Source organism: Akebia trifoliata, chromosome 1 (assembly GCF_017979445.1).
Source record: "Akebia trifoliata isolate Shusen 1 chromosome 1, ASM1797944v1, whole genome shotgun sequence".
NCBI lineage: Eukaryota > Viridiplantae > Streptophyta > Magnoliopsida > Ranunculales > Lardizabalaceae > Akebia > Akebia trifoliata.
The window spans coordinates 9,104,304-9,366,737 of record NC_141375.1 but is presented as its reverse complement, the minus strand read 5'-3'; the positions used below and the strand labels follow the sequence as shown (position 1 = coordinate 9,366,737).

The 262,434-nt window shown below is 35.5% G+C and overlaps 5 protein-coding genes and 2 pseudogenes across 27 annotated transcripts; 5 read left to right on the top strand and 2 right to left on the bottom strand.

Moving 5' to 3' along the window:
• The first annotated feature begins 40,599 nt into the window (after positions 1-40,599).
• On the top strand, positions 40,600-59,273 carry LOC147410662 (uncharacterized). 3 transcript variants are annotated; one of them, XM_086438140.1, is made up of 20 exons: positions 40,600-41,283; positions 42,032-42,115; positions 47,868-47,980; positions 48,072-48,321; positions 48,411-48,617; positions 48,711-48,803; positions 48,886-48,990; positions 49,141-49,502; positions 49,589-50,697; positions 53,052-53,231; positions 53,694-54,145; positions 54,260-54,773; positions 54,813-55,508; positions 55,620-55,695; positions 55,801-55,858; positions 55,988-56,059; positions 56,150-56,179; positions 56,337-56,386; positions 56,625-56,696; positions 58,132-59,273. In XM_086438140.1, exons 15-20 carry the CDS (start codon positions 55,829-55,831, stop codon positions 58,169-58,171), a joined length of 294 nt encoding a protein of 97 aa, XP_086294266.1. In that variant the 5' UTR covers positions 40,600-41,283; positions 42,032-42,115; positions 47,868-47,980; positions 48,072-48,321; positions 48,411-48,617; positions 48,711-48,803; positions 48,886-48,990; positions 49,141-49,502; positions 49,589-50,697; positions 53,052-53,231; positions 53,694-54,145; positions 54,260-54,773; positions 54,813-55,508; positions 55,620-55,695; positions 55,801-55,828; the 3' UTR covers positions 58,172-59,273. The 3 variants fall into 3 exon arrangements, 2 of the variants coding, with proteins under 2 accessions (XP_086294266.1, XP_086294272.1); XR_015177332.1 differs by lacking the exons at positions 49,589-50,697; positions 53,052-53,231; positions 53,694-54,145; ... (7 more) ...; positions 56,625-56,696; positions 58,132-59,273 and adding exons at positions 52,452-52,639; positions 52,749-52,780 and having other exon boundaries at positions 40,639-41,283; XM_086438146.1 differs by lacking the exons at positions 40,600-41,283; positions 42,032-42,115; positions 47,868-47,980; ... (7 more) ...; positions 53,694-54,145; positions 54,260-54,773 and having other exon boundaries at positions 54,782-55,695.
• Positions 59,274-128,008: 68,735 nt separating this feature from the next.
• On the top strand, positions 128,009-128,620 carry LOC147410661 (uncharacterized). Its single transcript, XM_086418262.1, has one exon. The coding sequence runs from the start codon at positions 128,009-128,011 to the stop codon at positions 128,618-128,620; it is 612 nt and encodes a 203-aa protein (XP_086274388.1).
• Positions 128,621-135,077: 6,457 nt separating this feature from the next.
• Positions 135,078-189,556, top strand: LOC147410659 (Metallopeptidase M24 family protein). 5 transcript variants are annotated; one of them, XM_086438078.1, is made up of 17 exons: positions 135,079-135,279; positions 135,400-135,449; positions 136,824-136,884; positions 147,392-147,487; positions 147,576-147,725; positions 148,324-148,455; positions 149,528-149,655; positions 151,131-151,173; positions 156,699-156,782; positions 161,095-161,190; positions 172,476-172,517; positions 173,134-173,204; positions 174,827-174,880; positions 174,963-175,068; positions 175,190-175,258; positions 185,239-185,382; positions 189,130-189,556. In XM_086438078.1, exons 1-17 carry the CDS (start codon positions 135,148-135,150, stop codon positions 189,229-189,231), a joined length of 1,560 nt encoding a protein of 519 aa, XP_086294204.1. In that variant the 5' UTR covers positions 135,079-135,147; the 3' UTR covers positions 189,232-189,556. The 5 variants fall into 5 exon arrangements, with proteins under 5 accessions (XP_086294222.1, XP_086294204.1, XP_086294213.1 ...); XM_086438096.1 differs by lacking the exon at positions 185,239-185,382 and having other exon boundaries at positions 135,078-135,279; XM_086438087.1 differs by lacking the exon at positions 161,095-161,190 and having other exon boundaries at positions 135,080-135,279.
• Positions 162,201-162,551, bottom strand: LOC147410660 (DNA-directed RNA polymerases II, IV and V subunit 11 pseudogene; annotated as a pseudogene).
• Positions 189,557-209,542: 19,986 nt separating the features above from the next.
• LOC147410658 (protein arginine N-methyltransferase 1.1-like) lies at positions 209,543-224,674 on the top strand. The gene is made up of 9 exons (XM_086438066.1): positions 209,543-209,912; positions 210,497-210,507; positions 213,085-213,240; positions 213,616-213,679; positions 213,806-213,948; positions 222,064-222,151; positions 222,453-222,568; positions 222,683-222,833; positions 224,194-224,674. The coding sequence occupies exons 1-9, from the start codon at positions 209,693-209,695 to the stop codon at positions 224,397-224,399; spliced, it is 1,155 nt and encodes a 384-aa protein (XP_086294192.1). The 5' UTR covers positions 209,543-209,692; the 3' UTR covers positions 224,400-224,674.
• An 8,354-nt stretch (positions 224,675-233,028) lies between these two features.
• On the top strand, positions 233,029-239,339 carry LOC147410657 (SNF2 domain protein). The gene is made up of 5 exons (XM_086438055.1): positions 233,029-234,023; positions 237,098-237,150; positions 238,052-238,218; positions 238,309-238,460; positions 238,600-239,339. The coding sequence occupies exons 1-5, from the start codon at positions 233,201-233,203 to the stop codon at positions 239,058-239,060; spliced, it is 1,656 nt and encodes a 551-aa protein (XP_086294181.1). The 5' UTR covers positions 233,029-233,200; the 3' UTR covers positions 239,061-239,339.
• Positions 239,340-240,094: 755 nt separating this feature from the next.
• LOC147410656 (putative pentatricopeptide repeat-containing protein At3g23330 pseudogene) lies at positions 240,095-258,366 on the bottom strand (annotated as a pseudogene). Of its 16 annotated transcripts, none has more exons than XR_015177302.1 (11): positions 255,038-258,366; positions 254,774-254,923; positions 253,257-253,433; positions 250,472-250,554; positions 249,615-249,972; positions 249,254-249,442; positions 248,744-249,015; positions 246,838-247,243; positions 246,132-246,244; positions 245,949-246,026; positions 240,839-242,919 (listed from the first exon to the last, which is right to left on the bottom strand). The product of XR_015177302.1 is annotated as a putative pentatricopeptide repeat-containing protein At3g23330 pseudogene, transcript variant X4 (transcript). The 16 variants fall into 16 exon arrangements; XR_015177300.1 differs by having other exon boundaries at positions 249,615-249,860; XR_015177303.1 differs by having other exon boundaries at positions 249,615-249,729.
• Positions 258,367-262,434: the final 4,068 nt, after the last annotated feature.

Below are 262,434 nucleotides of genomic sequence, written 5' to 3'. Positions count from 1 at the left end.
ACATAGCCTCGGGTCTGAGCAAAATCCAAGAAAGAATCTCAACAGGTCTGAGCAAAATTTGAGGCGGGTCTGAGTAAAAGATTGGAGTAAAATCTCATTCCATAGGAACCATTTTTTTTAAGGTCAAGTCAACATTTTAACTTTCTTTGAACCTCAAAGATTTTCAAAAAATGTTATTGAAAGGGTAACCTTTAATTTCATATTTTCCTTATCCTTTGGGGGTGGAATTGATTAGGCTTAAGAACAAAAAATGTTCCTAATTCGATAGGACCTTACACTAGGGATAATTGAACACGTTTTGAAAAGACATGCCCCTAATGTAGGGGGAAATAAATATGTTTCCAAACAAAAAGAGAAGTGCCCCTCAATATGAAAATTATAAGTCTTGAATTACCACAAGTGCAATAAAGATTCACTTTTAATATTAACTTTATTGAAGATCATGAGTCAGGCTCAATTGTTGGAAACAAATATTCATTTTTGATATTCATCTCGAAGATCACGTTTTTTTCCCTTTGGCTCACTTAAGAAAGTAAACTTTTCAGATCAGTCGTAAAAGCGATATATGTGGTTTCTGAGTCTTTGCCTGATTTAAGCTGAGTATTGAAGCTTGGTCATTCAAACTTCTAATGTTCTGACTCGCCGCATCTTTTCAAATTCTCGACTTGATGGAGATTTTCTTTTGATTACTCTATCTTTGGTCTAGATTGTCTTTTCAAGTTTTCAATCTAGTGAGCATGTTCTAATTTTTGCCTAGATCGTATTTTCAAGTTTTCGATCTAGCGAGTTTATAATTTTATTTTTCTTTACTTTGATTACTGTCAAGACCGTCCTTTCGGATTTTCAACCTTACGAGCTTGTCTTAATTTTTGCCTAAGTCGCCCTTCCAAATTTTCAACTTCGTAGGCTTTTTTTTTCTTTTCTTCTTTTCTGAAGTAACTACCTGATTTTTGCTTACTATTGTAAAATTCCGAGTTTTCAATTCGTATCTCAAGAAAAAATAAATAATGGAATTTTAAGAAAATCTTGAAAGTGGGACTTAGGGGTAAAATTTTATGAGGTTTCTGATCATTTTTAATGGAATCTGACATCACCATTAGATTCAAAATGATCGAAAAATATACTTTAGCCTGTAAGCACGTTCAAGTGCGAGTCCAAATAGAAAAATTACAAAATCCTCAATTACTGAGTCGGACTAGGCTAAAATAGTGACTTTTTACTAGAGTAAGAATTATTAAGATTCGATTATACCATTGGGTTCATAATGAAAAATTATTAAACATGGACTATTTATTTGTCATTTTTGAAGCGCAAAAAGTCGAATTATCGTCAAAAACAAAAATGACGTCAATTTGAGGGATTACCTCAAGAAAATGTAAACTTTTGATAGAGACATAATTTTTAGAAATTAACTATACCATTAGATCTGTAACGAAAAATTAGGCGAAATAAAGTATTCATTCGTCACTTTTGAAGTCCGGACGGTCAAGTTATCATCGATCAAAATAATAAGAGAAATACTGATTTCGTCCCAAATTTTATATAAATAAAATTTTAATTTTTTTTTTAAACTCGTCTTTTCCAACCCGTCCAATAGCCAACGCAAGTTTTAAAAAAAAAAAAAATTTTAACTTCAACGTTAGATCTACGAAAAGTGGTTTGCCGTCGTCGACCGACGTAGAAGGGAGAAACGTCCGCAGCCGTATTCTCTACAAAATCCACTCAAGTTATTTCTGTTTTCTCATCTTTTTCACCCCGTATCGTCAAAAATCAGCCATCTATATATATATATATATATATATACAGGGGTTTCAAAACTTCGACATCAAATTTCACCTGTTTCGGGGTCAAATCGTCTTCCATCGCAGAAAGGAGAAAGGACGACCACATCGAGATCTTCGGAACTACCGGGCTGGTTTCAAAAATTAGTCATCTCGAAATTCAATCCATCTCTATTTTTGTGCCATTCGCCTCGATTTCCGTGCACGCGCTTCGATTATCTTACACAGAGATAGTAAGGAACTCTCAATTTCTATTAGTAATCATAGATTGTGAAAATTGCATTTAGAATTTTATCGAAATTTTTGATGTATTTCCAAAATATAAAATTCTTTTGTTATTTCAAAATTCACGCCAGAAATTGCATGTTTGATATGTTTAATTGTATTTTTTAACAAATTATACGTGGGTAGGGTATTTTAACGGGTTATTTCCATCAGTTGGGTCTTGTGCACTACTCGGACCCCGTTTTGATATAAAATTTATATTTTTTTAATATTATTGATACAAATAAATTATATAATTGAAAAATATGATTTAATATTCAATGAACTCATATTGAGTTAATGAATATTAGAAAATGGATATTTTATTTAAGATATTGAAAACTGTAAAAATTGAAAAAAGGGAAAAAGGGTATGAAATAGTAAAATGTCATAATCACACCCGAGGGATGATGTCTGCATTTTACATTATTGTGTGGTGTGTAGGTTGGTGAACAGATATTCATGGATAATGTTACTAGTTGCATGTTTATTTACTTTCTGTTAGCGCGAGACGCTGTTTACTTATCTGTTTTGTTATTTATTTTAGGTCATGTAGTCACACTTGCATGGTAGGAAACTGGATATCCATTCTCAATCTTGTATTATTAATTTCTTTTTGTTTTCAAATGAAAATAATATATATATGTAGCTATTTTGTGAGCTGTTAAAGAGTCTGTAAATACCTGAAAGGATAGTGCGTCATATCATCTGGAATGGTGTACTATCCTGGGATGTACGGTAGGGACCACCAAGCTCATACGTGGTATGGGACTCGTATGAGAGTGGAGTCACAATTGGAATCCGGGTTATTCTTGTCTATCTTTATCAGTGAACTTGTTATGTAAAGGTGGTTGTATACGAATGGTTTGTATATTTGGGAATCACATGCACGCCTGATAGACATAGACAAAGATGATTAGTCAGTGATTACTAACAATCTACAGTAGTCGAACGTTCTGACACATCGAAAAGAGACTCATTGCTTACAGTCACGTCAAACGGGCAGCCTGAACTGGATAAATGGTCAACCAAGTGTGGTAAGTGCAGCAACCGGCCACAAAATTAGGAACTAAAAGTCAAAGAAGAATTGTGACATCATGTCCCAACTACGAGCGATCCAGTCGTGAATCTCAACTCTCTAATTCCAATACTCCACCATAATGTATTATGTATCTGTTATTTTATTTTGATATATAAAATGAAATGCATGTTTAATGTTTCTATTTGATCAACTAGATTTGTATATAAAGAAAATGCTATAGTGAGTACTGTTGATTAATGTAATGTCAGTTTAAAAATGTTTAGTTGCTCATCCCTGGCTATATGTACCAGTTAATCGTAGTTTTCTCTGTAAAATTTTGTATATTTTAAAATGATTCAGTATGTTTATTTTTTCATGTTAGGAGGGGTTATTAGCAGAAATTGATTGTTTCCTTACTAGGTAACCATTGTTACTCACCCGTTCCTTCCTATTTTTTTTAGCTTCAGAGTCTGCAGTTGGCGGGACGGGCGTAGAACCAGCGAGTGGAGACCATCTGGTGGGTCAGATAGATGACCAAAGTCCATCACTTGGTGAGTATTGGGGTTATAGCCCCTAGTGGTGAGCGTTAGGACTTTTGTTAGAGTGAGGAATATTTGTATAATCTTGTATTCTAGTTATTCTTTCATACTCTGATCTTTCGTACGTTATTAGATGTATATAGGCTTTCGTTAGTATTATATTTTATATGCATATATGTAGGATTGTATGTCGTTTATCAGGTGTAGGTTGAACGCCTTGGAATGCTAACATAAACAGAGGAGACTATGCCAAAATTTCGACATGCCACGTAGTACCTCAAAATCTGACATGGAGATTTGTGTTAGCGTTTGGCGAGGCACCACAGCTATTATCCTCGACCTTTTCATGCGGTACTTAGAACTTCTATAAATAAACTTAGGACTAAGCACAATAAGAAAAGAATTTTGAGGCTCAAGAACTCGAATGCCCCTAGTGTGGCATTCCTTTAAAATAATTTTCTCTTCCCTCCCCATTTTGACAAATTATATATATATTTTCTCTCTTTGTGGGGGAACATTTTTTTTAACTGGTTGGACCTAAAGTAACTTCTCAAGTTACCTACGTACCCCAGAATTTTGGAATTGGACCAAAACGTTGTTCAAAAATTTTCCTTCCTTAGGTTAAGTGATCGGGCTGAGAAAGAAAAAGATTTTTTTTAATAACTACAAGAGGCTGAGAAAGGAAATATTTAACTGGTAACAAGCAAATTGGTTCGACCAAATATGGCCTCCTCAAATGTAGTACCGCTTGATCTGGTCAAGGTTTGTCAATTCTGGTAATTCAATGCCATCGTGATCTTGGAGTTTGACAGCTTTCCCAGGTAGTACCTATTTGATAATGAAGAGACCTCCCTAATTGAGCTTGAATTTACCTCTAGGATCGAAGATGGGTGCTTGGTTTTCTTTAAGTACCAAATCTCCAACTTGTAAGTCACGAATTTTAACCTTTTTTATCAAATGCCCGAGCGACTCTTCTCTGATAAGCTTGCACGTGGTACAGGGCTCTAAGTTATTTTTTATTGATTAAATTCTATTCTTCGTATCGGTAACGAACTTAGTCGGCTTCTGATAGTTGACTTTCCATTAGAATTCTGAGGGACAGGATTTTCATTTCAACTGGTAGAACAACTTCCATTCCGTACACTAATGAATAAGGGGTGGCTACAGTGGAAGATCGTATCGAAGTGCGGTATACCTAGAGTGCAAATGGTAATTTTTCATACCAATCTCTATGCGATAGACACATCTTCCTGATGATTGTCTTGAGATTCTTATTAGCTGCTTCAACTGCTCCGTTAGTCTAGGAACGGTAGGGTGATGATTTGTGGTGTCGGATCTTGAACTTTGCACACAAAGTAGTAACTTCAACTTTGAAGTGTGACCTGTTATCAGATATCAATTCAGAAGGTACCCCATATCGGCTGATAATATGTTCTTGGATGAACTTGACAACTTTGGTTGCAGTAAGGACAATATACAAAGTGGCCTCCACCCATTTTGTAAAATAATCTATGGCCACTAAATTTATTTGTCCATTCGATGTTTTAGGTGTGATTTTGCCAATTATATCGATTCTCCAGACAGAAAATGGCTATGGCGAAGTCAAACCAACTAACTAAGATGGAGGTACATGTATGAGGTTAGCATGTACTTGACATTTATGGCAGGTCTTAATCAGGTGATGACAATATATTTCCATTGTTGGCCAATAATACCTCTATCTCATGATTCGTTTGGCTAACATTTTCCCACTCATATGCGGTCCATAGTCTCCAGAATGCAACTCTTCCATTATCGTTCAACTTGATTTTTGTCAACATATGACAAATGAATTCCATCATAAGACCTTTTATATAAGTTTCCTGCATACAAGATGAACTGGGAGGTGAATCTCAGTATGGTTTGTCGTTCTTTCATTGATGCTTCAACTGGGAACTCTTGTTTTTCCAATACTTTCTGGATGTCAGTGTACCTTGGCTTTCCATCAGGGAGTCGAGCAGCAATGTCGACCTGATAGCAATATGCAGGTTTATCTTTAATTTTGATTGTGATAGGCCTTAGTTCCATGCCTGAAGGCAAATAGATTATTGAAGAAAGAATAGCCAAAGCATCAGGGAATCTGTTCTCTTCCCCTGACAGATGTTGGAACAGGATGGTGTTAAACTTCCTTACTAAATATAACAGATATTCGTGATAGGGTATCAATTTCACATTCTTAGTTTTTCATTCTTCCAACGATTGATGTATGACCAAGGCTGAATCTCCAAATACTTCAATTTCTGTGATACCTAGATTCAAAGCAGCCTTGAGTCTGACGATGCACGCTTCGTATTCAGCTGCATTATTCGTATTGGAAAAAACTAGCTTAATAATAATTGGAATGTGGCATCCTTCGGGAGAGAACAAGACTACCCCTATTCCATACCCATTCTGATTCGTCGCTCCATCGAAGTATAACTACCATACTTGGTCTCTTGATTTTTCTTCAAGGTTCAAGATATTTTCATCTAGGAATTGATCAATATGTCTAGTTCCTTTTGCCATTGGATGATGATCAGCAAGGTATTTTGATACTACTCTTCCCTTGATAGACTTTTGTGTAACATGCGTAATGTTGAATTCTGATAACAACAATAACCAACGTGTAGTTCTTCCTGTCAATGCCGACTTTTCGAATATATATTTTAGAGGGTCCATCCGAGATAACAAAATGACTGAATGGGAGAACATGTAATGTCGAAGCCTTTGAGTAACCCATACTAGTGCTAGGAAAGTCTTTTCGAGAGCTTATTACCTTTGTTCGTACGCCAACATCTTCTTATTGATATAATAGATAGCCATCTATTTGTGACTGCCTTTGTCGTACTATGCCAACATGCATCCCATAGCTTATTCTGTGACTGACAATTAAAGGAGAAGAGGTTCACCTAGGGTGGATTTGAGAAATACTTCTTAACTTGATCGAAGGCTTTTTGGCATTGCTCACTTCATATTGTTGGCTCGTTCTTCTTGAGAAGCTTGAATATAAGTTCGCACACATTGGTGAGCTGAACGATGAATTTGCTGACATATTGAATTCTACCTAAGAACCCTCGAATCTACTTTTCAGTCTTAGAAGGTGTCATTTCTTGTATAGTTTTGATCTTTTCAAGGTCCACTTCAATCCCTCTTTGACTGATCACGAATCCCAATAATTTTTCAGAAGTTACTTCGAATACGTACTTTTGCGGGTTAAGGCATAACTGGTATTTTTGAATCCTTATGAGAAACTTCTCTAGTGCAGCGACGTATCCCGATTGTTCTTTGGATTTCACTATCATGTCATCTAAATAAATCTCAACTTCCTTATGTATCATGTCGTGCAATAAGGTTGTAGCTGCTCTCTGATAGGTGGCCCTAGTGTTCTTTAAACCAAAAGACATAACTTTGTAATAAAAAATTCCCCATTATGTGATGAATGATGTATTTTGCATGTCACAAGGATCCATCTTTATTTGGTTGTATCCTGAAAATCCATCCATAAACGAAAGCATGACATGTCCTGCTGTATTGTCGACCAATACATCTATATGAGGCAACAAAAAGCTATCATTTGGACTTGTCTTATTTAAATCTCTGAAATCCACGCACATTCTCACGTTCCCATCTTTTTTGGGAACTACGACTACATTAGCAATCCATTCTGGGTACTCCACCACTTTCAAGAATCTGACACTGATCTGCTTAGTGACATCTTCCTTAATTTTTAAAGTCTATTCTAGCTTCATACGTTGGAGTTTCTAGTTTATTGGCCGAGCATTGGGATGCAATGAAATTCGATGTTGAACGATATTTATACTTACTCCTGGCATGTCCTCATACGACCACGCAAATACGTCTTTCAACTTTCTGAGCAAATCCACTATCTCTTTGTGTTCATCGGGAGATAAGGTAACTTCAATTTGAATCTCTTGAGGATTTTCTTTAGTCTCGAGATTAGCTAGTTCTGTTTCTTTCATTACAGGTTGAGCCTGACATCCATCTTCTTGTTTAAGTAATTTAATTAATTCGATACGAGTCTCTTCGTAAGAAGATTCGTCCTTCGAAGTCGGATTATTAGTTAAATCATTATTGCACTCGGGGTAATCAGAAACTTCTTCTATTTCATTAAAGATAGATGGGGAGACAGGACTTACTCTAGACTCGACAGACTTAGTAGGCCTAATATGACTAGATAACATACCATTGTCTCATCGTGTTTGCCTTATCTTTCCTTATCTTCCAATATCGGGTTCAATTTTCTTTGATAGGTTTATACCCCAATCTGAATGTCCCAACTACTTTTTGAATGGTTGGGGTAGCTTTGATCCCCTGTTGTCTACGACCCAAGCCCATGCCTAGGAAGAATCTCATGCTTTTGAACATACTGGCCACGCAACAACTGAATGTATTATCGATGGGAACGAGCTTTTTTGTAGAATTATCCCATTTAACAACATGAATATTTTCAAATTCAAACCTGCTGAGTTGTATTTCTTGTTGTTCGGGTTGAATTTCAAGCAGTGATTTATCCTTGGTTTCTATGTCTTTCACAATCCCCACAATTTTGATATCCCCATGAAATGTGATCACTAAACTATCGATCACTAAACTATCCTTGATGAATTTAATATTTTGATGGAGAGTTGAAGGTACGATTTTTATTTGATGCAGCCACGGTCTTCCTAATAATAGGTTGAATGAAGACTGAATATCTAAATTTTGAAATTCTACAAGAAAATCTATCATACCCGTGGATAGTTATAGGTGCAAAGTCCCCAGTACATCCCTTTTGGTATTATCGTAAGCTCTAACACCTTGGCTAGTTGGTTTGAAGTCTTCTACTTTGAACCCGAGGCAAGTTACAATCTTCAAAGAACAAATATTTAGTACACTTCCATTATCTATCAAAACTAGAGGGACTCTCATTCCATTGCAGTCAACTATGATATGTAGCGGCTTTGTGTGGCTCAACCCTTCTTTTGGGAGGTCTGAGTCCGAGAAAGATAAATTATTTTTGACATAGGTCGCCCTTACTATACTAGCCAGTTGATCAGGGAAACTGTCGAGGGAAACTTGGGTTGCACTTAATGCTTTGAGAATAGCTTTCCTATGGGCTGTGGAGGCCATGAGCAAATCCCAAACTAAAATGTTGGCGCCTGCCTTTTTTAGTTGTTTGATCACGACATCATCCTCTTAAATGGTTTCCTTGATGGGATCCACTTTTTCTTTCCTTGCCAAGGTTGTTGGATCGTCAACGCTGAGTTCTGGTAGTTTAAAGACTCTACCTCCCCGTGTTACGTGCTTGACTTCATCACAAGAGAGTAAAAATGACTCGTTTTCTTTAGCCAACAAGTAAGGATCTTCATCTGTAATAGAGAATAGATTTTTTGAGATCATTTGTGCCAAGAGATAGTTGGTATATGATGGGCTATCGTAGAGAGGTGGGGAGAGACAGTATATCTCATCTCGACTAGATCAAATGACTTATGGCTTGTGGCATAGACTTCGTCAGTGAAAGCTATTCCGACAAGGGGATAACTGGACAATTTGGAGTAGATTGGGTGGATGAGAGAGATTGGGTCGAATGGTAATTGGGTGTTGGAGACCATATTCAGTGTTGGCGGAGGTTGATATACAAGTAGTGGATTGGTGATGACATTTGACGGTGTTGGAATAGGTATGATAACTTTTTTTTATCATCAATGAGGTTTTGGATGGCATGGCGGAGAGAAATGCATCGATCAGTATGATGACCAGGGTTTTGATGGAATTCGTAAAAGACATTATGGTTATATGAAGCTGGTAGGGGGTTTGGCAGAGGTTGAGGTTGGAGAGGGGTGAGAAGTTATTTTTTCAATAGTTTCTAGAAGGCTATAGTAAGGGTCATCCCTAGATTTATGAACTGTCGAGGGGGGCTCTACCCGAATTTACTTGATTATTGGTTCAAGCTGGGGGTTGAACTGAGGTGGTGGAAGTATTGGCTATATAAGCATGGTTGACATTGATTTGAAATTAGTGAAGGATTTTTTGACTTTGTTGTCAGAAGAGTTGGAAAGGATCCTAGAGACAAAAGCATCCTCAAGTTGGCTTCCAGCTTGTAACAGGGGTGAGAAGTTCTTTTTTCAATAGTTTCTAGAAGGCTACAGTAAGGGTCATCCCTAGATTTATGAACTGTCGAGGGGGGCTCTACCCGAATTTACCTGATTATTGGTTCAAGCTGGGGGTTGAACTGAGGTGGTGGAAGTATTGGCTATATAAGCATGGTTGACATTGATTTGAAATTAGTGAAGGATTTTTTGACTTTGTTGTCGGAAGAGTTGGAAAGGATCCCAGAGACAAAAGCATCCTCAAGTTGACTTCTAGCTTGTAACAGGGATTTGAAAGTGGGGAGATACTGGGCAACTAAATGCTGAGCAGACCCTTGCGAGAAATTTTTCAATATGATCGTTACTTGTTCCTCTTTTGATGGTCTATCCCACATTTGTGCAACCTTAGCCCTCCAACGACTAATAAAATCAGTAAATGTTTTCCCATTCTTCTAATCAGTGGATTCTAAATCCATTCAAGAAGTTTCGATCTCGGTAATGTACTTGTATTGGTGCCAGAATATCTTTGACATATTTTCCCATGTCCCTACTACAATTGGATCTTGGGACACTAAAAGCGCCATTGATCGGCGAAGTGCGAGTATCCACTTTTGATTTTCAAGATTTGGGAGTCGCCACCTAGTTATTACGGTCTAGGAACCAAACATTGACCCTAAAAAGATAAAAATAACTAATCTACGAATAAAAAAACTATTGTCCGGGGATCACGTTATTGGGTTAGAAGGTGTTAGGCACCAACCCTGTCCGGCAAACGTCGGTCTCTACTATTCCCCAAAGAAGATTACATTGCTAAAAGACCTAAAACAAATAAAAAAAATCAAAAATTTTACCTTGATGATCACAACAATGGTTCCCTCAAAACTGGCAGAGAGATTCCTTATTTCGTTTCCGTCACTGAATCCGCTTATGATCTTCTAAGATGAAGTATATTATTCCTAGATCTAAATATTTTTTGATTTTTGATGGATTTTTGGGTGTTTTAGAAGGTTTCTGAGTGTTTTTTGAGCAAAAATTGGGGTTTTGGTGTTAAGTAAGAAGTTAAGGCTTCAAAATTAGGGTTTGGGGAAGGCTAAGGAGCCTCCTTAATCTACTTTTTCTAAGGTTTTTTTTATACGAAAATAGGTTGTAGAGACCCCTATTTATAGATTTTTTAAGAGCTTTTTAGATAGAGTTAGAATTAGATTATGTTTCTTTTAGATAGTTTTAGAGTTTAATTAGAATTCTTTTAGGTAGTTTTAGAGTTTAATTAGAATTCTATTAGGGTTAGGGTTTGACTTGGTCTCATTTGATTGACTAGAGTTTTGACTTAAGTTTCACTTGATTGACTATAATTTAGGGTTTTGACTTAAGTCTTACTTGATTGAATTTAATTTTAATTAAGATTTCACTTTACATTAATTAATATTTTAATTATTAATTTCAGAATTTTTAATTATTAAAATTGTAAAATTATCGTTTTGCCCTCGGAGATGACTTTTTGCGTTTTAAGTCATTTTTCAATGTTCCAAGATGTTTTGGAATCGATTTTTTGTAAGAAATTCAATGTGAATATTGGTTTGTGTCATTTATAAAAAAATTTGTGTGAAATGGTTGTGAACTTTATGAAGGGTATTTTCGTAATTTTATCAAATTTTGTGAAAATTGACGAAATGGTTCATTAGGTTTAGATTTGTTATTTTATGTGCTTGAAAGAGTTTTCTTAAGCGTAATGTAAGCTCTAAGGATGTTTTGAGGTTAGGGGTATTTTGGTAATTTGATCATTTTTTAGTGATTTTTATCATGAAGTTTCTTTTTGTCTGAAAAATGATGATTTTTAGGCTTTTGGAATTATATTTTTCTAGCGTAGCGCGGTTTCTATAGTTTTGTTAGTTTGAGATACCTCATCTGAATTTCTGAAACATATCTAACAATAAAATATAGCATTGTAATAATCATCCATCATTGGAAACCGCAGCAATCGGGTTGACGAGTTGATTAATCGGGCAAGTGCAAAAATAGGATGTCTACAGATTCCCCTCTTGACAGAGGGTTGAAACAAACTAGATAGCAAATCTATTTTGCTAGATAGTGCGATATCTGAATGCCAAAGCTAGTGACAGTTCATTTTGCAGCCTGATTTAACAATTCGTCTGGACGTTCGGGTCCTTAAGGGCGAGCTCTCCCCAAACTAAAATTTGTCAGGTTCTTGAGCGCAAGCTCTCACTGATAGCGTCAGATCCTTAAATTTTTAGAAAATTCTCCTTGACTAACGAAACAAATGTGCAAGTACGTGCACTTAAAATCTAAGATAAATTTCAAAGAGTTTAAGTGAGAACTGAGTAAAATCTGAGCATAAAGTGAGTATAAATTGAGTATAAACTAAACATAATCTAAGCATAAACTGAGCATAAACTGGGCATAAATGAGCATAATTTCGAGAAAACCCTCGGCGGTATCTGAACATAATTTTGAGAAACCCTCGGCGATATCTGAGCATAATTCCAAGAAAACCCTCGATGGTATCTGAGCATAATTCCAATAAACCCTCGACGGCGTCTGAACATAATTCTAATGTCGTGAAAACCCTCGGCGACATCTGAGCATAATTCTGAGAAAACCCTCGGTGGTATCTTGCTGAGTAAAACTGAAAAGAAATAAATGAATTTGGAAAAGAATGATTGAATCTGGGAATGAATAGATCTGGGAAAGAATGATTGAATTTGAGAAATAATGATTGAATCTGAAAAAAAAAAGAATGGCTTGTTTCCTATTGTAGGTGAAAGGGCAATGAGTTAATCTCTGGGTAAAACTCAATGTGAGATTAGAAACGTTTCTGTCTGAACCTGAAAGCGCCCTCGATCCGCGGGGTGCGCGGATCCGCTTTTGACCCTTGAGGTTTGGGAGTCGCCACCTAGTTATTGTGGTCTAGGAACCAAAATGACTCTAACATGGATAAAAAAAAAGAACTATCTACCATAAAAAATCTGAGTTCGGGGATCATGTTACGGGGTTGGAAGGTGTTAGGCACCAACCCCGCCCGGCCAAAGCCGGTCTCTACTAACTTCCCAAAATATCACATTGCTAAAACCCTAGATAAAAACAAAAATAAAAATTTCGTACCTTTCCGATAGCAAAGATTTTGCTCCCTCAGATCTGACAAAAAGAGCTCCTTGTACTGTATTCCCTTGCTTCGTTCTGCCTCCGGATTTGACTTCGGATCTCCTAGATCAAGGTATCTCCTTGTTTCTGAATCTGAACTCTTCAAGTTTGTTGCGGATTTAGGGGTGTTTTTGAAGGGATTTTAGGTGTTGTCTAGACTAAAATTGAAGGGGGGATGTGATGTTAGGAGTTGGGGCTTCAAAACTATGGTTTATGGGGGGCTAGGGGAGCTTCTAGACCTACTTCTCCTAGGATTATGATTTGATCCGAAAATAGGGTGTGAGCACCTCTATTTATAGAATTTTTTAAGGTTGATTTGGATAGAGTTAGTGTTAATTAGAGATCTTTTAATTAGAGTTGTGTTTTAGTTAAAATTGTTTTAGGTAGAATTGTGTTTTAATTAGAATTGTTTTAGGTAGAATTGTGTTTTAATTAGAATTGTTTTAGGTAGAATTATTTTTAAGTTAGAACTCTATTAGATAGAGTTATTATTTAATTAGATCTCTATTATGACTTTTGGTCTTATTTGATTGACTTTTAATGTTTTGACTTTAATCTTAATTGATTGACTTTTAATATCTTGACTTCAGTCTTGCTTGATTTACTTTTAATTTTTGGAGAGAAGGCCCCTTTCATTATTTCTTTAATTCTTTGGACCCCAAATTGAGGGGTTCTTAAAGAAATATCTCACGAACCCTCAACAATTTTGCCTGAGAACCCGATTGATCGATTTTTTAGGTTCAAAATTTTAAATTAATTTCATTAATGTTTCACTTTAATTATTTAATATTTATTTATTAATTTCGAAATTTTTAATTATGAAAATTGTGAAATTACCGTTTTGCCCCCGGAGAGGACTTTTCACGTTTCAAGTCGATTTTTAATGTTCCAGGATGTTTTAGAATCGATTTTTCGTAAGGAATTCAATGGAAATATTAGTTTTTGTTATTTATGAAGTTTTTTAGTGTGAAATGGTTGTGAACTTTACGAGGGGAATTTTCGTAATTTTGTCAAATTCTGTTAAAATTGGTGAAATGATTTATTTGGTTCCGATTTGTTATTTTATGTGTTCGAGAGAGTTTTCCTAAGCGTAACGTAGGCTCTAGGGTTGTTTTGAGGTTAGGGGTATTTTGGTAATTTGATAATTTTAGTGATTTTATCGTGTGAAGTTTCTTTCTGGTCTGCAAGATGATGATTTCTATGTTTCTGGGGTCGTATTTTCCTAGCGTAGCGTAATTTCTAAGGTTTTGTCAGTTCGAGATACCTCATCCGGATTTCTGAAACATATCTGGTAACAAAAAAAGCATTGGAATACACATCCATCATTGGGAATCCTTGCGATCGGGTTGACAAGTTGATTAATCAGGCGGATGCAAAAATGGGGTGTCTACAGATGCCCCTCTTTGGCAGAGGGTTGAAGCAAATTAGATAGCAAATCTATTTTGGTAGATAGTGCGATATCCGAATGCCAAAGCTAGTGACAGTTCATTTTGCAGCCTGATTTAGCAATTCGTCAGGGTGTTCGGATCCTTGAGCGTAAAACTCTTCCCGAACTAAAAGGTTGTCAGGTCCTCGAGCTTGAACTCTCACTGACGATGTCAGATCCTCGAATTTTAGAAGATTCTCCCTGACTGATGCAAAAGTGCACGTGTGTGCAATGGTGTGATGCTGTGTGAAATTAAGTAAAAATGTGCCAGGTCCTAGAGATCTTCTCTCACTGACAATAATGATTCAAAATTGAGATGCAATTATGCAACGAAAATAATCATAGCAAGGTTTAACAAAGGTAATTGGAGTTATAACATTGTAGGAACTTCGTTAAATCCTATTTGAAATTCTTTTTAGAGTTCGAAAAAGTTTGAGTCTCATTTATCGGACTGGAGCCTATTGTAACCAAGCTTCTCAGGCTAAGGAACTTAAATAATCCTATTAATTCAATATGATTTCAAACAAAGCTGGAGTCTCGTTTCTCGGACTCTGGCTAAGGTTTGCAGGAACTTAAACAATCCTATTAAAATTGAAGTCTCGTTTCTCGGACTCGAACTAAGGTTAATAGGCACTTCAAAAAGCCTATGATTCAAAACGTTGGAGTCTCATTTCTCGGACTCGAACTTAGGTTTATAGGCACTTCAAAAAGCCTATATATTATTCAAAAAGTTGGAGTCTCGTTTCTCGGACTTGAACTTAGGTTTGTAGGCACTTCAAAAAGCCTATTCATTCTATGATTCAAAAATTGGAGTCTCGTTTCTCGGACTCGAACTTAGGTTTGTAGGCACTTCAAAAAGCCTATTCATTCTATGATCAACAAGTTGGAGTCTCGTTTCTCGGACTCGAACTTAGGTTTGTAGGCACTTCAAAAAGCCTATTCATTCTATGATTCAAAAAGTTGGAGTCTCGTTTCTCGGACTCGAACTTAGGTTTGTAGGCACTTCAAAAAGCCTATTCATTCTATGATTCAAAAAGTTTGAGTCTCGTTTCTCGGACTCGAACTTAGGTTTGTAGGCACTTCAAAAAGCCTATTCATTCTATGATTCAAAAAGTTGGAGTCTCGTTTCTCAGACTCGAACTTAGGTTGTAGGCACTTCAAAAAGCCTATTCATTCTATGATTCAAAAAGTTGGAGTCTCGTTCTCGGACTCGAACTTGGGTTTGTAGGCACTTCAAAAAGCCTATTCATTCTATGATTTAACAAGTTGGAGTCTCATTTCTCGGACTCGAACTTAGGTTTGTAGGCACTTCAAAAAGCCTATTCATTCTATGATTCAACAAGTTGGAGTCTCGTTTCTCGGACTCGAACTTAGGTTTATAGGTACTTCAACAAGCCCATTCATTCTATGATTCAAAAAGTTGGAGTCTCGTTTCTCGGACTCGAACTTACTAAGCCACGTTTCTCGGGCTTAGATTTATAGGAACTTAAACAATCCTATTAATTGATTATATGATTCAAAATCGAGCTCAAAGTTTGAAAGATCAGGCCTTTATTGGCTTATCATGCATCTGGATTCGTAATTATCATTGGGTTTCGCCGGACTTTTAAGCTTTTGTATGATTTTCTTTTTATCATGTGATTAAGAACAAAAATTTTGGAATTAAATGACCTTCAAAAATGCCCCTAGTTTCAAGGTTGGCTTTAATTGGGACTTGACTACGAGACTGATGGAATGGATTACGCTTGAAAAATATGGACTCTGATGTATGATAGATAGAAGAATTGACATTCTCTTAAATTTAAGACTCTTAAGATTATCATATGTGCAATAAAGAATTGATCATTTTCTTTCGAATTTCTTTTGAAAAATGCTTGAGCTGGACTTAAAAAATCTTGATAAATATTAGAATAAAAGATCTTCCTCTTCAAAGTGGTTGATGATTCTACATCTTCCATTAGCGAACACTTGAACAAGTAAACATACTTTTGAAGATCCTACAATGTTCAAGATGACTTCTGATTTTTTTCGACTTCAATATTGTCTTTGTCGGATTGAACTCTTGGCTAAAAGACAAATATCGTGGTTTGAATGGTTCTGCAGTTTCTGCACAAGCTTCCTTCTGAATTTTTCTTCTTGACGGGACCTTTCCTCCCATTTGATGATGCCCTAATTTTTGCCTAGATCGCCTCTTCAGGTTTTCAATCTAGCGGGCTTTGCTATTTCTTTTTCTGATAATACCTTGATTTTTGCCTAGGTCGCCTTTTCAGGTTTTCAACCTAGCAGGCTTTCTTTTTTATGGTTATGCTCTAAATTTTGCCTAAGCCGCCTTTTCAGGTTTTCGACTTAACGGGATTCTCTTTTTTTTCTTGATGATCTGGTGTAATCAAATCGACGATTTCTCAGTTTCCTGCACCTTAACCGAGTCAATTAGCCTTCAGGAGGACTTAATAGGTGGGCTTAGGATATGGTTTAGAAAGAAAAGGTATAAGGCTCAACTTCCCAAAATGCCCCTAGTTTGATATTCTCTCTTTTCTATCAATTATTTTGATTTTTTTTTCTAAATGCCCCTAGTTTGGCATTCTTTTCTTTTTATCAATTCTTCTGATTCTTTTTTCTAATGCTCTTAGTTTGGCATTCTTTTCTTTTGAACATTTCAATAGTAGATTTCTCTTTTGGATGACACTTTCCTTAAGAGAATACATTTTTCTTTTAATGACCGGGCCTGAAGTAACTTCTCAGGTTGCCTACGTACCCCAAATATTTCTTTTTCCTTTTGGGATCAGGTCAAAACGTAGTTCATACTAAGATTCCCTCCCAAGGTTGGTTGGTATGGTTTAGAAGAAGAGGCTACTGCTTTTATTTTTCTTTTAAAAGACTGCGAGGGGCTAAAGAAGGTTTTTTTTTCTTTTTTGGTAAGACAGGATGATTGTTCGACCAAAGAAGGCCTCCTTTGGTGAATGCTGCTTGACTTGGTCAAAGTTTCAGGAATTCGATATCTGAATTGCTCTGTCGAGCAAGGTCTTCTTTTGAGAATGAATATTCTTCAGTCTTCTTTTGTGAAATCGAGTATGATTGAGTTTTCTAACTCTAAAATTCGAGAAACTCTTTTATTCTCTTATGAATGAAAATTCTCCTCTTTTGAGTGAGAAACCTGGTAGATCCACTTGTAAGTCTTAGTGTCTTTGTCGATGCCTTCAGCTATATCATTTTTGACCAATAATCTTCGACTTTGAAGTTCACCCTTGACTACATGTCTTGATCTATATTTTTATGCGATCCATCTATATCCTTATGAGACCATGCAAGAAATATTGTTGAATTTCTCAAGTAAGTTTACTATGCTCTCATGTTCTCCTGAGGATAATGTATCACCAATTTGCACTTCTTGAGTGTACTCTTTAATTCTAATATTTATCAAATTTGATTAGTGAGCTTTAAGTCATTTCTCATGTTAGATTTTATGTTCACATCATTATTGCACACATGATAATCAAAAGCTTCTTTATTAGAATAAAAAAGAACACAAACTGACAAACCTTACTAAAACCCAAAATAAAGATGGCTAACTGAATTCAAAGACTGACGCAATTAAAGCTAAAAAAAACTAAGAAAACTTAAAAGATGACATCATTATGAATAGAGGGACACAAATCTAGAGTCTATGCCACTTCGGTTATCTTCGATGGATGACTTGAACTTGCCTGCTTTTACTATCTCTTCATATTTTGATTCAAGCCTCTGTCATATGCGCGACAATCCGTTGCTTCAATAATTTCCTGTTCTTCAGTTCTGTCGTTGCCTTAGGGTAGTTGTGCTCATTCTGGCATGGAGCGAATACACTGTTAAGACCCATTGGGTGAATGAAGGAAACTGGATCAATTGATTCGGGTTTGGATATGGATATTAGGTTCAGAGTAGGAGGAGGTTGATTTTGAAAAGTAGGCAAAGGGTTAGTCTTAACATTGGGAGTAGTAGGAGTGGGTATGGTGACTTTTCCTTGCTCAATAAGGTCTTGGATAGCATGTCTGAGAGTAATACACCTGTCAAGAACATGACCAGGCATCTGATGGAATTCACAGAATTGCCCATTATCCATGTTTGGAGGAAGAGGATTAGGCAAATGCTTAGGTTGTAAAGGCGTCAACAATCCCCTTTTCATCAATTTTTGATAAGCAACACTAAGGGACATTCCAAGATTGGCAAACTGTCTCCTAGGCTTAGTTGTGAAGGTTGAGTAGCTTGAGGAGATAGTGCGAAGGAGGTGTTGGCCACTTGTAAGGAATTGACATTAGGCTTGAAATGTTTGGGTTTTGACTCAGACGAGTTACCAAAAAGTCCCGAAGAGTAGGCATCCTCAACTTGATTTCCAGCCTCAAGGAGGGATTGAAAAGTAGGAAGGTACTGAGGCATCAAGTACTTGGCATAATTTGGAGTGAGATTCTGAGGATAATCTTAACTTGTTCCTTCTCTTGAGGTCGGTCCCACAGTTGAGCGGCTTTAGCTCTCCATCGAGCAATGAACTCAGTGAAAGTTTCCCCAGGTTTTTGTTTAGTAGTTTCTAAATCTCTTCTAGTGAGTTCAATATCCGTGTTGAATGAATATCGACCAATAAACTCTTTCATCAATTCATGCCATGTTCTTACCCGAGATGAGTCCAATGACATTAACCAGCGTAGTGCAGGACCTGTCAGGGTTCTTTGAAAAAGTTGAGCCATCTATTCTTCACTTAAACCCTGAGATTGCATTATGCGGACATATACTTTTAAGTGAGTCCTAGGGCATCCAATACCGTCAAACTTCTCCATATCTGGCATTGTGAACTTTTCTGGTAGACGGACCGTGGGAAACAAGGTCATTGACCCTAATCCAAGAGTAAGATCATCAGGGTCTTTGATGTTCTTCAAAGCAGTTTCAACTTGAGTTATTCGATGAGCTAGGATAGGGTCAACGTGTAACTGATCATCTTCTTGGTTTTCAACGAGGTCAAACACATCCTGAGGTTCTATAGCTTTATCTTTCCCATTTCAATTTTCAGGGATTCGATTTGTGTTTGGACAGAGGCAATAATCTGGGCTTGAAAAGATTCTAAAATCTGACGGAGCGCAGCTTCATCCATGGTACTCGTTTCTTCTTGTGGCAAAGACTGACTACTTGGCAATGGTACTCTAGAAAGACGACTCTTTTCACGGACCCAAAGTGGTACAGATGGAGGTTTAGAACGTTTAGGACCAATTATCACCTGATTGGAAGTAAACCAAGGTTAACCATTGACTCTAAAGGTTAGACTCTTAACCACATGATTAAAGTTTTGACATAAAATAGCCCAAGTCTGACGGAAAATCGAATCCAAATGCACCATAAATCTATAGTGACCAAGAAAGTGAGAAAGGTTAGATGCGGATCTACCCCTGATTGGGATTGAACCTTTGATCAGATAAATTAATTTGATCTTAAGATAGAATCTTTCTAGATAAAGTGGTCTGGATCTTTAAAAGTGAAACCAATTAGTCCAACTGATTTGGTATTGATCAGTTTGATCAATTTGTCCATTGGGTCAACTGGTTTAAGTGGTTCAAATTAATCAGTACATTTCACCTATTGGGTAGGACCGATATTGCGGATTTTGTTTGATTATTCTGGATCGGTCCGCCCACCTACCTGTTGGTTGGATTGAATAAAGCAACCCAGGAACACTCATAGTCAATTCGGGTCGTGACCTATAGGAAGGCTTCTAGACTCTAGGTTTACTACGTGCAATGCATTTTTATCTAGCCACCCTTGCCCAAGCACACACCTATATACCTCTCGATACGTGGTGACTTGGTTTGATATACCGTATAGGTGATAATCTAAAACCTCAACTCACTTCTCTGAAGCCAAAAACAGCCAGTTTGATCTCCAGTTGAGAGGTGGCGCACAATGCTGAGCAAGGGCCCACTTAAATACCTCTCGTCTAGAATAGACGTAGTCTATCCCCCTCGTACAGTAGGGTACAGCGGGGCAAGATCTTGCTTAGGCATCGGTTTTGACCAAGAAGTGCAATTGATATACTTAGATTACCTTTTATACCTACGGGTACGAGTCAAGAGTTGTAGCTTTCATAAATGGTTTGGCATCCCACGAGGGGACCGACCACGTATTAGTACTACGTTGGCAATCGGGACATGTGACTGTGTGGCTTACAATAGGACAAAGGCTCAGGTTGCCCCAGCCTGGGTGCATCAATATATCTCTCAGAATCACCTGATCAGACGGTATTAATGCCCCCAGTTTGATATACCCTAAGGTACGTGACTGGAGTTGTGGGTTTCATGAATGACGTCGCATCTCAGAAGAGACCGGGCCACGCACTAGTGCCACGTTGGCTAAATGGGACGTGTAAGTGAGTAAAGTAGTAAACGTGCATGTGGTGTGTGCAAAATAGGGTGGGGTGTGCCCGGGACATTTTTCAAATAAATGGGCCCATGGATCCAATCAAACCAATCATACATTTAATCAAAACCAAAATCATTCAAATCATATGAATATTCAATTAAGATCACATTATTCCCATCACATAAGCACATTAACTTTACGATCATCATCAATCATGTATTTCAAGCAAGATCATGGTAAATTAATCAATAAATATGGCATATGATAATGATCAAATAAACATTGCAATAGGCATAATTTTTATAATTTTTAAGGTCCAATCAATGATCACTTTTGGGTGATCCAAAATAAATCGAGATTCCAATAGGTGTTACATTGATGATAGAATGACAATGGTTGAGATGAGCTCACTCTCAAGAACATTAATTGTGCCAACATTAGATAAATTCAGATTTTCTGTAATTAGGAAAATACAATCTGAACTTGCATCGATGATATCTAAGGCTCCCGATAACGAAATCGAGTGAACTCAAGTTCTAAATTAATCTACTCGACGAAATCTACATTTTATTAATAGGTTCCCAGACTTAATTCTCACTAGAATATTCTGTAAAAAAAATTTAACGTTGCTGTCCCAACTTTCATTCAGAAATAATTCCAGATTTACAGATTGAACTTGCATCGATGATATCTAAGGCTTCCGATAACAAAATTGAGTAAACTCAGATTCTAAATTAATCTACTCGACAAGATCTACGTTTTATTAATAGATTCCCAGACTTAATTCTAGCTAGAATATTCTGTAAAAAAGTTTTAACGTTGCTGTCCCAACTTTCATTCAGAAATAATTCCAGATTTACAGATTGAACTTGCATCGATGATATCTAAGGCTTCCGATAACGAAATTGAGTGAACTCAGATTCTAAATTAATCTAATCGACGAGATCTACGTTTTATTAATAGGTTCCCAGACTTAATTCTCACTAGAATATTCTGTAAAAAAGTTTTAACGTTGCTGTCCCAACTTTTATTCAGAAATAATTCCAGATTTACAGATTGAACTTGCATCGATGATATCTAAGGCTTCCGATAACGAAATTGAGTGAACTCATATTCTAAATTAATCTACTCGACGAGATCTATATTTTATTAATAGGCTCCCAGACTTAATTCTCGCTAGAATATTCTCTAAAAATATTTTAATATTTCTGTCCAACCTCCATCATTCCATTATTTTCATAAGTTAATTTGAATCTTTCATTATTTAGGAGTCATCAAAAAGTGATCCTTAATTGGAGAAAAAAAAAATGCAATACCCAAAATCATCTACAATCAAGATAAAAAAAATAAATAAAGAGAAAAAATAAATAAAATAAATCCAACTAAATAAAAAAAAAACTAGGTCATCTTGGCAATGCTCCCATACTTGGGATTTTTCAAGTTTGATCCTCAATAGTCCCCAGCGGAGTCGCCACTGAAAGCGCCCTCGATCCGCGGGGTGCGCGGATCCGCTTTTGACCCTTGAGGTTTGGGAGTCGCCACCTAGTTATTGTGGTCTAGGAACCAAAATGACTCTAACATGGATAAAAAGAACTAATCTACCATAAAAAATCTGAGTTCGGGGATCATGTTACGGGGTTGGAAGGTGTTAGGCACCAACCCCGCCTGGCCAAAGCCGGTCTCTACTAACTTCCCAAATATATCACATTGCTAAAACCCTAGATAAAAACAAAAATAAAAATTTCGTACCTTTCCGATAGCAAAGATTTTGCTCCCTCAGATCTGACAAAAAGAGCTCCTTGTACTGTACTCCCTTGCTTCGTTCTGCCTCCGGATTTGACTTCGGATCTCCTAGATCAAGGTATCTCCTTGTTTCTGAATCTGAACTCTTCAAGTTTGTTGCGGATTTAGGGGTGTTTTTTAAGGGATTTTAGGTGTTATCTAGACTAAAATTGAAGGGGGGATGTTAGGTAAGGAGTTGGGGCTTCAAAACTATGGTTTATGGGGGGCTAGGGGAGCTTCTAGACCTACTTCTCCTAGGATTTATGATTTGATCCGAAAATAGGGTGTGAGCACCTCTATTTATAGATATTTTTTAAGGTTGATTTGGATAGAGTTAGTGTTTAATTAGAGATCTTTTAATTAGAGTTGTGTTTTAGTTAAAATTGTTTTAGGTAGAATTGTGTTTTAATTAGAATTGTTTTAGGTAGAATTGTGTTTTAATTAGAATTGTTTTAGGTAGAATTATTTTTAAGTTAGAACTCTATTAGATAGAGTTATTATTTAATTAGATCTCTATTATGACTTTTGGTCTTATTTGATTGACTTTTAATGTTTTGACTTTAATCTTAATTGATTGACTTTTAATATCTTGACTTCAGTCTTGCTTGATTTACTTTTAATTTTTGGAGAAGGCCCCTTTCATTATTTCTTTAATTCTTTGAACCCCCAAATTGAGGGGTTCTTAAAGAAATATCTCACGAACCCTCAACAATTTTGCCTGAGAACCCGATTGATCGATTTTTTAGGTTCAAAATTTTAAATTAATTTCATTAATGTTTCACTTTAATTATTTAATATTTATTTATTAATTTCGAATTTTTAATTATGAAAATTGTGAAATTACCGTTTTGCCCCCGGAGAGGACTTTTCACGTTTCAAGTCGATTTTTAATGTTCCAGGATGTTTTAGAATCGATTTTTCATAAGGAATTCAATGGAAATATTAGTTTTTGTTATTTATCAAGTTTTTTGTGTGAAATGGTTGTGAACTTTACGAGGGGCATTTTCGTAATTTTGTCAAATTCTGTTAAAATTGGTGAAATGATTTATTTGGTTCCGATTTGTTATTTTATGTGTTCGAGAGAGTTTTCCTAAGCGTAACGTAGGCTCTAGGGTTGTTTTGAGGTTAGGGATATTTTGGTAATTTGATAATTTTTAGTGATTTTTATCGTGAAGTTTCTTTCTGGTCTGCAAGATGATGATTTCTATGTTTCTGGGGTCGTATTTTCCTAGCGTAGCGTAATTTCTAAGGTTTTGTCAGTTCGAGATACCTCATCCGGATTTCTGAAACATATCTGGTAACAAAATAAAGCATTGGAATACACATCCATCATTGGGAATCCTTGCGATCGGGTTGACAAGTTGATTAATCAGGCGGATGCAAAAATGGGGTGTCTACAGAACCTCAAAGTTTTTCAAAAAATTTATTAATTTATTAATTTCTTTGTACCTCAGGGGTTTCCAAAAAAAATTGCTATCAAGAGGGTAACCTTAAATCCGGGGTTCCTATTATCCTTTAGGATTAACATTGATCAGGCTTGAGATAAAAAATGTGCCTAGTTTGACAGAAAAAATTGTATTGAACACATCTTGTAAAAACAAAAATGCCCGTAGTATAAGGGGGAAACTAATATCAGAGAAGAAAGAATGTGCCCTTTGTATGAAGGTTTGAAATATTTGATTACCACAAGTGCAATAAAGATTCAACTTTTAATTTTGATTGAAGATTTTGAGTCAGGTTCAAAAGAGCAAAACATTTCCTTTTGAGACTCATCATGAAATTCACCCTTCTCCCCCTTGATTCACTTGGGGAAGTAAAAAATTTCAAATCAATCATAAACAAGATACTTGTGGCTTCTGAGTCTTTGCCTGGCTTAAGCTAAGTATTGAACTTAATTATTCGGACTTCAAATGTCTTAGCTCGAACCTCTTGAGATTTTCTTCTTTTGCCTAGATCGTCTTTTTAGGTTTTCAATCTAGCGAGCTTTCTTTTCTTTTTTCTTTGCTTTGATTGTTGCCAACGTCGTCCTTTCAGATTTTCAATCTTTCGAGCTTGCCTTAATTTTTGCCTAAGTCGCCCATTTGGGTTTTTAACATAGCAAGCTCTTTTTTCTTTGCTCTAATTATTGACAAGACCGTCATTTCGGATTTTCAATCTTGCAAGCTTGCCTTAATTTTTGCCTAAGTCGCCCTTTCGAGTTTTCAACTTAGCATGTTCTTTTTTCTTTTTCTTCCATTTTGAACTTCTAAAGTTATTGCCTGATCATGATTTGCTACCTTCTTTGATTTTTTCACATGGTACTTAGGAGGACTTTTATGGATAAGCTTAGGACTGGGTATAAAAACAAAGGAATTTTGAGGCTTAAAAACGCGAATGCCCCTTGTGTGGCATTTTCTCTTTTCCTTTGAATTTTTTTCCCCATTTTGAAGATATTTCTTTTTTTTGACCTTTTTTTTCTGGATTTTTTTGTGGGAAAATATATACATTTTTTTATTTTGATGTGGTCGGGCCTGAAGTAACTTCCCAAGTTGGCTATGTACCCTAGAATTTTGGGATCAGACCAAAAAATAGTACGATTTTTCCCTCTCCTAGGTTGGCTAATCAGGTTGAAAAAGAAAAATGTATTTTTGTTTGGAAAAAAATTGCAAAGGGGTTAAGAAATGATATATTGAGCTGGGTAATAGGAGAATTGATTCGGCCAAAGATGGCCTCCTTAGATGTAGTACCATTTGATTTGGTCAAGGTTGGTTGGTTCTCGTAATTCAATTCCATCATGGTCTTAAAGTATGACATATTTTCCTAGTAATATTTCTTTGATGATGAACGATCCTCCCCAATTTGGTTTGAACTTCTCTCTAGGGTCAAAGATAGGTGTCCGATTCTCTTTGAGTACTAAATTCCCGACTTGTAAGTGACGGGTCTTGATCTTTTTGTCAAACGCACGGGCGACTCTTCTTTGATAAGCCTGCACGTGGTACAAAGTTCTTAGTCATTTTTCTACGATCAAATTTAATTCTTCATACCGTTGACAGACCCAATCTGCTTCTGACAACTGACTTTCCGACAAGACTCTAAGAGATGAGATTTTCATTTCGACTGGCAAGACTGCTTCCATAACATACACTAAGGAGTATGGAGTAGCTCTAGTAGAGGATCGAATTGAAGTTCGATATGCCTATAGTGCAAATGGTAATTTTTCTGACCAATCTCGATATGATTGACACGTTTTCTTGATTACTGTCTTCAGATTCTTATTAGCCGCTTCAATTATTCCATTGGTTTGAGGACGATAAAGAGATGATTTATGGTGCGAGATTTTGAACTTTGAACATAGAGTAATGACTTAAGCATTGAAGTACGACCCATTATCAAAGAATCATTCAAAAGGTACCCCCATATCGGTTGATAATATGTGATTTGCAACTCAAGATGCTGTGAGGATAGAAATGATACATTCTATCGATATTTTCATCTCATCGGACGAGTATCTATTCCGTGTTGAACAATACCCAAGCTTGCTCCTAGCATATCATCGTCAGACCACGCGAACAAGTCTTTTGAAATATTTGAGTAAATTCATTATCCCCTCATGTTCCTCTAGGGATATGAGGGTTTCTATTTGAATCTCTTTAGGAATTATTGTATTATTCCGAGGTGAATGACCTTTGCTTTATCGATTAAAGGTTGAGCTCGACTCTTATCTTCTTGTTCCGGAGATAAATCTATCAAATTATTAGTTTATTTTAATATACTCGAGTTATTCAAAAACTTTCTTTATCCAATCAAATTCAGATGGGACGACAACACTTCTGTAGAATCGACAAACTAACTCGACTCAATAGGAAAGAGTAAACTCGATCTAAAGAAGACATGACCTTGCTGAAAAAAGGATTCAAGCTAACCCAAATGAATCATGAAAACTCAAGACAACTACCCACAACGGATTTGATTAAGACTGAGGACTGAGACATTACTTACAATCGGCATGACTAAGGTACTGTGATCTTCATAGAACAACTGTGTAATTTTACAAGATTTTGAGATTATTTCTAATAATTCACTTGGTACTGACGTTCGTTCTAACTGACTGGATTTACAACCCTAGCTAGACGATGGACGATTGAGCTTAGGTACAATGATAACCTTGTAACCCAATCAAATGTGGATTATCAATTTCAGTGTTACTGTTTGATAAGATTTTAAATGAATCCTGAGATTTTATCGAATTCTGTGCACCAATTCATTCATGTAATGATTATTTAGAAGGAAAATAATTTTATTGCAATCTGAAAAATCATTGAAAAATAATATTTTCATTGAATAAAAACTTTCGCAAATCTGATTAATTTTTTTGCAAGTCATTTTCTTTTTAGAAAAATACATTTTGGTATTTTTTCAAAGTCCATGCAAAAAATAAATTTTTTGTAAACATATTTAAGAAATTGTCCAAGGTCTATGAAAAAAATAGATCTTTTGTAAATTATTTTTCCTTCCTTCTTTTCTTTGGAAAAATATTTTCTTCTAGAAAACATTTCTTTTAAAATGGGTTGAAACCCGAATTAGAAAAGAATTTGAATTCCATTTTGATTTAAATAGCCTGGCCCACCATGATTGTTAGATCGAGATGGACTGGGTCATTATGAATCATTGCCACGTATTTTTTTTAACATGGACTCTTTATTGGGTTGGTGCACCAATTTTAATCAGGTAAAATAAAAACTTTAATCCTTGAAAACAATCATACATTATGATCTCATCATTCACATACATTCATCATTCAATAAACAACTTGGGAATACCCATGATAAGTTCGAGTCGTGACCTACACGGGAGGTTTCTAGACTCTAAGCTTACTATGTACTATGTATTTTTATCTGGCCACCCTTACCCAAGTATACCTATATATCTCTCGAGTGTACTCAATCAGACGGCACGTGGTAACTTGGTTTGATATACCATATAGGTGATAATCTAAAACTTCAACTCACTTCTCTGAAGTAAAAAACAGTCAGTTTAATCCCCAAATCAGAGGTGACGCGCGATGGTTGAGCAAAGACACTCTTAAATCACCTATTTTCTAAAATAGATGTAGTTTATCCTCCTAGTACCGTAAGACATCGGAACAGGATCTCGCTTAGACACTGATTTTGATCAAGAAGTGCAACTGATGTACTTGGATCACCTTTGATATACCTATGGGTACGAGTCAAGAGTTGTAGCTTTCATAAATGACTTGGCATTCCATAAGGGGACCGACCACGTACTAGTACTACGTTGGCAAACTAGACATGTGACCGTGTGGCTCACAATAGGTCAAAGGCTCAGGTGGTACTGATGCCCCAGTTTGATATACCCTAAGGTACGTGACTGGAGTTGTGATTTTCATGAATGACGTCGCATCTCCTAAAGAGACCGGACCACGCACTAGTGTCACGTTGGCTATATTGGGACATGCAAGCGTGCAAAACAGTAAATGTGCTAGTGGTGTGTGCAAAACTGGGTGGGGTGTGCCCGGGGCCTTTTCAAACATATGGGCCTGATCATATCATCATACATTGATACCACATGAATATTAATCAAGATATTCAAAGCTTATTAGATCGCAATTAAAAATGAAACAAACACATCATACATCTCAATCAAGATCATGGCAATGTTAGATAAGCAATTAACACAAAAATCAATAATCGGGTTCGATCGTTGAAGCAAGCATACAATTCCAAAAATATTTCTTTATATGGTCCAATCAAGGATCGCTTTGAGCAACCCCAAAAATTGAGTTTTCATCGAACATTGAATTGAGGATGGATTGATAGTTGTAGAAATAAGAAGTAATGAACCTTTTTTTTATTTTTTTCAAAAAAAAAATGAACAAAAATAATTATTTTTATGATGCAATATTTTTATTGATCCAATAGAAAATAAATACCCCAATACACCCAGTAAACCGAAATAGGCACAAACGTTCCCAAAAATTCATTTTCTCAAGCTAGAAATTAATAAATAATGAAAATTGAATAGATCGTGATTAATCATTCACCTTCAAACTGAATCAAACACATATCAATTAAAAGAGTAAAGTGCGATCAGATTTTCTTGCTGGTTCATTCGGGCTTCAATGAAGCCTTTCGATGGAGCTTTCGATGTTGAACAGGGTTCGTTGAAGATATTTGATGTCATAGTTGTAGATGGGAAGAGTTATGGTTTGTTTGATTGGAAGAGATAGGAATAAGAGAGAGATTCATTGGTGTTTTGATTCATCGATGGCGGCTTGCTGCTTCGGTAATGGAGGTAAGAGAACTCAATTTGGGAATCGAATGAGAGGTAATTAAGGATATTAGCAAGGTTTCTGAGATTGGGATCGTTGGATTTCTAATCTTTCTATATATCAGACCTTCCATGGTTGATTTTAGGGAGAGAGAGAGAAACGTCTCTATCTGTTTGCTGATTTTCGTCCTCTTCTTTGTGGAGAAGAAGATAGAAAACAGTAAAAACAGATTTATGCTAACGGCACACCACGCAAAAACAAATATTTTTTTTTACGATTTTTTTTTTTGGAATTCTCTCCTCATCACGAACAACATTAAAAAATTCACTTTTTTTGTTTCTTAATGCATCATTCACACATAATTTATTTTCACAACTCGCCAGCCATGCATAGTAATGTGCTAAAAAGTTTTCATCCAAAATTAAAAAAAAGGTAAAATTCATGACTCTCATCCCAATCACTATGATTCCATCCTCAATTTATATGTCAATTTCAATCTTTCATTGTTTAGGGTCATCAAAAAGTGACCCTTAATTGGATCAAAAATAAAAATCCAATTAAACAATCCACAATCAAGCCATAAAAATAAAAATAAAAGATAAAAATCAATGAATAAAAAAATAAAATAAACCAAATCTAAATAAATAAATAAAAAATAGGTCGATTTGACAATGTTCCCATACTTGGTACTTTTCAAATTTGATCCTCAATAATCCCCAGTGAAGTCGCCACTGAAAGTGCCCTCGATCCGTAAGATGCAGGGATCCACTTTTGATTTTCGAGGTTTGGGAGTCGCCACCTAGTTATTACGGTCTAGGAACCGAATATTGACCTTACAAAGATAAAAATAATTAATCTACGAATAGAAAAACTATTGTCCGGGGATCACGTTACGAGGTTGGAAGGTGTAAGGCACCAACCCCGTTCGACAAACGCCGGTCTCTACTATTCCCCAAAGAAGATTACATTGCTAAAAGATCTAAAATAAATAAATAAAAAAATAAAAAAATAAAAAAATTATCTTGATGATCGTAACAATGGTTCCCTCAGAACTGGTGGAGAGATTCCTTGCTTCGTTTTGGTCACTGGATCTGCTTCTGATATTCTAAGATGAAGTATCTTCTTCCTAGATTTGAGTGTTTTTTTTATTTTTTGATAGATTTTTGGGTGTTTTAGAAGGGTTTCTAGGTGTTTTTTGAGCAAAATTTGGGGTTTGGGTGTTAAGACTTCAAAATTAAGGTTTGGGGAAGGCTAGGAAGCCTCATTGACCTACTTTTTCTAGGGTTTTTTTATACGAAAATAGGTTGTAAAGACCCATATTTATAGATTTCTTTAAGAACTTTTTAGATAGAGTTAGAGTTAGATTATATTTCTTTTAAATAGTTTTAGAGTTTAATTAGAATTCTTTTAAATAGTTTTAGAATTAGAATTATTTTAGGTAGTTTTAAAGTTTAATTAGAATTCTTTTAGATAGATTTAGAGTTTAATTAGAATTCTTTTAGGTAGTTTTAGAGTTTGAGTTTGGAATTCTTTTAGGTAATTTTAGAGTTTAATTACAATTCTTTTAGATAGTTTTTATAGTTTAATTAGAATTCTATTAGGGTTAAGGTTTGACTTTGGTCTTACTTAATTGACTAGAGTTTTGACTTAAGTCGCAATTGATTGACTAGAATTTAGGATTTTGACTTAAATCTCACTTGATGACTAGATTTTAGGATTTTGATTTAAGTTTTACTTGATTGACTTTAATTTTAATTAGGATTTTACTTTACATTAATTAATATTTTAATGATTAATTTTGAAAATTTTAATTATTAAAATTATAAAATTATCGTTTTACCATCGGAGAAGACTTTTTGTGTTTTAAATCATTTTTAAATGTTCCAAGATGTTTTGGAATTGATTTTTCGTAAGAAATTTAATGGGAATATTGGTTTGTGTCATTTATGAAATTTTTTGTGCGAAATGGTTGTGAACTTTATTAAGGATATTTTCGTAATTTTGTCAAATTTTGTGAAAATTGGCGAAATGGTTCATTTGATTTCGATTTGTTATTTTATGTATTTGAAAGGATTTTTCTAAGCGTAATGTAGGCTCTAGGGATGTTTTGAGGTTAGGGGTATTTTAATAATTTGATAATTTTTTAGTGATTTTTATTGTGAAATTTCTTTTTGTATGAAAAATGATGATTTTATAGGCTTTTGGGGTTATATTTTCCTAGCGTAGTGCAGTTTCTATAGTTTTGTTAGTTTGAAATACCTCATCCGAATTTCTAAAACATATCTAGCAACAAAATATAGCATTGGAATAATCATCCATCATTGGGAACCATTGCAATCGGGTTGACGAGTTGATTAATCAGGTGAGTGCAAAAATGAGGTGTCTACAGACACCAATTATCATAGCGCTGATCTTGACAAAGTACGCTAGAACAATAATGTCATCTGTTCGCCATTGAGGTTCATTGTGCGCATGTTGGTGACATATACCTTGAGATGTGTTTTTGCACAGCCTACTCCACTGAATTTTTTCATTTCTAGCATTACAAATTTGTCGAACAGACAGATCTTAGGGATTTGATTTAAAACCTCTATTCCTGCTACGATTTCATTAATCCTTTTTATGTTATACATGGTTATTTTCAACTGAGTCATTCTATTGACTAACATCGGATTCTCCTCAAAGAGTTCCTTATTTTCGTCAAGCTCATAGACTTTATCCAGATTCTTGGTTGTGCTACCCTCCGGTCTCTTGCCCGTATAATTGTTAGGGGGATTTCTTGTTAGTTCAGAGATATGTTCTAGCACTTCTACCTTTCTTTTTATGCTGTTCATATCTATTGCAAAGACTGCCAAGATCTTATGAATTTCTGTGAGTTTATATTCAGAAGTCATTTCTGACGGTTCACTTGGTGCTGATATTCTTCCCAAACGACCTGACTCTCTATTCCAACTAGGTAACGAACACTTAAGTTTGGGAGCAATAGTATCATAAAACCTCATCAAAGGTAAATTAAGAATTGGTGGTAGGTAAATGATCTTTCTTGATAGCATTCGCTTTTATTATTTTATTATAATTGATGAGTTGTGTTGGTCAATCTTATGTCTGATGAGGTGATTTATTGTTAATTAGGGTCTTATTAAAAGAGACTTCTCATTAAAAAATCATACCAATGAGACAAATTAAGCATGCAAACACAAGAAATGAAGAGACCCTCCTCTTAAACCAAAAGTGACTCGATTTACGACCCTACTTTTTCAAACATGCTCTTCTATTCCTCTCTTCTGTTTCTTGAATGTTTGTTAGTCTTCCGATTCAGTAAGCATCCGATGATCCCAAGCGGTAGCTATGTGTTTCACTAAGTGCACAGTCAGCTCCTTAATAAGGTGTTATTCCTTGGAGGCATTGGGATCCATAAATGGAATCCTATCTGTCTTGGTATCATCCTTGGACAATAAAAAGATGTATTCAGCAGTTTGATGAGTGTTACATGATCAGACCCTTTTGAAGCAAGCACGGTACCTTCATCCTTTCTTGATCCCAATATATCCCAATTTATATCTTATGAAGTCAAATTTAAGAGCCAGTCCCTCCAGTCTTCCATGGATGTAAAGTCCACCAATGTTTCATTTTTTGTGAATTTTTCCTATTTACTTTCCTTAATTTGTAAGAATTCTGCGATGCGAAGTCGAATACATAACCATATATAAAGCAAATGTGGACTTCCTCGAAAACCTACTTTCTTGGTGCATTTTCATTAAATAGTCCCTCAAAAGTCTCGGTGAGTATTGTGGGGACTGGGTTAACCTTATTTTTAAGTTGTCCGGCAATATCTATGAAAAAACCCAACAATCGATGACCTGTACTAAATGAAACCAGAAAATACGTTGACAACACCCCCAGACATAAAGTAAAATCTCTAGCCTTCCTATGAAGTTCCGGAGTGAAATCCCCAAGATTTTCTTATTCAAGAGTTCGATGTACTTCTAGAAGTATCCGCATGTTCAGTAAACCGTGATCTATGAATCTTCTTACTTTTTTAGGCTTAACTCATAATCCTTTCGAGACTTCTTTTGTGAATTTGGATTTCAACGGAAGACGAATCATTGGACCCAATGTGCTTATCCCCATAATATTGCAAAAATCTTCGTGAGTCTGGCAAAGTGTGACTGAACCAAAATAGAATACGTGGTAGTTCAGGTCCTAGAAATTGGCCTCGGCACATAAGAGGTTCCAATTGACAATCATTGACTTGAGGGAGAATACGCTTTGAAGTCCAAATGCACCAAAATTGTACTTCTCTACAGTAGTGAACGAATCTAAAGCTCTATCCATCAAAAATCATAGATCATCATGAGCCATCTAACCAAGAAAACTAACTCCCATTATTGACATATTAGAAACAAGCCACGTCTATTTTCGGTACGATCTTTAATGTGATTTAACCATTTTGATTTAAAGAAAGGTCCGATCCATTGAATAGAATTGGTCAGAAAAAGAAGTTCAGTTACCACATTTGGATCAATTCTACCTAATGGATTCAAAAAACAACATATCACCTCATTGACATTTTATTAAACCAACTAACTCGATTGGTTTATATATTGATATGAAAGATCAACTTACCAATCGGGCTAATGGGTTGGAAAGCGGTTGGCCAACGCAACTTTTTAATTACATTTATTGGATTGGACCGATGTTGTGGGTTCGATTTGAGCGATGTGGGTCGGTCCACCCACTTACTTTTTGGTTAGATTAAAGAAAGACAACCCGAGAACACTTATGGTCAATTCGAGTCGTGGCCTAGTGGGACTACACCTAAGTTCTAGGTTTACTATATGATTGAGACTAAGTTAGGGCAAAGCTTAGGTCACTTCAGCCTAAAACACTGATATACTATCCCAGTTTTACTTGGTTAAGCAGTACGTGGTGCTCCAATTGGATATACCCGAAGGTACTGTACTGAAGTTGTAGTGTTCATGGGCGTCCCCCGTGTCCCGAAGGACTAGGTAAGCTTAGATTCGACTATTGGGTTTATAAGGAGATGACGTGATGCAAATATGAGTATGTATGCTCGTGAGTGTGTGCAAAGGGACAAAGTGCGCTTGGGACGTTTTCGTGAATATCCATCCATACAAATTAAATACATCCAATCATCAAACAAATTAACAGAGATAAACAATTGAATATATCTAATCACTTGCCAATGAAAGAAAGGACAAAATCTAGCATAATTTAATAGTCTTTTTGAATCAACTGGGTTGATTTAAGGAAAAAGTCAACCTAAGGATAATTTTAGATCAGGTTAAGTTCGACCCTATTGTCCCTAGTGGAGTTGTCATTGAAATTGCCTCGACCTCGGCCGTCTACTAAATAACCGATAAGGAATCCGATTCGTAAAATTGAAAATTTTTATAGAATAGGGAGTCGCTACCTAGTTTAGGTCTAGGAGCCATAGATAACTCTAAAATGGATTAGGTTGGTCCACAAGTAAGAGAAATGGGTAAGGGATCAAATTACGGGTTGAGAAAGGTGTTAGGTATCGAACCCGTCCGATTGATTTGATCGGTCTCTACTACGATCCAAAAATATCTCATGGTCAACATTCAAAGACTAAAGATCAAGTTAGGATCCAATTATCATCAAATCGCATCGGATTTGTTAAAAAAATCTTACAACTAAAATAATTACATGATTTTTTGAATTTCGCATGATGGAATCCCACGATTTAATAAGGTTTATATGATACCAAAAAATTAATGGATCCATTCAGTCACATTTTGAAGAGTATAAATTTGATTTTTAATTCCATGTGCGTAAAAATCAATGAGCTAACCCACACATTTTTAATCAATGGCCCCTTGTCGATGAGTTGCCATTAGTCGATAATTTGATTTTGATTTTGATTAAATTTTTTATTCGAGTCGACATTTTGATTTGAATTTGAATTTGAATTTGATGTTTTCAATTTAAATTTGTATTTGATTTTAAATTTTGATGGCTTAATTAAGATTTTAATTTCAATTTGGTTTGATCGATTGAGTTCAATTTTGGATTTCGAATTTGTTAGATTTCGATTTAGATTAGAATTTATTGGTTTTATTATTATTTATTATTTATTTTTAATTTGAATTTGTGCTTTAATTGGTTGAATAATTTTAATTTTGATTTTCGATTTGATTTTGCATTTTAATTTGATTTTTTGTTAAATTTTAATTTGATTTGAATTTTTTAATGGGTTTCTTGATTAAAAATAATTTAATTTTTTATTTAAATTTTATTTTAATTTTCGGTTTGAATTTGATTTAAATTTTAACTTGGTTCTTAATTAAAATCGAAATTTTTATTTAAATGATTAATTCAATTTTTTATTCATACTAATAATAAAATGATTAATTTTATTTATTTATAAATTTATTTTATAGTCATATGATGGTTCATGTGTAAATTAATCATTTAAATAATTTTTTAAAATCGAATTTGATTTTAATGAAACTGAAAATAAAACAGTAAAAGAAAATACGATAAACAATAACAAACAGAAAATATAGAAAATTATTTTTATGTAGAATTAAGGGAATAAATTAGGAGGCTTCGACAGATTATCTTGTAGACAATAGATGAAAGTGAATTACTATCCAATGGTGATAGAGTCATGTGTTATTTATCTTTGAATTTACAAAATGAAGGATTATTGAAATTAAAATGAGTATAATAATTGAAAATATATACCTTTGAGTATTAAACTGTAACAAGAATAATACAATATTTTTGGAGACTTTTTGAAATTTGGCTCTGATACCAGATACAGAATATAATCCTATTGAATCTGACTTTGGTAGTCCACTTAAAGAAATCAATACAATAAGTATAGAAAACAATAATTTTACTATAAACAAAGAACTACTAAAAGAAAAAATATTAAAAAATCTTTCTAGTAAATGTTTTTTTAAGAATTTCTCTAATACAGAATAAAAATTGAGTAAAAATAAACACATATTCCTTTCTTTATTCGATTACAAACAAAGACAAATTCAAATCAAACGCTTTTGGTAAACACGTTAAAATAAAAAATACAAATCTAGGAAACTTTAAAAAATAAAAAAATTGAATCAACATTTTCTAATTTTAAAGCAATAAAATCATGAGATCAGCTGCAACTCCTCTTAAATAAAAAATACAATTTTAAAAAGAAATTCCATGTACACAAAAAGATCTTTCTAATGTAATAGAACAAAATAATCATACAAACACCTATCTTCACCAGTTAAGTCAGCAAATATGATCAATAACTGATAAACCAAAAATAAATGAAAAAAAAATCAACGTCAATAGAATCATCATCATCATTTTCAATTACTACAATGGTAAAAATTCTTTTCATTTTCAACATGGATTACCTCATGTAGAAATAACATATTCCTTTTTAGAAGAAATAACAAAAAGACTACAAATAAATTTAAAAATAAATATCTTAACAAAAAATTCAACTATAAAAGAGAGAAAAAAATAAGAAAAAAAAGAAGAATTTAGTTACATATCTTCAAATAGTTCAATAGAAAATATAGAATCCCAATTTTTAAATCAAGAAAATCTTGAAATAAATAAAATAAAAAAATCTAAATATCTAAGAACAAATTATTCGAAACCAAATTATTATAATAAAATAAAAAATTACTATAGAAGACCAATACCAATTAATATTCAATTTGAAGAAAGAATAAATCCACTCAAACATTATTATGGAAATGAAATATACGAATTGAACATTAACAGACAAACATAATATCAAATTATGAATACTTTATCTCAAATTATGACCAAAACTGTAGTTGATGGTTTCACTTGTTAATTATACGGTTGGTGAAATAATATGTTAAGCGAAAAAGAAAATAATGAAATATTAAAACAAGTTAAATTAAACAACAAAGGTGAGCCAAAATTAGATAAAAATAGAAAAGAACAATCAGATAGTTTTATAACCTTAATCTCAATAATTTTCCTTCATTTTAATCGAAGGATAGATGAATTATGACAAAATGATAAAGAAATAGTAATGAATTTGAAATGTCCAACATTAACTGATTTTATATGGTATACAGATGTGTATTTATCCAAATTATATTTCTTAAATACCGTATGCAATGATGTATTCTGAAAAGAAAAATTCATATCCGACTTACCAAAACTATTTACAAACAAAGTAAGAAAAAGTCTCAAATGTGATAACGATAATATAAATTATTATCAATATTCATTTGGAATGGTTATACAAAGAGTCAATATGATAGGATTAAAACTCTGCTTAGAATTAAAATTCAAAAAACAACTAGAAAAACAAAAATCTTAAAAAAAATTAAGAGATTTTTGTTATCAATTTTGAAAAGAAATGTTTAGAGCACCTTCACAAAAAATAAATAGAATACCTAAAAAACTCAATAAACTTAAAATAATTTTAACAAATGATCTTCTAAGATTTTAAAGAAAATTTTCAAAATGAAAAAGAGATTTAAATATTCAAGTAAAAATAGAAAAATAATTGAAATCAATAATCTATTACAAATATGGAAAATCCGAACATACAACTAATAGATGTCATCTAAATTTTTTTAAGAAAAAAGTAAATGAATTACAAATATCCTCTTCTATTGAAATTCATATTTCTTTAGAAAATGATTATGGATGTCCATGGTATCTCAACTTAGTTTCTTCCACCTCATCTTCTATAAATATTTTTCAATTAAACATATTACTAGAAAATGTAAAATTAATGTTAAAAATACTTGATGAAATATCAGACAAAGATCAACGTAATCAACATCTAATTTAAATAATGGAAAACATAAAAAATCAAAATCAAAACAATAATTTGTAAATGAAAAAGAAAAAGTTAAAAAAATTTCAATATCAAACCAATTATATTTTTTAAAAGATATTTATTTAAGAGTAAATAAAATTTCTTCAAAAGAATCTACTTCCTCAATAACCATTTCAAGTTTACAACAACAAATTAACCAATTAAAAGAAGAAATTAAAGTCCTATAATAACGAGTATCTTAGTTACAAATGTCTTCAAATCTTCTATAAGAATCAGAAAATTTTTCTGATACTTAAGAACAAACTAATCAATTCCTTAATACAATTACTCTCTATAACTATAAAAAATAAAAAAAATTCTAAAAAATTTATAGTCTTAATAAATTTAAGCGTAAATCTAAATTGTATAAAAGAGGGATTAATTCTTATATCTTGTTGTAAACCAACTTAAACTTCTCTAATGACCGCAAGAGAAAAAAATATGTATATTAAATATAAATTAATTGACGTTTTTGTTTGTAAACAAAAAGTCTTTATTCCTATTCCTTGCTTGTTATACCTAATCTCTAACAAGAAGTAATATTAGGAAATCCTTTCGTAAATAAAATACAACCATTCATAATGGTTCTAGAAGGAATCCTGTATAAAATAAGAGATACTAAAGTACTATTTAACTTTATATCACCTCCCCTTTTTGAACAAGTTGAATTACTAATAAACTTAATTCAATCTATAAAAAAATTACTTAATTTTATAAATCAAGAAAAATAATTTCAAAAGATAAAACAAGATATTGATAACCCAAAATTACAAATAAAAATAAAAAAACTTTGAGGAATCATTAATAAAAAATTGTTGTTCAGACGTTCCTAATGCCTTTTGACAAGAAATCTAATCAAGTTGTTCTTCTTTATATTTCAAATTTTGATAAGAAAGATATTCCGATAAAAACTAAACTAATCCAAATAAATTTTAGTTATCTAGAATTATGCCAAAAAAAAAATTCAAGATCTCCTCGATAAAAAATTAATCAGAAAATCAAAATTTCCTTTAAGATGTGTCATTTTTAGGTAAAAAATACAGTAGAACTTGAAAGATGAGCTCCTAGACTTGTAATAAACTCTAAACCTCTTAATAAAGTCTTACAATTAATAAGATACTTTGTTCCAAACAAACAAGACCTTATTGATCGACTCACAAGTGTAAATGTATTTTCAAAATTTGATTTGAAATCAAATTTCTGACAAATTTAAATATAAGAAAAAGAAAAATATAAAATTGCATTCACGGTCCCATTAGAACATTATGAATGAAATGTAATGCCTTTTAGACTAAAAAATACTCCAAGTGAATTTTAAAATATAATTAACGATATATTTTCAAATTACTCGAAATTCATCCTAGTTTATACAAACGATATGCTAATATTCTCCCAAAACATAGATTCTCATTGAAATATTTATATATATTTAAAAAAGTAATATTACAAAATTAACTAGTTTGTCTTAAATAAAAATTAAATTATTTCAAATAAAAATCTAATTTCTATGATATTCTTTAGAAAACAAAACATATACACCAGTGAATCTTGTTATACAATTTGCTGATAAATTTCTTGATGAAATCACAGATAAAAAAATAATTACAAAGATTCTTATGATGCTTTAATTATGTTCTCAATTCTTATGATGCTTTAATTATGTCCTCAAAAGACCTGAGAAAAATGAAGTCAAAAAGATATTGACTCAAAATTATATTCAAGCAGTTCGAAAAATTAAACAAACTATCAAAGTTTTACATTACTTACATATTCTAAATTCAGAACTTCCAAAAATAATCCAAATTGACGCCTCAGAAATAAGGTATAAAGGAATATTATTTCAAAAATCAGTAAACGAATAATAAATAATAAGATATACCACATGAATTTAGAATTTCTGTCAACAAAATTACTCAACAATCAAAAAAGAAATTTTAGCAATTGTTTTAACAATTTTAAAATTTCAGAGTATTGTTCTAAATCAAAAGTTTTTATTAAAATTTATTGTAAATCTGTAAAAAATCTTTTAGAACAAGATATAAAAAACCTTGCATTAAAATAATTTTTTGCTAGATGACAAACTTTACTATCTATTTTTTTAATTTAATATTGAATTTATTATTGATTCTCAAAATAGTCTTCCTAAATTTTTAACCAGAGAATTTTTTCAAAAGTCACAATGAACTCTTCCAAAAGTCAACAAAAGTTAAAAGAAAACGAGAAATTTTTTGTAGAAATTCAAATTTCTCCTTCTCGTCTTTCTCCAATATCTAAAAATCTAAATACCTCCATAAAATAGGTAAAACCATATTTTCATTATCGCAAAAGCAATTCGAATATTTAACGATTCCTCAAATTTAAAAGTAATTATTTTCTAGCAGTAATCTTTTCAATCCCAAACAACCCAATATATCCTCCAAATATTATAAAGTAATTTTTTCTCAATCTCCAAATGCATTTATTTCTTATAATTTAAATCAAAATTTAGAATAGCATATTCAAAATTAAAAATCTAAGAAATCATACCTTATCAAGAATGAGGTTCATTTTTCTAAACCTCAAAATATGTCAAATCTCCAACCAATCAACAAATTTCATACACTTATTTTGGATATCAAATTTGGATTCGGATGTTATTTTAACATTCGGAGTCGGATGTTATTTTAACATTTGAATGAGTTTCGGATACGAATTCAAATGTTATGAAATCCAATTCGATAATATCTGTTCCGATTTAAATATGTGTGTTATGTATGCATGTAACACAACAAAACTTATTTTGTACTTATATATCTGCTTGTGTATTCATGTTACACAACTAAATTTACCAATGTATCTTCTCTCTCAAGTCTCAAACGCAAAAACCAGTGTGGGTTTCGTCATTTCGATTGTGTGAGCTCCGTAGCCATCCTCTTCTCCGGCCAACGAGCATCAAGGTAGGTACTTCCCCTCCCCCCTCCTCTCTCTCTCTCTCTCTCTCTCTTCACACACACACACACATGGTGGCTTCAACCTAGCTCAATCAAAATAATATTAATTTAGTTTTTGAAAATCAATTTCTTCAAATTGATGTAAAACTAGTTGATGTTTTATTCGAATTTTTCATCATTTTTTTTCAAAAATTAAAGTTTATTCAATTTTAAGACTTTTTTTTTTTTCAAAAAATCTTGGTTCGTGATATCCGATCGGATTCGAATTCGGATATAGCACTATCCGATGGTAGTCTTACATAAATCCAATTTTATTATGTTTTCTTTTTAAGTAATTACTTTAAAAATAATATTTTTAATAATTATTATTTTAAAAATAATTTTTTATTAGTATAAATAGCAGCAGAAAATTAATTCCGTTTGTAAAAGGAAAAAAAATCGTATTTTTGCAACGGATGAATTTATCGCCGCTACAAGGCACACACTCCACTCGATTTATCTGAAAAATAATCATTTTTTAGCAGCGGTTTAATTTATCCGCAGCTAAAAGGCACAAAAAGGGCAGCGAAAAAACACAATCCGCCTGTAAATCCTCTTCACCGCGCGACGAAAAAGAAATTAAGTTGCTAAAGAAGTGCGCATGAAAAACCAATTCTGTCTTCCCTCTCATTTCCCTCTCGTTCCTTCGTCTCTGTTTGTCACTCTATCTCGTTTTCTTGCTGTTTGTTGGGGCTTGTGAGATTACTTCGACAAGGTAGAGTGAAACAATTGGTAAGCTCACACATTCTCTCTCTCTCTCTCTCTCTGATGTTTCGATTTAAATTTTTTTTGCAATTGATACTCTGCAATTCGATCCTTCATCCATGGATTAAACCCTAGACTTCCAACGATTTCTTATTTGGAATTTTCTGCTAATGTGTGATTTGTTAAACCCTGATTTTTTTTTTTTGTTAATTATTTTTTGTTATTCATGTTTTTTTTAATGTACTTGTTGAAATTTTAGAATTATAGATTTCAGAAGTTTTTTTTTTCAATAAATAAATAAAAATAAATAGAAGATGATCTTCTTTTAGTTGGATTTATATCCTTTCTTCATGTATTTAAATAAAATGTAGCAATCTGATCTATATATGTTTTTGGATTTATGTGATTTCTACTTCCATTTTAAGTGCACTGAAATTACTTCTTCAATAGGGTCGAGCTAAATTCTGAATGGGGCCTTATTGTGCCTTTCAAATAGCAATATTGTGATAGATGGCAACATTATTATGTATTCTTCTAACAAGTAATGTGTTTTCTCAACTGCTACACCAATAACTTGCATTGAGAACCAATAATTTGGTTCTCTTAAAAAATAAGTTTGAAGTGCATAGCCCCTTTATGCTGATACGGTGATGACAGTAAGCTTTAATCTCGTTGATGCTACTTTCCTTGCAAGTTTGTGTGGGTGATTGAAATTTTTGCCCAAATTTTTGAACTATGAAAATCGCATCTTATTTTTTCTCTAATGGTTTAACAGAGTTGATTTCCATAGGGCAGTCAGTGGGGAAGGTGGCTATAAAATCTCTGCTGAAGAATCATTGTATTTGGTTGAAGCCTTGAGGTATTCCTTTTGCTCTACAACTTTCACCATGATGTTAGACATTTGATCAAGTAGTCATAACCATTCAATGTTTCACCATAGTAGTCTACTATGATATTTCACCCAGTTGTTTGCTTGTAATTGGGTTTTAACTACTGTAGGTTCATAGTTTCAATTTCTTATCTCCTCTCACTTTGGTTTGCTACTAAACAAATACAACAATATAGTATTCTACTCTTCTTGAAATACTTTGGAAATGTCTTTTATCCTTGGTGCATCTGCATAGAAACCAAATTGACAAGATGTATTTGGTTAAAAAATAGATGTTGTATTGAAGTAGTCAGACTTGTGGCATGTGAACAACCTATTCTTGAGGTTCAGCTTTTTAACATCCAGTTTGAAATGCAAATATGGAATCATTTATGTTCTGGTAGGAGGGTCTGTCATGCTCAATCTCGTTTTCTTAGTGAAAGAGCACTATAATAGGTGAGTTTTCTCATTCTTATTATTTTAGTTGCTGATGCTGATTACTTATCTGCATACCAAAACTGTAGTTTGAGTAATGCTCATCTTTCTAATCTCACTTTACCACCCTAAATTAGATGGGATAAAGTATTAGAAGTAATCAGAAATTGACCCTATTATAATAGTTTGCTACTATAGCTTTAGGTATGGATTTTTATTTTTATTTTTATTTTTATTTTTATTTTTGAGGGTACCTAACGTATGGAATTGGGAACCATCTGTATTAGTGCTAGCTTTGACACATCCCACCTTACCAAAAAATCCTCAAGTTTCAAGTTTTCTTTTGTTTTAGAGATTTTGATTTGTAATTGGATTCAATTTTAGTTACTATATCATGGATTTTCATTTTATTTTATGAATTTATGAATAAAATTGAAATACAAGAATGGGTTTTCGATCCCCTCGGATGATTCTATGTAATCTTAGCCAGTGAGTCTTGAGCTCCAACACCATGAAGTCTAAGATTGGGTTCAATCCCAGATTCCCATATGGACCTAAATAGAAAAAAAATTTAATATTTTAGGTGAATAATTTTAATTTTCAAACAGTACTACAGAATTTCGAATCTCCCAAAGCTTAATTGGGTGGAATTACAATAATTAGGTTGTAGGATCGATCCTAGGTTACCCATCGAAATCATTACTGTACTAATAATGAATATCTGGACCCTCTTCCTTTTATGGGATAATTTCCTATGATTTGATGCAGAGAGAAATTTTAAATGTATTTTTTTCTTCATCAATTATGGATTGGATAGGTTATGCTATCAAAATTAACCCAATGACCTGTCGGATGGCCTATTGGATGGCATGCCCAATGTCCTGTCGGATGGCCTGGTGGATGGCTTACCCAATGGCTTGTTGGATGGCTTGCCCAATGACTTGTTGGATGGCCTATCCAATGGCCTGTCCCATGGCCTATCCAATGGCCTGTTGGATGGCCTGCCCAATGGCCTGTCCAATGACTTATCGAATGGCCTGGCCAATGGCCTGTCGGATGGCCTATCGGATGTTTGTTTACTTGAGATGTAAGTAGTAATAACAAACTTGCCAATATTACCTATTTTTGGAAATTTTAAAAATAATGAGGACAGACTTGGAATGTAAAACTTCATTCTTTTATCTTCTCTCCTCGTATCTCCACTTTTGGAGATAATCAAATTTGACATTTTTTCCATTCTCTTCTATCCAATTTTCTTCTTTTCTTTCCCCACTTAACAATTCAAACAGGAGAAAGGAAAAGAAAATTGCATATTTTCTTTTCTTTTCTCTTATCTTCTCTCAGTTCAAATAGACTGTAAAGAAAACCTAACATTTATTACAGTCTTTATAGTATTTTTTTTTACAGTAATTTTTTAATTTAGGTGTTGAAAGAAGAGATGGATAAAGTTGGATGAAAAAGTCGAGGTAAAGTCAACTACTTATGATCCATTGTCAATGTTTATAACTCAATGAGATTTGTTTTTAAAAGTTCCCTTGCATTATTTTCTAATGTAGCGTGAGTAGCGAATATATAAACGGTGTTGATAAATTCCTCGACTTCGCATTTACGAATAAATCAACCGGCCTCATCCCATGTGCATGTAGGAAATGTGTCAACTATAAGCTCTTGAAACGGGATGTTGTCCAGGAACATCTCATAATTTATGGAATTATGGAGCATTACACACTATGGAAATATCACGGGGAAACTTTTCCACATCCACATCCACTATTTCATGTGATGATACTCCAGGTGGTGTTGATATGAATGGAATGTTGCACGATGTTTTTGGTATATCGGGTGTGGACAATGATGTACCTGATGGAGCAAGTGAACCTACACAAGGGCGTAATGCCGATGCAGAAAACTTCTTTAGGTTGCTTCAAGATGCAGATAGAGAGTTGTATCCCGGATGTACCAAGTTCACAAAGCTCTCTTTCATTGGTCGACTATATCACATAAAGTGTTTGTCTAGATGGAGCAACAAGTCCTTTGACATGTTGCTTACGCTTTTGAAGGAGGCATTATCCGAGAGAGAGTTGTTGCCAAAGTCTTTTTATGATGTGAAGAAGATCATTAGAGAGTTGGGACTTAATTACAAAAAAATTGATGCGTGCTCTAATGATTGTATGTTATATTGGAAGGACACAGCCAATGATGAATTATGCAAGGTGTGTAGTACTTCGAGATGGCAGCAAGTATAACATAAAGAGAATTATGAGAACATTTCTCTGAGGACAAAAAAAAAGAAAGATTCCTGCTAAAATATTACGTTATTTTCCATTGGTTCCAAGGCTTCAAAGGTTATTCATGTCATCGAAGACCGCAGCATTCATGCGATGGCATGACAAGAGTCGTACCAAAGATGGGTCATTGAGGCATCCAGCTGACTCTCTTGCTTGGAAAGATTTTGACATTAAACATCGACCATTTTCTTTAGACAGTCGCAATGTTAGACTTGGGTTGGCAACCGATGACTTTAATCCATTTAGGACGATGAGTATTTCTCATAGTACTTGGCCTGTCATTCTAACAGTATACAACTTACCACCATGGATGTGCATGAAGTAGCCTTATCTCATGTTATCATTATTGATTCCAGGTCCTTATGGACCCGGCAATGATATCGACGTGTATTTGCAACCATTGATAGATGATTTGAGACAATTGTGGGAGTTTGGCGTAGACACATATGACGCACATAGCAATCAAACTTTTCAAATGAAAGCTGTACTATTATGGATGATTAGTGACTTTTCAGGATACGCTATGTTGTCTGGATGGAGCACCAAAGGTCGTCTTGCTTGTCCTTGTTGCAATGAGGATAATTGTTCTCGACATTTAAAGCATGGTAGAAAATTTTGTTACCTAGGTCACCGTCGATTTCTGCCGATTGACCATAGGTTTAGATTTGATAAGAAATGTTTCGATGGAGAACAAGAACATCGAATTATGCCAATCCCGCCATCTGGTTATGAGGTTTTGGAACAAGTAGAGGGCATTAACATTACGTTCGGGAAGATTTCTATGGTTGCAAAAGGTCACAAGAGAGGGTGAGAAGATGATGCGAGAGATTTTTACAATTGGAAGAAGAAAAGCATTTTCTTTGACTTACCTTATTGGAAACACAATCTGTTGCGGCATAGTTTGGATGTCATGCACATTGAGAAAAATGTGTGTGATAATGTCATTGGGACTTTGTTGAACATCGAAGGAAAGACAAAGGATAATTTGAAGGCTCGTCTAGACTTGCAAGAAATGAAAATACGAAATAAACTTCATCCAGTTAGTATGGGAAATAAGACATATTATCCTCCCACATGTTTTACAATGACCAATATTGATAAAGAGAAATTTTGTAATGTGTTGAAGAATGTTAAGGTTTAAGATGGTTATGCAGCGAATATTTCACGATGTGTACATCCCAAAAAACGTAAGATTTCTGGATTCAAGAGTCATGATTGTCATGTGTTGATACAACAACTACTCCCGATAGCCTTGCGAGGTACATTGGTTAAGCATGTGAGCGCAAACCTAATTGAGTTGTGCACATTCTTTAGAGAGTTGTGTTCTAAGGTTGCACGGGTAGATGACTTTGAAAGGTTGCAGTCTCGGATTGTGCTAACATTATGCCACTTAGAGAGGATTTTTCTCCCAGCGTTCTTTGATGTCATGGTGCATTTACTCGTTCATTTGGCTGCTGAGGCACGAATCACTGGACCAGTACATTATCGATGGATGTACCCTATTGAAAGGTATGCATTAATTTTTGTATTTTTTTGTTTAGTTTCACATGCACCACACTATTCAATCTCATAGTCAAATTATCTCAATGCATGGTCATAGGTACCTTCTCACACTTAAATCGTATGTATGTAATCGAAGTCAACTAGAAGGTTCTATCGCAGAAGGGTACCTCGCAGAAGAATGCTTAACATTTTGCTCGAGGTACTTTGATAGTGTGGAGACAAGGTTTAATCGGTCAATAAGAAATGATGACTTTGGTAACACTATCTCAGGTCGACCATTGGAAAAAGAACAAGTGTTTACTCTAGATGAAATATCATGGAGACAAGCAAATCGATACATGCTTTTCAACTCTGAGACACTTGTCCCATAATTTGAGTAAGAATGCATATTTCTTTTGAATTTTATCATGTATATTGAATGTAATATATCCATAGTTAATCATATCTCTTGAACTCAAACATATACAGAAAACACAAGAATGAACTTAAGCAGCAGCATCGTCGGGTCAATCATTTTAAAATTGATAGGCTTCACGCCAAATAATTTGATGATTGACTTTTCAACAAGTCCTCCCAGTCGGAGAATTTTCCACTTTCAGATGAAGTTAAGAAATTAGCAAAGGGTCCTGATCGTGTCGCAAAAAGATTCAACATGAATATCATTAATGGGTTCAGATTTCGCACGAAAGGTAGTGAAAGTAAGAGAAAAACTCAAAACAGCGGAGTTATCGTGGTTGCAAATACATAAAGTTTCTCAAGTGTTAGTGATAGAAATCCAATTCAAGGAGACATTACCTATTATGGTGTATTAACTGATATCATAGAGCTCAATTATTATGGATGGAAGCATGTTGTATTGTTTAAGTGTGAGTGGGTTGACGTTAGAAGAGGAATAAAAAAAGATGACTTGGGGTTTACGCTCGTGAAATTCACATACTTATCCAATACTTGAGCAAATATTTTCGATGAACCATTTGTATTAGCATCTCAAGCCACACAAGTATTCTACGTCAAGGACTCCATAGATTCAAACTCGTATACTACTGTACAGTCAAAACCAAGAGATTTGTTTGAAATGGGAAGAAATGGTACAATAGAGGATATCGATGATTACTTGCAAAACTTGCCTTGTAATGATCGAAGTATGGTAGATACTTTGATCGCCTTTGATGATAACGTAACATGGGATAGGTCAGATATGCCAGGAATAACGATCAATGCACCTCTAATTATCACAACACCTTTAACGACCACAGAAGAAATTAGGGAGGATGACATTGATGAGTCAGATTTCAATAGTATTGATGGGGATGAGTTGGAGTCCAGTGATGCTGTTTGAAATTATTCATGTACAATGATGTAATTCCAAGTTCAATGTATCATTTGACATAGATTTGGTAATTAATAATTAAAAAAACTCATTTGTAAATCTTTGAATTGACCTCTATTATCATTAACTTAATAACATTTTTTATAAGTTTCAAAATAACTAATCATTTTCTTGATCTTTATTATAGGATGCATAGTCATGATTCACAACCTTCCCAACATGGGGATGAGACGGTACATTTGGGGTCCGCATAGATAGACATGACTGCCCCTTCCGATCAGGCATCTAATTCAACATCTAGTAAGATTGACTAATTGTTTTTAAGATTTTACACTCATATATGTATATGTAATTGAATGATAATCAATTTTTTATACATAATTTTCTACAGGGTCCACCAAGACGCATAAAAAACTTGTGCGAGGCAATACACGTCTTGAATCACTTTGGAACATTGGCCCACAGGATTTAAAAACATGTGTTCGAAAAAACAACTACAAGTAGCCTATTGGCAATGGGGCCAAGTTACTTGGACAATTTTTAGGTACCGTGGTACGGAAGCCACGGTTCATATCTTTCATGTATTCAGATTGGAGGCGAGTGCCGATTGAAGCTAAAGAAAACATTGGCAAACTGTTAAGGTAATCTAAAAAATAAATCAATTAAAGTACACTAACTGTTTATATTTATCCAGAAACTTTACGCCTATGCTTTTTTAAATTTGATGTAGGGGGTTTTTGATATCGATGCCGACTTGAAGGGTTGGGTTCTTGAATCCTTCAATCAAAAATGGAAATACCGCAAATGCCTCTTGAAAAAAAAATACTATTTAGACTTTGTGGGAGCTCCAGATGAGGTTAAAAAGAACCTTCCACCTTTTATGGATCAAGTGGAGTGGGATTGACTTGTTCAATTTTGGGAAGGCAAAGTTGGTAAGGTATGAGTAACAACCATAGTTACATATAAATTCATTTAATTAACTGTTGGTAAGGTTTGAATATTATCTAATTTTTTATTGTTTACTTTGTAGATGCGGGAAAAGAAAAATAAAGCCAATCGTAAGAAACAAAAAATGCACCACACATCTGGCACAAAGAGCTTCGCAAGAAAATTCGAGGAGGAGGTAAAATCAAATAACCATCGAACTTATTTAGTATATGATTGCGATAATATTTATTGACTTATTATGCTTTACTTCTTAATAGACAGAAAAGAATAATGGGGTGGAGCCATCGCGGATGCAAATGTTCATAGTAACCCATACAAGAAAGGACCAGACCTTTATAGATGCAGAAACAGCGAAAGTTGTTGTAAATATATATTTCCAACCTATTCTATTAGAAAAACTTATGTATCCAAATTTTCTATCATATAAAAATGTTTGTAAGTTACAATCCTTTTTTTTATCTTTTTTTTTGTTTTAAATCATGTTAGTATTAATTGTATTTAATCTATTTTAGGATGAAATGAGACAAAAAGAGAACAAGTCCCAAATGTCAGATGGTTCCCAAAGCAACACTGGTAGGAATGACATCTTCTCCCAAGTCATGGGAGAAGATGGTCATGGTCGTGTCAGGCAGATGGGGATGGGAATGAACCCTCAGCATTTTTCGGACCCCAACCCACTCGTCAAGAGTGTATCTCACAGGCCATTGAGGGAAATCGTCATGCTGATGAGGCATGCCGAGAAGCCGCTGCAACACGCCGAGAGATGATTGAATTTCAGACAAATGTTTCGATACAATTCGAAGCACTAATGTCATTTATGAGCCAGCAACTTGGCCGTACCGTAAATATGGCTGAAGTACTTCGGGGTACACAGGTAATAACTTTTTATTTCGCCTTCTTAAAAAAAAAAAATTTAATTGCATTTTCTTGTATTAATAGTTAAAATAATATTGTTTGTAGGCTTCCAATGGCAGCGATCCACAAACCTCTGTTGAGCAGTAATAGTTTGATTTGCAAGCTTTTTTGACAATGATCGGTGATCAATTTTTCGTTTTACAAGTTTCAGTACTAGTAACAATTTGACTCTCCTTACCTTTTGTTAAATAGAAATTAATGATCGATATTTTGCTTTCTAAGTTCTGTTAATAGTGATAGTTGGATCTATAAACATTTGTTTATCATGTTGGAATTATCAACTTTTTGTATTGCAACTTTCATTAGTGATAGTTGAAGATGTTACAATTGTTCAGTTCCATGTAAATGAAAATTAGACAAGAACTTGGTCTTGAATGTGTGTATCGTGTCTTATATATGTGGATTGATATCTAACACTTATTAGGTAAAACCTTTTTTAACTCTACATGTATTAGGTAAAACCTTTTTAACTCCGCCAATGTAAAATTAACGTTTTACATTGCCGGTCCCAAGCCCGGATAAAGGAGGAGGGAGAAGGTATGCCATGGATTCATCATTGTGAGTTTATTCATCACCTCAAACTAATGGTTTACAATTGTAATTGTTCCTCTTTGTCTCATATTTCTAATAAATTCTCTGTACTTTACAAGCTTAGCTACTTTTGGATACAAATTGTAACTTTAAGGCCATGCATCACCACACCAAGAAATACATTGCTCTAAAAGTCATGTATTTTGGTCAAAGGTACATTTTAAACACAACACAATTTGAGTTAATCAATCAGTTCAAACACATATTGATACCCATATCTTTGAATTAGTAATTGAATCTTGGATGTACTAAAGCCATTGCTCCTTGAGGCTCTTTATCCATAATCCTACTTTGATTTCTTCGTATCTTTTTTTAGAATTTTTATTTGTTATACCTCTTCAATAAATCATTTTATTGATAAAGAAATTTTCCATAAGAGCGACTCGAGAATAAGAGTGATAGATTTTAAGTTGAGGGATTGATTTTTTATTTTTTCAATGAAGAGTCCTTGTGTTTGTTGCATTAATTCATGTTGTAGTTAGCTTTCTAATTTACATCATATGTGTTATATTTACAGGTTCTATGGGTTTGCATCTGAGGCACAAATGGATCCAACTGTTGAGGTGCATAAGTTTCTCTTCTTTTTATGTTTCGTAAGAGTCATGAAGTAGGAAAAATCCCTTACACAAAAGGGTGGCCCATGTTAGGCACCGAACGATTTAACTCGCTTAATTGTCCTGCATTTTAGGCTTCTTTTACATTTGAATAAGATTTAAGGGTCTTTAAGAAAGCTTATTATTTTGGGTAGGTTCTGCCTGCCCCTGTCTTTTGTTATTGTCGTGCTTTACTCTTTGTTTATAAGCAATTGAATTTTCATTTTGACGTAGTGTTGTAAGCATTGGATTATTAATTGTGAGAGCATCCTATAGAAGCATTCTATAATGTGGATTACATAACTGTGTTCTTGTTTTCAAGGACATATATTGATAAGAAATGCCCATTTACTGGCAATGTTTCCTTAGGGATGTCCATGGTGATTCTCTTGCTTTTGACACAAGATTCTTTAAAGGATATTTTTATTTTTTGTTAGATAGAAAGCAAAATAGAATGTTTTCCTTTTGGAAGGATCATTACTGAAGGAGGTGCGCATTGCTAGTTAAGGCTTAGTTTGAGGGTCTTCTGTCACATATGTGAGACATTCAAAGATGAGGGGATGCTCCACCTTATGGGTTCAATTTTGGTGATTTCTTGGGTCAAAATCGATTAAATCAGATTCTGATGTATTCATTTGGATGGTCAGAAAAAGTTGGTGAACTATCTAGTTGTTATGGATATTAAATAGAGACATTTTGACTTGATGTCTCCTTGGAGTGAGCCATTGAATGGTGGACCCCAAACCCTATATATGTCTCACTTTTACAGCACTGGCAGGGTGGGATGGCTTCTTTTTGTCGCATCTTGATTCAATTATTTGTTTTTATTTAGTATAATGACCTCTTTGGGGAATCTATGTTTGTTTGATGCGATGACAATCAACGATTTCCATTTTTTTCCGGTCAAAACCCATTTGTAGGTGTAATTTTCGTATATGATCTCTATCAAAGAAGGACAAAAACAAGCTTGCAAAAGTGGGCAGTAGAGGTTGCATCCGCTTGCAAAAGTGTGCATTTATAGTAGCTCCTGTTGACAGTTCACAAATGCATCAGAAATGTGCCTTGTAGGATGCAATTTGTGATTACTCTATGACTATAACATAAACATAAATGCAATAAAACTGTTGAGGAACAGTGCCACACTACGAATAGAAACATATCTTGACATTAAAAGAATATGCAGCTAGACTGAAAGCAGTGACACTTCAGAAATGCAACTTGTGATTAGTGAGTGAACTTGTTAACTTTGAAGTAGAAACAAATTTGTGCCAACAGAATATGTCGTAAGCCTTCAGAGGCCGTGAGACTTGCATTTAAGAAATTATTTGGAGCTTAGATGCATTCCCATTTTCTGATGGTATATCATAGATAAAATGGTCAGGGCCATTGAAAAAGCATAATGAGACTATTAAATATTAAATTGAAAGACTTCTCTAAGACATGTACAACCTAGAAACATACAAGTCTGAGAGTGATACAAATGAGAGGTCAAATATCACCTTAGAAAACCAGACACAAGGACATACATCTATACAATAAGAATGTTGTACATAGTTTACTTGAACTATATCATCCAGCCTTGGTATATTTTTTAATACCAAAAATAAGATAAAGATAAATTCAAAGCTTTTATCCTAGAGATGAGTTCATGTATGTCCACATTTATATCCACATTTGTGTTCAATACACCCTGTAAATGGAATGCTCACATGGAATCAATACAGATAGCCAGATTGATGAACATGTTTGCAAGTCTGAAGTGTGGATGCTTGGGACAGACCTGTTGGTGGGTTCTTATGCGCTCCTTGAGGGAAGTTACTGTGGCATCATGGTTTTCTGGAGTGGAATGAAGGAAAAAGTAGACAAAGATTAAGGCTATGAGGCAGATGTTTCCCATAAAAGCAAAGGATTGGTAACATTTTTTGTCACCAATCTAGATTTGGCAAAATTATTTCCTTCAAGATCAATCACAGATATTGCATATGGATAAATCTAAACTCATTTGATTATTATTCTTTCAGACGCTGAAGTTAAATGAGCAAGACTTCCTTGAGAGGAGTTGGCTTTCTGTCAGAGGTAATTGCTTTGGTATTACTGGGATATCAGTGATGACATTGCATGTAAGTGATGCTACAAAACTGTTGTTTTGGGATGAAATCTATGCCCATAAAAATTAACATCTTGTGAGTTGTGACTACATCCAAACAATTATATATGCATGTGTACACGGGCATGCAAATTACGTAATTTACCTATAGTCATCTCATTTTGAATTGTTTGGAGATTATCATGCTCACAATATTGTATTTCTTTCTTCATTGCAGATAGTGACTAAACATGGTCAAAGTATGACACTAAGTCTTCAAGGAAGAAATGGGCATGGTGACCTGAAAAATTTTGGGAACTTGACCATCCATGCTGAGGAAACAAATGCTTCAAGGCAAGCTTTTGTGATGACATTCCGCTATTCTCACTTGGAAAACAAGAATCTCTTTTCTAAAAGTGTATGCATTTTTAACATGATGTCCTTTATGAAGGTAATATATATATAAGGTCCTGTTCAGCAACAAACATTTTGACAAACATTTTGGCAAAACATTTTTCAAAACATGGGTTAGAGGTTTTGGAATGGGCTGATTTTTGGTGTGGATGATCTCTACGATGAGGAGATCATCCTCACCAAAAATCAGCCCATTCCAAAACTTCTAGCCCCATGTTTAAACCGTCCATTTTTTGTAAACTATTTTTTATGGGGTTAGAAGTTTTGGAATGGGCTGAGTTTTGGTGATGATGATCTCCTCATCGTAGAGATCATCCTCACCAAAAATCAGCCCATTCCAAAACCTCTAACCCATGTTTTGAAAAATGTTTTTCCAAAATGTTTGTTGCTGAACATTTCCCTATATATATATATATTACTCATGTATATATAGGTCTCAAAATCAATTTTTGTTTTCTTTTTGTAGGACCCTTTCTTAAGAATATCTAGGATTGTTGAGAATGGAGGTTCTGCCCCAATTTGTAAGACAGAAGTGGTGAATGACAACATCAATCTGACTTGAAAACCAGTATGCCTGACTACACAGCAAATTGGTAGCAAGCAAGTTTGTTGTTTTTTTATTTTACGATTCTTTACGTGTCTCGATAGCATGTTAAATAGCGAACATAATATGCCACACGTCTCTGTACTTTGTAATGTCAAGTAACTCTCAATCTAACTTGATATGGATACTTGCAGGTTTCAAAACCATGAATCCTACTATCCTGGTGTTTCGACCATAATGTAGATAACAAAATAGTGCCTTGTGTTCTATGCTTATATTATTTGCTTCCTAACAAATTTTTGTTTGCTGCAGGACAATGCCTTAGTTATAGAGTGTTTTGATTTCAATAGCAACGGCAAGCATGAACTTATAGGGTAACCAATTAATGCTTGGGCCACATTACTTAGCTTTCTTATGTTGTCAGTTTTTTTATTCCTGGTTATATAACATTTCATCCATTTAATCCAACATAAAACTTCATATCTCAGTGGCAGAATTGGAAAGACTTCACAAGGAAAAAATTGGAGAAAAGTTACACAAGGGCCTTCTGCTCGGAAGGACCATATGAAGGTAATTTTTTTTTAACGACTTATTGAATGAAGTTGTTGTGTCACACTGCTTATGTTACAACATTTTCTCTACAGACACTTAAGGGTCAACTTTTCGTTGATGGGTTTGTTGAGAAAGCACTATATAGGTTTTTGGATTATATCTCTAGTGGATTTGAACTCAATTTTATGGTTGTTGTTGATTTCACAGGTATATAGCTTCCATGCTTTACAAATACAGATTTTCTTTCCATTATGCCTAGTTCATGTAGGAATCCGGCCTAGTTCATTTACAGTTAGTGGCATCTTGCCTGCTTGTGCAACTGCGACAGATTCATGGCTATGCATTGGTGGCTGGAGTCGAAGAAGACATATTCGTGAGTAGCTCTCTTGTTGACATGTATGATAAGTGTGGTTTCATACACGAAGCTGGGACGTTGAAGGTAATTTGAAGGTAATACTTTAAACTACCATTTGGTTAGGTAATTTGAAGGTTGATGCCATTGTTACAATGAACCATGTATTAACTAATTTGAGAACCCAACCTACACAAATCCAACCATTTCAGTTTGCTGGATGTAGATAGATTAAAGAATCTCCTAATAAAGGCTAAAAACAAGGAAACATCAATGGACAGATTAAAGAGTGAAGTATGTATTCTAGAGTAATTTTGTCTTAATCTTAAATGCACTATTAACTGAAAATTTGTGTGGCAGACTGGCAACTTTATACGTTGTATTTGATACATAGTTATTGACATGTATTCTTCAGTGGTTATTTGAACATTGCTTGTATTTGGATTCCCTTACATAGTATTCTGTATTTGTGTTGTGTATTGTTCACCTGATTTTGTAACTTCTGGCTCAACTGATATCAATTCCTATGGTCATGCATAACTATGGGACTGACAAATTTCCAAGTTTTTTGTCACTTGTACTTTATTTGGTTATTTTGGATGGTTTTAGTTTATACCAATAATTCTAGACCCTTGATGTAATGAATTGGTATTTTCTGCTTTACTTTTGTTTATGTTCGTTCAGTCTGAGGAACCACCCCACTATGTTCTCCATATACAATACCCTGAATGGCCTGATCATGGAGTGCCCTGGGACACATTCGGCGTTCGTGAAATTTTGAAAAGAATTTATCATATACAAACCAATCTTGGCCCGATGGTCGTTCACTGCAGGTCTACTGGCAATTGGCATAGTTCATTTTATTTCTGCTCTTAGTTCACATTCTGTTGTCTCTTAATTAAGATTTTTCTAACATTATATCCGATTTTGGGGACTCCAACCAGAGAAGAGATTAAATGCATGAATCCAAATAACACAGAGTTCAAATTTCCTCAAATCAAAGGTCACCCATGGCACAAGGTCGGGAATAAATTGTTCCGAAGGTTTATTTTCATTTGATCTATCTTGATATTGACTGCAATCAGATGGATTTCTTTACTATGCATTCTATTTGTCTTCTTGCAGTTCCAGGCAACACACCGTGTTAGTTCCGATGGAGAAGTTTTTAGATGATCCCTTACGAGTACATCTAATTCTTGTCCCATCATTGAAGATAATATCTCATTCAACCACTTGTCCTCATTCAAGTGCACCCAATAACTCATGAAATTCTACTTCATGCTTTAATGAATCTCCTCTCACACATCTATAGGCGTACACGGTGGAGCTGGAAGCAGCACTGAACCAGCTCCAAGAGGAGAATACTTGCCTCAAGCAAACTTTGGTAAGCAAAATTTTAATAAGACTTGTTAAATTTCTTTTCTTTGTTACTGATATTGGTAGAATTGTTGCTTTACATCTTGAGCTGAAATAGGAAGAACCTGAGAAGAAAAGGAAGCTAGAGGTAATTATTGTGGTACACATCATTTATTGTTTGCTTTAAAGTTATTTTATCGCTGACATACATATGGACAGCCAGCTTGGTAGTATTTTTTAATTTTTTTGGATAACCGGGTGTCTAGCTAAAATGTTTATGCAATCCTCTTTTATCTTTATCATAGGCCAATCATCTTCTATTTTTAGCTGGTATGTACATGTGGGAGATGCATAGGTAAGATAAATGCACTGCTTATAAGGCTTTTGAGTTCTTTTTATCTATATATATGTGTGTGTGTGTATATCCTTGGTAGGGTCACATGGAAATGGATTAGTAACATAAATTTAACAGAGTTCCCACTGCTAAGTAACATGAAAAATTTAAGAACACTGTGAGTTGAATGCTTTTTTATGTATCTCATGATTATATAGTGTTAACAATTTAAATTGACATAAATTGGATTGGGTTGCAGAGTATTGAGGAATTGTAATTTTACTGGAGTGATACCGGATTATCTCGGGGATATGCCAAACTTGACAACCTTGTAAGTATGGGCAGTTTTTTCTTTTTCAAATAAGATTCTTAGAGTTTTTTATTAGATGTTGAGCTGCTTTTCCAAGGTCCAAGTGCATGGTCTTGCATAAACGACTAGTACATGAGAAATTCGTTGCACTACATTATAAGGCATGAGATTTTCTAACACAGTTGAATCTTGGTTGATAGAATTTGATATAGTGAAGAAAATCAATCTCGCTAGATATAAAATCCGTTTGCTGGTATTTACTTCATTGTTTTCCTATTCAAATGTTATTTACCATGTGTTAGAAGAATCTCTTTACTTAGTTGATTCTACTTAATTGGATTCCTCATTTTTGTTAAAGTAGAACAATTACAAGGTTTTAAATAAATGTGCTGGATAGCAATCCTTAGTATCTCCTACTTAGTTGCAAATCTCTAATTTCCACATACTCCACATTCATCTCTTCCCTCTAACGAAATTAGTGAGTTTGAATCAAGCCTAATTGGGTTTGTATCATAATTCATCTCATAATGTGTGAGAGAAGATAATAAACCACCCTCTAACCAACTCTCTAATATGGTCTAGTAGATAAAATAACCTGCAAGGACTGCTGTGCTATTCCTTTGTCATACAGTTTAATTTAAAGATCTGAAGGCCTCAAAGGAGCTCTAACTCACATGCAGGCTAGCACCTTGATGGGCCTTGAAAACTCACACGCACTTTACACCCCATTTATCTCACTTGGTAAAACAGATTGAAAACATCTCCATTGTAAAGAAATGGATGTTAAAAATTCCTTTTGTGCTTTTCTACCAACAATCCTCCGCAATGCTTCAAGAATACTCTTCTGTTGATCTTGCATCAGTCATGTCAATTTTAAGTGTATATGCTATGTGTCACCATATCAACCTTGTATCCATGTCATATGTGGGTATCATAGGCATCAAAGTGTAGCATTTTAACAAATTTATGAACTAGTCAAAAAACTTGCTCACTTGACTTTGAATCAATCAAAATTTAGGAAAAAAAAAAGAAGATTAGTTTTCCTGTCAAACCAAAGAGAATTTCCAATTCCAACCAATACTTGAACAATGAAAATTAATACCTTAGTTGCAAGTGGATTCATGTCCTAGATTTAAATGTTATCTAACCAGAATTTGATATTATGAAACCTTAGTGAGTAAAATCTAATATAGGAAAAGAGGTTTGTAAATGATTTAAAGAGCCCAAAAGGTTGTGTTGGTTTCCTAAATTTCTGAACCTACTCTTGGAATGATGGGCAAGAACTACTAATTTTTTTTACATTGTTCCACAAAATTATTTCATGTTCCAGTTTCAGTTTTCGTTGACTTTGTGTTGACGTCAATAATTTGGTGCATACCTCTCAATGGTACAAATTAAATACATGCATGTAAACTTACATTTTACCAATCTGACATGGATCCTGCAAATCCTACAGTTCAAGCCAGATCCATGATTTGAGGAGGCCAAGCAATTAATATGAAGCGGTGCATTTGGTAGCTACAACTACAATCCACTCCTTGATTCTCTGGAGGAGGATTCTGGCTATGGACGGGGTGATTATTTCCTGGTTGGTCATGACTTCCCAAGCTATATGGACACTCAATCCAGGGTGGACGAAGCTTACAAGTAAGAAAACCAGAACCCATTTTCTTTTATTTTTGTGGTGGTGGTTGCTTCCATGTCAAATATGATAAATCTAATAACATTCATCTGTAGTAGATTTGTTAAAAGTGCATCTCACCAAGAAAATGTGAACTCCTGACAAATCCATCTTCAACTATTATAACTTCACCAAACAATCTGAAGAGAGATTTAAAAACTAAAGCTAGAACAGGTGGTTCCAAAAATAGTTAGATTTATGAAAGTTGAAGATGAGGGGCATTTGGGTCTTTTCATGTTGTTAGTTGGGGTCTAGGTCATCAATGTCAAAACATAGGGGTATCCCCAATAATCAGCAACATGTGAGGGAGGCAGGTGTAAAATAAATTTAAAAAAAAAAATTACCCTATAGCGACAATAGCTGACCATCGCTATATCCCTATTTTACAGTAGTGATTGTCATTTTTTTCGACTATCTTGGACAGTCGTTTTTTCCGACTGTCAAAGATAGTCGTTTTTGGAGATTGTTTTAGTCTGTCACAGTTTAAAAACCACTCCTTTTAAAACAACCCCTTTTCTGACTGTAGGAGCAATCGTTTTTAACCTATTATGACATAGTGTATGGATCGACAACTACCTTCTCCTTGTATTTATGAAATTTCTATTTTTCTAATGATTGTGAGATCATAGTTGCAAATTTTTCTTACACTTAGCAATTCAGAAAGAGAATAATTAGTACTTCTGTATAAGCATGTTCACAATCCTCTATGTTTTAATTAGTTGGATATATTATTAACTTATTTATATATTAAAATAAAAAAAATAAAAGATACAACTAGAATGTAGTACTTTATAATTTCTTTATGCATAATGTTAATGTTTTTCATTTTCACTTCTACTCATAAGAAATAAAACGTTGCTAATATTCAATTCCACGTTTATTGTATATTTGTTTTCAATGTATGTAGGTTGGAGGACATGGGGTAAATGTAATATATATATATATATAGACCTATTGCAGCGGATATCAATATCCGCTGCTATACATGTGATATATTTTTTTTAAATGATCTATTGTAGCGGATATTAAAATCCGTCGCTATACATGCTGCATTTTATTTTTTTTTAAAATGATGTATTGCAACGGATATTAATATCCGCCGCTATACCTGTTATATTTTTTAATTTTTTAAATTGATCTATTGCAGCGGATATTAATATCCGCTGCTATATGTGCTATATATATATTTTTTAAATGACCTATTATAGCGGTTACTAGTATCCGCCGCTATACGTATTATATTTTTTATTTTTTTTAATTGATCTATTATAGCGGAGAAGGATATCCGCTGCTATATATATATATATATATATATATATATATATATATATATATATATTTAAATGACCTATAGCAGCGGTTACTGGTATCCGCCGCTATAGGAGACTTATAACAGCGGAATATCATATCCGCTACTACATTTAGCGACGGAGGCATCACCTACGGATCTCTAATCCGCTGCTCACAGCCGCAAAAAGGTTTTACCAATGGAAATCTATCTTGTAGCAACGGAAAAATCCGCCGCTATACATCGAAAATGTTGTAGTGTTTGTTGATCGAATGATCAAAGTGACTTTGGAAGCTTGAAAAAAGAAAATTTTAATTTGAAAAGTCAAGAAGTGAAAACATCGAAAGAATGGGAAAAGGATTGATCGGTAAAATATCAGAATCATATCTGAGGGGTGATGTCTGCATTTTTCATTGTATGTTGTGTGTAGGTTGGTGAAGGGATATCTAGGGGTAATGAATGGTTGTATGTTTATTTAAATTCTGTTAGCGCAGAGACGCTGAGTATTGTTATTTATTTTAGGCCGGGGTGCAACTGTTGCATAGTAGGAACTGAATATCCACTCTTAACCTTGTTTTTGTTATTTCTCTTTTGTTTTTAAAAGAAATGTATATATATATATATATATATAAGTAGCTATTTTGTGACTTGTTAAAGAGTCTGTGAATACTTGAAGGGATAGTACGTCGTATCATTCGGAGTGATGTACTATCCTAGGATGTACGGTAGGGACCACCAAGCTCATATATGGTATGGGACGCGCATAAGAGTGAGTCACAACTGGAATCCGAGTCCATTCTTTTCTATCTTTACCAGTGAACGTGTATTGTAAAGGTGATCGTATACGAATGGAATGTTTAATTTAAGAATCACATGCATGCTTGATAGGCATAGACGAAGATGATTGGTCAGTGATCACTAACAATCTAGTAGTAGTCAAACGTTCTAATACATCAAAAAGAAATCCATTGTTTACAGTCACGTCAAACGGCCCGCCTGAGCCGGATAAATGGTTACCAATGTGGTAAGCGCAGCGACTGACTACAAAATCAGGAACTAAAAGCTAGATTTATGTAGTAACATTATATTCCGACTGGGAGCGGTCTAGTCGTGAATCCCAATTTTCTAATTCTAATACTCCACCATTATGTAATAGGTATCTACTGTTTTATTTTGAAATATAAACTGCAAAACATGTCTACTATTTCAATGTTGTCAATTATATTTACATAAGAATGAAAATGTATAATGAGTATGGATGACTGATGCTATGTGAGATTTTAAATTGTTTAGTTGCTCATCCCTGACTATATGTATCAGTTAACCGTATTTTGATTTTGTAAAACTTTCATATTCTGAAATGTATCAGTATGATTACTCGATCACGTTAGGTAAGGTTACTAGTAGGAATTGTTTGTGGATCTACTGAGTAACCATTGTTACTTACCTTCCATTTTTTTTACTTCGGAGCCAGCAGCCAGAGAGGTAGACATGCATGTTTATTTACGATTATGCGTTTTGTGTTGTGATTTAATTTAGGTCGATTGGCCACAATTGCATGGTAAGAAACTGAATATATATTAACAATTCTGTAATGTTAATTTTTTATTTATTTTCAAAGAAAAAGTATATATATGTAGTTATTTTGTGAACTATTAAAGAGCTTGTGAATACGTAAAAGGATAGTCTGTCATATCATTTGGAGTGATATAATATCTTGAGATGTACAATAGGGATAACCAAGCTCATACATGATATGAGACGTGTATGAAAGTGGAGTCACAATTGGAATCTAAATTTATTATTTTCTATCTTTACCAGTGAATTTGTAATGTAAATGTGATCGTACACGAATGGGGTTGTGAAATCGCCTCGACCCTACTTCACTAAATAGTTCAAAGGAGTCTAATTTGTAAATGAGGGATTTTTGAAAAATAGGAGTTGCCACTTAGTTTAGGTCTAAGAACAAAAAATAACTCCAAATGGATATGGGTTGATCCACGGATCAGAGAGATGAGTAAGGGGTCAGATTACGGGTTTCAGAAGGTATTAGGTACCGAACCCGCCAGATCAACAAGACCGATCTCTACTACGATCCAAAACTAACTTATGGTCAATAGGGAAGACTATGGTCCAATCATCATCATCGATTTATATCAGGTTTGCCAACTAAATCTTACAACTAAGATCATTAAATTATTACACAATTATTTATCAAATTTCGCAAAAAATAAAGGGATTTGAAAAGGCCTTAATTTAGCCCCATGATCTAAAATCAATTATCAATCCACATGCAAATATCTTCCAAATTAGATAAAATAAAAAATTATAATTATCTTCAAATTAGAAAATTATGAAAGTGAAATCTCTAAAATGGCAATTTATAATGTTTCTAAAATAGAAAAACTTTCAAAATCAGAAATTTGCAAATACGATGAATTCCCAAATTAGAAATTTATGAAAATAAAATTTTCAAAATAGAAAATTACAAATATGATGGTTCTCGAATTAGAAATTTGCAAAATAGGAATTTCCCAAGATAGAAATTTTATGTATGAACGTGACATTTTTGAATTCACAAATTGTAAATTAACATGGAATAATTTTAAACTTATTACCCACTCATCACAAATTCCTTATAATCCTATTGATACAAAATCATAAAGAGATACATAAAAATATCCCCCACTCCCATCGACACGCAAAAATAAATGAAAACATAAAAAATAAAAAATTCTACTAATCTTACCAACGTACAAAAGTAAATAAAAGATAAAATAAATAAATAAATAAAAATTAAAAAATATTTACCTATTGAATGAAATAATAGTGAATCGACTCCTTCAAGTCAAACTCAAAACTTGCAAGTGTTCGCTGTCATGAAGACGTAATAGATGAGGGCAATGAGATAGGCGTTGTAGCAGTGCATGAAGATATTGGACAGCTAGGGGGTTTTGTTACTGTGCTGTGAATGGTTGTGTTACAACGCTGTGAATACAACAGCTACGTAAGGTAGAGAGAGGGGAGAACGTTGAAGATGTTGGCTATTGTAACAAGATGAAGAGCGAAGGAGAGTGGTGGAAAAACATTGGGACAGCAATGGGGACGTAAGAGAGAGAGAGCTGGTGCAAGGGTGAAGCATGGAAGAGAGGATCTTGTAGGTACTATCCAATGCGAGAGAGAGTCTCTCAAACATGGGTGTTCTCTGTAAAGACATGGTTGCTATCCAGAAAAGAGAGATACATGGGGAGATGGCTAAAAAGGATGTGAGGTTGATGAAGGATGAAGAAAACGTGGAAGTAAGATAAGAGGGCATTGAAGGAGTTGGTTGGGCAGTGAGATGAGTGCGGCAGGGGCCGTATTGCAGGTTTTATGGGAGGAAAAGAAGGCCAGCAATGGGGCATTCTAGTTCAGCCAAAACGTGGTTGTATTGGGGATTGTAAAGAAGAAGAAAAAGGGGGCTAAAAAGGGTAGGACGTGAAGAAGAGAGGTTATTGCAGGTTTTAATGGGGGAGGGGACAATGGACAACAATAGGACGTCTCGGAAGAGAGCTTGACTGAAAAAGAGAGAGAGAAGTGGGTTGTTGAATCGATGAGTCGAAGCTAGAGAGGAGCAGCCAAACTTCCAACAGAGAGAGAACAGAGAATGCAGAAAGAGAATAGAGAATGTCGAGACCCCCAAAATGAGAGCGTTGTCTCCCTTTAAATAGAAATTTTGTTTCTATTTTAAGAGATTTTTGTTCCTTTTTTTTTTTTAAATCTTTTTTTCACACGTTTTCTCACTTTCCTTCTTTTTTCTGAAAGAATGGGAGTAGCAATCTCACGCTACTCACCTTGTTGGTAGTTTCTTGTTGTCGAGTTACGGTTGGTCGATTTTAGATTTTATTTCATCAGTTAGTTAATCTTTTTGTTTCAAATTTTTTTGGTAGATTAGTTTTTAATTTTGAGTTTTATTAGTTGATTAATTTTGTTTTGGGTTTGGTCATAAATTTTAGTTTGATTTTAATTTTTAATTTGTATTTTATTTTGGATTTTAATTTGATTTGGTTGATTGAATTCAATTTTAAATTTGCTGATTTAATTAGGTTTCGATAAAATTTGAGTTTGATTTTGCATTTTAATTGTTTGATTTTAATTTTAATTGTTTGGATTTTTTAATTTGAATTATTTTATTTTAATAGTTTAGATTTTTTAATTTGAATTATTTAATTATTTAATTTGAATTTTATTTTTAGTTTAGATTGGATTTTTAATTGGATTTTAATTTTTATTACATTTTCCTAAGGATCGGGATCTCTAAGTTGAATTTGGAGGTTGAAGGGCATTTCGATCATTTTTATGATTATTCCTAAATTTCTCTATTTTCATTGATTTGGATTTCGTTAGACTCGAAATCATGTTCTGAGTGCAGTGGAGGTACTTTCGAGGTCTTTCGGAGATTCAAAATTTATGAGGGTATTTTCGTTATTTTGTAGATTTTTACGAATTTTAGCGTAAGATTTCTTTCAGTCCCATCGTAATTATTTCTAAGTTTCAAAGTCATATTTTTCTAGCATAGCGAGGTCTCTAGATTATCAAACTGTATAGTAAATCTAAGCGTACATACTTACTAAATCGGGTGTAAGGTGTAGCGATCCTAAGCGTGCGTAAATTTCTATGTCGAGTCGTAGCGAGTAGGGGGTATGGAAAGATTAGAAACAAAAAGATTGAGGACAGTACTCACAAGCCTTCGAGTTTTTTACGATCATCAGTAGGAATTCATGACAATCGGGTGACGAATTGTCGAATTAGGCAGGTGTAGAAATGGGGTGTCTGCAAGTTGTATAATGAGAATCACATGCACACTTGATAGGCATAGACAAAGATGATTAGTTAGTAATCACTAATAATCTATAGTAGTCGAACGTTTTGACACATCGAAAAGAGATTCATTACTTACGATCATGTCAAACGACCAGTCTAAGTCGGATAAATGGTCAACCAAGTATGGTAAATGCAGTGACCGACCATAAAATCAGGAACTAAAAGTCAATAAAGTAGTGGAACATCATGTCCTAACTAAGAGTGATCCAGTCGTGAATCCCAACTCTCTAATTTCACTATTCTACCATCGTGTATTATGTATCCTTTACCTTATTTTAATATATAAAATGAAGTAGGAATTGTTTGCTTCCCTACTAGGTAACCATTGTTACTCACCCTTTCATTTTTCCATTATTTTAGTTCTAAATTCAATGTTTGATGAGGCGGCATAGAGTCGACGAGTGAGGATTACCTGGTTGGTCAAATTGACGATTATAGATCGTTAACTAGTGAGTACTAGGGCTATACCCATTAGCGAAGTCAAGTAATCCAAGTTGTATTATAGATTTTGGTGGATCATTAGGACTTATATTAGAGTAAGGAGTTTCTATATAATTTTGTATATTAATTTCTTTTTTCGCACTCTAATTTATCGTACATTATTAGATAAATATAGGCTTCCGCTATTATTGTATTTTGCATATATATACAGGATGTTGTGTATATTGTTTATCAGGTGAAATAGATATTTAAGTGCCTTGGGATGTTAAGTAAACAGAGGAAACCATGCCAAATATTTTGAGATGCCACATAATACTTCGACATTTGACATGGGACTTTTGTTAGTGTTTCGGGGGCACCACTCTTTAAGTAAACAAGAATTCAATTGAATTCCCTTTATTCTAGTGATTACAATGGAGAGGATACGTTTAAAAATATATTACATGTGTTGTATATATCAAAAATGATAAAAGTTAAGTAACTAAGGGAGATAAAGATGATGCTAATTACGTGTGCAATTAAAAAGAAGTTTTATTACACCCCTCAAGCTAATAGGTTGTTGATGAGCCACGAGCATGTTTTTAAATTTTTTGAAATCAAGAACTTGTAAGTCCTTTAGTAAAGACATCAACAATTTGATCAACAGTATTGTTGTAGTCAACAGTGACAACCTGTCTAAAAAACTATGTATCTCAAGGAAACTTTTCAACAAGGCACATGAGGTTTGAGGATTCATCAAAGAAAATGTACTTGAAAATACGAATGTTTCATTGGATAGATCTCAAAATAGTATATCTGCAGGAACGGAAATCCGAAGAGAAATATCTGGTCAAAAGCCCCAAACTTAGCTTTTCTTAGGATAGTCATACGAGTCAATCCACTATAACCAGAGTCAAACGTTAATATTTGATCCAAATTTCCCATGAGGTTTACCCCACAACCCACATTCTTAAGTAATTAAACTTTAAACAATAATTATCCATAAGTAATTAAGGTTAAAATATAAATTGAGATTAATTAAGGTTAGTCATGAGTAAAGATGACTCATTGGTGTTAGTTTATACCTAACCATGAAGTGTCTCATGTGCAACCAATATATGACACCTGTTGGATTTCCTCTTATTCCATGCCATGCGTTAACCACCAAACCAAGCTAAGGTTTGTTTTACCATGGCTAGAATATAACCTACCTCCATAAGAATAACCTTTGGAAGCAAAATTTGCTTCTTTGCACAGTAAAAAATTTCTAGTAGGTTGTTTACTCTTGTACCTCAATAGAAACTTTAGAGAAATAGCCTTCATAGATACCCTTTGTCTCTTACTAGCCAAGCTACGATTTAATTACATCCTTACTCTCTAAATATCCTCCTTGCTCAACGAAGACTTTCATTACTCCTTCTAAGTTGTGACCATAAAATTAGATTATCTTTTTTGGTATACTTCATGGAGTTTGTTTTCTAGAATAATTGAGTTAGTTGAATTAGGTGGCGGTGAGGATTCTTCAAGAAGCAACAATTTGAGAGCGAGAAAGGGGAGTAAATCGCTAAGGTAGAGTCATTCTACCTTTCAAAATCATTCAATGAATACACTGTTATGATTGTAGATTGTAATTGTTAACAAAAATATATGTTTCCTATTATATCATAATTGAAAATAATTTTTATTGGTACAATCGCATTGTAACATCAAGTTCACAAAGTCGTAATTTTGTTTGGTAAATATGGTTATTTAATTTTCAAGTAAAATTACGTAGGAGTATTCTACTATAGCCATCTTAACCAAAATTAATAGGCAAAAGATGTAAACAATTTGAATAGAGTGGACATGAACCAAACCAACGCAAAACAACAACTCACTGCCACTGTGGGTGGCTCATCGGGCAAAAATGACATACTTTGTGTGGTGTTTTGTGGGGCCCATATGGAACCCCAGATCACGTAAGATCAATTTAGAATCAAATTTTGTTCTTCAATAGAATTTAAAAATCAAGATTTTCAATTATTTTTGTGGTGTTAATATTAATTATGAATGATCGTTTTTACATATAAATGTGAAATATTACATTAGTGTATTCTTGAAATTATTTGAAAAAAAATTAATATGTCATATGTGATGAAGTAAGTATGAGTCTAGCCTAGTTTGATAATGTGAATAGAAACTTGAGTTCAATATCCAACAATGAAAGAAAGGATCGACAATGTCATACCTTTTTAAGTTAGGAAGAATATGAGATACCTCCATGGAGTTTTGGAAAGAAACTTTGGGGTAAAAAGGAGCAAAATTTTGCACAAAATGTGAAAAAAGGGAGAAAATTGTGAAATTTGGATGTTAGGCACAACCAGTGCTGCAATAGGTTTTAAGAAGAAAGGATTCATACTGATCCGTGGTTCCAACACAAATAAACCAAAAGAAAATATGTCTGTGCTTATAGCATAGATAAGATCTTAATAAGCTTAATAAGCATGTATGTGCTTATAAAATGGATAAAGCCTTGACCAACAAATTCGTTCAATGAGCACAGATCAAGTCTTATCAAACTCATTCGTGCTTAGAACACGGACTAGAATCTTCTAAATCTTTGGGGTTCTAACTTACCTCATTTCCCTTTGTTGGAATTTTGTGGGGCCCAAGATACTGTCACGATCGCTTCACATCCTGAATACTCAAGAATCGTATGAGAGTTATCTAGAGTTCTCTCACACTCACTACATGAGAGCAAAGCTCTTAAAATATTTTGAAATCATTTCAGATGGACGTTTTAAGGCCGACTATGATTCTTTTGCTCGAAAGGAGGCTTTTCGAAGCCTTGGCACTCCCATCGCACTATACAAAGCCTTTGAGGTCGACAATCACCCACCCATCCAAGTTGCTCACCATCGGGTCCCACGGGTCCACAAGCGACTCACATCACTCGAGAACATTCTCGAGAGGTCTTTTGGACCCCGATCGCGCCCTCTACCCATTCATAGACTCACAAACTCGTCATGCCTATAAATACCCAAATGATCGATATCACTCAATGAAAGCCTATTGAGGCCTGAATCATTCACACGCACACTCAAGTTAATGCCATAACGGGAAATAAATAACATGGATATATACAAAATTTTAAATATATACATGACTGTAGACACCCCATTTTTGCACTCGCCTGATTAATCAACTCGTCAACCCGATCGCAATGATTCCCAATGATGGATGTGTATTCCGTTACTTTATTTTGTTACCAGATATGTTTCAGAAATCCGGATGAGGTATCTCGAACTGACAAAACCTTAGAAACCACGCTACGCTAGGAAAACACAACCCCAGAAACATAGAAATCATCATCTTGCAGACCAAAAAGAAGCTTCACGATAAAAATCACTAAAAATTGATCAAATTACCAAAATACCCCTGACATCAAAACAACCCTAGAGCCTACGTTACGCTTAGGAAAACTCTCTCGAACACATAAAATAACAAATCGGAACCAAATAAATCATTTCACATAAAAATTTTCATAAATGACACAAACCAACATTTTCATTGAATTCCTTATGAAAAACCGATTCTAAAACATCCTAGAACATTAAAAACCGACTTAAAATGTGAAAAGTCCTCTCCGGGGGCAAAACGGTAATTTCACAATTTTCATGATAAAAAATTCCGAAATTAATAAATAAAACATTAAATTATTAAATTTAAACATTAATGAAATTAATTTAAAATTTTGAACCTAAAAAATCGATCAATCGGACTTTCGGGTAAAATTGTTGAGGGTTCGTGGGATATTTCTTTAAGGACCCCTCCATTTGGGGGTCCAAAGAATTAAAGAAATAATGGAAGGGAGTTCTCCAAAAATTAAAAGTAAATCAAGCAAGACTGAAGTCAAGGTATTAAAGTCAATCAAGTGAGACTGAAGTCAAAATTAAAGTCAATTAAGCAAGACTAAAGTCAAGATATTAAAAGTCAATCAATTAAGACTAAAGTCAAAACATTAAAACTCAATCAAATAAGACCAAAAGTCATAATAGAATTATAATTGATTAATAACTCTATCTAATAGAGTTCTAACTTAAAAACAATTCTAATTAAAACATAATTCTACCTAAAACAATTTTAACTAAAACACAACTCTAATTAAAAGATCTCTAATTAAACACTAACTCTACCCAAATCAACCCCTAAAAACATCTATAAATAGAGGTGCTCACACCCTATTTTCGTATCAAATAATAAACCCTAAGAGAAGTAGGTCTAGAAGCTCCCCTAGCCCCCCATAAACCCTAGTTTTGGAGCCCCAACTCCTTAGCTAACATCCCTCCTTCAATTTTAGTCTAGAAAACACCCAAAAGCCTTCTAAAAACATCCCCAAATCCGCAACGAAATTGAAGAGTTCAGATTCAAAAACAAGGAGATACCTTGCCTCGGAGATCCGAAGACAAATCCGGAAACAGAACGTAGCAAGGGAGCACGGTACAAGGAGCTCTTTTTGTCAGATCTGAGGGAACAAAGTCCTTGCTATCGGAAAGGTAAATTTTTATTTTTATTTATTTTTATCTAGGTTTTAGCAATGTAATTTACTTGGGAATTTAGTAGAGACCGGCTTTGGCCGGGCGGGGTTGGTGCCTAACACCTTCCAATCCCGTAACATGATCCCCGAATTCAGTTTTTTTGGTTTTAGATTAGTTTTTATCCGTTTAGAGTCATTGATCGGTTCCTAGACCATAATAACTAGGTGGCGACTCCCAAACCTCAAGGGTCAAAAGCGGATCCGCGCACCCCGCGGATCGAGGGCGCTTTCAATGACAATGTTTGAAACTAATACAAAGTGTCTAATAAATATTTCTGCAATAGGTACATAAGATATTAGACGGATAGAGCCTAGTCTCATCACTGGCACTCTAAGTATTTGAGATCGCTCTAGAGGAAGAGTCAGCCACTATGCTAGAACCAGACATCCTGAAGGAAGGTAAACCATGCATCCACAGTCATCCCTCAAAATCCGTGAAGAAGAGCTTGGTATCCAAGGTAGAATCCTGCTCGGTCGTCCTCACAAGATAATCAGCACTCGGAGCAGATGATCCGATAGATGGAGAAGCCTGAAAAGAAAAACTAAGCAAGTTTAACACATGCTGATATACATGCAGGATATGGAAATAAGTGACTAAAGTAAAGACTCTTACCCGATGAGGTGTCGAAGGATGGACAGAAGTGCTCATACCATCCTGGTGTCAATAGTAGTCTTGAAAAGGCCACAAGAAGAACATATAAAAACATGAGATAAATAAGTTATAACCTACACAGAGATAAAAGGGGGAACAACATACCATCTCGGCCTGTAAACAAGAATTCTATAGGACCATCTCCAGCACCAACTCCTAGATAATAACTGCCTGCGCCTCGATACGAGTAGCTTGTTTCTCAATCTGAGCAGCTTGAACCTCCACCTCGGATCGAGACGCCTTCTACTTGTTCTCTATCTCTACGAACCTCGTTGCTTGCTCCTCAATGACGTCGTAACCCTCCTAAAGGAGACAAAGGTCATCGGCCTGAAATCAAAAGCATGTAACTAATAAGAATAATAAAAGGTAGAAAATCATAAAGAAATGGAGACAATGACAGAATATATGCCGTAACAGCATACTCTTGGATCAAAACTCCTCCAATCTCGGTAATCCCAGCTTGGGCAGTGACTGTGAGCATAAGGCATTTAATGGACGCCTCTTTGGACCACACTTGAAAGTCACCCTCCCTCACCAAACCAGTGGCATTTACGCCCTTTTCTTAAGCTAGATACTCATCCACCATCATAACCTCAGAGATAGGCTCAGGTGATATGATAGGGATGCGAAAGGTTCCAGTCGTGCTAGAAGAAGAGATGCTCTTCTAGATAAAGTTTATAGCACTGTTCGCCGATGAAATAGGGATAGAGTTGTCGGTGGGTGTTACGTTGATAGGCATTCCACAGTTCCTGCATCCCGCTGACTGTGTGGGGAAGATAACAAAGTGTGATAGAGAAGATCTGCAAAAGAAGGGAATCAGACGACGAACATTAAAAACTTTAAGATGAAAAAAAGGTAAAAGATTATATCACTTATGTCTCAAAGATGATACTGGTCAATGTTGGTCCAACTACTCCAAGGGCTGTTCTTGATCGTCCTAACGTCCCGGGTGTAGACACCCCATTTTTGCATCCACCTGATTAATCAACTCGTCAACCCGATTGCAATGATTCCCAATGATGGGTGTGTATTCCATTGCTTTATTTTGTTACCCGACATGTTTCAGAAATCCGGATGAGGTATCTCGAATTGATAAAACCTTAGAAATCACGCTACGCTAGGAAAATACGACCTCAGAAACATAGAAATCATCATCTTGCAGACAAAAAGAAGCTTCACGATAAAAATCACTAAAAATTGATCAAATTACCAAAATACCCCTAATCTCAAAACAACGTTAGAGCCTACGCTACGCTTAGAAAAATCCATTCGAACATATAAAATGACAAATCGAAACCAAATAAATCATTTCACCAATTTTAACAGAATTTAACAAAATTACTAAAATGTCCCTCATAAAGTTCACAATCATTTCACATAAAAATTTTCATAAATGACACAAACCAACATTCTCATTGAATTCCTTACGAAAAACCGATTCTTAAAACATCCTAGAACATTAAAAACCGACTTGAAACGTGAAAAGTCCTCTCCGGGGGCAAAACGGTAATTTCATAATTTTCATAATTAAAAAATTCGAAATTAATAAATAAAATATTAAATAATTAAAGTGAAACATTGATGAAATTAATTTAAAAATTTGAACCTAAAAAATCGATCAATCGGACTTTCGGGTAAAATTGTTGAGGGTTCGTGGGATATTTCTTTAAGGACCCCTCCATTTGGGGGTCCAAAGAATTAAAGAAATAATGGAAGGGGGTTCTCCAAAAATTAAAAGTAAATCAAGCAAGACTGAAGTCAAGGTATTAAAGTCAATTAAGCAAAACTGAAGTCAAGATATTAAAAGTCAATCAATTAAGACTAAAGTCAAAATATTAAAAGTCAATCAAATAAGACCAAAAGTCATAATAGAACTCTAATTAAATAATAACTCTATCTAATAGAGTTCTAACTTAAAAATAATTCTACCTAAAATAATTTTAATTAAAACACAATTCTACCTAAAATAATTTTAATTAAAACACAATTCTACCTAAAATAAGTCTAACTAAAACACAACTCTAATTAAAAGATCTCTAATTAAACACTAACTCTATCCAAATCAACCCCTAAAAACATCTATAAATAGAGGTGCTCACACCCTATTTTCGTATCAAATCATAAACCCTAAGAGAAGTAGGTCTAGAAGCTCCCCTAGCCTCCCATAAACCCTAGTTTTGGAGCCCCAACTCCTTACCTAACATCCCCCCTTCAATTTTAGTCTAGAAAATCCCTAAAATCCCTCCAAAAACACCCCTAAATCCGCAACAAACTTGAAGAATTCAGATTCAGAAACAAAGAGATACCTTGATCTAGGAGATCCGAAGTCAAATCCGGAGACAGAACGAAGCAAGGGAGTACAGTACAAGGAATTTTTTTTGTCAGATCTGAGGGAGCAAAATCCTTGCTATCGGAAAGGTATGTATTTTTTTATATTTATTTTTATCTAGGTTTTAGCAATGTAATTTACTTGGGAAGTTAGTAGAGACCGGCTTTGGCCGGGCAGGGTTGGTGCCTAACACCTTCCAACCCCGTAACTTGATCCCCGAATTCAGATTTTTTATGGTAGATTAGTTCTTTTTATCCATGTTAGAGTCAGTTTGGTTCCTAGACCACAATAACTAGGTGGCGACTCCCAAACCTCAAGGGTCAAAAGCGGATCCGCGCACCCCGCGGATCGAGGGCGCTTTCACCGGGTGGACTAGAAAACACCCAATAGATAACCCTTATCAAGGTGAAGTCGAATCGAGAGGTAAAAGGGGAAGTAGAAGTGGTTGAATATCTAGATAATGAATAAAAGGTCAGAAGATGAATATGACAATAAAGGGAAATAAACAAAGGACAAAAAAAACATATTTACCATGATGAATTGCTAGGTAAAACGGATTGAGATCTCGACTCTATGAGGAGCAGTGATCCCCTCTGCTACTGAAAGTGCCCTCGATCCGCGGGGTGCGTAGATCCGCTTTTGACCCTTGAGGTTTGGGAGTCGCCACCTAGTTATTATAGTCTAGGAATCGAATAATGACTCTAAACGGATAAAGAAACTAATCTACTAAACAAAAACTAAATCCGTACATCACATTACGGGGTTGGAAGGTGTTAGGCACCAACCCCGCCCGGCCAATGCCGATCTCTACTTATCCCAAATAAGACTACATTGCTAACAAAAACTTAAATAGAAAAAATAAAAGAGATTTTACCTTCGAACGCAACGGTTCTATTCCCTCAGATTTGATAAAACTACTCCTTGTACAGTTCTCCTTACTTCATTTTGTCTCCGGATCTGATTTTGGATCTTCGAGACAAGGTATCTCTTCCTTAGATCTGGATTCTTCGAATTTTGTTATTGATTTTGGGGTTTTTTTGAAGGACTTCTATGTGTTTTTCAGACTAAAATCGAAGTATGGGTGTTAGGTAAGGAGTTGGGACTTTAAAATTAAGGTTTGTGGGAGGCTAGGGAAGCTTTTTGACCTACTTCTCGTAGGATTTTTTATTTTTTATGAAAATATTGTGTAGAGGCTCCTATTTATAAAGTTTTTTAGAAGAATTAGGGTTTGATTAGGATTTCTTTTAGGGTTTTAATTAGGATTTTGACTTTAGTCTTATGAGATTGACTTAGTCTTTAGGGTTTTAATTTATGATTTTTACTTTAGTCTTATGAGATTGACTTGATTAGTTTATATTAGGGTTTTGACTTTAGTCTTATGAGATTGACTTGATTAATTTAGAATAGGATTTTGACTTTAGTCTTATGAGATTGACTTGATTAGTTTAGATTAGGGTTTTGACTTTAGTCTTATGAGATTGACTTTAGTCTTTCTTGATTGACTTTTAGTCTTACTTGATTGATTTTAATATTGACTTTAGTCTTACTTGATTGACTTTAATTTTTGGAGAACCCCCTTTTATTATATCTTTAATTCTTTGGGCCCCCCGATGGAGGGATCCTTGAATAAATATCCTGTCAACCATTAACAATTTTGCCTGAAAGCCTGATTGATCGATTTTTGGGTTCAAAATTTTAAATTAATTTTATTAATGTTTCATTTTACATTATTTAATGGTTTATTTATTAATTTCAAAATTTTTAATTATTAAAATTATAAAATTATCGTTTTGTCCTCGGAGAGGATTTTTTACATTTTAAGTCGTTTTTCAATGTTCTAGGATGTTTTGGAATCAATTTTTCGTAAGGAATTCAATGGGAATGCTGGTTTTTGTCATTTATGAAGTTTTTTGTATAAAATGGTCGTGAACTTTATGAGGGACATTTTCGTAATTTTGTCGAATTCTGTGAAAATTGGCGAAATGATTTATTTGATTTCGATTTGTTATTTTATGTGTTTGAATGAGTTTTGTTAAGCGTAACGTAGGCTCTAGGATTATTTTGATGTTAGGGGTATTATGATAATTTGGTCATTTTAGTGATTTTTATCGTGAAGCTTCTTTTTATCTGCAAGATGATGATTCTATGTTTCTGGGGTCATATTTTCCTAGCATAGCGTGGTTTCTAAGGTTTTGTCAGTTCGAGATACCTCATCTAGATTTCTAAAACATATCTAGTAACAAATAAAGCATTGGAATAATCATCCATCCTTGGGAACCGTTGCAATCGGATTGACGAGTTGATTAATCAGGCGAGTGCAAAAATGGGATGTCTACAGATACCCCTCTTTGGCAGAGGGATGAAGCAAACTAGATAGCAAATCTATTTTGATAGATAGTATGATATCCGAATGCCAAAGCTAGTGACAATTCATTTTACAGCCTGATTTAGCAATTTGTCAGAGTGTTCGGATCCTTGAGCGTAAAACTCTTTCCGAACTAAAAGGTTGTCAGGTCATCGAGTGAAAACTCTAACTGACAGTGTCAGATCCTTGAATTTTAAAAAATTATCCTTGACTAATGCAAAAGTGAGTATGTGTACTGTGTGAAACTGAGTAAAAATGTGTCAGGTCCTAGATATCTTTTCTCACTAACAATAATGATTCAAAATTGAAATGTGCTTATGCAACGAAAACAATCATAGCAAGGTTGAACAATGAGGTAATTGGAGTCATAACAATGTAGGAACTTCGTTAAATCCTATTTGAATTCTTTTTTAGAATTCGAAAAAGTATGAGTCTCGTTTATCGGACTTGAGCCTATTGTAGCCATGTTTTTCGGGCTAAAGAACTTAAACAATCCTGTTAATTATGATTCAAACAGAGTTGGAGTCTCGTTTCTCGGACTTTGACTAAGGTTTACAGGAACTTAAACAATCCTATTAAAATTGGAGTCTCGTTTCTTGGACTCGAACTAAGGTTAATAGGCACTTTAAAAAACCTATTCATTCTATGATTCAAAAAGTAGGAGTCTCGCTCCTCGGACTCAAACCTAGGTTTGTAGGCACTTCAAAAAATCTACTCATTCTATGATTCAAAAAGTTAGAGTCTCGTTTCTCGGACTCGAACTTAGGTTTCTAGGCACTTCAAAAAGCCTACTCATTCTATGATTCAACAAGTTGGAGTCTCGTTTCTCGGACTCGAACTTAGGTTTCTAGGCACTTCAAAAAGCATACTCATTTTATGATTCAAAAAGTTGGAGTCTCGTTTCTCGGACTCAAACTTAGGTTTGTAGGCACTTAAAAAAGCCTACTCATTCTATGATTCAAAAAATTGGAGTCTCGTTTCTCGGACTCGAACTTACTAAGTCACGTTTCTCGGACTTAGATTTATAGGAACTTAAACAATCATATTAATTTATTTTATGATTCAAAAAAAGTTGGAGTCTCGTTTCTCGGACTCGAACTTACTAAACCACGTTTATCAGGCTTAGATTTATAGGAACTTCAACAATCCTATTAATTCATTTTATGATTGAAAATCAAGCTCAAAGTTTGAAAAATCGGGTCTTCATTGGCTTATCATGCATCTGGATTCATAATTATCATTGGACTTCATCGGATTTCTAAGTAAGATTTTTCCTTTTATCATATGATTAAGAAAAAACTTTGAAATTTAATGACTTTCAAAAATACCCCCAGTTTCAAAGTTGGCTTTAACTGGAACTTGACTACGAGACTGATGGAATGGATTATGCTTGAAAAATATGAACTTTGATGTATGACAGATAGAAGAACTGACATTCATTTAAATTTAAGATTCTTGAGGTTATCTATGTGCAATAAGGGATTGATTATTTTCTTTCGAATTTCTTTTGAAAAATGTTTAAGCTGGACTTAAAAATCTTGATAAATATTAGAATAGAAGATCTTCCTCTTCAAAGTGATTGATGGTTCTTCATCTTTCATTAGCGAACACTTGAACAAGTAAACATACTCTACAATGTTCAAGATGACTTCCGATTTTTTCGACTTCAACATTGTCTTCATCGGATGTGAGCTCTTGGCTGAAAAATGAATATTGTGGCTTGAATGGTTCTGCATTTTCTACTTTCTACACAAGCTTTTTTCTGAATTGTTCTTCTTGATGAGACCTTTCCTCCCATTTGATGATGCCCTAATTTTTTTCTAGATCGCCTCTTCAGGTTTTCAATCTAGCGGACTTTGTTTTACTTTTTCTGATGATGCCTTGATTTTTACCTAGGTCGCATTTTTAGGTTTTCAACTTAGCAAGCTTTCTTTTTTTATAGTTATGCCCTAAATTTTGTCTAAGTCGTCTTTTCGGGTTTTCGACTTAGCGGGCTTCTCTTTTTTTCTTAAATAACCAACTCGACAACTTCTTGGTTCCCTGTACCTTAACCGAGTCAATTAGCATTCAGGAGGACTTAATAGGTGGGCTCAGGGTATGGTTTAGAAAGAAAATATATAAGGCTCAACTTTCAAAAATGCCCCTAGTTTGATATTCTCTTTTTTCTATCAATTATTTTAATTTTTTCTAAATGGCCCTAGTTTGGCATTCTTTTTTTTTCTGCCAATTTTTTTTCTTTTTTCTAATGCCCTTAGTTTGGCATTCTTTTCTTTTGAACTTTTCAATACGGGATTTTTCTTTTAGATGACACTTTTCTTAAGAGAATACACTTATCCTTTGCGTGACCGGGCCTGAAGTAACTTCTTAGGTTGCCTACGTACCCCAAATATTTCTTTTTTTTTTAGATCAGGTCAAAACGTAGTTCATACTAAGATTCCCTCCTAAAGTTGATCGGTGTGATTTAGAAAGAAGAGACTATTTATATATATATTTTTTTAAAGGCTGCGAGGGGCTAAAGAAAGTTTTTTTTGTAAGACAGGGAAATGGTTCGATCAAAGGAGGCCTCCTTTGATAAATGCTATTCGACTTGGTCAAAGTTTTAGGAATTCGATATCTGGATTGCTCTGTCAAGTAAGATTTTCTTTTGAGAATGAATTTTCTTCAGTCTTCTTTTGTGAAATCGAGTATAATTGAGTTTTCTGACTATTCAACTCTTCTAAAACTTTGAGAAAATATATTATTCTCTTATGAATGAAAACTCTCCTCTTTTGAGTGAGAAACATGGTAAATCCACTTGTAAGTCTTAGCGTCTTTGTCGATGCTTTCAGCTATATCATTTTTGACCAATAATCTTCGACTTTGAAGTTACTCTTGACTTTATGTCTTGATTTATATTTATATGCGATCCATCCATATATCCTTATGAGACCATGTAAGAAACATTGTTGAATTTCTCAAGTAAGTTTACTATTCTCTCATTTTCTCCTGAGGATAATGTATCACCAATTTGCATTTCTTGAGTGTACTCTTTAATTCTAATATTTATCAAATTTGATTAGTGAGCTTTAAGTCATTTCTCATGTTAGATTTTATGTTCACATCATTATTGCACACAGGATAATCAAAAGCTTATTTATTTATTAGAATTGAAAAGAACATAGACTGACAAACCTTACTAAAACCCAAAAATAAAGATGACTATCTGAATTCAAGGACTTACACAACTGAAACTAACGAAAACGAAGAAGACTTAAAAGACGATATCATTTTGAATGAAGGGATACAATTCTAGAGTCTATGCCACTTCAGTTATCTTCGATGGATGACTTGAACTTGTTTGTTTTTACTATCTCTTTATATTTTGATTCAAGCCTATCATATGCGGGACAATCCGTTGCTTCAATAATTTCTCTATTCTTTAGTTCTGTCACTGCCTTAGGGTAGTTGAGCTCATTCTAGCATGGAGCGAATGCACTGTTAAGATCAATTGGGTAAATGAAGGAAACTGGATCAATTTATTCGGGTTTGGATATAGATATTAGGTTTAGAGTAGGAGGGGGTTGATTTTGAAATGTAGGCAAAGGGTTAGTCTTAACATTGGGTGCGGTAGGAGTGGGTATGGTAACCTTTCCCTGTTCGATAAGGTCTTGGATAGCATGGCGGAGGGTAATGCACCTATCCAGAACATGGCCGGGCATTTGATGGAATTCACAGAATTGCCCATTGTCCAAGTTTGGAGGGAGAGGGTTAGGCAACGGCTTGGATTGTAATGGTGTCAACATTCCCCTTTTCATTAGTTTTTGATAAGTAACATTAAGGGACATCCTGAGATTGGAGAATTGTCTCCTAGGCTTGGCTTGTGAGGATTGAGTGAGTTGAGGAGTTAGGGCAAAAGAGGTGTGGGCCACTTGCAAGGAATTTGTACTGGGTTTGAAGTGTTTGGATTTTGACTCAGACGAGTTGCCAAAGAGTCCTGAAGAGTAGGCGTCGTCGACTTGGTTTCCAGCTTCAAGAAGGGATTGAAAGGTAGGCAAATATTGAGGTATCAAGTACTTGGCATAATTGGGAGTAAGATTCCTGAGGATAATCTTAACTTGCTCTTTCTCTTGAGGTCGGTCCCATAACTGAGCAGCCTTGGCTCTCCATCGAGCAATGAATTTTGTAAAGGTTTCCTCAGGCTTCTGCTTAGTTGTTTCTAGATCTCTTCTTGTAAGTTCAATGTCCGTGTTAAAGGAATATCGACCAATGAACTCTTTCATCAATTCATGCCACGTTCTTACCCGAGACGAGTCCAGTGACATTAACCAACGTAAGGCAGGACCTGTAAGGGTTCTCTGAAAAAGTTGGGCCATCTGTTCTTCACTCAGACCCTGAGACTACATGATGCCGACATATATTTTTAAGTGAGTCCTAGGGCATCCAGTCCCATCAAATTTATCCATATCTGGCATTGTGAACTTTTCTGGTAGACGGACTGTAGGAAATAATGTCATTGCCCCTAATCCAAGAGCGAGATCATTAGGGTCTTTGATATTCTACAATGCAGTTTTTACTTGAGTTATTCGATGAGCTAATACAGGGTCAACGTGCACTTGATCATCTTCAAAATCTTCAACCAGGTCAAACACGGCCTGAGGTTCTATAACTTTATCTTTTTTCTTTTCAATTTTCAGGGATTCGATTTGTGTTTGGACAGAAGCAATAATCTGTGTTTGAAAAGATTCTAAAATCTGACGGAGCGCAGCTTTATCCATGGTACTTGTTTCTTCTCGTGGCAAAGACTAACTATTTGGCAATGGTACTCTAGAAAGACGACTTTTTTCACGCACCCAAAGTGGTACAGATGGAGGTTTAGAACGTTTGGGACCAATTACCACCTGATTGGAAGTAAACCAAGGTTAACCATTGACTCTAAAGGTTTGACTCTTAACCACATGATTGAAGTTTCGATATAGAATAGTCCAAGTCCGGTGGAAATATTGAATCCAAATGCACTATAAGTCTATAGTGACCAAGAAAGTGAGAAATGTTAGACGCGGGTCTACCCCTGATTAGGATTGAACCTTTGATCAGACAAGTTAATTTGATCCTTAGATCGAATCTTTCTATACAAGGTACTCTGGATCTTTAAAAGTGAAACCAATTAGTCCAACTGATTTAGTATTGATCAGTTTGATCCATTTGTAAATTGGGCCAACTGGTTTAAGTGGTTCAAATTAATCGATATATTTCACCGATTGGGTCGGACCGATATTGTGGGTTTTGTTTGATTATTCTGGATCGGTCCGCCCACTTACCTGTCAGTTGGATTAAATAAAGCAACCCGGGAACACCCATAGTCAATCCGGGTCGTGACCTATAGGAAGGCTTCTAGACTCTAGGTTTACTACTTGCAATGCAATTTATCTAGCCACCCTTGCTCAAGTGCACCTATATACCTCTCGATACGTGGTGACTTGGTTTGATATACCATATAGGTGATAATCTAAAACCTCAACTCACATCTCTAAAGCCAAAAACAGTCAGTTCGATCCCCAGTTAAGAGGTAGCGCACAATACTGAGCAATGGCCCACTTAAATACCTCTCATCTAGAATAGACGTAGTCTATCCCCCTCGTACAGTAGGGTACAGCGGGGCAGGATCTCGCTTAGGCATCGGTTTTGACCAAAAAGTGCAATTGATATACTTGGATTACCTTTTATATACCTAAGGGTACGAGTCAAGAGTTTTAGCTTTCATAAATGGTTTGGCATCCTATGAGGGGACCGACCACGTACTAGTACTACGTTGGCAATAGGGACATATGACTGTGTGGTTCACGATAGGTAAAAGGCTCAGGTCGCTCCAATCTGGGTGTATCAATATACCTCTCAAAATCACCTGATCAGACGGTATTGATGCCCTAATTTGATATACCCTAAGGTACGTAACTGGAGTTGTGGTTTTCATGAATGACGTGGCATCTTCGAAGAGACCGGGCCACGCACTAGTGCCTCGTTGGCTATATGGGACATGTAAGTGTGCAAAGCAATAATATAAACGTGCTAGTGGTGTATACAAAACAGGGTGGGCTGTGCCCGGGGCCTTTTCCAAACAAATGGGCCCATGGGCCTGATCATACCATCACACATTGATACCGTATGAATATTAGCCAAAACAAATACCAGTCCAATAAAATCATTAAGATCACCAATAAGCACATCAACTATATATCTGATCAAGATCAATGGCAAATCAATTAATTAGCATGGCATATAATAATTGATCAAACAAACATTGCAATAGGCATGATTTTTATAATTTTTAAGGTCCAATCAATTATTACTTTTGGGTGATCCAAAGTAAATCGAGATTCCAATAGCTGTTATATTGATGATAGGATGATAATTGTTGAGATGAGCTCGCTCTCAGGAACATTAACTATGCTAACACTAGATAAATTCGGATTTTCTGTGAATTAGGAAAATATAATCCGAACTTGCATCGATGATATCTAAGGCTCCCGATAATGAAATTGAGTGAATTCAGGTCCTAAATTAATCTACTCGATGGGATCTACATTTTATTAATAGGTGCCCAGACTTAATTCTAACTAGAATGTTCCGTAAAAACGTTTTAACATTGCTGTTCCAACCTTCATTCAACAACAATTCCAGATTTACAGATTGAGCTTGCATCACTGATATCTAAGGCTTCCAATAACGAAATTGAGTGAACTCAGGTTCTAAATTAATTTACTCGATGAGATCTACGTTTTATTAAAGATGCCCAAACTTAATTCTCACTAGAATGTTCTGTAAGAATGTTTTAACATTGTTGTCCCAACCTTTATTCAGCAACAATTCCAGATTTACAGATTGAACTTGCATCGATGATATCTAAGGCTCCAGATAATGAAATCGAGTGAACTCAGGTTCTAAATTAATCTACTCGATGAGATCTACATTTTATTAATAGGTTTCCAGACTTAACTCTCACTAGAATATTCTATAAAAATATTTTAACATTACTGTCCCAACCTTCATCATTCCATCATTTTCATATGTTCATTTGAATCTTTCATTATTTAGGGGTCATCAAAAAGTGATCCTTAATTGGACAAAAATGCAATACCCAAAATCATCCACAATCAAGCACAAAAAGAAATAAATAAATAAATAAAATAAATAGAACTAAATAATAAAAAAAACTAGGTCATCATGGCAATGCTCCCATACTTGGGATTTTTCAAGTCTGATCCTCAATAGTCCCAAGTGGAGTCGCCACTGAAAGCGTCCTCGATCAGCGGGGTGCGCGGATCCACTTTTGACCCTTGAGGTTTGAGAGTCGCCACCTAGTTATTACGGTTTAGGAATCGAATAATGACTCTAAACAGATAAAGAAACTAATCTACTAAAGAAAAACTGAATCCGGGGATCACGTTACGGGGTTGGAAGGTGTTAGGCACCAACCCCGCCCGGCCAATGCCGGTCTCTACTTATCCCAAATAAGATTACATTGCTAACAAAAACCTAGATAGAAAAAATAAAAGAGATTTTACCTTCGAACGCAACGGTTCTATTCCCTCAGATTTGATAAAACTGCTCCTTGTACCGTACTCTTTACTTCGTTCTGTCTTCGGATCTGATTTCGGATCTCCGAGGCAAGGTATCTCTTCCTTAGATCTGGATTCTTCAAATTTTGTTATCAATTTTGGAGTGTTTTTGAAGGACTTCTATGTATTTTTCATACTAAAATCGAAGTATGGGTGTTAGGTAAGGAGTTGGAGCTTCAAAATTAGGGTTTGTGGGAGGCTAGGAAAGCTTTTTTACCTACTTCTCTTAGGATTTTTCCTTTTTTACGAAAATAAGGTGTGAAGGCTCCTATTTATAAAGTTTCTTAGAAGAATTATGATTTGATTAGGGTTTCTTTTAGGGTTTTAATTAGGGTTTTGACTTTAGTCTTATGAGATTGACTTAGTCTTTAAGGTTTTAATTTAGGGTTTTGACTTTAGTTTGATGAGATTGACTTAGTCTTAAGGGTTTTAATTTAGGATTTTGACTTTAGTCTTATGAGATTGACTTGATTAGTTTAGATTAGGGTTTTGACTTTAGTCTTATGAGATTGACTTGATTAATTTAGAATAGGATTTTGACTTTAGTCTTATGAGATTGACTTGATTAGTTTAGATTAGGGTTTTGACTTTTGTCTTATGAGATTGATTTTAATACTTTGACTTTAGTCTTTCTTGGTTGACTTTTAGTCTTTACTTGATTGATTTTAATATTGACTTTAACTTTACTTGATTGACTTTAATTTTTGGAGAACTCCCTTTTATTATATCTTTAATTCTTTGGGCCCCCCGATGGAGGGGTCCTTGAATAAATATCCTATCAATCATCAACAATTTTGCTTGAAAGCCTGATTGATCGATTTTTTGATTCAAAATTTTAAATTAATTTTATTAATGTTTTACTTTACATTATTTAATGGTTTATTTATTAATTTTAAAATTTTAATTATTAAAATTGTAAAATTACCGTTTTGCCCTCGGAGATGATTTTTTACGTTTTAAGTCATTTTTCAATGTTCCAGGATGTTTTGGAATCATTTTTTATGAGAAATTCAATGAAAATGTTGGTTTTTATCATTTATGAAGTTTTTTGCATGAAATGGTTGTGAGCTTTATGAGGGGCATTTTTGTAATTTTGTCAAATTCTGTGAAAATTGGAGAAATGATTTATTTGGTTTCAATTTGTTATTTTATGTGTTTGAATGAGTTTTTCTAAGCGTAACGTAGGCTCTAGGATTTTTTTGATGTTAGGGGTATTTTGATAATTTGGTCATTTTTAGTGATTTTATCATGAAGCTTCTTTTTGTCTACAAGATGATGATTTTTATGTATCTGGGGTCATATTTTCCTGACGTAGCGTGGTTTCTAAGGTTTTGTCAATTCGAGATACCTCATCTGGATTTATGAAATATATCTAGTAACAAATAAAGCATTGGAATAATCATCCATCATTGGAAACTGTTGCAATCAGGTTGACGAGTTGATTAATCAGGCGAGTGCAAAAATGGAGTGTCTACAGCTACTCGATCTAAGCCCACAAGAATTGTGTCGTAAATCATGTTCTCCCAATCAAAATCTCCAATATGGTCGATGTCTCGCATCACCAAGAGGAAGGTGGCGGAGACCGAAGAATCATCCTTGAGGAAGAAACAGATGCTAATGAGAAAAAGGAAGCATATGCGAAAGACAACGTCGAAGTCATCATCGCCAAAGCAGCTGCTTTCTCTCTATAAGTGTAAGGGGCCTCGTTATCTCCCTTAACCAACAACAGCCCCAACAGAACCTCTATGCTAACTCGGCTTGTCTTCCCTACCATAGAGGCAATGACCCTCTCAATGCCCAACATCTTGTCCACCTTTTCTACAAACAACATAAATAGGGGCAGGGGTTCTCCATCCATAGCAATGCTCGTGATCTCCACTTCCGGTTTTTGAAATGAATGTGCCACCGGGAACCATCTCTTAACCATGGCCAAGAACAAGAAACGATTGCCTTTAGAGGAAGGAAAGAATGTGCCAAACCTTACAGTCGAGAACTACGTCCGAATGTCATCTGAAAACAAGGCAGTAGTGGATAGGAACACACTCCTTCTCCCCTTGAAGATGGCTGATGGCTTAGGGATGTCCAACCGCACCAACATCGATAAGTGCCTCCCTAGTATGCGCAAGAAAGAAGTATCAGGCACCCTCTCACTCTCCTCAATAGGGATCTCGACCCTAGGAGCATCTGACCCACTCTACCTCCTCCAATGATCTTATCTACCTGGCCTCTACCACCGACAGCTCTGTTATCTCGTCTGTTACTAGCTCGACCGTTTATATCGTAGATTTAGTCTTCAACAGGACCACTCATGAAGTACTAGCCTTGTCAGGCCGACTCCCAAAAGAAGAGTCGACTGTTGAAGAAGAATCGGGCCTCCACAAAGGTCGAACTGGCCTAGCCACCTTAGTCGCCATGTCGGACCTCAAGGAAAAACGAGCCCTGGTCGCAAGTCGGGTCTCCTCTTCATCAGAAGAATGTCGGGCTATCATGGTCAGTCGCTCTCTCCCCATTTCCAAAGTATAAATTTGTCAAATCAACAGTGAAAAACCCTATGACTGCCTATCTCGGTGTAACCTATCAAAAACTCAACCAACCTTACCCGCCTACCCAAACTTATCCATCTCGAACTACGCCCATGCAAACCAAGTGAAACCATTTTCAAAACCTAGGAAAATTGACCCTAAACCCGACTACAAAACCTTTTTACCCAATCACTCAGTCCATCTAGTCAAAAATCGAGTCTATACCAATCCATCTACTTAAACCTATGAGTTCCAGTCACAACCCATGTCTCACCTACCCAAGCCTAACACATCATGAGTCCAACACCAACATTCATTATTCCCCACCTACACCTATCGAACCCAAAACCAAGACCAGTCCAACCTATCTCAATCTTTTTTTGTCTCATAAACTCCTATAAGCAACTTACAATAATTCATCTACCTAAGCGTTCCACTCCCTTACATAAACCAAATCATAAGTTCCTAATAATTCGAAGGGCCACAATGCAAATATAAACAAAATGGGAGACATGAAAAAGGAACATGGATAGGTTTTTAAAAAAAAAACATGAAAAACATACCACAGAAAAAAGAAAAAAAAAATAGACCAACTAACCAAAACCTTTCTACTCTAAGCCAATTTCAATCAATCATTCTCAAAATCCTCCGTCCAAAATAATCTAAAAAATCGTCTTCACTCAAACCACCTAGGTTCCTACCTTGAAACAATCCTAATATTAACCCATTTCATCACCCAACATAGTCCAATCTTTCTCTCTATGACAGTCCCCAAACCCAAAACAACTCATCCCAAAATCCTACCTCAAAACCACCTTGAATCACCCCATGAAAAATAGCTCAAAATCATCCCACCCAAGGACCAATCCACTCCCCTTTACCCACCACCATTAACAGGCAACCCAAGGTTCCCAAAGTCGACTAACCCCCATTCATCCCAACCCAGTCCAAACAGCCACAAGATCGCCGAACAAATGCCAAGTCTATCGACCTCGTCCAAAATTTGTCACAATGACCCATAAATTTCAATTTCCTGAACATCATCAACCAATTTCAAACCTTCAAATATCGCCACCTACACCATCGTCCATACCCATAGTCTAAACCCCCAATCAAGACGTCCATGCCCATCCTCTAAGCTAATCCTAAAAAACACCCCAATCGTAGTTTTCACAATCCAAATCCACTATCACGCTTCGCTAATCATCCACCACCATCAAGCATCAAACTCGAAGTTTCCGAATTTAGCCCACCCCTACTAACCATAACCACGTCCAATGCCATCACCACCATGTCTGTACCATCCCCCAAATTTCATAAGCCAACAAGAGAATATCCACCAAATATATATATAGGGTCCTGTTCACCACCCTACGCTTTACCAAACGTGTTTTGTCCTACGAGGGTTAGAAGTTTTGGAATAGACTAATTTTTGGTGAGGATGATCTCTATGGTGAGGAGAACATCCTCACAAAAAATCAGCCCATTCCAAAACTTCTAACCCCATAAAAAATGGTTTATAAAAAATGGACGGTCCATGATTTTTCAACCTGTAAACATGGCGCTAGAAATTTTGGAATGGGCTGATTTTTGGTGAGGAGGATCTTCTAATCGTAGAGATAATCCTCACCAAAAATCAGCCCATTCCGAAACTTGTAACCCATGTAGGACAAAACACGTTTGGTAAAGCGTAGGGTAAAGTGTAGGGTGTTGAACATTTCCCATATATATATATATATATATATATACAAAAAAAAACAAAAGGCATTTCAAAATGTTCTAACGGCATAGACAAAAATACAAAAAGGTACAAAAAATAATAATAAATACATAAATGAATAAAAATGAAAATGTTAAGGCTGAAGGGTTAGGGGCTTACCTCAACCGATCAATAATACCAAGGTTTCCCATAACCAAAAGTTGTCCCGAATCAACCAGATCGCTTGAAACTCGTGGAGAAAGTTGTTTCTAAACCTGAAAAAGGAAAAATCAAAGGATGCAATTTTAAAATCAAAAAATATAAAGAAAGAAATTAAAAGAAAAAAAAAGAGAAGGTAAGAAGATTACCTCGATGCCCTAGACGTGTTCCCGGTCGTCTCAACAACAAAATTGATCCCCTACAAGCGCAAAACCAATGTGGAATGCAAGAAATCAAAGAAAAAAAGAAAAAAATCGCGAGAATCAAAGAAAAGAAGAAGAAAAATGAACGAAAATGAGCAACTGAACCACCACGTAATGTTTAAGTTCAAATATTCATATTGGTCCGTGTTACCAATATGGATGAGGAAAATTCCAAGCACGGACAAAATAAAAAAGCTCGTTATTCATTTTTTAAGAATGGATAAACCTGATCCAAACTCCATCCGTGCACCATGCATGGATCAATCAATAAAATAAATTATATATATAATAAAAAAATCAAAAGAATTTCAAAAAATCCTTTTAAAATGCAATTTCAATTTGTCGAAACTTGATAAAAAACATCCAAATTCATCAAATTTTCATCAAGTTTGAAATTTGAAACGAGCATCGAGGAATTAATAAGCCAAACCTTATCAGACCCTGTGGTTGGGTAGTCATTTTCTATAAAAATCGTCAATCCATTTGGTGTTTTAAAATTGTGTTTTTAAGAAAGTTTTTGAATCGTACAAATAGAGGTTAATTCTATTCTTTGTAGTTCTTTGAACGCAACTCTTGTAAGAAAGACAGTTGTAGACACCCCAATTTGAACGTACCCCCACTTGAAAGGCAAAAATAGATCATCTTTTCTGATAATATCTACCAATGAGCCTAAATAGCCTAAATCATCGAAACTCAGCATTTTAATCAAATCAAAAGTTCCTTAGACTCCTAAAAGGTCTTACGGACTCACAACGAGGCTTTGCATGCTCCCCACCTTCTTCATCTTTCACCATTCTATTCTTGAATTCAAAATTACCCCAAGCCTGGTTAAAGCCACCAACCATCAATTCCCTAAAAAATTCATTTTCCACCTCACCCTAAAATGAACTCAACCTAATTTAACCCTAATCCCATACAACCCAAACCCTAACCTACTTACTTCCAACCTATTAAATCATATCCTAAAATAAATCCTAACCAATTTTAACAACTTCAATGTAACGTCTCGCCAAACACTAACACAAATCCCACAGTCAAATATCGAAGTACTAGGTGGCACCTTGAAATTTGGACATGATTTCTTCTATTTATATTAGCGTTCCACGGAACTCGAAAACCTGATAAGCCAATATCTAACAAATCTTGTATATAAAAATGTGCCAAAAATATACAATATGCGGAAGACAGTAAATTGTGAACATAAAGTTAGATCAGAGTACGCACTGAGTAAAATATATAAGATTATAAAAATTTAACCTCTCACTAACATAGACCTATCGTTCAACCCAAAAAATATATGCACCTCCTGTGACGAACAGACTCCTAGTAGAAGTAGTCCCAATATTCACCGGGTAACGGACTCTGATCATCAATATAACTCACCAGCCTCGCTCGTCGATTCTACGATTGCCTCTACAACTACAGGTTCTGAAGCTAAAAAAATATGAAGGAAAAGGGTAAGTAACAATGGTTACCCAATAGGTCCTCAACCAAATCCTACTAATAACCTCACCTAACATGAACTAATAAGCATATTGAATCAGTTCAATACATGCAAAGTTTTACAAATTAAATAACGATTAACTAGTACATATAGCCAGGAATGACCAAATAAATAGTTTAAATGTCCATATAACATCAGTCATCAATACTCACAATACATTTTCATTCTTATACAAATATAATTGACAATATTGAAATTGTAAACATGTTATTTCAGTTTATAATTCAAAATAGAACAACATATACATATTACATAATGGTGGAATAGTGGAATTAGAGAGTTAGAATTCATGACTAGACTGCTCCCAGTTGGAACATGATGTTACAATACTTTATTGACTTTAACTTCCTAATTTTGTGGTCGATCATTGCACTTACCATACTTGGTTGATCATTTATCCAGCTCAGGCTGACCGTTTGACGTGACCGTAAGCAATTGATCTCTTTCCAATATGTTAGAACGTTTGACTACTCTATATTGTTAGTAATCACTGACTAATCATCTTCGACTATGCCTGTTAGGCATGCATGTGATTCTCATTATACATCCTCAATCGTTTATGACCACCTTTATATTACAAGTTTACTCGTAAAGATAGAAAGGAATAAATCCAGATTCCAATTGTGAGTCCACTTTCATACGCGTCCTATACCACGTATGAGTTTGGTTGTCCCTACCGTACATCTTAGGGTAACACATCACTCCAGATGATATGACGCACTATCCTTTCGGACATTCACAAGCTCTTTAACAACTCACAAATATATATTATTTTTCTTTGAAAAGAAATGAGAAATTAACATTACAAAGTTGAAAATGGATATCAAGTTCCTATCATGCAATAATGACCCACTGGCAAAAATAAATAATATAACAGAAATATAATATAACACCTTGTGCTAACAAAATTTAAATAAACATACAACCAGAATCATTACCCATCGATATTCGTTCATCAACCTACACATAACACACCAATGTAAAATACAGACATCACCCGTCGGATGTGCTTATGACATTTTACCATTTCATTCATTTTTTCATTTTTCAATGTTTTCACTTCACAACTTTTCAAGCCCAATCTTTTTTTTTTATGTTTTCAAATTTATTTTGATTATTCAACCGAAAAACTATCAAATTTTAGTCAAAACAGAGTCTCAATAAATGTGTGAAATCAAACTGCTAAAATTGAAAAAGCTGGTGAAATTTTGATTTACTATTAGAAACTCAATTTTTCATAGTTCTTAAAATTAAAAATGGGTTTTTGGAAATGAAAGCCTTGAACACGAGATTCAATACCATGTAATTTTTATAGCTTAATTTAAAGTAACGCAAAAGATATTCACTTTTGAAAATCTGACAAAAACATCGAAATTTACATTTTGTTCTTGAAACCAAAATTTAGATTTTAATCCTTCGATATTTGAATTTTGAAACTATTCCCATTATTTCGAAATGGAGGGTAAAACCTTAATTTCATTAAAAAATTCAAAGTAAATGAAAAGTAAAAATTAAATGGTAGAAAATACTTAAAAGCTGTGGAGAGAACAACACAAAAATCATATTTAATTTTTGGTCAAAAAACTTTATAACGACGGCGTCGTCAGCAAGCTCCAACTTACTCAAAATTTTGGTTTTTCGACCAATTTTTCAGGTTTCCCCTCCTATCTACAAATCCATCGACCTACCCATGAATTTATTACTAAAACTTGATACAAACACATCAAATATCTAATTCTAAAATGAATTGAAAATCAAACAAATGATTTCTACGATTTATAAATACAACACATATTCGATAAAAAAATTTAAATGCATGTTTCAAAATTGACAGTTGCCACTAGGAATTGAGAGTCCCCTACCAAAGCTTGTGGTTGATGGAAGTGATAAGCTTACATGGAAGTCAAGGATCGACGGTGTGGAACTCGAATTTGGGCAAACTTGGGTGTTAGTTATCAGGTCGATTGCAAAACCCTCGATGAAAGTGTTATTCCTCCTTCTATGACGATGAACTACTCTTCCTTTAATTGGACGAGACTCCAAGTGGGTAGTATCGAACCTACTCACTATTTTTGGTGAGAGAGAAAGAGAAAGAAAAGAAAATGAAGATTGAATGAAGTGAAAATGTGGAGCTCGTTGATGTCGATGATTTTTTATTCTTCGTCAACGGTCAACCTGGACTTGATTACAATAGATCTTGATGAGTATGGATCGAAACCCTTAGGTTGGGAATGGACTAGTTCTTTGTGAGTTGGAGAGGAGAAAATGGAATTAAAAAAAAAAACTTAGTTCTTTTTATAAAAAATTGAAGAGATATTTTTTTATTTTTCCTTTGTTTCTATTTTTTATCGTAACTTGACTATTTAAACTTGAAAAATGACAAATGAGTATTCCATATTGAATATTTTTTCATTGCATACCAAATGATATGGTCAAAATTTTCTGATTCTCACTTTAACGAAAATTCATTCTTTTAGATCCTACTCAACACGAAATTTGATGATTTTATAATTTTTTCATCCGAACTCGAATTTAAGCAATCTTACAGGTTAATGTATATTTTTTAATCATTTTAAATCTAATGGTGAAGTCAAAGTTTGTTAAAAATGAATGGAACAAAATTTGAGTATTTTACCCATAGTTTTTATTTTATAATTTTTCTAAAATTTCACCATTAAATTTTCTCGATATACGAATTAAATTTGGGGTATTACACTAAACCTTCCCAAAATCCTAAGCCCACACTTATTCAAGCTCATATCCATAATCCATAAACTATTACCCATGTCAACCAATCAACACTTGATCATCAAATTGGATACTTGTCATCATCACAACTTACATCCCAAAAATCATTCTACCCCATCTTATCATCATCCACCACCCATACCACTATCTATACTCCATGTCATAAATCTAACCCATCATCTTTCTGTAGCAAAACCACCTACCCACATCTTTCTTTCATCATTATATTTAAAATCCATCCTTACAAGCTATCCCCATACCCCTTCTACTCAATCAATCCATCTCCACTTTTTTTGGGCATATGTCATCACATCCTTCATCCTCCCAAAACCTAACCACTTAATCCCTTACAAAACCCATTTTCTTAATCAAACACCACATTCCTTCACCCCACAAAACATTCAACCTAGATGGGTTGAGAGATCCAACCCATTTGGATAAAAAATTACCCATTTACCTCTCCTTCCACAAATATCATCATCTCAACCTTAAATTTTACACCTTTCACCCTCAACCCTCATGACATTTTCTATCTTTCTACATTTTCACCCCATCCTACCCTTAAAGCAACCTTCAACACCTATAAATACCCTCATCACCTCGTAAAAAAAAGTACCAACTCTAAAAAAAAGAAAGAAAATTCTCAACTTTCTTCTACTCAACTCTTGTCTTCTCTCATTATTTCATCATTTTAAGAAATATATTTTCATGATCTTACTAAGGACCCAGGAAGAAGAAATGAAGGAACAAGAGAAGAAAAGGAAGACCTAAGTCTCAAGGTAAGGTTGAGGCTAGCATTACAATCCCCCCTCCCCTCTCTATCACCTTCTTCTATTTTCCATTCTCCTTTTTATTTTATTTTAGAAAGACTCTAAGATGTAATGTTTCCCCTTCCCTATCCTTGGTAAATTGGACTTCAATATAGGGGTTGTAACCACCTTCAAAGGAAAATTTGTTTTAAACTCTTAAAACATTCTTTACCTACACCTCATTCAACTCGTATTAAGATAATCGGTAATTGGGTCCTTCTCAACCCATGAGAATAGGCCTACAACCATTAACCAACACTTTTAAAAAAAATGTATATGTTATTTCTGAAGCTATAAGGATCATCTCCTTTAATGAGATGATCCCTATAATCCAAGTCGATAGCAAATTCCTTCTTAAGGTACATGTTGTTAATCATGCGACTCTTTTCTTGTTATTTGATTTAGTTTTGTCCAGAAATGATCGAGTCTTTCGAGGTTACCACCAATCAGTGAAGAGAAAGGGATATTTAACACATTTCCCTCTATAATGTAATCACTTACCTAGATTTTAAGTGGATCGATATTTTATTCGTACAAAAGTCATTAAATGTTAAAACAATGATATTTTCAAACAATACACTTTGGATAACCATTCACACCCTTTTACAAAAAGAAATGGTGGCGACTCCAAATCTTCTTAGAGGTGATCTTCAAAAATTGAAAATCACGCATCTATAGATCTAACGACTTAGTTCGTTCATGCCCACTAGAAAGTCATAAGAGACGACAAGAGGGAGTGGGTGCTCACTAAAAGAAAAAACTTTTCTGTTAAATCATTTGTCTTAGTGATGGAAAACTCAGTTACTCCTTTCGCTCATTTTTTAGCTAAGATTATTTGAAAATCTAAGACTCCGTCCAAGGTGTACTTTTTCATGTGGTTTAGCACCACTTAATGATCAGGGTCTAGAAATTTATTTCTAGAGCCCTTATTACATGAACTTTACGAATAAATTACATACTAAATCCCCTCATTAGACATAATGCATGGTTAGTCCATAATAATTCTTATTTTTAATTTAATTATGTATTTCGGAACTAATTACCATTATTTACATGTAACAAGAATTATTCGAGAAGTTTCAAGGTGAATTAGAAAAATTTGAAGTTACCACTGTGATTCAGGATCCAAAACAAGACCGTGGATCAAAATTCAAGTTAATTGATCAAAACTTTATCGCGACGCCAGGGCTAATGGCAGCGACGCGGTCAACGAAGAAAGTCAAGCCTCAAAATTCATACTGAAGCTTGGCAGCTGAATACCATTCCTAATAAATTATTTTTAGCATTTTGTATAAACACGGAATATCTTCGAAATCCTAATTTTCACAGGAATTCCTAATCTGATTTCTCTATAAATAGAAGACCAGACCAAGAGTGGGGGGAAGCTAGATTTTAGAAAATTAGTTTAGTTTTTATTTTCTTTCTCTATTAGTTTTATGAAAGTTGTAAGGAGGTTCTATCGGTTTCAAGTCAAGAAGCAATAAATATTTTTTTTCTCATCTCTACTTGTCCTTTCCATGCTTTTTTTATTTTATTTTTACTTTATTGTTCTTGCGATGACTGTTGGTTAAATCTCCACTAGATCGATTGAAAAAGTCGGAGCAAGATTTATGAATATTTTGATTGTTCTCAAAATTGTTTCATGGCTTTATTGTGATAATGTTAGGTTTGTATTATTAGGTTAACCATTGAATATTTCTTAAAGTTTTGATGATTATTTCTTTGAAAAATTCAAGAAGAATCATACTTTATAGAAAATAGTCAATATTTATCTAATAATCTCGGCCTGAGTTATTGAGATAACGTAGGTTTTATTATTAGGTTGAATATTAAATATTTCTCATAATTTTGATGGTTTCTTTCTTTGACAAGTTCCAAAAGAACAATGCTTCATAGGGAACAGTTAATATTTATTTAATAATCTTTGTCTAAATTATTACATACTTTTGATCTCGTTTATATTATAACTACTTGATTTTTTAATCCACAAATATTAGTTTTATTTAGTGGATCGAGATAAAAAGAGAATCAAACTTCACTGATAAAACTTGTAAAGGTGGATCTAATTGATCTATACTTCTCTATCGTATTTTTTTCAGTTTTTATTTCAGTAGTTTATTTTAGATAAATCCCTTTCAAAAATTATTTTTAATCGTTCTATAAACTTGAATTGGATTGGAAGTAAAAATACTTTGGATTAACGTTGTCTCTGTGATTCGACCTTTGCTTGCCAATGTTTTTTTTTCTGGTTTATTTTTTAACTTTTGCACACATCACTATTTTTCTGGTATTTTTTTACAAAAAGCAAGTAGCCATTTTCAAGGTACTCAGTCTAATCCTATGGTTATTGTACAAGTCATATTATCTCCAGTTTTGTATTTCTTCTGACCAACAAATCAATGGACAATAAATTCATAGTTCACTAGACTAGATGTCCCCTAACACTCTAGACAGAGAAGAGGGTTAACTTATTCCATAAAATCTTATTTTTATTCAAAAATAAGTATCGTTAATTTTCAAAGTATTCTTTTGATTTTTTTTATCAGGAATACTAAAAAAACTTATGATAAAAAATTAGGACATGAGCTTAAAATTTGAAATTCATATGTAAACAGTACATAGAAAAGAGTTTGAAGAAAATATTTAAAAGTGCTAAATTTTTTTTTTCAATTTTTTTTTGAAAACATGAAACTAAATTAGTAATGAAATGCAATGCAATTATGAGCTAACCTAATAATCGTGGCGCCAAGGTCAACGACGGCGATGTAGTCAACTAAGAAGGTCAAGCCTCGAAATTCATATTAAAGTTTGACGACTTAATACCATTCGTAATAGACTATTTTTAGTATTTTTTGTAAACACAGAATGGATTTGAAACTCTAATTTCCAAAAGAAACCCTAATATGGTATCTCTATAAATAGAAGACCAGACCAAAAATTGGGGGAAACTAGATTTTAGAGAATTAGTTTAGTTTTTATTTTCTTTCTTTCTTAGTTTTATGAAAATTGTAAGGAGGCTCTGCTGATTTCAAGTCAAGAAGCAATAAAGATAATTTATTTCTTGCATCTCTTTTTCTTTCCATGCTTTCTTTATTTTATTTTTGTTTTATTGTTCTTACGATGACTATTAGCTAAACCTCTGATAGATTGGTTGAAGAAGTCTAACCAAGATTTGTTAGTGTTTTACTGTTCTCTTAATGATTTAATAGTTTTATTGTGATAGCATAGGTATTTATTATTAAGCTAAATATTAAATATTTTCAAAGTTTTGATGGTCTCTTTCTTTGATAAGTTAAATAAGAACCATGCTCTACAAAAAATAGTTAATGTTTATCTAATAATCTCGACCTAAACTATTGCATACTTTTGATCTCATTTATATTTTAATTGCTTGATTTTTTTATTCACAAATATTAGTTTTGTTTAGTGGATCAAGATAAATAAAGAACCATAATTCACTGATAAAGCTTGTGATGGTGGATCCAATTGATTTACGCTTCTCTTTCGTATTCTTAAGTTTTTATTTTAGTAGTTTATTTTAGATAAATCCTCTCTTGCAAACTGTTTTTAAATCATTTGTTAAAATTGAATTTTATTGGAAGTAAAAAAATACTTTGGATTAACGTTGTCTCTGTGGTTCGACCCTTGCTTGTCAATATTTTCTTTTGTTCTTTATTTTATCATTAATTATAGCATCGAACAAATTGGCGCCGCTACCGGGAACAATGGTGTAATCCATTATTTTTTTTATCCGAAAATTCGATTCAATTTTCTATTGATAAAAATTTTTATTTAAAAAAAATTTTAAAAAAATATTATTGGATTCTTGAAGTCAGCATGAACAAAATCCTAAAATTTAAGTTAATTTCATCAAAAAAAATTCGCACCACCTAGGTCAACTGTGGCGCAATGGTCAAACCTCGAGATTCGTACTTCAAATTTTTGTAGAATATTTATTTAGACTTTTGGATATTAATAAACATATAATTTTTCTAGAATTCGAACTTTGATTTGTCTTTTATTTTTAGTCGAAAGATCCGACGAGGAGCAACGTGGTCGAAAAATTTTATTCCACTACTCGGATCTGATTCTTTGACGAAGAACCAATAATTTATTTTTGTTTAAAGTAGAACTATGATAGGATTTTTTTTTGTTTAAAATAGAACTATAATAGGATTTTTTTTGTTTAAAGTATAACTATAGTAGGATTTTTTTTTGTTTTTGTTTTTTATTTTTTTAGATGTTTTTAGTTTATTTTCATAATTTAATTTTAATTATTCCGAGAAGGCTCAGATTGTAATAGAATTAAGGGAGGATGACAGTGGGACGTAACTGTCTCGGGTTCGTGCACCGAGTTTGGTGCTAGTGGACCGAGTCGACTCAACTCGATTAATGCCCATCTAGAATGGGAGGGTAAAATTCACAACCCCCATGCATCCCTTGCAAGTGGGTTTTTGTATTGAATTTGAGTGAAATGACTGCACACTTCCGATTGCATATTAGTAAAAAGGGCACCCTTACGAAGATGGCACAAACTACATAAGAATCAGATTTCATCACCGCATTCTTGCCCTATTAGGAAATTAATTCACACAAGTCCAAATTTAATTAAAATCTTATTAGACTTGACCATAGGTCTCATCGAGCTCAATAAGGAAAGCTAGCCTGAGTTGCACCAATTGCACTTCTTGATCGAAGTCAATGCCTAAGCACAATCCTACCACGTTGTATCCTACTATACTAGGGGGATAGACTACATCTATTCTAGACAAAGAGGTGATTTAAGAGTGCCCTTGTTCAGCACCGTGCACCACCTTTCATCTGGGGATTAAACTAGCTGATTTCGATTTCAAAGAACTGGGTTGGAGGCTCAAGATATTAATTTGAAACAGTCAGGAGCTATCTATTCTAATAGGAACCTATCAAGCTTGTGTGAAATTCCTCCTTACTATCTGTATTCATCATTAGTGCATGTTAGGTAGGAGATCTCAAAAGAATCAACTTGAACCATTCAATCCTAAGATCACAAGATCTCATCCACTTCAAGGGATTAGAAGAGAATTTGAATCCTCACCAATCTCTTAGCAACCCGAGATGGCTCAACCAATTGCCCTATCTCAACTGATCCAAGAAGATCAACGAACTCTTAACGAGTTATTCGCACCCACTACAACCACTCCCCCTTCATGTATTGCCTTACCAGCAATCAATGTAGCACAATTCAAAATTAGGACAGCCACTATCAATATGCTCTCTAAGTTTCATGATTTCGAGAGTGAACAACCTTATAACCATTTGAACAAATTTCTAACCATATGTCAAATCTTTCGAAATGGTCACCTCGATGATGAAAATGTCAAGTTGAGGTTGTTTCCTCTATCTCTCGAAGATCATGCAGCAGCCTGATTGAACTCGATGTCTTCTAACTTAATCACCACTTGGGATGAGTTATCCTGTAAATTCATGGCCAAGTTTTTTCTAATGGCAAAAATAAAATAAATCAAAATTTCCATTAGGAACTTCAAGGGCAAACCTGATGAAGATTATTTCAAACTTTGGAAATATTTAATGACCTACTTGTAAAATGCCCACATCATGGGATTAATAAAGCCTAACTAGTCAATTTCTTCTATCGTGGTCTTATGACAACCCAACGTATCCTTTTGGAGTCTATGCAAAAGGAAAATTCATGAACCAAATTCCAAATCAAGCTTATGATTTTCTCGTAGAACTCATTGAAAATGCTCGAAATTGAAGCACCAATTTAGGAAACTCTGACAGGAGTGACTTTGGAACCAATAAACCAGGAATGTGAAAGCGCCCTCGATCCGCGGGGTGCGCGGATCCGCTTTTGACCCTTGAGGTTTGGGAGTCGCCACCTAGTTATTGTGGTCTAGGAACCAAACTGACTCTAACATGGATAAAAAGAACTAATCTACCACAAAAAATCTGAATTCGGGGATCATGTTACGGGGTTGGAAGGTGTTAGGCACCAACCCCGCCCGGCCAAAGCCGGTCTCTACTAACTTCCCAATATATCACATTGCTAAAAACCTAGATAAAAATAAAAAAATTACATACCTTTCCGATAGCAAGGATTTTGTTCCCTCAGATCTGACAAAAAGAGCTCCTTGTACTATACTCCCTTGCTTCGTTCTGTCTCCGGATTTGACTTCGGATCTCCTAGATCAAGGTATCTCCTTATTTTTGGATCTGAACTCTTCAAGTTTGTTGTGGATTTGGGAGTGTTTTTGGAGGGATTTTAGGTGTTTTCTAGACTAAAATTGAAGGAGGGATGTTAGGTAAGGAGTTGGGGCTCCAAAACTAGGGTTTATGGGGGGCTAGGGGAGCTTCTAGACCTACTTCTCTTAGGGTTTATGATTTTATACGAAAATAGGGTGTGAGCACCTCTATTTATAGAATTTTTTTTAAGGTTGATTTGGATAGAGTTAGTGTTTAATTAGAGATCTTTTAATTAGAGTTGTGTTTTAGTTAAAATTGTTTTAGGTAAAATTGTGTTTTAATTAGAATTATTTTAGGTAGAATTGTTTTTAAGTTAGAACTCTATTAGATAGAGTTATTATTTAATTAGAATTCTATTATGACTTTTGGTCTTATTTGATTGACTTTTAATGTTTTGACTTTAGTCTTAATTGATTGACTTTTAATATTTGACTTCAGTCTTGCTTAATTGACTTTAATTTTGACTTTAGTCTCACTTGATTGACTTTAATACTTTGACTACAGTCTTTCTTGATTGACTTTAAATTTTGGAGAACCCCCTTCCATTATTTCTTTAATTCTTTGGACCCCCAAATGGAGGGGTCCTTAAAGAAATATCCCACGAACCCTCAACAATTTTACCCGAAAGTCCGATTGATCGATTTTTTAGGTTCAAAATTTTAAATTAATTTCATCAATGTTTCACTTTAATTATTTAATATTTTATTTATTAATTTCGAATTTTTTAATTATGAAAATTATGAAATTACCGTTTTGCCCCCGGAGAGGACTTTTCACGTTTCAAGTCGGTTTTTAATGTTCTAGGATGTTTTAGAATCGGTTTTTCGTAAGGAATTCAATGAGAATGTTGGTTTGTGTCATTTATGAAAATTTTTATGTGAAATGATTGTGAACTTTATGAGGGGCATTTTCGTAATTTTGTCAAATTCTGTTAAAATTGGTGAAATAATTTATTTGGTTCCGATTTGTTATTTTATGTGTTCGATAGAGTTTTCCTAAGCGTAACGTACGCTCTAGGGTTGTTTTGAGGTTAGGGGTATTTTGGTAATTTGGTAATTTTTTAGTGATTTTTATCGTGAAATTTCTTTTTGGTCTGCAAGATGATGATTTCTATGTTTTTGGGGTCGTATTTTCCTAGCGTAGCGTGGTTTCTAAGGTTTTGTCAATTCGAGATACCTCATCCGGATTTTTGAAACACATCTGGTAACAAAATAAAGCAATGGAATACACATCCATCATTGGGAATAATTGCAATCGGATTGACGAGTTGATTAATCAGGCGAGGGCAAAAATGGGGTGTCTACAGAATGTACGATATCAAAAGTGATCATGATCTCAAAAATGTAATGACTACTCTGGTTAATACTATGCAAAACTTAAATAAGAAATTTGATACTTTCAGCATCAAAACTAACTAGAAGAGGTACATCCAACACTCCAAGTCAATTCAGATATACCTTTCACATGTAACATATGCGAAACTTTTGACCACCTCACGAAGAATTGTCCACTCCAAATTCATATAATCAGACTTACTACCCTGTGAAAGTGCCCTCGATCCACGGGGTGCTCGGATCCGCTTTTGACCCTTGAGGTTTGGGAGTCGCCACCTAGTTATCATGGTCTAGGAACCAAACTAACTCTAAAACGGATAAAAACTAATCTACAACAGAAAAATTGAATTCGGGGATCATATTACGGGGTTGGAAGGTGTTAGGCACCAACCCCGCCCGGTCAATGTCAGTCTCTACTTATCCCAAATAAAACTACATCGCTAATGACAAAACCTAGATAAAAAAAAATAAAATCTTACCTTCGATCTGCAAAGGTGTTATTCCCTCAGATCTGGTGAAACTGCTCCTTCTATCGTACTCCTTACTTCGTTCTGTCTCCGGATCTGATTTCTGATCTCCGAGGTAAGGTATCTCCTTCTTGGATATGGGTACTTCGAATTTTTTGTAGATTTTTGGGGTGTTTTTGAGAGGATTGTAGGTGTTTTTTAGGCTAAAATCGAAGTAGGGGTGTTAGGTAAGGAGTTGGGACTCCAAAATTAGGGTTTTGGAGAGGTTGTGGAGACTTCTTCACCTACCTTTCCTAGGTTTTTTTCTTTGATACAAAAATAGGGTGTGGAGGCTCCTATTTATAAAGTTTTTTAGGAGAATTAAGGTTTGATTAGGGTTTCTTTTAAGATTTCAATTAGGGTTTAGACATTGGTCTCATGAGATTGACTTAGTCTTTAGGGTTTTAATTTAGGGTCTTGACTTTAGTCTTATGAGATTGACTTGATTAGTTTAGATTAGGGTTTTGACTTAAGGTTTTGACTTTAATCTTATGAGATTGACTTGATTAGTTTAGATTAGGGTTTTGACTTTAGTCTTATGAGATTGACTTTAATACTTGACTTTAGTCTTACTTAATTGACTTTAATTTTGACTTTAGTCTTATTTGATTGACTTTAATATCTTGACTGTAGTCTTGCTTGATTGACTTTAAATTTTTGGAGAACCCCCCTGTAGACACCCCATTTTTGCATCCGCCTGATTAATCAAGTCGTCAACCCGATCGCAAAGGTTCCCAATGATGGATGTCTATTCCAATGCTTTATTTTGTTACCAGATATGTTTCAGAAATCCGGATGAGGTATCTCGAACTGACATAACTTAGAAACCACGCTACGCTAGGAAAATATGACCCCAGAAACATAGAAATCATCATCTTGCAAACCAAAACGAAGCTTCACGATAAAAATCACTAAAAATGATTAAATTATCAAAATACCCCTAACATCAAAACAGCCCTAAATCCTGCATTACGCTTAGGAAAACCCATTCAAATACATAAAATGACAAATCGAAATCAAATAAATCATTTCGCCAATTTTCACAAAATTTGACAAAATTACGAAAATACCCCTAATAAAATTCACGACCATTTCACACAAAAAATTTCATAAATGACAAAAACCAACATTCCCATAGAATTCCTTACGAAAAACTGATTTCAAAACATCCTGGAACATTGAAAAATGACTTAAAACGTAAAAAATCCTCTCCGAGGGCAGAATAGTAATTTCATAATTTTAATAATTAAAAATTTTGAAATTAATAAATAAATCATTAAATAATGTAAAGTGAAACATTAATAAAATTAATTATAAAATTTAAACCAAAAAATTGATCAATCAGGCTTTCAAGAAAAATTGTTGATGGTTCGCAAGATATTTCTTTAATGACCCCTCCATTTGGGGGTCTAAAGAATTAAAGATATATTAGAGAGGGGTTCTCCAAAAATTTAAAGTCAATCAAGCAAGACTAAAGTCAAGATATTAAAGTCAATCAAATAAGACTAGAGTCAAAATTAAAGTCAATTAAGTAAGACTAGAGTCAAGTATTAAAGTCAATCTCATAAGACTAAAGTCAAAACCCTAAATCAAAACCCTAATCTAAACTAATCGAGTCAATCTCATAAGACTAAGGTCAAAACCCTAAATCAAAATCCTAATCTAAACTAATTAAGTCAATCTCATAAGACTAAAGTCAAAACCCTAAATTAAAATCCTAAAGACTAAGTCAAAACCCTAATTGAAACCCTAATCAAACCCTAATGCTTCTAAAAATTTTATAAATAGGAGCCTCCACATCCTATTTTCGTATCAAAGAAAAAGCCCTAGGAAAAGTAGGTAAAGAAGCCTCCATAGCCTCCCCAAAACCCTAATTTTGGAGCCCCAACTCCTTTCCAAACACCCATACTCCGATTTTAGCCTAAAAAACACCCAAAAATCTCTAAAAAACATCCCAAAAATCCACAACAAATTCGAAGCACCCAGATCCAAGAAAGAGATACCTTACCTCAGAGATCAGGAATCAGATCCGGAGATAGAACGAAGTAAGGAATACGGTACAAGGAGCCATTCTAACCAGATCTGAGGAAATAACACTTTTGCAGATCAAAGGTAAATTTTTTTTATTTTTTTTTTAATCTAGGTTTATCATTAGCAATGTAGATCTATTTGGGATAAGTAGAGACCGGCATTGGCCGGGCGGGGTTGGTGCCTAACACCTTCCAACCCCGTAACATGATCCCCGGATTTACATTTCTATAGTAGATTAGTTCTTTTTATCCATTGTAGGGTCAATTTGGTTCCTAGACCGCAATAACTAGGTGGCGACTCCCAAACCTAAACGGTCAAAATCGGATCCGCGCACCCCGCGGATCGAGGGCGCTTTCACCCCCTCTATTATATCTTTAATTCTTTGGACCCCCAAATGGAGTGGTCCTTAAAGAAATATCTTGCGAACCATCAACAATTTTGCCTGAAAGCCTGATTGATCGATTTTTTTGGTTCAAATTTTTAAATTAATTTTATTAATGTTTCATTTTATATTATTTAATGATTTATTTATTAATTTTAAAATTTTTAATTATTAAAATTGTGAATTTACCATTTTGCCCTCGAAAATGATTTTTTACGTTTTAAGTCGTTTTTCAATGTTTAAGGATGTTTTGGAATCAGTTTTTTTATAAGAAATTCAATGAGAATGTTGGTTTTTGTCATTTATGAAGTTTTTTGTATGAAATGGTCGTGAACTTAATGAGGGACATTTTCGTAATTTTGTCAAATTCTGTGAAAATTGGCGAAATGATTTATTTGGTTTCGATTTGTTATTTTATGTGTTTGAATTAGTTTTCCTAATCGTAACATAGGCTCTAGGGTTGTTTTGATGTTAGGGGTATTTTGGTAATTTGGTCATTTTTAACGTGAAGCTTCTTTTTTGTCTGCAAGATGATGATTTCTATGTTTCTGGGGTCGTATTTTCCTAGCATAGCGTGGTTTCTAAAGTTTTGTCAGTTCGAGATACCTCATCTGGATTTCTGAAACATATCTGGTAACAAAATAAAACATTGGAATAAACATCCATCATTGAGAACCGTTGCGATCGGATTGGCGAGTTGATTAATCAGGCGAGTGCAAAAATGGGATGTCTACAGATGCCCCTCTTTGGCAGAGGGTTGAAGCAAACTAGATAGCAAATCTATTTTGGTAAATAGTACGATATCCGATTGCCAAAGCTAGTGATAGTTAATTTTGCAGCTTGATTTAGCAATTCGTCGCGGTGTTCAGATCCTTGAGGGTAAAACTCTCCCCGAACTAGAAAAATGTCAGGTCCTTAAGCGCGAGCTCTCACTAGCAGTGTCAGATCCTTGAATTTTAGAAAATTCTCCTTGACTGATGTAACAATTGTGCAAGTTTGTGAACTCAAAATCTGAGATAAATTTCAAAGAGTTTAACTTGGAAATGAGTCAAATATGAGCATGAAGTGAATATAGACTGAGCATAATTCCAAGAAAACCCTTGGCGGCATCTGGGCATAGTTCCGAGAAAACCCTCGGCGGTAACTGAGCATAATTCCAAGAAAACCCTTAGCGGCATCTGAGCATAATTCTGAGAAAACCCTCGGTGGTAACTGAGCATAATTCTGAGAAAACCTTCGGCGGCATCTGAGCATAATTCCAAGGCGGCATCTGAGCATAATTCCGAGAAAACCCTCGACGGCATCTGAGCATAATTCCAAGAAAACCCTTGGCAGCATCTAAGCATAGTTCCGAAAAAACCCTCGGCGGCATCTGAGCATAATTCTAAGAAAACTCTTGGCGGCATCTGAACATAATTCCAAGAAAATCCTTGGTGGTATCTAAGCATAGTTCCGAGAAAACCCTCGGCAGCATCTGAGCATAATTCCAAGAAAACCCTTGGCGGCATCTGAGCATAATTCCGAGAAAACCCTCGGCGGTAACTGAGCATAGTTCCGAGAAAACCCTCGGCGACATCTGAGCATAATTCCAAGAAAATCCTTAGCGGCATCTGAGCATAATTTCGAGAAAACCCTCGGCGGTAGCTAAGCATACTTCCGAGAAAACCCTCGGCGGCATCTGAGCATAATTCCAAGAAAACCCTTGGCGGCATCTGAGCATAATTTGAAGAAAACCCTCGGCGGTAACTGAGCATAGTTCCGAGAAAACCCTCAGCGGCATCTAAGCATAGTTCCGAGAAAACCCTCGACGGCATCTGAACATAATTGCAAAAAAACCCTTGGCGGCATCTGAGCATAATTCCAAGAAAACCCTCGGCGGTAACCGAGCATAGTTCCGAGAAAACCCTCGGCGACATCTGAGCATAATTCCAAGAAAACCCTTGGCGGCATCTGAGCATAGTTCCGAGAAAACCCTTAGTGGCATCTGGTTGAGTAAAACTGATAATGAAGGAATAAATCTAGGAAAGAACGATTGAAAATGAAATCTAGAAAAGAGGGGTTGAATCTAGGAATGAATAGATCTGAGACAGAATGAATGCCCTATCTCCTATGTGAGATCCAAAATGCATTTGTTTAAACCTCAAGGTTTTATCCAAAAGTTTTATGAATTTAAAACATGAGTTTGAACCTCACGAGTTTTTCGAAAAACTGTTATCAAGAAGGTAACCTTAAGTTTGGGGTTCTCATTATCTTTTAGGATTAACATTGCTCAAAAAATAAAATGCCCCTAGTTTGACAATAAACATGGCATTGAAAATAATTGAATACATCATGCCAAAAAAAATACCCCTAGTATAAGGGGAAACTACATATTAGAGGAAAAAAGAAAAATGCCCCTTGTATGAAGGTTCAAAATATTTGATTACCACAAGCGCAATAAATATCCAACTTTTAATTTTGATTAATTTTATTGAAGGTTTTGAGTCAAGCTCAAGAGAACAAAATTATTTCCCTTTTGAGACTCATCATAAAATTCACTCTTTTCTCCCTTGGATCACTTGGGGAAGTAAACATTTTCAGATTGATCGTAGACAAGATACTTGTGACATCTGAGTCTGTGCCTGGTTTAAGTTAAGTATTGAACTTGATTATTCGGATTTCTGATGTTTCAGCTCGGACCGCTCTCAGCTTGGGATTAACATTGCTCAAAAAATAAAATGCCCCTAATTTGACAATAAACATGGTATTGAAAATAATTGAATACATCATGCAAAAGAAAAAAATACCCCTAGTATAAGGGGAAACTACATATTAGAGGAAAAAAGAAAAATGTCCCTTGTATGAAGGTTCAAAATATTTGATTACCACAAGCGCAATAAAGATCCAACTTTTAATTTTGATTAATTTTATTGAAGGTTTTGAGTCAAGCTCAAGAGAACAAAATTATTTCCCTTTTGAGACTCATCATAAAATTCACTCTTTTCTCCCTTGGATCACTTGGGGAAGTAAACATTTTCAGATTGATCGTAGACAAGATACTTGTGACATCTGAGTCTGTGCCTGGTTTAAGTTAAGTATTGAACTTGATTATTCGGATTTCTGATGTTTCAGCTCGGACCGCTCTCAGCTTGGGATTAACATTGCTCAAAAAATAAAATGCCCCTAATTTGACAATAAACATGGTATTGAAAATAATTGAATACATCATGCAAAAGAAAAAAATACCCCTAGTATAAGGGGAAACTACATATTAGAGGAAAAAAGAAAAATGTCCCTTGTATGAAGGTTCAAAATATTTGATTACCACAAGCGCAATAAAGATCCAACTTTTAATTTTGATTAATTTTATTGAAGATTTTGAGTCAGCTCAAGAGAACAAAATTATTTCCCTTTTGAGACTCATCATAAAATTCACTCTTCTCTCCCTTGGATCACTTGGGGAAGTAAACATTTTCAGATTGATCGTAGACAAGATACTTGTGACATCTGAGTCTGTGCCTGGTTTAAGTTAAGTATTGAACTTGATTATTCGGATTTCTGATGTTTCAGCTCGGACCGCTCTCAGCTTGGGATTAACATTGCTCAAAAAATAAAATGCCCCTAATTTGACAATAAACATGGTATTGAAAATAATTGAATACATCATGCAAAAGAAAAAAATACCCCTAGTATAAGGGGAAACTACATATTAGAGGAAAAAAGAAAAATGCCCCTTGTATGAAGGTTCAAAATATTTGATTACCACAAGCGCAATAAAGATCCAACTTTTAATTTTGATTAATTTTATTGAAGATTTTGAGTCAAGCTCAAGAGAACAAAATTATTTCCCTTTTGAGACTCATCATAAAATTCACTCTTCTCTCCCTTGGATCACTTGGGGAAGTAAACATTTTCAGATTGATCGTAGACAAGATACTTGTGACGTCTGAGTCTGTGTCTGGTTTAAGTTAAGTATTGAACTTGATTATTCGGATTTCTGATGTTTCAACTCGGACCGCTCTCAGCTTGGGATTAACATTGCTCAAAAAATAAAATGCCCCTAGTTTGACAATAAACATGGTATTGAAAATAATTGAATACATCATGCAAAAGAAAAAAATACCCCTAGTATAAGGGGAAACTACATATTAGAGGAAAAAAGAAAAATGTCCCTTGTATGAAGGTTCAAAATATTTGATTACCACAAGCGCAATAAAGATCCAACTTTTAATTTTGATTAATTTTATTGAAGGTTTTGAGTCAAGCTCAAGAGAACAAAATTATTTTCCTTTTGAGACTCATCATAAAATTCACCCTTCTCTCCCTTGAATCACTTGGGGAAGTAAACATTTTCAGATTGATCGTAGACAAGATACTTGTGACGTCTGAGTCTGTGTCTGGTTTAAGTTAAGTATTGAACTTGATTATTCGAATTTCTGATGTTTCAGCTCGGACCGCTCTCAGCTTGGGATTTTCTTCTATTTTCTTTTGTTGCTCTAACTTTTACCTAGATCGCCTTTTCAGATTTTCAATCTAGCGAGCTTGCTCTAACTTTTGCCTAGATCACCTTTTCAGATTTTCAATCTAGCGAGCTCTTTCTTTTTTCTTGGTTCTGATTGTTACCAAAGTTGTCCTTTCAGATTTTCAACCTTGCGAGCTTGCCTTAATTTTTGCCTAAGTCACCCTTTTCGGATTTTCAACTTAGCAAGCTTTATCATTTTTTATCTTTTTCTTCTCCTCTGAACTTCTAGAATTACTGTCTGATCATGCTTTGCTGCCCTCCTTGACTTTTTCACACAGTACTTAGGATGACTTTTATAGGTAGGCTTGGGACTAGGCATAAAAAGAAAGGAATTTTGAGGCTCAAAAACCCAAATACCCCTTGTATGGCATTTCATCTTGAATTTTCTTCCCCATGATGATATTTCTGTTTCTTTTGAATTATTACCTTTTCAGATTTTTTCTTATCGGGGAATCTATTTTTTTATTTTGATGTGGTCGGACCTAAAGTAACTACTCAGGTTGCCTACGTACCCCAAATTTTTGGGATCAGACCAAAACGTGGTTCGGATTTTCCCTCCCCTGGGTTAGGTAATCAGGCTAAGTAGTAAAAGGCATATTTTTTCTCTTTTTGAACAGGCTGCAAAGGTGTTGAGAAATGAGATAATAAACTAGGTAGTAGGAAAATTGATTCGGCCAAAAATGGCCTCCTTAAATGTAGTACCGTTTGATTTGATCAAAGTTGGTTGGTTCTGGTAACTCGATTCCATTATGATCTTGAAGTCTGACAGCTTTTCTTGATAATATTTCCTTGATGATGTATGGACCTCCCCAATTCAGTTTGAACTTCCCTCTAGGGTTAAAGATAGGTGTCCGATTATCTTTGAGTACTAAATCTCCGACTTGTAAGTGACGGGCCTTAATCTTTTTGTCAAATGCATGGACGACTCTTCTTTGATAAGCTTGCACGTGATACAAAGCTCTTAGTCATTTTTCTTCGATCAAATTCAATTCTTCATACCACTGGCGAACCCAATCTGTTTCTGACAACTGACTTTCCAACAAGACCCTGAGAGATGGAATTTTCATTTCAACTGGCAAGATTGCTTCCATGCCATACACTAAGGAGTAGGGAGTAGCTTCAATAGAGGATCGAATTGAAGTTCGATATGCCCATAGTGCAAATGACAGTTTTTCAGATCAATCTCGATGTGATTGACACATTTTCCTTATGATAGTCTTAAGATTCTTATTAGCTGCTTCGACTGCTCCATTAGTCTAAGGGCGGTAAGGAGATGATTTGTGGTGTGAGATTCTGAACTTTGAACACAAAGTAATAACCTCAGTTTTGAAATGTGACCCGTTATCAGAAATTAGTTCCGAAGGTACCCCGTACCGACTAATGATGTTCGTTTGGATAAACTTTGCAACTCGATATGCAATGAGAACAGCGTAACAGGCAGCTTCGACCCACTTAGTAAAATAATCGATAGCAACTAAAATGTATTCATATCCGTTTGATGCTTTAGGCAATATTTTACCAATAATGTCAATTCCCCAAACTGAGAATAGCCATGGTGACGTCAGACCAACTAATCGAAAACGTGGCACATGTATGAGATTTGGATGTATTTGGCATTTGTGGCAGGTCTTGACCATGTGATGACAATCTGTTTCCATCGTAGGCCAGTAGTACCATTGTCTCATAATTTTCTTAACTAACATTTTCCCACTCATGTGAGGGCCACATTCTCCTGAATGTAATTCAACCATTATCTGTTCAGCTTGATCTTCATCGATACATAACAAATGAATCCCATCATAAGACCTTTTGTATAAACTTCCTGCGCACAGGATGAATTGAGATGCTAATCTTAGTAAGGCTTGTCATTCCTTCCTTAATGCTTCTTCTGGGAATTCTTGTTTTTCCAACACCTTTTTAATGTCTGTGTACCACAGCTTTCCATCAGGTAGTCGAGTAGTAATATTGATCTAACAGCAATATGCAGGTTTGTCTTTGACTTCAACAGTGATCGGCCTTAATTCCATGCCAGGGGGCAAATGGATCATTGAAGATAGAGTGGCTAACGAGTCAGCAAATCTATTATCTTCCCTTGACACGTGTTGGAACAGAATAGCTTTAAATTTGTTCACTAGGTTTAACAAATACTCATAATAAGGCTTCAACTTTTCGTCCCTAGTCTTCCATTCTTCCAATGACTGGTGTATGACCAAAGCTGAATCCCCAAAAACTTCGATTTCTGTAATGCCCAGATTCAAAGCAGCTTCAAATCCAGCGATGCATGCCTCATATTCGACTGTGTTATTGGTGTTAGAGAAAGTTAACTTAATAACGATCAGAATGTAGCATCCTTCCGGAGAAAAAAGAACTGTCCCTATTCCATACCCATTCTGATTGGCGGCTCTATCAAAATAAAACTGCCATGTTTGGTTCTGAGGCTCTTCTTCAACATGCAAGACGTTCTCATCTGAAATCTGATCAACAGGCATTATTCCTTTTACTACCGGGTGATCTGCTAAGTATTCTGCCACAACTCTCCCCTTGATAGATTTCTGTGTAACGTGCGTGATGTCAAATTCTGATAGCAACAATAACCATCGTGCGGTTCTGTAGACACCCCATTTTTGCATCCGCCTGATTAATCAAGTCGTCAACCCGATCGCAAAGGTTCCCAATGATGGATGTTTATTCCAATGCTTCATTTTGTTACCAGATATGTTTCAGAAATCCGGATGAGGTATCTCGAACTGACAAAACTTAGAAACCACGCTACGCTAGGTAAATACGACCCCAAAAACATAGAAATCATCATCTTACAAACCAAAAGAAGCTTCACGATAAAAATCACTAAAAATGACCAAATTACCAAAATACCCCTAACTTCAAAACAACCCTAGAGCCTACATTACGCTTAGGAAAACCCATTCAAACACATAAAACAACAAATCGAAACCAAATAAATTATTTCACCAATTTTCACAAAATTCGATAAATTACGAAAATACCCCTCATAAAATTCACGATCACAAAAAATTTCATAAATGATAAAAATCAACTTTTCCATTGAATTCCTTACGAGAAACCGATTCCAAAACATTCTGGAACATTGAAAAACGACTTAAAACGTAAAAAATCCTCTCCGAGGGCAAAACGGTAATTTTACAACTTTAATAATTAACAATTTTAAAATTAATAAATAAATCATTAAAAAATGTAAAAAGAAACATTAAAGTCAATCAAGTAAGACTAAAGTCAAGTAAGGCTAAAGTCAAAACATTAAAGTCAATCAAAAAAGACTAAAGTCAAAGTATTAAAGTCAATATCATAAGACTAAAGTCAAAACCCTAAATCAAAACACTAATCAAGTCAATCTCATAAGACTAAAAGTCAAAACCCTAAATCAAAACCCTAATCTAAACTAATCAAGTCAATTTCATAAGACTAAAAGTCAAAACCCTAAATCCCTAAAGACTAAGTCCATCTCATGAGACCAAAGTCTAAACCCTAATTGAAACCCTAATTGAAACCCTAAAAGAAACCCTAATCAAACCCTAATGCTTCTAAAAACTTTATAAATAGGAGCCTCCACACCCTATTTTCGTATCAAAGAAAAAACCCTAGGAAAAGTAGGTAAAGAAGCCTTCATAGCCTCCCCAAAACCCTAATTTTGGAGTCTCAACTCCTTCCCTTACACCCCTACTCCGATTTTAGCCTAAAAAACACCCAAAAACCTCTCAAAAACATCCCAAAAATCCACAACAAATTTGAAGCACCCAGATCGAAGAAGGAGATACCTTACCTCGAAGATCAGGAATTAGATCCAGAGATAGAACGAAATAAGGAATACGGTACAAGGAGCCATTCTCACCAGATCTGAGGGAATAACACTTTTGCAGATCAAAGGTAATTTTTTTTTTTTTAATCTAGGTTTATCATTAGCAATGTAGATCTATTTGGGATAAGTAGAGACCGGCATTGGCCGGGCGGGGTTAGTGCCTAACACCTTCCAACCCCGTAACATGATCCCCGGATTTAGATTTCTATAGTAGATTAGTTCTTTTTATCCATTGTATGGTCAATTTGGTTCCTAGACCGTAATAACTAGGTGGCGACTCCCAAACCTCAAGGGTCAAAAGCGGATCCGTGCACCCAACGGATCGAGGGCGCTTTCAGTGGCGACTCCACTGGGGACTATTGAGGATCAAACTTGAAAAACCCCAAGTATGGGAGCATTGCCAAGATGACCTAGTTTTTTTTATTATTTAGTTGAATTTATTTTATTTATTTTTTCTATTTATTTATTTTTTATCTTGATTGTAGATGATTTTGGGTATTGCATTTTTTTTTCCAATTAAGGATCACTTTTTGATGACCCCTAAATAATGAAAGATTCAAATTGACCTATGAAAATGATGGAATGATGAAGGTTGGACAGAAATATTAAAACGTTTTTAGAGAATATTCTGGTGAGAATTAGGTCTGAGAACCTTTAATAAAACATAGATCTCGTCGAGTAGATTAATTTAGAATCTGAGTTCACTCAATTTTGTTATCGGAAGCCTTAGATATCATCGATGCAAGTTCAATCTGTAAATCTGGAATTATTTCTGAATGAAAGTTGGGACAGCAACGTTAAAACGTTTTTACAGAATATTCTAGTGAGAATTAAGTCTGGGAGCCTTTAATAAAACGTACATCTCATCGAGTAGATTAATTTAGAACTTGAGTTCACTCAATTTCGTTATCGGAAGCCTTATATATCATCGATGCAAGTTCAATCTGTAAATCTGGAATTATTTCTGAATGAAAGTTGGGACAGCAACGTTAAAACGTTTTTACAGAACATTCTAGTGAGAACTAAGTCTGGACACTTATTAATAAAATGTAGATCTCATCGAGTAGATTAATTTAGAACTTGAGTTCACTCGATTTCGTTATCGGGAGCCTTAGATATCATCGATGCAAGTTCAGATTGTATTTTCCTAATTCACAGAAAATCTGAATTTATCTAATGTTGGCACAATTAATGTTCTTGAGAGTGAGCTCATCTCAACCATTGTCATTCTATCATCAATGTAACACCTATTGGAATCTCGATTTATTTTGGATCACCCAAAAGTGATCATTGATTGGACCTTAAAAATTATAAAAATTATGCCTATTGCAATGTTTGTTTGATCAATTATTATATGCCATGCTCATTAATTGATTTGCCATGATTTTGACAGATATATTTGTGATGTGTTTGATTTCATCTTAATTTCGATGTGATGGGTTTTAGATTATTTTCTTGATCAATATTCATTTGATATCCATATGTGATGACATAATCTGGCCCATAGGCCCACGTGTTTGAAAAAGGCCCCGAGCACACCCCACCCTGTTTTGCACACACCACAAGCACGTTTACTGTTTTGAGCACTTACACGTCCCATTTAGCCAACGTGGTACTAGTGCGTGGCCCGGTCTCTTCGGAGATGCGACGTCATTCATGAAGCCCACAACTCCAGTCACGTACCTTAGGGTATATCAAACTGGGGGAATCAATACCGTCTGATCAGGTGATTCTGAGAAGTATATATTGATGCACCCAGGCTGGAGCAACCTGAGCCTTTGACCTATTGTAAGCCACACAGTCACATGTCCCGATTGCCAACGTAGTACTAGTACGTGGTCGGTCCCCTCGTGGGATGCCAAACCATTTATGAAAGCTACAACCCTTGACTCGTACCCGTAGGTATAAAAGATAATCTAAGTATATCAGTTGCACTTCTTGGTCAAAACCGGTGCTTAAGCAGATCTTGCCCCACTGTACCCTACTGTACGAGGGGGATAGACTACGTCTATTCTAGACGAGAGGTATTTAAGTGGGCCCTTGCTCAGCATTGTGCGCCACCTCTCAACTGGAGATCAAACTGGCTGTTTTTGGCTTCAGAGAAGTGAATTGAGGTTTTAGATTATCACCTATACGGTATATCAAACCAAGTCACCACATACCGAAAGGTATATAGGTTTGCTTTTCAATTTTGGGCGGTGGCATCTCTTGGATAGCTTTAATCTTCACAGGGTTTACTTTGATCCCTCTTTGACTGACCACAAATCCCAACAATTTTTCAAAAGTTACTCCAAACACACATTTCTGCGGGTTGAGGCGGAGTTTGTACTTTTGAATCCTTGTGAGAAATTGTTCTAAAGTAGCAGCGTGCCCTAGTCGTTCTTTGGACTTAACTATCATATCGTCTACATAGACTTCAACTTCCTTGTGTATCATGTCATGTAGTAGAGTCGTGGCTGCTCTTTGATAAGTGGCTCCGGTATTCTTCAGACCAAAAGGCATAATCTTGTAACAAAAGGTTCCCCACTATGTGATAAATGACATTTTTTGCATATCCCGAGGATCCATTTTTATCTGATTGTATCCCGAAAAGCCATCTATGAAGGATAATAAAGCGTGCCCTATTGTACTATCTACTAGAACGTCTATGTGTGGTAAAGGAAAACTATCATTTAGGCTTGCTTTGTTTAGATCTCTAAAGTCTACACACATTCTGATTTTTTCATCCTTTTTCGGCACTGGGACGACATTGGCAATCCACTCAGGGTATTCTACTACTTCCAAAAATCCAGTGTTAATCTGCTTCGTAACTTCTTCTTTAATATTCAGAGTCCATCCCGGCTTCATACGTCGAAGTTTCTGTTTAATGGGTCGAGCATCCGGATATAACGGAATATGATGTTGAACAATGTCTGTGCTTATTCCTGGCATATCCTCGTAAGACCACGCGAACACGTCTTTGAACTTTCTGAGCAAGTCTACTATCCTTTTGCTTTCATCGGCAGATAATGTGATCCCAATCCGAATCTCTTGAGGACTTTCTTTTATTCCGAGATTGATAACCTCTACTTCCTCTATTAGAGGTTGAGCCCGACGTTCATTTTCTTGTTCAAGTAATTTGATTATTTCAGGGGGAGGTTCTTCATCAGAAGATTCTCCCTCCGAATTCATATTATTAGTTAAATTATTATTGCGCTCGGGGTAATAAAAAATTTCTTTCATTTCATTAAAAGGAGATGGGGTAACAGGAGTCATTGCCGACTTGACAGACTCACTTAACTTAACAAAAATAATGGACTTACTTGACTCAGCAGAAACAAATGACTCATCCAGCATGTCAGACTGAACAGGACTAAGGGGACTGACAGACCAAGTCTTGACATGCAACACAGGACTAATTACATGATAACTAGAGAGACACCCTACAGTGGGTTTGATTGCAGACTGAGAATTTGGGATCCCCTTCTCAGTTGACAACACCAGGACACTGTGATCTTCAATGAATAGTTGATCAATGTTGAGGGAGTCCAGATCGAACTACCAGTCTTCAATTTTTTTCTCTTCAGCTTTTGTGCTTGCTTCTTTTTCAAGCTAATCCATACCAAAGAAGATCTCAAACCCCGGCAGATGAGTACCTGTGATGTGGTCAATGAATGACTTGGGGAACCCACAATAACGGAAATCTTCTCCTTCCTTCACAAAATAGCCATTAAGGGTCTTACGATAGGACTTCATTTTGATGAGATCCGTGGTGCGTCTTTGCCTTTTCGCAATTGCCTTGTCCCACTTTATTTTCCAGTATTGGGCCCAATCTTCATTAGTAGGCTTATATCCTAGCCCGAATGTATCGATGACCTCTTTAATCAGTGGTACCTCTTTAATACCTTGCTACTTGCAACCTAAACCCATACCAAGAAAAAATCTCATTTTCTTGAATATATTGGTCATGTAGCAGTTAGAGGTATTTTTCATTGGAAAATATTCTTTTATGGCTGGATCCCATTGGACTGAGCATATCTTTTCAAACTCGAACCCACTGAGCTCTACTCCCTGTTGTTCTGGCTTAATCTCAAGCAACGGCTCATCCTTAGCTTCAGTACTATTTATAATCCCTACAATTTCAGCATCTCCATGGAGAGTAATCACTAGCACATTCTTAATAAACTTGATCTTCTGGTGCAGCGTAGAAGGTATGGCTTTAATTTGGTGTAGCCACGATCTTCCTAATAACAGATTAAAAGAGGACTGGATGTCTATGACTTGAAATTCTGCCAGAAATTCAGCTATGCCCGTGGACAATCGAAGGTGCAGAATTCCCAATACATCCATTTTGGTGTTATCATAGGCCCTAACCCCTTGATTAGTGGGCTTGACATCTTCAGTTTTAAATCCAAGGCAAGTGGTGGTCTTCAAAGGGCAAACATTCAATACACTCCCATTATCGATCAGTATTAGAGGTACCCTCATCCCATTACAGTCAACTGTGATGTGCAGTGGTTTGGTGTGGCTTGCTCCTTCTTTTGGGAGATCTGAGTCTGAGAAGGATAAGATATTCTCCACGTAAGTCGCCCCCTACTATGTTGGCCAGCTGATCTGGAGAAGTATCAAGGGAGACTTAGGCTGTACTTAATGCTTTGAGAACAGCCTCCCTATGGGCAGTGGAAGCCATAAGTAAACTCCAAACTGAGATGTTGACTACTGATTTCTTCAATTGCTTGATCACAGAGTTATCTTCTTCAATATTTTCTATGATAGGATCTTCTCTTTCTTTTCTTGTCAAGGCTGCCGGATTATCAACACAGAGTTCTTGTGGCTTAAAAATTCTTCCCCCTCGAGTCATATGTCTAACTTCATCACAGGAGAAAGAATAAGGCTCATCTTCTTCAGTCAATAAGTATGGATCTTCATCCGTCAAAGGTACAGGGCTTTTCAAGTTCATCTGGGCCAACAGGTAACTAGTGAATGTGGGACTACTATATCGAGGCGGGGATAAACAATACGTATCATCTGAGGTTAAATCAAATGGTTCATAATTTGTGGTGAAAACCTCATCAGTGAAGGCTATCCCGGTAAGGGGGTAACTAGGCGGTTTGCCTTGGATGGGATGGATAAGAGAGACAGGATCGAATGGCAATGGTGTGTGAGAAACCATGTTCAAAGTTGGTGGAGGTTGATAGGTAGGTAGTGGATTAGTGGTGACATTCGGTGGGCTAGGGATTGTGACCTTTTTGTTGTCAATCAGAGTTTGAATGGCATGGTGTAAGGTAATACATCGATCTGTGTGATGGCCAGGATTTTGATGAAACTCACAGAACAAGTTGGAATTGTGTCCAACTGGCAAGGGATTATGTAAAGGTCAGGGTTGGATAGGGGTAAGAAGCCATTTTTTCACCAATTTGTGAAAAGTTACAGTGAGACTCATCCCTAGATTGGTAAATTGACGTGGAGTTCGAGGTTGACTTGGGTGAGCCTGGTTATTAGTTCGGACTGGGGGTTGAGTTGGGGTAGCTGATGTGTTGGCTATATAGACATGGTTGGTGCTAGGTTTAGAATCATAGGGTTTCTTAAGCTTGTTATCCGAGGGGTTTGAGAGAATCCTAGAGGCAAAAGCGTCCTCAAGTTGGTTTCCAACTTGTAGCAATGACTCGAAAGTAGGGAGATATTGGGCCACTAAGCGTTGAGCATATCCCTGTGAGAGGTTCTTTAGGATAATCGCTACTTGTTCTTTCTCTAACGGTCTATCCCACATTTTGGCAGCCTTGGCCCTCCAGTGACCAATAAAATCGGTGAATATTTCCTCATTCTTCTATTTAGTTGCTTCCAAATCCCTTCTTAAGGTTTCAATCTCGGTACTATACTTATACTGATGCCAGAAAGCCTTTGACATGCTCTCCCAGGTGCCCACATTAACTGGATCTTGAGACATTAGCAAACGTAGCGCTGACCCTGATAAAGTTCTCTGAAACAACAACGTTATATGTTCGTCGCTGAGCCCCATAGTGCGCATGTTAGTAACATACACCTTAAGATGTGTTTTTGCACACCCTATATCACTAAACTTGTCTATTTCTGGCATCACAAATTTCTTAGGCAAATGGATTCTACGGATGCGGTTCAGAGCTTCAATACCTACTGCAATTTCATCGATGCCTTTTATACTTTTCATAGCCGACTCTAATTGAGACATTATGTTAGCTAACATTGGATTTTCATCAATATATTCTTGATCTCCGTCGAGTTCGAAGACTTCACGTGGACGTCTCTCTTCTACATTCTTTCCTTTTGGATCATTTAAGGGATTGCCTATTGATTCCGAGGCCTGTTCTAACACTTCCACCTTGCCTTTATACTGTTGATATCATTGGCAAAAGCTGCCAAGATCTTACGGATCTCTGTAAGTTCAGATTCTGAAGTCATCTCTGTTTGTTGACTTGGTACTGTAGCTCGTTCTAACCGACTGGACTTACGACTCCAACTAGGAGGTGGACGCTTAAGTTTGGGCGCAATGATAATCCTATATGACCCCATCAAAGGTAAATTTAATCAATTTCAGTATTACCATCTTGATAACATTTTAAGGAATCATTTCATTGAGGTTTGTGCACCAATCCATTAATTAATCCATTCACATAATGAACATTCAAAGAAGAAATCAATATTTATTTGAAAGAAAAATAGCTTTATTGAAAATGATTGACAAATAAATGTTCTTATTAAAAACATCTTTCAACAAATTTTACTTGAACTATTTTTACATGGACGATTGGCTTTGTCTTGATGGTCATCAGGATTGCTATCAGGCTTGACCCTCTTAGCTCTAACAACTGGCTCTTTGAATTCTGCTGGTCCGTCTGAATACCCTAAGGTACGCCTGTTCCAAGTTTTCTCAATGAGGTGTACTAACTTTTCAGTCAAAGGCTCGGGGGGAAAGAAGGCTTTGTGTTGAGGTAAAGATAACTCTGTAGGTGCGTCGTATTGTTCTAGGATCAGATTAGAATGGTAAAAAGATGTTTCTTCTAAACCAATCAGACGGACATAGTATAATCCTTTGATTCCTAGAACAAGGGGATCAGTTATCCACCAAGGGCACTTAAAACCGATATGACAGGCAAGGCGAGAGTCTAACCATTTGCTCCAAGCTTTGACTGAGTTGTGACGCACTAACAGGTTTCTCTTGGAAAAGTGTTATGACCCATATTCGAGGTTTGAGGGAACATCTACGATTTTGAGACGATCACAAAATCACATATAGAGTAAGTAGGAGTTTCCTTTGAAGTTTTCCCGCTCACCATTTTTTATGGTATCTAAACCTGATAAAGTTTCAGCTAGGATGAGGGGTACTGGGTTGGCTTTCCTTGAGAGTTGAGAGACTATATCTATGAAGGACTCAGGGATAGTTTGGCCATCACTATTAGAGGTCAGTATGTATTGGGCTAGGATTCCTAAGTATAATCGATAGTCTCTAGTGGCTCGCCAGGCTTCGGGTTTTACATTGATAGGATGACTGCGAGAGCAATACAGGCCTAGTAAAGGTACTAAGTCCAATCTCCCGTTATGAACTAAGGCCTTGGCTTCTTCCTTGAAAATGTTCAGTCTTGTGGCGAGGTCACCAGAATATCCGGTCTTCAATGAGGGCCTGACTAGAGGTACTGAAGTGGATATCCCCATGATGCCACAATAATCCTCGTGAGTGGGGCACAAGTGCATATACTCCATATGAAATATATGAAGATAGGGTTCCAACGCTTAGCCACAGCATGTAAGAGGTTCCAGTCTATCTCAAACTCATGGAACTAAAGAGCACTCCTCAACATGAATCTTCCAAAATTGATCTTCTCTATGGGGTGCATCCCCATGACGGTTGTTTTGACTAACTGATCGATTAGGTTATCGCATGCGACTAGCAACCTGGTTTGACACAAAAGGGTATTTTAATATTCTTCTAAGGTCCATGTAAAACGTCAATTTTCTTTTTATTTAGAAAATCTTGTTATGGAAAACATTTTTGGAAAAATATTTTTTCTTGGAAAGCATTTTTTCTAGAGAATACTTCTTTTGGAAAACATTCTTTTCTGGAAAATATTTTCCTCTTTGAAAATTCGATTTCCATTTTGATTTTAATGGCCCGGTCCATCATGATTGTTGGATCAAGATGGATTGAGTCATTATTGTAAAAGAATGGATTCTTTATTGGGTCGGTGCACCCATTTTAATTTCCAAAAACAAACATTTTTGATCATTGGGGACAATAATACACTCTGATCTCATCATTCACATCATTCACATACATTCTTCAATCCAAAGGTTCCATTCAATAAACAACCCGGGAACACCCACGATAAGTTCGAGTCGTGACCTACAGGGAAGGTTTCTAGACTCTAAGCTTACTACGTGCAATGCATTTTTATCTGGCCACCCTTGCTCAAGCACACCTATATACCTTTCGATACATGGTGACTTGGTTTGATATATCGTATAGGTGATAATCTAAAACCTCAACTCACTTCTCTGAAACCAAAAACAGCCAGTTTGATCTCCAGTTGAGAGGTGGCGCACAATGCTGAGCAAGAGCCCACTTAAATACCTCTCGTCTAGAATAGACGTAGTCTATCCCCCTCGTACAGTAGGGTACAGTGGGGCAAGATCTTGCTTAGGCACCGGTTTTGACCAAGAAGTGCAATTGATATACTTAGGTTATCTTTTACATACCTATGGGTACGAGTCAAGAGTTGTAGCTTTCATAAATGGTTTGACATCCCACGAGGGGACCGACCACGTACTAGTACTACGTTGGCAATCGGGACATGTGACTGTGTGGCTCACAATAGGTCAAAGGCTCAGGTCGCTCCAGCCTGGGTGCATCAATATACCTCTCAGAATCACCTGATCAGACGGTATTGATGCCCCAGTTTGATATACCCTAAGGTACGTGACTGGAGTTGTGATTTTCATGAATGACGTCGCATCTACAAAGAGACCGGCCCACGCACTAGTGCCACGTTGGCTATATGGGACGTGTAAGTGGATAAAACAGAAAACGTGCATGTGGTGTGTGCAAAGCAGGGTGGGGTGTGCCCGGGGCCTTTTCCAAACACATGGGCCCATGGGTCCAATCAAACCAATCATTATAACATAAATTACATGAATATTGAAAAAAAAAAAACACTATCCCAATCACATGAATATTTAATCAAGATCAAAACCATTCAAATCACATGATTGAAGATAAGCATATCAAGCATATATCCATGTTAGAAGCAAACATTTAATCCGAAATATTTATTTATGTATTTCAATCAAGGGTTACTTGAGTGACCTTAAATAAATTGAGATTTAAGAGAATTTCGAATTAAGGATAAAGTGGTAATTGTTGGAACACATAGTGGTTTTACAAAAATCGACCAATTGATTTTACTATTTTTTTTAAATGGATTTAAAACAAAAGAAAATAAAAAATACCAATTTAAAATGGCCAAAAATCCAGCCTATAAACCGACTTTTTTATTAAAGAGAAAAAAAAACTAAAAAAAACTAACACACCCCAAATCGATTTTCACGTGGAAATTCATTCATTAAAATCAACAAATAGTATTGAAAATCCAATTCTAAACTTTGGCTGCAAAATTCTCATTTTTTTATTTTGATTTTTGGGTCAAACACGCGTTCTGATCAGCGCCAATGATGGAATAGAGATTCCACATGTTCAATGAGATTTGGAGTGCATGTTAAGAATTCCGTGAAATGTATTCTTGGTAATTTTAACGGACTGATTTCGGGTTAAAAATAAAATAGAACAAAAATCAACACCCCCAATTTTTCACTACTAAGTAATTAAAAAAATTAGCCAAGAGCAAAAACACGTATATTTTTTTTTAAAGAAAAAAACAGAGATGTCCCCACATTTAAATCTTGTAAATTAGAATTGCAACTTCATCGGATGGTTCCAATTTTGCAAGCAGCACCTTCGGAATTCAATCCAAATCATCAATGAAGTCTAGATCCTAATAACTTCATAAACATCAATGAATACACAAAACAAATCAGCAGGTTCAGTTTGGGAAAAAAAAGATTCATCGAAAACTCAAACCGAAACGAATGATCACCAGTTTAAATCAAACGATTTGGTGATTTGGTCGAACTAGATACACAGAAAAAATCGGTTTGTAACAATGAAACCATATTAACCAGCGTTGTAAGAAGGTGATGTGGGTTTAAAAAATCGATTTTTTATGTTGATCTTCGCTGATTTTAATCGGCTGAACAGAGACCATATGAACCAGCGTTGTAAGAAGATGATGTGGGTTAAAAAATCGATTTTTTTTTGTTAATCTTCGCTGATTTTAATCGGCTGAACAGAGACCATATGAACCAGCGTTTTCTCTTGGAGAAGATGATGTGGGAATAGGAAAAATTAAATTTTACTTATTACACACCATCCCATATTCTTAGACGCTGTTATTAAGTTGGTGTGTAAACCAAAAACCAATCGTTATTGTTAATGACACACCAACCCACATATGTTGTTGACAGAACCTCAAAACGACAACATTTTCTCCCTTTTTTTTTTGCTAAATTTTTTTCTTTTTAATTTCCCTCTTGCTGTCAATGGACAGCACTATTTTCCTAACCCACAAAAAAAATAAAATTATTTTATTTAAAGAAACTAATTACACACTCTCTTTTTGTGAATTTAAAAAAAAAAAAAACTAAAAAACAAAACATTGTCCAATGATCAATGGCACGCACCCCTAAAAAATAAAAATAAAAAAAATCTTCACACGTAAAAATTAAATGTCAATGGTCCACCAATCATCATATTATCTTCAATAAAACCAACTATTCCGCAACCCTTCATTATTCAGGATCACATTAGATGACCCTTGATTAACCCACAAGAATAGTATATCGAAACCAAATATTTAAAGCCCAAACACATGCTCAATAATTGAAAGAAAAATAAAATAAAATAAAATAAAAACATAACAAAAACAAAGATGCAAATAATGAATAAACAAATGAACAAAGAATAAATTAAAAAAAAATCTAGGTTATTTTAGCGATACTCCCATACTTGGGTTTTTTCAAGTTTGATCCTCAATATCTCCAGTGGAGTCGCCACTGAAAGCGCCCTCGATCCGCGGGGTGCGCGGATCCGTTTTTAACCCTTGAGGTTTGGGAGTCGCCACCTAGTTATCATAGTCTAGGAACAAAACTGACTCTAAAATGGATAAAAAAAAAACTAATCTACAACAGAAAAACTGAATCTGGGGATCATATTATGGGGTTGAAAGGTGTTAGGTGTAACACCCCAGATTTTCAACTCATATCTCAAGGAAAGTAAATGGTGAGATTTGGAGGGGAATATCGAATGAAAGACTTAGAGTAAAATACTCGAATATTGCTATGATTAATTTTAAGGAAAATTGACTTCGCCATTAGATTCAAAAGGATCGAAATATATACATTAGCTTGTGTAAGCAAGTTCGAATTCGAGTTCGGAGAAAAAAGTTATAAAATCCTCGAATTTCGCGTTAAGTGGGACCCAAAATAGAAAATTTTCGTTAGAGGGAGAATCAAGAAAATTTAACTACACCATTAGAACCATAACGAAAAATTATTTGAAATGGTATATTCGTTTGTCACTTTCCGAGCCCGAATAGTTAAGTTATGATCGAAATTAGAAATGATGGGGAAATTACAAGTATACCCTCAGCCCTTTTATAAAAGAAAACTCACTTTCTTTTATTTCATTTCACTTCTTCATTCTTCTCCAAAGAACTCAACTCAGCCATTATCTAGACCTAGGGTTTCAACCCATTCTCACCATGTTCTAGAGCGAACGAGTCCGAGTTGAACCTCGACGAAGAAGGCAAAGTTGTCGGCCACGACGAGGGCTACAACTTCACCACCTTTGGTTGTTCATGCTTGTTCGTTTTCTCCATCCTCCATCAAAACCAGCCGGGTAGCTAGAGTAAACCTCAACACATTCCATCGAGGGCTTCATCGAGTTAGGAGCTAGGTTTATACTTCATTGTAGAAGCGAAGGAGAACGTCATTGTCGGATACCTTGCAAACCCTTGCTTATTTGGCATCCAAGTCAGCCCAACCTCGACTTTCAAGCCATCCAACCCTGATTTGTAGTGCTAGCTTGTATCCTTGGCGTCCACAACCAAGTAAGGGACTTTCAATTCCTATTGGTAACTTTAGATTTCTCAAATGTGCATTTAGGGTTTTGAAACAAAACTTATTGTTTGCATTTAAATGGTAGAAATTGGTGTTTGATTTCAAATTCATGGTAGAAGTAGGTGTTTTGTTTACGTTTTATCAAATTTTGATAACAAAATCGTCGGTGGGTCGAATGGAAGAAGAAATCGAAAAGGGGATCGAAAACTCCAAAAGTTCGAGTGAGGTTTAGGCTGTAGGCGGGTAGGGTCGGTGCCACCGGCACCTACCGAAGGCATTCTGTCGGTCCCACCGACAGAATGAAGCTTCTGCCACCGATGAAATCAAGAATCGCCGAAAATTTTATACTGTCGGCAGAACCGTCGGTCCCACCGACATCTGCCGATGAGTAAACTGTAGGTTCCACCGACAGCATCCTGATTCTGTCGTCGACAGCCACCGACAGACACAGTTTTGATCAGAACAGTGTTCTGACTCTTGGCTTAACCTCCTCACACTTTATACACTATTTCCTCACCCTTTATTTCATTAAAAATATTTAAGTAAATGTCATTTACTTTAAGTTCTTTAATGAAATTAAGGTTTTACCCCCCATTTCGGAACAATGGGAATGGTTTTAAGATCCAAATCTCAAAGGATCAAAATCCAAATTTTGGTTTTAAGAACAAAACGTAAATTTCGACGTTTTCGACAAGTTTTCAAAATATAATAATTTTCACATTACTTTGAATTAGATTTCAAAAACTATATGGTGTCGAATCTCGTAAGCGAGACTTTCATTTCGAAAAACCCATTTTCAATTTCGAGAACTTTGAAAAATTGAGTTTCCGACACTTAGCCAAATTTTCACCAGCTTTCATTATTTTTAACAGCTTTTGCCCCGTGCATGATCGGGACCTTGTTTGTGAATAAACTTTGAAGGTTTTCAATGGAAAGACCGAAATAATGACCTTGAAAGATAGGAAATGGATGGTTGATTTGAAAAGACGAAAAATGAGAATGTTGAAAGAATGGGAAATGGATGAAACGGTAAATTGTCAGAATCACACCCCAGGGGTGATGTCTGCATTTTACATTGTATGTTGTGTGTAGGTTGGTGAAAGGATATCCAGGTTATTAATGAAAGGGTTGCATGTTTATTTTCGATTATGTTAGCGCATGCGCTGAGTACTGTTATTTATTTTAGGCCGGGTGGCCACGATTGCATGGTAAGAACTGGATATCCGTTCTCAACCCTGTTCTGTTAATTTCTCTTTTGTTTTAAATGAAAAATCATATATGTACGTAGCTATTTTTTGAGCTGTTAAAGGGTTTGTGAATGCCTGAAGGAATAGTGTGTCACATCATCCGGAGGGGTACACTATCCTGGGATGTACGGTAGGGACCACCAAACTCATACATGGTATGGGACGCGTATGAGAGTGGAGTCACAACTGGAATCCGGGTCCATTCCTTTCTTATCTTTACCAGTGAACGTGTATTGTAAAGGTGGTCGTATACGAGTGGAGTGTCATTTGGGAATCACATGCACGCCTGATAGGCATAGACGAAGATGATTAGTCAGTGATCACTAACAATCTAGTAGTAGTCAAACGTTCTGACACATCGAAAAGAGACCCATGCTTACGGTCACGTCAAACGGCCAGCCTGAGCCGGATAAATGGTCCCGCAAGCGTGGTAAACACGACCAGCCACAAAATCAGGAACTACAATGTTATTGAGGAATATCATGTCCCGACTGGGAGCGATCCAGTCGTGAATCCCAACTCTTTAATTCCAATACTCCACCATTTGTATTATGTATCTGCTGTTATATTTCGAATTATAAATGAGAAGCATGTCTATTATTTCAATGTTGGCAATCTTATTTGCATAAAATGAAAAATGTATGATGAGTATGGATGATTGATGCTATGTGTAATTTTTAAAACTGTTTAGTTGCTCATCCCTGGCTATATGTACCAGTTGATCGTATTTTATCTTGTAAAATCTTGCATGTATTAAAATGTTCAGTATGCTTTATTCGATTATGCTTAGAAAGGGTTATTGGTAAGAATTGGTTGTGGACTTACTGGGTAATCATTGTTACTCACCCTTTCCTTCCTATTTTTTTTAGTTTCAGCACTTGCAATTATAAAGACAGGCGTAGAGTCAGTAATTGAAGAGTATCCGATCGATCAGATCGACGATCAGAGTTTATTGCCTGGTGAGCACTAGGGCCACATCCCTTAGTGTTGTCAGTTTCATCCAAGATGTATGTAGTTTTTGGATTTGAGAGTTTAGGCCTATGTTAGAGTGAGAGTGTTTTGGTAAGCCTGTATATTGATAAACCTTCTGCACTCTAATCTACTTACATGTTAGATGTAATTAGTCTTCCGCTATTATTTTCCTGTATCTACATTTTTATATACAGGTTTTGTTATAAATTGGTTTATCAGGTTTGAGTTCCGTGAAACGCTAACATAAACAGAGGAGACCATGCCGAAATTTCGAGGTGCCACCTAATACCTTGGAATTTGTGTTAGCGTTTGGCGGGGCGCCACATTAGGCACCAACCCCGCCCGGCCAATGCCGGTCTCTACTTATCCCAAATAAAACTACATCGCTAATGAAAAAACCTAGATAAAAAAAAAAAAAATCTTACCTTCGATCTACAAAGGTGCTATTCCTTCAGATCTGGTAAAACTACTCCTTGTATCGTACTGCTTACTTCGTTTTATCTCCAGATCTGATTTCTGATCTCCGAGGTAAGGTATCTCCTTCTTGGATCTGGGTGCTTCGAATTTGTTGTGGATTTTTGAGGTGTTTTTGAGAGGATTCTAGGTGTTTTTCAGACTAAAATCGAAGTTGGGGTGTTAGGTAAAGAGTTGGAACTCCAAAATTAGGGTTTTGGAGAGGTTGTGGAGGCTTCTTCACCTACTTTTCCTAGGGTTTTTTCTTTGATACGAAAATAGGGTGTGAAGGCTCCTAATTAGGGTTTCAATTAGGGTTTAGACTTTGGTCTCATGAGATTGACTTAGTCTTTAGGGTTTTGACTTTAGTCTTATGAGATTGACTTGATTAGTTTAGATTAGGGTTTTGACTTAGGGTTTTGACTTTAGTCTTATGAGATTGACTTGATTAGTTTAAATTAGGGTTTTGATTTAGGGTTTTGACTTTAGTCTTATGAGATTTGACTTTAATACTTGACTTTAGTCTTACTTAATTGACTTTAATCTTATTTGATTAACTTTAATATCTTGACTTTAGTCTTGCTTGATTGACTTTAAATTTTTGGAGAACCCCCCTCTATTACATCTTTAATTCTTTGGACCCCCAAATGGAGGGGTCCTTAAAGAAATATCTTGCGAACCATCAACAATTTTGCATGAAAGCCTGATTGATCGATTTTTTGGTTCAAATTTTAAAATTAATTTTATTAATGTTTCACTTTATATTATTTAATGATTTATTTATTAATTTCAAAAATTTTAATTATTAAAATTGTGAAATTACCATTTTGCCCTCGGAGATGATTTTTTACGTTTTAAGTCATTTTTCAATGTTCCAGGATGTTTTGGAATCAGTTTTTCGTAAGGAATTCAATGGGAATGTTGGTTTTTGTCATTTATGAAGTTTTTTATATGAAATGATCGTGAACTTGATGAGGGCATTTTCGTAATTTTGTCAAATTCTGTGAAAATTGGCGAAATGATTTATTTGGTTTCGATTTGTTATTTTATGTGTTTGAATGAGTTTTTCTAATCCTAACGTAGGCTCTAGGGTTATTTTGATGTTAGGGGTATTTTGGTAATTTGGTCATTTTTAATGATTTTTAACGTGAAGCTTCTTTTTGGTCTGCAAGATGATGATTTCTATGTTTCTGGGGTCGTATTTTCCTAGCGTAGCATAGTTTCTAAAGTTTTGTCAGTTCGAGATACCTCATCTGGATTTCTGAAACATGTCTGGTAACAAAATAAAGCATTGGAATAAACATCCATCATTGAGAACCGTTGCGATCGGGTTAGTGCAAAAATGGGGTGTCTACACCCTGACAATAGGTTTCACCCCAACTTCTCCTATCGTCAGAATGAACCTTTCCAACAGGGTAGTGCTCCTGGTTTTCAAAAATGTTATAATAGCTAGTCTCAATCTAATGCAAACATTTCTTTGGTTCCACAAGCATCTTACTTTTCATCCCATACATCTAATCAAAGAACGATTGTTGTCGATCCTATGACTAACTATTCTCCCCTAGTTGCACAAACACATTCTGCATTAGAAATAATGGTGACAGAGATGTTCAAGCAACAATAACAATTTCAGCTTACAGCTCAACAAATACAGAAATTCATGCAGAACCAAGCTCAAATGAATCAGAGTCAAACACAATCAATTAAAAATCTTGAGGTTCAGCTAGGACAATTATCTATCTCTCTTAGGGAGAGAAACAAATGACAATTTCCAAGTCAAACTGTACCTAACCCAAGAGGAACTGCCCCAAAAAGATAGTATGAAATAGCCAGTCAACCTGGTTCCTCTAATTACTTTGTTCAAGCAATCCACACACTACGTTCTGGTAAGCTAATAGTTAACCAAGTGCACATGCCCAATGAAGTCCCAATATAAGAGGATATCCAAAGTGCACCTTCAATAGAGGAAGAGAACTAACAAAAATAAACTCCTCCAATGGAAAAATAAATTACTATTCTCAAGGCCCCGTTTCGACATAGATTAGGAAAAAATAAAAAGGGAAAGTAATTAAAAGGTATTCTTGAAGTCTTTAAGAATGTTCAAATTAACATCCATTTCCTGGATGCTATCCGTCAAATCCCTTCATATGCTAAGTTCTTTAAAGATCTCACTATGGTAAAAAGAAAAACCCTTATGCCTAAAGTGGCTACAATAACAACCCAATCGTCTTGTCTGATTCAACAGACAATTGTGCCTAAATTCAAGGATCCGGACTGTCCAACAATCTCTGTACATATAAGGGAAACTATGATTAAGAAATGTTTGCTAGATCTAAGGGCTAGTGTGAATCTTCTACCATTTTCTGTCTACAAACAACTAGGTTTGGGGGAACTCAAACCTACAGATATCACTTTTAGTTTGGCAGATAGATCAGTTAAGATTCCCAAAGGGATAGTGGAGGATGTAATAATCAAGGTTAAAGACTTCTATTTCTCCACTGATTTTATAGTACTTGACATTGAACTTGTCATGAACCCAGACAATCATGTTTCGGTCATCTTAGGTCGACCATACTTAGCCACATCTGATGTTGTTATCAGATGTAGAAACATGATCATGACCTTAGCCTTTGGAGACATGAAAGTAAAATTGAATGTCTTCTACAACAAGTGTCAATCCACTGACATTGATGATATAGAGGAGGTCAATATGATTGATACATTGGTCAGCAGAACATTCCAGGAAATAGAGCACATTGACCCGCTAGAAGAATACTTAGGTTAATTTGACCTTGAGTTTGATGAAAAATAATCCATCAAGGAGGTAAATGTCTTCCTAGAATCCGTCCTTGAAATGGACTTTGCAAATTGGCAACCTAAAATAGAGAATCTCCCCACATTTTCATGTCCACCTTCAGTTGAAGAGATTCCTAAACCTAAACTCAAACAGTTGCCTAACACGCTGAAATATGCGTTCTTAGGGAAGGCTGAAACCTTCCCTGTAATCATATCACCTAAATAAGAAAGTCTCAAGGAGAGCAGTTATTACAGGTCCTATGTGAACATAAGGAAGCTATTGTTTAGACCATAGTAGATATCAAGAGTATCAGTCCTTCTGTGGTTAAGCACCAAATACACCTCAAAAATAACTACAAACCATCGAGAGAACCATAAAGGAGATTGAATTCGGTCGTACAAGAGGTTGTTCGAAGAGAAATCCTCAAATTGCTAGATGCGGGTATTACATACCCCATCTCAAATAGTAAATGGGTAAGTCATGTTCAAATTATCTCAAAGAAATCAAGTGTCACTATTGTGACTAATAAGGACAATGAACTAGTACCAATTTGTATCTAAACTGGGTGGCGAGTTTGTATAGACTACAAGAAGTTGAACTCTATGACATGAAAAGATCACTTCCCTCTTCCAATCATAGATCAAATGCTTGAACGCCTAGCTAGACATGCCTACTACTGCTTTCTTGATAGATATTTGGGATATAATCAGATTTTGATCACCTTTGAAAATCAGGAAAAAATAACTTTCACGTGTCCCTTTAGGACTTTTGCTTATCGACGCATACCCTTTGGGTTTTGCAATGCTCTTGTAACATTTCAACGATGTATGTTGAGCATTTTCTCCAATATGGTAGAAAAATTTCTTGAAATCTTTATGGATGACTTTTCAGTCTTTGGATCTAACTTTGACAATTACTTACATCACTTAAAGTTATTCTTAGCTAGATGCCGCGAAAAGAATCTGATGTTAAACTGGGAGAAATGCCATTTCATGGCCATTTTCAGGATTGTGTTGGGACATATCATATCCCACAAGGGGATTGAGGTAGATAAGGTAAAAATTGACCTTATCGCTAATCTACCTTCCCCTAAAACTATAAAGGAAGTCCATTCTTTGCTTGAGCATGCAGGTTTTTACAAGTGTTTCATTAAGAATTTTTGAAAGATTTCAAAATCTCTATACGACTTATTATCTAAAGATGCAAACTTTGAACTATCTGCCACCTATTTAACCTTTTGACAAACTCAAAACTGAGTTGACAACAATACCTATTATCCAACCATTAAATTGGAATTTGCCCTTTGAGGTAATATGTGATGCTTCAGACTACGCAATAGGTGTTGTATTGGGGCAACGAGTTGACAAACTCCCCCATGTTATCCAGTATGCTATCAAAATGTTAAACGATGTCCAACTCAACTGCTCCATAACTGAGAAAGAACTATTAGCAGTAGTCTTTGCTCTGAAAAAATTCTGCTCATACTTAATAGGATCGAAGGTTATAATCTTCACTGACCATGCAACATTGAAATACCTTCTTTCTAAGAAGAATGTAAAAGCAAGGTTAATTTGATAGATTCTTTTACTGCAAAATTTGATCTCGAAATTCGAAATAAAAAATGATGCGATAATGTGGTTGCAGACCACTTATCCAGATTGGTAGTTGAAACAAGTTCTGACTCCCTCCCAATCTTCGAAATTTTTTTCAGATGAACAACTGATATCTATCTCCAATCTAGATACACCTTGGTACGCGGACATTGTCAATTACCTGGTGACTGAGCAGACACCTACCTCATGAAAGAAACAAGAGCAACTGAGATTTCTCACCCAAGCTAAATGGTTCTTCTAAGACGACCCATATTTATTTAAGTATTGTCCAGAATAAATAATTTGTCGGTATATTTCTGACCATGATCAGAAACATATACTTGATTTTTTCCATAACCATGTTTGTGTTTGACATTTTGGAGGCAAGAAAACAGCAGCAATAGTGTTGCAATGCACTTTTTACTGGCCAATGTTTTTTCGTGATGCCCACATCTTTGCTAAGTCTTGTGATTAATGCCAACGTTTAAGAAAGATTAATCAAATGAATGAAATGCATCAACAACCCATATTGATCATCAAATTTTTTGATGTTTGGGGCATTGATTTCATGGGAGCCTTCTCCATTTCGTACGGATTCCAATTTATTCTAGTCGCAGTTGACTATGTGTCTAAATGGGTAGACGCAATAGCATATCAGACCAACGACCACAAATTCTTCGTGAACTACCTTAAAAATATCGTATTTGCTCACTTTGGTACTCTAAGGGCGATCATTAGTGATGGAGGTAAGCACTTTTGCAATTGAGTTTTTGAAATTCTCATGCGTAAGTATGCTATTACTCACAAGGTCGTCACTCCATATCACCCTCAAACGAGTGGGCAGGTCGAGATATTTAATCGCGAAGTTAAAATCATTCTTGAAAAAATAGTAAATCCTTCACGAAAGGATTGGGTTTTGCGATTAAATAACACCTTGTGGGCATATCGTATTGTTTTCAAAACTCTGATTGGTATGTCCCCTTATCGTCTCATCTTTGGAAAAACCTGTTACCTCCCAGTAGAACTTGAATATCGCGCATATTGGGCTATAAAACATCTCAATTTTGATCTTGCCAAAGTAAGAGAGTAGAAAACTTCAACTTTCTGATTTGGAAAAACTGCGTAACGATACATACGATAGTGCTCGACTGTACAAGGATCGTACAAAGGCCTGGCATGACAAATACATTCAAAGAAAGTCATTTCATATAGGTTAGCAAGTATTACTCTATAATTCTCGTCTCCGCCTATTTCTCATAAAATTAAAATCTTGATGGACAGGACCCTTTGTGGTCCATAAAATTAATTTCCATGGGAACATCGAGATACTTAATACAACGGACGGTAATATTTTCTAAGTCAATGGTCAACGACTCAAGCCATTTTTCAAACTCCCACTCCAAAAAAAAGATTCCTATTTGAGAGATCCTGTGTATCAGGATTAACCTCATGTTGTTGTCTGACTGAAGACGATAAACTTAACACTTTTCGGGAGGTAACCCTTGATTATGATGCGTTTTATTTCGATTAGAATGTTTTTAATTCCTTAGTTAAGTTGTTTTTCAATTCTTAGGTAGGATTTTATGCAATACTGTTTCGAAAATTATCATTATTATAATTTTTACTTTTTTCAAATTAGTTGTAATAAGAGTTTGCCAATCAATACCAAAATCGATTCAGGTGTGATCTAACCCTTCTCTTTTTTTCCTTACTACTTGCATATTGAGGACAATATGTCATTTAGGTTTGGGGATATTAGGTTAGGTCATAATTGCATTGCATTTCATTGCTAGTTTAGTTTTATGTTTTCAAAAAAAAAAAAAATTGAAAAAAAAAATATTTAGTACTTTTAAATATTTTCTTCAAGCTCTTTATATATACTGTTCACATATGAATTTCAAATTTCATGCTTATGTCTTAATTTTTTTATCATAAGTTTTATTCCTCATAAAGAAAATCAAAAGAATACTTTCAAATTCATGACAGTTCTTATTGAGTAAAAATAAGATTTTATGAAACAAGTGTTGACCATTTTCTCTATCTAGAGTGTTAGGGGATATCTAGTCTAGTAAACTATGACTTCCTTGTCTTTTGATTTGCTGGTTAAAAGAAAAATAGAATTGGAGATAATATGACTTGGACAACAATCATAATATTAGACTGAGTACCTTGAAAATGACTACCTATTTTTTGTAAAAAGAACACCAGAAAAATGGTGATGTATGCAGAAGTTGAAAAATAAATCAGAAAAGTGGTGAAGTTGAGAAAAGAAAAAGTAGAAATATATGAAAAAAACCAAATCAAAGCAAAAATGCCTAAATGAAAAGTGAAAAAAGAAAAGAGTCCAATGTGGTCAACTAGAGTAGTTTCAATAGGGTGAAAGCCGTCAATGGTAAAAATGTGAGTAAGTTGGAATATCACAGTTAAAGCCTCTTAGAGGTATTAAAGTGAACATCCACATCTCTCACAATCCCAGATAGGATTCTTGGTTTCAAGTTAGAACTGAGGAAGAACCGACCATTCTTAACAGTTATGAGGTAAAATCTTGTTCCTAAAAAGATGTTACTTTTAAAAGAAAAATTAGAAAAATTGCATAATCACTCAAGTTACTCATGAAATTTTCTAAAGTGAGGAATGAAAACTAGAATTTTGCTCAAACATATGGACCTTTGATTAATTTATGAAATGTTGTTAGGTTTGCTTTACATACTTTGGCTTTGATTTTAATATTTTTATAAAGTGTTAGAATTTTGTGAGTATATTCATTGCAAATCCTCACGAGTCAAACTCGTCCACTGAGGGTAACTAGGGGTTTAAGGGCTTGCTACATTCGTTAAATGCAGTCGTGTAACCTATAAAAATGGTTAGTAACTTAGTTTTTATTTTATTTTTGCTCGGGACTAACAAAATCTGGGTTTGAGGGTATGATCATGGTCTAAAAAGTTATTTTTAGAGCTTTTATTACATGAACTTTACGGATAAATTGCATACTAAATCCCCTTATTAGACATAATACATGGTTAGTCCATAATAATTCTTGTTTTTAATTTAATTGTGTATTTCGGAATTAATTACCGTTATTTACGTGTAATAGGAATTATTCGCAAAGTTTCAAGGCGAATTAGGAAAATTCGAAGTTACCACTGTGATCCAGGATCTAGGATCCAAAACAAGACAATAAACCAAAATTCAAGTCAATTGACCAAAATTTTACGGTGGCACCAAGGTCAATGGTGACGACGTTGTCAACGAAGAAGGTCAAGCCTCAAAATTCGAATTGAAGCTTGGCGACTGAATACCATTCGTAATGGACTATTTTAGTATTTTTTGTAAACACGAAATGTCTTCGAAAACCTAATTTCTACAAGAAACCCTAATCTAGTCTCTCTATAAATAGAAGACCAGACCAAGAGTGGGGGAAGCTAGATTTTAAAGAATTAATTTAGTTTTTATTTTCTCTATCTCTCTTAATTTTATGAAAGTTGTAAGGAGGCTCTGTGTGTTTCAAGTTAAGAAGTAATAAATATAATTTCTTTCTCGCATCTCTTTTTTTTTATGCTTTCTTTATTTTATTTTTGCTTTATTGTTCTTGCGATGACTATTAGCTAAACCTTCGGTAGATTAGTTGAGGAAGCTTGACAAAGATTTATTAGTGTTTTACTGTTCTCGTAATGATTTAATAGTTTTATTGTGATAGCGTAGGTATTTATTATTAAGTTGAATATTAAATATTTTCAAAGTTTTGATGGTCTCCTTCATTGATAAGTTAAAGAAGAACTATACTCTACAGAGAATAGTTAATATTTACCTAATAATCTCGTCCTAAACTGTTGCATACTTTTGATCTCGTTTATATTTTAATTGCTTAATTTTTCGAACCACAAATATTAGTTTTGTTTTGTGGATCGAGATAAATAGAGAATCATAATTCAGTGATGAAGTTTGTAAAAGTAGATCCAATTGATCTACGCTTCTCTTTCGTATTCTTAAGTTTTTATTTTAGTAGTTTATTTTAGATAAATCCTTTCTTGCAAACTGTTTTTAAATCACTTGTTAAAATTGAATTGTATTTGAAGTAAAAAATACTTTAGATTAACGTTATTTCTGTGGTTCGACCCTTACTTGCTAATGTTTTCTTTTGTTCTTTATTTTATCATCAGTTACAACATCGAACACTTAACAAACTTCTCACTATTGACCTTTTAATTCTACTAAGGGGTTTTGTAACCCCAAATATCTATTTCCTTTGCAAATCAATTGGTAAGACTGTGGATCATATTTTCATTCATTGTAGCATTTCCTATGTCATTTAGACTCATTTCTTTGAGTTTTTTACAGTTTGTTGGGTGCTCCCAAATTCAATTATCTCTTTACTCAAAGGTTGGGATTTAAATATGTTTTTGGGGAAATTGAAAACTTTGTGGAAGCTTCTCCCTTTCACAATCACTTGGCGAATTTGACTAGATAGAAGAAGGAGGGTCTTCAAGAGCATCGAGACTAATTTTTCATGACATTGTGATTTTCAATCTTGAGTTATTGTTTTATTGTTGCAAATTAAGCCCCGATTTCAAAGGCGTGTTTTTTTATAATTTCATTTTCAAATGGAATTTGTTATTTGCTTTCTTGCTCTTTGTTGGTCAACTCGACCGACCATTTGCACATAGTTCATTCTTTTTTAAGAAAAGCATGTACTTATATAATAAAAATATAAATTCTGATTGACTGAAGTCAGACAAGTCAATGCAGTGGACGATTCACATTGACCGGCTCGCCCGCGTATCCGAGACCAAAATGACTCGCTCGAGTCATCCCGGCATCGTCCGAGTTTTAAGAAGCCATGAAATTCGTTGGTTTTTCGTTTTTCATTCTTCCGTATTTGTAAAGTTCACGCAGTTCTTGGCGGAAAGAAACGAAGCCATTTCCATGGCTTCTTCACTTTCTCCTCCTGAAGTTCGAATGGAACTCCACGCAGTAAATCGAGCAAAACTCGTTCGATCTCTTCGCAAGAACCTCACCTCTTCGTCTCGGCCTCTGCAAGGATTCGTCTTTCTTCAAGTAATCTTCGCATCTATTATATCTCTTCGATTCTTAGTCATCTTCTCTCCAATGCCAACCAATAAAACTTCTTTATTCAAAACTTTGTTTTTTATTTTACACAATCTTTGTGATTGTCAGGGAGGCGAGGAACAAATGCGTTACTGCACCGATCACGCCGAGCTCTTTAGGTACTTGTTTTGATTTCTTCAGGGTTTCTGATCAATTTATTTCGAAGGTTTGATTTCTATTTATATTTGATTTTTTGATTTTTTTATTTTAATCTGTTTATCGGTTGAATGCTTTTATTAGAATTCAAACTTCTCAGTTACATCCTGAATTGGTTTGAACTAGAGAAGATTTGTTTACCATTTCTTGTAACTTTACACGCATACTCTGAGAAATCATGTTAATGAAATTGATGGTAAGGGGTGTCAATGGATAGTCAAAAAATGCCAAAACGAAGCCAAAATCGAACTCGTATTTAAATAGTGGGTTATTATCCAGAAATTTCGGTATTGGATTCGAATTTGGATTTTAGATAGTTTCTGATATTCCAATACTTTTCAGATACAGATTCGGATATTGATATATGTACTCTGATAATATCCCATATATAAATGTATTTATTATATTATATATATGTTATATATTAAATATATTTTAAATAATTGAATGTCCAATCCAATAGATGTGTGACATCAGGGCACTTTATGGAATCGGATATAATTGGAGTTTGAATTTATTTGAATCCAATTCGAATACTAATTTAGAATATTTGTTGGATTTTGAAGCAAATTTGGGTTATCAAATTCAGAAATACATGTATTCCATTTGATTAATATCCGTTGACACCCCTAATAGAAGGTGGCATTTGTTAGTGACAAAGGTGAAGAAAGTATTACCTATTGTAGTTTAAGGCTTTGAACCATGAAAGTTATGCCTTGGAGAAGGAAGAGCTGTTTTTCTCTCCGAAAAGTGAGAGAAATTCTAGTACTTAAATCATTAACAACACAGTAACTAGAATTCTCATGTAACTCAACAAAAACTGGAACTACTAAAATTGCACCCTTAGGAATATAGAGTAGCACAACAGAAAATGCAATGGCATAGAAAAGTGCATTTCTTGATTGAAAGCTAAAATTTTATTAATTAAATTGTATCAATACTCCATGGCATTTCATAGTTCATTTTTAATCTTCATGTTATCTCTAGGGTAAGTCTTTGATTCTTTTTTTTTTTTTTATAATTTTTGTTTTTGTTGTATATTTAATCTTCATGTTATTTTGGAATTTCTGTTCCATTACAGTGTTTTAAATTGTTGTTATTTAAACTCTAAATAAGAACTATTTAGCTTGCATTCTACTGTTTTGTCAATGTGAACACATAGAGTATCGGGTTACTTTTCAAGGTACTACTCCTATTTAGAATTGCATATTGTCTTGAAGAGTTCTCCAAGGCGATAACATGGTCTTGTAGAATTTTTGGTTGATAGTGATATGACTTTTCTTCTGCTTCTAAATTACTGAGGATGATTACTAATTGATGGCTAATTGGATGTGTAGGCAAGAGAGTTATTTTGCTTATTTGTTTGGAGTGAGGGAGCCTGGTTTTTTTGGAGCCATTGTAAGTTTGCCTCATGTGGAACATGGGGTTGTTTTTATTTTTATTAATATATGAATTTTGTTGGTTGCACATGGATCCAATTTAATCTTTATATTATAACAATAAGGTTCCTTTGTTGAATGTAAGCGTGCTTTACAATACTTAGTTTTTTCTTTTCCTTATTTTGTCTTTGTGTAGAAGGTTTGAGAGTGTTTGATTTTATCTCCTTTACTCTTTATAACTACTGAAAAGATTATATTTGGATATAAACATATTCAAGGGTACTCAAGTCTTCCAACAACATAACATTATGAAAATGCTCAGACTTAGAAGACTATGTGCCTCTTATTTTCCATGCTCATCTCTCCTTAAATCTTCAACTATTAATTGTCTTATCTCTACTAGTTTTGGCATAATCATGGGAAAGCTGTTATTAGCTAAATGATCAGCCAAATCGTAGCTGATCTTGGCACCCATAATAACAAAATGTTCAAGGAAGATATTGCAACCCAGCCTCTTTGATGGAATGAAGGATTCTTTGATTGGTTTCTTCTTTCTAATGCTAACATTTGGCATACCTTGAGTTTCCTTTTATATCAATCTTGTTGAGATTGAGGCCCTTTTTTGATAGGTATATAATTCATTAAAAAAAAACATGAAATACAAGTAGTACGTCGAGGAAGACCTATCCTGAAAAAAAAAAAGAAGAGCTATAAGACAAACTAGGAGAGCTAGAACTGCAATGTCATTGGAATCACATACTTCAACTGGATCTGAGCATTCCATATAAGACTCCTTTTAAAATGGTCAAAAAGCAAGCTCAATTCTGGATGAGCTTGGATTGCTACAAGAAAAATGGGGAGAGCAAGGACTTCAGTTTCATTGGAATCACATACTGTAGCCAGACCCAAGCAGTCACATATGTCTCCTCTCAAGATCACCAAAAGCATCCCTATTTTTTTGGATGGGCTAGGATCACCAAATTTACAACCATCATGTCAATAGGGCATTTTTGGATGATGGGTTTTGGTATGAGGCAGTTCTGATGCATAGTGAAATGTGTATCATCTATGCATTTCTCATTATGGTGAACAAAATTTCGATCGATTATTTTAAGAGATCTAGAGGCCTATGTTAAGACAATCCCTTGTCTCTATTTCTTTGTTGTTATTGTGATAGAGGTCGTTAGGAGGTTTTTTTTTTTTAAGGGAATGAGGGGAGTAGATTTCTGGTTAGTTTGCAACAAGGAAAGGAGTTATGTGGTATCACATCTCCAATTTGATGACGACATTGGTGTTTGAGTGTCTTAGTAGTCTTAGACTTCTTAGAGGCTCTTGGTTGCTTTGAGGCAATGCATGGGCTTGCAATTGTTTTCTCAAAGAGCAAGTTGTATGGTGTCATGCATGTTCCCTATTTGGATTTCCTTGCATATGTGTTGGGTTGCAAGACAACACCTCCTCTTACATGGTTCTTGGGTTTATCACTTGGTGTGGGTATAGGAAGAAATCTATTTGGGTCCTGTAATAAAAATAGTTGGTGGAAGACTACATTTTTGGAGGTCCAAGTTGCTTGCTAAGAGTGGCAAATAACTTTATGAAAAAAGTTCCATCTTGGCGTACTCTTTTTTTCTTCTATCCCTACGAGTGTTGAGAAGCATTTGATAAGTTAGTTAGGGATTTCCTAAACAATGATATGTTAGGAACTTATAAATTTCATTTGGTGAATTGGAAGAATGTTATATCCCAACATTAGAGATGGGTGTAGGTTTTAAAAAAATTTGGTCCATGAATTGTATGCTTTCAGGTTAAGTGGTTTGGGGCATTTGGTTTGAACCAAGGAGTCTTTAGAAGAATGTCAATCGAGCAAAATATGGAAGTGGTCTGTTGGGTTGGGAAAGTAGAGAGGAGAAGATGTTGAATGTTTGTGGGTTGTGGAGGGATACCAAAAAGTATTGCACGAGTTCAAAAATAGTAGTTTTCATGGTTGAAAAAGGCAATCAGGTGTGGTTTTGGGAGGACTGTTGGTGTGGTAATTCTCCCCTCAATTCTCCATTCCTTGATTTGCCAGTTATGTTAGATAAAAAAATGCAATCCAGAACTTCGTGAACGACAAGATCTGTTGGGGTTTTGGCTTTGGAGAAGTTTCAATGATAGGAAACTTTTCCATCATCAAAGCCTTATCCAAGGATTTGGGGTTGGCTAAACAAGTCATGTTCCTCCATTTCACTTTGTCGAGAGCCATGTGTTCTATTATTGAAAGTGTGTTCATATCGTTTTCACTCTTTCAATCCACATTCTTTTGGGTCTGCCTCTTTCTCTTTTAGAACCTTCAACTTAAATATTTCTTTTAAATGGGGCTATAATTGACTTTCATTGAACATTCCCAAACTATCTCAATTGACTTTCTCTTAGTTTTTGCCTATTGGAGCTACTCTCAGTTTTTCTTGATTGCGTTTGTTTTTATATTTATATTTCCTAATTGTTCCACAATTCATTTCAACTGAGATGGTTTGGGCATGTTTAATGAAGAGCGATTATAATAGGCAATAAACTAAGAGAAGATGTTGAAATGAACCAAGATGGTTTTTTAGAAATGAATACAGTTAAGAAAATGAAGGAGTAGCTCCAATAGGTGATAAACTAAGGAAAACCAACTGAGTTGCATTCAAGAGATGGTTTGGGCATGGTCAATATAGGGAAATTATGATAAACAATAAATTAAGAGAAAATGTTGAAATGAATCAAGATAGTTTTTTAGAAATGAATCCATTCAAGAAAATGAAGGAGTAGCTCCAATAGGCAATAAACTAAGGAAAGTCAATTGAAGGTTTGGGCATGCTCAACGAAGGCTAATTACATTCCCGATTAGAAGAAATATTTAAGTTGAAGATTCTAAAAGAGTGAGAGGAAGGTCCAAAAAAATGTGGATTGAGATAGTGAAAATGGATATGAACACACATTCAATAGTAGAAGACGTGGCCCTGGACATAGTGGAATGGAGGATCATGATTTGTTTAGTTTGACCCCAAATCCTTGGGACGAGACTTTGATGATGATAATGATGGAAGAGGGTGGGTTTTAGGTATTTATGATTGGGTCAAAAAAGGAATTGGGCGGACCTTGTCCTTGTATGTATGGAGACATCTATATATTTCTTTTTCCCTTTATTTTATGTTATTTATGTGTAATTGATTGACCAGGCGTAGTATTTTTGGCAGTTCACAAATTATTAATAAAATATTAATATATTAGTGAAATCATGGGTAAAGAATGGGTTTTTTTTTAGAATGGTGTGTTGGATATTGGGTCAAATTATTCTTTTATTTCTCTTGTGCCTAGGAAGGTGGGGGTGGAGGACATCACATATCTTAGACCTATTAGCTTGGTGGGTACTACTTATCAAATCATCTCTAAGATGTTGGGAGAATGAAAGAGGTGATGAGTGGGATTATTGTCTTAACCAAGGGGCTTTTTTGAGTGGAAGACAAATCATGGATGGGGTTCTTATTGCAAACGAGTGCTTAGATTCGAGGTTCAAATCTAAGGTGCGGGATGTTGTGTGCAAGATAGACTTGGAAAAAGCTTATGATCTCATTAGTTGGGGTACTTGTGTTATTTGCTTGAACATATGGGTTTTGGGAATAAGTGGATTTTTTGGGTTATGAAGTATGCGAGTTCTTCTTTTTCTATTCTAGTTAATGGTTCCTTGGAAGGTTTCTTCAAGAGTTCATGGGGTGTGCACCAAGGGGACCCACTCTCACCTTTTTTGTTCTTGGTGGTGGCCGAGGCCTTGGGGGGGGGGGGGGGATGTTTGGCAAGGCGGTGGATAACGATGATTTGAGTGGATTTCATCCTAGTGTGCGAGGATTGTTGGTTACTCAGTTTCAGTTTGCAGATGATACGTTGGTATTTTTTGATGACATTAATCAAGTTAGATTCCGTAGAGGCTTATTATGTTGCTTTGAACCTATTACGAGGTTACCAGTGCACTTACGTAAAAGTAAAGTGTACCCAGTGGGTCAAATGGGGGATGTGGATTTCCTTGCAACGTCTTTGGGGTGCCAAGTGGGTTCTCTTCATTCATCTTACTTAGGATTACCACTGGGGGCTCGTTATAGGAGTAATAGTATTTGAGATCTGGTGAATGAGAGGATTTCAAGAAGGTTGACTTCATGGCAAGCTAGGTATCTATCAAAGGGTGGAAAGCTTACCTTGATCAAAAGTGTTTTGTTTGGTATCCCTATTTACGTTCTCTCATTGTTCTCTATCCCCAGAAAAGTGGAGTTGAGGTTCGATAAACTTTTTAGAGATTTTTTGTGGCATGACAAGGAAGGGAAGGGAAGAGTAAGCTTCATTTGGTTAGTTGGAAAAATGTGTGCACCCTTAAGAGTTTGGGGGAGGGGGGAAGGATCCTTGAACGGTGCTTTGTTAGGTAAGTGGCTTTGACAATGTGGAGTAGAGATGGAAGGGTTATGGCGTAAGGTGATAGCGGCTAAGTTTTGGGAAGACTCCTTCGGTTGGGAGAGTGGCGTAGCTAAGAATTCTTATGGATGTGGTGTATGGAAAGGTATTCTTAAGGTTTTCCTTCAATTAAAAAAGAGGATGGCTTGTAAGGTTAGGAGGGGTGATAAGTTCAGATTTTGGGAGGATTCTTGGTGTGGTGAGGGTCCCTTAAAGGAAAGTTTCTCATCTTTATTTGCCATCTCAAGGAAGAAGAATCTTCCGATTACAAGATTTCACAGGTTGGATGTTGGAGGCTCGACTTGGGATTTGGGGTTTAGGAGGATTTTGAATGATTGGGAGTTTCCAGATGTTTCTCAGTTGTTGGAGTGTCTTGATAGAGTTTCTGGAGGGACGGATGGGAAGGATTCGAGAATTTGGGTTACCAATAATAATGTATTGTTCTCTGTGAGAGAGTTTTATAATGATTTAAGTAGGGGTGGGGATGTTGCCTTCCCCCACGAGGCGGTTTGGGGGCCTAGAGTGCCATCTAAGGTGGCCTTTTTTGTGTGGACTGCAGTTAAGGAACAAATATAACGTTTGATCAGTTGCGAATAAGTGGTTTCTGTTGTCCAAACTATTGTTGTATGTGTGTGTGTAACGAGGAGTAGGTTAATCATCTTCTTTTGCATTGTCTAGTGGCAAAGGAGGTTTGGGATCATTTCTTCTTCTTGTTTGGTGTGGAGTGATGTGTGTTGGGTACAGTGAGAGATCTCTTGATGGAGTGGTCTCAATTGGGAGAGAGCTTTCGTCTTTTCAAGAGGTTGCTTTGGACTTTAACGCCGTTCGCGATTTCATGGGGCCTTTGGAGGGAAAGGAATGCTAGAATGTTTGAAGGGAAGTTTCTCTCAAGTCGAGATTTATTTTTGTGAATCCTCGGGTTTCTTTACTTCTAGTGCAAGATCTTTAAAGAATTTGAAGGGATTTTTTGAGGACTTCCTAGTCCGATGGGATTGCATTTGTAATCTCTCAAAGACATAGCTTTGTGTTTGCTTCTTTTTCTTTTTCTTGCTTTTTTGTTTCTGTTTTCCCCTTTGGTAGGTCATCTCGATCTGCCGCTTGTATTTGTTTTCGTTTATCTATCCAAAAAAAAAAAAAAATCTAGAATATAATGGCTTGAGAATCATGCTCTTGTGGCAAAGATGAATTCTATCAAATTTATTATGTTCGTTGTAGCCAATTATTCTTGGCTTCTTTATCAGTTCGATGTTAAGAACGTGTTTTTGCATGACAATCCCAGGGAAGAAGTATATATATGAGGATCCTTCCTGGTCTCAAACTCCTTGAGAGTGAAGGGAAAGCTTGCCACCTCGAAAAGGCCTTTTATGGTTCGAAACAATCTCCAAAACTGGGTTTGAGTGGTTTAGTAGTGCTATAAAGAAGGTGGGATACACTCAAAGCCAAGTTGTTCACACCCTCTTTGTCAAAAGGTCACATGGTACTACTACCACCTTGATAGTGTATATTGATGACATTATTTGTGATGGGCAACAATACAAAATAAATTCAACACTCACGAGAGTATTTTGGCACACAATTTCAGATAAAAGAACTTGGAGGCTCGAAATACTTTCTGGGTATTGAGGTAACACGATCTCAGAAAGGTATTTTCATATGTCAAAGAAAGTATGCATTTGATTTGCTCCAAAAAAAAGAAGATTTGAGCAAAGACGTTGAATTCCTGATTGAGCCTAATCACCGTCTTTGCGGCATGACTGGGGAGCTATTATCGGATTGAACAATTTCAGCGCTTGGTAGGGAAGCTTATTTATCTATCATTCACTCGACCTGATAGCTCATATGCTGTGAGTGTGATCAGCCAATTTATGCATGCTCCTCGGACTCCCCATCTTGACATTCACTGATTTTGATTGGGCTCTGATGGGGACATCAGTCCCATCCCATGGGTCAGTTTTAGATGTTTAGGTTATTTATTTTTTATTTAGTCCTTTAGTAGGTGGTTTATTTTATTTTTGTGCTTGGGGGAGGGGCTTGTTTTAATTTTATATTTTATCTTAGGCCCTTAGCTGCCCCGCAATTGGGTTTTCTTTAGTATTTTTTTTTTTTTTTTTTTGACTCTTCTTTAGTGGTAGTAAAACTCTATAAATAGAGAATTTTGTAAATTCTTTTAGATTGAATGAATGAATGAATGAAAGAAAAACAGAACTGCAGGATTCTTGTGAAAAATCTCCAATGATAGGTTGTGGTATGAAGCCCTACCTCCATTTTGGTGTGAATCCAAGGTGAGATCTATCTATACTACTCTTCTGGTTTTCTACAACCATAAACCCACTGAACCAACTACCCAAACGACCCCTACAACTCAAAATTCGTGCTGCTCCCTCTAACAATCACAGAACTATCCCCCACACTTTCTGTATTGCACTTTTACAGCAACCCTAGCCCAGCCACTCTTGACCCTCATCAATAAAACCTTGTCGTACCTGCCTTACAACCCATTAGATGCGATCTTAATCCCCCACAGCAGCCCATACTGCTTTGAAGCTCCAAATCCAGGCCTAATCGAAACCATCTTCCCCTAGAAACTTCCTAAATAAAGCCATTTGCTGTCCCCCAACAACAGTACCGATCCTAGCCCCAACTGAATTCTTAGAGTCCATATAGATGTTGTTTAAACCCTAAACTTAAACCGTACACGTGTTTCCCCGTCTGTAACCCTAATAACAGACCTACAATTCACCCTTCAACTCATTTTTTTAAGGTTCTTTTGGATTTATAGTTCCTGCAAAATTTTGCTTAAATATTTAAACCCAATTATAACACCATATAGATTATTAATCTTCCAACAACTACCAACTATTGGGCTTAAAACTATTGTTGAAATCCTTGAAGGAATCAATGATTATTACATTGGATTCGTGATTAAGACCCTCTTGGAAGTCCAATCTTCCATTGGTATCCCTTCTCTTCCTATTTGAGGGATTCAGTTTTGTGGGATTGTGATTGCTTTGGAATTTTAATATAATTATTCATTTGATGTTCTCGTGTTATGGATGAATGAGAGTTAGTTTATTTTTTTTTATTGCTTTTGTTAATCTTATCTTTATCTCAAACCCTCATTTAGCCAAGCATCATGGTCCTGAGTCCTGCATCAGGCTGACTCTACTACAGGTAGACGTTCCACCTCTTGTTACTGTACTTCTGTTGGTGGTAACCTTGTGGCTTGGCGTAGTAACAAGCAATCTATAGCGTCCTGATCTAGTACCGATGCCGTGTATAGAGCTATGGCCATGGTTTTTGTGTGAGGCATTATGGTTATAGTGATATCCTCTTTGAACACGGGTTTTTAGTGCCTAGTTGATGCGGGACGGTGAAGGGAGATAAGAAAATGTGAGGGGTTTAGGGAATTTTGTTTAGGATTTTGGGTAAAAGTTAAGGATTTGAGATTGGATTTACAATTTGGGTTAGGATAGGGTAAATCCAAAAGGTAGAATGAAAATTTTATTTCAATTATTGTTGGATAGAGAAAAGGGTTAAAGGTTTGTAGGGTAAGGAAATGATTAATGGTTGAGGTTTGTAGGTTTCAAGAATCAAGAATCAAGAAAGGGGTTTCAAGAATCAAGAATCAAGAATCAAGAATAAGGAACTAAAAGAAAATCAAGAAAAACAAAAGAATAAAAAAATAAAAATAAAAATTAGAAGAAGAAAGATAAAGGGATAGAAAGATAGAACCTTATAATCACACCAAGGGTTTCTTGGAGAGCTCACTTCACTACATGAAAGAAACTCATTCTTTATTCATGAAAATCTTCATTCATCATTAATAAAAAAAAAAAATTTGAAAACAATCTATATAAAGAAAATAAATCAAGAATCCTAGTCAAACTAAAATACCAAATAAATAAGCCTAATTTTTGTAACTTTTTCTCTCCTAATTTTTCAGCCTTAATAAACTTAAATAAAAAATAAACTAAAATTACTAAACTGACCCTAAATATTATACTAAGACCATAGGCCAATAAAACATTAAATAAACCTAAAAAACATAAAATTAAAACCTTAAAACACAAATCTAAATAAATAAATAATATAAAATAATCCCGGATGATAAACCGATAGATCTAGACCCAAATAAATGAAAACCTAAATAATTACAAATTTTCCATTGGAACCCTTGGCCATTGACTTGATTTGCGTTCCGCATTACAAGTCCTATGCAACTTTATTGAGATTACAAAGTTGCCATTAGTATTATTCATAATCCTTTCCAACATGATCGTACCAAACATATTGAGGTGGATCATCATTTTATCATTGAGAAACTCTATGTAGGCAAGATTTGCATTTCTTATAACTAATCTTCTGATCAGTTGGCAGATGTTCTTACAAAAGGGGTTAAAAAGGCTAGATTGGGTTATTTGTTGTCAAAGTTGGGTATGATAGATATATATGCACTAACTTGAGGGGGAGCGTATGTATGATGATATTTATATCTTTCTTTTTATCCCTTTATTTTATGTTATATATGTGTAAGTGACTGACCAGGGGTATTTTTAGTAGTTCACAAAATATCAATAAAATATTAATATATTAGTGAAATTGTGGGTAGAGAATACTGTTAACCAACTAATTACTCCAAAATACTGATCTGATGGAGAAGGGGAGAACTATGAATATGAGAGGGTCACGGGGATTAACTAGGGTATGACACACTCGAGAGTGGAGGAAAATATACACTCAACACTCCCCCTTACCCATAAGGGTGGAAAGATTCGAACCCGTAACTTATACCAACCTAGCACTTTGATATCATGTTAACCAACCAATTACTCCAAAAGACCGATCTAATGGAGAAGGGGAGAACTATGAATATGAGAGGGTCTCACAGGGCTTAACTAGGGTATGACACACCTGAGAATGGAGGAAAATATATACTCAACAAATACACCCATCGTTTCACCTCTTCTCTCTCCCCTCTCTTCTTTCTTTTGTCTATTCTCTTGGTTCTCTTTACCTTAATTCTTGTGATCTATTTGTGAAAATCTTCAATCCTAACAATCAAATATGCAATTATGTTTGTTGATCTTGGTGTCTGCAATTGGTATCATCACTTGAACTTCAGACCTTTTTGTCAAAATCCTAAAGTTGCTTCCAAGAAAGCAGGATGATAATCAAATATGCATTCATAATTAATAAACTTCAAATTCCTAAGATCTAGTTGACTAAACATGGTACCCACATTAGATCCACTCCTACTTTTTAGGATGTAATAGGATTCGTTAAGTACTGTGCAACCCACTCATAATCTCCATTTGAAGACATGGAACCCACTTGTGGTTATCGACCATCACTAAAACCCAATTGGAACTGTACAAATAACATGATATTTCCTTCCTTTTAGGACTGTTATTGGTACCTACTTTGGTGATTGGGTCGATCCACACGTAACTCCCATTTCTGATATTGCATGGACAACCCTTGATAAACCCATTTAATTTGCCGAAATTTAGGCTTGTTGGACTACAATACCAAGTCTTATAATGGACTGAAATTGGGCCATACCATGGCATAGAAAATGCTCAAGATTTTACATGGGTTTTAGGCTTGACTGGGAGGTATAAGATGGCCCAGGAAATCTGAATTTGGGCCTTAGGGTAATGTAACTAGCTCCTGCATCAACTAGGATTTCCCAACGAGCATCATTAAAAGAAGAGAACTGTTATTTCCATACAAACTTTTACTAATAGCACACCAAGATGTGTGCTAATTTTTTGATGATATCATATGAATTGGTGTGCTATTAGTAAAAGTTGGTGTGGCAATAGTATCTCTCTAAAAGAATTGTGGATATGTGATTATGCACACCAAGAGAATCTTTGTACCAAGAAATCTAGAAGCTGTTATTTGTTATTTACCTTTTACTGTGTTCAGTGATTGGACTTGTCTCTCTTTTTCTTCCCATAGTATCAGTATGCAACTCTTCTATGCATTTTTTTCTTCTCTAAATTGTCGGATCATGTCACATTTATAAAGTCAAGAATTTGATTTCTCTATTTTTGTTCCTTTAGGATATTGCCACTGGGAAGTCAATTCTGTTCGCTCCGAGACTGACTGCTGACTACGCTGTTTGGTTGGGGGAAATAAAACCCTTAACTTACTTCAAGGTTAATCTAGCTTTGACCATTGTTTTAGGTTGAGTTTTTATTTTCTTGTAGTGTACATGTGTTGAAAGTTTCCATTCTTTCTCTGCAGGATAGATACATGGTTAGCATGGTTTGCTATACTGATGAGATTTTAGGAGTTCTACATTCTCACTTTGGTGGATTAGGAAAGCCGTTACTGTTTCTCCTTCATGGGCTTAACACTGACAGCAATAACTTCTCCAAGCCTGCAGAGTTTGAGGTTCCTTCATCTCAAGTTTTATTTCACTCTATAGGAAGAAATGGTTAAGTTCTGTAGTGTAGCAATAACATAATCCTCCTGACTATTCATTCTTTGTACCTTTTATTTATTTATTTATAGAAAATGGCTTCAGTGTAGATTGGTCTAAGCACTTTGGGTTTTGTAGGGATTGTTTCATATATACAGCTTACTATGTTGTTAATACCTTTACAGTCAATTCAATTTTTATGGCATACCTTTTTATCTTGTATTCTCATATGATACCAATTATCGATTTCGATTTTATTTTTGAGGTTCCAAATTTTTTCATAGATCGTAATATAACTTGACAATTTATAGTTTTAGTTTTGCTTATTTTTTCATTCTTGAATTGAAAACTTAATATTTATTGTTTCACGACCGAGCTAATAATTCCTTACATGCCATATTCTATTTCTCATGTACTTTATTGATGCTTCTAAGGTTCTCCATATAGGTGATTACTTATACATGCTTATAAGCTACTACGTGGATCGGGTTTCAATGCATAGATATTTAACTTCCACTTTTTCCTCACGTTGTAGAACTCATAAATTCGATGTATTTTGTCTATGCTTAGGAGATGGAGAAGTTTGAGACTGATTTAAGTACTTTGCATCCTATTTTGACTGAATGCCGGATTATTAAATCTGATCTGGAGCTTTCTCTCATTCAGTATGCTAACGATATAAGCTCAGAAGCTCATGTACAGGTGATCTTTTTTTAGAAAATCTTTTACCTTGATAAAATTGTATCCTTTTATGCGATGCATATAGTTTTCTTTGCAAACAGATTCAAAATGCCAAAAAATAAAGCATTCACCCTCCTCCGATATCTTGCATCTATAGTATTTTTGCCCTGGTGGATCTCTCTCTCATTTAATAAAAGTCTGGAATCTTGGGTTACTAATTGGTGGAATACTAGGCAATCCGAAACTTTTTTGACTTATATTCAAGAAAAGAACGTTCTAGAAAAATTCATAGAATTAGAAGAACTATTCCTTTTGGACAAAATGATAAAGGAGTACTCGGAGACACATACAAAAGCTTCATATAAGAATCCTCACAGAAACAATAGAATTGGTCAAGAAGCATAATGAAGGTCATACCCATACCATTTTGCACTTCTCGACACAAATTACGGAGAATACCTTCCTCAAGACAAGATTTTAAACCATGGTTAAAACATCTTGAAGATAAATATTAAAGGTTTTTATGGATAAAGAAGAAGGCATTCAAGACATTATGCCCTCCTTAAAGGGCTTGTACAAATTACCATCAGTCGTTAGAGAGCTAGTGGGTGATTTTCTTGAGGATTTTATCTTTAGATGGTTCCTCATTGTTGCTAACAAGACGTAGTTCTTGTTTGTCTCGTTTTGTACAAATTGCTTTTTCTTTCCTTGCATATGAGAACTGAAAAGATAAAAAAGAACAAGTTCTTATGAACCATGTTTTTTATTATTGTGAAAATGGTGACATTTTCATAGTCAACCTTTTCTCTTAGAGTTATGGAGTCCTTTGGATATTCTATGTATTTCATTGGTAATTTAGGTCAGCATAAAATTTTTGGTCATGAAAGTTGTAGTTGTAGCTATTGTGAACTTCAGTTGCCTTGTGATCATTACTAGAATTGTACTTCTTGCTAGAAACCTATGGGTCTCTTCCTTCTATATTTTCTCGTACAAATGGCTGTATGCTTTTCCATCATTTGAATTTGGAAGTATAAACATCATATTTTCTATTTTTATTAATAATATTTTAATCACACTGGGGCATTCTAAGTAGGTTATGAAACAAACGAGAGCAGACATGAAAGAGTATCAGTTGGAAAGCATATTTCTTCATCACATCTACATGTACGGCGGTTGTCGGCATTGCTCATATACATGCATATGTGCTACTGGTGTAAATAGGTAACACTTGTTCTTGCATTATTACTTGTTATATCTTGCACACTCTTCCAGCTAGGTTCACAAGGTTAAATCTCTTGTTTTCATACGAATATGCATAGACATCCACGGGTTTGTTGTAGTCTGTGTTGGTAAGACAATCCCTAATTTTTCTATAGGAATTTTACTTATCGGCATTAATGCCACACCAGGGAAATATGTTCTCATCAAGGACCAACGTTAGCCAAACCTAAAATTTGTGGGACAGGGCTTCGATGATGATGAAGAAGCAAGGTTCATTTAAATTTATAATTTCCTTAAGAGAGTGACATTTATCTAGCAAAAGATTTGAAGAGTAAAGTAGATAATAAGTAGCTTTGGAGAGGGAGCGAATGATTCCCAGCCACATAAATGTGAACAAATAACAGGAAATGACAAACAAGTCACATTATCTCATGCCTCGAAATCAATATCGAACCATTCGAAGGAACATGGTTAAATCTTGATACTGGATTGTAAGCAGGTGGAACAGAGGAAACATGGCAAATTACTGAATTGCAGTTGGGGCAAATAATCAGTTCTTGTAGATAATGCCATGTAGGGGATGATGTCATGGTTGCACCCTTTTAGTTTCTTTTGTTTAATTCAAAACTCTCATTCAGTGTTTGTTGGGAAGGACGGATTGGGACTTGAATTATTTAGGTGTAGTTTCATTTAGTAAGAATTAGAATGTTTTACTTTCTGTTGTATCAAGGAATCTTTACCTTTGCCTGTCATTTTCCAATCTCTACTAGTATGAAGGATTCCTTAAGTTTATCCTTGGTAAGTCTTTGAAGTATTATCTATTGTTTAGATCTTTCTAAAAAATGTTTCCTTGGGATGACTGTCAAATGGTTGGTTTCGTATACCACATATAGATGTCTTACAGTGTTTGCTCTATATGTCTAGTCTGATGAAGTCCAAGACCCAATTTAAGTTAGAGGCTTAGAGCAGGCCCTAAGGAAAACCAACAACATAAATCCATGTGATGTCCAGGGCCAGAATTGTCCATCCGTAGTACATCAGCCTTGAACAAGTCCAAACAACGGGAACCATATCACAGATAGCTCCATCCATTGGACCTCCACCAGCCAAGATGAAGCCTCTGACACCTACTCATCCAAAATTGATGAGTGTGAATCAAGTTTGAGGCCCACCCTATTAGAGGTGTTGATCTTGGATGCATGCCCATTTGAGCTTGTTCTGTTCGAGATGCCAAGGTCTTGTATATGTGCTCTAACCATGAATGACTGATCTTGTGAGACTTTGTTCTGCAGATAAGTCTAATCTGAAGGACTTGAACCTTGCTAACACTATTTAAAGCTGCTAAAATATCCTTGTAAACAAGTAAAATGAAATTATAGGATGGCTTTGAAAAAAGATAATAAGGGGCTTATTTCCCCTTCCATTGTGCAATATAATTGTCAATAGGTTTAACATCATTTTATTTGTTATTGCAGTTCTGTTCTTCATTATGGGCATGCAGCTGCTCCAAATGACAAGGTATGCTCGATTATACCTGGTTTTACCATTTGTTACATACAAGTGTGTTTGTTCCTTTGAGCATTAATATTTCTTCCCGAGTTTTTGATAAGTTGGTTTATGGACTACTTTTGTCTTGAATGTCTTCTAGTTGATTGCCTAACATGCTTAGATGGGCTAGGTCTGTGACTTCAGACCTTCAAATTCAACATGTTAGGTACGGAGGTTAAAAGCAGATTATTAGCTAGGTAGAATCAATGTGGACAAGGAATGTGGCTTTGTCAAAACATGCATCACTAGAAGCTTGGTTTGGTTCTCAAATTGATCGAATCCTTGGAAATGTCGCCGATTGAAAAGTTACATTTTCCAATACTCTGTAGTATTGAATGTAAAACAACTGATTAGGATGTGTGACATCCTTTTATGAAGGGATATTAAAGTAGCACGAGGATAATGTGTATAGAAGAACATGTGATGGGGCATCAAATCTTGAAGAGTAGATTTTAGTTTTTATTAGATTTTTGTTTTAGGACTTTAATTATATATTTTTTGTGCTTATTTTCATGTTTTATTGTCCCTGGTCTTAGTATAATTTTTTTGAACAATTTAGTAACTTTAATTTGTCTTATATTTAAGTTTCGTGGGGTTTGAAAATTAGGAGAGAGAAAATTACCAAAATAAGGTTAATTTATTTGGTATTTTAGTTTGACTAGGATTCTTTATTTATTTTCTTTATATAGATTGTATTAAGGTTATTTTTTAATAATGAAAAATGATGAACATGATGAATAAAGAGAAAACTTGAGCTTAATCTTCCAATAATGGGTATGGTGTGAGGCCATTTTGGAGTGAGTCCAAGATAACATTCTTTTTTTCTAATCTTTATTTTTCTTTTTTATTCTTTTGTTTTTCTTGATTTTCTTGATTTTCTTTTAGTTCATTGATTCTTGACTCTTGATTTGTGATTCTTGATTCTTGATTCTTGATTCTTGAAACCTGTCATGCCCCAAAAACTCAACCTGAATCCCCATGATTCCCAAGTTGAATCCCGAGGCATGATATAAAACCCATATCATGATAATCAATACATAAACGTAAATGACAAATAATATAACTATATGCCATACCTGATCATTGCTCAACAGAACAGATAGGTATCCTCAAACATCAGAACACTTGACATATATACATAAAACAATAATGATATAATACGGTGTTCATAATTACATAACAAAAACGACAGTTAAAGACTTAAACCTAATTCTAGTTTAAGACTCATTACTAGTAGTACCCATGCTCCACTCCTGGAAGCTTGGACTGATCATCTATAAGGCTATGGTACTGAGCCTCCTCGGAAGGATCACCTAAACTAGGTGCGCCTGAAATTTGTGATGTCGTAGAGGTGAGTAATAGGGGAGTTACCCAGTATGAGAATCTTACAATTCTAAATAACAGCATCTTATATGCAGTTTAAACATTCTAGGAATTCATAAATCATGCATATTTGATATTCAACACAATTGAAAATAATTTAACACCGATGTCATAAAACTTAGTAGGAAATTGAAACACTTAAAAATCTGAAGAAAAAACTGTTTATAATATAACATTAAATAATAGAGTACTATAATAGAGAGTTGAGGGTCACGATTGATGTGAACATCTCAGTCAAAATACGATTATTCCAATACTTCACCAGTGTGGAACCCCACCGTTAGTTCCTGATTCTATGGTCAGCCTCTGCCACAATTTGTGTAACTGTTTTCCGGCTCAGGTTGGCCGTTGACCAAGGCCTTAAGAAACGGGCCAAATCAAGTAGGTCATTCTTTCTCGACTACTCTAGACTATTAATGATCATTAACTAGCCATCTTCATCTATGCCAATCTGGCATGCATGTGATCCTCGATAATCTCTATCAATCATACAACTATCTACATCTTGTTCTCTATTAAAGAAAGAAAGGAAATTCCCGGATTTCTGTTGTGATGTTGTGTTCTTATGCATCCCATAATACATAAGAACTCAAACAACGCAACTGTTATCCTAAAATAACATATCGTTCCGGAAATGTCACAACATGTTATTCTTTATAAGTTTTCACAATCTCTTTAATAAATCACTAAAATACTACATATAAGTATTTATTTTCTTTTCAAAACGTATTGAAAGTAAAACATACACGTGTTTTAAATACCCAGTCCACTCTTAAATGTACAGTCTCATCTCTCTTTTCTTTTTCTTTCTTTCGTATCTTACACGACCCTTAGTCGAAGTATTTCTCTCATTCGTGTCTTACACAGTCTATGACTGAAGTATCACTTCATCTTTTCTCTCTTTTTCGTGTCTTATACGGCATACTCCGAAGCATCTCACTAACTGGGTATTTTAAAAACACAACAATCAATTGAGAACTCGTTCTCATATTTTATTTTAATAAATTAATTTTCTTACTCAACTTTTTAATTAGAAGTATTTCTTGAAAATCCATTACCAAAACGATTAAAGTAAATTGTCCACTAGTTTAACTTATTCAAAATCATGCCTGTCTATAAAATATGAATAAAATATATGAATTGTGTATAAAAACAGCAACTTGTATAGTTGTTGTATTTTCTTTTTTTGACAAGTACAAAATACGTATAAAGTACATATAAAATATGTATAAAGTAACAAATGGTTTGAGCATTCAATCTAAGTATACATAGTAAAATATTATATAAAAATAATAACTTTCATAGTTGCTGTATTTTATATTTAACACGTATAACGTACGTATAAAACAACAATTTTTTTATCCTTCTATTTAGCATACATGTTGTGTCAATTTTATACAAAAACAACAATTTTCATAGTTGCTGTATTTTGTTTTAGCATATATATAAATACGTATAAAACATGTATAAAACAACTACAAGCATTTAATAATTCTTTTTAAACAAAACAACAACTACTAGTATGCTTTAAACTCATAAAAACAATAATATAAATATATATAAAGTATGTGCATGTTGTTGAACAAAAATTACAAAACAACTTTAGTTTTAAAATTACTAAATTAGAATTGTTTTAAAAACAAAATAAATTCTATTTTACAACTATAAAATCAGCAATATTTTTTTTTTAAATTTTACTAAAACTATCATAAAGAGTTGCAAGGGCCTACTTCTTTGCTTCTTTTTCTTTTCCTTTCCTTGTTTTCTTTCTTTCCTTCTTTCTTTTCTCTTCCTTTTTCTTCTTACTTTTCTCTTTCTTCTGTGTAAAAAGTGAAACAACAAACAAAAAAATCAGGTAATATCATATTTGATATTTTCAAAAAAATATCTAGATATTACAAAAAATTCTAATTCTTTTAGAATTTCGTAAAAAGACTTTAGTCAATTTGACTTAGTCAAACTTGTTTGACTAGAGTTGACTTGACTTGAGTCAACCTTAGTTGACTTGGTCAATAGTTTTTTTTTTTTGAACATTACAAAACCACTTTCTGAATTCTAGATTCTTGAAACCTACAAACCTCAATCTTTAATCCTTTCTCCATAACCTTAACCTTTAATCCTTTCTTACCCTATAAATCAAACCTTTAACCATTTTCATTGGGATTGTGGTCATACCTACAATCATTGTTTTCATTTTACCTTTTCGGTTTACTGAATCCTAAACAAAATTTCCTAAACTTCTATATTTTCTTATCTCCCCTCATCGTCCTACATCAACATGAGAGTGGGACTCTATTTATTTTTAATCAAACTAAGCCGGTATTGAATCATACTTGCACCTTTATTGCATTTATTATAAGACTTTTGCTTTTAATTATAGATTTGGACATAAGAGCTTCTAGATGGCACATTCTTAGATCCCACACTACATGGAGGATATTGTCACTTGTATGCCTACTTGGAACACTAGCCATCCACTTAAGCTGGCATTTTGACCAGTTGAATCAAGATGCAGTGAAGTGCTTGCGAAAATGCTCCACAAACTTGACGGCACTCTCCTCCACAAACTTGAGTGCTCCACTCTGAATTGCCATATCCATTTGTCTAATAATGACGAGTTTATGGCCTTAAATCCCTTAATACCTAAACCCCCATTCTTCTTTGGAGAACATATCAATTTCCATTTTCATTTCACAAGATGGAATTTTCGGTTTCCTTTTTTATCATGACCTAAGAAATCTATAATCACCTTCTTCGTCCTCACTTCAACACTATGTGGAATAGAGAGTAATGATTAGAAGTAGATTAAAATACTTTTTATGGTACCCTTGATCACTGTTAACTAGCCCCTTTTAGAAAGGTATTTGGCTTTCCATGAACTCAACCTCTCTCCTATCCTTCATATGCTTGGGTCCCAAATGCTCTTGCTCCTATATGTAACCCCCGGAGGGAGACCCAAGTAGTGTGAAAGGAGTCCATTTGGCATCCAAATGAGGCTGCCAACAAATGTAGATAGGAGCTAATCCACCAAAATACTGTTTTTTAATAAATTTATGGGCAATCTGGATATTGCCTCAAAACAACACAAGAAGCTCTGAGAAATCTCAATTGGTGTAATGATCCGTCCAAGAAAACTAGTGTATCCGCAAATTGTAAGTGAGACACTAGGGGTCCTTCCTCTTTCACTGCAAAGCCAAATAGAGCTCCTATATTTCCTTCCTTAGACAATAAACCCCTAAAGCTTCAGCCACTATAACAAACAGATAAAAGTGACAACGAGTCATCTTGTCTCAAATATCTAAACTACTAAAAATCTTTGCAGGGATACCATTTACCAATATCAATACTGACATTTACGAACCGCATTTCATTATCCAGCCTATCCATGTTGTGCTACAACCCATACGTGACATCAAGTACCTCAGAAACTCCCAATTCAAATGGTCGTAGGCCTTTTGCAGCTCTATTACACATGATCTCCACATTTCCCGATCTTCCCTTCAAGTCAATACAAAATGCCATCAAGTATCTACCTTCCTTCAATGAAGCACCTTGTTCTTGGCATATTATGAATTGAATGACTTCCTTCAGCCTTAATGCAAAGGCCTTTGCAATGATTTTTTATGTTGAGCCCACAAGACTTATGGCCTAAAGTCCGAGATATCTTCCATGCCTGATTTCTTTGGGATTTGCACCACAAATGAACTGTTTAAGCCATAGTCAAGAAAAATCCTTTCTTGAAAATCCTCAAACACCAACATCAAATTATCGCAAATGATATCTCAGGAGGTCTTAAAGAACGCCACCGAGAATCCATCCGGACCTAAAGATTTCTTGCTACTCATCGAACACACTGCTCAGAAAACCTTGTCACTATCAATAGGTCTTTTGAGCCAAGCTTGTTTATATTTTTTTCTCAGTTAACATTGAGATGTTACTTGTTGGTTTTAAATTTTCGTGTGATGATAATGGAAGAAATTTTCTAAGCAGTTTATTACTGTTTTCATTGTTTTATCAGAGCGAAACACATTGTTTTAAAGTTATTGGAAATAACCCTCACAAATTGGGAGTATTCTTGTAATATTCATTTTATCTGGCCTTCTTTCATGCAGACCTTAAAAGATGGAGATATGGCATTGCTAGACATGGGAGCTGAATATAATTTTTATGGTTCTGACATAACTTGTTCATTCCCTGTGAGTATATGTATTTGTCCCTCTTGACGTACACCATCAGACCGAGTATTTCTGCTATAGTGCTGCTAGTATTCATTTATAACTCAATATAACACAAGTTGGTTTTTTCAGTTCATTAATCATGTTTTCACCTTTACTTAGCGGGTAATACCATATATTCAGGGCTAAGAGAATGATTACTTCATCCATTTGACATACCATGGAACCTTCTTGAATTGATTTGGTTATGCTTGCATTTGTTTCAGCCTCTTTAGATTCATGTCCTCTTTCTCAATTTGCATCAAGTGTCTTGCTTTATAATAAGTATCGGTTCGAAAGGCATAGAAACACATATGGTTTTCTTTTCAAAGCACAATTACTAGTTATATGTAAATAGCCAAACATTAAATTGTTTACCATTAGATATCACAGAGAAAGTTGCCTTGCAAAAGATGGAAGTGTTCTGCATGACTTGATGGATTGCAAATTTTCCATAGCATATACAGGTGGTCTTTGAGCATATTCTCTTATGGAACTTTTAAGAGGGGTTCAAGTTATAGATGAAAAGATTATGGAAACAAATTTCTGAGAGACAAAGCATTCACCATTAGTACTTTCAATACATGTTCCCAGTGGTACACTATTATGATCGATCCTTTTGCTTGTTAGTCTATGATGCTTTTTTGTAATTATATATATATATATATATATATATATATATATACACATAGGATCAGGATCTGTGTACACATTTATCTACTCATATATTTACAACGTGTTTTGTCTTACGTGGGCTAAAAGTTTTGGATTGAGCTGATTTTTGGTGAGGATGATCTCTATGATGAGGAGATCATCCTCACCAAAAATCAGCTCAATCCAAAACTTTTAACCTCGTCAAAAGTGGTTTATAAAAAATGGACGGTCCACGATTCTTCAGCTCATAAATATGGGGTTAGAAGTTTTAGAATTAGCAGATTTTTGGTGAGGATGATCTCCTCGTCATAGAGATCATCCTCACCAAAAATCAGCTCAATCCAAAACTTTTAGCCCACATAAGACAAAACACGTTGTAGATATAGGTGTACACAGATCCTGACCCATATATATATATATATATAATATATATATACACATAGGATCAGGATCTGTGTACACATTTATCTACTCATATATTTACAACGTGTTTTGTCTTACGTGGGCTAAAAGTTTTGGATTGAGCTGATTTTTGGTGAGGATGATCTCTATGATGAGGAGATCATCCTCACCAAAAATCAGCTCAATCCAAAACTTTTAACCTCGTCAAAAGTGGTTTATAAAAAATGGATGGTCCACGATTCTTCAGCTCATAAATATGGGGTTAGAAGTTTTAGAATTAGCAGATTTTTGGTGAGGATGATCTCCTCGTCATAGAGATCATCCTCACCAAAAATCAGCTCAATCCAAAACTTTTAGCCCACATAAGACAAAACACGTTGTAGATATAGGTGTACACAGATCCTGACCCATATATATATATTGTTAAGTTTAAATTTTATTTTAGAAAACAAAGGGGACGCGATGGCCCTAAGTACATAACTTTACAAAAAGAAGTGAGGAAAGCCCCTCAGGCCGCCTCTAAGTTGCAAACCAAATCCCACCTAACAATAAAATCCTCAAAGAAAATCCCTTTAAACTCTTTGTAAGCTTTTCCCCAAAAAAACAATAACCCCAAAATGGACAACAATAGATCTTGAATCGAAACTCTTTCCCCATAAAAAATACACCTATTTATTTCTTTCCACAAAAATATGCCTTCCCGTAAAAAATACGCCTATTTTTTAGAGAAAGTAGGGGAAATAGTGCAAGTGGATTGAAAAACTTTTAAGTTGAAGACGAACTGGTTAAAGAATAGCAAAGTTTTTGAGGTGCTAGAAAGAGGAAAAAAAGGTCTTTCTTCAGTGTTGTTGAAGATGGAAGAGGCTATTTGGCTATCTAATTCACTATTGGAAGCCTACACATCTTCTCGAGAGAAGCCTCTTAGGGCCAAATCCACCGAGGAAGGATAGAATCATCTTGGCGCAAGGTGATGGGAATGCGGCTGGAAGATTCATTAAGATTCGGGTTCTCATTGAATGGGGATGGCTGAAACCCATGTTTATTCCTGAAGGTTTCGAAGGCACATGTTGGGACGAATTTTCAAAATCCTTAAGGATTTTGGTGGAAAAGTGCAATGATCCCTTTTCAAACTTCAATGGAATTGAATAAGCCAAAGAAAAGGAGCAGATGCATCAAGAGTTTGCCTCAAAGGCCAAGGGGATGAATATCCTAGAGAATTGTGCTTGGGTTAAAAAGCCACCCCAAGATTTTAGTTAAAAAATAATAAAATTAATAAAGAAATCCTTCTTCTTTTGGTTTCTGGAGTTGGGTTGTGGCTTGCGAATTTATGTCACCGTGGATTAATTGGGGGTGAGTGGCGTGAATCTTTAAAGAAGACGGTAGCAAAATCTGGTGAATGGCAATTGCAAAAATAGGAGGCTACCAAATGCGTATTATTGCCGAAAAACAAAACAGCAACGGTAGCAATCTTGAAGCTGAGAGAGATTATTTCAAATGGTGTTAAAATTCTTTTCAAATCTTGGTTTGTGTTGATAAACAATCTCTCGGATCTTTGGAGTGCGCTGGACTCGTGGGTAGAGGTAGGGGGGTTACCTTTTCACTTGTGGTTAGATCAGGTTTTCAGGATAATTGGCAATCTACTGGGTGGGTTATTGGAGGTGGAGTCTTAGTCGCTAAAACTAAAAGATTTTTTTGGAGCAAGGTTAAGAGTCAAGGCAGCACCCCACAAGATTCCCAGAATCGTAATGGTGGTCGCATATGGTTTTATTTTCATGGTGGGAATGAAAATCACCGAGAAAGGTTTCGAGGAACATGAAGGAAATTATAATTTTATGGAGATGGAAGTCCAGGGTGTTGGTCAAGGGGCTTGTTCACAACCTAAGTTGGTTTTCTCATCAGAAAAATATTTCGAGGAAAAGGAGGATGAGGCTTTTAAGAGTTACCCTTCACAGGTGCTGGTTGGAGAAGACGACCCTGGCAGTATCAAAGTTGGAGTGAAGCATCAAAGCAGAAAGGGGAATTTCAATTTTTTTTTTAATTTGTTGGTTACAGAGGACACACGTGGTGGGGAGACGGTGGTTCATGTAAAAGATGTGGAGGGGGAGATGACATGTGCTTTTACAGCTGACGAGATTTCACACGTATCCGACTCCTTCAAGGGTGAGAGCCAAGAGTTGGTAAACACGTGGAATGGGTTCGATGTTTCTGATAAACTTGTATCTGAGGCCTGTTTCAAGCTATAGAAGAATCCGGAAATCTAATCTCATAGAATCAAGAAAATAGGATATTCTTCTTGAATATTCTTGATTACTCTTAACTTTCTAGAATATTCCTGTAATCTTCTACAATAGGATAGTTGGTTTATTATTCTAGATTATTCTTGAAGTTCTAGATTATTCATGTAATAGGATAGTTGGTCTATAAATACCACTATTGGGGCATTTGTAATGATAATCCAAGAATTCTCAATAAATTCAATTTTTCTACATGGTATCAGAGCACTAGGTTCTGATATAGGGATTACCTATGGCGGGCCAAAATCCGTGGAAGACGACTTTAACCGGTGCGACCAGCAAGGACTCAGCGGCGTCAGGGGAAAGCACCGCAAGTTCGAACCTGAACTCCTCCATCTCATTCAGTGGTTCGGAAGGGTCCACGAATTCGTTCCAATTAAATATCCACCGTCTGAATGAAAAAAACTACACGGAATGGTCGCAAATCGTTCGTTTGATTTTGGAAGGCGCCTCAAAACTGGAAGAAGAAGTCTGGTGGAGAGGGGCGTGCACTTCAGGTTAGTGTCTCGGATCAAGAGCAGCAGTCTTCTTCAAGTTCGTTTCCTTTCACCAAGGAGCAGATAGACCAACTCTACAAGTTTCTCGAGTCTCAGAAAAATCCTTCTTGTTCTTTGGCTCAAAAAGGTAATTATCTGAAAACAGCTCTCATTGGTGCAAACCCTAATCGCACCTGGATCATCGATTCAGGTGCAACCGATCATATGACAGGGTTGTTAAATCTTTTTTCTTCGTATAATCCTTGTGCAGGTAATCAGAAAATTAAGATTGCAGATGGCTCTCTTTCAGCCATTGCAGGAAAAGGTTCTATTATAGTATCTCCATCACTCACTCTTCACGATGTTCTTCACGTTCCCAAACTTTCCTGTAATCTTTTGTCTGTCAGCAAGCTAGCCCGTGATCAAAATTGTCAAACTAATTTTTTCCCAACTCATTGTGTGTTCCAGGATTTGACCTCGGGGAGGATGATTGGCAGTGCTAAACAGAGTGGAGGACTCTACTTCCTTGATGATGGATCTGAATCGAGGCGACAATCTCAACAAATAAGTTCCTGCTTTGAATCTATTTCTGTTTCCAATAATAATATTATGTTATGGCATTTAAGATTAGGTCATCCAAGTTTCAAATATTTAAAACATTTATTTCCTAAGTTGTTTGGCAATAAAGATCCATCTATGTTTCACTGTGAAATATGTGAATTTGCAAAACACCACCGTACATCTTTTCCTTCACAACCATATAAACCATCAAAATCTTTCACTATTATTCACAGTGATGTTTGGGGTCCTAATAAGATAAGTACACCTTCTAACAAGAGATGGTTCATCACATTTACGGATGATCATACTCGACTCTGCTGGGTGTATTTATTGAAAGAAAAATCAGAGGCCGAACGCGTATTTAAAAATTTTTACAATATGGTGCAGACTCAATTTCAAACTAACATACAAGTTTTCAGGAGTGATAATGGGAAAGAGTATTTTAACATGACCTTGGGAAATTTTTTTCTTGAAAAAGGAATAATTCATCACAGTTCTTGCATCGATACACCCCAACAGAATGGTGTTGCAGAAAGAAAAAATAAACATCTGTTTAACTGCTGCGTACTTAATAAACAGAATGCCCTCCAAAGTTTTACAATTTCGAACTCCTTTTCAAGTTATCACAAATTGTTTTCCAACTGCTAGACTTTCTGCTGATCTACCTCTAAAAATATTTGGTTGTACGGTTTTTGTTCATGAACATCGAAAAATTGGAAAACTTGAGCCTAGAGCTATAAAATGTGTCTTCATTGGTTACTCCCCAACTCAGAAAGGCTATAAATGTTTTGACCCGATATCGAAAAAATATTTTGTCACAATGGATGTTACATTTTTTGAAAAACAATCATATTTTAAGGATATTCATCTTCAGGGGGAGATTTTTAAGGAAGATTCATTTAACTCAGGCAATGTTTTTCTCTCAGATGATGTGTTTTTTTTAATTCGAGCTTTGATTAGACTGGAGAAGTGCATAATCAATAAAAGCATCCACCTGTTCCAGGGCAAGCTGCCTAGTACTCCCTTGTATGCTTCACCATCTCATCCTTGAAGGCACTCTTCAACTGGTTAAGTTCCTTGTCCAAATCATTAATGGCCTGATTGTAAGCCTGCATTGGGGAAGATTGGTTGGTGGTGTGTATCCTAACTATGATTTTGTACTGAAGAGGATGCGGAAGCTTGTAACCTGCAAAAAGAACATTTGGGTCCCTATGCAATTGCATGCGCATGACGTTTCCAACTGTGTGGTCTTCTCTTTCAATGGTGAAAGAAGCAGCGTTGATGATCTTGGTGTCTCTCTCGTAAGAAACCTTCTTGGTGCCTTCGGGGACGACGAAATGCTCGTAACGATCAGGGGCGTTCATGGCGCTCTCTTTCTCTCTCTCTAAGGATATTCCTTGAAACTCCTCCTATTATGAGTAATGTTTCCCCTGAGCCTAGGTCTACATTTGAAAAACAATCTAAAAATCAGAATTCTGAACAACAATTTTTGGAAACCGAAAATAAAGAACAGCCTACTATAATGTCACAACATGATAATAGATTCAAGGATGGTGACCGAACTTGGAAAGGAATTGTTTACTTGAAGAAGAATCATAAGAAAAGGAAAGACGAATTGACTCTACAGCACAGCCATGATTCTGAACCAAGGACGAATCAACAATCTGAGTCTGTTATAGGTAATTCTCTTTCTCTTCCCAACAGTCAGTCTAAGCCTTCTGATTTAAACATTCCTATAGCTCTTCGTAAAGGGGTTAGATCTTATACTAGTCATCCACTGTCTAAATATATATCATACTCGAAATTGTCTTCATCTCTTGCTACTTTTACCTCTCAATTGTCCAGTGTAGAAATTCCTAACAGTGTACAGGAGGCTCTAAAGGTTCCAAAGTGGAAAGAAGCAGTACTTGAAGAGATGAGAGCTCTTGAGAAGAACAATACTTGGAGTGTTGAGGCATTACCAGCTGGGAAGACCACTGTTGGTTGTAAATGGGTCTTCACTGTGAAGTACAACTCTGATGGTTCAGTGGAAAGATACAAGGCTAGGTTGGTGGCAAAGGGATTCACCCAGACATATGGCATTGATTATTCTGAGACTTTTGCTCCTGTTGCAAAATTAAACACGGTGAGAGTACTTTTATCTATTGCTGCTAATCTGGACTGGCCCTTGCAACAACTAGATGTGAAGAATGCCTTCCTCAATGGTGACTTGGAGGAAGAAGTGTACATGGACAGTCCGCCGGGCTTTGAGGAAAAGTTTGGCTCAAGAATATGCAAACTAAAAAAGTCTCTGTATGGTCTCAAACAGTCTCCAAGGGCTTGGTTTGAGAAGTTCACACAGTCTGTCAGAAAACAAGGATATTCTCAAGGACAAGCTAATCATACCTTGTTTTTCAAGTTCTTTCATGAAGGAAAGGTTGCTGTGCTAATAGTTTATGTTGATGATATTATTCTCACAAGTGATGATGTGATCGAAATAGAGAGACTGAAGAAGAGCCTTGCTTTAGAATTCGAGATCAAGGATTTGGGAGCGCTAAGATATTTCCTTGGCATGGAAGTTGCTCGTTCAAGGAAAGAAATCGTTGTCTCTCAACAAAAGTATATTCTTGATCTTTTGAAGGAAACCGGGTTAAGTGGTTGCAGACCGGCTGAGACTCCCATGGATCCCAATGTAAAGCTTTGGGAAGAGGGAAGTGTTCCTGTTGATATTAGTAGATACCAGAGATTGATTGGAAAACTAATATATTTATCTCATACTCGACCGGATATTACCTTCTCTGTCAGTGTTAGTCAATTTATGCACGCACCTTATGAAGAACACCTCGAGGCGGTCTACCGAATTTTGAGATATTTAAAGTCTACTCCTGGAAAAGGTCTGTTTTTCAAAAAGACAAATCAAAGGAGTGTTGAGGTATTTACTGATGCAGATTGGGCAGGTTCGATGAATGACAGGAGATCTACTTCAGGGTATTGCACCTTTGTGTGGGGAAACTTGGTTACCTGGCGAAGCAAGAAGCAAAATGTTGTTGCCAGAAGTACCGCAGAGGCTGAGTTTAGAGCAATGGCTCAAGGGATCTGTGAGGTATTGTGGATATACAGAATCCTCGAAGAACTCAAGATGACTGTGGAACTTCCTCTGAAGCTGTACTGCGACAGCAAGGCTGCAATAAGTATTGCTCACAATCCTGTCCAGCATGATAGGACGAAACACATTGAGATTGATCGACATTTCATTAAGGAAAAAATTAAAGCCGGAACTGTTTGCTTGCCGTTTGTGCCTTCTAGTCAGCAAACAGCCGACATCTTGACTAAGGGGCTTGCTAGACCTAACTTTGAACATCTGATAAGCAAGTTGGGCATGATTGACATCTATGCACCAACTTGAGGGGGAGTGTAGAAGAATCCGGAAATCTAATCTCATAGAATCAAGAAAATAGGATATTCTTCTTGAATATTCTTGATTACTCTTAACTTTCTAGAATATTCCTGTAATCTTCTACAATAGGATAGTTGGTTTATTATTCTAGATTATTCTTGAAGTTCTAGATTATTCTTGTAATAGGATAGTTGGTCTATAAATACCACTATTGGGGCATTTGTAATGATAATCCAAGAATTCTCAATAAATTCAATTTTTCTACACAAGCCCATAAGCTTGGCTAAGTTGTGCCATATGGATGTGGGCCATCATGCTACTAAAAAGGGAATGGGCCTTAGCTATTCTGAGGCCCAACTTTCGTTTTGCTCTGATCCTTTGGGCATGGAGATTGAGGATGTTGGTTTATTTTATGAAAGCAAGATCAATGAGTTGGATGGGCCTCGACAGAGGTCTGTGGGCTCTGTTTTTGTGGTTCAGAACAGACAAAGGACTCTTGAGTGGGGGATGGGCCTAGAGTAAGGCTTGTGGCCATGAGTGGTAAGTCTTTCCTGGGTATTTTAAATCCATTTTCTTGTTCCTCCCTCTCAGTTATCAATAGGAAACAAGGTTGAGGGATTTCTTCTTTTGCAAACTTTGGTCTCTCAAAGTTTGGTGAGGGAGCCTGCCCTTGTAGTAACTTTCGTTGGGGGTGCTTTTGAGATCTCTTATGTTTTTTTGGGATTGAATCCTTGTAAACGCAACTTGGGTTGTATGAAGGAATTGCCGAAGATTAATGTGGCTGATGGTTGCATTGCTTCTACGTTGCCGCCAGAACCTTTTGTCTAGTTATATGCAGAGGGATTCTCTGATCTTTCTCGAGAGCTTAACGATCAATTGGAAGGGGAGGATCAAAAGTTAGTGGTAGGTTTTGTTTTAGTTGAGACCCCACCCTTTTGTAAACTAGTCTAGGAGAATTTGGGAATGCTTACCAGTAATTTTCTATCGAATATGCTACAAGTTTGGCTTTCAATGGGAGTAACGTTGGAGAAACAAGGGAGTGAGATTGTAGCTCTTTGAATGTGGCATTTAAAAGTAGTAGGGAGATAAATTATTGTTTGAAAAAGGAAATAGTCAGTTGGTAGAATGTGGTTGCGATTGCGTGTTCAATGGATCCAATAGCCATGGCATGTCAAGAGAGTGGCAGTGAAGATGTTGCTAGAATCAGGTCGGACGTGAATTCTCCTAGGGAGTTAAGTTTGTCTGTAAAGAAGAAACCTAGATAGTCAAAAGAAGTGAAGAGTTGTAGAGAGATGTTGGTATTTCCGATAAAGTCAACGTATTCAAGGAAGATAGGGAGAAAAGCTTTGATGAATGATGTCTGTAAAGATTTTATCTTGGAATGGTAGTGGTTTGAATGATAAAACGAAAAAGGCATCGGTGAAGTCTTTTCGTTGTCTAGAAGTGTCTCAACTCGTGGTCCTAAAGGAATCCAAATTGGAGAAAGTGGATGACTCTACAATCAAGGATTTGTAGGGTATTCTTGATAGGGGCTAAAGGTATCTGCTTATTATGGGTGCGGCTGGGGGAATTATTATTATGTGGAATAGAAAGTTTCTAGAGGAGGAGTTGTGCAAGTTAGTGGGCAAGGGGGGGGGGGAGGATTTTACTTGGGTTTCCACATGTGTCTATGGTCCTACTCGCCACTATGAGTGGACACAATTTTGGGAGGAGTTGGACAACGTAAATGCCTATTGGAGTGTACCTTGGTGTATTAGGGGAGATTTTAATGTGACTTGATTCTCTTATGAAAAGTTGGGAAGCTCAAGATTAACTAGCAGAATGAGGAAGTTTGGGGATTTTGTGAATAGAAATGGTCTTTCGGATATTCCTTCGTCTTGGGGCATTTCACCTGGTCAAATAGACAAGAAGTTCCTGTTCTCAAAAGGTTGGACAAATTCTTGATCACTTTGGATTGGGAGGAAAGACGCATTACTCAAGATTCAGTCTCGAACACGACCTCAAACCATTGTCCCATTTGCTTGTAGGTTGGAGAGCGTAGACAACGTTCAATTCCTTTTCATTTTGAGAACATGTGGTTATTGCAGCCAAATATCAATTCGGTCTTGATGGAATGAGTTGCATTTTACGAGTAAAGCAAGTGTGGTTTTATGTTTTAAATTGAAAGCTTTGAAAGAAATCCTGAAGAAGTGGAACAAATAGTCTTTTGGGAAAGTGGATCAAACCTTAAGGCATTAATGGGAGAGATTGATCTTCTGGATAAAATGAGGAATGTGGAGAGCTGGATAAGGAAGGAAGGATCAAAAGAGAATATTTACGTGTTCGTTTTCAAAGCTTGGCGGTTATGAATGAAGTTTGGTTGTGTTTAGTTTAGCGGACAATAAGGCCCCTGGGTCAAATGGTTTTTCTTTGGCTTTTTTCAAGGCTTGTTGGGATGTGATCAAGTCAGACTTGTCGGCCTCTCTTGATGAATTTTTTAGGGAGGGTTTCTTGGATCACATGTTGAATTGTACTTTTGTGGCTTTGATACCTAAATAGAAGGGGCGGTTGAGATTTTGGATCTAAGGTGGATTAGTCTTGTGGGATCGGCATGTAAGATCTTATCTAAAGCTTCTTGCGTCAAGATTGAAAAGAGTGATCCGTAAGGTAACTAGTCCTTCACAAGGGGCCTTCGTTGAACGACGTCAAATTTTAGATGGGGTCTTAATTGCGAATGAATGTATTGATTGAAGAAGAAAATCTGAAGATCCAGGACTCGTGTGCAAAATCGACTTGGAGAAAGCTTACAATCATTTAAGTTGGTCATTTCTAGGGTATGTGATGGGGACATTAAATCTTGAAGAGTAGATTTTAATTTTTATTTAGATTTCTATTTTAGGGCTATATGTTTTTGGGGCTTATTTTGATATTTTATTGGCCCATGGTCTTATTATAATATTTATGGGTAATTTAGTAACTTTAGTTTGTCTTTTATTTAAGTTTATTAGGTTGACAAATAAAGAGAGAAAGTTACAAAAATTAGATTATTTATTTGGTGTTTTAGTTTGTTTAGGACTCTTAGATTTATATTCTTTATATAGATTGTATTAGGGTTTGTTTTCATTAGCAATGAAGAATGATGAATAAAAAGAAAGCAAGAGCTTCATCTTCCCAACAATGGGTGTGGTGTGAGGTCATTTTGGAATGAGTTCAATATAACATTCTTTTCTTCTAATCTTTATTTTATTTTTTATTATTTTGTTTTTCTTGACTGTCTTTTAGTTCCTTGTTTTTTATTTTCTAGACTTCTTGATTCTTGAAACCCCTTTCTTGAATTCTTGAAGTCTTGAATCTTGATTTCTTAAAACTTATTTTATTTTACCTTTAATCCTTCCCCATTTTCTTTAACCCTTATTTCATTAATCTCTCTTTCAAATCTTAACCCTTAATCATTTCTTTACCCTACAAAGGTCATAATTAAATTATTTTATTTTTCGGTTTACCTTATCCTAGCCCAAATCCTCGACCCAATCCCCAGATTTCCCTAAAATCCCTTATTTTCCCCTATCGCACCCAAATTTTTAGCCTAATCCTAAATCAAATTCCTTAAACCCCTTCTCTTCCTCTTCTTCCCTCACCATCCTGAATTAGTATGTCTTGGGTAGAATGGGTTTTTGGGAGAAGTGAACTATATGGATACTGAAATTTGTTTCTTCACTATCTTTCTCTATCTTGGTCAACGAGGCTCTGGAAGGTTTCATTAAGAGTTCAAGAGGTTTGAGGCAAGGGGTTGCTCTCGACTTACCTTTTTTTATTCGTCATGGATGCCCTGAGCAAAATGTTATGAAAGTCGTGGAGGATGGGAACTTGGGAGGTTTTAAAGTGGGTAGTCAGGGCCGTATCATCTCTTGTCTTCATTTTGCTGACGACTCACTTGTTTTTCTAGACAACTCTGTTACTTAGTTGAGATTTCTAAGTGGGATCCTTGGTTGTTTCGAGGCAATATCAAGTATTTCAGCTAACTTGAAGAAGAGCAGATTTTTTGGGGTAAGTGGTGCAAATGGGGGTGGAGTTGTCTACGGCTTTGATCGGCTTTAGGACGGGAGCTTTGCCGACTACTTATTTGGCTCTTCCTCTTGGTGCATCTTATAGAAGCAAGGAATTTTGGGATCCAGTCCTTGAATGAATGGGGAGGAGGTTGAGTTTGTGGATAGCAAAGTACCTTTCCAAAGGGGTAAGTTAACCTTAATTAAAAACACCCTCACCAGTATTTCTAAATATTTCCTCTCGCTTTTCTCCTTTCCTCAAAGTGTGGAATTGAAGATGGATAGGATTTGTAAGAACTTTTTTTGGAATGACAAAGATAACAATAGAAAATACAACATGGTGAGTTGGAAGAAAATTTACTTGCCAAAACAAAAAAGGGGTTTGGTGGTGAGGAATTTTACTTCCATGAATTCGGCGTTGTCGGCAAAGTGACTTTCGAGGTTTGGGGAGGAGGAGGGCAGTCTTTGGAGAGGTGGTGACACAAAAATATGGGATTAAGGATGTTGGTTGGGGAAGTGAGGGCGGGAGAGGGCTATAGGTTGTGGAGTAAGGAAAGGCATTTTAAAGAGAATTCCTTCATTTAGAAAGAAAGTGAAATTTAAAGTGGGGAGGGGCAATAGGATTTGTTTTTGGGAGGATAGGTGCCGTGGAGATTTTCCTTTAGCAGAGTTATTCCCAGATCTTTATGTAATCTTTACCAAGAAGGGGAGGTCGATAGAAGAATTCTTGGTTGGGGAGGGAGTTTTGAGGTCGTGGGATTTCGGGTTTAGGAGGAACTTTAACGATTGGGAATTTAGTAGTGTCGAGAGGCTTTTGGAGTTGGTTGAGACCACCGATGTTTGTGCGGATAGGGAAGATTGGAGAATTTGGGATGGTATGGCAAACGTGGTCTATACAGTGAGATCGATGTACGTGGCAAAGTTACATGTGAGGAACTTCACTTTCCCAACTTCTTTAATTTGCGTGGCAAGCTTCTTTGGAGAATGTAACAACAATGGATCAACTAATCAAGAGAGACTTTCAAACTCTGAGTTGTTGCTTGATGTGCTTGAGGAATGGAGAGGCAACGAATCATCTGTTCCTTCATTGCCCAAGAAGTCTGGTCTCAGTTTCTTGGTATTTATATATATAGAGAGAGAGAGAGAGATTTTATTAGAAAGAAAAAGGAAGGAGAACAAAGAGAGGGGGTCGAGCATACCTACCTTGTGAAAGAAGAATCTTACAAAAAAACCAAGCGGAAGCCTGACAACACATTATTGGGCTCCTTACAAACAAGCTTCCATCTAAACACTAAGTACTCAAAAAAGACACCCTCGAACTCTCTAAAAGATTTGCACCAACAGAATAGGAAATCTAAAATGGAACTGATAACCTCCTGAAGAGAATGTTCCCCGCCATTTAGTTAATTTTAAGAAAAATTGTCCCCCATCAGTGAGGAGTTTTGAAGCTCCCCTATGTGGGTTTTTTGGCGAATTGTGCCCACCGTTGAGGAGTTTGGCTAAGATTTTCCATCCTGTCGCATTAAGTCCACCTCATTCCATCTTATTTACGTAGTTCCCGTTGCACTTAGCTGGTCTATTTCAGACACATTCCCACCTCCATCACGCCTGCCATTCATATATATCCTCATTCATCTCTTTTTCTTTTTTGGATTTTTTGGCTGTATCATTTTGATGTCAAAGCAAGTTTACTTTCCGCTTTTCCATTGGTTAGTTGTTGCACCTAGCTCATCCATTTTGTTGTCAATTTTTTCCGTCAAAACATCTTGTTTCTGCTATTATGGAGTACAAAATCTAGGGTAGTTTGGCTTGTCCACTCACCATCTATTGCACCAATTCTTAGCTGTTATTTTGTTCAATTTCATAGCGAAGTCATTGAAAAAAAAACACTATATACATTCTGATATGTTGTATGGGGCTTTAGCACAAAAAAAAAAAAAAAAGGGCACAAAAATAAACCACATCCTTAACTGTCATTAATACTGGCTTTTTCTGGCCTTTGACCATTGTAATAGTGTTGTTGATGGTAAACGACCATCCCAACGGTATCACAGTCGTTGTTTGGCAGTGCCTTGGCCAAACTTGGATCCCCCCTTACTATTTTATTTTAGAATTGAAGAAGACACTATTATTGAGTATTTCTTTTAATATGACCCATAAAAACTTGTACATTTTTCGTTTTAGTGACCACCCCACTTAGCTTCCCAGCCCAATCAAATAGCTCCATAATAACTTATACATTTTTGGTTTGATGGTCTTACATAAACACACAGAAAGACATGTGACAGCTCAACGGGTTGAAACTATATCAAACCCCAATGCACAGGATAGAACCTGACCTAGTCAGTAGAAAAGACCAGTGAGTGTATTTAGTTTCTATGTTGGGCGCACACATTGAACGTCGGTGTGCAACAGTAGTTTTGAGCATCGAGCAATCCATACATCATTGTGATGTCAAGAATGGCACCATTTGTTATTTGTTTTCAATCACTCAAAAAAGATAATCTTGTTTTGGATTCATGTACAAAGGCATCATAAAGTGCATATAAGTTGACTTGAGACATCCGATTGGTGCAATATCTTTATGATTGTGAAGTCGAGATCTATTACACCACACCATTTGAAAGTGTAGAATTATGTCTTCTTTGGAAGGAAGGGTTGGGACTTGGGATCCATAGATTCATGAAAGTGAACTCATTTGTTGACACACAATCTCAACTGTGTAAATACTAAATCCTACGGTCGGGATTTATCTTCGAGATTTGTGCTATATTCTAGGGATACTTTTTTTTAGGACCCTTGGATTTCACATGTTCACAGTCATGATTGCAAGTGAACATATGAGTTCCCTTTCCATGTGTGTACTGATACTGACCCTGGAAGGAAATGAGAGAAAAAGATTCTTTGCATAGAGGCCCTCTTTGAGTTGGGGGTTTAGTTTTATTTCATTTTGAGATTAGGATCATTTGTATGGAAGCTCCTCTTTGAGTTGAGGGTTTTAGTTTTAGTTCATTTTGAGATGATATAGCTCTGTTTATAGTTGAGTTGTGGGTTTTAGTTTTAGTTCATTTTGAGATGATATAGCTCTGTTTATAGTTGAGCTTTGAAACTCCCCTATGAGGGTTTTACAGCAAGTCATGCCAGCTTTTGAGTCCAGCAGTTTTCAATCCCTGCCGTGTTAAATCAGTATCGGACTATCTTATGTGCTATTTTCTGGTGTGTTTATTCGATGCAGGTTCCTGACATTACCACCTTTATCACTTGCAAAGTTCTACAAATAAGACAAATTTCCTCGTCTCTTCTTCTGCATCTTTTCTTCTTCTTTTTCATTGTAGGATTTCCAGCTACCTCATTAGTTATGAATAGAGTTTGCATGCATCGGGCAGTCCATTCCATCATTGCTGTCACAGTTCTCAACATAGTGGTGAATTGCAGTTGATAATAAGCAGCAAAGCAGCTATTTTATCTGCTCTCAATAACCCTAAAATAACAGAGAATTCTACAATATTAGTCCTATACCTCTTCCCAGTTCCCACAGCTAAATTATCTGTGAGCTAATTGACTACCATCGGTGGTATTGGCTTGTGCATTATTCCACTTTGACATGATAATTTTAGATAGCTGCTATTGGCACCCTAAGTTTTACTTATTGCAACCCCCCAATATCTTAAATAATTTATCACTCCAGTGTAATAAGTAAAAGTTGGGGTGCCAATAGCAGCTCTCTAATTTTATGATTACTTCTTGTAGCGTATTCTAATATTAATTTAATAGCAAAATATATTTAACAGAGAGAGATTCAATTCAAATGAAGTTTTTCTCTTTACAATAGCATCTACATGATTTATGCTTGCTTCTGAAGTGCATCAATTGGCATAATGTTGCAGGTTAATGGTAAATTTACTAGTGATCAATGCCTTATTTACAATGTAAGTACATCACTTTTCTGAATATAGCATAAATGCTTATCAATCAGACCTTTGGTTCTTATATGAAGAATTCAACCATCAGCATGTGCTGGCCTCTGTTTTCTTTTTCTTTTTTTTCCAGATTTAGATCTCCTAGCCTTTTCACTATGAGTCCGACTAGCCTTACTAACCTAGTAAGATTTCAAGTCTTACTAAGGGTCATTGAGCTTACCTTGTATCATCCAAAACATGATCTGATACCAGAGGGTTGTAGAGGACAAAATTCTATGAACTTTGAAAACAAAAATTCAAAAAATGTTATTTTTCACCATTGAATTTAAATTTTAAATTTGGGAGTTAGGTGGAAGTTCAATAGCCGTCCATTTTCAAAACTTTGGATCGAGCCCCCCCCCCCCCCCCCCACACACACACACACACAAAATGCTTTTTTTCGGGGTCTGAGTTTTTCCATGAAATCTAGAGGGCTGTGGTGTTGGATTTCCAATGTGGTAATCCATTTGAGCTCAAGGACCCTTAGTAAGAATTAATTAAAATCTTACTATAAATTAGTAAGGAAAGTGTTTTTCTTTCATTATTTAAGCTGCTTCGCTTCAGTATTAAACCTATTGTCTTGCAGGCTGTCCTAAAGGCTCACAATGCTGTCATATCCACAATGAAACCTGGAATAAGCTGGGTAGATATGCACAAGTATGGCTGGCTAATTGGAATGTTCCACAGATCGTTCCAAAATACTTTTCAGTTTGTTTTGCTAGTTTCAAGTTTCTCCGTAAAGAAAATAATCTTCTTCCCATCACATTTAACCAGATGCGGCAAAGAATAATAAGCAACTTCAGGATGCCTTCGTCCTGCACTTCTTGCCTACGATTTAAATTTTCTTACAGGCATTTATTAAGATGGAAGTCACAAATTATTAATATTCTTCTGTGGTATTAGAAGGAATTTAACCTTTCATTTCTGAAAGAAGCCCCAAAAAACCATTGCCATCTAAATCAAGAGTCCCGTTTACCTCAAAATGTGGGTGGAATAAGAAAAGTTTAATAAGATTTACTGTATGATGCAACTTATTAATGAAAATTTTCTTAAATCTCATAAAAGTTCTCTCATGGTTGTAATGTATTAAAGAAAACTTTATGGTTAATTTTTTGTATTTTTAGATAATAGCTTATTAAGGAAACTCAGGTTGATTTGCTGTCTATTGTTAATAGCTAAATAATATGCTGAAAAAATACTAGATGGCTTGATTTATTGAAAATTCAATAGCAGAAAACTCTTCCCAGATCAAGCTATGTAGCCAAATATATGTTATAGCACCATTAACATTTCAATTCTTATACTTAGATAAATACTCACCTAGAAAGTATAGTTATATAAATAGCATTTGAAAAATTGATGATTGCAAGTGAATTATTAATTAAGGTTTGCCGCTCAGTAGCATTCCTCGTCCTTGGAAATTTCTAAGCAGATTAGAACTTCAAAAATTTCCGTCCATGAAATTGTTTGGCATTATCCATAAAAAATTATTCTCTCCCATTCTGAAATATCCTACATAGGAAGTTTTGTTCCGGTCTCAATTGAAACTGAGATGTCTTGAATGAGACATTCCGAGATGGTAAGAAACTATAAACCATGATCATTATTAGATCCTAATGTTTATGCAACTCAAGAGTGTGCTCATACAACCAATCGTACACTTCTAGCTTGGAATGGTTGAAGTGTCTCATCATGAAACCATTGAAGCAAAATACCATGCTGATGCACAATATTCTATGCTTAATAATACTAGATAGCTTGATATCTTTTGAAATTTAAAAGCTGGATTCCAGACCAAGCTCTAAAACCAAGTGTGTGCTATGACATCATTAATCAATTATGCAGGTACTTGATATTATCAATACTTATAAAACAAAAATTATTTTAATATCGATAAGGTACATGATTTTCATGATTATTTGGGCTAAAAAGGTACAAAGGAATGCAACTATGGTTCCATGCACTTGACATGTCAGTTTGCACTCTATTCACATCTTATTAAATTGAGAATGATCTTGTGAAGATGCCAAATCAATACATGTCACTTCTGTGCTCCCTCAAATCATTTCAATCTTGAAAAGTAATGATGCTACAAAAATAAAAATGAAACATCTTCAGAAATTCAAATTAATGTTGTTTTTCAAATAACAGATAGAAAAGTCAACTATAGTAAGAGAAAAAACTGAAGTCCAATCAGTGATTTATGATAGCTTGCTTTGCCTTACAGTTGTACTTATTGTCTAAATATATATATTTTAATTTTAGTTTCATGGTTGCAGATTAGCAGAGAAAATTATTCTCGAGTCCCTTAAGATGGGGGGCATCATTATGGGGTACGTTCACAACATATTCTCTTTTGACGTCAGTTTGAAGCAATTATTATTTATACTTTGTTCTTGTGGATTTTGGTTTTAGTGATGTTGACGATATGATGATTGAAAGATTGGGAGCTGTTTTCATGCCTCATGGTCTAGGGCACTTCCTTGGTATTGACACCCATGATCCTGGAGGCTACACTAAGGTGTCTATATTATTACTTTAGCAACATGACTTTTACATCTTTTGACTGAGAACTGGTCAGTTCTTTACATTTGGCATTTGTCTTTCCCTCGGTTGGAGTTAAAATTGTTGATGACTAGCAGGGAATGGAGAGGCCAAAAGAACCAGGATTGCGTTCTTTGCGTACAATTAGAGAACTCGAAGAGGGCATGGTTAGTAGTGGTTTTGCTTCCCAATATTGCTTATGACATTTTCAAATTTTGAAGAACTGGACAGTATCTTGTTTCTTGTAGTTTGTTATGATGCATAGAGTTAAATGATGGGGATGTTGTGTCCTGACTGTAAAGTCATGTGGCCACATAATGCCAACGTATATGCTATTTTCATATATTCCTACCTCATCATCCATGATATCCATGTACGGTAAATATTAATGATCTGTATGAGTGTGTGAAACAACGTGGACACTTCAAATTGTCCATAAAATCTGTACTTCTAAACACAGAATATGGTCATGGTTTGCTTGTATCAAAATTTAACCTTTGGTTTTGCATCTCGAAGATAGGGTTTATGACCCAAAACTGAATAGCAGCACAGGGAAGACAAATTTGATTATATCTTAGGATCATATAAGGTTTAAAAAGTTTCTCTTAGGTTTATGGAACAGAACCAACTAAGTAGTTACGACTTACAACAGATTTGGTGGCACGAAAGTATACAGTTTTCTGCCCCGGTGGCATGTTAAAGTGCATGCAATCGACATCAAATCTGATCAGAAAAGTTTTGGTGGAGAATTCTCCAAATGATAGGAAATGTGATCAATTTCATGAAATTCCTTTTTTGATAAATAACCAAGTATTGTACTGAAATCATTAATGTTGTGCTGATAATTTCATGTCTAAAAAATTCAGTTAATTGCGTGATGTAGCACGAAGAACATGGATTGAGGTCGTGAGAGTGGATATCCAAATATTAAACTGGCATGGTTGCAGAGTTCAAAGGTGCAATCAATAGTTCACAGCTACAAAACCGAAATGCTCCAACACCACCTTGAACTCATCAAATCCACCAACCTCACCAGAATGTATAAACCCCCACAAAGATTGAATTATGTTGTTTCTTGGTGTAGCGTGTAGGGCGTCTTTATCCGTCCATGCACCTTAAAGCATCTAGACCTATTTTACTACCAGTAACAAGTAAGATAATAAACTATTTGTCTTTATTATTTTTTCAGAAAAACAAATCTTAAATGATTATTAAGACATTTTGGCAGATTCGTTATTACAGTATAATTAGTGTTCCAAAACTGCAATTTCCCAAGATCCTGTTTAATTAGATTTCCTCTTCTCTGAGCAGACTTTTACTATAGAACCCCCAAAATCGAAATCCTGACCAAACAATTAGATCGGCCCTCAATTTTATTTGAAATAATCTAGTTGTTATTTTAGTTTTAGTTGTTTTCTAGTAATAGCGTTTTATTTATTTCTTATAAGTAAGGGTAGTTTTGTCTTTTTACTTTTTTTTATTATTATAAATTCCTACCAAGATCTCATATTGAGACTTGACTTCATTCTTCTCAAATTCTTCTTGGTATTAGAGCCAAGGAATTTCGCTCACCCCCCCCCCCCTTCTCTCTCTCCTCCTCGGGTCCTCTCCTTCTCTTTATTCACTAAACCCTAACCTAGAGCAGTCCCATTCGATCTTCTCCCCTTCGGTGGTCTTTTAAGCTTTTTTTTCTTTTCTCACATGTTGCAATAACCTTTCTGTGTTGTGTTTCTACCCTATGTTAGAATTTGTTCATTCGACTTAAATTTTTTTTGGATAATAACAACAGTTGCTGTTTTCTTACTGTTTTTTGGGGTGTGCAACAGCAGCTAGGAGTGCTGCTGGGGGGATTTACAGCCCCTATTAGGAACTTTACAGCCCTGTGGCAGCACTGGGAGTGCTGTTGGGAGGATCAACAGCCCTGCGGCAGCCCCTTTCCTTCAATCCTGCCTTGCGACAGCCTTGCCACAGCAGTGGTTGCTTTTTTTGATACTGCGACAGCAATTTCTCCTTCAATTCGGCCTTGTGACAGCACTAGGAGTGCTGTTGGGGAGATTTGCAGCCCCAACTAGGAATTTTAAAGCCCTGCGACAACAACCCCTAGCAGTTTTCTGCCTTGCAGCAGCACTTGGAGTGTTGTTGGGAGGATCAACAGCCCTGCGACAGCCCCTACTAGGATTATTTTCAGCCTGCTACAGTTCTTTGTAGTGTTGGAAAGACCTGTGGTCACATATTCACAACCTTGGGAGGCTTGCTATTGCACCTAGGGTGCCTGTAAAGTCTTTTGTTCTTCTTTTGCCCTTCAAATTCCTTCTTCCAACCTCCCTTCAAACCAAAGCAATGTTTTTGGAACAAGGAATTACGACTTCCGCTACAATCCTTGGGTCTAACTCTTCAACCCAATGTATCACCACTATTCTTTTCGATGGTCGGAACTTTCAGTCATGGTTCTGATTTGTGTGACTATCTAGGTAGTAGGGGAAAATCATGATGGCTCTCTGGCACTGTTACTAAACTATCACTTACTGATCCTAAATTTGAATCATAGGAGATCGACATCTGCACTATCCTTAGGTGGCTATTTAACTCCATGGAGCAGTGCATCTATATCATGTTTATGTACCATAAGACAATCATCTCTTTATGATCAACACTTACTCAGACATACGCACATGTCAAGAATGACTCGAGGATTTATGAACTTTATCAAGACATTGTCCAGGCTACCCAAGGGACTCAGAGTGTAGCAGATTATTTTAGATTCCTTCAGTCACGTTGGGAGGAACTTTCTCATTATGAGTCTGTGACTGAGTTGTCTTCAGAGATAGCTGATTATGTGGTTAAGAGGATTGCTCGACATCAGACCTACCGGTTTCTTATGGGTCTACGTCCAGAGTTTGAGGCACTTCGAACACAGATCCTCAACACTACTCCTTTACCTTCTTTATTTGAGAGATTTGCGACTATTGACAGTGATGAGCATCGTCGCCATGTTGCTCCTTCTCAGACTCAAGTCCCTGGCATTTTTTTTTTGCTCCAATTACAGATCAGATGACCTTAGCTGTCAACTTGAGTTTTTCCGACTCTCGTACCCTTGGATCAGGGAATCGTGGCCATGGTAATCGTGGTTGTGATAAAGGGAGTGGCTTTACTTGCAGTCATTGTGGGAAGATTGGTCATGAGAAGACTTGTTGCTTTCAACTCTATCCTTATCTGATACCTCGATCTTCCTCCACTTTGTCTTTAGGACAGATTGCTCCTCGTGTCGCTATAGTGGAGTCATCATCTCATCTTCTCACTGATCCTCCTTCACTTTGGTATGATTGCAATAGTTACAGACTCAGATTGCAACTATTGTCCAAGATCAAATCCATGCTCACACTCACTCCTCTTCGACTATGGCCTCTGTTACTATCCTCCAAGTACATCCTCTACTTTCCATGTCACTCAGTTTGGCTCTACTCCTCTAACATGGGTTATTGATTCTGGTGCCTCTAATCACATAACCGGTGAATCTAGTCATTTTACTTCTTTTATTTTTCCTACTACTCATAGGAAGGTTCGCCTTGCTGATGGATCCTTTACACTTATCCACAGTAAGGGAATCATTCCCTTATCCTCTGAGATTTCAATAGATTTTGTGCTTCATGTCCCTCATCTATCACTTAATCTTTTGTCTATGAGTAGTATTACTAAATTTCTAAATTACTCAATCACTTTTTTTCCTATTCACTATATTTTTCAAGACCTGATTTCGAGGAGGATTTTTGGCAAGGGTTATGAGAGGGATAGGCTGTACTTATTTGGATTACAGCCTACTGCTGCTCCAGCTTCTATGCTTCCTTCCTTTAGGAGTCACAAGTTTTCATCTCAAACTCTAAAATTATGTCATGCTCGCTTAGGACATTCTAATTTTCAACACTTATGTTCTTTGTTTCCTATTTTAAAAACTGTTTGTAGTGGCCATAAATTTTAGTGCTCTATGTGTGAACTTTCTAAACATACATGTACTTCTTATATTCCTCGTATGCATCGATTTAATGCAATGTTTGATTTAGTTCATTATGATTTTTGGGGGCTTTCCCCTGTTACAGCTTTTAATAGTCATAGATATTATGTTACGTTTATTGATGACTATTCTCTTTATACTTGAGTTTATTTGATGTGTTCTCACTCTGAGGTGCTCCCTATTTTTGTCAATTTTCTTAAAATGATTTAGACTCAGTACAATATTACCATTAAATCTCTTAGGTTTGATGATGGGGGGAATATATATATCTGATGGGCTTTGCTCCCATCTTATCAACATATGTTATCAGAGAAGTCTATATAGAATCAACATATATTTTCAGAGAAATCTATACAGAAAAATGAGCTTATTTGTTCTTCTTGTGTGCCTTGTGACATCCAATTGCATCAATTTCTTTATCGCAATCTATGAAGTCATTTTTCTGTTACTTCTCTCTTCGATGTACTGATCACTCTTCCTAAAAGCCCAATTCTTTCTTAAATTCAATTTTCTTCTTGCATTAAATTAGTTCACCTTTGGAGTTTCCTTCTAGGTTTGTTCTTGGCTTCCATTTCTCCATTCTGATACCAAACGTTGATGTAGCATAGATTCATAAAAGTGTTTAATCTGAATAATAAAATAATAAAGAAGAGTAAGGTAGACGAATGGAGATTTCAACAACAAATAGCACAAGAAAGGAGATAGATTTTGTCAAGTCCAAGCCTCTGGTAGACACTATAGATCTTCCAACCTAGGAACAGAACAAAAGGGACATTTTTTATTTAGTAGGCAAAAAATTTTTATTGATGAAGAATAATAAATTTGGGAAAAATATCTGTGATTGAGAGGAATCTATAGTTCATGATTGCCTTGCGAATCAGGCTATTCCAATTAACAAAAAACATTTTCCTCTTTGATAATCCAAATGTTTTTATAATGCCAGTTCACTCTGATAGAACCCTTCTGGTGCAATTACACAACATCAGAATCTGCAAACTTTCGTTAGCCATCTCCATAACATTAACATATTGCTTGCAAAATTTCCACGAGATGAATCTTTAGACAAAAAGTAATCAATTCGACAATAATCAAAATGTCTACCTATATTGACAGAAGACTAGCTACTAGCTCTAAAGGTAACTGAAAATTCAAGCAAACTTACTTCCAACTTCAAATAGAATACGGACACTTCTAAATATCAGTACTTTTCTAAACTATTCCTGAAATTCCTCATTCTAATTTATAAAAAAATGTGGGGTATTACTCCAAACTAACCAGCAAGTGAAAAAGACCCAAATTATGGAGACAATACGAAATTCGATGAAGGAAAATGTATTGAAACCATAAAATGGCTTAGAACTTCCGAAAAAGAACATGGGGTAGTACATATTTCTCCAAGCAACATATATATTGTGGAGAGGTTTTTTAGGCCTTTCTACTCCTCGAGATGTGGGTTGGTCTTTGATGTTGAACTTGGTCTTAACCAATCGGTTTCTTCTTTCGCTTGGATAATTTCGGCTCCTTTCTAATCCTTTGATGTCTTCTCAGTCGATAGAAGGTATTACGGTGAGAGAGGTAGTCGACCTCAGTTTGGGCCTTCTGTCTAAGTACTCTCAGGTCTACCTGAAAGCTTTTCAGCCTTCCATACCTAAGGCAGGTAAAACATTGCCTACTCCGACTGGCTATCTTGAGGTGTCCTTCCTCTAGATTTTGGTGTTTTGATCGACCTCTTTGGCTAATGGCTTTGACTTCCACTCCTGGTCCTCAGCTTTTCTCCCAAGTTGTGTCTTGCTTCACTTCCAACTTCTTGTTGGAACTGTTGAGGCTTCCATTATGTTGGTCTCGGCTCGTCTTCTTTACTGGTGTTTGGTTGAACGTCTTCCCATATTGGAAGCCTTGGTTTTGAACTACGTTCTTCCGCCTCCTTCAATTTGTTGGCCCCCCCTTTCGCTCCTTGCTAACTTGACATTCTCTTTCTGCTCCCTGGACCGATCACCTTCCATTGTTGACGGCGGTTTAATTAGATCAATCTTTTATTGGGCACTACCTCATTATTTTGGCTTTCTCTCCTTTACCATGGCAATCTGAGACCTCTCTACTACTTAATGGCCTCTGAAGTGGTGGAAGGAAAGAAGGTCAAAGGACGGGGCCTCGATGTGGTGTCTGCCAACATTTCTCCGATGACTTTGTTAGTACTCAGATAATAGGGAAAGTAGAGAAGATGAATAGTGGACTTGTAGAGTAATCTTTCTCACATGGGGTCTTTTTTTTCTCTTTTAACTCGTTATTCTCCCTTCTTTTTCCCAACTTCCTACTTTTTCAACCCACCCGCTAACCAATTTCTCTTTTTCGATGACTTGGTTTATATAGACAAATTCTTAGGGATTGGTGTTGCCACACGATTGATCTAGGTGTTTAAATGAGTCACTCTATTTGAGGCATACTTGAGTGCTTTGGGAGATGAACCCATCACTCGTCAATAGGATGTGATCTTGATGTATAAGTATTGCAGGTTTATTAAATGCAAAGTAAGATATTTCTGACTCAAGGCATCCCATCAGTTGGATTCAAATCTTTCTTGAACTTAGACGAATATGCTCAATCTTGGATGCCATCTTAGGTTTTGTTTGCGTGTGTGTGCCTAGTTTTGTGAGTTTGGGGATTGTAACCTAGGCTCAGCTTATGTATTTACATATAGAACGCTTTTTCAGTCTGATCGTAGTTTTTCTTTTTATTTTTATCTACCTAAAGCTCTTTCTTGCTCTGCTCTCTGGATGTTCTCGATTAGTGTCATGCTCTGTACTCCCATGGCAGGGGGCGAACAACTATCCCTCCTTTTGCCTGTGCTACTCTTTTTTTAGGACTTAGAATTCGGTAATTTACTTTTTGGCCCATGGGTTTAAAAAAGTCCTTTTAAGTGGAATCTTTGGTTTTATTTTCTAGATGCACGTGTCCCTATCTTATGGCGTTACTAAAATGTCCTCCGCATATATGAAGAAAACAATAGCGAAAGAATACAGTGAAAACAAAAGTTACCATTGTTCCCTTGAGCCTTTCAAGGAAGATAAATTGCAAGTTTGCAAATGCTGCAGGCACCAAAGAATCATTGTATGCCACCGCTTAGAGAGCGAGCGAGCACTTAGAAAGCGAATAGGAGGTCGCTTTGAGAGTGATCAAGCGTAACAGAATTCTGTTACAAAGATTCTCTTAGCAACTAAAAACCGTTAGAAGCTTAAAAAAATGTGTCAAACTGATATTTAAAGATTAAAAATGGATATTTTGATGAAAAAAATAGAGAATAACCATTAAAGCACAAAAACAAGTAAAAAGAAAAACATGGAATTCTGAGAAAACTAAGTTTCTATAAAATAAAATAAAATAAAAAAGGTAGTATCCAACACTCAAAAACATCAATTTAATGTTTTTAAAACATCAAAACGGTAAGCAAAAATAGTGGCCAAAAGGTATGGAAAGAAAAAAGCACATAAAAAGAAGGAAAATGGCAAAAAATCCAAAGGAATTAGAGTTCTTAATTAATAATAAACAAGAAAAACTACAACCAAGGGGGTCAATGAAAGCACCGTGTTGTACTCCCTCATTTGGATCCAATAATTTTGATGTTGTGTGGGGTGTTTCTCTCTTGTTCTTCAGGACATTTTACACAATCAATTCAAGGGACAAATAGAGGAGACAATGGATGAGTACTTTTACCCCTTGTTCCCATCACAAGGACAATGGATCAAGGATTCAACCTCATACGTGATGAGGCAAGTCTTGAGTTTCTCTTGAAAAGTGTCAAGGAAGAACTCCTATTCTAATTCCTATGGATTTAACTTCATTACTTATTGGAAATAAAATTAATTAAATGTTTACCAAGAATAGAAGATTAGAAAGAAAAGAAGAGAAATTCTAATAATCTTGAACTTGAGTTACAAATTTGGCAGAGTTTTCCCTTAGTATTTTCTTTCCCTCTTTTTTTTTTGTTTGCGTGACCCCCCTATTTATATATGCATAGGGGGAGTCAGTTACAATTAAATAAAAACATGGAAATTACGAGAAAGGAAAAAAAAGGTTTTCTACTACTGCTGATCGCTCTAGGCAGGATTTTGCTGGAACTTCTGATAGAAACTTCATTTTTTGCTCCTCTCCTTTTGATGGGTTCCTTTATTCTTACTTGTACACCCTTTGATGGCCAAAAATGTGTCTATTTCAAACACAAAATGCTTGTGGTTCAAAAGCATTGTACAACACCCACATAAAGAAAGAAACCTTTTAAGGCACCTTACAACCCCAAACTGTCTCCATTGTAAATGAAACGATATTCATCTAACTCATCTATTAATAGAAAGATCTAATCAGAAGCATCCATCTCGAGTCCCCTCCCAAAAACTACAATTGTCACTATCCAACTGAAGAGGAATCAAATCCATCCTACTCGCCAATCTTGCAATACTCTCAATGTCTCAATCATTAAAAGAATTTCTAAAACCAAGATCCCAAATAGTTGTGCTTTGACTGCTTTCTTATGTGTAGTTGAATGTTATTGATCATTATTTCTACACTCCATATGGTTGTTCACTATATTTTGGATGGCTTAATGAGTGTGTTCTAAAGCCTATCTTATCATGTTCCACTATTTCAAGGAAAAATTTCTCAATATTTTTGTTATTTCAAAAAATTGTATTAGTTTCCTCATTGATCGAAATATTTCCTTTTTCAGGCTGACCGAAATAGACACTAAAATCAAAATTTAATACTATGATACCACTGAAACTGGATACAATCCATCCAATAAGATCCTCTTCAACTTCTAGAAATCTGATATCCTATGTTACAATAATGTCCCCAAGCATATCAATAGCTGGTAAATAGCACAAATTAATAATTATATATTTCCATCGTTCTCCAATCACCCACTGTCCACCAATTCCAACTTAGATTCTTCGAGAACAGCCATATGAGGCATACAACTTTCAATCACTGCTTTCACTGCGGCCCTCTTTGACTTATAATTCAGGCCACACATTCCATGAGGATTTTTTTTTTTTTTAATTTGCATATTTGACCTGATGGCCAGAACTTTTAGTTGACGAAGAAATGCGGAAATTCACGAACTGTTCTTTGCAAGTCCCGCAGCTCCTTTAGTAGTCTGGCCTTCCTTTTCTTGACTTTGTTTTCATCCACATCAGCATATGGATTCCTCTGCGACCTCTTGATACTCAAATCAGACACATCTTCTGGACCCTTTTCTTGCTCTTGTGATTTTGACCTATCTGGCCCATAGCTCTACTAAATTTTGACCAGTTCCCTGTAAATTTTGTAATACAGCATTTAATCTCCTTTTGCATTTCTAGTGCAACATTCAAAAGGATGATTGCCTCCTTCCCTTACCTCTCAATGGCTAGGTCTACTGATAAACCCACCTCCAAAATGTTATTGAACAGCCAATCAGCCAAGAATGGAATAGAGATCTTCTAGGTGTTGTATTTCATCTTCTTTTCTTTCTTATGCATGTCTACTGCAGGCTTTCTATGTTTGGAGGGGTGTTTCAGTGCTAAACCCATGTTGAGATTTGGTGTACCATGCTGCCAATTCGACTTCATCATTATCTACAATTAATTTTTTTTTAAAATACAACTATAAACAAGCATTTTTCCTAGGATGCCCGTTTTATTGAGAACTCAACAATCAGAGATTCAGTAGGTTCAATACTCATTACAACAGGCCCTATTGTTATTGATGGCACCTCATTTGAATGATGAAGCAAGATATTTTAAGAAGTGCCACTTAGCTAAATGGTCCGACTTGTGGAGGTTGTTCCTAGGTCCTAGGTTCAAACCCCTTTAACCTGTACTTTTTATGCTAACTATTAACAATTAACAATATTTCTGTACTAACCAAGCATTCACCTATCAAAATAAAAAAATAAAAAAAATGAAACAAGATATTTATTTAGTATTAATAGCAAATAGTGCAATTTTTTAGGTTTATGTATATTTTTGCAGTTGTATCATCCAAATGATATGGATGGACTTTTAGTTCATAGCAGTATCTGTTTTTCTCTAATGATGCCTGCAAAAGTGCAGGCATCAAATCTGATGTGGCAAACCCTCTAAAGTAAGAAAATTTATGCTATAGGTGATAACAGTGGAGCCTGGATGCTACTTCATCGATGCTGTGTTGGTTCCTGCCATGGAAAGTCCAAATACATCAAAGTTCTTCAATCACGAAGAGATTGCCAGATTCAAAAACTTTGGTGGAGTCCGAATTGAAAGTGACGTGGTATGACCTTCTCTGAATCCTTTGCTCAACATTAAAACACTAAAAGTAACATTCTCTAGTGCTGAAAAGTTATACTTCTGAATTTAATAACTTTACTAACCCGTCAATATGTTACCATGAATGGCTTGAGATCTGAAATAAGCTCAAGTTATCCCCATTGGAATAACAAGAATCTGGGTGAATGAAACAACCAAAGTGAACAGGTGAAGGGATTCAAGTGAAATAATAATGCTATAAACTGAAATAATTTAAGGCATTATTCAAAGGTAAATTGAAGGAATAAGGTTTAACTTCTAGTTTCCTCAAATCAAAGAAAGAGCTAAGCTTACAACATTCTTAGTTCATAACATGATTCGATGCCAAAACATACACGAGCCCCTTGCTTTTCTAGGCAAAGCTGTTTTAGGTCAGAAATGGTTTCTTCATGGTCGGTTTCTTCATTTTCTCTCTTGTTTTAGTGGTAACTATTGACCATGATTTGCTTAAGATAGATTGTGAATATTAGAAATAAAATTCACCATGATTTTCTTAAGATAGATTGTGAACATTAGAAATAAAATTCACACATTGTAATTTATTCTTCCAATTTTCCTGAACTTAAAGTTTATCCTGCTCATACATTAACTCATCCTTTTTGGTTTTATTTTGTGAATAAGTTGCTTATGTGGCTATAAAGCTACTAATGGCATTATTTTCTTTAATTAGACATGGCCAACAGAAGCAGAAATGGCTGAGGTTGATGTACTTAACAAACCAAAAAAGCTGCATTTCCTCTTGGTTGGAATGAACTCGTATGGGATCAACCCACGCCCAACATGACCTCAGGCATGAAATAGTCAACCCAAGCCGGGTTGGTTCATTCCTTATTAATACTAGATAATTTAGTAATGATAATGGCTTATATAAATTTAAGTGGTATGTAAAAAATATAAAATTTGCAATTAATTGTCCTAAAATATATATTTCAAAGTTCACTTACATGAAGTTATAAGAAAATGTAAAGAAGAAGATGATGATGATTAACTAAAGTTTGAAATGTGAATTGTAAATGAGAAAGAAACAAAAATATTTTTAAATTATAACCATAATAGAAGTTCGGGATTGGGCAAATCAGGCAACCCGATATTTATGCCCGAGCCCAACCCAATTTTATTCGGTCAAAATTTTCTTTGCCCCAAACCCGAGCCTGAACCCTAGCTAATTGTGCCCAAACCTGATCCAAGGTCAGGTTTACCCCCCTACCCCCCCCCCCCCCCCCCCCTAGTTGATTGGATATGTAGAAGATGTCGGAATTCTGAATACCATTCAGTAGGTCTATACCGTACTCCTTGAATTAACTCTCCATAGGAATTGATGTTGTGATTGTAATTTCCTTCTCCACAAGTACAAAAGTCCATGACATTCTCAATAAATTCCATCATGGATAGTAAATTAGTGCCCTACCCTTTTGAATGCTTAGCTTCTAATCCCTCTCTAGTTGGTCCTAGAACCACCATACATCTTTTGTTTTTTTTGATAAGCACCACCATACATCTTTTGTGAAGGAATATGTTTTCTCAAACCCATCATGAACAGTATGCCTAACGAATGACCACGACCTCCCAAGTAACAAGTGGTATGCATCCATAGAGACGACATTGCACCATATGCCATCCTCAACACTTTTTACCAATTGAAAAAGAAACAAAGTATCATTGTGAGATTGTTACCTCATTCCCTTTCTTGAGCTATGATATTTTGTTCGATGCTTCTCCATCTTCAACCTAGTTTTTCAACCATACCATTAGAAACAATATTCTCGCAACTACCTGTGAATGATCATCTTACAAACTTTTCCACCAACAGTGCATCGAGCCTGGAAAATGTTGGTGCGCAGCCAATCCTTTTCCCTATTTTGTTTTGGAGAGAACGCGATCTGTTTAACCACAATTAGGGAGTCACTATGGTCCTCATAAATAACTTCTTCATCAGCCTTATCAGAGTCATCATCGTAAAGTGGATTATCTGCATTATGATCCTTGATCAAGTCACCTTCTTTCACCAATGTGATAAGTTTTCATTAGGCGCCACCGATGACTTGTGACTAGGTTAACTACACTGGTAACAATAGAAAGAGGTGAGAACATGCAACCATTGGAGTATCAGGAGGTTGTGTTCAAGTATTTGTTGCATGGTAGGATTGTGTACATGATTTGCTCACTCAGTTGAGGTATTGTTATGGTCTGATGGTCTACCCTTCTCAAAGGGCAGAAAGGACCTTTGTGGGACTGTTATGGTCCTTTTTGTTACTGTTTTTCTAGAACTACAGCTCGTCGATAGGCCTCCATAACAGTCCCTATGGATGCAACGCAAGTACATCTTGGTCTTCGTGTTTGGAAAGATGATTAATTGTGAAGAGTTGATAAAATCCTTCTCTACCCATCAACACAATGGTCTTTTTGACGTAAATTTTCCAGCATAGAAAACAGTTTGATGATAATTAGGTCATAAAAACTTCTCCCATTTTTCACTTCATTTTTCCCAACTAGTAATTCTTAGTTTTCCCCTTCGTTTCCAATTAATTTTAAGTTGTTTCCACCAAGCTAATACATAAACCTCCAGTTTGATGAAACGATCGCAACTTCGAATATGGAATTCAAAGGGATCAAATAGGAAATGATACTCTGAATCATAGAACTATAATGAAATATACGATCAACCAACATTTATCGAATTTGAAAAAGAGTCAGAAGAAATGGTTCGATCCTCTTATTTCTCGAACTGAGAGATCCATGAATCGGGATCCTGATGCATATAGATACAAATGGTCCAATGGGAGCAAGAATTTCCAGGAACATTTGGAACATTTCGTTTCTGGGCAGAAGAGCCGTTTTCAAGTAGTGTTCGATCGATTACGTATTAATCAATATAATCAAAGACACAGTTTAATGTGTTCATCCAATCTATGAACTCTTCAGGATTCATTTTCATGTAAAATTTGGAAATTTTCAACATTAACGTTGATGATTTTGTATGTTCGCTCATTCATTTGAGTGTGCCTACAGTAATTATCATCTTCGTTCAGTTCACCATGCAGAACTCACCGAAAGAAAAATGGTTGAACTCTCCCACCAACGCATTACTGTCATCATGATTCTGCACTTGCAAGGCCTTTGGTGAGTTCTTTGATTTGCCTCCATAGATTCTCAATCTCCTTATCAGTGTTCAAGAGGTGGGTCTTGTCTAGTAAAACCACCACGTCCACGTCCTTATCGATTGGCCACCTCGTTGTCAAACGTGATGCACATATGCCAGGTTAGAGCTCTGACATAGAGAGCGTTGATAGTGAACATAAAAGGAATCACAAGCAAAATATTGGTGGTGCTTATAATGTTAGAGATAATAAAGAATAATATTCCAGATTCCACATTACTTCTGAGAACATATATTTTTGCCAAACCAATATTTTACAAAGCAATGATTAACGAAATTTATTTAACACAGCAAATAAGGATACAGACAAAAAAAATGATTCTGAAACAAGAGGGAGAGAGAGAGAGAGAGCTGTCATTAGAAGTGTATTATATAATGGTTGTCTGCACCCCAGAGACCATGTTTAATCTCTCTGTTTAGTGTTCTGTAAAACAAGTTGGTTTGGTGATCTAAGCTCTCCTGTTTATAAATATGCATCTGTTGTTACTTCTGTTTCTGGGTTGATGATCTTGAACTCTTCCTCCTATTCTTTTTTCTTATTTTTGATGTTTACAGCATGTTACTTATAACGGTGCTGTGAATTTCACCAATTGCCCGCGAGAGACATGGGAGATTGAAGCTGTGATGGGAGGTGCACCATGGCCACTGGACAAGTAACTCCATTTATACAGATGATGCTGGTCAGGGGCGAGTCTAGTGGTGGTTAATAATTGTATTGCCTCATTAAACAATCTGCTATTAGGGATTGCTCTTGTAAAGTCCCATTCTAGGTGTCTTCATCTTTTTTACTTTTTATTTTAAATTATTGTTATTAGTAAAATTTGAGATTTATGCTCAGTATGGGTTCTTAATGTAGTTGGTGGACATGAGAATAATGCTGGAAGTCTTTTTTCTGTGGAGAACACTGGGTTCAGCTTATGTGATAACACTCAAATCCAGAATGAAAGTTTTACCAGGAAATGCTACTTGTTCTTTCATTAAACATTCATGCATGAGGTATGACATTATGGTGAATCCATTACCACGCGAAGCTCTCTGTTCAAACATCACTCTTTATCTAGATCAAATTGTGGTGATGCCTTGTCTCAACTTAAGCTACTAGTATTGTGATCCTCAAGTTGTCTTTGGTTCCACTTAGGGAGTGTACCTCCAAAGAACACTAATGCTTAAAAAGGATTTATGTAGACTTTTTCACTCCCACCCATGTATTTTTTTAGGCTAGTGAATCTGTGATTTTATGGTGAATACCCTATAGCACTATTGGATAGCTGTTTGATATAAGGTGTCTTTTTATCGATGAATTTGAAAATAGAACTTGGTCGTAGCATGCTATCATTTATCTTGAGTTCAATTAGCTGATGTGGGTTGATGACATTTAGCACTTGTAGTTGTCCCTTCTGAGCTCGGAGCACTTGAGATCTCAGGTCTGGAGTCCATGAGAAGATGCCTTCATTCTTGCTGGAAATGTGATTTGGGAGCTGATCCTCCAATCCCTGTTCCCAAAAGTTGGGGAATCGTCCATCTTATATCTATTGTATTAAATACTTTTTACGTTAAACCCAGAATGAAAAATTAATGACTATTGCAATTAGTAGACAAATAATAGTGTTGGCATCGGAGTTTATTTGAAGGGATAGAGGCCTATTTCCTATGCGAGTGAGACCCTTAGAAACTTCAAACAATGGTGAGTCAATTTGTTATATAGAGGGTCAAGAGTCGAGACAACTATGGATACTTCAAATCATCAATTAGCTCACCACAATACGAGAGTTTTAGGATTTCTTTAGGAAAGTAATTTCCTTTTGTAGTAAATTATGCCCTTGGAAAGGCACAGCATTTGCCATTTTTTTCTTTTTCTTCTAGGATTTTTGGAACTTATTCATGGTTATTTTTGGGTCTAAAATTTGTAATCTTTGATTTTATAGTTAATGATTTTAGTATGTTTCCATGGATTTTTCACTTGTGAGAAATTCTATAGCATTGGACTGTTTTCTGCAGTGTGATGTAAACAAGGTATGAAGTAGTAAAAAAGAAGAAATCAACATGTGAAGGAAACTAGTCTATCCATGGTATTCTGTTATGCCAATTTACACGATTATTTTCATACGGTTGTATATGTTACTAATCACTTCCTTCCTTGTCTTTGGGTAAATGTTCACCTTACACGATTATAACCATACATAATAAGATGGAATGTATAATACAATAGGGAATCTGAGGATCAAGGATCTCTTGTTCCCATAATTTAGTATATTAAATTTTTAAGATATAAAATTTTGTTGCCAATCAAAACAATATTAGACCTTTTCAATGAGCCCAACCCTTACCCACCCAAGAGTCCAAAACTAGGCTAATCCAAGTTCAACCTAATTGTAGGAGCTCAAGCTAGAGTTGAGCTTGGGTCTACCCTTCAACCTGTCCAAGTTCCAGCCCTACCTAAGGGTAATTAAGTATATATATCGAGATTTGCACATCTCTCATCTATCATGCCACGTGGCATGGCTAAAGTTAGATCTTATCAGATTAGAAAAAGAATCTCAGGATGAAAAGATCCTTAATTACAGGGGCGGACCTAGTAAGGAGTTGGTGAGGGCAATTTCCCCCACAGAACTTTGAGACACCCTTATATTTTCAACTAAGTACATGTCCCATTTGTCCCCACTCCCGCACCTCTCTCCCCATTTGCCCCCACACCCTCACCTCCCTCCAATTCCACACAAACACACTTCTCAATTTTTTGTTGATGAGATTGCCTCTTGACTAGGCCTTCTCATATACTAATTAGAAATGACCTAAATATCATTTTCTTCAATTTCTAACCAAAAACCTCTGAATTTCTCCCTAAAATCATTCATCTTCAAGTTCTTCAAATATACAACTAACCATAATTTGCCCCCACTACAAGAAAATCCTAACTCTGGCCCTACTTAACTAATGAATGGAATGTCTTATTTTTTATCATTATTGATTGGCAATCACAATTCTTAGTGAATTAAGATTGATTACCTTCATTTTAGGGTCTTGTTTTTTTATGTATTTAAATGGAGTAAGCATTTATAAAAGGGAAAATATGCATGTACTATTCATTGAAAATTATTAAATTGGCTCTCCTGAGCTAAGGGAATTAGTTGTTAGATTTGAAACAAACCTCATAAATAAATCTTTTGTATTATATCTTTGTGAGATTATGTTTATTTTTATGTGATTGATTAATCGGGCATCCCCCAAAATGAATGTTTGTTGGAGAAATTAAAGGAGACCAATGGCATCCAATTTTTCTTTTATTTAGTAAATTAGCATTCATATTCTTTCGTGTCTGATTTTCTTTATCTATTTCACCCAAAAATTGGGTTCTAGGGTAATAGATTCTAATCCAAGGGATATGTAGAGTAGAAGAGAACAACAAAGATGTTAGTGAGCTTTTTAGCCACGATGATGTCACCATTCTTTGCCTACTAATAATCGTTGTTCTTCATGGCACCATGTATGCTGGAAAATATGGCATCTTAAAGCAATTTTATTTTTTTTCGTTTTAAGGAAAGGTGTTTGTTTTTTAATAATCGAGTATTTTTGTGGACTGGATTGTGTCTGGGTTTTACCCAATCCATAGATCATGATCTTGTCCAAGAACTAGTCCCGAGGCATGTACAACACCGACACATCACACACATTAGGTAAGTAAGGGTGTGCACACAATGTGACCTGGGGATCGAACTCACGACCTTGGGTTTGAAAGGAACAAGTTTTAGATTAGATCATCTTAAAGCAAATTTTGACGAATGAGGTCTAATACCACCTATCTCTATCTACCAGTTAAAGCCTCACCTTCTATATCTTGCTGACAACATAAAGGTCAAGAACGATTTTCTCATCAACGACTTACAAGTCTTTCCCAATTTCTCTTGACATTATGAAATCTTTGGTATGTCTCAATCTATGTCAGTGTCACATATGATCAGTCCAACACCCAAAGATGGCTCAACAACGAAACAAGAAGTGTTGCATAGCAAAAAATTGTCCCTAGCCACAATCTACCATTTAGATCTAGATAGATAGGTCTGGTCCCACTCAGCCGACAACCCTTAGCATCCCCAATGTCCACTTCTCCTCTTCTTTCCCTTTCCCTTGAAAATACGAGGGGTACATTAAAAATAATTGAATTATGCTGAAGTCCCCTCAAGATTAGACCTCACATCCCACACCAACATGGCAAAAGTTTATGAAAATCATAGATGCTTTTCCTCAAGATATGAGTTAAAAAGCATCTATGATTATATCTATTTTCACATGGTGGTGTGCAATATGAGGCCCAAACTTGAGGTCACTTCGACTTGACTCTTACAAATTATAGTGGAAGGTATAAAGAAAGTTGAAGGGCAGACCGAGGCGGGGGAGCAACCTATTATTTTTCATTGGTCATTTTCATATGAAAAAAAGAGGAAAAATTACTTAAATGACTCTGATAGAGGGATTTATTTCTAAATAATCCCTAAGTTTTGTGTAGTAGCTTGATAGAATATTTAGTAAATTTTTTATTTCTTAGTGGTCCCCCATTATTGGCAAAGTCACCATTTTTTAATTTACTATTAAGTTCACTTTTTATTTATTGTCGAATTCAATGCTTTTTTATTTAGTGTCAAGTTCACAATTTTTAATGTCGAACTCACCACTTTTTTATTTACTATCGAACTCGATGGTTTTTATTAATATTGAGTTCACCACTTTTTTATAATAATAAAAAAAAAGTGATGTGCTCAACACTAGTAAAACTCACTCATTTTCAATTTTTGAGTTTTTTTAAATAAAAAATATGGAAAGATCGACTAAAAACTTGAGATAACGATTTGTCTACATGATTTCAATAAATAAAAAAATCATTTTTGATCTATTTTCATAAAAAATTTAAGAAGAAAAATTGAAAAAATCCTAATTTTTTACATACATCTTCAAAATATTTAAAGAAACTCTTGAAAATGACGATTTCTTCCTTTTTAAATCCTTTTCGACGAAATGGAATCTCTAAAACTCAATTGAGATGTCAAAAATTTAATTTTTTTATTTATGAAAACGATGAATTCAATTGATTAGGGCATTCAACCCTGAGAAATATGGGAAATGAGGTCCGTGGACTGCTAAGAAAAGAAAATTTTACTACATGGACTATTAAGGGACCATCCAAAACTTAGGGACTATTTTTTTTTTTTTAAATCTCCCCACTAGGGTCCTTTAAGTAATTTTTCAAAAAAAAAAAAAGGTAAAGAAGGGTTCAAGGGCTTAGATTCCAATTTGGTTTGCTAATCAACTTTGAGGTTGTGGGTTCAAGTTGAGTAACCCATAAAAAGGAAAAGAAAAGAAAAGAAAAGAAAAAAAACAAAAAGTAAATGTGATAAGTATGAAGAGGATTTGTTATGATACATAGCATGCACATCAGTTTTTAATGTGTAGGACTTTAAAATACCTTTGTAAGATAAGTTAAAAGGGTACCATTTTTTTTATGGCAAAATTCCAATTCTAGTACACTATTCATTTAATTCCCAAAACATGTTTTTGAGCGAGTTCATCACTTTTATAATCAACGAACTCATGAACTCTCTAATAAATTATGAGCAATCTTGCCATTAAAAATATCAAGGATATTTGACTTTAACATTACCTATGATCTCACTAATAATTTATCAATGAGATTGTTGATTATAAGAGTTACTTTAAAATTACTTATGATCTCGCTAGTAATTTTCAACAAGATTGTTGATTATAAAAGTGATGATCTCGCTAGAAAACGTGTTTTGTGAATTAAAATGACAGTGTATCATAACCGAATTTTTGCTATAAGTTGTGCATGCTTATGGAAATTTCTCTAAGTTAAAGGATTTGATAACACTAAAGGGAGAAAAAAAACAAAAAAACTAAACTAGTAGTGGCATTAAGTAATGGATACAACTCTTTTTTATTCACGATCGTACTCATTGATAAGTCATTGTGTGGTCAAACCATGTTGACTTGCAATCTTGACCATGATCAACCACTCTGAATCACCAATTATCTTGATCGTCTATCCAACGGTCAATATCGAATCTTGATGGTACACTTAACAAATAAGAAAGAGCTCCCCAATGCTCCCCATAACGATGCGTACGCACGATCTTGACCACGATCAACCACCAATCATCTTGATCGTTTATCTAACAGTTAATATCGAACCTTGATGGTACACTTACCAAATAGGAAAGAGCTCCCCAATGCTTCTTGTGACGATGCCTACGTGCGAAATGCACCTCTAAAGTGCCATAAATGCCTTTTCGCACGTCGCATGCACATGCGCGAACGTGGCGACTAGTCATAGCTATATACAATAAAAAAAATTTACTAAAATAACAAATATTATAAGTGAGGAATTTTATATAAGTTTGAGGTGAGTCTTAATCATATTCTATAAGGGACTAAAAAAATTGTAGGTGTAAAGTTAAAGGTCTGCTCTTTACAGAAGCCAGCTTCAACTCCAAAAGCTGGCTTCTAGAAGAAGTAGAAGCCTGGAGCCTAAAAAATCATATCCAGCAGAAGCTTGTTCGTTACATAAGTACAGAAGCCAGAAAAGCATGTTCGTTTGATAGTTTTTATTAATGGATTTTAATCAAATGACCAAAATACCCTTAATGTTGATAATGCACCCAGAATGCATAAAAAATTATTAGAATACCTTAATAAATATATAATTACACTAAATACATATATAAATATAATAAATTTATATTAAAAAAATTATAAAAATAATTATTTTTAATTAAAATAAATTTATAATTCTATCGAAATTTCAGCAGCATCTACTCTTAAAAATGGACATATGAAATTTTTCTGATAAAAAAAATACCTGCATAATATATAATATGTCATCCACGCAATATCTAATACACATTAACATTATAAAAAAAAAACACATAATACGTACATCAATATGTTTTAAGTCATTATAGTTCATCATTGTTTTAAGAGAAATGTTACTATTAACATTATAATAAAAAATGACCAGAATGTCTTAATAAATATATAATTACACTATATATATATATAATAAATTTATATATAAAATTATAAAATTAATTATTTTACTTTAACAAAATTTGTAAATTTTATAATTCTATCAAAATTTGGGCAGCATCTCCTCTTAAAAATGGACATATGAGATTTTTCTAAAAAAGAAAATACTTGCATAATACATAATCTAATATCCACATAACATCCCATACACATTAACATTCCATACACAATCCAACTTACACATAACATCCCGTACACATTAATATTCCATACACAATCCAACATTCACATAACATCTCATATACATTTCAACATTCACATAACATCCCATACACATTCCAACATCCACATAACATCTCATACACAAATCACATTTTATCAAATAAAAAAAATTACAATGTCATACAAAAAGAAAAATATAATTTTCATTAAGAACAAATCTAAAATAGATCAAAGCTCTTAAGTTCTATTATAAACAACATATAATGCATTAGTTATTCTAGTCCTTGTCATTTCCATGGTAACACGAGATCGACTATCTACAGGCTCATCATTATTATTATATTTTGGTGTACCCCCTTCATCTTGCACAATTTATTCTTCTTTGAAACATAAGAATTCTTCATTTACAATTGCATGTTTCCTTATGAAATTATAGAGTGTCATGCAAGTCAATGTAATATCTCGTTGTGTTTCGAATTTGTAACGTGACATTTACTTCAAAATTAGTCATTTTGCCTTTAAAACTCCAAAACATCGCTCTATGAAATTCATAAGTGAAGAATGCATATAATTAAAGAATTCTTTATATGTTCTTGACCTCAATTCTCTTCTAAAAATTTTTAAATGATATGTTACACCTTGATAAGATGCAAGGCAACCTTTCATCAATGGATATCCAAAGTCGACCAAATAATATTTACCTTGAAAAAAGAAAATAACATATTAAGAATGAAGCTATGGAAATTGCATTTTAATATTGTATTTTATCTTAATTTTAAAATAACTAACTTGGAGGAGGTGGTGGAAATTGTAACAATGACTTCATAATAGTATCGAGGAACATGCTAGAATCATTAGCTGATCCCTCCCATCCAGCTACGACATGTGTAAATGGCATATCAAAAGCACAAGTAGCCATAACATTTTGTATTATGTCTTTGTGTCCTCGAAATCTATCTTGATGCACGAACGGGAGATATACACTAATATGTGTCTCATCAATCGTCCCAAAACAGTCGTTATATTTACATATTTCAAATATAAATAATGATATTTGACGTTATTAGAAATAATGGTAAATAAAGGAAAATCATTATTAAATACCTTGAAATATGACCAATATCTTTCATTGGTTCGTATATGCATTGAGACTTCGTTGAGATTAAGAGAAACGATCAAAAGCTTTGAAATTTCAATTAAGCCTCTTAGAACTATGTGAAAATATTTGTTAATTGTATCTAATGAATGTTTAAAACTAGCCCTTAGTACCCTATGCCTTTCATTATGACTCACGGTATAAACAAACATTGCAACTTATTCTTAGACCGAGATCTTCTTTTCGTCTTTTAACATACCATTTCCTTCTAATATGTCACACAAATTTAAGAAAACATGTCGTTCCACCCTAAATAAATCATTGCATGTATTACTCTCTTCATCAATGATATGACGCACATAATCTATTCCAGTATAAACAGAACTCCTATGTGGTTCCCTATAGATAAAGGTGTCAGCGTATTGTTGTATTGCAACAATGGCACCTGTTACCAAAATATCTAACGATAGATCATCATCTACGGTATTCACGTCATAAATTTCATCGTTACTGGACATATCATCATGCGTGAAAATATCATCATCGGAATCCATAAGTCTGTATAAATACATAATTAAAAATTATATAAATCCAAACCATAACACTCAAATAACATAAATAACACAATAGACATGTTTAGCATTTACCACATAACGGGCATACTACCCAATCCACATAAAACATAAAAAAATAAATAGGCATTGTCAATAACATACCACTATAGGGGTGGGATATAATCATAACCATCAATGAAATATGACAATAAACATACAGATCAAAAACTACACAAATACTACTTCGAACGATTAATTCGAGCATCCTCCATCTCACCATCCAACCACCCAAAATAGAGTTCATCGATTCGCAACATGCACCAAATTTGCCTGTACTCCTTCTTCATACTAAATAATTCCAGTGCAAATCGATAATGATTACTATTAGGGATGATCTCTGTTGTTGCATCCAACAGATCAATACACTTCATAATGCTACCAGGTGTGTAGGTAGTAGAGGAGGTGGTGCACTACTCGCGCTCATCCTTGACGAAACTGCTTCAATCAAACAATCAATCTGTTGTCCTAACATAGTTGCATTTGTCATTTTTTGTCGTTTGAAATGAGATTGAAAATCTCTAAATTTCTTGTGTGATGGTGCAGTAAATGTAGGGATACCATCACCATCAACATCAGTATTAAGAGAAATATCAACAGGTAGTTGAGGACCTAATGGTTGGGACTCTGGTGGTTGCTTTTCTTGAACAAATGCAAGATCATCGTCGTCACCACCACCACCATTATTATTATCATGAAGCTCATGCTCTCCAATTCTAGATGACCCAATAGATGGATGTGCATCAGGATTAGAAGAGCGTACGACATACTCTCTAGTAGCATAGGTCCCTCCAAATAGTATGTCCAACTTTTCAACATGTTCCAGTCCCTCATAACGCCATTGTGCATCAATTTTATTTTTCTACAAAATAAATTTATTTATTTAATGGATTTAAATAGGTAAACATGACTTTCCTATTTGATAAACTAATCGAAAATTACCTCCAACCAAGAGTTTCACCAGTCATCGCTCGCTAATACCTTATTGTTAATAACGTCGTAACCCACATCACTACATGCTTTTAGCTTAATCCATCTAGCCCACATAACTTTACTTTTATCCCAGTGATTCTTATGTTGCTTCTTAGTGCAACTTAGCCCCGTCGTTGTCTAAAATTACTTCATTAGAGATGAATATCCTGATACTGAAATCGTCTCGACCCGTTTTCCACCAAATTGTGGATAAGGGTCCGATTGGTAAATTGGGGACTTTTAGGGAATAAGGAGTCGCCACCTAGTTTAGGTCTAGGAACCAAAAATAACTCCAAAATGGATCGGATCGGTCCACGGATCAGAGAAATGGATAAGAGGTCAGATTACGGGTTTCGGAAGGTGTTAGGCAGCGAACCTGCCCGATCGAGATGATCGGTCTCTACTACGATCCAAACTGTCCTACGGTCAACGGGTAGAGACTAAAGTCAAGATTATGGTCCAATCATCGTCACCATCATCATCAAATTATATCGAATGTGTTAAACGAATCTCAATGCCAATATTTCCCAAATATCATATAATCTCAAATTTCGCATAAAGATGGAAATATTTAAAAAAGCCTTAATTCCGGTCTATGCTTCAAAGTCCACATGGCAACATTTCAATTACAAATCCAAATATATGAAGATTTTCCAAATCGACCAAAATAGGAATCTGTGAAAACTTTCTAAAGTGAAAAACTGAGAATATGAAACTTCTAATTTAGAAATTCATAAAATTTCTAAATTAGAAATTAGAAATTTCCTAAATTGAGAGTTCAAAATTAGAAATTTAAAAAAGGGATTTTCCAAATTAGAGAATTATCAAAATTGGGTTTCCCAAATTAGCAATCTATAAATATCAATTTTTCAAAAATAGAAAATCATAATTTTAGGAAAATCACCAAATCAAAGAAAAACCCATAAATCCCCAAAATTAGCAAGTTGTGGATTTTCAAGAATCCATTTTTGCCACGTGAACACAAATCAGCGAGTCGACTCATTGACAACATTTTGGAAAGTAAAATAACTTTTCACACCCCAATATCCACCAAAATCAGTGAGTTAACTCATGTCCATTTCATCTGGCAATATTATTAAAGAGAATATTGATTTTAAACTCATATGTGAACACAAATCAGTGAGTTAACTCACGTGGTAACTTTACGAAAAATCAATTTTAAACCTCATATGTGCATAAAAAATTAGTGAGTTGACTCACGTGTACATTTTAAAAGAAATCGATTTTAATGCTCCTCATGCACATACCAATCAGCGAGTTGACTCACATATTAATTCAATTAAACAAACCCATTTTAAAATTTCGATGTACACACAAATCAGTGAGTCAACTCGATGCTCATTTCATAAAAAAAGTATGATTTTAAACCTCCAATGCGCCCAAGAAATCAGCGACTTGATTCACATGCATATTATTTAAAAAATCAATTTTAAACCCTCTTGCACACATAAACTCAATGACTTGATCCACAACCACGTTATTAAAAAAAAATCGATTTTGAGCCCTTATATGCACCAAGATTTAGTGAGTCGTCTCACGTGTTAACTTTAATAAAAAAAAATCAATTTTGAAATTTCTAAGCACAAAAAAAACAGCAAGTCAGACTCATGCAAACTTCGCAAATTAATGTTCATGAATGAAACCAACACATAAAATAACACTTAGAGGAGAGTACGAAAAGGAAATAAAACGGACTTACCACTTGCAAGATCATGGTTATGCATAGTTCCTTCAGAAATATTTGATTGCTTACTGCTCGAATATGCGAGAGAGGAGGGGTAGAAGCTGCCCAAAAGGATATGTGATGCTGTAGGAGAGAACGTGAGAGAACAATGGGTGTCGTAGTAGGATCTACTAAAGGACGTTTGGGGCTAAAGTGGGGCTGAGAAGAAGAAAACGTGAAGTTAGTTAGCTGTTGTAATGGTTGAACGTGAGAGAATGAGGAGAGGTGTTTGAAGATGTAAAAAAGCGTGATGAATGGATTGTTAATGGAAACTATTATGGGGACTATAATGGACAGTGGGGTTGCTGATTTAGCAGAGAGGAAGAAAGGGCAGCAAGGTGCTGCTACGTTGGGGAGTAAAAGATGTGCTAATAGAAGGCTGAAATGGGGACATTCAAGAGGGGAAGAAGAAGATAGCTGCTTGTAACACCCCGAATTTTTAATTCGTATCTCGAGGAAAAAATAAATAGTGGAATTTTAAGAAAATCTTGAAAGTGGGATTTAGGGGTAAAACTTTATGATGTTTATGATTGTTTTTAATGGAATTTGACCTCACCATTAGATTCAAAATGATCGAAAAACATAGTTTAGCCTGTAAGCAAGCTCAAATGCGAGTTCGAATATAAAAGTTGCAAAATCCTCGATTACCGGGTCGGACCAGGCTAAAACAGTGACTTTTTGTTAGAGCAATAACTTTTAAGATTCAATTATACCATTGGATTCATAACGAAAAATTATTGAACGTGAACTATTTATTTGTAATTTTTGGAGATCAGGAAGTCGAATTATCGTCAAAAACGAAAACGACATCAAGTTTAGGGGTCACCTCAGGCCAAAAATGTAAATCTTTGATGGAGACATAATTTTGTAGAAATTGACTGTACCATTAGATCCGAAATGAAAAATTAGGCGAAATAGAGTATTCATTTGTCAGTTTTAGAGTCCGGATGATCAAGTTATCATCGATCGAAACAATTGACAAAATACCGAATTCGTCCTACATTTTATTTAAATAATATTTTTAATTTTTTTTTATATATGTCATCTTCCCCAACGCGTCCATACAGCCGAGACATATAAAAAACAAAATTTTTTTTTTCTCTTCGATCTTCCATCTCAGATCTCTCACAAACGGCTCGCCGTCGATGATCGACGCAGAAGGGAGAAATGTCCGCAGCTACGTTCTCTACAAAACCCATCCAACCTTTCTTTGTTTCACTTTTTATTTTACCCGATATCGTCAAAAATCAGCCGTATTTGGATACGGAAATTTCGAAACTTTGACCTCGGATTTCGTCCGTTTCCGGGTCACGTCTTCTGACGCAGAAGGGAGAAACGTCCGCAACCTCATTCTCTACATAACCCACCCAAATTCCTTTCGTTTTCTCATCTTTTTCACCCCATATAGTCAAAAATCAGCCGTATTTTTATACGGAGATTTCGTAACTTTGACCTCGGTTTTCATCGATTTCGGGGTCAAACCGCCTTTCGCCGTAGAAGGGAGAAGAGACGAGCACATCGAGATCTTCGAAACCATTGGGCAGATTTCAAAAATTAGCTGCTTCGAAGTTTGGTCCGTCTCGATTTCCGTACTGATCGCCTCGATTTCCTCGCACACGCTTTGATCCTTTCGCCTAGACATTGTAAGGAACTCTCAATTTCTATTAGTAATCATAGATTGTGAAAATTGCATTTAGGATTTTATTGGAAAAATTTAGATGTATTTCCGAAATATAGAATTCTTTGTTTATTTCAAAATTCACGCCAGAAATTGCATGTTTGATATGTTTAATTGTATTTTTAACAAATTATACGTGGGTAGAGTATTATAACGGGTTATTTTCATAAATTGGGTCTTGTGCACTGTTCGGACCCTGTTTTGATATAAAAATTGTATTCCTTTTCAATATTATTGATAGAAATAAATTCTATAGTTAGAAAATGTGATTTAATATTCAATGAATTCATTTTGAGTTGATGAATATCAGAAAATGGATATTTTATTGAAGAGATTGAAAACTGTAAAAATCGGAAAAAAATGAAAAAGGGTATGAAACGGTAAAATATCAGAGTCACACCCGAGGGGTGATGTCTGCATTTTACGTTGTTGTGTTGTGTGCAGGTTGGTGAACAGATATCCAGGGATAATATTATTGGTTGCATGTTTATTTCCTTTCTGTTAGCGCGAAGCGCTGTTTACGTTTCCGTTATGTTATTTATTTTAGGCCGGGTGGCCACACTTGCATGGTAGGAAACTGGATATCTATTCTCAACCTTGTATTGTTAATTTCTCTTTTATTTTCAAATGAAAATAATATATATATATATATATATAACTATTTTGTGAGCTGTTAAAGAGTTTGTGAATGCCTGAAGGGATAGTGCGTCATATCATCCGGAGTGGTGTATTATCCTGGGATGTACGGTAGGGACCACCAAGCTCATACGTGGTATGGGACGCGTATGAGAGTGGAGTCACAACTGGAATCCGGGTTTATTCATCTCTATCTTTACCAGTGAACTTGTAATGTAAAGGTGGTCGTATACGAATGGTTTGTATATTTGGGAATCACATGTACGCCTGATAGGCATAGACGAAGATGATTGGTCAGTGATCACTAACAATCTATAATAGTCGAACGTTCTGACACATCGAAAAGAGACCCATTGCTTACGGTCACGTCAAACGGCCAGTCTGAGCCGGATAAATGGTCAACCAAACGTGGTAAGGGCAGCGATCGGCCACAAAATCAGGAACTAAAAGCCAGAGAGAAATTGTAACATCATGTCCCGACTGGGAGCGATCCAGTCGTGAATCCCAACACTCTAATTCCAATACTCCACCATTGTGTATTATGTATCTGCTGCTTTACTTTGATATATAAAATGAAATACATGTTTAATGTTTCCATTTGATCAATTAGATTTGTACATAAAGAAAATGGTATAGTTAGTACTGTTGATTGATGTAATGTCAGTTTTAAAATGTTTAGTTGCTCATCCCTTGCTATATGTACCAGTTAATCGTAGTTTATTATATAAAACTTTGATTATTTTAAAATGATTCAGTATGCTTATTCGTTCATGCTAGGAGGGGTTATTGGCAGAAATTGTTTGTTTCCCTACTGGGTAACCATTGTTACTCACCCTTTCCTTCTCTATTTTTTTAGTTTCAGATTCAGAGCTTGGCGAGGCAAGTATAGAGTACGAATGAAGATCCTCTGGTTGGTCAGATAGACAATCAGAGTTCGTCACCTGGTAAGTACTAGGGCAATACCCCCTAGTGGTGTCAATTCCCCCAGGTAGTTTTATGGATTCTGTCTTGAGTGTTAGGAATTCTGTTAGAGTGAGAAATTTTGTATAATCCTGTATTCTGGTTATTCTTCCGCACTCTGATATTTCATTCGTTATTAGACGTATTTAAGCTTCCGCTAGTATTATATTTTGTATATGTATGCAGGATTGTATGTCGTTTATCAGGTGCAGGTTGAATGCCTTGGAATGCTAACATAAATAGAGGAGACCATGCCGAAATTTCGAGGTGCCACCTAGTACCTTGAGATCTGACATGGGGATTTGTGTTAACGTTCGGCGGGGCGCCACACTGCTGCTGCTGGAGACATTCAAGAGAGGGAGAAGAAAATAGCTGCTGCTGCTGGAGACATTCAAGAGAGGGAGAAGAAGATAGCTGCTACCCAAGTAAGTCCTTTTTTTTTTTTTTTTTTCTATTTTCTCTATTTTCTTGTTTTTTTCTCTTCTTCTTTCCTTTCTTTATTTTTTTTTCCTTACTTGTTGTTGTCCAAGGAGAGAGCTTCTCTTCAAACGAATGTGAATCAGAAAGAGAACTGAAGAGGAAGAGCATGTATTTAAGAGCAAATGAATAAGCGAATGGACGACTGAGAGGAAAGATTGAGGATTTGAGAAAATGGTTCAAAGTGATGAGGTTGCTGGTTATATGGAGACAGTAAAGGGAGCTATTGGAGAAGACGAACCAGGTCACTCCTTCCTCTCCTCTCTTCTTTCTTTTTCCTTTCTCCTTCTTCTTGCTTTTCAGAATTTTTTCTTTTTCTCCTTGGCTGCCGTATGTGAGTTATGAAATAGAAAAAAATGGACAGAGAACAGCCCTCTCTTGTCCAAAAAACGTCAGACCTCTTGGTGTTATCTCAAGAATATCCTCCTTTTTTCCTCAAAAGAAAGTCATCCCTCTCAAGAGGACGTATGATTCCTTTTATAGACCATAGTTCCTAATTTTTTTATTCCTCTAATCTTTCTCTTTCTTTCTTTTTTTATGTTTTCTTTTACTTGCTTTTTTATTTGTTTATTCTTTTTTTGATTTTATTTTATTTTATTTTTTATTCTTTCTAACTTCGTTGACCGGACCTAGGAAGGTAGAGATTTTACTTCTAATCTTTTTTGGGCTTCATATAGAAGGTGATCCCATGCATCGCATAGGTTTTTAGTTTAAGTTTATCGGTTGGATTGATTCGTTGGCTAGTTTGTTTATTTTCAATTTGAACGTTGATTGGTTGATTTGGATTTTAATTTCAAGTTGATTGGTTGATTTGAATGTCGATTAGTCGATTTTATTTTTGGTTGGTTGATCGCTTTTAATTTGTATGTTGATTGGTCAATTTGATTTAATATTATTGATTGCTTGCATTTTTATTTACGTTGATGGGTTGATTAAATTTTGGTTTAAAGTTTTCAAATTAATTGTTTAAATTTGGAATCCGATTTTTAATTGTTTAATTTTGAATTAAATTTTAAGTTTTAATTTTTTATTATTTTGAATTAGATTTTAATTGTTTAATTTTAAGTTTTAATTTTTTAATTATGGATTAGATTTTAATTGTTTAATTTTAAATTAAATTTTAAGTTTTAATTGTTTAATTTTAACTTGATTTTAATTTTTATTATATTTTCCTAAGGATCGAGATCTTTAACTTGGGTTTGGAGGTCGAGGGGCATTTTGGTCATTTTTCAATTTCTTTTAATATAAATTTCTTTGATTTCATCGATTTGGGTCCCGTTAGACTCGAAATCCTATTCTGAGTACAATGAAGATACTTTTGAGACTTTTTGGAGGTCCGAAATTCATAAGGGGGATTTTCGTCATTTTTTTTTATTTTTATCCATTTGGGTGAATTTTGGCGTGAAGTTTCTTTCAATTGCAACGTGATTATTTCTAAGTCTCGAGGTTATGTTTTCCTAGCGTAGTGAGGTCTCTAAGTTATCCAAACGTGTAGTGATCTTAAGCGTGCGTAATTCTATGTCGCGTGGCGAAGAGAAAGAAAGGAATAGAATTAGAAGACAAAAGGGAATTGGAAGGAGACTTCTCTCAAGCTTTCGAATTCTTTGCGCTCATCATTAGGAATCCACAGCAACCGGGTGCCGAATCGTCAAGTCAGGTGGATGCAAAAATGGGGTGTCTACAGATACATTCAATGAAGTACCGGGTCTTTTTCCCTTCTTAACTAATTCCACACAGATATCAACATAAATCTTATGAAGATAGGGTGTCAATCTTGCGGAATCAATTTTTGACTTTATTTCTTTTGATTATGTTACTTTTTGTCTCAGCATTTGACAACTTAAAATAAATTAAATGAATCGGGATGCATTTCATTTCAACTTACATCTCCAAGATCAATTAAAATTCAAAAGTTCCTAAAAGAAAGCTGCATGAATGCTAAAAATGGATAGTCCATCTTTGTATGCTATCACTAAAAATAATATCAAGGAACAAAAACACTACATGCATGATAAAAAACACAAAGAATTGCCAAGAAAATGAGTAGCAAAATTAGCAAACTAATACACATAAACAACTATCAGGAAAGAAGAAAAAAAACATATAACCAAAGTAGATGAAAATATTAAAATCTCATAAATACTGACAACAGATAATTCATCCTTATATGATATCACCAAAAATCAATCTAATTGGACTATTATGACCATCTGATCTAAATATTTTTTTCGATGATCTAAAGTAAAAAAATCTTGTTATTCTTTTTCATAGTCCAAAAAAATGTCAAATTCACATAACATTTACAGAAAGTTGGTGCGGCAATAAAACCTTTCCAAGTATACATTGGTGGGCATTATCACCATATGGGCTAATGTTTTAGATTTATTTAAATCAAAATCTTTTTCTCTAAAATAAAAATAAGAAAAAATACATATTACAAAAGTGATAGTAAATTATATATGTTGTAGTATGCATTTTATATTGAGTGGAACACGTATATGGAAAAAAACAAGCGGATGCTCGAGTGGATAGAGGGTAGTTATGGAGATAATGCCCACCAATATATACTTAGAGAGGTTTTATTGCCAGAGACGATTAATAGGTTGGGGGTGCGGGGGCAACGCCCCTGCGGTATCATACAGGGGTATTATTGGAGACGAATAAAATATTCCAAGGGAACCCAACTAAAATCAAGTTAAAACAATAAATAAATAAAAAAACTCAAATTGTCTTACTATGGGTCAGTTTTCTTAAATAAATGGACATCTCCAAATATCACAACAATGGATGGTCTACACAATATCATGCCAACATGTGTTGTGCTTGTGGTGAATGTGCACACATGGCCGTGGCCATTACCGTGCCCGTGCCATCCAAAATTATGGCACTACGATTGGACGGTCGAAATAGATGGGCATGTCCACCCAATCTAGTTAAGATCAACATGTATATACCTTCTACAATATTTTTTTCATTAGCACAAGACTTCTGCGTCCTATAAGATTTATGTAAACTGCATTTAAAAAGCAAGTAAAACTGTATATCTTGTATATATCTTCTACAAGATAAAATATGCGTTTAACTCAAAAACTAATAAAGATGCCCTTTCGATTCTAAAAAAAAAATCTGCGTGTATCCAAAGATGTCCTTTCGATTCTTTAAAAAAAATCTGCGTGTACCCAAAGATGCCCTTTCGATTCTAAATCCATGATCTCGTCTGAAACTAATAAATCCATGATAAAATTTTGATTCCAAATCCATGATCTTGCTTGAAGAGGGGTTTGATAGAAGAATAGAAATAACCCTTTAAAACAAAACTGCAGGATACATCATCATTGTTCCACCTTATCAATTTCTAAAGAAGTTTGCCATTCTTCCCAAATCTCTATAATTATAAGGCTTTTTATTTGTAAGTTTGATTTTCCTATCCTTGTACCAATTGTAGACTTGAAGACGTAGAAACAACAAAATAGATAAAGGAAATCTGCTTAAATATATAATAATAATAAAATAAAAACAGAGAAGAAAAAAAACCCATAATAAAAAATTCATGAAAGAGAAATAAAATGAACAAATGGGTTCTACAGATTAATATCAAATAGAGGGAAAAAAAATAAAAACAAAATCAAAATCAAAATTGAAATACAAGAAGGAACGAAAGGCATACCTGTAATTTTTGCGAAAAGATCGACTTCTGAAGCTTAAACGAACAGCCTCTCTGGTTCTAGGGTTTGTAGAGTGAGCTTCAATGGTGGATGAACACGAAAGCTCTTCTAATTTCGTTAAGCGGACAAATCAGGCTTGGTATCTCTCAAATATAGAACCTAAAAGGTTTGGGGAAGAAGAAGAGATTACAGAGGCAGCGAGCTGTAACGAGAGAGATGAGGAAGGGATTTACATTCGTTGATAGTCGAATGAAATAGGATTTAGGTTTATTCGTTGGAAATTCAAATAAAGGTGAAGGGTATTTCGATCTTTGTATATAAGTCGTTTTCGATGATCGACTCTGCGCAGAAGCAAATTAAAAAGGCCTCGTTTAAACGTCTCTAAATAAGAGTTGTTTTTTGGTTTTTGTTGATTTTTGTTAGAGTTAAAAGAGCTCAAACGAACACTGCTCATGGGGCTTTTTTGGCTTAAAAGCTAAAAAAGCAAATTGAGTTGGCTTTTAAATTTCAAACAAACAGCCCTTAAGTCTCCGCAATACTAAATTTTTCAAAGAAATTTGAATTCCCTCCTAAACATTTAAAATTTATAAAAGTACAAAAGTAGTTTACTGGTACAATTACTTTTAAATAAATCATTTTGGAAATTTCAAACTTTTAGAAACTTTAAAATAAATCATAAACAAATAAATTACTTTTAAGTTAATAAATATAATAAATCAAAATTAGATAAAAAATTTCTAACAATATTCTCAAAGATGGATATTGATCAAATTAGACTCCACCTTTGAGAAAGGGCTCTCGTGGGACATAAAATAGTGCTTCTAGACCCAAAACATTGGACAAAAAAAATGCATATTTTAATATTATTTATGGGATGTCGTGTATCCCTTAGCACAAAATAACGCTTATCACGAGAGCAATATAAGTATATATCTTGAGATCTACTCCTACAAGTATAATTCCCTAAATCTAACGATGTATACAAAGAAATGTACAAAAAACCAAGAAATCACATAAAATATGTGCTTTGGCTATGCTTTCATCCACGGATTAGAGTTGAGAAAGTTTATTGGTCGTTGAGAATGATTGCAATCCCTTCTTATAAAATCTTTGGTTTCTCCAATCCGAAACCATCTTTTCCTTTTAGTCACCCAAACTCATTTTCTTTCCAAAAACACCATATTTTCAAAATTATGAAATTTAATAAAAAGAATCGTGATAATCTGACTACCCCATGTGGCACACTCAATTGACTCTCTTGACGTGATAAGTTCGGGAGCCGTGGATGCATACGCCTTAGGATGCAAAACTGTACTTACCCATAAAAATGTGTATCCTGAGGCATACAGATCCACAGTTCCCAAACTTGTCACGTCAGAAGAGTCGATTGAGTGTGTCACGGGGGGTACTCAGATTATCATGACTCTAATAAAAAAGTTATTCAAAAAATTTGTTTTAGGGCCTTTACCCTTGAACCCCATCTTCAAAGAAAGTTACATAGTCCCTTCTGCCAATATAATACAAAGCATAAACATAAGAGGACCTCTCCCATCTGCAATAGATCTTACCAAATTAAGAAAAGAATCCCAAAATTGAAACTCTTAAATAATGGAGAGGGTACCTTATTTGGATCATTGTTTTAAAGGTTTTATAGTTGAGTGATATAGAATCTTAAGTTGAAATCAAGTTAAGAAATTTTCAAGATGTGAGCATTTAAATAATTTTGCATTAGTCTCTAATACATGACCAAAGTCAAGGGTATCTCATTTGAAAATACAGGGGGCATTCTCAAATATTTACCAAAAGATGGAGGGCTATATCTAAATCTCCCATAATTTCGTGCCCTAAAAATCCCATTTCCCATCTTTTCTATTCCTGTCGTCAAGACGTAGAGAAAGTCTCAAAACTATTTAATTCCAAACTTCAAGGCACACAACTCTCTCCCTCTGTCTCTCTGGTGGCAACAAAATCATAAACCCTAATTCGAGCAAAAATCACATAAACCCTAATTTGAGCAGAGAAATGGGTCGGCGTAAGAACAACCACAATCAGAGTTCTTCGAGCCAGAACAACGGTTCAGATGTTCTGCAAGTGACAGATATGAGTGTCGAATACGAAGAAGAGTTCGAAGAGACGACCCAGAGTTCGAAACTCGACGACTCAATCTGTGAGGCCGAAGAAACCCTCATTGGTAGCGACAAGACCAGTGCTGACTACTACTTCGATTCCTACTCTCACTTTGGTAAAAATTAATTTAAATTCTTACTTTGTTGTAAGCTCTGTGTTAGCTTGTTTTTAGGTTTATTTGCTTTGGTTTTGTTGCTTTTCTTGATTTTAAATGTTAAACCTTATTTTTTTAGTTCAACGTTGTAGTATAAATATTTTTACATTGAACTTGAAGTTGTAAAGATTGATGCTTTTGAGCAAGTAAGTTTACCAGTTTTGGGTGAGTGGGTTTGTGTTGATTTGGTGGGTTTCATTGAATTTGAAGCTAACAGTTTTTTTTTTATATTTTTGCTTAGTTGAAAGTGAAGTTCAGATATCTTTGATTTTGCTCATTGTTTCGATTAAATGAAATAATCTAAAACTCAGCTTATTTTCATTGAATTTGAAGTTGTAAAGTTTGTTTTCCGACCAAGTAAATTTGCTAGTTGGTGGGTTTTGTTTGAATATTTCAATGAAGCTATCATTTTGTTTGGTTAGTTGAAAGCGACGTTCAGAAATCTATGATTTTTCTCCAGCAATTATATGGATTTTTTATTTTATTTTTAATATAAGTCTAAAACTCACCATTTTGGTTTTTTTGGTTTGTTCTCTTGTTTGCAGGTATTCATGAAGTAAGTTTACCACTCTTTCCGATGTAACGGTTTGGTAAATGTAGATTTTTATGATAAAAAGAACATAAAAGGAACTTCAATTAGTTGATTTCTGTTACTTCACTTAATGATTTTTTATCCATTCTTTGTTATTTAAACTAGGGAGGGGTGCAAATAATCCATTGCTTAAGTTGTTTTTGTTAGAATCTAAATTCTTTAGTCAGGAGTGTCTTGTTGAAAACTCAAACTCCTTCACACACAATGCTTTGCATCCTCACTAACTAATGGCCTCAACCATTAGTTAGGCATGTGTTAGCGTGTTTGAAGGAGTCAGGTTTCAAAGTCCACTCCTGAGAGTAGAATATACCGTCACCTTTGCTGAACTAGGGAAAGTGCTATACACAATGGATGTTTGTGCAAGTATTTGCATTGCTATAGAGAATCGGTTATGGAACGAATGGGGCATGTGTTGCTTAAGTAACGGTATTGCATAAGGTATTTGTTTGAATGAATCTCAATAGTTAGAAATACCAAAACTAAATGCGTGCGGATTAAAAAAAGGAATACTAATTGAAAACTTAAAACAACTAAATTTATATTATCCTTACTAAATTGGAATAATAAATGTGTATCACCAGCCTCCTTTCCAGTGATAGTCAATGGGGGGGGGTATTCCCTAATATCGGACATTTACAGGGGGTAAAACTGAACTCCCCCATTCCTTTTAAAAGAATAAATGTAATCGCATTAGAGTAGACCATGGTTTCAATTGGGTGCTTGTTGAAGAATGAGCCAATGACTTGTAGTAATGTGGAACTCAATCGATGATGAGAATCATTACAATTTTATTTCCCTAGTGGCGAAATCTTCCCAGTCAAGGAAAATTGATGGGGGACATCAAATCTTAAAGAGTAGATTTTAATTTTTTATTTAGATTTCTATTTTAAAGCTTTATTTTAGTGCTTAGGATGAGTATTTGAGGTTATTTTCATGTTTTGTTAGCTTATGGTGTTAGTATAAGTGTTTAGGGGCAATTTGGTAGTTTTATATTGATATTTTAATGAGTTTTCATAGGCTGAAAATTCAAGGGAAATAAAGTTACGGGATTGGGACATAGATGGTATTTTTGCTTTTTTTTATTTATTTAAGTTGTTTTAAGTTTATTTACAACCATTGGATCTCCTTATTTTAGTTGGATGGTTGAGATTAGATTTAGGGTTTAGAGAACATTACAAGTACTTGCATCTTGCTGTAATTTTCTTCAATGATGAATAAAATTGAGATTGAAGTTTTTGATAATTCCCATAAATGGTGTGGTGTGGGGCCATTTTGGAGTGAGTCCAATATCTCTTTCTTCTTCTAATTTTTATTTTTTTTCTTGATTTTCTTGAATTCTTGATTCTTAAAACCATTTTCTTGATTCTTGATTTCTTGAAGTTTTGGATTCTTGAAATCCCTTTCTTGATTCTTGAATCGTTTATCTCCTAAACCAAATCTACCCTATACTCAAACACCCTGAATCCCCTATTTTTCCAAAATCAAATTCCATTTTCTTATCTCTCCTCATCATCTTGCATCATGTAGTCAATGGCTTGGTTAAGGGAACTTAAAGAAGTTATATCAAAAGCAAGTCGTTGGAGCAATTATCATTACTATGGACCCCGACCACGGTGGTTTGTGCATGACCAAGATGAAGCTTGGGTGAAACTAAGTGGTGGTCTGAACAGACTAATGCTAAAGATCAACGGATAAGTTCTCGAAATTGAAGCTAGCGGTCTTACTTTGAAATGTGTTGAGACGCAACAATCGACTGGACATCTAGGGTATATCACCATTTCATTGTAAGCTGCAAGAACCTAGCCAGCTCTGGTCAAACTTTGAATACTAGATACAGAGGAATGTTTTTTTCCCAAGTGTTAATGTCAAATCATTTGATATCATTAGGGTTATGAGCACATTATACACTTTTTTAGACTTACGCGCACTCACCAGTGCTTTTCAAGTGGCTGCCTGTTGTTTTTAGTTGTATGCCTCAGTTGAATTATAAGTAGATAGGTTCCTGTGAGTGTTTATTTTTCTTTTGATAAGTGTAAATTTTTTTTAATTAAAAGAAAAGGGGAAGGAGGCTGAGATGGTGCCCCCCTATACAGAGAAAAACAGTATAAAAAAAAAAGAGAGAACCCCTAAAAGGATCTCTTCACAAAAAGCATCCCATCTGAGCCTCCACGCATACTCACCAGTGGTTTTCCGTGGCTTGAAGTTTTACTTTGCTCTCATGATTGAGTGTTTGATGTTCTAGGTGCTTTAAACATCATAAACATGCAGGAATGCTTATTTTGATGGCTTGAATTTTTCTTCACTCACTTGTATAGATATTTGTTGTAAATAGTTACCAATTGCTTGTTGCTTAATGTTGGGTCGAACTACTAGCGAAGCAGGTGCTTTTTGACCTGCAACTTATATAGCGTTCACATGTTTGTCCTTGTTTAAGTACACTTCTGTTGTTTGTTATTATGAAGAAAAATGCATCGCCAAAGAAAAACTCATCTCCAAAACCTTAAGACATTGTTTTTTTATATGATAATCTTTACCTTACAGGAAATGTTGAAAGATACAGTGAGGACTAAGACGTATCAAAATGTTATTTACAAGAATACTTTCCTCTTCAAGAATAAAGTTGTTCTTGATGTGGGGGCAGGGACTGGAATTTTGTCCCTCTTTTGTGCAAAGGCGGGGGCCAAGCATGTTTATGCGGTAGGTGATTTTATTTCCTTCTTTTTTTGTCTCAAATATTCTGTTGTCATTTAGATGATTCTTTTCATACTTATGACATTTAGAATTAATATTTCTATTGTTATTTGGAGTGTAAGTACTAAACTCTTTTTGGCTGATTGTTGCACTAAGTAGTTAGTACTCAGCAGTTACTATTGTCATTTTTCTGCTTACAAGCAATAGTGATGTTGCATTTCTTTTTTCATCGAATTAAAATAGAATTGGGCTATGAATGTACATGTTTTGTGTTTTTATGTGGTTCAGTTATTTAAACAATTTACTTCCTCACTTCCAGAATATGTGGATTTATCATTTTGGCAAAATCAATTGATGAAATGAAAACCCATTTTCCCGCAGGTGGAATGCTCCCAAATGGCTGACATGGCAAAAGAAATTGTTGAGGCAAATGGATTTTCTAATGGTGATTATTATTTGTGGAAATTTGTTAGCCATAGTTATTTTCTACTATGTTGCCTCATGTTTCTTGGTACTGTCTCTTGGTAAATTACCTGTTTTCTGTTCACCCACTTTGTTTTCATTTTTACAGTTATAACGGTTTTGAAGGGAAAAGTTGAAGAGATTTCACTTCCAGTCACCCAAGTAGATATTATCATTTCAGAGTGGATGGGCTATTTTTTGTTGTTTGAGAATATGTTAGACACGGTTTTGTACGCACGTGATAAGTGGCTTGTAAGTCATTCATTCCTTTCACAGATTCATATTTCACATTCCATGCATGATTTATGTTTTTCGGTAGCTTCTGTTGTGCGCAGGCACGTTAGTGCATTCGTGCATATGCCTACTTTTTCTTTAAAAGTACAATATATATTTTTTCCTGGATATAGTGAGCATATTTCATTTTTTTTTTTAATTCAGGTCCATGCAAGTTTAAAGAAGTAACAAAATTTTATATCACTTTAATCAGGTAGCAAGAATACTCATGATTGTAAAATTTTAAAATTAAGAAACCATATTGAGGAATAATAGTAGTGGTACCGCTGCAAAATCTCATTTGTAGTATCCTCTGTGCGCAATCTGCTTGCTCAGTTAACGAAGTGAATCTATCATTGGCTCGAGAAAAAAGTTAATCTCCATTAGTTGATTTCTGAAAATTTGGAAGTGTTCTTTTTTTTATGAGATGTCCAATGGGCCATTAGTCTCATTCTTTCATATTTTTAAAGATAACAAACTATTTGGGCCCGGAAAATTAGGCTATGCCGTCCATTTAAAGTTAAATCCTCATTTTTCGTACAGATGAACCATGGGTTGGCTTAAGTTGTATTTTACTGAAAGGATGACTAACTATTCATACAAAATAACACAAATTTTGAGATTGATTGAGAACTTACAATCTTCTTCTTCCTCTATCTTTCTTCTTTGATGGTCCACACTCCATCTCTCCTCACTCGTTTCCTCATTTCGACCTAGGTGACTGATGATTGCATGTTGGCACGGGTGGAGGAAACAACTCAATGGTAAGACTTAAAAGATCACAAATTAATGCAGGACGGTGAAAACCAACCTAGAATGATAAATCTAAGATCAAGAATAATCTACTAAAGCAATTAAAGTATAAACCAAACACTCATTCAACCATAAAACAATCAGAAAGTCTAGTTACCAGTTATACCAGATTCTAAGGTAATCACAATCCCACAATGAATCCCTCAAGTATTGATTGAAGGGATGCCAATAGAAGAATGATCTTCCGCTAGTTTAGGGTTTCAATGACTAATTCAAGTGGAGTCTCTTAATCCAATTAAAGATTTGAAGACAAGTCTAGGCTCAAGTGGTTATCTTTTAAAACATTTGAATGCACTAATATGATGAAATTAGGGTTCTACGATGACAAACAAAATTCTTGCAGCATATAGGTTCTAAAATATTAGAGAAAAGAGTAGAGAAGGAGCTGGTTTTGGGACTGTGGATCTACAGAAAGGTTAGGGTAGAATGTTTTGAGAGTATGATTAGGCTAATGGGTTTAGATGGGGTATATGGGCGGCTGAAACAGTTCCAGCATGATATTAGGTTAAGCGGCTAGTTTGATTTAGGTTAAGGTTTTGGGTTGGCTTCGGCTTCGGCTTCTGTTTAATGGGCTTGGTGTGGTTTGGCTGGGTTGTACAGGTGCAGGGATGGCTTCAGTTGGGTTGTTTGCAAACTCCATCCATGTTGTGCCGTGAAAGATCTCTATTAAATTTTCAGTGTCTCTTTATTAAACTGGTAGGTTAGAAAAGTGATCTAAATTAGAACTTGTTTACCTCAAGGTTCCTATACTTTCAAGATGCTAGCTTTCTACTCAGACATCTCTAAACTAAGACTTTGCCAAGGCTTAGATAGTTATCTTGTGCATGCTTTCCCTTATGTTAATGGGTCTCAAGTCAGAAATATCACCAGCCTCTTGCTTCTTAGGGTAAGAGGGGCAAACATGCCATGTATTTGGATTTCTTGAACTACCTCATAAAATCACTCTCATCAATGTCCCAACTTTGTTTATGTAAGGCCATAGCGAATCCTTTATGTTGTGGAGCTGTATCCCCCTCCATGGCCTTTATTGAGTTCCAAATTTCCTCCTCATTCACTAGTCTCTCCAACCACATCTGGGTTTTAAGAGTCAATATAATCAAACACTAGGCCATTCAAAGTGGTTTGTTGGGAGAGGTTTCAGATAAAGCTTAGGGAGAGGTTTCGAGGACTTTGTGTTCAAATGGGATACTTTGTGCTCATTGTAGTGTTTTGTTCTCTTTTCTTTTTGTATAGTGACTGGTCACCTCGACTGCCTTTTCCTTTTCTTTTTTTAATAAAATTCAGTTTACCTATAAATAAATAAAAATACTCCCCCGCCCCTGGTCCGATCTTATCCTCCTCTTAAGATTCTACCATCTATTTTAGGACTAGAGATTATGTATCTACATACATTAGATATTTTGTGGAAATATCTTGTGTTGTCCCCTTTCTTGAACCACCTAACTCTTACAATTTTGCTTCCAACTTATTTCCTCTCACTTAAACCTTTGGATATTCCACTGTCAAATTATTTTAACTATTACTCCCCTCAAAAGTCAAGCAATTCCCTTTTGCTTTGTTTTCAATCAAGACGATCTCTTCCAATGTGAATTTTTTTCTTTAATCTATTCTCCCAAGTTCCCCACAATTCCACACTTTAATTTTCTCCTTATGTGGTTGAGTTTGCTAAAAAAAAAACAAATTCTCTTTGCCCTCAAAAGAAAAGGAAGCTTGCCATGCTAACATTGTTCTCTGATGAGTCTTTAAGCCACCTATCTTCAAATCTAGGGTGGGTCCTTAGATCTCTCATCTCAATCAAGGAATAAGAGGGTGTCAATTTAGGGATTACTGTACAAGTAACATTCACAAAGTCATATTCTCAATTTCCATCACTTAAGAATTTACCAAATTTTCTTTATTCAACCAAGCGTAAGAGGTTCCTTCCAAAGGGAGATCTATTAGAAGGTTCTTATTGAAAAAAACCCCCAAAAAATCTAATGTCTAAACACCCTACTGCCACCTTTCTGGTCACGGGAGTATTTGATCACAGTAAGGTCTCCTCCTATAAACAATCATAATCCCTAGAATAAGTTTGATGTGAACTTCTTGTATTAAAACAATGGTTTAGTATGAATATCATCCACCATTATGATATTCAGCCCATCCACCTTTCCTTTGTTCCCAACAATCTAGCAGTTTTCTGAGTTCCTTATCCGCAGATATGATTTGAGACATACTAGTTTCACTACTAATCCCTTGCATTACATTTGATTTTACTTTTCAGAATAATTGAGTGTACTAAGATTCAAAGGCTTATTGTCACCTCTCTTTTCCCCCCGCACGCACCCATTATCCTAAGAGATGTGCTTCATGATATTCATATTAAATCATTGTTTCATAATTCACATCATCCTATGATCCTCTAATGGATTCGTACAAGGATCAAGGTTGGGGTACATGGTTAGGAGGGGTAATGGAGAATGAGGTAACATCACTAGACCCCCCAACTGATCATAATATAATTGCTGAAGTGGATGAGGACTTGTGGAAAGGGTTATTGGAGGAGACGTTTGATTGGTTGATAAGTAGGATGTCGAGCATAGCTGTCTCAATGAGAGTTTATTAGACTGGGAGACAATTATACCAACTCTTATTTTGAGAGTTACTCTGGGGGATAATAAGGAACTTAAGGTACCAATTTGAACAAACTTCTGAAAAATGGACCAGAATAAGTGGGAGAGTTGAGGGAATCAATAGGGTTGAGATTGAAAGGGGTAGTCAGGTTACTGAGGGGATCGAACTAGGAGAGATTCCCGTTACGTCTAAAAGGGGTTTAAGATAAGGAAAGAAGTAGAGGGGCTTGTGAAAAGCTTGAATGATCCAGCTCTTAGGATGGAGGGATCGAGGAGAAAAACACAGGTGGCACCTTGTTTTAAATGATTAAGCTGCTTGCTTGGAACGTTAGAGGTTTAGGGGATAGGAGGACAAATACAGTTGTCAAAGTGATCATTAGGTCGAGCAAAGTGCATTTGGTTGTTCTTCAGGAGTCAAAATTGAGAATGTGTGATGATGCAATTAGGAAGGAGTTGGAGGGAGGGGGGGGGGTTGGGGGATTGTTTGGTGGTGTTGGTAGCTAATAATTGGAGCGTCTGGGGGCATCATTGTCATGTGATAAGATTTGGGTAGAGGATACATTAGTTGGTGCATTCTCGGTCTCTGTGTTGTGTAATGTGGTGGGTGTAGAGTTTAGCTCGGTTTTTATAGGTGTGTATGGCCCAAATAAAGAGTCGGAGAGATCGCAATTTTGGAATGAGTTAAGAGATGTGGCAAGATACTGGGATAGGTCGTGGTGTATAGAAGGGGACTTTAACACGGTTGGATTCACAAGTGAAAAGAGAGGCAGTCATCGACTATCCAAGAGCATGCGGGACTTTGGTCATTTTATTAATAAGTATGCTCTGGAGGATCCCCCGTTGGAAGGTAGAGCTCTCACCTGGACCAATAATCAAGCAAAGACCAAAATGTCTAGGTTGGACATATTACTAATGTCGGGCTGTTGGGAGGACCATTTAAGTGGCTTCTCTCAGTTTGCGTTGCCTAATCAGGTTTCAGATCACTATCTTATAATGATTCAGGAGGTGGTGTTGATGGAAGAAGTGAGTGGTTGATAAGAAAGAAGAGTATTTGGGGCTATCAGGAGATGAGAAGTTAGAAAGAACAAACGTAAGGGCGGAGTTTCAGAAGGTGGCGTTAATGGAAGAAGTGAGTTGGAAGCAAAAGTCGCGTGTTAAGTGGCTAAAGGAAGGAGACAATAACATGAAATTTTTTCACAAGGTTGCAAATTTTAATAGGAGTTATAACCACATCAGAAGTCTCAAGATTGATGGGGGGTGCATGTGGAGGACGAGGAGATGAATAGATAGACAAGGGTGAGAGTTTTATAAAAAATTATTTGAAGAAGATCAAGAGGTTCGTCCCACTCTCGAGCTTCTTGAGTTGGGTTCCATCTCATCCGTGCAGAAAGGTTGGCTTGAGAGGTGTTTTGAGGAAGAGGTCTTTGAGGCACTGAAGTCGTTGGGTGGGGATAAAGCTCCAGGTCCTGATGACTTTACTATGACTTTGTTTAGAAAATGTTGGCAAACGATAAAAGGGGATTTGATGTCTATTTTCAAGGAACTCCATGAAAGAAAATATTTGGATTATGGCCTTAACAACTCCTTCATCGCCCTGATTCCTTAGAAGGTTGGAGCTAATGACTTGGTAGACTATAGATCGATTAGCCTAGTGGGATCAACTTCAAGATAATATCAAAGGTATTGGTTGATAGACTGAAAATTGTGGTTGATGGCTAGATTGGCCCAGAACAAGGGGTGTTCATTAAGGGGCGATAAATTCTAGACGGTGTTTCTGTAGCTAATGAGTGCATTGATTTAGGAAAAAGTTCGGGCAAGCCGAGTCTAGTATGTAAAATTGACATGCATAAGGCGTATGATCACATCAATTGGGCTTTTTTGAAGTATTCGATGAAGTGAATGTGTTTTGAAGAAATGTGGATAGAGTGGGTGATGAAATGCGTGACAACGACTTATTTTGCAATTCTGGTGAATGGTAGCCTGATTGGATTTTTTAGGAGTTCGCGTGGTTTGAGGCAAGGGGATCCTTTATCACCATTGTTGTTTGTGTTGGTAGTGGAAATCTTGGGGGGGGGGGGGTTAAGAAGGGCTACTGAAATCGGTCAACTATCGAGGTTTTCGATAGGAGGGGAGGATTCTAATGTGATTTTCGTACAATTTGTTCATGACACTCTAGTTTTCCTCGATGCAACAGATGATCAGGTTAGGTTTTTGAGGGGTGTGTTGTGTTGCTTTGAGGCAGTTTTAGGTTTGAGGATCAACTTTGGGAAGAGCATTTGGGGTTGGGGGTTTGGCAAGGGTTTGTAGATGGCCGGCCATGTTTGACTATCAAACAGAATCTTTACCGACTTCATATTTGGGCTTACCCCTTGGAGCGGAGTATAGGTGCAAGTCAATTTGGGATTCAGTGATCAAATGTGTGGAAAAGAGGTTGAGTTCTTGGAAAGCAAAGTATTTATCTAAGGGAGTGAAGCTCACTCTAATCAAGAGTACATTGGCAAGCATTCTAGTCTGTCACCTATCCTTGTTTACTATCCCAAAAAGTATGGAGGAAAGATTGGAAAAATTGGTTAGGAATTTTCTATGGCATGACAAGAATGGCCAAAAGAAACATCAGTTAGTGAAATGGAGGGTGGTTTGCGATGCTAAAAGGTATGGGGGTTTAGGTATAAGGGGTTTTAAGATTTTTAATAGAGCTTTGTTAGGTAAGTGGTTGTGGAGATTTGGGGTAGAAATCAATGGTCCTAGGAGGAAGATTATTAGGACAAAGTATGGGGAAAGTTGGAATGGTTGGGAAAGTGGGGAGGTCAAATCGTCTTATGGGTGTAGTGTTTGGAAAGGAATAATGAAATTTGGATTGGATTTTAACAAGTGGGTGCGGTTCAGGGTTGGTAAGGGTGAGAGTCAGAATCTGGGAGGATAGGTGGTGTGGAGACTCAGCATTTTGTTATAGCTTCCCTCATCTCTACAACCTATCGTTAAAAAAATGGAGGTCATTTGCTAATTTCTTGAACCTTGAAGGAAACGAATAGGCATGGGACCTAGGTTTTAGGAGGGGTTTTATTGATTGGGAGATGCAGGATCTACAAGAACTTACAACTCAGCTTGATCTAGTTAATTGGGTGGATACGGAAGACGATGCAGGGGAACGGATCCGCACTAAAGGTTCTAACTTTAATGTGAGCTCCCTTGCTTCATGTATGAATACTCCTTCATAGTCCATATTGCAATTTTCTTTTAAGCTCATTTGGGGTTCAAAAGCTCCCACAAAAGTTCGGTTTTTCACTTGGGCTGCTTGCCATAACAGACTCTCGACCATTGATTTCCTTATCAAAAGAGGATTGATAACCCCCAATTGTTGTTTCTTGTGCTTTTTGAACGGAGAGTGTGTGGACCATATATTAATCCATTGTGAATATTCTTCTTACATTTGGTCCCATTTTCTGCATTTGTTCAAAGTATATTGGGCTTTTCCAAATTCAACTTTGTCGATGTTTGAGGGTTGGGATTCTACCTTGTTTTCGGGAGAAAGAAAATCCTTTGGAAATTAAGTTCATTCGCAATTACGTGGGGGCTTTGGTTGGAAAGGAACAAGAGGATATTATGCTTCTCCTAGAGATACTATGCTGAATGTTTTAGGGCTATTATTTTTTTGGTGTAAACTTTATCCCAATTTTAAAGTGGTTTTCTTCGAGGAGTTTGTATATCGTTGGGACCCCTTGTGTGATTGTTGATCTTCTGTTTTGGTTGGTCAACTCGACTGATTGTTGTATTTTCTTTTACTTAATGAATTTATACTTATAAAAAAAATACTCTTTAGTCCTTCCCATCATCAATGCGAAAGCCCTCACTCTTTCCTGTCTACTGTATATTTGAAAGGAATTGACACTTGCTGCATGTTAAGAGCTACCCCTTCTGTCGTGGTGTTGATAAAGCTCCTGCCTCGATCATGATCAGAGGATAAAATGAAATTCTTCATCAAAAGCAACCAGGAAGACTGGAGAGTAAGATATCGCCTATTTATCCTTGCATTTGCTGATCCCTTGACGTCTGAGGAATGAGATTAGGAGTTAGAAAGCACACGAACTCGTGCAATTAGTCCTGTAATAAGGTACTAAACAACAAATAATTGAAGTATATCATCTTAAGGTTAGCCAAACATGCAATTCAGGAGCCTGAAAATCAGTTGCAGAACAAACCTGAAGGCTGGAGCAAAATGAAGAGAAATGAATCTGAGAAGGTAATGAGAGAATATCCAGTTATGAACAGAGCATTGTTTATTTGGAAGAATACAACTTAGTTACCTTCACTCGTAAAGGACGACACTGGGTGTTGTTGATAGCAGTAGTCCTCTGCTGCTCAGATTGGAGCTGTTCACTATATCTTGGCTTGGTGCACTAGTCCACCCAGGCTGAGGAATTGTGGTGTTCATTAGATTTACGACAGTTTCTTTCGCTTGTGAACGTATACTTTCTTTCTGTTGTATTGAGGAAGCAAAAATAAGTCATGTAGGGTCATTATACATTGCCAAGTCTGGATACAAAGTTCATATTTACTTGTCAAATCTTTTGGCTCTATAAAAGATTTCTGGACTCAATATTTTCCAACCTGTCAAGTGATGCAAGGTCTGTAATTGTTAATCTGATATTGTGTTAGCTTGGGTTCACAGATAAATGGTGGACTTGTGCTTCCAGATAAAGCTTCTCTCTATTTGACAGCCATCGAGGATGCTGAGTACAAAGAAGACAAGATTGAGTGTATGCCCATTTGCCTATACATATTGATTAGATGTGTGTTGTATCATGAGTGTGTATGTATACCACTACTTCACAGAAATGCTATGATCCCAATCCCATCTACCCAAATAAGTCTTAAAAAATTGCTCCCTTAAATTCCTTGAAAAGATTATACCAGGGAAGGGGAAGACCCATGATTGAAATGATAAGGTCTTGAATCAATTGCTATTGATTCCCAAAGACATGATTATTCCTTTTCTTCCATGTGGGATTGTATTGTGTTTTTTGTTGCCTCTATTAATGGCATTGGTGTACTTTTCAGTCTGGAACAACGTTTATGGCTTTGACATGAGCTGCATCAAGAAGCAATCCATGATGGAACCTCTTGTTGACACAGTTGACCAGAACCAAATTGTCACAAATTCCCAATTACTTAAGGTGATGAAAAGGAAGTCTGCTGTTCTTGTCTTTTAATTATTTCCCTACTGTGTAATTCTAAACTTACTACCATGCTTCTGATCTGTATGGATTTATTTGATTTCATGTATTCAGACGATGGACATCTCTAAAATGGCTTCTGGGGATGTTTCCTTTGTGGCACCTTTTAAGCTCGTGGCAGAACGCAGCGATTACATCCATGCCCTCGTTGCATACTTCGATGTCTCATTTACAAAGTGTCATAAATTGATGGGCTTCTCTACAGGTTTCTTTTTCTTTTCCTTCACCTTGCAGTTTTTCTTCCACTTGGCTGTCATATTAACGTAACACTCTACCTTTATTCATATATGGGACCAACAATGCAAGCCTAACAGTTAGCAATTAGCACGGATTTAGTAACAACATTCTTTATTAATTGTTCATAACAGCGTTACGATGGTCGTTGGTCATCATACTAAGGGTGCAACTTGGTTTGGTTTAGGATCAAATTGGAACCAGATCGACGTAGGTCGGTTCTACTAAATAAGAACCAGAAACCAACCAAATTTCTCATAGATTGGTTGGGTTGGGTTCAGTTCGGTTCGGTTCCATGGGTTGCCAATATCTTATAATCCTCCTTGGAAGCAACATATTTTTAATGAAAAAAATAATAATGGACATGAAATTTCATATATCAAGTCTAATCTATCCATAATTATTTTTCTTAATCTACCATCTAAAAGAGTCATTAGTCTATGTCCCAGTTCGTAAAAGGTAGCAAGTCATTAAAGGTTTGGTTCGGTTCTATAGAGGCCTTGAACCGAGAACCGAATCAAATTGATTGGTTCTCCATTTTCTCAACCCAGAACCGAACCACTACTTGTTCAAAACAAAACCAAACCAGTCCAAAGCTATCGGTTCGGTTTGGTTCTTGGTTTGAACCAAACCAAGTTGCACCCCTAGGTCATTCCACTTCATGCTATACCTTTAAATAATTCCCTAATATAACTGTTGTTATCGGTTGTTATTACCATTTGTAGAGCTGTTCTGTTATTTTAGGTTTTTATAAAATTTTAATTTTATTTTAATATTTCTTTCATAATAAATTATAAAGTGCATAAGACATTATTGTCACTGGTGCTTTAGTCCAAATATTGGGGATGGAATTAGTGAAGAAATAGGTTAGAGACCAAGAAAAGATGGGTGATACAAAATCCTAGGAGGTCAAGTAGATATCTTGTGACATCAAAAAACGAAAGGTATAGGAACAAAATAAACTAGGTAAAACTAGCTTTCAATCGCCTTGTTGATTTTCAATGTCTCGTACTTGGGCATTTTCTTCAGATTTGATCACTTAATCTTGAGAGCATATTGTACAGTTTATTATCATGTTATTTCATACAAAAAATGCACAAACTAATTTCATGAAAAAAAGAAAGAATGAATTTGGGATTGGCTGCATAAATCATGTTCTTTCATTCAAGTTTGTCTCAAACTGTCTTTGACTATTGCAAACGAGTTTCATATTCAATTGTCTAAAGAGTAATTCCATTCCATGTTTCATATTCATCTGATATTTTAAATCCATATCCTTCATTCTGGATAAATCTACCGATTTGTTTCTGATGAGTTTAAAAATCATGCAGGACCGAGATCGCGAGCCACCCATTGGAAACAAACAGTACTCTACCTAGAAGACGTGCTAACCATATGTGAAGGGGAGGCAGTGATTGGGAGCTTGACTGTGTCACCTAATAAGAAGAATCCCCGGGATGTTGATATAACGCTCAAGTATTCCTTGAATGGTCAGCACTGCCAAGTCTCAAGAATTCAACATTACAAGATGCGTTGATGTTGATGTTGATGCACACGTTCTTCTCTTATCCGTCATCTTCATTACGAGAATTCTAGTGATTTCTTCTTATATAAACTGTTAGAACAATTTTGAAAAATAGCAAAGTAACGTCACAATGTAACATTGCTTGCAATCTTGACCCAAGTTAAATTAATTTTTCCAACTTTGCTATTGATCTCAAAATGTAATGGGTTTGGAGTGTTTAGGGTACTTTCAACCATAATTAATTCTCACTTGAAATTAATGTATGCATCACGAATTGCTTGGATTCATTTGGGGGTCTTTTTTCTACTTTTGGTGTGTATTTGGTTTAGAATCGTCCTGTAAAAATTACAAGTTGAAGTTGCTTAGACTTGTTTTGGATTCTTGTTTTCGTAGGAAGCTGGAGTTGTGGAGTTGGGACGATTTTTGTTCTGGGGCTTAATTTGATCCATAATTTCATTCAATGTTGCACAACTTTAAAGTGATTTTAATCGTGAAAAATACTTTCTGAACAGTTGCCTAAACAACTGTAATTTGCTTTCTTTGCTGTAATATGGATTCTTGATTTACCCGTGGTCACAAAATTCGTAAAATTCTTCGAATAAGGGATCAGGATCAGCCAAGTAAAGTGGAATCGGTGAATAAGGTAATATTCTTGGTCTTCAACCCCAAATCAAATATTTTTAACAATCAAATCACAATACATAATCTATAATCCACAAACAATCACATAAACATAATTCATATAGAACAAATTCAAACTATAATCCATAACACAAACATTGTTTAATCAAAATTACATAGACCACAAAAAAGGTTCATAAATAATCAAAAAATGACTACACCACTCCTTGTTGATCTTCATGGTAACAATGATATTCAAAATCCAGGTATAATAAGCGAGCATCCTTTGACGAGATGTTATAGAAGATATTTTTAAAATCCATGCTTTCTCTGAGTGTAAATACTATGTGACAATATTGGTCACTACCTAGAGTAATCTCATCAGCTTCATTAAGAAGTACCATGCATTCATCGAGAGTACACATTTTTAGTTCGTTTGAAACTTTATCTCGATGAAGCTTTAATTGAAAAAGATCTACCAAACCATTGAATTTACTTTCGAAGAACTCAATTCCATTTCTTTTGCATTTTGATCTAGAATCCTTACTCATTGACGACCTTGTTTGTGGTGGTCTTGAGTTTGGTGTCTTATCACTATCATCATTGTCAATGAGATGATTAGGGGGTATATTTTTCTGTGTCGTTGAAATTTATTTAGGGGTATCTGGATCAAAATCATCGGTAATTGACTCATTCATCATGTTCATCATTGCAGATGATTGAATATGAGATCTGATAACTATGATACTATCAAATAACTTATCCAACTCATCTTTGTGCTCCAATGCTTTATAACGAAATTTAATGTCCCTAAGATTGCTATAAAAATGATGAATATTATTAAAAAATATTTTTATAGTTTAAGTGAAAATAAATATATTAAAAATAATTTATTACCAATTCTCTATCCTCCCAACATTCATCGCTCATGATGATGGAATAACCATTCTAACCAATTCTAGTGACATTCATCAGATTGGACTAAGTCTACCAATCACCTTTAGTTTTAATCCAATGATTTTTGAATTGTTTTTATTCAAATTGCATTCATGTTCTCTTGAAAAATTCACTTCGAATAAACTTCCATCCTAACTTGTCTAGGGTTGGCCCATTCCTACAATCTTATATGATTGCTTTAACACATACATCAACAAAAATCTTGTGTAAATATGAGCTCCAATGTGCTTTACCCTTGCCATTTTGTATTGCAACTTGTTTGCCTTTCTCCATATTTGTTGTTTGAGAAGACATCTTGAAATGAAAAAAAAAAAAAAAAAAAAAATATATATATATATATATAATATATATTTAAAGAAATGGACCAAGCCAAAAATCATAGTATGTGAAATAAAAGTAAATATCGTCAAACGATTCAAATCCCAATGTATCATAGAATTCATACTAATCAAACAAACCAATCTAAAAAAATAAAATAAAAGTGTTGATGGTTTCATACTTCCAATGTTCATACAATTTGTATTGTATTCATGGTTTCATACTTCAAATGTTCCAAGTTTTAATCCAAAAATAAAGAAGCAATATTACATAATCAGTCTTGTGAGACATCATCGTTGTGGACTTTAAAATATATGTATGTTTACAATGTGTTGTGTAATTTAAATATATTCATGGCTTTCGAATAAAAATCCATCAACAAAATTGATCTAATGCTTGGTAAAAAGTCAAGAGAGATAGGACAAAGGTTCGACTAAAGTGAATTGAAATCACATGATATCTCATAAGCACATAACATGCTAATTAAAATGGATGGTTAAGGGCATTAGTTCTAGGCCCATCAATCTTTAGCTCTTGATACAACACCCCTTCCCCATTTGTGTGATTTTGAGTTATTTTGTGTAGTCTCAGAAGGATGAGATCTCAAATTTGAGATCTTGGTGGCTGAAAGTGGTTTTTAAAGCATAATCTACAAGTTATTTTAATCTAATCCCTATATCATAGGGTATTTTTTAAAATCCCTTTGGTATTCAAATGATTTTCATATTGATCAATTGAAACAAAGAACTTATCTTAGATTAGACAATAAAATAAAGATTTCATTGTTGAGTCAATTGAAAAAATGATTTTGCAGACTGGTTGGCTGAAAGTGCTTCGAAATTTTTTATGATGAAATAAAAAGTATCAGATTGTATTAAGGGATTTTACGAGAATGGGGAGTCGTTACCTAATTTAGGTATAGGAAGTAAAACTCCAAATGGATCCGGAGCGGTCAACGGGTAAGAGAAGTGGGTAAAGGGTCAAGTTACGGGGTTTGAAAGGTGTTAGGCATCAAACCAATTTGATCGAGGTGTTCAATCTCTACTATGATCCAATAAAGTCCTAAGGTCAAGAGAAGAAGAGTAGGATCAAGCTAAGGTCCAATCATCATTATTATCTTATGTTGAGTTGACTAATCGAAACATCATCATTTCATATCAAATTGGTCAATTAGATCTCATGGCTATGATCTCCTCAAATATCATACAATTTCTTGAATTTCACATGCAAGGATAAAATGAACAATTTGAAAAGCCTAAATCATATCCAATGCCCTAAGGCTCACGTAGTAAGTTTTTATGAAAATGAAATTCAATTAAAATGCCATGTGCATATATAATTTGCAAATAGGTAGTAATTCTCTATATGCATAAATAATTTTCAAATGGGTAAAAACTCCACATACATAAAATAATTTTCAAATAGGTAAAAAATTCTTCACATGCATAAATAATTCTCAAATCGATCAAAATAACATATGCATAATTAATTAGCAAAACGGTTAAAAATCATAACATGTGTAAGTAATAACCAAAATGGTTAAAGTCCTTAAGAAAGGTAATTGCCAACTCTAACCTTACCCAATCTTGAGTCGCAAAGTAGAGTTAGTAGTCTTTCAGCATCATGTTTCTGAAGTCACTGGCACTTTACAATAGAGAATTTAGAATGGTTTGAATAGTGATCCCCAAGCAAAGACCATACTCAATATGGTGAAGAAGGGGAAAATACATTATTTTTGGCTCAGGGATGGGTTGTTATATACCACAAAGAGCTGCCTATATGTTCCACGGGCGGACGGGCTGAGACGAGAACTAATAAAAGAGTGTCACGACACTCCATGAGTTGGCCATCTAGGTTGGCGTCACACGTTAGCTTTTCTGGATTGAGGATACTACTGGCTGAACATCCAAAATGATGTGTTGGACTATGTAAGGACTGAAAGTGCCCTCGATTCGCGGGGAGTGCGGATCCGCTTTTGACTTTGAGATTTAAGAGTCGCCACCTAGTTATTACGGTCTAGGAACTGAGCATTGACTCTAAATAGATAAGAACAACTAATCTACGAACAAAAAAGAAACTATGGCCCGGGGATCATGTTACGGGGTTGGAAGGGGTTAGGCACCAACCCTGCTCGACAAATGCCGGTCTATACTATTTTTCAAAAATGTTATATTGCTAAACGACCTAAAATAAATAAATAAAATATACCTAGATGATTCCCTCAGATCTGGTGGAGAGATTTCTCGTATGAGATTCCTTGCTTCGTTTTCGTCACTGAATCCGCTTTTGATATCCAAAATGAAGTATCTACTTCATAGATCTGAGTATTTTCTAATTTTTTTATGGATTTCTGAGTATTTTTTAGGATCTCTAAGTGTTTTTGGAGCAAAAGTTAGGGTTTGGATGATAGGTAAGGGGTTAGGATTTTAAAATCAGGGTTTGAGAAAGGCTAGGAAGACTTTTTGACCTACTTTTTCTAGGATTTTCTTTTACCTACGAGATTGGGTTGTGGAGGCTCCTATTTATAGATTTTTTTTGAAAGAATTAGGGTTTGACTAGGTCTCCTTTTAGATAAAATGAGGTTGTTTAATTAGGGTTTTGACTTAAGTCTTATTTGATTGACTAGGTTTCTTTAGATTAGGATTTTGATTTAAGTCTTATGAGATTGACTTGATTTTTTAAATTAGGTTTTTTAATCTTGCATACAATGAAAGAATATCTTTTTTAAGTTTTGTCGAGAACCACCTAATTATATCTTTAATTATTTGGACCCTTAGATAGAAATGTCTTTTAATAAATATCAAGGGGATTTCACTTAAATAAGTGGGCAACCATAACAAATTTTGCCTAAGGGCTTGATTGATTAATTTTCTTGGTTCATGTTTTTAATTTTATTAAGGTTTCACTTTACGTGAATTAATGTTTTATTTATTAATTTTGAAATTAAATTTTTTTTAAAAATTAAAAAATTACTATTTTGTCCCTGAAGAGAATTTTTGCATTTCAGGTCATTTTTCAATATTCTGGGATGTTTAGGAATCGATTTTTCATAAGGAATTCGATGGGATTATCAGTTTGTGTCACTTATAAAAATTTTTAGCGTGAAATGATTGTCAACCTTTATGAGGGGTATTTTCGTAATTTTGTCGAATTTGATGAAAATTGGTGAAATGATTTATTTGATTTCATTTTGTTGTTTTATGTGTTCAAATGGATTTTCCTAAGTGTAAGGGGGGGCTCTAAGGATGTTTTGATGTTAGGGGTATTTTTGTAATTTGATCATTTTTTAGTAATTTTTATCTTAAAGATTCTTTTTGTCTGCAAAATGATAATTTCTATGTTTTTGGGGTTATAATTTCCTAGCATAGTGTGGTTTCTACGGTTTTGTTAGTTTGAGATACATCATCTAAATTTCTAAAACATATTTAGTAACAAATAAAGCATTGGAATATTCATCCATCATTGGGAACCGTCGCAATCGGGTTGACGAGTTGACTAATCAGGCTAGTGCAAAAATGGGGTGTCTACAGGACCTGCCTCATTTGCCAGCAAGATAAGATTAAGCAGGACAAACTTATTGGGTTGTTGGAACTCTTCTACTTCCTTAAAGACCCGCAGGAGGTGTCTCTATGGACTTTGTCTCAGGTTTGTCGAAAGTTGCGGAGTATGATTCCATTTTAGTAATTGTGGATCGTTTATCCAAATACACCACATTTATCCCAACATCGACACATTGCACAGTAAAAAAAACCGCTAAGTTATTTCTCAAGCATGTTATCAAGTATTGGGGTATGCCTAAAACATTACAAGTGATAAAGATTTAAGATTTATAAGGAAGTTTTGGACCAAAATGTTCATATTACTTGCTTAACTTTTCAACCAGTGAACATCCTCAAACAAATGGACAAATCTTTTTGATGTTGCATAGTTTTGTTTCAACCATCAGAAGAGCTCTTCCTCTAACAAGAGTCCTTTTGAACTTATTACTGGTCAAAAACTTTTAAAACCTCACACTATTATTACAAGTTATCATGAACAATGTCCAAAGGCGTATAGGTTTGTTAAACTTTGGCAAAACAACAATGAAATTTTCAAGTCTTATTTAAAAAAAAATCCAAACGAATAAAGAAATGGGTTGATAGACATTGTCGATCAGATCCTTTTAAAGTTGGTGACTTATTTCTTCTCAAGACAGATCAGTTGAGAAAGTTCAACCGAGTTCAACGACCACATAGAAGTCTAATACAGCGTTATGAAGGCCCAATGTTTATCCTCTCTCGAGTTGGCAAAGTCTCCTACAAGTTGAAGTTATCGCATTGGTTACACAATATTCACTCTATCTTCCATGCCAATTGTATCAAGTCGTTCCATATAGATCCAATAGATACACACAACATTCCAACACGCACAACTTCTAATTCAACAATTCAGCTAGAGCATGTTGTCGACAAGATCCTCGTAGAGCGTCAAATCAGCAGTAGTTCAAGCAAACAACAGTACGTGGAGTACTTTGTCAAATTAAAGAACATGCCAGAATGTGAAGCTACCTAGAAGAGTGGAGATAACTTACTACCTTTCAAGCAAAAGGTCAAAGAGTTTCTTAGGGACAATGCAATGAGGATGTTTGCAGAAGAAGTGGGGGACACTGTGAAGGTCATGTACTACGACACCTAAAATTAGGTGTAGCTCACTCCGGAATTACTCGAAAGCACCCATGTAAATCTATGTAAGGCTCACATATGAAGTCATGTTAACCCCATGCCAGGGCATATCTATTAGCTTAGTGGTATTTTTGCAATAAAAAAATATGGTTGGCCTCTACTTTTGATGTTTCCTTCTAGAAACTTAAGAGGACTTAGCATACTCTTTGTAGGAAATGTGTCTTTGTGCCCAATTCCCAGCCTACACTCATATTGATTTTGAGCCCTCGGCCAAGCTACGTGACGTCCCGCATGTACTAGATCACTAGTTGCTTATAGCACACCTTATTTACTTTTGTAACGTGTTACTCCGTATAATTGCATACTATATCAACAAAGTTGCCTCCAGGCTTTGTCTTGGGTTATCTCCGTTCTATTGTATTTCTAGCTACGTTTTGTGTGTGTGAGCTATTTGATATGCTTATTTGCAAGTCATCACCCCAATCACCGCATGACCTCACTTTGAAAAAACACAGTCGTGACACGAACGCACATTCATGGAATAAATATACTTAATGAATATAGTTGATGCATCCAAACCTTAAGACGTTGAACTCAATATTTAATGAATCACATTCTTTATTCTAAGAATGCTAACATCTGCCATGTTAACTACTTAAGGCATTCATCAAATTCCAATACTCAATGAATGGAATAATGAAAATCCAACAAGGATTACATGGATAATGCTTTATGTAATATTTTAAAAATTAAAAAATTAATTAGAAATAATCTACTAAGCTTATGTACAATTAATAGAACTTTTGTCAAAATTATTGAGATTAGTTCCAAATTAAATATGGTAGATCAGGACTCTTTCAAAATATAATGGGGATCCAAATTAAATGATTGGAACCTAAAAGGATCCCTATACCCATTGGAGTTCCACCCTATCTTGATTTAAATGAGATTTAAGTCCAGAGAGAAGATCGATAGTTATTAAACTTTCTAAGTTGTATGTGTTTCTCCTTAACCATATATTTTTAATATATAATAAGGAAAAAGCTTTTGCCCATAATAAGGAAAAAGCTTTTGCTCACAAAAAAGTCAATCGAAGATTCCATAGATCCCGAGTCGCCCAATCACATGAGCCCATGTATGATGAGGGGGGAATCCCCAATTTACAAAACTAACCTCGTTAGGCTTCATGAAATTGGTCATGTGGGATTCTGTAAATCATGGATCGACTCTCCTAGACCAAAAATTATATCTAATACTGGAATAACGTTAAATAGGTGTTTGTTGACACCAAAATATGGAAATCGAAAAATGCCCCTTACCTTTAAATTTAAACTTGATACTATTAAGGTCATTTCTTTGTCTGTCATAAATCAATAAAATTATCATGCATGGATCCTATAATCACATTGGTTAATTTTCTAAAATTACAAAAATATCCTCTTATTATACTAACTTTTAAATCCCTTAATCTTTTATGATACATGTGACTGTAGAGGTTCAATACTTTGTCATCGTTTCTCCGATACTCCCCTTCTTATAGCTTCAGTTCCTTCTTCAACTTTCCCATGATCTTAGCCCCCAGTTTCTATTTCTCTTCCATTGATTTTTCCTCGAAATCCGATCTTCCCCTCAATTCTTGATATCTGATCCTCTTTATCTCCTTTGCTTAATCATGTGCCACGTGCCACATTTTTATAGGGTGAATTTCTTCCTTTCACACTACCTACTAGTAATATTGTGCTCAATTAGGTCCCTACAGAGAGGTGTTCAGATGTACATTTTTATCTGCCCAGCCTATAAAATTCAACTTTTGGCCCAATCATGTTTTGGGTATGGGGCCGCCACATTTTAAACCCATAGTCCTTGAACATGTAAACCGATCCCTTTAATGGCCCAAGCTCATGCACGACCCAATAAAATTATTCAAATTCCTCTCTCTCTCTCTCTCGTATCTCGATGAATAGAAATCAGACGGTTATGAGTTCAATTTCGTCCACGCGGGCTAGAATTTCAAATCCAAACCCAGTTACACACGTTTCACCCATGCGTAAGATAGCAACGGTCCCTCTTTGGTCAATTCGTACGAATTCGAAAGGAAGCCCGCTTCGACAACCCTAAAACTCTATCCAAAACGAAAAACTAGGGTTTTGCGCGTCGTTCCTTCTTTCATCCTTTGAACATTTGAAGATCATAGAATCTCGAAATCTATGAAAATTAGGGTTTTAGAACAAACTCTATAGATTTATCCAACTCTTGATGGATTTAGTCGCAGTTGAATCATCAAACGGTGCGAAATCGCCATATTTTGGTGTTTTAATCGGCGAAAACTACAAAATCATGTTGAAAGAATCGATAGATCGGTTCTTAGATGAATGTCGAAAAGGCATTTCGGATTTCTCTGGTTTTGGGTCGATTTTCTTTCGATTACTTCAAGCTAGAGTCGATCCTCCGCTTGAAACCATCTGGCTTTACTCTGCAGTGAGCTTTAGGAACAATAACTTAGCAGATCTTGAACTTTTGAATCGAGTTTTAAGGGTTAGAGATCTGTTTCAGTTGCTTTCCGCTTGTTCGGCTTCGTGTAATTCCTTGAAGAGCATTGCTGTTCTTGGTCCAGTTCTATTTGAGTTGTATCAATCGGTTGTTGAGTTGTGGGAGACGAATTTGTCGATGAAATCGGAGAAGAAAGTGATGAGGGAAGTTGAGTGTTTAATTGAAGGGATTTGTAGTTACATTAGTATATGTGGGAGTGGGGAATCTGATGGGGAAGATGTTTCAGATGGTTTGGTACCTTGTTTCGTAGATTTAATTCGTGTTTGGACGGTGAATCGGCTAGAGGAAAATCACCAAGTTAGGGAAATGTTGACTGCATTTTTTCCTCTTGTTGGTGATGAAATTAGGGATGGTTTTGGTGAAGGCAGGTGTGGTGTTTCATACCTTGCTGGTGTTGTTAGTGTTGAGGCTTTCTTGCTGAGATTGATCTTGAAGTTTCGTTCTGGGCTATCAAAGTCAGAGTTGCAGAAAGAATTGAAGAGTTGGGCAGTTGGTTCAATAACTGGGTTTCGTAATTGTTACTTCTTTGGTAAGTATTTTGGTAGCTTAATTTCAATAGAGTTGAATACTTGGATTTTATCTAACTGAATTGTCATAGACTCTTCTCTGAAATATTTGGAACTTTCATCACGTTTTGGTTTAGATTGATGGTGGAATTTCTGTTAGTTTCAAAATCTGCCGCATTTAAATGTAAATGCAAGGTTTATTTTATTTATTACATGAACTGTATGCTTATCTTAGATGACGATTTTGAGTTTCGATATGATGTCAATTATTACATTTTGTGTTGTTTGATGAAATTCTTATGATGTAGAACTTGTAATTATGAAAATAGACCTCCAATAAGTAAAGGATTAAGAAGAGTAGCCAATTTTTCACTGTGATTTGATGCTTCTCCGAATAGATGAGTGGATCAAAGTGCTCTTTCAAGTATTCAAGACTATTGTGGCCCAGCTAGACACAGGTTCTCTTTATATAACAACATAAGCTATCTGGGATAACAGATTTGAGCAATGTTTACAATTAAACAAAATTTAAATGGGATCTTCTTAGACCCTCATCAATTGTTGTTCCATGTTATTCTGGGATCTGTTTATTCCAGGATACTTTTGTGTTCCATTTTCTTGTATGCAGTTTCTAGTTTCCTTGATTTTCTATTGGGGGGATTCCTTGACCACTTATTTGTTTCTGTTTCTAATAAAATTTATTCTTACAAAAAAATAATAATCTAACTGAATCAGGAAATGAACTTTGGGAATAGGAAACATGGACCTAAGAAGTCTGGTCTTCCTTCACCCAAAATATCCAAAAGAAGACTGGCCATGAGCCATGGCAACAACCCCAAATGGCAGATCAAAATCCATCACTACCATCCTTACAGAAAAATGTTCCACGATTGAAGCCAAAATTCTATCATTCTGGTCTTGTCCTCTACATGTGGTATATTTTTCCTGTCCAAGGACTGCTTTGACAAGGAACTTGTTTGAATGTAATCAACTGGCAGTTGTAACAGTTTAAATAGTCCACTGTGCATTGACTGCATTCCCACATCATCACGTCCATTTGAATGAAAAGTTAATGCGAGTTTGGACTAATATCCTCCTAACCTGCCTAGTTGGAGTTCATGTGCATCAATGTATCATCCAGTTAATTAATTATCTTTTTTTCCATAGCGTCCCCGCAGGAACTGCTCCCTGATAATGGTCCTTGTATCAATGACAATGCAGTTTTCTATTGCACCATCTTTGGCGATGTATTCTTCTTTTTACATTTTTATTCTATCCCTATCATTTCATTTTAGCTCTCGTCAATTTCTTACCTATACTGTTTTACTACCAGTCCCTGTAGTCTACTATTAAAATGGCTCGGTAGTACCGTGAAGGTGTCAGTTTGCTAAGTTGATTAATTCTATGAGTATTGATATCATGACCTGGGTTCAATATCTATCTTGACCCATTAATTATTAACCACAAATCTCACTTGCCTAGCAAAAAAGAAAATATAATTGGTTTGTAGAGACAAGATTTCATAAGTTCAAGGACTTAAGAGTAGAACAAAATACATGATGCCTCGATCATCTTCTGAAAAGAGATTCTCAATCATATTCTGAAAATAGATGCAACAAAGTTGAAGAGGGCATTATCCCACTTTTTTAGTTAGTACAAGAGATTTATCGAGTGAGAAAATGAAATGCAAAATAGTCTCATAAGAGTTTGAGATCTGCTTAAAGATATAAGACAAATACATCTATCCAAACAACTTATGTTGAAAGCTTTGGTATATTATTAAGTGTAAAAGTGGGGGATATTTTAGGTATTTTAAGGAAAATATTTATGTTGTTTCTTATTTCATAAGTTAGGTTTTAGGATTTTATTTTCCTCTAAATAGTTGGTTATGAGAATATATATGGAGACTTTGATTGATTCAATAATATTTTGATCGCTTTTGAAGCTTTGCTCATTGGTTATTGGTTAGTCTTAGTTTTTCTTAGGGTTTACGTGCAACAAGAGTTTGGTGTGTTCTCTCTTTTGATTCGACCACTTTGGAAGACAATTTTCAGTAGTTTTCTTGTGGGTATTTTTTCAAGTTTTGTATCAAAACCATCTTATTTTTTTGGTGGGTGGTGCTTTCTCCTGCATCATTTGGTACCCTAGAAAGTTCCTTCCTAGGGAACAAGTGCCTATCAAAAAAATCAAAACAACTACAATCAACACCAAGAGATGTATCAGAAGATTAATGTGTGAAATGCATGTAATGTTTTATATGGGGATCCCTTTTATATTGTCTGTTTCGATGAAGAAAATGATTGTCAACATATTGTTGATCATCACACCATAGAATATTATCATATCATCCCAAATGGCATCCTATTTCCTATTTTTCATTTTTTTCCCCTTTGTTTTATAACAAAACATCCTATTTCTTTTTGTGGCATCATTTTCTCCACCAAATGACCAATCCTTTTATGAATTGCCAAGCTCCAGCATAGATTCCTTCAGACATGTTAGAAGCTCCCATCTTTCCCCTTTATTCTTCAGCATCAATTGTTTTGAAAGGGTCAAATATTATACTTAAAAGCTCCTATCTTTTTCCGAAGTTGCTATATTTCTATTGTATAGACTCTTCGGTGCCATCTCTTGGGTCTCTAAGGGGCACTTTGGTTGCATCAAAACTTCTATAGAGGGAGTGTGGACCACAATTCTGCAGAAACATGAATGACAATACAGTTCCTCATTAATTAGAAAGGGACGCTGTTAAAAGTGGAGTCTTTTTATATCTTACATAGATTTAAGCTCTATTAATTTGGAGTTCACCATTGGAATTCGTATATGTTCATAATGGTAAACTTTGTTGCTAGATGTCAAATTCTTCTTTTGACTGCTGTATCAGGGTCAAAGAAAACTCGAAATTTATTGTCATATCATTGTTCTGATGAATCTTTTCAACTTGTTTTGTATGACCACATATGGGGGCATGCATGGGAACTTGTCCAGAAATTGTTATATTTTCCTCTTTTGCAGATTTTGTATAAAAGTTCTATGAATTCTTTTATTCTTCTAATCATGGCATACTTACTATTTGTATTTTATTGATGTTTGTCAGAGATTCTTCTGAGACTGCTATTGGAGCCTACTTTGCCTGTCACATCCCTATTGGTCTGTACAATTCCCTAATATTCCCCTTGAAAGCTGTAATCAAATCTTTTGCTAGTTAATAACCCACCGTGCTTTCTTCAAATCATCAAGGCCCTCTTCAGATTTCGTTGCTAACTCCAGTATGTGATTTATCCAATCCAATCATGTCCACCTGTTGGGATATCACCTAGCAATAAATAATGGGTAGTTTCTAAAAAACAAAGAAAAAAAAAAAATTAGCCCTTGTGCGTTTAGGAAAGTAGGCCTAAGACCACGAATTGTTTGGGAAAAAAGTGGACGGGTAATTAGTCACCTTCAGCTCATAGAGGGATTTCTTTTATGAATAATGATTTTTTGACGCCCTCATCTTACACACACCCCCATATGCTCCCTGCCATAGCATGTTAGAACCATAGATTCTTTTCCTTGGGATACACAACTGCACTTATTTATGGGGATGCACTGTGTATCCCCAGGGAAAAATCTATGGTTCTAGCCCATGCCACATCAGGGGATGTGTCAGACGAAGTGTCAGCAAATCACGACTCTTTCTTTATTGCTTATAGTTTCTTCTTATCTTGAGCTGTTCAATTGGTGGTTCTACTTTCCTCAAAAGTTCCCATTCTTAATGTCCATTACCATCTACAAGTGGGTTTTCCATACAAAATATATGACCTAGGTCAGGTTACTTTGTGTTATTTTTCTAAAACTCAGTTGCACTGAACTCACGTGCATGCTATCATAACTGTGTCAGAGCTGTTCGTTGACTTTCATTGTTTTGTATTGAAGGGCACTAGGTAAACCAAAGAACAAATCAAATAAATTTTTATCAGCCTTATGGAAGAATTATACGTTTTAATAATTTTTCTGTAACCTTGACATTTTAACAATATATAACAAAGTACAATCTTCCTGATTCCAGAGTTCTGAAGATGAAGCCCTTCTACGAAAAGTTCTTTACGATGCTGTGATATTGGTGGAGTATTCTTTCCTTAATCCTGGAAGAGAGATTCAGCCAACTTCTCACTGCATGAAAAATCTGGGGGTAACAAGGTTAATTGTAGTTCATGAAGCCATACAAATCGCCAGGTAAGAGGGATGGTAGTTCGAGTCAAAATGTGTCAAGAAACTGCTTTCTGACTCAAGAGTCTTAAAATTTCATTCTTTCACTTACTGCAGGGAAAATGGAGACCAAACCAAAGCCATTTCATATATGAATGCCTTCTCTATATCTCATTTACCCTCAGAACTGATTCGGTGGGCCACTAGTCAGATTGGAATGGAGGAAAAAGCAAGTAAACTGAATCTCACGACACCTCAAGCTCTTATTAGTAAGTAGCCTCTCTTCTGATCATATAAGTTCAACTCGATAATGTTTTGTGTCACTACTTATTTTTGTTTTATTGGTCTTTACATAATCAATATTTTTCCTCTTACGTTTTATACTTATATAATGATATTATTCTCCAGAGTGGCTACTAAATCTAGAAGATCAAGGGGTGAGATTATTTGATAGTAACATGTCAAAATTCCGTGCCAAATTAGTCTTAGATTTGTCGAAAATGGATTACGAAGATCCAGCATTTAAGCCAGAAAGCAAGGCAATGGATGGGGATCTCTTCTTCATTGACAATAGGGGCGATGGGTTGGTGGAGAAAATTGAGGATCAAGAGATGGTAGAGTCCATGGATGTGGCATTTTTGGCTGCAGCCCACATGATGAAGTCTACCATCAATGACAAACAAAGAAAACGTAAAGAAGGTAGAACAGGTGAAGGGGAGACAAGAGTGAAGTTTCTGAAGTACGATATTCATGAAAGATCCGTGGAAGATAAGTTCTTACTTTCTGGCGATGGTGATGGCCAGGGCGATGGCGATGGTGATGATGATGATGATATGAGTAGTGGAAGTGAGGTGGAGAATCCTCTCTGATGAAGATACAGAAGAAATGGAGAAATGAGGTATTCTAATAGAATCTGGAGGTAACATGTATTAACCTCATCATGGTTATATGTTAGAAAGTGGCCAAACATAATTAAATACATAATACATAGAAAGGATGTATCTTTCTGCCATGGACATGGGGAGAAATGGGTTATTGCCATGGTGGTGTTTGCTGTTACATGTTCACGTCTTTCTTTCAACCTTTGTAGAATTCTAAATTTTTGTAGTTTGGAAGTAAGCAATGTACGTCTTCATGTTGTTTTGTTCTGTTTAATTTAATGGGGTATTATATCTATGTGGGTGCCCTTGAAGCATTAGGTACTTACTATAGGGCGTTCAATGGATAAGATCAAACCTAAAATTTGATCCAACTTGATTTATCAAGTTAAGGAAACATAGGTCAAGGATTTGAGTTATTAGAATCAATGTGATATAATCTTTTGGGCAAATACCCCTTGAGTTTGCCTCGGTAAAACTAGTCACAAGGGTTTGCTCCCTCTAACCTTGTTCAGCTTTTTGGCCTCCTGATTTATCCTATTACATGTTAGGAAACTTCTAGAGGGGTTGGGGGATATTAAACTTCCGTGGGGGTACCTTATAGGGCCTTCGATAGCTGAAATTGTTGAAATATTGTAAACAGCGCCATTTGCTACTAATAGTCGCTACAAACCTAATATATAAGAAAGGGATGGTTTTATGGAAAAATAATTTAAGGTGGAGTAATTTTTTATCTTAAATATTTGGATTTAAGCTCTATTATTTGGAAAGAAAAAAAAATGTTATTTGCATGTGCTACTCAAGAAACTATTAGAAAAGCATTGCCAATTGATTTTGATCATCTTAAAGTTATTGCAATATTTTTAAAATGACTTTTTGGATGGCAGAGTTTTGCTGACATTTCTGAAAGTAATTTTTGGGATCTTGTAACTACGGTGGATGATCAAAAGTACTCGTTACAAATTTTGGCAATGTTATATTCTCTTATTGCAAATAACGATTTTTTTTTTCCAAATAAGAAGATAAATGAAAAAACTGAGACAATACAAACGGTATAAAAAAAAAAAAGCGACATTTACTAGCAAATGGTAGTAACTTTTGCTACCATGAGCACCAAGATCTTCTTGCCGGCTGTCCCATTCTTCATAACAAAAGTAGATTTGGTGTAGGAAAAAATAACTCAATTTAATATATCATTCTCAATTCTATACAATCCTGAACTCATACCTTAATTGGAGATCAATACTCATATCTTTGTGATCCCTGTTGGGAAATATGGCCCATAGAGGTAGTCGCTGTTGATTTCTGTGATGGCCAAAAATGAGCTTCAAAACACCATAAACCCTATAATCCCATTCAGACCAAAAATAACAGATAAATGTTGCCACCAAAAACAGAAACAGCAAATTGGGCTAAGTCGGTAAAGTCTGGTAGTGGACAGACCGGGGATCAAAACCCCACCTTTACACTTAAAAAAGAAGAAAATAAACAGAAACATAAATAGAAATGAATGTATAAGCACGTCCTAGAAGAGGGTACTCTGTCATAAGATAAGCCCAACCACAACAATACATTAGATATGATCCATAATCAATAGAGTGGCCCAGCTCTGTCTTTCATTGCTGAAGATGCGTTCTATATACTTTGTATTTGTCGGATCCTACTTTAATGTCCTTTTGACTCCATTATCGTTCCCCAAAATCTAGCTCTCTCTCTGGTCTTATTAAGTATACCATGAATCAATTAGTGAGAGACCAAGAATCCTAGAGCAAGTAGTAAAGGAGGAGAAGAAGATTAGAGAGAAAGAGAGAGAGAGAGAGTCAAAAACACAGCAGCATCTGTGTTGTACGGCAGCACTCTTTTAAATTCAACCAATAAAGTATGTGGGGCCCACATACATAACATAAGGTGGGCCCCATGACATAAAAGCCCACTACAAGTAAGTAAATCCCTATGAGTTGTCGCACAACACACACATAACAGCCCTAGGGTTATTCTGTACGAACAAAATTCTAACACTCCCTTTCAAGCTGGAGCATACATATCAAAGATGCCCAACTGGTACATAAAGAAGAAATTAGTCAACACGAGATAAGGGTTTGTGAGAAAATCAGTCAACTGATCACTCGACTTCACATAAGGCGCAACAATTTGTTTGCGCACGAGAAAATCCCAAATGAAGTGACAATCAACTTCGATATGCTTGGTGCACTCATGAAAAATAGAGTTGCTGGTAATAAAAATGGCAGTCTAGTTATCACAAAACAGAACATCAACACCCATATTGCAAAAAAGAGAATGAACCAACATCTCAGAAGTAGTATGGGCCATTGCACGATATTCAGCTTCAGCACTAGAGCGAGCCACAACGTTTTGTTCTTAGTACGCCAAGTAATAAGATTTTCACCAACAAATGTGCAATAACCAGAGGCAAGGTATTAAAAATCGACATATTTCGATTATTTCGGTCGAAATATGTCAGTTTTAAGAGCTACAGAAACGAAATAAATGTTACAATGTCTATTTGCCAATATTTCGGATAAAATCATTGGTCATTTTGGAAAAATTTCGGTCAACACTAGATTTTGACCGAAAAAACAAAAAAATGGCCAGAAAGTGACAAATATTTCAGTGGAAATCCGTGGAAATGTCAAAATATTTCACTTGAATCAAGAAAATAAAAGAAAGGGAGGCTTTTAGGATTTAGATTGATTATTTTTTGTTAAGAACGGAAAGAGTTTTAAAAAACAAAATTGTTTTTGTGTGTGCAAAAGTATATTTTTCAAGTAGAGGTAAGCAACAGGTAAAAAAGTTTCACAACAATCCACACCATAAGTCTGAGTATACCCTTTGGCCACCAATCAAGCCTTAAGACAATCAACCAATCCCTCAAGTTGATACTTTACCGTGTACGCCCAACGACAATCAACAGTGGTCTTCCTGGAAAGAAGAGTGGTGAGGTCCCAAGTCTAATTTTGATAAAGGGCATGCATCTCATCATCCATAACATGTTTCCATCCAGAAGAAGTCAGAGCCTGACGATAAGTACCATGAACAAAAACTGTGGACAACGAAAATGTGAAGGAGTGAAAAGTAAAAGAAAGATGATGAAAAGATACAAAATTAGAAATAAATGGGTAGTACAGGAACGAATACCTCTTCGCAAAGTAATAAGTAACGTGGAGGATGAAGGTGTTGTGGGAAGAGTTGGAAAGTCCTCAGAAGAGGCAGAATGTGGAGGTCCTCAGGAAAGTCAGGTGATGGTTCGGTTGCAGCTGGATCATAGGATACAACCGAGCGATACTTAGAGCGCAGATAAACCTGCAAACGACTAGAAGACATTGGAAGAGGAATAATAGGCAAAATTAACTTCCCCAACGAGAATGAACCAGATCAAAATCGAACTGACGGCCCAAAGTGAAGAAAAAATGGTCGACTAAAAAAGGTGACATCAGCACTAGTATAATACTAACGTCCTACAAGCTCATCAAAACAATAGCCCTTTTGAAACCCAAGAAGACACTTAACAAAACAAGGAGACAACTTATCATGGCCAATCCCAAGAATGTGGACGAAGGACACACACCCAAAGACACATGCGGAACTAGAGGAAATGACTTGGCCTTAGGATATAACGAAGAGAACGGTATCTAGTTACTAAAAACAGGCATACGAACTCGATTAATGAGATAATAAACAGTACGAACGCCATCGGCCCAACAAGATTTATGAACTGACATATTAAACAATAAAGTGCAAGTCACATCCAAAATATGATAGTTTACGTTTAGTGATGTCATTCTGTTAGAAGGTATGTGGACAAGTAGTCTGATGGATAATACCATGATCTCTGCAAAAATCAGACATACAATTTTGGTATACTCGAGCATTATCAAATGAAAATTTTGAACACGTGTTCAAACTAAATAAATATCTCATTATAAAAAACTAAGAAAATTTTGGATAATTCAAAAGGTTTTTCATTAAAAAAAGTCAAGTCATTCTAGAACAATCATCCACAAAAATGAAAAAAATAAGAAAAACCAGAAGTACTTTTTATTCTTATAAGACCCAAATGTCCGAATGGACAAAAGGACTCAACTAACGACTCTCTAAACTAAGAGGAAAACTACTACGGTGATGCTTGCCTAACTAACAAGCCTCACATTCTAATACTGCATTAAGACTCAATGTGGAAATAGCTTGACGCAACTTCTGCAATGACAGGTGACCCAAGCGATAATGCCATTGTAGGATAATGCCACTGTAGAGGAGAGACGACAACACTCAAAACAAGAATTTGCTCATCACATTCCGACAAATATAACCCATTCCGTTCATACCTCAAATCAATCATCTTTTTCATCCAGAAGTCCTGAAAAACATAAGTTGTAGGAGAAAGGAAACAAAATAGTTTAGGGATTTTGTTAGTTGACTAACATATAGAAGATTAAAAAAAATTCAGGAACAATAAGCCAAAAGTGAGTTATGGAATTAGTAGGGTGAAGAGATCACTAGTACCAAGGGATAGGACGAGAAGAACCATGAGTTAAAGTAATATGAGATCTAGATGAGTAAAAATTAGAAAAGATGGAGATACTAGACATGTGAGCACTAGCACCATAGTCAATAACCTAGGAAGTGGAAGGGGATTGAACAACTACACAAGTAAAATTACCTGTATTGACTACAGTGTCTGTGGGAGCGGATGAAGGTGAGGGTAGACCTGACAACTTCTGAAGGATCTGATTAAGTTGAGCAGTAAAATTATCTTGAGACTCGAAATTAGTAATCGAGGGTCTGGAAGTAGATGGTTGAGTGACAGATGCGGAGGACGTATCAAAGATGCATTGTGGGAATAGTCAAGACGTCCCCATTTGTCCCAACAATAATCCTCGGTATGACCCATCTTACCATAATATTTTCATTTCGAATGTTAACCTATCAGTACCACAACTAGAAATAATACCACCATCACAACCCCCAAAGGTTCCCACCATGGCCACTAAGATTACCACAACGACCACCACTATGAGTACCACCGCGTCCACTACGAGGAGTCCCGCGAGTACCATCACTAGTGATTAAGGCAGATGACTCCTTAAGAGAAGGAGTTGATTGTGTAAGGGAGGCTCTCTGAAGGCGAGAATATGCATTCACTGCAGTAGGAAGCCGTTCACTAACCAGAATCTAATCCTTGAATACACTATACACTAAGTTAAGACTGGACAACAATAATGCAACTTGGAACTTTTCCCGTTGACGTTGCTGAACTTCCAAACCAGTGCTCAGAGGTTGATAGAGCAATAGTTCTTCCAACATACCTTTCAGATTGTTGTAATGTTCATTAAGGGGTTTATCACCCTGCTTGATAGTGAACATACGTTCAAACAAATCAAACACCCTAGTCACATTAATTTCTTGAGAGTACATCTCTGCAAGAGAGCTCCAGATCTTTTTTGCAGTATCAAGGAATTGGACATTGGAAGCCATAGATGGTTCCATGCTTAACCAAAGCCAGGTCATAACCAATGAATTCTCACTCCACCAATTTTTATAGTTCTTTGAATCCTCAAGAGAAGGATCTTCAACAAAGGTACTTCGCTTTCTTTTTTGCTCGTAGGAACACCTTTATAACATGAGACCAAGAATGGTAGTTATTTCCATTCAACCTTACCAAAGTAATTTGCTTGGCCGAATCCTCACTTGAAAAGCTATGTTCATCCGTTAGAACAATCACAAAGAGGAGCAAACACACAACAAGAGAGGCAACAACCATTATAAAGGACACCCAGACACCACCCACCGCAATTAAACCTTCTAAAACGTCTGAAAAACAGTACCAGACAACCCCAAAATGCAGCCCCAAAACCACAAGCACACAACTAAACCTTAAATACACATCTAGGGTTTATCTTGCAACACCACAACGAACCGAAGTTCTTTTCACCACAAAACTGCAGATATAAGAGTTCAACTGCAGAAATAAGGGTTTAAAACCCAGGAATAAAAGGAAGAGAAGAAAAAAAAGATTTGCTCTGATACCAAGTGAGAGACCTAGAAACCTAGAGCAAGTAGTAAAGGAGGAGAAAGAGAGGAGAAGAAGAAGATTAGAGAGAGAGAGAGAGCCAAAAACACAGCAGCATCTGTGTTGTAAGGCAGAACTCCTCTTTATATTAAATTCAACCAATACATAACATAAGGTGGGCCCCATAACATAAAAGCCCACCACAAGTAAATCCCTATGGGCTGTTGCACAACACACAGAACAGAATTCTAACACAATTCAACTAAATGTGTCTATGTATGGTCTACACACTTGTGGGTCACTAAGAACACCAACCATCAGATAGATATACTTATTTCTTAAGGCACCCCAAAATCAATAGCAACAACAGTCCATAACAAGAGCTGTCGATGAGGTAGGTATTGATATTAATAATAAATAAATAAACCTATCATTGTGGACCACCATGAATAATGCTAAAAGAACATGAATAATACTATAATAGCATGAACAGGCATTCTTAGGAATACAACTCTAGGGAATAAAAAGCCAACCAAATCTGCATTAAAGAAGTCATAAAGCATATACATTTCGGTAACCCATACTAAAAATAGCAGATTTGGTTGTATCCATAGAGTTGAAATAAGAAGGCAGTTGTTCAGTTAAATCATGTATAAATGTGAAGGATAGAGTTACATTAAGTATTGAAGTCATGTGGAAAACATAATAATACTAATAATCCAAGAATTTTACTTGTCGAATTCATCATGGAACTCACAAATATAGAATGTGGGCAGAACAAGCAAAGAAAAGAAATTGAATATTCATTGATGAAGGCATGATGAATATGCAGAAATCTGGAATCACTTTACCTTTGTGAGAAGTCACCATTGTACCTCTGATTGTTTGCCACCAATCTGGATGGAATCATCTTGGTAACTAAATGCTCCCTTTGTCACCATCATGTTTTTCTCCATGTCAGTTTATTAATCCAATAAAAAGATGATTGGACTAAAAGCTTATGGTATTTTCAGAGTACTGAGTGGAGATTGCACCTCATAGCCTCTATCAAGTTGTAGCTTGCAATGATTGAAACTCTCCTCACTTGCAGATGGGCACTAAACCTCTCTCACTAGCAAATATCATTCTGCTCCATATTCAAAGCACGCTGCCATTTCAGAGTTCCCCAACAAACAAAATTAAACAATACAACGCTACAAACGGCCAAGAAAGTCAAGGAATTGCAACAATTTAAAGCTAATGTACTTTAAGAAATCATTTTTTCAAGAATAGAAAACCAAAAGCGGGTTGGGAGCACTCAGACTTTCAAATGAAGGAAGGAATCAACACATCCCGACTATTTGGTGTTGGAAACACCCTAAAATCTAACCTAAATGATAATTTTGGTACTTAAAGGAAAAGGCCAGGTATGGAACTTTCTTTTATACCTTTTAGTTTTCTATATTCAATTAATAAAGCAAAAAAAGGTTAACTAACCATGGAAATGGACTCCTAACAACATATACCAACATCCAAGCCATTGACTTCTTTCGAGGCTGTTATGTTTTCGACCATTCAAAAGAGTATTATAGATAAGATAGGCCAGCCATCCATGTCAAATTTTTGGTCTACAGTAAGGTAAACCCCAACCAACTTGTAATAGCAGTTCTTGACCCAAATCTGGTCTTGAAGCTCGAAAAAGAAATATTTTCTAAACCACATAGCGTACAAAGGAAAAGGCGCATAAAAGAGCTGACCAACCTGCACTCAAGTCACCAAGTCTAGTTGAAAAAAGAATATCAAGATGTCCTCATTAGCACTCTGAAGTTTTGCTCTGCACTCGCCAAACCTTTTGGCCATAGTCTACTACAATGACTTGTCAGAAATAATCCCAATACGGTATGATGCCATACGTGATGTCTGTCTAACCCAGCGTTCATTTGGGATGTGCATATTTGCCTTAGTCTACTACAGTGACTTGTCAGAAATAATCCCAATACAGTATGATGCCATACGTGATGTCTGTCTAACCCAGCATTCATTTGGGATTTGCATATAGCAGTTACATGCCTCAAAGCAATTGCCAAAGGAGAATGTGTAGATTCAAATTGCTGCTGAGCAATAGTTGTACATTCACAGAGGCTTCCAGCATAAAACTTAATGCATCCTGCATGTATGGGTTCCAAGTTCAGAAATTAGATCAGAAAAGGTTCTTCAAATTCACATAGAGGGTATTTCCTCAATTCATTTTCTTAATATTTAAATAAAATGAGGGACTCTAAGCTTCTAAACTCTGAGCAAAACTATAAGAACAGAAAACAGCTTCATGATTTAAAAAATTTACCCATTAACACACACTTCAACGAATAAAGCAAGACATTGCAAAATAAAGCAAGGTGTGAAGAAAACAATAGGACTTCCAATTTCAGTCTTACGCTCCTAGTACTTATAAATTGAAGAAATGAGAGTAAAATGTAAAGAAAGAGAAGGAGAATAAGTACTTGATCGTCAAAATCTTCAAAATTAAGATAGTCAGCATTATCAAAGTCATGCAAAGCTTGGGATTGGTTGAACGAATCTTGTGTCTTCTTACATCTTGATAAAAATCATCACAAGCAAGGGAGATTTAGTTCTACCACCCTTCCAAAGTGGGTAAAGGCAAGCTACATCAATATCATTTTTACCACCACTCAACCCTAGCCATATGGGGTGGTATGCTTCACTCTACTCATGTGTTTGAAACTAGGTGGCCTCCTGACTTATTGTATCACATGCTGTGAAACTTCTTTGGAGTCGGTGCATCCAACCGACTAGTCCCATCCCAAAGGGTGTAGAGATATCCTACGATGTTAATAATAATAAACTAGTCTTGTGGGGGCTTGAACCCATAGCTGAAATTGATGACATATTGTAATCGAACTTAACCCCCCCAAAAAATAATAATAATAATAATAATAATAAATAAAAATAAAATCCTAATCATTGACCTCCACAGCAGTATATGCCAGCTAATGGTAAATATAAAATGAATATTGATTTATCTTTCAATGATTGTAATGGTCATGTAGCATTGGGATTTTTATGTAATGACCACCAAAATTGGATTGTTCATCCGCATCACCCTCATGGATTAGTCAATATATTGCTTTATATTGGATATCTGCAAGTTTTACCTGTAATGCCAATCAAAAAAGTTTGTACCTGAAAGTTTCATTTTAATGCATTATCATCTCAAGTGCTACTCAAGAAACTAATAAAAAAGCCTGCAAATTGATTTTAATTCAGGAACCTTTTGCAAAACTTTGCAATATCTTACAGTGACTTTTTGGATGACAAAGTTATAGACATTTCTGAAAGAAATTTGTGGGAGCTTGCAGAGATGGAAGACAGACAATAAATTTTGAAAATATGTGGTGCTACACAATTTTTTATTTCTCAACAAATAATTTTATTTTAAATAAAGAAATAAATGCAAAGAATAAGACAATACAAATCACATAAAACACTATGATGCATTACAAACACAATTATTATTAGTAAGTTTATCTATTATAATATCAGGGCATATGTTAATGAGAAAGAGCGATATGATATATATACCACATAGAGATTTAAAAGGATAAGAAGAAGGCCGAAAATGACATGGATGTAATAATAATATACATGCCTTGTCAAAGCTTTGGCCCAAGATAGAATGAAGTGGAGATAAAGGATTCTTTCTGCCACCATAATATTTAAGGTAAGGTGTAAGGTGATGATAAAGGAACCATCTGTGTTCTGTTAAGGGAAAACTTTTCCACTTCAGGTTCCCAGGAAAAACAGCTAACTCAAACCGGTGAAGGAAAAGTCAATTGTCCAGGGTTGGAGGAAGGTGTTCAGCTATTCCACGACAGAATGATTATCAACCGACCACCTTTCTTAAATAAATCAACACAGTTTCTGCACACACCAAATACAAATAGAAGCATTAATATATCAACCGTTGTTATTGAAAAAAGAATAGGTGGCTTAGCCAAAAAGACACAAAGCCAGTGGCCCAAAACATTGAACATTTATAATTCCGATATTTCCTCAGGCTTTCCTCATACATTTAGTGTTAATTCCATTGCATCACATGATAATAATACAAAAACTTGTTTTAGAAGGTAAGCTTTGGTGAAGGGAACTTAAATGCTACCTGATTTTCCCCTAAAACAGAAGACAAGAACCAAAGAGGCACCAGCAGGCATAAAAAACTTGCAGAATGACCACAAGCTGATTAGGTCATGGTCGCACCAATTGAAGAAATGAACGCACCGTTACAATGGTTCAGTACAATGCAATCATCAAGACTGATTAAGGATTTGATGTCCATTGATAAAGATGCCTGCAAGTAAGCAAAGTATCAGTATATTAGGAACTCAAATTATTAAGAATTAATGTCACAAGAGGTTGTAATTTCTGACTCTCAACTTCTTGTGAACAGAAATAAGCAACGTCCAGGCTTGGCCATGAAAATTTAGCAATCTCAAACAGGTCGTCCATGGAAGAAGTGTAACCTTGAATTTTCAAATGCCCTTGGTGTGGCACTGTGTTGAGGACATCACAGGCATACCCTTCAGAGTGTTCCAAGTCTGATCTCAGATTTATCATCCTAGGGTAACATTCACAGCCCTGCATCATATTGCTTTATCCTTCAAACCGCAAAGGCGAGTTCGTAGCTACTCCTTCACTTTTAAGTACTTCAATGGAAACACTTATCCTTAAATCACTTCTAAGAACTGCATTTGCAGTTGTTTGGAAAACTGTTCAGAAAGTGTTTTTTCGAGGTTAAAATCACTTCTAAGAAGTAGTGGAAAATTTGATGAAATTAACCCCCAGTACAAAAATGGTCCAATTCTTGACAAGTTCAGCTTCCTATGAAAAAAAGAAATCCAAAACAAGTCTAAGGAACTTCAACTTCTAATTTTTGCAGGAATCTCAAAACCAAATGCACAGCAAACACATTTTAGACTCCTAAAGTTCTTTCAATGGGCAAAGCAATGATGCATATATTAATTTCAAGTGAGAAGAAATTATGGTTGAAATTACACTTTGGCTGCATAAACGCTCCAAACCTATTACATTTTTGAGATCAATCACAAAGTTGGAAGAATTAATTTAACTTGGTCAAGATTGCAAGCATGTTACACTGTGACCTTACTTTTCCATTCTTCAAAATTGTTTTAACAGTTTACATAAGAGGAAATCACTAGAATTCTTGCAATGGAGATGATGAAAAAGAGAAGCACATCAATGCAACTTGTAATGTTGAATTCTTGAGACCTGCCAGTGCTGACCATTCAATGAATACTTGAGCGTTATATCAAACATCGCAGGGATTCTTCTTATTGGGTGAAACGGTCATGCTACTTACCATTGCCTTCCCTTCACATATGGTTAGCACATCTTCTAGGTACAAAACTGTTTGCTTCTAATGGGTAGCCCGCAATCTTGGTCCTGCATAATTTTTAAACTTGTCAGAAACAAAGGAAATGCTGAGGGGCTGAATATCATAATGGTGGATAGATATTGAGAATTATCAAAAGGAGTGTGGAGAGCATTTCACATCCCAAGTAAAGAGGAAAGACATTTAGGCCAAAGAATTTCAAAATATTGTCTAGAAATATTACAGGCAAAAGAGTGACTGCCAAAAGCTTGAAATAGTATAGGCAAAAGAGTGACTGTTAAAAGCTTGATTAAAACTTGGGTAAATACAAGAATTCTTCAATAAGCCAAAATGGAAAAGTTCGACAAAGGAATCATAGAAGAAATTTTGGGCAAAAGTGATTTTGGTTGGAGGAACATGATTCGTTTAGCCGATCCCAAATCCTTGGCATTTTGATAATAATGACTGACGTGTTAGCCGGTGAGTTTTCATGGGTACATACTGACGTTTATGGTCAGATAGAGAACTTATAGATGAAAAAAAGAATTGGAAGTTGATGCATTCTCCTTTCATAATAAGCTATGTACACAACTTCAGAAACATGAATTTGCTGTACTCCTAAATACAAAAATCTTGAGCATTATTTTTGGGCCCACTAAGCCTATCAAGTGCATCTTTTAGCGGACCTATGAATAAAACATTTAATTTGATTGGTGAGTTTAAGTTGTTAGATTTAATAATTTCCCATGGTTGATTCTTAATCATTTGTTATTACTCAAATCAAATGTCTATGCAGATCCTTTTTTGTGCTACCAAAGAGATGGTTTAAATGTATATAAGATTAGAGAAACCAGTTAGGTATACAAGAAGAAATTTTCAGATGGAAAGCATCAAACATTTTGTATTTATGAATATAACCAATTTATGCCTCCGATGACAGGTCATCCTTTGTGCGCTTTGTGTGAGTTTTATTGTACAAGGAGCTTGCATCAAACTTAATACCAGGATTATGATGTTCTATAGGTGGAAACTTTACCGTGAACAGCTACTCCAATGAAAAGAAAGGTGGCAATAGGGTGTTAAGACATGAGAGATTTTGGAGGTTTTTGCAATAAGAACCTTCTAATAGATCTCCCTTTGGAAGGAACCTCCGACACTTGGTCTATAGTCCAACCTTCTACTATATCCCAAGATCACAGGATTCATTAGGGATAGGTAGATTCTAGATGACATCCTAATTGCTAACAAATGAATAGAATTTAGGATGAGATCAAGAAGATTGTATGTTGTATGCAAATTTGACAAGGAGATGGCTCTGATCGGTAGATTGTAACGGATGCTCTGGGCAATATGACTTCCAAAATAATTGCAGTTCATTACCTAGATGGTATTTTGGTGGGAATAGTGGACAACTAATTTCTCACCTCAATTTGTTGATGAAACCTTATTAGCAGATACTTAACACGACAAGTCAAGATACATGAGGATTTTGTTATGTTGTATATGAAATTAGGGTTTATCTCAACTACAGAAAATTAGATTTTTTTTTTTCGTGATGTTGGGGGTGGGATGGGTACCTTAACTTAAACTTTGTTTAAACCTAAATTTAACAATTGTTGAAGCGAATAAGGACTTTAATATATATATATATATATTCGACAATAGTGATTACAAGACTGCAAAGCTCCACTAAACCCGTAAATCGGCTGTGTGAACCTTATTGTGCCTAGACGAGATGGGGGGAGAGCATTACAATAACTATTCGTAAGGGTTGGTGGCCTCGAGCCCCTTCTATAGTGGAAGAAGGGAGGTTTCTCTTTAGTCAACCCTCCTGACATAGTTGTTGCGAGTTGTCACTATCAAGTCCGGGTTAACGTCACATCCCGACGCAACTACAGTGACACGTCTCTGTCAAGTCCGAGGAGGGGCTGCATTCCTGCCCTTGTTAGGTCTGCCAATGTCAATTCTGTCGGTCTCTGCAGCATGCTTAGTCGTCCATGTAATCCTCATAGATCCTAGTGCCTTCTCCCTATAGGTGGCTCTGTGTGGGGCGTCATGCTCAAGGTGTCAGGCTGCTGATTTTTTCACACTAATGTAACTAGCTCTCTTGACAGACACCATGGGGCGACTTTGGTAACAAACACGTGGTAGCTTCAACCGTGCCACATGGCAAATTGCAACATCAGCACGTGGCGAATATATTACCCATGTCTAAAACAATTATACCATAATTGCTTTAGTAGATTATTCTTGATCTCTGATTTATCATTCTAGGTTGGTTTTCACCGTCTTACATTAATTTGCAATCTTTAAGTCTTACCATTGAGTTGTTTCCTCCACCTGTGCCAGCATGCAATCATTGGTCACCTAGGTCGAAATGAGGAAACGAGTGAAAGGGAGATGGGGTTTGGACCATCAAAGAAGAAAGATAGAGGAAGAAGATCGTAAGTTCTCAATCAATCTCAAAATTTGTGTTATTGCATACAAATAGTTAGATGTCATTTTGGGAAAATACCACTTAAGCCAACCCATTGATGGTTCCTCGGTACGAACAATGAGGATTTAACTTTAAACGGACAGCATGGCAAAATATTGTTGGCCCAAATAGATAGTAATCTTTAGAAATATGATACAATGAGACTAATGGCACATTGGACATCACATAAAAACATGAACACCTCCAAAATTTCAGAAATCAAGTAATGGAGATTAAGTTTTTTCTTCGGTAAATGATAGATTGACTTTGTTAAATAAGCAAGCAGATTGCACTCACAGAGATGAGATTTTGCAGGGGTACCACTATAATTATTTCCTCTGTAACAAGAAACCTGAAACAACATAGTAGAAGATAACTATGGCTGCAAAATTTCAACGAATGATAATCACCATTAGAAAATCCATTTGCCTCAACAATTTCTTTTGCCATGTCGGTCATTTGGGAGCAATCCACCTGCAGGAAAAATCCACATATTCTGGAAGTGAGGAAGTAAATTGTTAAAATAATTGAACCATATATAAGCCAAAAACAAGTACATTCACATCCAGGTACTATTTTAATTAAATGACAAAAGAAGTGAGACATCACCATTGCTAGTAAGTGATAAAGTGACAATAGAAACTGCCGAGTACTAACAAGTTAGTGCAAAAATCAGCCAAAAAGAGTTTAGAACTTACACTCCAAATAACAATATTACTATTAATTCTAAATGGCACACATACGAAAAGAATCATCTGATGACAGCAGAAGAAACCATCTAAGGGTTGGTGAGATGACCAAGACCACACCTTAGGAAGTAGAGGTCTTGAGTTCGAATTCCCCTAAGTGGCCACCCTCAGGGATTTAGCCCAGAAATTATCTGGTGAGTGTGAGGGGAGGGGACTGCACATGCCCCAAGGATTGCGGTTGCTCTAAGAGGCCTAAATACCTCAGTTTCCAAAAAAAAAAAAACAGCAGAATATTTGAAACAAAATAAAGGAAATAAAATAACCTACCGTATAAATATGCTTGGCCCCTGCCTTTGCACAAAAGAGGGACAAAATTCCAGTCCAGCCCCCACATCTAAAACTACTTTATTCTTGTAAATAAAATTTTGATATGTCTTAGTCTGTATCTTTCAACATTTCCTGTAGCGTAAAGATTATCAGACAAAAACACAAAATGCAAAAACAATTTCTTAAGGTTTTGGAGATGTGTTTAGCAAACAATAAAAATGTATTTAAACAAGCAGCCACTTGAAAAGGCTGGTGAGTGTGCAATGTGCTCATAACCCTTATGATATCAAATGATTTGACATTAGTGCTGGGGACCTCCATATCTAGTATTCAAAGTTTGACCAGAGATGGCTAGGTTCTTGCAGCTCACAATAAAATGGCGATATATCCTAGATGTCAAGTTCATTGTTGCGTCTTAACACTTTTCATGTAAGACCGCTAGCTTCGGTTACGAGTGACATCTCAACCCCTATCAACCACAACTGATCCATACATCTTTAGCATTGGCCTGCTTAGACCACCACTTAGTTTCACCCAATTGGAAATAAGTGCTAATAACAGTTATATTATGGGAATTATTTACCGAGCATAAAGTGGTATGACCCACGACCATTGTAATGCAGTTATGAACAGCTAATAAACAATGTTGTTAATTAAAACCATGCTAATTGCTAACTGTTAGGCTTATATTGCTGGTCCCATATATGAATAAAGATAAGAGTATTCCGTTAATTTGACACCTAAGTGGAAGTAAAACTGTAAGGTGAAAGGAAAAAAAGAAAGAAGAAAGAAAGAAACCTGTAGAGAAGCCATCCATTTACGACACTTTGTAAATGAGATGTCAAAGTATGCAACAAGGGCATGGATGTAATGGCTGCGTTCTGCCATGAGGTTAAAGGGTGACACAAAGGAAACGTACCCAGAAGCCATCTTAGAGATGTCCATCTTCTGAATACAGGAAATCAAATCAATCCATACAGATCAGAAGCACAGTAGTAAGTTTAGAACAACACAGTAGGAAAATAATTAAAAGACAAGAACAGCAGAGTTCCTTTTCATCACCTTAAGTAAATGGGATTTTGTGATGATTGGGTTCTGATTAACAGTGTCAACAAGAGGTTCTATCAAGAATGTGAGTTTGTCACTACTCCTTCACTTTCAAGTTAGTTGCACATTTATTAGACCTACCCCGCAAGAACAAATCTATTTGTAAACCTCCGGAATGAAATCACCAATAATCCTGACAAGTGCAAGAACCATTCTGGAAATGGTGGAAACGACTAACGTCACGAATAAAAATTTCTCTATTGGTGATGGATGAGAAGAGCTTGATAGCATTATGGCAATCGCCACAGATGCGAAGATTCTTGAATATTCGGATTGGCTTTATAGGGTCCATGCTTATTAGGGCAAAAGCAAGGGCCAACCTTTCACTGTGATAAAGGAGGCTTTCTCTTTTCTCTCCATCGGAAACATTATTAAGCACATTGTCTATGTTTGGAGCATACCCTACTGACTTCAGCTTCTGACTCAGTTCACCCAACTTTTTGTAGATCTCTTTGGCCTTCGGATGAGATCCATCTTTTGGAAGAAACACGTGAACTTGACCATTCACCTCTAACCAGCTACACCCGGGCTCCTTTTTCACACCTTGACTAGACATCTTGGTCCTGACCTTAGCAACATCATCCCACCTTCCTTTTGCAGCATAAATGTTGGATAGCAATATATAAGTTGAGTCCATTTTGGGTTCAAGTTTGAAGAGTTTCTCAGCTGCTCTTTCCCCAAATTCCACATTTCCATGCATTCTACAAGCCCCAAGAACTGTCTGCCAGATCAAGTTATTGGGTGTGAGGGTCATTTTCTCAATGAAGTCTTCAACCTCGTCTAGTCTGCCTGCCCGACCAAGGATATCCACCATGCATGCATAGTGTTCAATTGTAGGAGTGATCTTGTAAACTTTGTTTAATGAGTCAAAGTGTTGTTTCCCTTCTTCGACCAAACCCACGTGGCTACAAGCAGAAAGAACACCTATAAAGGTTACGTCATCGGGTGTGACACTATCATCTAACATACTTTGGAATGCTTCGAGAGCCTTCTTTCCATGTCCATGTTGGGAGTATCCACAAATGATCGTGTTCCATGAGACTACGTCCCGTGAATCCGAGCTGTTGAACACGGACTCTGCATCTTTTATGCACCCACATTTTCCATACATATCGACAAGTGAACTCACGACGAACACATCATCTGATTGCCCGGCCTTGACGACATAGGAATGGAGTTGCCGGCCATTTTCTAGAGCCGCTATACTAGAACAACCCCTCAAACAACTGGCAAGAGTGAACTCATTGGGACACACACCTTCCCGTTGCATCTGACGAAAATATTTAATTGCTTTTTCCCCTTGATTGGTCTGTGCATATCCAGTGATAATCACCGTCCAAGTGAATAAATCTCTTTCATTCATTCTATCGAAGATCACTTGTGCATTTTCCAAGCATCCGCATTTTCCATACATGTCAACGAGAGCAGTTTCCACAAAACCATCATCATCATCAAGTCTGTTCTTAAGAATATGGCCATGGATCTGCTGACCGAAGCCTATATTCATAAGGCTAGAGCAAGACCTTAGAGTGCTAATAAATGTGTACTTATTGGGCTTTAAACCTTCCACAAGCATCCGTTTAAAGATTGTCGGTCCTTGATCACAAGCTTCACCATCATGGAACCCAGATAGAAGAGCATTCCATGAGACTAAATCCCGATCTCTCATACCCTCAAAAATTTTGCAACCATCTCGAATGGATCCAATTCTCATGTACATAGAGACCAGAGCATTATTGACCGCATTATCTGATTCTAACCCGAACTTCCAAATACAGCCATGGATGCTGTCGCCATATCGTAGGTCACCGAGATTTGTTGCTGCACTAACAATACTAGTGAGAGTAAATTGATTTGGTCTCACACCAGTTTCCCTCATTTCATAAAACAGATAAGCCGCTTCATCACTGTACCCTAGTTGATCAAGACAAGCAATCATCCCACTCCAAGCCACCACATCGGGATTTTCGATCCTAACAAAAACCTTGTATGCATCCTCTGCTAGCCCACACTTTGAGTACATATCAACAAGACTACTACTCAGAAACCCATCAAGTTCAGAACCAATTTTGACTACAAGAGAATGAATTGCCTGACCTTCTCTCTTACTCCTTGAGCTAGCACAACCCTTTAGAACACTCGATAGCGTGAAATTGCTGAGCCGTGTTTCTGATTCGGTCATTCTGTTGAACAGTTTCAAAACCTTTTCCCCATCACTGATCCGAGCGTACCCATTAAGCAATGCATTCCACGATACACAATTTTGTTCGGGCATGCCAAAGAAAGTTCTCTCTGCAAATTCCATTGCACCAAATTTAGCGTAAAGATCGACAAGAGCAGACCCGACGAATATATCTGATAAAAATCCAAGTTTAATGATTTCTCCATGTACTTGTTTCCCCACATCTAAGGCCAAGCACAAAGAGCAAGCTTTCAAAGCAGTGGCGAAAGTGAACCCATTGGGTAATATACCATCCTTACGCATCTCACAGAACAAACCAACACCCTCACTTCCATTCCCTTCTGCAACAACCCCTGCAATCAGTGAAGTCCAAGCAACAACATCTCGTTCAGGCATTTCATCAAACAAATGGTGGGCAGATCTAAGTTTCCCACATTTTATATACATGTTCATCAAACTAATCCACAAATGCAAATCTGGTTCCAAACCACTCTTGATCACCTGCCCATGAACTGCTTTTCCATCATTAAGAGATCGTTTTAAAGCACAAGTCTGCAGCATTGCGGAGTAATTTCTCAAAGTCTCCTTACAATCCCAATTAAAACTGACTGGAATTCCAGCATTATCTGTTGTTACGTTTGTTTCAATAGAAGAACTCATAATTGATATGGGTTTTTTCTGAGGGCCATTAATCTGAACCAAAGGACTCGATATTGCGTGAGCAGGCAAAGGAATCCTTTGAAATCTTTCACTTGAAAGTGCATAACTTGATGATTCTGTTTCAACAATCCTAAGAGAGCACGATGAGGATGAATTCGATCTATTAAAACCCAATAATGATTTGGGTTTCTTTTGAAATCGTTTGTGGAGATTAATTGGATAATTTGAAATCGAGTGAATGGGGAAGAAGAGCAATCGAAAACCAGATGATGAACTAAACATCTTTAGAGAAGAAGACAAGTCCCATTCCATTAAAGAGAAAATCCAAGCCGCAGCTGCAATCGTAAGAAGCAGTTTTACAGAGCGTCAGCCATCATGTACTTCGACATCCACGAGAGCAGCTACCAACCTTTTCCGCTCAATAAACTAAGGTGCTGTTTGCATGGTTTTTAAACTCGGTATCGCGTCTCGTCTCATTCAGCTCCGATATCGAGTTGTCTCGGACGAGTTTTTCGATACGTTTCAGACGTCTCGTGAGATAACTTGAAAAATTGTACGTGAGATGTAAAACTCGGACAAAAAAATGACTTTATGAGTTGGTCTCGTTCAACTTCGATATCGAGTTAACTCGGGCGATACGTCTCGGTCTCGGATGAGTTTAGAAATCATAGCTGTTTGTTAAACTGAAAAAAATAAGTGCTGAATAACATTAAGCGTTGAATTTAAGTGCTGAAAAAGTTATTTTTTTAATGCTAAATCATGTTTGTTACACATTGCTAAAGCTGGTAAATTGTCTTTCTTACCCTTACAATCATATTATACATTGTTTACATGTTTTAAATGCTTATTTATTATCAAACACAATAAAATATTTTATTTTTTTATAAAATTAAAATACAATTCATTTTTAAATAAAAAATAATACTTAAATCTTCAATTTATAAATAATAATTTTTATTTATAAAAGCCACAAATTTTAAATTAAAAATAATAATGTCATACAAGTCATCAAAATTTGAAATCAACATTAAAAGAACTTAATTTTGGATAAATAATTTTCGATGGAAAGGAAGGATGCGTAATTATAAAAGCACCCTATGAATTAATAAGGGCAGACCATACCATATCCATTTTTTTTTTGTTTTATATGGGTTAAAGTTCTTAAAATGAGCAAATTTTTAGTAAGGATGGTTTATATGGTCTAGAGATTATTCTCACTAAAAATCAGTACATTTTGAAACTTCTAACTCGTCAAAAATAGTTTTCAACAAAAAAAAGGACGATTTACGGTTCTTGAACTTGTTTTGATGGGTTAGAAGTTTCAGGATGTGCTAATTTTTGGTGAGGATGATCTTCTCATTATAGAGATCATTCTCATCAAAAATCAACTTATTCCAAAACTTTTAACCCATATAAGTGTAGACACCCCATTTTTGCACTCGCCTGATTAATCAACTCGTCAACCCGATCGCAATGATTCCCAATGATGGATGTGTATTCCATTGCTTTATTTTATTACCAGATGTGTTTCAGAAATCCGGATGAGGTATCTCGAACTGACAAAACTGTAAAAACCACACTACGCTAGGAAAATAGGACCCTAGAAACTTATAAATCATCATTTTTCAGACAAAAAGAAGCTTCACGATAAAAATCACTAAAGATTGATCAAATTATCAAAATACCCCTAACATCAAAACAACCCTAGAGCCTACGTTACGATTAGGAAAACCCATTCAAACACATAAAACAACAAATCAAAACCAAATAAATCACTTCGCCAATTTTCACAAAATTCGACAAAATTACGAAAATGCCCCTCATAAAGTTCACGACCATTTCACACAAAAAATTTCATAAATAACACAAAATAATATTTCCATTGAATTCCTTACAAAAAATTGATTCTAAAACATCCTAGAACATTAAAAATCGACTCAAAACGTGAAAAGTCCTTTCTGGGGGTAAAATGGTAATTTCACAAATTTAATAATTAATAAATAAAACATTAAATAATTAAAATGAAACATTAATGAAATTAATTTAAAAAATTGAATTAAAAAAATCGATCAATCGGGCTCTCATGGAAAATTGTTGAGGGTTCGTGAGATATTTCTTTAAGGACCCCTCCATTTGGGGGTCCAAAGAATTAAAAATATAATAGAGGGGGGTGTTCCAAAAATTTAAAGTCAATCAAGCAAGACTAAAGTCAAGATATTAAAAGTCAATCAAGCAAGACTAAAGTCAATTAAGCAAGACTAAAGTCAAGATATTAAAAGTCAATCAATTAAGACTAAAGTCAAAATATTAAAAGTCAATTAATTAAGACTAAAGTCAAAATATTAAAAGTCAATCAAATAAGACCAAAAGTCAAAATCATAATAGAATTCTAATTAAATAATAACTCTATCTAATAGAGTTTTAACTAAAAAATAATTCTACCTAAAACAATTCTAATTAAAACACAATTCTACCTAAAACAATTCTAACTAAAACACAACTCTAACTAAAAAAACTCTAATTAAATACTAACTCTATCTAAATCAACCCTTAAAAAATTCTATAAATAAAGGTGCTCACACCTTATTTTCGTATCAAATCATAAACCCTAAGAGAAGTAGGTCTAAAAGTCCCCCTAACCTCCCATAAACCCTAGTTTTGGAGCCCTAACTCCTTACCTAACATCCCTCCTTCGATTTTAGCTAAAAAAACACCTAAAAGCCCTTAGAAAACACCTCAAAACCCATAACAAACTTGAAGAATCCAGATCAAAAAAGGAGATACCTTGACTCGGAGATCAGAAATCCAAATTCGGAGACAGAACGAAGTAAGGAATACGGTACAAGGAGCAGTTTTTGTCAGATCTGAGGGAACAAGGTCTTTGCTATCGGAAAGGTATATATATATATATATTTTTTTTATCTAGGTTTTTTAGCAATGTAACTTATTTGGAAAGTTAGTAGAGACCGGCTTTGGCCAGGCGGGGTTAGTGCCTAACACCTCCCAATCCCGTAACATGATCCCCGAATTCAGTTTTTTCTGTTCTAGATTAGTTCTTTATCTATTTAGAGTCATTGATCGGTTCCTAGACCGTAATAACTAGGTGGCGACTCCCAAACCTCAAGGGTCAAAAACGGATCCGCGCACCCCGCGGATCGAGGGCGCTTTCAGTGGTGACTCCGCTAGGGACATTTGAGGATCAGACTTAAAAAGCCCCAAGTATGGGAAGCATTGCCAGTAGGACCTAGTTTTTTTTAATTATTTTATTTTACTTTTAGTTATTTATTTATTTGATTATTTTATTTATTTATTTTTTATCATTCTTTTTGGACCAATTATTGAGCACTGGTTTGGATGTTGAATATTTTGTTTTGGCATTTTTTTATGGATCATCAAGGGTCAATCGGAATGACTTTAAAATCATGCAGGATTTCTAGAAGGTAATGGTCTAAAATAGGGGTGTTGATTCATTTTTATTTGGATTATTTTTTATTTATATTATCCTTTATTAGTACCCTTTGGTACAATTTTGGATATTTCGGATTTGGCATACAATTTTCTTTTTGGTTCAATCTAGGGTCATTTTGGGGATGACCCTAAATAATGAAAGATTAAAATTGACATAAATTGAGGATGAAATGATGGTGATTGAGATGAGAGTTATGATTATTTAAAAAAAAAAAAAAAAAATTGGATGATTTTTTTTAGCACGTTACTAGGCATAGGCGGCAAGTTATAGAAAAAAATTATTTGTGAGCTATGTACTAAGAAACAAAAAAAATTGCCTTTTTTAATGTTGTTCGTGATCAAGAGAGGATTCCAAGAAAAAAAATCAGAAAAAATCGTAAAAATAAAAATAAAAATACGCGTGGTGTGCCATTAGTAGAAATCTATTTCTACTGTTGTTTATCTCCTTCTCCAAAATAACAGAACGAAAAACAGCAGAGAAAGAAGAGAGGACGTCCCTCTCGTTCATCTCTTCCTCTCTCTTTCTCCCCCCCCCCCCTCTCTCTCCCTCAATCGACTTCTTCTTTGACTGTTCATCCAATCTCTTTGTTCCTAGAAATCGTAGATCGTTTGCAATCAAGCTTTTCTTGTTGATCTTTAGAATAGCAAAGCCAGTCAAACTTTCGATTGGCATCAAAAAGTTTCAAGGTTCCTTACAAGGTCATTTGCAACCTTAGTCCATTTGATGTAAGAGTTCGATGGAGGAGTCTTTTGGGGTTTTGAAGTGGGTGTTGCAGTATGGAAAGAAAAAAAATCATGGGTTTCATTGATCAAATTGAGAGGGTTTAGTTCTTCAAATGTTGATCAGTTTCCAACTGATAACTTATTGATCAGGTCATTTTGTTTCTCCACATTTGAGTTCTTGAATTAACAAATTTGATTGTGAGCAATTATCTCAACTTGTTAAAGCTGGTAACTAATTAATCTTCAACATCGTAAATTTTTATTTATTTTTTTAATTTAATTATTTAGTTATTTATTTATTTCTCTTATGGATGAGAAT

What these genes read in the sequence shown, in the direction of transcription:
- LOC147410662 (XM_086438140.1), top strand. Translation starts at nt 55,829, where the DNA reads ATGGAGAAGTTTTTAGATGATCCCTTACGA. An exon ending in AGAAGAAAAGGAAGCTAGAG is followed by an intron (nt 56,180 to 56,336) that starts GTAATTATTGTG and finishes TCTTTATCATAG; the next exon opens with GCCAATCATCTTCTATTTTT. An exon ending in TACATGTGGGAGATGCATAG is followed by an intron (nt 56,387 to 56,624) that starts GTAAGATAAATG and finishes ATTGGGTTGCAG; the next exon opens with AGTATTGAGGAATTGTAATT.
- LOC147410661 (XM_086418262.1), top strand. Translation starts at nt 128,009, where the DNA reads ATGGTAAAAAGAAAAACCCTTATGCCTAAAGTGGCTACAATAACAACC.
- LOC147410659 (XM_086438078.1), top strand. Translation starts at nt 135,148, where the DNA reads ATGGCTTCTTCACTTTCTCCTCCTGAAGTTCGAATGGAACTCCACGCA. An exon ending in TGTGCTACTGGTGTAAATAG is followed by an intron (nt 149,656 to 151,130) that starts GTAACACTTGTT and finishes TTGTTATTGCAG; the next exon opens with TTCTGTTCTTCATTATGGGC. An exon ending in ATCAATGCCTTATTTACAAT is followed by an intron (nt 172,518 to 173,133) that starts GTAAGTACATCA and finishes ATTGTCTTGCAG; the next exon opens with GCTGTCCTAAAGGCTCACAA.
- LOC147410658 (XM_086438066.1), top strand. Translation starts at nt 209,693, where the DNA reads ATGGGTCGGCGTAAGAACAACCACAATCAGAGTTCTTCGAGCCAGAAC. An exon ending in CAAAGAAGACAAGATTGAGT is followed by an intron (nt 222,152 to 222,452) that starts GTATGCCCATTT and finishes TGTACTTTTCAG; the next exon opens with TCTGGAACAACGTTTATGGC. An exon ending in CAAATTCCCAATTACTTAAG is followed by an intron (nt 222,569 to 222,682) that starts GTGATGAAAAGG and finishes TCATGTATTCAG; the next exon opens with ACGATGGACATCTCTAAAAT.
- LOC147410657 (XM_086438055.1), top strand. Translation starts at nt 233,201, where the DNA reads ATGGATTTAGTCGCAGTTGAATCATCAAACGGTGCGAAATCGCCATAT. An exon ending in TCGTAATTGTTACTTCTTTG is followed by an intron (nt 234,024 to 237,097) that starts GTAAGTATTTTG and finishes GATGTTTGTCAG; the next exon opens with AGATTCTTCTGAGACTGCTA. An exon ending in GACACCTCAAGCTCTTATTA is followed by an intron (nt 238,461 to 238,599) that starts GTAAGTAGCCTC and finishes ATTATTCTCCAG; the next exon opens with AGTGGCTACTAAATCTAGAA.